The sequence below is a fragment of the Radiomyces spectabilis genome (assembly GCF_025331425.1).
Source record: "Radiomyces spectabilis strain NRRL 2753 chromosome Unknown BYT42scaffold_3, whole genome shotgun sequence".
NCBI classification, from domain to species: Eukaryota; Fungi; Mucoromycota; class Mucoromycetes; order Mucorales; family Radiomycetaceae; genus Radiomyces; species Radiomyces spectabilis.
This window is the reverse complement of record NW_026251928.1, coordinates 1,029,322-1,235,959: the sequence shown is the minus strand read 5'-3', so window position 1 is coordinate 1,235,959 and position 206,638 is coordinate 1,029,322. Positions and strand designations below refer to the sequence as shown.

Genomic DNA, 206,638 nt, shown 5'->3' with positions numbered 1-206,638 from the left:
GGAAGCTCATAAAGCGAGACCCCAGACCGATTACGAAGTGAAACTCAATAGGAGTGAATTTGGTGAAACCAACCCGATTTGAAGAAACGGAAACCAGGGTTAAAATGTATATTGGATCGATACCAAGACTGATACTGAGGTTAATACAGCTTGTCTGTTTGACACTGACGAAGTATGGATATGTTATCGGCAGCGATACTCTCCATGGATCGTGAAACTACGGACAGTGACGATACAGAATAGGAGTGCATCAGTATGATAATAAAGATTTATGAGAGGGAAAGTGCAGTATGTCGTAACAATGGGTAAAATAATGCTTCAGCTACGATTCATACATTGCGGATTTTTGGAATTTCATCGATCAGTGAGAATCTCGTAGATAAACCTGGCTTCCAGACTGCGATGGTATGAGCTTTCGATTGAATCCGCGCAAGGAATATGTCTCATTTCTTGCCCGATTATTACCGCTTAAGAGAGTTTTTGCCTTGAGCTGAGAATCCAATGAAAAACCTAAGGTTCCGTATTGACAAGAAAACATTTCATATGCTAAATGATAATCCAAAAATACCGACGAAGATGTGGAGCAAGCTCCACGCACTAAAGTAGCATTACTGATAATGGACACGATTTTGTTCGACGAGCAGGCTTCATCTGCAAAATCAATCAGATACACTATTATACACTATTTTTTCTCAGTTGTTTGAATTCAATGGAAGTAATAAGGTTGATTGACTTACATTTCTTTTATACTTTCCTGCATCCTTCAATCTCCCGTCAATTAATGACAGATCTGTTTCTGTCTACGTACCTCTCGGTTTCTTTCCACCCACCATACGATCTGGTTGTCTTACTCACTTTTGACATCAAATGTGGTCATCTACTTATCTGATGAATCGCTCCTTTTGTGAGATATAAAAACTACTCCTTCTTTCAATAATAACCGCCCATAAACAATGAGTTATACTATTCAATACGCACTAATTTTTTACCCGGGTGCTCCTTCACCACCTCCATTCCCACCGCCGCAGCAGGATCCACAACAGCAACAACGGCCGGTCAATATCTTGTGCTGCATCAATTAAATTGACTACTGACTGTTGAGTATTTCTTTCTAGGTCAGTCGCAATCCTCGTCGTCGTCGTCGTCGGCGACGAGGACAAGGAAGGCAACAACAACGACGACTGCAACAGCCACCCCATTTTCGTCCACCTGTTGCCCGCGGTCCCCTTAATTCTGAGTCGACGCTCCCCCGTCCTTCTTCGGATCCTGCTTTTACTTCGGGTCCTGCTGTCATTCCTGCTCCTGCTGCCACTTCGGACCCTGCTCCCATTCCCGTTCCTGCCGTCACTTCGCTTCCTACCGCTCCTTCCGACTCTGCCCCCATCCCCGTTCCTGCCGCTACTTCGCTTCATACCGCTACTTCGGACCCTGCTGCTGCCGCTTCGGCAGTCCAAATCGTTTCCTCTGGTCCCAACACGGACCCACAGGTCGGGTCCATTCCGCAGGGAGAATGATTGTTTTCTTATCAAATAAAAAGTTACTTTGCAAGAAAAAAATTAATCCAGTTGGAAAGGGAAGAAATGGTTGACAGGCAATGAGTTTAGAGATCGAGAAGCAACTCAAGAGATTAGGCATTGCTTAGAAGGATAGGAGATTAGAGACAGCATACTACAAGCAGCTCATATAGGCGTTTCGCCATTTTCTATTCTGCTCAGTTTCAGCAGTTGGTAGTCTTCAAGGCATCCACTCAAAAAACGAATTGCTTGGGCTGATTTCAGGTTCAATATCTTTTTGATAGTCTGGATATAGAATAATTTTTATTTTTTGGACGAGAAAAAGAAAACGAGAGTGCAGAGCATTAGCCTATTTGATCCCTGATTGTATTACCAACAATGGAACCCCCTCCGGTTGTTGGTTATGGTAATGCAGCCTTCGATACTACTATATATGAAAGGCAGAATCAACGAACTGTTGAAGCAAGCGGACACAAAGGACGGCTCATACTATTCAAAAATCAACAAGTTTAATACGTCTCAAGTAAGTAGTGATCGATACGACATAAGTTTATTATCTTTGCTTTTTTTTTCTCCGATGTGTGCTCCTGCTGTGGAAGAAAAGCCGCTGCAAAGAGTAAATAGGGGGCAGAATGATGCTTCACTTTTCCATGTTCTCAAATACCAGACTTGAAACAAGATCTGGCATCGCGACGTGAATGCAAAAGTCAAAATATGCGAACCATTGCACTTGCAACAAGCCATGCCGGTTATCTTTACCCGTTAAGCTGGTGAATCTGCCGATGAAGAAGCCTTACGCAGGCCAAATTTTTTCACCCAGGTAAGACAAATTTCCCAAAAAATCCTTGGCAATTTCCTTTTTTGACACGAGGCTTTGGGGCTTTTTTTTGGTTTCCCAATGCGCCATTTTTTGTTGAATTTTCTCACTCCGTCTGCTATTGCAAAGGGCTATTTTTATTTATTTATTTATTGCTTTTGCCTTTGTGTAAAAAAGTTTCTCACATTGGCGTCTCTGGAGAATGGATCAACGACCCAACTCGGCTACGAACTCGGATGATTTCGTCTTACAGATGGAACCATCGGGAACTGCCGAAGCTTCGCGTGAATCGCCTAGTTCATCCGATACAGCCAACAATTCCACTCGAGAAAACTATGAATCCGACGTCTGTTACCCTTTCAGCATTCAACATCCTTTAGATACCACCAATGCCACAGTCCAATCCGACGTCATGCAGTCCTATATAGAAAACTACCGCGAACCTGAACCCGCGCGACCGGAACCTCAACTTCAACGCCAACTCACAGCTAAGCTCGACGATCTTTTGGACTTTGATGAAAAGCATTCCACCTCTCGAAGTTTTAGCCTTCACCCCGAGCATAAGCAGGTACTTGCTGTTCAAGACTTTTTAGAATATGGGAGGTTTCGCTGTGGCTGACAGTATGGCAGGATCCTACTAAACTGCCATTTACGGCTGAACGGTACACGTTCTATTCTGCCGAACTCGGTTCGCTCAAGAGTTCATCGCTCCATGATTTATTGACCCACACCGTGGTTTACAACGAAAAAGCATCTTCACGTACCGTGGCCGATGTGCTAATGAATACGCAGAGTTGGTGGATTGATATTTTGGGTCCTACCAACCAGGAAATGAAGACATTGAGCAAGGTAAGCCATGGATCATGGGTGTTTCAGGCGGAGCCACCTCTCACCAAACTGGATGTTGTACAAAAATTCAATAACAAATAGATCTTTCGAATTCATCCCCTTACTGCCGAAGATATTCAAGCTCAAGAATCGAGAGAAAAATGCGAGATTTTCCAAAACTACATGTTTATCAGCTTTCGCAGCTTCAATCATGACATGAACAGTCCCGATTATCTTGAAGCCGTCAATTTTTACATCATCGTCTTTAGCGATGGAGTACTTACCGTAAGCATACTTTTTTGGATGTTCCTATGCAAATTTAAGCAAGCGCGCTGATCATACTATCTGTTGTTGGTTTCTTTTTTCTTTGGTCAGTTTCGATTCCAACCTCTGCCACATCCGCACAATGTCCGACGACGTATCCATCAACTGAAAGATTTCATCCATGTCACACCGGAATGGATCAATTATGCGTTGATCGACAATATTACCGACAGTTTTGCCCCGTTGATTCAGCAGACCGAATTGGAAGTGGATTCTATCGATGATCTTGTGCTTGTATTGAACGGCTCGGAACAAACGGATATGCTACGACGTTTAGGCAGCTGTCGTAAAGTCGTGATGCAGCTGTTACGCTTACTGGGTCCTAAAGCCGATGTTGTTCGAAGCTTGATCAAACGATATGATGATAAAGCCAAAGAAATTAACCATCGCCTTCGAATAAAAGCAAATGCACCTCAGGAATTCGAAGACGGCAAAGTGCACCACGAAGTCATGCTGTATCTCGGTGATATTCAAGGTAAACTAACAATAACAAATAATACAACATTGCTGAAAAGAGATGGGGTAGGACTCATTTGGATTTTGTATAGATCATATTTTAACCATGCTTCAAAACGTGACGCATTATGATCTTATTCTCGGTCGAGCTCATCGTAATTATCTCGGTCAAATCTCTATCGAACTTTCCCAATCCGGTAATACGACGAACGAAGTGATTAACCGATTGACCTTTTTGGCAACGATCATTGTTCCGCTGAATCTGGTGGCAAGTATCTTTGGTATGAACGTGATGGTACCGGGTCAAAATGAGAACGATTTGATTTGGTTCTTTTGGATCCTTGCAGGCATGGCTATGTATGCCGTCGCCATGATAGCCTTTGGTAGAAGAGCTGGTTTCTTATAGACATTCCACCCCGCACTGCATTCATCTAGAATTTATTATTTTACCCCATTTCCTTTTTCATTTCATCCATTCCACCATCCACCTTGTAACCATATCCCTGCATTAAACATAGTTTTTTGATTTTAACTTGATCAAACTACATATCATGCATGACTCAAAATGTGTTTTGTAGACCCAAAGCCGTCTCCATAATCGGGCTCTCCACTTTATGATTCAATCATTTGCATGACCAGAGACAATGAATCAATCGGGTCGAGAAGACCGTTTGTTTATTCATTAACAGACACAATATTTTGGTAGATGTTGCAAGAACAGAACTTCATTCATTGTCGGACTTTCACACAGAATGGATTTTCCTGCAGGATAACAAAACCATAGTCACATGCACGTCACATTTTTATTAGATCTTTTTTTTTTTTTTTTTTTTTCTCGAGGTTCCTGTTGTGGTAATTGCAGTTGTTGTTCCAATGGTCATGTCACTGCAAGATCAGCTGAAGCGCCTCGGCACGGCCGATTTGCGCAACACTACTGAAGTGTCCAGAAGATACAAGGCGTCTTTTCTCTTTACTGCCAAGGAAGCCGCAGATAAGGATCTCGAGACGATCTATGCCATTGGTTACAATGGTATTTTGGAACTCTGTAATCTCGACGAGCGTTTTACCGCTTTCCAAGAGACTCTGTTTTCTGAAGGCATGAAATCCGTTGACCGTGTCCTTCAGGTATGTTCGCTAATCTGTCTCTCTGCGTCACTTGTATCACTCGATTCACCCCATTCTTTATGTAGACTAAAGAAGATAACGAAAAACTGGATGCCAGTGTCACGGCCTTTTTGCGACAACTATCACCTTATTTTCTCGTAAAGCCTGCCGGCAAAGCTTTGGAATGGTTGATCCGCCGTTTCCGTATTCACCAGTTCAATGTCGAAGCCATCGTTGGTGCCATTCTGCCTTATCACGAAACAAAAGCCTTTGTCAAGATGGTGTCCATTCTTCAGATTGAGTAAGCCGTGATCCTAGATTTCAATACCAAAATGTCAGCTCACTCATTCTTTCCTCTTAGTGATGCCTCCCCTTGGGGCTTCTTAAAATCTATAAAGGAAAGCGGCGTTCCTTTGCCTCGTTCCGTGCTGGTGACAAAGCTGCACAAAGATCGCTTTGTGTTGGACTTTGTATGCAAGACAGTGACGGAAAACCCGGTGCACTTTTCCACTTTGTATGCTTTCTTTGCCGCTACCATGACATCGTACATCACCGCAGGTGAACGAATTACCGAGGACAAGGCGGTTGCATTGATGCCCTACCTGATCAATGGCTTGAACGCCCGGAAGATCCCGGAATTGCAGATTGCTGCTTACATGATCGTTTCTCAGCTCTCTTCGGTGATCACCTTGAGCACCGCCGCTATTTCGTCTTTCACTCGTCCCATGCTGAAGCGCTGCGGAGAAAAGCACTTGGGTTTTGGCCTTCTTGCCGTGGTTCACCTTGCTCAAACACAAGCCAGTTTTGAAGGTCTGGGCAAGTCGACTACAGCCGCGTTGATGCGTTCGCCTTCGTTTGAACAACATTTATTGGATATTGCCGGCAAATACACCACCGAACGCTTCATGGCTTGTATGATTCCCAGCTTTTGCGCCGCCGGCAAGGTGGAGCTTCTCCAGAAATTGGTGCTCAACAGTTACCTTTCGAGTGAAAATGTCCGTTTGCTTTGCAATCGTCTCGTTGACAATTATTTGTCCGTTCCTGCTGACGGAAAGAAGGATTACGTTGCCACGCATCGTCCCTTGTTGATGGCCATTTCTCAGCTTTGTGTGGATGATCTCGATGCTGTACTGGAGAAAAGAGTTCAAAAGGTCTCTTCTACCGAATCTCCCGATCTTTACGAATTCATCTCTGCCGCTTTCAAGGGTACCCGACACGATGTGGTGCGTGAAGCCAACACGACCTTGTACCTGTGCCTCAACAGTCCCGCCGCTTCGGTCCGCTTGCTTGGTATCAAGAAACTTGTGACTATTTTGGATGATAAAGAAAGTGCTTTGACTCAGGTAAATCATCTACAGCGGTGTGTTTGTGGATGTTAGATCATTTTGGTGCTAACAGCTTTTTTTTTTCTTTTGGTTAGTCGCCTGATATGATTCGCTCCTTGTTCGTCGGCGCGCTTGAAAGCTTTGATGATCTTCTTTTGTACATGATCCGTGATGTGCCTCAGAAGCTATTGGAATTTGTGCCTGCTCAAGACGTTTTCAACGCTTTGAATCGTCTTATGCAAGAACGTGGTGCATATGCTAACAAGTCCGCCCATATCGTTGTTCAATTCCTTTACGATCAATTGGCTCTCAATCATCCAGAGATGGCCACCCGTGTGGCTCGTCTGTTAGCCGTTTTTGCTTTTGCTGCATCCGACGATAATATCAAAGCGTTCAAGCCAACCTCTGTGAAGAAACAGGGTCATCTTCTCAAGACAATGTACGAACATTATCAGACATCGGTCAAGTCCTCTGGTGCGATGTCTTTCATCAAGTTGGAGGCTGACGGTATCCAAACCGAGGTTTCAAAGGAACGACTTGATTTCTGGATCGACATGGTGAAGAGCGACAATCGCGTAGAAAAGGTGCTCGGACTTTTGGTGATCAGTCGTGCCATCTATATCACCAAGGATACAAAGCAATACGGTTTGGGATTGGCGGCTCTGGAAGGTGTATTCGCTTCTGTAGATGCCGAAGGAAAGAAGGCCATTTATACCACCAAGTATCTTGCTAGTATGGGTTCGACCGAAGAGGGATTGCCCTTATCGACTATGTTCAACAGATTGTTGAAGATTGACGATCTTGACGATCTTACCATCGCTCGCTTGATTCAGCTCGTTATCCGCAACATCGCCGTTGCCATGCAACCGTTGAATGAAGAAATTGTCTGGTCCGCCGCCGAAAGTCAATCGCAAAAGGTGCGCTTGTATGGTCAGACCATGGTGGCGTTGTTCAAAGCGCTTGTGGGTGGTCCCACTCTCGGTTGCTTTGAGTCCATGCTTCCGACGTTCATCCGTGACCATTTGCAGAATAAGCCTTGGGAGTTTTTGGTGCTTGTTTGGAGCAGTGAAGGTGAGCAAAAGGATAATATTACGGTTCTGGGTGACGGTTGCTGACTGTATGTATTCTTTGTTAGATGTTTCCTACGTGATTCAAGCTCGTGCTTTGCAAATCGCTGCTTCTTTGATGACCCACAATGGCTTGCAGTCCAATGCGGTCGATTTCCAACATTTGGTGCCTGCTCTGCTCCCCCTTTTGCAATCTGAGGAATCGTCTCTTCGCGTGCAAACGATTCACTGCTTGCAAGCTATCCAGAAAGCTTATGCTGCTGTCGGGCTTCCTACAGGTCGCAAATTCTACGAAAAAGACAACGACAAGAAATCGTCGGCCGGTAAACCTTCCGGTAATATCACCATCTTGAGCAGTTCCAGTCTTTATGGCCCTTCAGGTGCAGATATCGGACACATTCGTTCGGACGATGCCGCTCATTTCGTGGATTACCTTTGCTATCGCAGCACTGAATTGTCGGGTGATCGCATGTATATTGCGAGCTTGCTCAAGGAATATCTGCAGCTTTGCGAACAATCAAAGGACAAATCGGCCCGCGTACGAAAAGACACCATTCTTGGATTATTCTTGGACCACGTCAAGGCGTTGCCGTATCGATCGGTGCAAATTAATTTGTTGAATCTGTTGCAAGATATTGAAGCGCCTCTTAAGCTACAGAAACTGGCGCCTGTTCTTCAAGCTGAACTCAAGAAACCGCGTGACACTGTCCACGCGCGCTTTGTTGGTTTGCTCATTCGCTGCTACTTGCCTTGCAATGCTAGCCAACTCGGAGCCAAGAACGATACGACATTACCGCTTTTCTTGGAGTTGTTGTCCAACAAGACGGAAACGGAGCAGACTTTGGACGTGTGTCTCTATGCTCTTCAGCAAATCACGCCTGCCTTCTTTGCTGAAGCAAACGAGAATACCCAGCAGAAATTATTTGCTAACCTGATCCGTATTGCCACTGATGGTCAGCAAAAGGATATTCGTGCCGCCAAATCTGTTCTTTCTCGCATTTCTGTCCCGGTCAAGATGCTGGTGGAAAACTTGACCCTGGTGGCCAAGACTCTCATGGGATCCGTTACGGTGGATTCGTCTACTCAAAGCGCCAAGCGCGCTCGTGTTGCGTAAGTATCTGTTTCAGACTAAATATTGTATGCGAAACTTGTATTCTCATGATCCACATTCTTTTATTCATCTAGGACCACCGCTTCCAAGCCTGTGGATCTTTATCAGCTCGTTACGGTGCTGGAATACGTTGAAACGACCTCGATCATGGATGATGTGGCGCTGATCAAGCCCTTGTTCGAAGTGCTGACGGCGGTGATCAATGCCGATTTGCGCGACAGTCCTGTATCGCTCGATTATATTAACCAGATCACGATGGCCTCGCTTACGCGTATCATTCAATCCGCGGAGGAAAAGAAGATCAATGTGGAAGAATCTACGCTTCGTGTCGACGTGGTGGTGCAGTGCATTCGTGTCACTGGTAATCCTCAAACCCACAACCAGGCTCTGTTGCTGATGGCCACCATTGCTTCCATGTATCCTGAATGTGTCTTGCACAACATTATGCCCGTGTTTACTTTCATGGGTGCCAACGTGTTGCGACAGGACGACAATTACAGTTTCCAGGTGATTCAGCAAACGTTGGAAAAGGTGATTCCTCCCCTGGTGGCTTCACGACGATTGACAACCGATGGTCATGCTGCCCTGGCTCTCCAGGTGAAGCCTGTCATCAAGGTGTTTGTGGATGCTCTGTTCCATATTCCCAAGCATCGCCGTCTCCGTTTGTTCTCGGTGCTTATTCACACGCTTGGCGAAGACGAGTTCCTCTATGTGATTATCTCATTGCTTTTGGAGAAGTTCACCGAAAAGTTGGCCAGGGGCGCCAAGCAAGAAGCCGAATCCCTTACGGAGTTCAGTTTGGTTATCAGTCAACAGTTCACTTGCCAGACCCAGATGAAGGCCTTGATTGCTTTGCTCAATTCCATGTTGACATTGCCCAACGAGAAGCCGGACGATGTGGAAATGAGCCAAGATACTTTGTTCAATGTGAACGAACACAGCGCCAAGCAATTGCGCCAATATAAACTTGCGACGGTTAACTTTGTCGGTGAGTTGCTTGGATCCAGAGGTTTCCTCAGCAAGGCGAGAAGCGTCAATGCGGAAGACGCACGCGAAGCTTTGGAACCTTTCTATTTGGAATCGGTCGAGCTGTTGTTGAAGATTGTGACCTACTTCTCCGACTTTGCCGAGCAGTATGCCGCCTCGGCCGAGAAAAACCCAGCGGTGGTGAAGTTCTGGCGCGCGATTTTGAAGGTGGTGTATGACGTTCTTACCAAGGTGAATGCTTTGTTGTCTCTTCCTGCGTTTATCAATGTGGTGACGCACCTCTTGAAACACCGCGAAGTCAGCATTCGTCGCAAGGCCATGACGCTTTTCAACGAAAAGATTGAAGCACTTCGCGGCCAAGCTCCCGAGGAGGGTGAATTGCATTTGGTGAACATGGTCAAGGAACTGTGCGACTGTATTGCGATGGAATCCAAGACGACCAGTGAGGAAGATAGCTCCATCAATAAACAATCCGCCTTGTTGTGTATTGCCTCGTTGGCCAAGATCTCTGGCCAGAGATATCCTGGTGAATTTGCAGATGCTATTCCTGTCATCACTGGTGCTCACGGTTTGCAGGTGGACAACGATCAACTCAAGATTTCCAGCTTGGTGTGTCTTACGGTGATTTGGTACGTATAGTTTATAAGGCATTTTTAGCTTTGGATCGCTTTTTCACTAACCGAAGACATGATTTGAATAGCCAAGAAATTGGTCCTCGTGCCGTACCGCACTTGCCCAAATTCATGCCGATCATGATTGATCTTCTTAGCAAGACGGTGAGCCAAGAGTCTTCCAATGTGATGCTTGAAATTGCCGTGATTGCAGCTCTGGAGACGATTGTCAGTGTACTCCCTCATTTCGTCAGTCCTTATCTTGGAAAAATTCTCGGCGGTATCTTGCATTCTTCCATCTATGAAGTTGATGTGTCTTTGGACGCTCAGCGCCAGGCCGTCAAGGAAAAGGCGGATGCTGTTCTCTCTGCCGTGGCCACCAAGGTGCCACCGCGCGTGCTTTTGACGCCAGTGTTTGCTTTTTACGACTCTGCTTTGAAACGTGGCAAAAACGTGAGTAGTCATTGGGTGAGCATCGCATGAGACCTCCTTACTAACCATGTGCGTTTCACAGTGTGTTTTGTCATTGTATTCTGTTGTATCTCAGGCCATCCGTACCATGTCTCGTGACGTGATGACTTCGCACTACAAGCAGCTGTTCAAGTTCTTCCTCTTGGCTTTCGATATTCGACGTACCCACGGAAAGCAATTCGACGCAGATGCCATCAATGAACTCGAAGGATCGATCATTAACGCGTTCTTGGATTTGGTCATGAAGTTGAACGAAACATTGTTCAAGCCTTTGTTCCTCAAGATTTATGATTGGGCGACGTTGGAGCTGGGTGACGATCGCTTCTCCAAGGCTGCCTTGGAACGAGCCCTGTTCTTCTACAAGTTGTTGGATGGTTTGTTGGCGAAGCTCAAGTCTATCTTTACGCCTTACTTTGGCTACGTGATTGACGATGTAATTGCTCGTCTCGAGCAGTACAAGTCGACCGAAACCACCCCTGATACATTATGGTGCTATCTCATGCAGGCGTTGCAGAAATCGTTCTTGTATGATGCTGATAATTTGTGGAATGCCGAGAAGTTTGAAAAGATTTTGGATCCTGTCATCGAACAAATGTCGATCATTGGCACCAACGAATCGGAAGCTTATCTGACCCGTATGACGACTTACTTGGTACCCTGCATTGGCCAAATGGCTGTCACTATTTCGAACGATACTCTTTGGAAGCCGCTCAACCACAAGATTCTCATGAAGACACGCGAGGATATACCCGAAATTCGCTTGGCAGCCTTGAAGTGTATTGAGGAATTATACAGTCGTTTGGGCGAAGAATGGTTGCTGTTCTTGGCAGAGAGCATTTCATTCCTTGCAGAACTCATGGAAGGTAAGCATTATTGTAAATCATTTGGCGCAAGCCGCTCGTCGAGAATGCAGATAACTCATCCATGTAATTTCCAACAGATGATGATCCTCGTGTTGAGAAGCTTGTACAGCAAGTCAATGCTCAAATCGAAACGCACTTTGGCGAAAGTCTCGACAAGTTCTTCCAGTAAAACTTGCCCCTCTCATCTCATCAATCTGTCACATAGAAACAGTCACTGTATAGATTTTCATTGTAACGAACACATGCATACATTAAAAGATCTCTTTACCGTTCATTGTCGATGGCATCTGAAACCAATATTGGGGCAACTCAGTCAATTGATGGTTTTCTAAACAGAATAATTATCAAGTTCGTTCGAATAGACACGCATTGTCTTCCTGCTTTTGGGAGCTGAAATATGGTGTGATAAACCAGCATTCTTTCTTCATCGCCATTTTCAAACATCTCATGATATACTTCATTCTAATGTACGCAGACTACCTGCGGCTTTGTTCACTGATGATATCGATGTGATAAAGCCTTAATTAGATGCTAACCTTGGCTGGGGGATTCCTCCTCTGGATTCCCCAGCGTCCTTCATAACGCCAGTCCTGGTTTAGTTCAGGGCATTTCTCGTATATTAAGATTGCCTTTATTCGGTCGCTCGAGTGCTCCACATTTTTTACAGCAAAGGGGTGATACATTTTAAATTGCAGAATATTTATGAACGTCCTGCCCTCCTTCTATTGATGCGGAAACATCAGATTTTAGCCGGGCATGAACGGGGTTTTGTTGGAATGATGAAACTTCTTTTCGGGAAAACAGATGACATCGCCTTGCCAATGGCCGGCAGAAATAATCCGATTTATCCATGTGTTGGTTATTCACGCAATCGTTTACTCACGCATCGTTCACTCACATACCCATTTATCCATGCTGGTTTGTCGATGAACTCATTAAATTACATGTTGGGTGTGTTGCTACGAATGCGTAATGTAGGTTATTGGCCGGGGTTTGGGGGATGCGAGGCCTCAAAAGAAAGAAAAGCGTTGGCTCATTTGCTGGGGCAGAAAAATGAGCATAAAAATTAAGCGAGGGTGATTTATTTCCCGGGCAACTGCTTGATGTAACTCGAGTGCGTTCATTATGCAGTAATGAGAATAATAATATATAAAGAGCTCAAGCGGCATCGTCCAGTTGCTCTACACATTTGCTTTTCTACAATATGCGTGGCAAGATTACACTTGAAGACCATTGGGACCATCCAGATAACGGTGAACAGGCACACAAATGGGCAGGGCTGTTTGCGGTGGATCCTGAAAAGAACGTGAGGGAAATTATGGATCTGGACCACATCCGTACTTCGTATATGGACGAATACGGGGTTGGCTATACCATCCTCTCTTATACATCGCCCGGTGTGCAGAGCATTACCGACCCCGGGGAAGCGCTCAAGTTTGCCCAAAAAGTAAATGACTATGTGTACGAAAAGATCAAAGACAAATCTGACCGCTATGGAAGCTTTGCTGCCTTGCCTATGCACGACCCAAAGACGGCGGCGGAAGAATTGACTCGATGTGTGCGTGAATATGGATTCAAGGGAGCACTTGTCAACGACTACCAAGTGGGAGAAGACGGTGAAACGCTGATTTTCTACGACCAACCAGAGTGGGACGTCTTTTGGGAAACATGCAGCGAATTGGGCGTGCCATTCTACATGCATCCTCGTGAACCTTATGGCATTATCTACGATAAGCTCTGGAAGCAACGTAAATGGCTTGTCGGTCCTCCGTTGTCTTTTGCCCAAGGTGTATCGCTGCATGTTCTCGGCATGGTTACCAACGGAGTGTTTGATCGGTTTCCAAAATTGCAGGTCATCATGGGCCACTTGGGTGAGCATGTCCCCGTTGACATTTGGCGCATTAATCACTGGCTGGAAGATGTCAAGAAACCTTGCGGCTTGCACAAGACGATGAAGAAAACGATTCGTGAATACTTTCGTGACAATATCTGGGTGACGACGTCTGGCAATTTTTCAACGCCCACCATGAATCTGGTGATCAACGAGATTGGCGCCGACCGTATCATGTTCTCTACCGACTATCCTTTTGAAAGCTTCAAAGACGCATGCACCTGGTTCGATGCAGCAGAATTACCGGAACAAACCAGAGAAGCCATTGGTAGAGGAAATGCTAAAAAGTTGTTCAAACTGGACCAATATAAAGATTGCGATGCTTAATTCTTATAAATGTAAAATAAAATGTAATCCTGTTTCGTAAAACACTGTTAAAAAACTAGACGTCTACGTGGGCGTGATGGCTATGAAGTCGTATGCTTCTTTGGATTATTCTATGCTCATACCATTATCCATTGTATTCATATTGCTTTTCATATTTCCTTGTTACACTGATTATATGTTGCTTATAGCCCATTGCCATTGCCCAAATAATAAAGCGGAATCAGATTATCTTCTTTCCCATCCACTTTCTGTTATCCACTTCTTTTCTTGTCCAGTAACACCCGAACACCTTCTTGCTTGTGTGTGTCTGTGCCTACTTCTACGAATGCTTCTTGCCGATCATTGTTGATTATCTCAGCTCTGTCCCGATTTCCCTTGCTTCGTCCCGTTCTTGGTCCTATCAGCTAATTAGCGCTCTGTCCAGATCTGTTCCCAGCCTTGTCCTTTTACACTGGATGAGAGGTCCATCATTAGTTGAACTGTTATCTTCGGCCAGTACCAATAGGTAGTCTTCATGATCGGTAGTCGGCCCGAGGGTATCATTGACTGGCTTCAACGTTCAAATAATATTTGCGGTACTTATTCGTTTATGGTATATCTACACATCGAAAATATTTATATGAATAGCATGGGTGCAGTGAAATTTTGCTGTAGCATGAATTTTCTTGCTCGGGACGCCAAATTCGGGAACATCTTCGGTGGCTGAGCCAAGCTTATACTTGAACAAAGTTCAACAGCATCGCTAAACTTGTTGCCCGAGATTCTACCGCCATGCCCTCCTATTTGGTGCAATTTGCACAGGTAGCCAAAAAAAAAAAGTCTTTATTGAGTACGAAAATGATGAGCTGATCCCTAGTCCATGCCAGTTCCACGAGGAATTTCGTCTTCCTGAATTCCAGTCATTAGCTTGCCTCGAAAAAGTGCCTTACAGCTATGCCGACGGCAGCTATAAACTCGAGGTAATGGTTTTTTTCTTGTTTTTATTTTTCTTCATCAGATCTTCCTTTCGTACCACTGATGGCGGTTGTATATGCGTAGAGTCCCTTTTTCAAAGTCCAACTCGATTCGGATCAAGATGCCCAGAAATTGGTAAAGAGAGCCATTCTGATCAAGTACGTATTGACATAAAAACTGAGCGGTCAATGATAAGCAACTCACTATTGTGAAGGAATATCTATGAATTGTGGGGCGAAGGAAAAACATACGAGGAAGTGCACGCTGCAGTGAAGGAGCATCCTGAGCGTTGGACCGCTTTCAACGAGTGTTCCTTCAAGTTCACTGTGGGCGCTTTTGGATCCACTATATCCGCTGCTGCTCAGTTGGACATCATTAATTCGTTTTCTTTCTTGGGTTTCAATGGGCCTATTGATATGAAACGCCCTGATGTTCAATTCGGTGTACTGGAAGATTATGGCGCCACTTCGCCGGCACCCACTGCGCCAAATTACATTTATATGGGAAAGTTGGTAAGCTTAAGATCTCTGATTGCTGGATGATTTATGAAAAGCTGAATTCGCACGATTTCCGCTGAGTAGGTTGCATCAGGTAGTCGTGATCTTGTAAACACATACAATCTGAAGAAACGCAAATATCTTGGAACTACCTCCATGGATGCAGAACTCTCGCTCATCATGGCCAATCAAGCTCTCGCGAGTCCCGGAAAACTCGTTTATGATCCTTTTGTGGGAACCGGTAGCTTTTTATTCACATGTGCTCATTTTGGATCGTTTACTTTGGGTTCGGATATCGACGGACGACAAATCCGAGGCAAGAAAGAGGGCGGTGTAAAAACAAATATTAAGCAGTATAACCTGCAGGGTCGGGTGCTGGATTCCCTTGTATTTGATATCTGCCATCATCCCTGGCGCACACGGTCCTGGTTGGATGCCATTGTTACAGGTAAGAAAGTAGTCTTGATAAAACGGTAAACCTGAGTCACATATACTAAAGATACTTTTTCGTTGCAGATCGTAAGTAGTCGTAATGTCGAACCGGACCATCGCGAAAGTAGCTCATGTCCTTTTCTTCTCATAGCTCCTTATGGTGTTCGTGCCGGTGCCAAGAAACTCGGTCGAAAAGATGAATCCAAAAAACCTTTGAAGATGAGAACATATGAAGGGGAACCCATGCACACGTAAGGAGAATACACTATTGATATTTTCTAGTGATTCGATCCCCTAACGAACTTTATTCTAGTCGAGAGGATTACTACCCGCCTACAAAGCCGTACGAAATGTCGGAAGTACTTCGAGATCTGTTGAACTTTGCCGTGGAAAACCTTCGTATTGGCGGTCGTTTGGTATATTGGCTTCCCACGGTGGTTGATGAGTAAGTCGTAGCTTGCGTTGGAAGAAAGGATGGCAATCTTAAAAATGACGACGATAGATATTCAAATGATGATGTTCCACAACATCCTTGTATGGTATTAATATCCAACAGCGAGCAAAACTTTGGGCAGTGGTCGCGACGCTTGATCACTATGGAAAAGAGAAAGGAGTGGACCAAGGAATCACATGCTACCATTGCACACAACCTTGAAACCAACGACGATGGTACAGTTCCGGCTCAATCGCAAACCGTGTTAGAAGAGGGTACTACAGAGTCCCCTCGTCCCGGACACTTCTTGTTCCGTGAAAAGGTACATTTGCCGTTAAGCCGATCTGCCTTTTGCGTGTCTTTTCTGATGATGATCTATTTGTTTCGCTAGTACTTCAACTTTGGACGCGAAGACAATCAATCCAATTAACCATTATCGATATCAATCTTTTGCATAACTGCTCGTTTGCTCTGCAAATATAAATATAGAAGTTTGTTTCCCTTAGATGCGCTGAAAATACAAACTATGCGACAATTTGCAGAGGAAAAAATTACATTAAATGAACGTGGGCCGGTCTATGAAGACCCCAATTTAATTTAGTATAAATCACAAGAGACAAAAAAGGACTGCATCTGGAGTGGTTTATCATTCCGAATCATGCCCTGAAATTGATACAAAATTGTATTGTTAAAAGACTTTTGACGATTATCTATGAAGCCGTATGATGACCACACTATCTATCATACGCGTGATATATGTTTATCCCTTTCTTTCTAAAGAATTTTATACATATTGTAATGATGATCTGGTTCACTTTAATTATCGATTGAAATGGCTCTATTCTAACGACGTTGATACTTTTCTATGATGGCTTTTAGTAAAATATCGGCTACGAGCAAGAAGGGGAGTAAATTTGGCTACCGTCCAGCCGATCGAACTGCCGGAAAAGGTCATTGACAATTGGCTGCTTTTGATTGGCTAAAATTAAAAAATGGGCGAAGAAAGGGCGGAGAAAACAAGACAAACTGCAATTCCCAAAAAAGCCTTCCTCCTCTCCTTTTTACATACCACTTTTTTTCTTCTCTGACAAGATGAGCCACGTCCACGGACCAGGTTGTGATCACGGCGATGTAGCCACTATTCATGTCTCCGATGCCAACAAAGCACCTGCATTCCTGAAGACGACAGCAAACTATCTCAGAGATGCCAAAGCGTCAGGCGTCAAAGCACGACAGGGCGTTTTTAATGGCAAACGAGTAGAGTACTTCAAAGGTTCGCTTATCAGTTCGTCATTCATGGTATACAGGCTTCATCTAATTGTATTTATTCTGAAATAGGCAAAAGCGCTTTGAATGCTTTATTAAAAGAAGAATATGCCAAAATCACGCCTAAAAACCAAGAAGCCGTAACTACACGTGAAGCCGCCGCCAACACATTGCACGATTTGGGAAAACACGGATTCATCTTGTGCGTACAGCGTGGTGATGGCATCAGCGGCAAAGGATCGCCGCGTGTTTTGCAGCCAAAGGAGGTGCAGGAAGTCAGGGAAGATGGTTATTATATGTGGATCTGGGAAGGTTCTCAATGGAAGATATATGTTGGTGCCGTCGCTCTTGTGGCCACGATTCTGGCCGGTGTCTTGTTCCCCTTGTGGCCTGCACCGCTGCGACTTGGTGTGTGGTACTTGAGTGTCGGTATCCTGGGCTTATTGGGCGTATTCTTTGGTATTGCGATCGTACGACTGATCTTGTACATCATTTCCTTGGTCGTCTTACCGCGCGGTTTCTGGTTGTTCCCGAATTTGTTCGAAGACGTCGGTGTTGTAGAAAGCTTTATTCCGCTTTACGGCTGGGACGAAAAGAAATCCGATAAATCTTCGCCCTCATCGGCCGCCGCTCATAGCACAACCGACGAAAAGGAGAGCTAAGAGACCAGCCTCTTATTTATTTTACGCACGTATCCTTACCGATTCCATTCGTGCTGCTTGATGAAAAGAAAAGCTTTGTAAATAGCACATCATGAAATAAAAGAAGAAAAAAAAAGATTGTCCTCATCCTCTAATATTCCGTCTCTATCTCGTTTCATAATACGACGCCGAAGAGGATTTTATTATTTGGTAAGAACCGAGGAGAGTACTTTGTCAAACGACTAGTAACGGCCGTGAAATTTGAGTAGGATTTATCCAAAGTGCATATCATCTTTGCCCATTGAGCTTGGTGAATTAAAGAAACTTGAATAAGCTTGGTTGACAGGTGCCGCGCGTGGATCATACTAGTTCTCATCAAAATTGCTGGAGATATCTCTCAAACAGAAATTTGGTCGTAAGCACGCATACTACTCGTTACGGAATATTGCCCTCCTGAGTTGATCAGCGTTCATGGATTCGAAGAAAACATCAAGACCAAATTTCGGACTGTGGCATTGGATAGATTTTCTCATACATTGTGAGCGCTGCTTTGGTTTTACACACCTCGCTATTTAAAGTAAACCTATACTGACAGAATTGATGAATACAGTAATACGAGTCAATCAGCATTCCCAATTTAGATGGACTTCCTGTTTTGGAAAATACAATCTTCATGTCAAACCCGCGAAACCACTGTTGCCTGGTATTTCTTTGTAATAGGGCGTCCTGATCACTAGAAACGACAATGAGGTACGACAAGAATGTATCGCATGGTGATAGGTGGTACGATTTGCATACAAGTGGTTGATGATTGTAAACTCTGTGATGCGCATATGAGACTGTAAGTAAAATGATTGGCAATAAAAAATGTGTACAGTTAAAGTTTTAACTACGTAGACGAACAAATATATCAAACATCATACAACAGACGGAATCAATTGTGCGATAAAAGTAAAGTACCATGTTTGATGAGGCGATGGTAATGGATTCTTGGTATGTAAGAACGAAGCAGCATCCGACAATTTTCGAGATCAAAAGAAAAAAGAAAAGACCTTTATGATTCCCTGACTTTATAAGATTTGGATGGTATGACGAGTGATTATATACAATGCGACAGTTATGTACGATTATGGATGAGCAGGTGAAGCGGCAACAGAGAGAGAGGGAGTACTACGAGGTGTGCCAGCACGGCTTCGACCGCCTTGTGGAGGCATAAGAGGCCTAAACGCGAATTTGGTTCTACAACAAAAAAAAAAAAGTCGATCGATCAGTGTCTTGCAAAAATAATAGGCGTCAATAGCCACTTACTTGCACGTCGAGCAAACCGGAGACCATGAGCAAAAGACTATTGTGTCGCAAATAATCTTACTACTATGTAACAAATTGAAAGGAATAAAATCACTTACTGGATAAGCATACAGAGCATACATAGCCGATGTCAACCACCTTTTTGTGACAAAAGCATGCAGCACGGAAATCCACCTCATCCTCGTTGGGTAGATTAAGGAAATTGCGGGCATAACGTTCAGGAAGGAAGGCAAACTGTAATTTGATATTAATATGGAGAGGGGAATTCATCCAGCTTTTAAAACCCAAGGACAATGCTCGACTTACCATCAAATACTGCAGCAAAGCTTGAGTATTTTCCACCTTGAGATAAACTCCGCCTGAAATATTGGCCGCCTGCTGCAAGAAGGCGGTTTCTTCACCATAAATTTTACACACATCCACTGGAATGCCCTGATTTGCCCAATTTCTTTTAGCCTTTTATGCCATCAGATTTCGTTGCAATGGATACACTTACGGCTTTTTGTGCGGAAAATATACAATTCATTAATGGAATATATTGGTAAGCCGAATCGGGTGATACCGACAGGACAAGTATACGCGGTTTGATCTGGCCCAGTTCGTCCGATTTGATAATGCGATTAATGTCTAAGCAGATATCGGTGAGTGGCTGGTTTCAAACATCGCTGCAAAAGAAACATACAACAGAGTGCCATGGACAACGCGCCAGTGATCATGGATGAAGCGCCCATATCCTTGTGCAGCAACGAGGAATCCGCATTCGAGAACAACTCTCGCACACTGGAGACAATTTGATCGGCTACAAACTGGAAATTCGGATAGATATTGGCATTGCGTTTGATTTGCACGTCTCTGCTTTGCACATCGTGGGAGACGGGATATAAAAATTCGCTGCGGCAAACACGGCGTTACTGATAACGTACTCTTATAGATCTGTTGTGACTTTCCACTTACCTGTGACCAACATGACTGGCAATAACTACAACCTTGTTATTGTACTTTAATGCTAAATGGGCGTTGATGAAGATCAAGATTTGACGTAAAGCATCGTCTAGTGAAAGAGGCACGGGAGCTTTGCTGGACTCGGCCCACACCAAAGGATTCGTGTCGATAATCAACACCAGCAGATTGGAATCGTCTAAAATAAACCGACAATTAGCCCGCTATAAACTCACGCCGCCGAACTTGATATGGAAAATGTACCTTCGCTGGTTGATATATCTTTCATAGCCGACCGAGGAAGCCCGTATGACGAAAGAAGCAACAATTTCCTCGACGGATTTCCCGCAATGCACTTTAGTGACTGGTGATTTGTCGGTGCGCCAAGTTCGACCAATGACGAACAGCCAAGTTCAGGTCCTAGCGTATTCCATTAGATTTATAAAGTGAGCTCGCTTGGCCTCCCTATCAGTTTTCTTCAAGTTACTTGTGGAGAGCGTCTATTGCGTAATATTTCTGACTGTTTGATATATTTTGCAAACACAAAGAAAAATGTTATTCCGCTTCCTTTTCGGCCTCCTCGGGGTCGTCGTCTTACTAGGCTTACTGCCGAACAGTGACGTAGAAGCAGCCGTCATGTCCATCGATTACGGCACCGAATGGTTCAAAGTTGGTCTTATCAAACCTGGTATTCCACTCGACGTCGCCTTGAACAAGGACTCCAAGAGAAAAACACAAGCCGTTGTCACTCTCCGTGACAATGAACGTATTTATGGATCCGATGCTGTCAGTTTGGTAAGTTCAGAGCGCCACGTCTTTCCTCTGGCAGATGGTGCATGGCGTTTGTTGTTGAATACTGAACACTGGTGTTTTATTACAGGCTGGTCGATTCCCTCAGTTTACCTATTTCAACTTGAAGAGTATTGCTGGCAAACCTTACAACGACAAACACAGCGTAGAATATCGACATCGATTTGTGAACACTATGGATATTGATCCGGAACGCAATATGCCGATTTTCCGTCACAATGGCACCACCGAATTAACCGTCGAGGAACTTATTGCATACCAATTCCAAAATGCACGAGAGCAAGCGCGTCAAACTGCGGGCGAGGATGTGAGAGACGTGGTTATTACCGTAAGGCAGCCCAGCAACAGAATTTAGCTTGATGACACCAGACTGCTCACTCCCTAACTAGGTCACTCCCTTCGCGACTCAACATGAACGTCAAGCAATCTTGGATGCTGCGGAATTGGCGGGGCTGAAGGTCTTGTCATTGATTCATGATGAAACAGCAGGTAAGACATGGAAAAAGGAGTGCGTATTTGCAGCAACTTCTTACCGAACGCATATGTGTGTGTGTCTGTGTGTCTGTGTATTTAGTGGCTTTGAACTATGCTGTGAGCCGTCAGTTTACTACGACGCCGGAAAATCACGTATTCTACGATATGGGAGCCGGGTCGACGGTGGCTTCCGTAGTGTCGTTCTCCAATGTGGAAGTGAAAGAGGGCAAAAAGAAGCGCCAGTACCCTCAAATCGAAGTCAAGGCTATTGGATTTGATCGCACCTTGGGCGGACATGAGTTTGATGTTCGTTTGATGGACCATTTGGCCAATGGTTTTATGAAGTTACACAAGGACAAAGTCAAGACCGACATCCGAACCTCGGATGGTGCCATGGCCCGTCTGCTGAAAGAAGCAAACCGTGTCAAGCAAATCTTGAGCGCCAATACTGAGATGAGTGCTTCGGTATGTATATCTTCTTTTTTCCGCCGAAACAAAGTCCTACAGCCATTAATCTCTCTGACGCTCTATTTCACAGGTTGAAGGATTGCATGAGGACATTGATTTCAAAATGAAGGTGACCCGTGCCGAGTTGGAAAGCATGTGCAGTGATCTTTTGGGCCGCGTCCAAAATCCTATTCAACAAGCCTTGGCAGCAGCCAAGCTTCAAGTGGTAAGTAATTGTATCTGCAGCTGATACTGTTGAGTAAAGCGGTTACTCATGCCCATACTGTTCAGGACGATGTCAAATCCGTGGTATTGGTGGGTGGCAGTGTTCGTATTCCTGCTGTGCAACGTAAATTGAACGATGTGGTGGGATAGTAAGTTGGATCATTTAGCGAGAAATTGGACAATGATTGTTAACTACATGGTTTCATGTTGCACAGTCAACGCATTGCCAAGAACGTCAATGCCGATGAAGCTGCTGTTTTGGGTGCTGCTTTCCGTGGCGCGTCTCTAAGCAACCAATTCCGCTTAACGAAACAGATCAAGATCAAGGATGTCACTATTTTCCCTATTGAAGTGACTTATGAACCTGAGCAGTCCAGTGAAGAGGGCCATGCGATCCGCACCACCTTGTTCCATGAATTCGGTACCATGGGCGTGCGTAAAATCATGAGCTTCAAGCGTCAATCTGATTTTACCTTTGATATCAACTACGCCAAGACAGCTGAAGAACAGGACAAGTAAGCATTCAGATCTCTGAGGCCATACAAAAATTGAAGACGCTTATATATTGTTATAGGGATGTCGGTCTCGATAAGATTGGACATGTCAAGGTCACGGGACTCACCGCCGCTTTGGAGAAGCATCAAGATGATATCAAATCGTCTGAGAATCCTCCCAAAGTACGTGTAACCATTGAAATGTCGGATTCTGGTATTGTTTCGGTGCCTGAGGCTTCGGTGACGATTGAGGTGAATGACAACGGCAAAGCAACTTTTAAAGGTAAGTGTGTGGTGATGAAAATAAAGAACCATGTCGGCTGATTTGGCTATTGCTGTGTACCAGATAAAGTGAAATCGTTCTTTGGATCCAAGGAAGATAAACCTACGGCTTCAGAACAACAGGAGGGCGCCAGCGAAACTAGTCAGGCAACTCAGAACGAAACCGTCCCTGCGTCGGAAAATAACACGGCTGCGGAAAACGAGACCACCGTGCAAGCCAAGACAACCAAGGAACCGACCTTGTTAAAATTTCCTTTGGAAGTTGAGTATATCCCTACCGGACCTGCTCCGTTGTCAAAGAAAGCCAAGGATGCTGCTCGACAGAGGTAAGCATAGCACTATGCCAGATCGTGTGATGTCCAGAAATTTATTTTCTGTCTCTTACGTCTAGAATCAAGGAGCTTGATTATCTTGATCAGCAACGCCGTTACCGCGAGGAAGCTCGTAACTCGCTGGAATCGTTTGTCTATCGTACTCAGGACTTTTTGGAAGATGATGTGGTTGCCAAAGTAACTTCAGAGAAGGAGCAAGAACACTTGAGAGAAAAGTTGTCTGAGACTTCGGACTGGTTGTACGATGAAGGTGAAGATGCCGAAGCTGGTGCTTACAGTGAACGTCTCCGTGGACTCCAGTAAGTAGAAATTTGACACGGTCGAAGCTACAAGTGCACATGCTTATCACTTTTTGCTTTTAGATCCCTGGAAAGACGTATTCGCACCCGTCACTTTGAATATTTGAAGCGCGAAGAGAACGTGTCACGATTGACAACTAGCGTGCAGTTGGCACAAACCTTTGTCGAACAATCTCGACAAACGGAGGCCAAGGATCAGGAGCCAGTGTACACCGATGAAGAGCTGGACAATCTTTTGAAGCTGGCCGAGACCGTGGAACAGTGGAAGATTACCAAGGTAGCCGAACAAGAAAAATTGGGAGACCAGGTGGATCCAGTGTTGACGACGGCTGCCACGGATGAAAAATGCAAACAAGTCGACGAAGCATTAATGAAACTGATTCGCAAGAAGAAGGCTTCCTCAAGCAGCAAAAAATCGGAGAAACCAACTGCTGATGAAAACGCAGGCAAGAACGAGAGCAAGAGCGATCAGAATGACCAAGACACCACTGAAGAAGTAAAGGAAGAAGAAAATACTGAGCATGAGGAACAACATGAACACGACGAGCTGTAAATCGTTTTTGCGTGTCCACCATGCGTTGTTTCTAATTTTTGATCTATACCTCAATTTTTTTTTTCATTATTTGTAAAACGTGAATAGTATCACTTATATTGGGTATATGCTTTTTGAAAAAATAGACTATCCATCCATCAATCAATAAAAAATTTGCATTGAAGTACTTTTTATCTTTCATTTGTCATGGCGGACATTAATTTAACAGTCACCAAGACCAAGTTTAAAGCCTTAAATTTCGTAAAAGGCACCACTTGCTTTGTTGACAGTTATAAAAAATGGTGGTCGAAACAAAGTATTACGAGGTCCTCAGCGTTGAAACGGATGCCTCTGACCATGAAATTAGAAAGGTAGAAGAACGATGTACAAGTGGCTTCGGGTGACAAGAACTGATCTTTAAATGATTTGCGTTTAATTTAGGCCTACAGAAAATTGGTATGACCTCTGCAAGCCTGTTATTTGGTATTTTGTCACTTGATAATAACGATGATGGTTTGATCTTGTAGGCCATGAAATACCATCCTGATAAGAATCCTGAAGAGGGCGAAAGAGTATGTTTGATCTTTGGGTGGTCACCGGTTATTGTGTGTTGCTATCCATGCTAACGTTGTGATGATGTTCCGCAGTTCAAAGAAATCTCTCACGCCTACGAGATTCTGTCGGATCCTGAGAAAAGAGAACGATACGACCGATTTGGTGAAGAAGGACCGGGCGGTGGAGGCGGTTTTGGAGGAGCAGGAATGTCTGCAGACGATTTGTTCGCTAACCTCTTTGGTGGTGGATTCGATTTTGGTGGCGGAGGATTCGCCGGTGCCGGGTTCGGTGGAGGCATGCCTAACCGTCCTCGTCGTGGTGAAAGTATGAAATACCCTTTGTCTGTCAACCTGGAGGACCTTTACAATGGAAAGCGTACCAAGTTGGCATTGGAAAAGAACGTCATCTGCAGCAACTGTAGTGGGTAAGTTCCGTATTTCTTGTAAGAAGTTCTCATTATTTTAGTGGTGGCTGACCCAAGCGAACGCATTTTTTTTTATAGTAAGGGCGGAAAGACCGGTGCAGTCAAGAAATGTGCCACCTGTAAAGGACGTGGATTCCAAGTGGCCATGCGTCAAATTGGCATGGGTATGATCCAGCAAATGCAAGTTCCTTGCGGTGACTGCAACAGCACGGGCGAAATCGCCAAAGATCGGTGTAAGAAATGCAAAGGCAAGAAGGTCACTGTGGAGAAGAAATTCCTTGAAGTCTTTATCGAGAAGGGCATGAAGGATGGTCAAAAGATTGTGATGAAAGGCGAAGGCGATCAAGAGGTATGTGGCTATTGAAAGTTTGGAAGGGTTTTCATACATCACTAATACTATGAATACGGATAATAGCCGGGTGTTGAGCCGGGAGATGTTGTTCTTGTGTTGAACCAAAAGGATCATCCTGTCTTTAAACGCGAAGGTGCGGATTTATTATGCCACGTCACGATCAGTTTAACGGAAGCTCTTTGCGGTTTCGATAAAATTATTGTCACCCATTTGGATGGTCGCGGTATTCACGTGAAGCATCCTGCTGGTCAAGTTATCAAACCCGGAATGGTGAAGCGCATTCCCAACGAGGGTATGCCGATCTTTAAACGATCGGACGATAAAGGCGATCTGTTTGTACAGTTCGATGTGGAATTCCCCGACAATATGTTTGCATCCGTTGATAAGATCAAATCGCTGGAAGCCATTTTACCTGCGCGAAAGACTGACTCCAAACCTACACCCGAGATTGTGGACGAGTGCGCATTGATCGAGGGGGATATGGACAACTTTGGTGCCTCGGGACAATCTCGACAAGCCTATGAAGAAGACAACTACAGCGACGATGAAGGACAAGGCGGTATCAACTGTGCTCAGCAGTAATCATAGACGTTTCTTTTTTTTCTCTCCACAACCTGAATCCAAAAGAACCCAAAAAAAATAAAAAGCAATGCTCGCCCAAGGACAGTCAAAGTTGAACTGGAGTCGACCGGAAAAGGGAATCTTTCGCAAGGCATCATCACACAGTTGCACAACGAGTTAGCTACAAAAAAAAAAATCCATACAAGAAGCTCCCGGAGATTTGAACACTACATGACTATTTTTTTTCTGTAAATAAAACACTCACGGTTATTTTCATTGTACAACGTTGTTATAAGGTTTTCTTTAATGTGGTGTTGTCACAAAGTGTTTTCGAAACCGCAGCATTTTGTCGGTGAACCAAACTTGGGAGCATGGCATGACGTCTTCTTGCATTGGGAAATCTGGCGGGGACTTTTTTTTTTTTTTGCTCTCTCTCTTCTCTCTATTTTTTTTTTTTTTTCTCTAATCACTTTCTCGATTAATCTGCGAGTGCAACTGCCCTTGTCATTATGGGCTGTTGCGGGAGTAAAGAAGAACGTAATGAGGTATGTGTCACTCATTCTGCTTTTTCTTTTTTTGATTTTCGGTCTTTTGCAACGCTTCGTGGATCGTTTTCGGTGCTTGATTTGAGTAGTTGGGTTGTTAATCTTTCTGGTTAGGACGATGTCAACGCGCCATTACTGAGCGAACCTTCCAATGGCGAAAAGTAACTAAGAATCGAGCGTGACTAGTTGGGGGCGGAAAGCTTATCCGTTGTTTTTATAGTCGAATGAACTACCAGACCTATGAAATTATTGATGTCCAGAAAGAGCAAGAATTTTGGAACAATGTGATAGAACGCACAACACGGTAGGCTTCAAAAATAGGTACCCGAAATCGTGATTGGGATCATCCCCTACTGACTTGTGTCGTCCTTCAGAAACCTTATAGATATATCGAGTTCGCAAGCTGATCCGCTGCAGAGAGCAGATATTCAGGAACGTGTCGACAAGTATCGCGATTTGCTGGATCAAATTACCGAGCCCGTCAACACCAAACCATCCAAACAACAGCAACAACAGCAGCAACAACAGCTGATACGGCCTGTCGAGCACGCCTCACCCTTTGAATTACTATCCAACGCCAAGCCAAACGGTGGTTTATCCGAGGACGAACTAGACTCGCTTTATCAAACGATGAACGAAATCTACGATACCTTGCAATGTATCAAAGTTGAACCTGTCGGCAATATGGTCGTCAATCTCACACTTAACGATAACTCTGTCCGCGCTTCCTAATCTCTTCATCCATCCATTTCAAGCCTTGCTTTTATCTTTTTTTCTCGTTGGAAAAAGAAGGGAAAAAAGAAAAAGGAAAAAAAACAAGTACTCTCATGCTAAAATAAATATGAATATCCCACCACTCATCCTTCATTTCATTTCCTTGTCATTATCTATCTACAACTTTATTAGATCCACTCGAGCTCTTTTCAAGACGCCCGTGGTGGAAGATATTGTGCCTTCCATGGATGAAGACACGGGATGAATCACCAATTTCGCGTAGGTGCCACCTGATTGGCGCTTGGATAGGTAGCCGGGATTGATACACAAAACATTTTCTACTGCCTATTTGGGAAGTATAAGAAGAGTAACAACATCAGTGACTATCAATCATCATGATTAGACTTCCAGACTCACTTTGGCAAAATGCTTCAGTTGGGACGGTAAAATGAGAATGTCGGGCAGCAGGGGAATCTGAATGTCAGCCCATCTTTCAGCGTCAATGTTATCGCCTGAAGTAGCAGGGAACAAGGGATAGAAACTAATATACGAGGTCATTTTAAGTATGAATGATCATTCTTGATGCAAGTTCTGTACTTGGAACGATAAATTACCTCTGCTGTTGCAAAAGATGCTTTGATAAACGTCCCAAGCGATCGGTGGACGTGTCACTTCTAAACCAAGCATATCGGTTCAGTCTTTCCTGGTTTCGGGTGCTTAAATGTCGACGGTCCACTTACTTTGCAATTTCTTCTTTACCAAGGTGGAACAAGACATTAATGTTGCCGATAGCAAACAGAGTGTTATTGATATTGACAGTCGAAGGATTGCACAAATTTTGCACATGCTGTAATCCAAGTGTCTGCGGTGACAAGCAGGGTTGAGGGAACAGAGGATATTCGTGGATCAGGTCATCACTGTGAGGCATGAGGAGAATGCGTGTGGTAGGACTGTGTTTGGCCAACTCTCCCAATCGATTTGAAACTTGCTGCTTAAAGATTTGCTCGGGTGTTTCATCGATCGCGCCATTCATGATGATAGGATGCATGGATGATATGAAGGGGCCCATCTGGTGCAACGCGTTAAGTGGTGAATTCTGTGAGCGATCATGGAACTTGGACTATTTACCAGTAATACAACGTCAGGTTTGGTTGAAATGCACATTTTCATCAAGTCTTCCAGCGGCTGGAAGCAAAGATCGTCATCGAGAGTATAAGGGCCTGCGGCGATAATTACTTCTGTGGGCTGATCTGCCGCTTGACTAGAGAGAGCCTCTTGCGGTGGTGAAGGCACAGGTGGCTATCAGATCTGTCAGTCACGGGATTTACCAATAAATCATGATACTGTAACCCATTACCATCAATATTTTATGTACGGTAAATGTGTGTCCCGTATTATTGACTCCTTCGACAGCAACGATCTACAGGAACCAAGTATTGAGTTTATCTGTGCTTCTTTTCATGTTATAAAGAGAAATGAGAGATGACGGATAAGATACCTGACCAGGAAATAGCGCATATTGGTCGACATTGCTTAAATCCAATTTTACACGCTTTCCCATGCCGATTGCTCGTGACGTTTCTAACATGACAGATTTGTCGTTTAATTTTCCTTCGGAGGCATCGCAGCAGATACGGCCGACAGCGACAATCGTGCTCTACGCAAAAGAAAAATGGTGCCCCCTTGATCAGCTTTGCACTCCAGTTAGGTCATGCCTTTTTTCGTATCTACCTGATTCAGTCGTGCGGGATTGCCAAAGTTGCCCTCCAGGTTGTAATGTTGATCGATAACACTTGCAATATATTCTATCCGGTCATCCAGGCCTAGGCACATCCAAAAAAAATCGCTATCAGTACCTTCATGGTTGCATCCACCCATTGTACGTTTTTACCGTCGGCCTTGTCCCGAATCTTTTCAAACATGTAACGATATTCACTGATAGGTTTCTGTGCCAAGGTAATGGATGCCGGTGAATGGCCGCTCTGTAACTGTCCCCGTAATCCCATTTGTCCGTTGTACTGTTCATCAATAACATGCGTCGCTTTACGTTCGGCAAATTGGCTCGACACCTGTGACCTACACTTAAAAGGTGAGTCAACCCCATTTGTGGTAAATAGCGAATACAATCATTACGGTTGGCTGTAGAGTAAAGTAGGCGCATTGGTTCGGATCTGTTTGGTGGCAACACCACCACGTTCCCGAGCAATAGCGTCGCCCGTCAGTTTGGACATGCTGTATGCCTCGGTTAGTCTGGATACAAACCCTTCTATCTTTTTTTCTTTTTATCGCTTACAAGTTTTCTAGCACATCGGCATTGGTGTCCTGATCCATGTCAGTGGCATAGTCTGAGATATCCATCATTACGTCGCGTTTGGTCGTCACTCGGCCCCTCGCTTTGGCCGGTTCCAAGCTTTGTTCAAAGTCTCGTTGCAGTGTGTGTTTCAATTGTCGCACCAAATCGACGGTAGGTGAAGTCATGCCGCCATTATTGAGAGCAAAGGCTTCCCATTTGAACTTTAACTCTTGGGGCGTTAAATTGTAGATCTTGCAGAGCGATGCCACTGGAAGCAAATTAAAAAGACAGTGAATAAGTCAATCCCACAGTGCAACTATGAGTTTTCTAAACGCTTACATTCGCTGACAATTTCAGCATCGGTTGTCAAGTTTAATTGAAAAGTGGTGCCGACAATGTCTTGGACACTCATGTTGGACGAACAGAGACGAGACGAGACGCGTTCAAGAAAACCCGAAATTTTTGGGTGACCTAGAGCACCGCGTCCGAACCGCGTTAACGGGGACCAAAGATGGCTCAAATGTGTGACCGTTTTTCTTTTTCCTGCAACTCTCGAAACATTTTTCAGTCAGCTCATAATTTGACACAAAAAAAGAGGTGCTTGGTGTATTCAGCTTTAGACCCCCAATGGCTCACCGACTTGCTCCTACCGCTACACCAGCATGGGCTTCCAGCTCTCAGTACACGCCTTCCGAGGTAGACCCTCAAGGTACTTATTGCCCAGCGTTCGCTCAATAGGCGTCACTTTCCTTGATAATAACATGTTACTCTCTAGATGAAACGTGGGATGACTGGGACTATGACGATGCCGAATCCCAGTGTTTGTTCTGCACAAAGACATTTGCATTACCCGAAGAAGCATTTTCTCACTGTGCCGAGACGCACGGTTTTGACTTTTTGGGCGTAAAACGATCACTCGGTAAGAGAAGAAACGAGTCACTGGAACTTGAAGCACCTTTTCATACTCACTGTTAATTTGCAGGACTCGAGTTTTATGACTGCATTCGTATGATCAACTATATTCGAAAAGAGGTAAAGACGAACTTTGCTGGTTGGAGCGGTCGAAAAAAAAAGTTATGAACCAAAAAAATTGTAGGTGCAAATGCGCCCCGAATTGGCCTCCGTCACCGATTATACTCTGCACAACAAACAAGCTTTTGCTGACAAGGACGAGTTGCTGCAACCCGTATTAGAGAGTGATTCTTTACTTCATGGTAAGGATCAATAAATTAGATATGTGTGGGTATAAGGATCTAACTTGTTGAAAACGGTTCGTTGGTACAGCTTTTGAGGAATTGGAGATTGCCGATGAAGAATTTGAGAGCAACGTCGCCGCCCGCGTTCCTACGCCAGAACAACAACAACAACAACCTCACCAAGGTACTTTTTTAATATGTCCCATGGTAACGACATTGCTTTTGCTTATTCTGCTGTCGAAACAGTTGACGTATCCCATGTTGAACCGACGACCATGTTGGAGCAGCAATTGCTACAACTGTTGAAAGCCACAAAAGACGAAGTACAGAACTTGGAGGGGCAATTCACGGAGTACAAAGCCATGGTGAAAAAGACATTTTATGACAATGTAGCCGACGATGTGAGAAGGTAGATGCGCTGATCCACAGGAACAATGATATACACATGCTGATGTAAACAATAACTTAGTGAGGTCTCTGTGAATCCCACCACTCCTGCCGATGAGGGAAACTACTACTTCCATGGCTATGCGCAAAACGGTACGAACTGATTTACAACAAAGCCCAGCGTGGGGTTTACTCATTGTTATTTCTTATATACAGATATTCACGAGCAAATGTTGAAGGATAAGGCACGAACGGAGGCGTATCGCGATTTCATGTATGACAACAAGGATGTTTTCAAGGATAAAATAGTGTTGGATGTTGGCTGCGGTACCGGTATCCTGTCCATGTTTGCCGCGAAAGCAGGTGCCAAGCAAGGTAACATTGCGTATGTCAAAACTTGCACAGGGAAGAGATGGCTCATCCAATTGTCAATTTGCAGTCTTTTCGGTCGACAACTCCGCCATCATTGAAAAAGCCAAGCTGAATGTCAAAGAAAATGGCTTGGATCACATTATCACGTAAGTGGATTGAGGTGGCAGGCATAAAAGTGAATGGGGTGATTGACTGCCACTGATAGGCTTATCCGAGGCAAAGTGGAAGAAATTCAATTACCGGTGCCTCAAGTGGATATCATCATTTCAGAGTGGATGGGTTATTTTCTCTTATTCGAAGCCATGTTGGATTCCGTTCTCGTGGCCCGTGATCGTTGGTTGGCGCCAAATGGCATCAGTAAGTGGTCTTGTGTAATCGTGCGACGGTAAACACAGTATTGACCTTTTTTTTTTCCTTTTTCCTCCTTTTGTTGTTATTCATTGATGACAGTGGGACCCAGCCATACGCGTATTTTGATGGCGGCCTTGGATGATGAATCGCTCAAGGATGACCGGGTGAATTTCTGGGATGATGTGTATGGATTCAAAATGTCGGCTATGAAAGAACCGGTTTTGAATGAGTGTATTGTTGACTTTATCAAATCGTCGTCGGTGGCTTCCACTGTGGTAACACTCAAGGATTTATATCTTCAAACCATCACCATCAAGCAACTGGACTTTGTATCCCGCTTCGAAATTGAGGTCACACGCGATACCACGATCTACGCTCTCGGTGGTTGGTTTGATACCTGGTTCACGCGTGACGGCCATCCTATTCCTCTGGATCAAGAAGCCCAGACAAAGGACGGGGAAACCTTCCTGGGCACCGGTCCCTTTAGCGAAGATACACACTGGAAGCAAACTATCTTTATCCTTCAAGAGCCGATTCCGATGAAGCGTGGTGACAAGTTGAGCGGTGTATTCACATGCCACAAGGGACTTGAAAATCCTCGCGAACTGGAATGTGAAATTGAATACACCGTCGACGGCTCTGTAACGCGTGTCCAAAACTTCTTCTTGCATTCATAGACTCATCTTCACTGAAGTATTTCCTTCGTTTTCTTTCTTTTGTCTAAAAGTCTTTCTTTATTCTTCACTTGTAACAGCCATTTCTCATCAACCTTAAAGTGACAGCATACATAAACATTGCATCCATGTGTAACCTATTGATGTGCCTTTTATTTCTTTTTTCTTTTTCTCTTTTTTTTTCGGATCTTTTTTTAATTAAGTCTCGCATATCTTAAATGGTAAATTACGGAACTCTGCCTGTGCACGACCACATGTCCAGTGCAGCGTCCTCTGATGAGACTAGCTGGCGTCGAAAGCTAGGAGGATTCCTGGAGAATGATCGCACCCATTTGGCGGTACTGGGTCTGACCCTTTTGGATACCACATTCGTCATGGTACAGATTATCTATACTTTCTTTCATGAATGCAACAGCGGAAGTGAGCCGCTGCACTTTTCTATAGCCAAGCATTGGTTCTCGGATGTGCTTGAGTGGGCCGAAATTATCAGTACGGGCATTACTTGTTTGTTCATGCTGGAATGTCTTTTATGCTTGGTCGCCTTTGGGCCCAAGTATTATCTTCCCGGTTGGCCGCACTGGATGCTTCACATATTTGATATTACTGGTAACAATACGAACTGGTTTATCTCTTTTGCATTCATTTACATATGCGTTGTTAGTGGTTACTGCCACGTTTGTTATGGAAATCATTCTTCGCGGAAAAGAACGTGAAGTCGCAGGGTAAACCTTATCTGACAACGTGTGAAATCTCGCACCCTACTCATCTGTTAATTCGTAGACTTCTTATCATTCTTCGTTTATGGCGTGTTGTGAAAGTAACTGAAGCGGTCGCCATGGGAGTCAGCTTTTCGAATCATGAAAGGAACGAAGCTCTCAAAGATGAATTAGAAAAGAGTCGCCATGCTTGTGAAGCACTTGAGAAGGAGCTGGCGAAAGAACGGCGACAACGTCAGCTGCTGGAAGAGCAAATACAGCAGCAAGCGCAAGCGTCTTCTTAAAGATAGATGTACACCTACCGCGCGCCCCCCCCCCCGATTACCCATTTGTTATACCAAAGAATTTTCTTTCGTGGTTTCCACATCTTGTCTTTATTGTCTATGTATGGCTGGAAGAACAAGCATTGTATTATCGTCGTTTGGCACTGCTTGGGTTCCATGCACCGGGCACGAATGTCTCGCCTTGTCCTGTGGGCTGTTGACTCGGCATGTCTTTTTCTACAGCAATGCCCGCATTTTCAATACTCCAATTATTCACGTCCAACAAGCGCTTCAGCTTACCTTGTGCTTTCTCCTTCTTCTTTGCTGGCTCTTTTGTTGACTGTTGTGATGTCGCCTTGGCTTCTAATTTTGTTGCAGGTTGGTTTTCTGCTTCGGCTTCTGCTGCCAATTGCAGTTTACGCTGGGACACGATCAGGGACACTGTAAGCTGTTTTCATCCGGTGGCCAAATCGTCCGCTTCAGCTTACCTGTTCCCATTCCATATCCAGTTGTTTAGCACGTTGTTGTACAATGGCCTGTCGTTGTATTTCTTTGATGAGGTCTTGGGTTGTAGGGGCCTCATAGCGGGTATGTCGAAGCCAAGCTTGCCATTGAACTAACCGAAATTCAATTCAGATCGGGTGGCAGATCCCAACCTTGCAACTGTAGAAAAGCTTACCAGGTAATTGATCTTGGCGAAAAATAGTGTAATCGTCTTCTTGTCTCATCTGCACCCAACGTTTCGGTCTACCACCTGCGGCCAATTAACTTTCACAGCGGTCGATTGTGAACCATGCACGGCCGGATAACTTACCTAAGGGATTGGGCATCTCCCAATACTCGTTACCGTCCAGATCGCTACCAATGAGCGCATGCTTTTTCCACGGAAATCGTGTGCGCTTATAATTTGCACTAAACTGCTGCCAAAATGCTGACAAGGAACGTGACATGCTAAAAGGACCGAAAAAGAAAAAAAAAGGAACCTCCACTGCCATATCGCCCTTGGAAGAAATTTTTCATGTCACAAATGGAAATGGGCCCAAAATCGGAACAGTTCTTGGATAATTAAACTAGCCATTGCTTTGTCTTTATCCTGGGATACGCTGTGCATGTACAAATAGGGTTCACTCGTATCAAAAGTAAAGTTGGGTTGAATATGTCAAGAGATATTGATTTACATAAACTATCGAGGTAAAATGAAGGGACACGGATATCTACAATGGGACGTTCATACAGCGTATTCTTGATGCTTTGTCCTTGTATCTTTTGGTGGAGTTTTGATACTGGAAAGTACTTGATTTAAGCGTGCAAGTTCGGAATCCATAATGGGAGGGGATGTTGAGGGAGCGGGTGGAGAGATGGGGACAGACAGTGAAGGATGTTCGCCGGGAGCCATGGAAGCGGCTCTCGGTGGTGGTGTGGATTTTTCAGGCAACAACGATGTTTCGGATTCGGCATAAGAGTCGAGCTCTCTTTGTAGTTCATCCATGTCCAAACCTGGCAACTGACTATTCATTGTTTCTTCGCTGCCCATAGCAATCGCATCCTCCACCTCCTTCTGATCTTCAAACGCCGATTGCAGCTTGGTCATCACTTCGTCCACCGAGTCCACCGTCAAGTCACTATCACGCAGAATCGCTCTCAAAGCGCTTGCACCAGTGTTGAAGGCTTGCACAATCTATCAAATACCATGTCAACAAGACCATCTTTTTTTTTTTTTTTTTTTTTGCAAATAAACATGCAGCAGATCAGAACTCACCTGTAAATCATTTTGCGACGCTTCAATACTCATCAACATGTTATCCATGGTTTCAAGTGATTGTAGCCGTTTCTCCAAGATGCTTTCAAGATATTTCCGTCGTTTCAATGCATACAATGCTTGAGCTGTATGTTTTAATTTATGGTGGTATTTGGAAAGTTCGGATAATCTAAGCATAGGTGAGTTGCTTCTCACACTGTTAGCATGGTCGTGAAGTGTCCCACTTACTCCTCTATCTTGCGTTGCAGTTCATTCACCTGTGCATGGAGAGCTTGGCATGTGGTCCGGATCGTGATAATGGCTTTATCGTGCTGAGAGATAACCGCTCCACTCGATACATTGTTGTTATTTTCTGGAAATTTGATCATCTACGCATCCACTGTCAGTACTTGGTTTGAATTTTTTGGTATTTTACGACACTCACCGTGTATGTAGTACCATACCCTCGTACATTATCTGCAACGGCCACTCCCATCTGTGAGCTCATGTACGTTAAAACTAACTCCATATCTTCGTCCGTCAACGTCACATTGTTGTACTGTCCGTAAAGCGTTTTGAACTCTGACAGTGTCAGTATGTGGTCGCAAGCGCTTTTTACAGGCGTGTGGTAGTGGGATTGCTGAATATGTTTGGTTATCTGTCGGATCGTAGGAATAACCACCAGAAGGTTCGAAGGGCCCGTCCTTCCTATCCAGTACAAGGAACCCTTGACGAACGTCTCATAGGTCCACGAGAGCCACGTCTGGGACGCAAAGGTTCGCATAAAATCTTCCAAAGGTATCAGTTCACCCTTCTCCACCATCCCTTCCTGTATAAAAAAAGGTAAGCATAACTGAAGTATTACGGTCGACGATTGAACCTACAAGTACACAGTCCAGTGCCAAAGGCTTGCCGGTAATAGGCCGCAAGAACTGTTCCGCCATAATACTCCTGTCCACCACCAAATTGTAGTCTCCGGAACCCAGACAGCCGTGCGCATTGCAGTCAAGGATGACAGAACGCCAATATCGTTTGTTCGCATCGTACGCGTAGCGATTGAGGGTGCGTAACTTTGAAAAATCGGAATACAAAGAGTTGAGACGAGGTGCAGGATCGGTCAGACTAAAATCCGGATACTGCACTGACAAGTAAGAGAGCAATTTCGAGTTTCTCTTTATTGCCATGTGGAAAACTGGAATGAAAAAGTCACCCAGTGTGCAAGAACAAAGGCCCTACCATCATCATTGCGGAGTTGAAAATCGTTCCTGGAAAAATGCCACTTTACAAAAGCCAACTGAATATTTTGTGTCTTGCGTTGAATGCGAAGCAGTGTTTTGATAAATTCATTTTGCACAAATCAAAGCAAATTTTTATAGGAGAAAAAAAGGGAAGACTGATTTGATTCGGCAAATATACGTAGCTCGGATACAGTGGATGGAGTTTGGTGATAACAATGATCGAAGCTTATTCATCCCCGCCCGCTGTCCTGGTCCGCATCATTAACAGTCATCCTAAAAACGCTGACACTATGCTGTATTATTATTATCACCAAGTCAAAAGCGTACAATCGCTCTGTAAACATGTGATAGCTGACTGGGGACATTATTAATTCAACTTGATTACAACTCGGATAAGCATAGAGAACCAACGGCATTTTCAATCAGTCGAACGTCGCCATCTTCAAATCCGTGCAATATTCTGCGTTTGTTGGCACCCATTCTTAAGTGACATGGAGTCTGCAGTCCAAACATTGCCGCCATAGTGGCATGTTTGCGTTCTTCGGAACCATCCGTTGCCGGAGTTAAAAGTGACATAAGCACCTCGCATCGATCACGGAAAACAGTCGATTTACTGAATATGGAACGTAGTTTTTCCACCGAAGCGGGTACATCGGTGTCGATGAATTGCTGGACGTAGGGATTGGATGTTCCATTGCTATTTTGTGTCAAAGGATTGGTTCGATTGATGATCGTGATGATCACATCCACGGCTTTGAGACACACATTGGATGGTATATCGCTACATTTGAGGAGCGACGCCAGCGAATCGGGAATTGTTCGGTGATTAACCAACAGCTCGCTGGAACGAAATAATAAAACACCACAGATTAGGACCATCAATAATTACCACGTTTACAATCCGTCATACCATATACTATCATCATCACCCAAAGTCGCCAGGTTGCACATGATCCACAGTGCTTCGGTGGTAATTTTCCATTCTTCATCAAGGTTGTAGTACGCGTTCGAAACAACGGCAATCCATCGTCCACAGCTGCGGTCAAATACGTGGCCAGGTACGTGGATGTGAGAGGCCACACAGTGCATGACATCTTTGGCTTCCATAATTTGATGCACCAACTGAGCATCGCAAGCTGCCAGATTTGCTACCACCAGAAAAGCGTCTCTTCGAATTCGGATCGGGATATCTTTGCCCATCAATGTGGACATATTCTTTAGCAACGGGGTCTCCAGTAAGAGGGCAGAATGTTCATTGGGTCCTGAAGTAATATTAATAACGGTTCGTAGAGCAGGTGTTACCACCGAAACGGTTTGATTTCTATGAGAAGCAACATTTTAGCCATCATATCACAAGCCGTTGAAGCAAACCACTTACGTGAGCAGACGGGATAATCGAGAACATAAGTCAGGCGAAAGTTTGAGCGCGGAATAAAAAGGTGTGACTTCATGCATGTTGAAAAGAATACGAGATAAACCCCAGCTAAGAAAATTTTATCGCGTTACTTGCAAAGCAATTTGCTTGTTATTTTCGTCACTGGAAAAACTACCAAGCATCAATCCATATGTCTTGGTGATCAAAAACCGTACACCGTGTCAAGGCCTCGAAAGCTGGGATGTACTGCATCAAATCAAGTCAAGGAAGAAAAAAAATAATTACATCCAATGGCACTGAAGTTAATCCACGGGCGTTCCCATCTTTAAAATACCGGATCAACTTACACTTTCCCAGTGTTCGGCGGTCTGGAAACCTCCACGAGACATATTCGAGAGGGCCCAAGTCATAGCTTTTACATCAGTACACAAGTCTTCATCGTCAATAGTCACGTCGCCTGTCGTTCGCGCCCATTCCAAGCATTCGTCATATACTTCCTCACAAATTTCCAAGAGCGCTTCAGCTACAGCCATGGTTGCACCTTTGCTCATTAAAAGTTCGCGCAGTGTGGCGGATTCGCCAGCAAAGTTGGATAATGCCCACGCCGCCTGAATGAGTTGTCATCAGCTCATACACGTTTCCACTGCTCCCTTTCTCTCTCTTTATGTTGTCAATAAAGCAAATTACCTGTGCTTTGACACTGATCGACGTATGATGGGAATGGATACACACCAAAAGGGCGCTAATAAAATCGTCATTGACCAACGCATTGGTTTGCTCAGAAGTGCCCGCCTTGAACCAATATTTTTTAGACACATCGATGCAAACAAAAAAGGTTAAAACAAAAAAAAAAAAGATACCTACTGCAATATTGGTGATAATCCATGCGCATTCAAACTAGAGAAGAAATGGGAAATGCATATCAAATTAGCAAAAACGGTTATACAGAAGAGAAAAAAAAATTCTTCCTAATTAAAACTGTGCCGTACTAAAATCTCGTTGGAATCCGAAGTCGTCAATAGCTCCTTTAAAGTGGATAGGATATCCAAAGCCAGCAGATCATTGACGTTCTCAGGACAACTACACCCTTTTAAACTTGAGGTTAAATAACTGATCCAATAAATATGTATAAAAAAAAATGGAGAGTTGAACCAACCTTGCGTTAAATACTTGCGCAGCGCTCGAACACTTTGTAGACGCATATCATTGTCTTGGGAATTCAAATGATATTTGATTTGGGGCAGCTGAGAAAAACCAATAATTTTTTTTTAAATACTTCGTCTTCCGACTCCGATGTGTTGAACAGCAAAAAGACCACGCGACTTACGTTATCTTTCTCTACGTTTTCCCCTTCCATAGGAAGGTGAAGAGAAACGTTGGCTAGTTTGCGACTAATTTCTGATAAAAGGTCGTCAGGTTCAAACTCGTCGATCGTCATTTTGGGGCAAGTAACGCGCGCGGTTCAATGAGTGTCTAATGGAGCAAGATCAGTATGACGTGAATTTCACTTCACCAAGGCAGCCAAAGGTAGACAAGGTGATAAAGTCCGTACCAAACCGATACCTACTTTTTGTGATGAAGAACTGAAAGAAATAGGCAAGTTGAAAGACAGAGGTTGAAAAGAAACAGGTCTGCGGAATTTGTCTGAAGCATAAACAAGTCACACACAAATGAAAAATGTACCTGTGCGGCCTGACCACGAGGGTGCTGCTCATTCATCGCTTCTTGTAATAGATGCGGTTATTTTGACAGCCAAATGAAAGCGATTCGCCTCGTTATAATGCAATACTATATAATTTGTAAAGTCCGAAATGACGCTGTAACATCATTCAACTCACAGCACCCCAGATTCGTTCGCTTGTTGTTTGACTTTTCTAACACCCATTGTGGCTTTTTTATGCATAAAAATTGAAAAGGGGGTTTGATTTATTACACTGTTTTTGAACTTGAAATCATTTAAAATTTGAGCCACCAGATAATGCGCGTATTACAGCAGCTCTTCCATTATGTCCCATTACATACAACCAATAATTTAAACTTTATTAGGAAGTAGTATCTACATATCCGATGTATGATCGATGAATAATGATGTGTACTTGCTGGTATATGAAACAATGGTAATTCAAAAATAGATGGAAATTCCATAAGAGACAGGGTCGTTGAAAAAGCCTGGTTTCGATACGGTACGCTGCTTTAATTCCATGGCGGCGGAGGAATTTCTTTTTCCTCTCCGCTTCGTTCATCTTCAAAGTCGGTGGATGCATGAAAGGGTAGCATCTGTTAATAGAATTCTTCTTTGAGCACCCATTCGCCTTTGCCTTCACTGTCCTTCCCAAATTTGGCAATCGCTTGAAGCATTTTCCGGAAGACGACCACTTGTTCTTTGCTTATGTCCAACTGCATAGCATCCATAATATCGCTGCTTCGCGCTTTCCCGCCGTGAGCAGAAAGGTAATCACGAATTTTCACAATGAGCCCTTCTTGAGTTCCTTGATGAAGGATGTCAGGAGATACTAGACAAAAAATAAACATCGAGTATTTCAGAGGTTAGGTTATATTTGGTTGTACACTGCCTGCATTAAAATGTCACATACATGTAGAAGGCGTCACGGAAGAAGGGGCGGTGGGGGCTTGTTCCATGGCTTTTCGTTCTCTCATCTGAGCTAACAGTGAACTGGAAGCCACCACCCCATGTTTGGGTCCTGCAACACCTTTGAATCCGGAAACAGAACCCGACCCAAATCTGGCAGGTGGGTTGGAAGGAGAAGACGGTATCGAACGAGTCTCTGAAAAACTTCGCTGAACGCTGAGAACCGGCTTGATCTTGTTGCCGAAACGAGGTGGAGGCGTGGCAGAGCGGTCCATGAGAGGTCGTGGAGCTCCCGCCGATCCCGAACGACCTGTCCATGTCGGCGTCCCGATATCGGCCAAGCGTCGCTGTTTCCTCGACTCCTTCAAGGCCGCCGCGGCACGTTCCGCAATAATCGTAGCTACACGTTCTTTGAATACACACACGTACAGGAAGTAAAAGAAGAAGAAAAAGTGCTTACCTTCTCGTTCAACAAACAAGGTATCTTGCGAAGCCGATTCCATGATCTGATCATGCTGCAAAGCGCTTTGAATTCCCGTCATTTCAAACAGACTTTTTAAAACATTGTCATCCGCCCCTGATGATTCGCCTTCAGTTCCGGTTCGATGGGTCTCTTTGCCAGTTTGACTATACTTATCCATATTAATAACACGGGAAGCATTGAATATGAGGAATGCATGACATCGATACTTACAATGATTCAACGCCGCTCACTCCGCTGATGGATTTCAGTTGCCGTTCATCATCATCGTTCTTTCCTTTCCGTCGTCGTTTGCGTTTCGTTTGGTCACTTCCTGGTTCTTTCGCATTATATTTGATCTCTGAGCCTTCAAACAGTTGTCCTGTTTCTGTTCCGGACGCATCTTCCGCGCCCAAGGTAAAGAGCGATTTCAAGTTACTAGCCTACAATAAAGAGTTAAAACAAGGACCTTCTTTTTGATCATTCGCGTCGAAAGATACGCACATCGAAAAAGCGCTTTTGTTTCGGATCTTTGAGAATTTTGTTGGTCAAGAACTGCTTGTAGATTTGCCGATGGTATATTTTTTCTTCAATGGTGCCACTGGTCATCAAACGATAGATGGTGACATCCTTTTTCTGACCGAGACGCCATGCGCGTTCTCTTGCTTGCATATCGGTGGAAGGGTTCTATTGCAAAATTTTCGTGAGCAACTTGACTAGATCACGCTATGCCACATCCGAGGTACTCACCCAATCGGGATCAAATAATATAACACGATCGGCACCTGTTAAATTGAGACCGAGGCCGCCCACCTTGGTGGTCAAAAGAAACACATAAATGTTGGGCTGCATGTTGTATTCATGGACAAGCGCCATGCGATGGTGAACGGGCGTGGTACCATCCATTCGCAGATAGTTGTAGCGAAGACTTCTGACCATCATTTCAATGATATCCAACATCTGACGTGTCTGGCAGAAAAGAAGAACACGATGTTTTTGTTGCTTCCACATATTCAACAAGGCACGCACCACCACCATTTTGCCGCTCTTTTCAGGATCGCCATATTCAGGATCCTGTAACCTAGGCTAAGTCACTGCATAGCACAGCGGAAATCTAGCGAGACCTGAACTTACCGTGCGAGGGATGGATAGATCGGCAATATCCGGATGATTACATATCTTGCGAACAATGTCGATACCGTACAATACTTGTCGACGGCGCTCGAGGATCGCATCCATATCTTTGGAATGAATAAACCGAAGATAAGCTTGACGTTGTGGTTTGGTTAATTTACAGAATAAGACCTATCATCGACCAATTAATCTATGCAAAAAAGAGATGCCAGGGAACTCTTTTCTGTTTTACCTGCTCATTCTTTTTCGGCAAGTCGGAGGCTACGTCGACCTTCATGCGTCGCAGCAAATAAGGATTAATCAGATCACGAAGCATACACGCACATTTGTACGCTGTTTGCACTTGCACATTCGTAGCATTGGCGTAACCACCAATGTTGATGGGTACCGAGAATTGGGTTTGGAATACAGGCAGTGTCTATCATTGTTTGCCATTAAATACATTATTAACGTCGAGCATTTCACTGTGAGAACTTACGCCTAGTCGACCAGGAAAGATGAAATCAAACAACGACCATAGTTCTTTTAGATTGTTTTGAATAGGTGTGCCTGACAGGATGATGCGGTGAGGGGTCTAAAAAAGGTACAATAGGGTATTTAGTACGGTGGGAGACGATTATCTTATTCTTTGAAGATACCTTGAATTGCTTACACGCCAGCGTGGTTTCGGAATCTGGATTTCGTATTTTGTGGCCTTCATCCAGCACAACATAACCCCAACGATGTTTTAAAAGGATCTCTCGGTAGGTTTGCACACCACTGTAGGTGGTGATTAAGATGCCGCCGTTTTTCACAAACCGATCGACAAGAGCAGCGGCATTTTTGCCTGTGCGAGTGTGCAACAGATTGGATTTGGTGCGACTTTTTTGTCGTTTGCCGTAAGCCCCTCGTCGATCAGGTTCGTATTCTTCCTCTTCTTCTTCCATTTCCTGTAACAGATTCAGCTCATCCATGGCATCCCTATCGACGCTGGTATCGACATTCCGAACGCCGCTACCGCTTGAATGAAGAATAGCCACACGCAAGGGTGGCCACCAGTGGTGAAACTCTTGGATCCACTGCTTCATGACCGTAGCAGGACACACAATCATTGATGGCAGACCCGGACCGAGCACCTTGGAATAGTAAATTCCGGCGAGGAACGCAATGATTTGAATCGTCTTTCCCAACCCCTTGAAGACAGCAGCAGGTGATGGATTATTGAGTTTTTCGATCTGGAGCCTACATTGGATGCCCAAGCCAACTTACCATTTCATCACCAATGATGCCCCCGACCTTTTGAGAATGCAATTCCCACAACCATTGGACACCTATCTACATGTCAGCATTTCAACGCCCATCATTGTCATCATATTGCAAGCAACTTTACATGTTTTCTGATAATCAAACAAATTATTCCACAGTTCGCCAGGAACACGCATACCGCCTTCAAATTGAGCATCCTCAAACACAGCATGGGGTTCAAACATTTCCTTTTCGACGTCGAATTCGCCTTCTTCCTCTAGTTTAAGCTCCAAATCTTCGATTGGGATGTGGTCAGCTTCAGGCTAAAAAGCAATGTTGGTAAGTGGATGTTTTTATCGATGGTGGCTCCCAGAAATAAAACGTACCTCTGTCGATCGATAACGCATGATTCGTCGCTCGTGCACCCAATCATTTAAGCGTCTCTGGTATCCCATTTACGTTAAAAAAGGTTTTTATGTCTTTCTTGATTCTACAAGTTTCATACCTGATAATTGGCTTCGTTCCCATCATCCTCAAACAAAGTTTCGTTCAGTTTGGTCAAATTAGCTCGTTTGACCGTTCCAGCTTCCTTATTAATATCGTAATCATCATCCGTAATATTCAATGTTTCATGGTCTTCTTCCTCGTCTGTAGTCGATGTAGTATACTCCTCGTCCGAGTCTGCTTTTCGTTTCAATCGCTTAAACTGTTTTGGGGCGGGCCATGGCCAGGCTCTATTAAGATCTCTTTCTATTTCTTCGTCTACTTCCTGTTTGGGAGACGGTCTTGATAGGTCCTTGACTGTGCGCTGAATCGGCATCGTACTGTATCCACCCGACCCGGGCAAGATAACCGACGAGGAACCTGGATCATGGAAATGAATTTCCCACGGTAAAATTTTTGGGCTTCATGCAACTGTATTCTTTTACCTGAAGGACCGGCTGCTGATGGCTCGTCCACGTCGGATATATTAGCAAAAGGAGTGATTTTGCCTGTACGAATAAGGAACTCTCGACGGGTTTCATTTTCTCGTTTCCCGGTAACTGTTTTCTCAAGCGAGATTTTGAGTTGCATTGATAGCGACAATATTACATGTAAAAGTGACTACTGACCATCTGTTAAAGGTCCATCCCTCTTGGCCTTTTCCCGATCTTTCATGCGATTTATTATGTCTTCTTCATCTCGTTTGGCGTCCTTTAATCTGGCCACCTAAAGTTGAAAAAAGAAATAAAGTTGAATACTGCACTCTACCTGCAGGAATGGTTAATTTGTTGGTTTACCTGTTCATTGATTTTCGATAATAGCTGATCTTTATCTGTGGAGGCCGTTTTCTCTTTCAACTTTAATCGCAAAGTGCTTAGTTGCTTTTGGCAAGCACTATGATTGTTTGGTGTTATTAGACGGCATCGATCGAGGTGACCTTATGTCAATGGTTTTACCTAATTTCTTTCCGAGTTTTGTCGAGACGTTTCTGATCGAGAGCTTCGTCTCTTTCGGCGATAGCTTTATCGGCCTAATGGAGCAAAGTATTTAGTTAGGGAAGGAGACGTGGGTCGATTGTAACAACGATCGTACTTTGGCCATAATTTCTCGCTCCAGCACGGTTTGATCCACGAGGCCTACACCCAAATGCTGGAGTTCATTCTTCTCGTTGGCTGATGATCCCTCTCTCTCGGTGACATGCTGATCGTCGTCGGACAGCATTATCTCCTGCGACAAGGGCGAGGACGTTATACTGATTTCGCTGTCGCTCATTAGACTCAACAAGGAAGGTTTATCTGGAATTTCAAGTGGCCGCAGCAATGATGAGTGATGCGCATTGAATTCGTGACTTTTTCGGAACGTTCATTTCGGTTAGAATTCCGATTCCACCACGAAAGACTTGACGCACCTTCGTTTTACTTTGGAACATTGATAGTGGAAATACGATTTTAATGAGTATGCCCAAAACTCAGCATATGCATGTGGATAGCCAGTTAAGACGGCCTACAGTGCGCCTAGTCGTTGGAGCAACAGACTTGCCTTTGTGTTCTCACTATGTCAGGATGATTCAAACAGTGGTACTCTGTCTTTCAAATTCCTCCCCAGTGAAACTTTTTATTGTCGATGATTAAAAAACCTTCCGACCTGTGTTGTGAGCATCCAGCGCATACTCATCATTGGCAACGTACTCTGGTTTAGGCTGAAGAGTGCATCAAGTATAGACAGTAATTTTTCTACAAATCTTTTAATTCACAAGATTTATTGATTTCATAGTTGTCGACTGAAAAAATGTCGCCATGGGAGGGCATGAAAAAATTATAGCCTTCAAAGTATGGAAAAAGCCAAAACATACAAATGGGTTTTTTGATCTAGAGGGTCTTGTCGAAGATGGCGCTGAGAGAAGCCCAGACGGTCTTGGGAGACTGAGCAGCATCCACACCGTACCAGATACCCTTCTTCTTGTAGTAATCAACGACAGGAACAGTCTGCTTGTGGAAGGCATCCAATCGCTTCTTCAAGGATTCAGGGTTGTCATCGGAACGTTGGACAAGAGGTTCACCAGTAACATCGTCCTTCATGGGGGTCTTGGGAGGACTAGGGGAAAAAAAAATAGTCAGAAAATTTAGCGATGATTTCCACGTGTATCCATCGTGAATTTTTTAAAGCTTACTTGAATTCCTTGTGGTAGGTGCGGCCGGAAGAGGGATGGATCAAACGACCAGTGATACGGGAGACGAGCAAGTTATCATCAATGACCAACTCAACCACCGAGTTCAAGGGCTTCTTTCTCTTTTCCAACATTTGATCCAACTTCTCGGCTTGGACAACGGTACGAGGGAAACCATCAAGGATGAAACTATTGTAATTCCCCAAAAATTAAAAATATTAGCTAATCCGTTATTCCTGTCACCCTAGTTTGTACCACGCCAACGCGCGCTTAATTTTTTTTTTTTTTTTCATCGCTTTTTCTCTCGTTGACGTGCTAGCATAGCGTGACGTGACCAGATCTAGGGGAGCCATGATATATGTGTGTTTGTGTATCTCAAACCTACCCGTTCTTGCACTCTTGGTTGTTGTCAAGGTTCTCTTCAATCATACCAACGACGATTTCATCGGACACAAGACCACCTTCATCCATGACCTTCTTGGCTTCAAGACCAAGAGGGGTCTTGGCCGCCACAGCCGCTCGGAGCATATCACCGGTAGCCAAGTGACAAGCACAGAACTTCTCCTTGATAGCAGGAGCCTGAGTGCCCTTACCAGCGCCAGGAGGACCCATAAGAATCATACGGAGCTGCTCCTTGGGCATGCCCTGGTTGACCTTCTTCTCAAGAGCCTCAAACTTTTCTTGAAGAGACTGAATGTTCTTCTTGATTTCCTCAAGGACAGCAGATTGGTTGTCGGCCATGATATTTCTTGGTGTGTGCGAAGGTGGAAAAAGTACAGGGGCCGGAAACCGTCATTCAAAAAAAAAAAAAAAAAAAAAAAGTCGGTGCCCATCAATCAAGTCACACAGTGACGTCGAAGTTGGGAATTGCTCTTGTTTATGATGGAAAAGAGTCCGCCATTTTGGGGGGGCAGGTTGGATGCAAAGTTTTGTTGTTATGCATTATGCGGATCATTTGGCTTTTTCAGCCATGCAAATAGTTTCTTCTGTTGACTGTAAGGATCTGTGGATTGTTTTCAACGGTGAACGGAGCTTGGCGACTGAGCATGCTTGCTCACCCAAAAGCCACTCGATTATCATCATCGTCCCATTCAACTCCGAAACCTACTTCAGCTTCAAAAAGGCGCGCGTTTCCGGTCTGAATAATTAAGGCGGAGTCTGCATTTTACTTCATCCAATGAAAAGACCCAAATCTTATCAGATAAGTTCAAGATAACCATCGCATGTCCAAGAATCCCAAACACACCAAAAAGTCAAATGATGACTTGATAATGGAATTTTTAATGTATTTGGAGAAAGGGAGTTTGGTAATGGAACCGTTGGGATGGGGGTTTGTTTGATGAGAAACCGTGTGAAATTAACGTAGGAAAAAAAGAAAAGTCTTCAGTAGCTGTTGACTTGCAAGGCGGATGCACATTCATTTCCAAGGGTGGCATATTAGAAATATGGCTCGACATTTTGTTTTGAAAGCGCCGTCTGGGATTGACAGGCAACTGCATTTTGATGCATTCATGTGTCAATGTTGTGGACATTTTGCTGCAACGTGTATTTAAAATAATAAAGATACAGCTCTTTCTTGCAGTTAACCGTCGAAAAGAACCGGTAATTTCCATCGTGATCAATTCTATACCTTTGAGGTTGTGGTCTTCAAGGCGCTCTTTATTTTTCCGTAAATTTTGAGATTTTCCTGCGGTGTCTATCATATTGAGATATATGTCTCCACGATATTACTGGAAACGCATTTTCTCTATATGGGTTGGCCTCCTTATGATTCTATTGTACCATTTAAATAAGATCGCGGCTTCTTCTTGGCGCAACTTGAGACAAGCAAGAAGTAAACCCAACTAAAATATGGACAAAGCTTGAGCTAATAACAAAGACCTGTTCTATAAATCGACCTTTTGATCCATGGAAACAAATGAGACCACATTAATATGATAGAAATTTTGGTAAAATTACTTACTTCATGTGTGGCGTCAATAAAGGCAATGGTGTCATTTTGGTTAATAGATAGTTTCCAACCTGAGAACACAATATCTAAAACGACAACGTTATAATTGAATGCTATACAGTAGCCTATGTGATATATACCGGTATACAGTGTCGCCAAATCATGAGCCCCAGATTTCAGTTTGCAATAATTTTTTGATTTTCATGCAGAAACTTGTCAATAATAAAATAAGGAAGACGTATATGATGATTCGCCTCTTTCTATTTTGCCCTTTTTTATTTATTGGTCAAATGAAAAAAAAAGTAGTAGCATAAAAGGTACTCAGTATTTTCACAATAAGCTTTTAGTAAAGTGATCCACCGGTAGTTTACTTTTGCATCAGGCAAACAAAAATAAAAATAAAGCAAATTTTATTACGATCCCTTCACTATGTTCTTGTAAATGAAGTCTTCTGCCAAACTATTTGTTAAAAGGGCAGCCAGACATGAATGGTGGAAGAGACACATTCATAGATGGCAGTCGGCTCATGATTTCCTTCATGCGTTACGCTCGTTGGCAACATACTATTGGGTCCAACCACATCGATTAACCATCCATCAGGAAATTTATTGATTATTGAGTCGCCTGGAGTCTATGTGACGTCCTTGGGCTTCATGAAAAAATTCAGGCCAAGAAAACAGACAAATTACATATACATGGCAATCATGGATGTAGTATGAGCTCTTTCAGTAGTGATGTTATCTTTTGTAGTATCATTTCCAGCAGCGATGTATTGATGTGCTTTCCGCTTCGGGTGCGTTATACAGAAATTCTTATGGTTAAAATATGCCAAACTCAGCTAAAGCCACTGACTGCCAAGTTTATCGACACAGAGTCTCCCACTGTGCAGATAAACTATGGAAGCCGCTCGTATGCAAACTACAAACAAGCGTACCTAACTCCATCATTTTGACCGCTTATTTCACATTCAACCATTTTCACACATGATACATGCATTTCCCACCTTGCAAAAATAAAGACACGGTAGCACACATAGCCACGGTTTGAAACTCGATTTTTGAGTGTATCATATCAAGTGGACCTTTATTCCATTTTCACGTCAACTCTGCCATACAGTATCCAGTATCCAGTATCCAATATCCAATATCCAATATCCAATACACATAATACTACTACAGACGCTATATGTGGAGTATATGCGTCTCCCAATCGTGATTCTCTGCCCTTACTCACCGACTAGGTCTCGTGTCCACTTTGCGCCGTGCACCGTCCGCGCACCAGAAATCATTCAATACATCCACCCAAGCATTTCATTTGAGGTCCTGCCATTTCCTACAGCAAGATGATACGGCCTTTCTGATATTGCTGACAATGATGACCTTCCCCCATCCGATTTTATCGTCAGGTTTCACACTGGCGATCTTGTGCTTCCGATGACGGCGACGTTACATCCAACCTTTACCCCTCGTTACTGTTATCGTTGTTGACGCATGCTCTTCCCTTTGTTCGACTGATTCCTACTGAGGTTCTAAAGGTCACAGATAAGCACAGCGGGTCAGCTACCAGCAACGGCAGTTGGGTTCGCTGCTTCACTGAACCAGTGGACAGATCGATGGTCGCCAACAAAGTGGCGGTTACGAGTGACTAGAGTCGTTCGAATGCTGACACTACGTATGTTGCAATGCATTCAAAGCTGTTATTGAAGGAAGAAGGGTGGTCGTGTTTTGGACGAGTTGAAAATAGAGAATAAGGCCCCAACGAGATCTTTGCATACTTTAGGTTCCTGAATCGCAAAATAGCTCCTGTGCAGCGGGTGGGCACCGCCAAAAAATATACATCATCACGCAACTCCGCTCATACATTTAGTGTGGAGTGCAACACAAAAGAAAAAAAATTTTCGGTGGGTTTGTGTGTCATTATAAGCTTTTAGTGATGAATATGGAAGATCCGTTGCACAAAACGAACGTGCACCGACCATCCATGACTTAAACAGAAGGTGCATATTGGGGGGAGAATGGGCTGCGGTGAAAGTGGAAATAGGTCCAGTCGTTCAGTTCATTGTAAAAAAGAGTCGTGACAAAAGTATAAGAAAAAAAGTAAAGACCATGGTAGTTTCCTTTGGTTCAGTGAAGATGATTATCAATCTAGCAAATTCCTTCAATCTCGTCAAACCGTGGCATCGCCGCCACAAAATTTTAAGACCTCTCAATTTTGGGGCAAGCCGGTGACCTGGATACAAGGATACGTGTTTTAAGAAAAAAGCAAATGCAGCTATTTGTGTGTAACTCCGCTTTTTGTTTAGTGCGTCATTGTCATGGGCTTCTCTCCGATCGAACCGTTTCACCAATCGTTGTCATTGGTCCACAAGGACGTGACCAAAGAAGTGTATGCAAATAGTAATGGTCTCATCCAAACGTTTTTGTATCAACATTGGTTCAAAAGGGGAATAGTAGCCCAGGTGCTTCTCGATCGAGATACCCCGCATTTAGCGGATGAAGACCGATCAATATTTGTTTCTGATTTAAAACTCAAACTAAATGAAACTGTTTGGTTCATCCGAGAGGATGGGGAGCTTAAATGGAGTACTCTTCACAGTAAGCAGTGGTTCCTTGCCCTATTATCGAAAATGATTGTCCGAAACAGTGCCGAAAAGGCACTGCAACACGGTCCTAAAGTCTCAATTGCCCGATTCAAGTAGCGGGTAAGAACTTGATGAATTTTGCTTGGTCCAAAAAATAAAATAAAGGGACCTATTTCGTCAATGTAAGCATCCCCGAAAGACAATTCGAATACATTCAGTCAAAAAGTGGTTATGACGAGCTTGAGTTTGTTCGCACAAATAATAAACGTACAAATTTGCGATAAACTCTAATGATGAAGCTGATTGATAAATTTTGAGATACAGCAGTGCAAATGATGGGTCAAGAGTCGTTTGGGTCTTTTTGGAGGTAATGGAGTTTGGAATTTGGAAGAGGAATAGTGCGAAAAAAAAACATATAAGGAATCGGAGAAGAAAACGGGGATAAATTCCCAACCCAGGTTTTCATTAGCCGAAGGCTCGGACAGATGTCTACAAGGATGTATTCCAAGAATAAAGTAGTACTACTTTGAATAAGAACCCAAAGAATGAATTTGTGCAGGGTGTTAATGTGGCTCGTTGCAGAAAGCGAGCAACGAGGTCTCCGAAGATGCGGCCTTGGAGCATGTGACATCACTTCCCCCCATTAGGGTATATTTCTACTCTATTTTTGTGAGTCCGGGGTATTAACGTTACATTATTGGTTACCATGATGTGACTGCACTAGCACCTTCGCATTGGTTATAAATGAGGCCTCGTTAGTTCCCTCGTCCTGATTTTTTTCTTCATCACTCCTACCCAGAGCAACTTAGACAAAAATGGTTTACAAGAAGATCGCTTACGAAGAACTCGCCTCCTCCCCCCTCGGCCAGGCCATTGGTAAGCAGATGGGACACAACAAGACGAAAAATCCATGGATTTTTTTTTTTTACTTGTTCCGGAATCAGCATCGATTCTTTTGCATAGTGGGCTAACTGTGTCTGTTACCTTTGTGTCCTATAGATTTGGCTAGCTCTGCTCTCGGTACCACCATCGTTGCTGTCACCGATGAATTCTTCGCTCCCGCCACCAACATGATCAACCCCCTTCCCCCTGTGCACTGCCCCGGTCGCTTCGTCGACACCGGTGCCTGGATGGACGGCTGGGAGACCAAGCGTCACAACCAGACCTATGACTGGTACGTTGAAATTTTTAAGAGTCCATCTGAAAAGATGTGCGGAACAATAGTTGGTTTGCAGTTTGACTCATTACCTTATTTTTTTTTTTTTTTTGATTGTAGGGCCATCCTCAAGCTCGGTTTCTCTGGTAACATCATCGGTTTCGACATTGACACCCACTACTTCACTGGTAACCAGGCTCCTGCTGCCCGTGTTGAGGCTGCTTTCTGCCCTGAGGGTGATGTCCAGGCCAAGGATGTCAAGTGGGTTGAAATCTTGCCCAAGGTTGAACTTCCCCCCACCTGCCACAACGTCTTCGTCCTTGACCAACCCACTGAGGTCTACACCCACATCCGTCTTAACAACATCCCCGATGGTGGTATTGCCCGTTTCCGTGTCTACGGTAACGTGAACCCCATCTGGCCCGCTGACAAGAAGTAAGTTGAGTTTTTAATTTCGGAGTTCGGAGATGACAAAAAGGGAATCCGGAGGACCATAAAATGCTGATTGCTTGTGTTTCTTCTTTTAGCACCATCCTCGATCTTGCCTACTGCGGTCTCGGTGGTCGTGCCGTCGAAGTCAGCAATGCTCACTTCACCCCCGGTTCCAACCTCTTGTTGCCCGGTCGCGGTCAGAACATGGGTGACGGTTGGGAGACCAAGCGTTCCCGCACTCCCGGTCACTCTGACCACGTTATCATCAAGCTCGGTGATAAGGGTCACCTCTTGAAGGCTGAGATCGATACCTCCCACTTCAAGGGTAACTACCCCGCTGCCATCATGTTGACTGCCACCAACTCCGACAAGGAAGTCCCCTGCGAAAACGCTGAATGGACCACCTTGATTGACAAGACTGCCGTTGGTGCCCACGATCTCTTCTACTTCGACCTCCCCGCCACCGACAAGGTCTTCACCCACGCCAAGATCTACATCATTCCTGGTAAGTTGATAGATTTCAGCGCGAAAAAAGAGGAAGAAATTGGAGAGAAAGAGAACAGTCTTAGTAATGTGATTCCTTTTTCCTTTTTTAATTACAGATGGTGGTCTTAAGCGTGTCCGCCTCTACGGTGTCCGTGAGGGCGGTGAGCTCCCCAAGTTGCCCATTGCTGTTCCCACTGTCGTTGAAAACGGTGTTGTCAAGAACTAAATGAGTAGCAAAAGAGGGTAGACCCAATGTAATAATCGCTAGTCGACCGTTGCATTGGATCGGCTTGATCATACTATAGATTCAAGAAAAACCATACAACCATACCTCATAGCTGTAGATATCTGTACCACTACGTTTCATTTTTGAAAATAAAAATATAAAAAAAAAACCTTGTGTGTTGGATGTACTGCATATCTTAGTGAAGAAACCAAATCTAGATCCGCCGTGGTATCTAAAAGCTACGATTTTTCTCAAAAACAAAATATCGAGTCAGTTGTATCTCAGTTTTCGCTATTTTTGCGAATAGCGGGGCATCTTTTTGGCCGCGGGAACTGGGCGGGAAAAGATGGCGTGAGATGCTGTGCGGAGTCTTGCCGTTGGCGCAATAGTAAAGTGTGTGGTATGGAATTGTTTTTTTATCATAAAGGATGTTTGGTAGTATACTGTACATCATTGTGCGATAACCCAAAAAATGGTGAATGAAATGAACGCAAATTGAGCTCTATTTAGAACGGGTGGAGAGAAAGTCGCTTTTTTTATACAATGTTGTAATGGCGCATCACCAAGGTGGAAGCGGCACAGAACGCTAAGATGGAACATAGAATACAAGTGAACCAAGTCAAATCTTCCTATAATCGATGGGAACGTTTCGTCAGCATTCTATCGCGCATATCAAGGCACCTGGACGTCACCCTACCTGATACTGGCCTGGCACCTGGACGTTCATTCCCCACAAACCAGTGACAAGATTCATTGGAACAAGCACACTTCCTAGTGCGGTCAGTTTGGATAAGACGTCGTTGATCTCATTATTCGTTTGCGTCATCTCGATGGAAACTTGGGCGAGGTAATTGGAGTGCGATCGTGATGATATCTTTTCGTAATGATTGAGTGACTGGAGCATGGTGATGATGTGATCTGTGGTCATCAAAGAAAACGAGCAGTCAACGATCACGTTCTTCATTCGCTGGTTGTCCTTATAACAACCGGTAAAGAACACAAACCTTGGACGTCTCCCAGATAGAGTGAGACTTCATTACTTAGGGCCGGTCGTGTGCCTTCCACTGGTTTGACTTCTCCCCGTTTGATCAGCGTCTTGACCACGTCTGCTTTGGATACCAGTAATCTTAATAAGCCCATCATTCGTTTGCGGCAATAGCCAATCCGCCTCAGCATGTCGGATTGCTCAGACTCTTTCAAGATCAAGACGAGTTCATCAATAGAATCCACTTCAAATTCAATGGCTCGGATCAAAGGCGCAAACGAGTCGGTGATATCATCAAGGACGCCGTAACAAATCCAATCTATCTCCATTCGCTGGTCAGATGGAACCCATGCCTTTCAACGTCAGACTGAAAGACCATTGATTTACCTGGTGTAACGTTGATATAATCCTTCAGTTGCTTTATTCGTTTTCGGACATTGTTCGGATGGGGCATCGGTCGAAAATGGAACTGCCACGAGGATGAGATACTCTGAGGTCTTTTACCGTTATTCTCACCCATTTGAACTTACACTTAGCACGCCTTCTTTGAATACAATGATATAGATCGCTAATGGTTGAAGGTAGTTGGCACTGAGCTGATCTTGTTCAAAGCTGCGGAAACAGATGAAATAGTAATTGTAAAACACTTCGCATTTTTCCCGTTGTTCTTCCATGGTTATGTCTTCCGTCGTCAAAGGATGAATGCGAAATATCTGATGCATCACAGTTTTAGTTAAGCATGGGTATGAGTGCCTAGCATCAGACCAAAGTGAGATGAGGTTACCTGACTAAGTGCCTTCATTTCTGAATCGGTGGGGTTCAGCACATCGATCCAGAAACACCCCCTTTTCAGCATGTCGCTTAGTTTCTCGTCTTTGGTGGGGATCTCGCTGATTGTGCGAGCGTGAATCGTCGACGGTTCGGCAGGTGAGTAATAACTGAATCGAAAATGATCCGAGTCACTGGCCTCGGGATGCTAAAGAAAGTCATTGCCATGAGATTGTGTTTTTCATTGTTTTTTGATCACCATAACAGTAACAAAGGGATCGGACTTTGGTCTTTCGGGGGTCTGTTCATTTTAGTTTTCTCCTTTACCTTCATCCTGTCACCGTAAAGGCTGTATCGTCTTGTATCGAATGTCTGCATGGTCGATAACCGCCGCCGTCGTTGTCGGTGGCCATTGACCATATCACAGGTATCTTTGGCTGCTTGCAATTGTTCGCATTCGCATCTCACGTAATTATCTAACGCTTCGTAATCGATGCCACCTTCTTCCTTCTTACTCGGGGTAGGAAAACATACATCCCCTTCCACTGAACTGTGCGTTGACCCGGCCGTATCGACATCCGAATTATACATATTCGCAGGTTCCACTCTTTCAGTTTCACGCATATTTGGATGACTACTGTCCTTGTTGCGCATATCGATCAAAATATCGTCTGCGTCCATGCGACGAGGCGACGTGGTGAAATAACTAGGCCGAGAATCTTGGCCATTGCTTTGACGATGACTACTGTGATGGGAATCCTGTTTGTACGGGTTAGTTGTGTTTTTTTTTACGTCACTAACTAGTAGTTAATGGCGGCCACTTACGGAATCCGATGCGGTTTCGGGAATGGCGGCGTATTGGTGTTGGGGGTAAAACATGTTCAATGGCTGGAATGGCGTGGATTGTGGAGTGTCGCCAGACGACCCATTGCGTTGAGGCGGCTGATTGGGGCGTCCGCTTTTCTTTTGGCCGCTTTTTCTTGACTTTCCCATGATAAGAGGAGGTAGGCAATCCCTCTCGATGGGTCGGCGGGGATGAAATCAGAGTGCGGAGACAAAAAAAAGCGAATCACCACCTCCTTCCTCACTACTTTTTTGCACCACAGTCACACCTCCCCACTGCATGAAAAGTCTTGCCTGATGCAGGGATGAAGCAATCATGGTGCTCCAGTCAAGATTTGTATATGTTGACTTATTGTTCTCCCCTACTCTTTACATACAATATATGCAGGTCTTTATTTATATCAATTTTCATTGACATGCTTTTGCTATTGACAGCTCCATCAAAAAAGACTCAGTGCCTGTAGTTATCCATGTTGCGGGTGACCTCATATTGACGTCTGTGTCACCTCGCATCAGCTTTCTGTCACCCACCACCCAAAAAGATCGGCCTCCATTTTGTTGGCTCTAGGAGTGCTTCATAATCGATCAATGCAGATGTTTTTATTTACAGTAGATGCATGCATGCAGAATGAGTGAATGATAAAAGTGATTGAGACGCTGTGCTTGGCCGTTTTTTTTTCGTTTTTTTTTTTTTTTTTTTGATTTCATGGCCATGGTTCAAAAATCAGCTCGGGCATTAAGTCTGTGACACTCCATCTGCCCACATATAGTAATTTTTGGTTGCCCAATAATGCGTGCTTTTCGTCTTTTCCATTGTACAAATGCCTGCAGAAAATTCAAAAAGCGCGAATCCAATGAGCCGAGTATACACACAGGATGCCATGCTGACGAATTTACCGGTGTTGGAGAATCCGATACGCGAAAACAAGGATACTTTTCCATGCTGCACTATCGACTGTGATCGGATGGCTTTCATGCCCCGTAAATAGTCTAGGAGATCTCGCAACTCGATGGGTGCTAAGAAGCCGGTGAAATTCTCAAGCAATCTGGCCTACATGGGATCAAATCCCGTTAGTATAGCGGTCAAGCAGACCAAAACCAAAACCGGTCCACAACTTACGTGACTAATACCAGGATTCAAGACAATATGCCCAAGAATCGCTTCACAGCATCCACGCAGAACTTTGCTGATAACATGTCCCTGGATATCATACCACATGCGCGGCTGAACATACTTTGTCTCTCCACGAATTTTCACCATCCATTGGCTTGCATGATGCGACAACACCCATCTTTGATTCGTATACCCTATATCACACGCCACAGGACACGTTCCACTCGAAAGGTCGCGAAGCGCGTGATAAAGCTCCTCGTCATCCAAAGAAATGGCATGTTTCGCAAGCACATAATTCTGTTTGTTTTTATGGGCGGTTTTTGAGGCACACAATTAGCATTTCTTCTTTGATTCACACAATGCCAGCACCATACCTTGATCTCATGAAAATTGGCACCCTTGTCTCCAAAATGATCCAACGCTTCGTAAACGAATTTCACTTTTGACTTGTTGCCATAAACTTTTTTAGCTACATGGCTCGTCTGGCCAGGAGTAAGCAGCTCCAGCGACGGGTGATTTTCCGGTGCCGCGGGTATTTGCATCTCGTGATTGATCTGCATCCGAATATGGAATTCATCATTGATCCAAAGATAACGAGCAACAGCTGATGGACAATATATTGAGAATCAATGCCCGGTGCAAAAAAAGTATCATCGATGTAACTCGTGAACTTACTGTATGCTTTTTTTGGATAGTACAATTTCCGCCGTAGCGTCAAGTACCGTTCTCTGTCTGTAAAGTCGAGAGTAATCTATCGTGAATGTGTCAACATGGAGCGAATAAAATTGAAAAAAAAGATGCTCGTTCGGTAGGTGCATATGCTTACATTGCCATTGGATAGCATATTTAATGTGGAAGCTACAATACCGCTGTCCAATTTGTCGAGATCAATGACTTGGCCATCAACTGCATGCCGCTGAAACTGAGCAGCCGTCTGATACAATTGTGGTGGCAGCAAGCTATCGAAAGCCATCAAAAACCTAACCCAGTGTAAGTATTAGAAGATTATGAAAGCGCATATCGATTGGTTCCCAACGACTCACCGTTCCGACACAGTAAAAGTTCGGCCGGGAACACGTTTGTCCTTTCCCAATTTCCAATAGACGATGCTTCCATTATCACGTAGTAATTTCACTGCTTCGTCTACGATTTCCTTTGGAAAAAAGCGAAGAAGTAAGGCAGCGCGATCCGGATCGTACGACTCGGCCGGCGTGATCATCATCATCTAACGCACATATGGACATGACAATCAACAAGTTAACGCAACGAGGTGTCTATTGAACCACATATGCATGGGTTTACCTTGATCACTACCGTCGCAAGAAGCACTTGGTCGTTTACAGAGGAAATGTGCCAATCAAACAGATCGGTTTTATTAGCCAACAGGCACGGGGAGGGATGACCAGATTCTTCCGTCAATTTTTGAATGTGGAATGCATTGGTCACCGTTTGGACATCCGATGGTAAATGTAATATCTGTGTTCGATCTCTGTCAACGATTTGAAATTAATAATTCTGTTCTCCCTTCCTCCAAAGCAAGAGGCTTTGCATCTACTTACTCGGGTTGCTCCTTAAGTTTGGTTAAAAAGTATTCCAAATAGGCGGGTAAATCGTAATGGCGATTATCCCATGGCCTTTCATCTTCAATATCGCCTTTGGCTATGCCTTGGCGATAAATTTCGCCCCATTGCACGCTTAAACGGTTGACATCGTCTAGAAAATGAGGCACCTTTCGCATGATCGGTGCTATCGATCGTCGACAATACTCGGCGCTGCGACCAGGAATAGCTTCAGCCACGGGCGCCCAAAAGAATTTTACACCCTGACTTCGGTGTTTTTGAATGGCCATGGCATACAACAGCAAATCTTGCTCGATATCGTTGAACGGATTTTTCGGTCGCGTCACTGGTTTGGCCGCTAAAGAAGCAGGAACCATGCTGCGATTAGTATATACGACGAACAATTGGGCATCGACAATAATGATATTTGGGCCGTGGGCGGCGGTTACTTACTTGGGTCGAGGACGTCTCGGCGAGATCGGAGGTTGAGGGCATCTCGACTTGCCACAAAGGTGGATTTCTTGAATGGGAACAGTTTGCGACGAATTTTCGCTTTAGGTACGGTCCGTTGATTGGAGGACGCTTTCAACAAGGCTTTGATCGCGGGTGGTTGTTGATCGCTTCGGTTTCCTCGTTTCAGCACCACTGGCTGTTCTTGCGCCTGCTTTCGTCGCTCAAAGCCTTTCTCAATAGACAGATAATACCGTCGAATGCGGTTCGCAGAAATTCCGGTCTCTCGTGAAAGACGAGTAAGCAGTTGGAAATATCGGCTCGGTGTCTCCCCACGCACATTATCGACGTGAGCATCCAAAATTTGTTTCTGCGCTGGCGTGAATAGCGACCCCACATGCCAAGTGTGAGGTGTGCTAATACTGCTAAGAGCATCGGACGGACCTTTCCGATTCATCAACGTATGGGTGGTATGCACGCAAGTACATGTGTACTGCAACTCTTCCCAAAAAGACATCACTTGCTCTCTCGTGGTAATAGGCATTTCTTGAAGAACAGGCCTTGCAGGAGCGGCAAAGTTACGGATTTTTCCCGTGTCGCAGAGATGGTAAGTGACGCTAATGTTGTCTGGTGACGCCAATAACGCTGGCTCTTCCGCCACTGGTTCGATTAATTCGAGCGCCACCAACGAATCAACGAGCAGGAGTAGATTGCGTCGCAACTTATACTGCTTGAAGATAACGATTTGCCGAAGTTCGTCCGGCAAATCGCCAAGCCGGGTGTGGCGGTTGTTTTCATCCTGAAGAAACTTTTCCAGCACATTGCTAAAGGTAAAGATGCCAAATAGTTTGCAATAGAGACTGAGTGGTATATCGAAAAGTTTGTCGCGTACATTGATGGTTCGTTGCGTTTCTCCCCCGGCTGTCACAGTCTCTTCCGCTTCACTCGTCATGTAAAGATGCAACTCTTTGGCGCGCAACCATTTTGACTGAATCCATCCAAATTGCAGGGCCACCGATCGCCAAAATTTCTTTGGAGCGCAATAACCATTATGACTATAATGTTCCAGCTGTTTGACGGACGGTTGTCTGTCGATCAACCGTTCCACCTCGGCGGTTGGAAGTACCTTGAGCACGCGGTGTTTCTTGCCTTCCATGTGGACCGCTTTTCCCGATTGTTCTAGGTAGTCTTGAACTTCTTGATCGTCTTCGTTCAATTCGGGGTGCATCAATAATATTCTCATTTCTTCGTTGCCAGTTAATGAACTCGCCATCACTTTGATAAGCTTGATTGTTTTCGCTTCGTGCAATACCTCGCTGTCCCGCTGCAGCGTTTTGCGCGCCAACCTACATTTGGTATCGGCCTTTCCGTACATTAAATCGGTCATTTCATCATTAAGACTCTCATTCAGATCACGAATCCTGTCTCGAAGGACAATATCGGTCAAATGCTTTCGTCGCTTTTCTACCGTCACATTCACAGCTCTTGGACGTTCCTTTTTAGGTCTTGCCGATGATGATGCTGTGGCGGGTCCGACCGAACTAGGAGCCGATGAACTCGAAGCGATTTGTTGAGGCGACGGTGCAGATATTGTGACATGGGCAATTGGCCTGGCATTCTTTACGGTTAACTTTGGTTTCTTTTGGGAGGTGTAGGTAGCGAGTTCATTGGCTTCACTGTGTTCGGGGGATTCACGACGTTTGGCCGCTGGTGGTTGGTTATCGGCCGGGGATACGAAGTTGTGAAGTATTTCCTGAGCCTTTTTAAAGGCTGCACGTGTCGGTCTCTTCCTGGAAGATTCTGCTTGCGTGGTCGTAGTAGGAGTTATTGTTTCCTTGATAGGCTCTACCTTTTTTGCCCTAGCCCGTGTTGTGGCGGGCTTAGGAAGTTCTGTGTTCGTGGTCGTGGTCGTGGCAGGTGGGACTGTTTCGTTTGAGGTATCTTTTTGCGCGGTGGCAGACGATGCTGCAGGCAATATCGTCTTTCCTGGTTTGGACATGGCACGCGTGGAGACCCGCTTGGAAGTTTGCGTGTCCGTGGATGAGTCGGGCATAGTTTCGGTAGTCGTAGTAGACGCAAGCTTTTGCGACTTTTGTCGCGATGTCTTTGATTTTTTCTTGGGTGCAGAGGAGGATTCGGATGTGGCGGGCGTTTTTCGTTTTCCGTATCGAGTCTCTGGCGACTCTGATACGAGATAATATATATTTGAAGGTTCTTCGTACTGCAGGTCTTCTTCTGTTGATGTGGTGGTGGCACTGTTAATGTCAACCGATTCGCCTTTACTCTCGTGGTACGCTTTCCATCCCTTCTCGGAAAAATATCGATAACGCCTTTCTTTACCCAACGTTTCGCTGATGTGATACACTTGATATTGCTTTAGTTGTGGACTCACCGGTAGAACAAGTCGCTCCAAGCATCGGACCACAAACCGTTTTGGGATCGCCGGCAGCTGCTGATGGATATCCTAAATGGATGAGAACCAAAAATCCGAGATTAATTGGCGCTTTTATGTGATACTCGCTTTTTTTCCCCTTTGGATATTTACATTGCGAGTAGCGCCACATTCACGTGCATTGACAATGGCTTGGTAGATGAGATAAGCCATTGACTGGTCAACAACCAACGAACTTTGAATCGGAATGGTCGGAGTAACAGAGGCGACGGGCATGGTCGTTTCGGACATCTCAGAAGGAGTGCCCTCAGTTGCAGGTGTGCTGACCCCTTCCATGTCTTCCCTGTTCGCAACGAGCCTTACGGCGTGGACGCGTTTTTTTTCCGAATACACTTTGAGCTTTTCGACGTAATTTTTTGCATGCAATTTGGCGATGAAAGAACGGCACCATCGAATTTCTTTCTCGGTGTTAAATCCCTACAAGTACCGATAAGGAGGAAAATGCTTTAGGCAAAAACTGAAATAAAAAAAAGTAGATGAAATTGCCGGTTTACCATGAGTGAGACCAGATCTTGCAAATACATGATATTGTCTTTTGCTTCCGATAAAAGTTTGGTAAGCGATTTCAGAGCTTCATCGGGATTAATAGGGGTTCCGGAAGGGTGTGGAGCGGCCTCAGTCCTCAAAGAAGTGGGCATCTCTCCGGCCGCAGTTGACTCTGCGGCAAACATGGTATGACGTAGCAGGATGGTCAAGTTGCGTTTGAACACCTCGGATCGTCTGTCGCTAATGACTGGGTTCAATAACAATGCAATTGGTGCTGCATTTTTTTTTTCTTTACTGGGCTTACATTAATCCGGCAGCGTGCAAGCGTTTAGTATAGTGAGATACACTTCGAGGATCCATATTCAACTCTTCGGCCAGCTGCATTTGGTTGATACCTCGATGCCGCGCCCGAAGTACGGCTTCGAGGACTGGTTCTTGACCTGAAGTCAGGGTATGATCTGCCTAGGAAACAACTCTGATAAATATATTATGGATTGCAGCAGTGCTATGACTTTTTTTAGGCGATGCCGTACTTTTAAGCCTGTTAAAAGCAACTTTTTTCGGCTTTCAACTGTAGCAACAATTCGGAGCTTTGATCCGTATTGCTGGCATACGTCGTCGTAAGCTGCTGTGGATAAATTTAAATAGGTCGAAGGGTCGTCGGACTAGCATGTCAAGACCAATCCATGAGTTGACTGTTGGGACAACAAAAAAAAGGCGGGTTGTAGGTACCAGTATAAACTTAATGAGCTGGAATTGACGCAAGTACTGCCATAGGAAAGCTTTGTATTTATTATCGAGGATCGGTTTGCGATCGGTGTGGGGTTGCATGGTCTGAATCTGCCGCTCCAAGGCCGTGGCGACAAATTCCCATAAGAGATCAAGGTCACACCCTGAATGGCACAACTAAGTAGGCATTCCACTACAGCACACGGGAAATGCGTACCTTGGGGCCCTTCTATTGCTATCTCCTGCTCTACAGCGGATAGTATATCGTCAAACATAAAGGCATAAAAAAATGAAGAAAAGGCAATGAACAAGTCCAAAAAGAGAATGATTGTGACTGTCCGATTTGACCTTTCAGCATGATCTCTCCATTGTTGTCAAATGCCGCCGTTTACAATTTGTATTTTTGAAGGACGGCATCTTTGAAGAAAAATATAAAATCAATCTACGTACCGAGCTATATAAACTTTATAGTTGACGTTGGCATGAATCACGGAATCACGCTACTACCGATATTTTGCGTTGTCAATCGGTGCAAGCAAAGACTATTATCGTAATCAAAAGACAAACAAAACTTGATGGTATGCGATGCAAAAAATACCATTCCGCTCTAAAACACGCAAAATACAACGCAAAACGTTACATTTAATTCTGTGAGCCATTTTTTCGGACTGGGTACTCGAGGAACATCGCGAGCTACCAGTGGTCTCGAAAGAGAAGCATTAAATTTCTGCGGCAAGTTTGTAACCAGGACCGTTTTGTGTCCATTTGAAAAAAAGGGCACAATATGAACAAATGCGACCTTTTGCAGATTTGTGCATAGACTTGAGAATCGATCATCACCTTCTTGTTCTTACGAGAAATGTTTTGACGGAAATGTAACAAGAGTAAATAAGATTTGAATAACAACCATGGAATCGATGTCTCTTTTATTTTTTGTAAAAACGGTAAATGTTTTAGGGTCTAACAATAGGTATTTGTGTAGACGACATCCGACTTTTTGAATCCATTGAATTGAGAGGCGGCACAAATGGTATAGGCGCCCATGTTCTCCCAGTACATCCAATCGCCTTCTTCCAACAAAGGAAGACGCGAAGCATTGGTAAGACAATCGATCGAATCGCAGGTGGGGCCCCAGACACTGCAGGTAAATTCGGGCGATTCCACCTTTTCTCCATACATGTAAGTGTCACCCTTGCGCAACACTGAAAAATCAAATAAAAAATTCCAATGATGAGAGGCCGAAAAATTCCAATGAGCGATAAATAAATTCGAAAATAGCTCACCTTTGGGCTGTACGACCTGATGATCAAAAAGGATGCAGTTGAAAGAGCCGTACATACCATCGTTCACATAGTCTACAAAGTGCAGTCAGTTAATAACGCAATTCAAAGCAGACAAAAATAGTCAAGTGAAAATTTATGATGATCATAGTATTCGACTTACACATATAGCTAGCATTTTCGTCGACTTCAGTTTGAACGGTACGACGACCAATGACATGAGTGCAGATGGTAAAGGCCGAAGAGACGAAATAACGACCCGGTTCAGCAATAACACGGACTTCGGGAGGGAACAGTTGGTCGACAGCAGGACCAAGCACGGCCGCGACCTTTTCAAAGGTAATACCATCTTGGATATCGGCTCCGGGGAATCCGCCACCGACGTCGAGCAAGGTAAAATTGAAACCCATCGCTTGACCCTGGTCAAAGACACGACGTGCACGAAGCACAGCGTCAGAGAAAGCATGCTCGTCTAAACATCCGCTACCGACATGGAAGCTGCAGGAGAGCAGGAAGAGAGGGAGGAAGAGTCAGACGAAACAAGGCCTTGTTGAATTTTTGACCGCGATGGGATTCCAAGTTTTTCTTACCTGACGCCAATGACATTAAGTTCCAGATCTTTTGCGGTCTGCAACAAATGCTCGACCGTGTCCAAAGGAGCACCAAACTTGAGACCAAGTTGACAAAGAGATTTGGAGTCATCCGTCAGAATACGCAAGACCAATTCAGCGTTGGGGTACAACATCTTGATCTTATGAAGCTCTTCCGCGTTATCAAAGGTCATCTTGGCCACATTCTGTTGAGCCGCGTAACGGATAAACGATGCCTGCTTGCAAGGATTGGCGTAGATGATGCGTGTGGGATCACCACACACATCAAGCACTTGCTGAATTTCCGACTTGCTAGCGCAATCAAAGCCAAGACCCAGCGAAGCCAGCAACTTGACGACCATTGGATCAGGGTTCGATTTGACGGCTACACAAAACACAGAAAAAAAAAAAACAAATAAAAAAGTTTAGAACAAACGATGCATCAGCAAAGTGGCCCAAAAACGAGAAGAAAAAAAGAAACATACCAAAGAAGGGTTGAATGCGAGGCAGCAAGGCTTGCCAGCGCAGATGTTGGCGGTACACTTCGCCGAGGTCACCAACGAAGAAAGCGTTCTCCTGGTCGGTTTCCCATTTAGAAGCTGTGATGGCGTCCAGTTTCTGTTTAATGATGTCTCTGACTGGACGATTGTATACGCACAGTTCAGGGGACGGCGGATTCTTGAACACCTTGGCGTCACAAGGTTGGTTGAGAACCACGGTTTCGAGTTGCTCGGTGTGCATTGAAAAATGGGTAGGCAAAAAGATAAGAAAGAAGAATCAAATAATTAAGACAGGGAAAATTAGATGCAGCAGTTCACCAGAGAAAGCGGTCAGCAGATTCAGGCAAGCCAAGGAGGGAAGCCTCGCTTATTGAATAAGCTATTGAGGAGTCTTTTTTCTGAGTTCGTGATGGGCTAGTCCGGACTGGGAGATTACAGTCCGAGAAAGTACGAAGATGAAAAAAAAAAGTGGAGAAAAGTAACGCTTGTGTTGTCTAAGAAGTACGGTTTGTTTTTTTGTCTCGACAAAGAACAGAAAAAAAAGGCGTACTTGGAGGCAAAAAAGAAAAGAAGCTTTTCAAAGAAGGAAGCAAAAAGGCAAAGGGAAAAAAAAAGTAAACACATTTTGTTATTTTTTTTTCCCCACCCAGAAACCGAGTCACGTGTAATAATGACGACGGTTGAGGCCTTTTTTTTTTCCTTTATCTGATCGTAGGGTGTTGAACATTTTTTTTTAGTCCGCCACATGGGGCAAAAGGTTCTAGTATGGCGTTGTACTACTAATACTACATCTATGATCGTGAGGGTAAGTTGGAAGCCAGTTGGATGAGGGCTGATTGGGCTTTGGAACGAGGTAAAGTCTGGATGGCAGCTACGGCTTGATCGCAATGTTGAGTGACCAAGGCCAAGGTCTTTTTCAAACCGTTGCTTTGATAGACCAAGACTCTTGCCTAGGTTCAATTAATATTACACAAATCAGCTGATGATCTTATCTAACGCGATCGCCACCTGTTACCTTGTCTGCATCTCCGTTTTCCTTGAATTGGCGTTGAATGATTGGTTTCAATTCAGGATATTCCTCGCACGCGAATAACAAAGGCGCAGGTGCTAACCCTATCTGCAGATCGGTCCTCGCCGATTTTCCGAGATTGGCCGCCATTTCACCAAACACACGCACATCTTCCATTAACTAAAATGAAAAAAATTCAACACCCGGTTCTCATGTGGGGTAGGTGGGGATGGCAAAAAATTCGTTTCATGTGTTGAGCGAGCGTACCTGAAGCGCGATACCCAGATTGCGACCATAACGATATGCGGCGTTGGTGAAATCGGTGGGACATCCACTGAGAACGGCCGCTGACTTGCAACTTTGGGCTATTAAACTGCCTGTTTTGTTGTAAGTGGTTTCCATGTAGTAGTCCAGATCCGTCATGGATTCTTCGCGTGTGTTTTGCAACTGCATAAATTCGCCTTCCACAGAATTCGCGATACACGTCGCCATCAATTCAATGCACTCCGCATTCCGTAACTGCGCCAATGCCAATGACGCCCGTGCCAACAAAAAGTCACCGGCCAACACCGCCATTTTATTGCCAAATACGGTCGTGGCCGAAGATATCCGTCGTTTTTCCGCCGAATCAATAATATCATCGTGTAAAAGAGAAGCTGTGTGAATCATATCAGCAATCTCGGCTAATCGTCGTTGCTTGGATGAGATATCCATATCCATATCCGGATCGACCGTGGCCGCAGTGACGTTATGATTCGGATGTACGGAGGCTGGGGTCGTCGCGCAGTTGGTTGCCTGCGCAACCAGGAGAACCAACAAGGGTCGAAGATGATCGTTGTCGCTGCTCAGATAATTGGCAATGGTGTCCAAAAATGGATGTCCGGAACCTAGCAACTTGGTGATGTTCCCTTTGAGTTCCCATAAATCCTTGCCCACCAATTTGGCCGGATCCACAATGCGATCATTATCACTGTTCAATACTAAACTGCGGGCTTCGCGAATAGCGTCGTTCCAACTTTGCGCTGTACCCGTAAATGGCAACGTATCGATGGCGGGTTTGGTGACGTGACGCAGCGGGGTGGTCGTCAGGATCGTCGAGCGCAGCGTGTTGATGCCCTGAGCGATTTTGGCAAAAGGAGACGTGGTATCTTGGGCGGATTCCGAAGCTCGATAATGAGGACGGGTGGTATGGTAATGAGCAACGGTCACTCCTAACAATGAAGGCCGGAGTGCCGCTCTTGTGGCACTAGAACGCACTACACGGAGAGAATGCATAGTTTACGCGTTGATAGGTTTTTTTTTCCTTTGGTCCACGGGTCGCCCTTGTGCAGCAGCAGCAAAGGAAAGGGCAAGCGTGGCTGAGTTCATTCCCAGTCACACTCAACCCTCGATGGCCCCGACAAATGATGGACCCATGCCAATTATCGGCAATCTCCTTTTGTAACTGTATATCATAACAAAGGAAATGCGAACATGATTCTTCCATTCAGGACCAAGGCTTTTGTTTTGATTCTCTCCACAGTCCGGCAATTATTTATGTATGTCCATCATTATTCTATTACCAAATTTGTGAGCTCCTTGGGAGTCCTGTCAGAGATCTGCAATCACTTGTTCCAGCGGATTATGGTCGTTTGGATAATTCAAACTCCTCCCAAATCCGATCACACAGCAATAACCTTTCCTCTCCATGGCTGTTGCCATGGGATTGCTTGCTTCATCTTTAGTGCGCACGTACAACATGTTTTTTTAAAGATTCATATTCAATCACATGGAGGAGGAAATATTTCAGAATAGGGGCAAATCGAAGCAAGTGGAATGAAGCTGTCTGATATGCCTTGTTTCTTGACGAGCAAACTCACAAAAAAAAGTTTTCCATTTCAAATCAGGGTATCACTCAGACTCACAGTTTTGATACACCTCTCAGCAAGTGATGATGAACCGTGACAGGGAAGAAAAAGTGCCCCAATTGGCTCCATAGAGCCAGGAAAAAATATTTTAGATATCTGGAATGGTACTAACAAGGTAGCCAAGGAGGGGAAGATCTGAAGCAGCGTAAGACAAGCAATCGAGATTTCTGGATAGGTTGGCGGTCCTAGACATTTTGTATGAAAACGTACAATGGATATTCGGAAGCCGATATGCCCATGGCGCTGATTTTTTCACCCAAGGCTTGCATGTTTTGTGCGACCTGTCCTGACTTTAGCGGCCTCTTGTCTTTGTCTTCATCCTTTTACTTCGTTGTTTCAAAAAGAAAAAAAAATCTCGTCAAACCGATCTTGTACCATGGAAACGGTGTATTGGACGAAAGAGAAGCAATATAAAGTGCATTGTTGTAGTACCTGGGCAATATGGCTGTTCGTGTTCCCTGTATAATGAGTTTTCACCAATTTGGAACATTTCAGTTGCCTGTTTATGGTATTGGAATTTCCATCGCTCAACCAAATGCATTCAACAAGGGAACCATCTAATGATAAATCTTCATCGATATCATAAATTCGCTGGCATAATATAAAAACTACGGCCTGAGAACAAGGTTCCTTTGCCAAAGCTCAATAGAAGCTATTCGAAAAAAAAACACATCCGCCATGACGTTAAAGAGAGCTCGAAAAATCACGCTCCGCTGGCGGAAAAGGGTGGAATGGAAATTCCGAAAAACATTCTGCGTTGAACACCGATGAAAAGTCTTAGTTCGAACAATTCCGAATGGAAATCTCCCTGGGTTGTTGAAAAGGAGTAAAAAAAAAAAAAAAAAACGGTTAAATTTATATTCCCCTTTTAAACAGATTGCTCTTCTTCTTTCTTTTTTGTATTTTGTTCTTTTTTTTCTTCTTCTTCCTTGGTCTTGCACTAGAATTTGCCGCGGGTTTATCATTACAGTTACCAGTAATTGTCGCCATGTCCGAGCCTCTTGTCCAGTTTAGCATCGATAGACCATTTGGGGTCTATTTATTTGATCATTTTGACAAGGTATACACTGCCCTGATGGGTGAATCGGCGACCAAGTTCCGATTCATTGAAGGATACACGCCTCTATCCACTTTGCAAGAAGGTAAACCATCCACCCAAACGCGTGGAGAAAGAAATGAGAGTGCACAGATGGTGCATGAATGTTATGGATCCATGGGGCTGATACCCGGTTATTATAGTGGTAGTGGGTGTGATTACATACTTTGTGGTGATCTTTGGTGGCCAATACATGCTACGTCAATTCAAGCCGATCGCGTGTCAATCGTTGTTTCGACTCCATAATTTATTATTGACGATCGTCTCGGGGGCGTTGCTTGTATTGCTGTTGGAACAGCTGATCCCACAATTGGCTCGTCATGGATTATATTATACCATCTGCTCTGCGCATGCTTACACGCCTCAACTGGAATTGATCTATTATCTGAATTACTTGGTCAAATACTGGGAATTGCTGGATACGGTGTTTTTGGTCGTGAAGAAGAAGAAACTGGGTAAGAATGGGGGCTGTTGGGAAAAAACAAAGGAGTAAATCTGTGGGGACAAAAGAACGACTCTGACCATGGGAGGGGTACCATAGAATTCTTGCATTACTTCCATCACAGTATGACCATGGCTCTGTGTTATACCCAGCTTGCAGGCAGAACTACGGTGGTAAGTGGCTATTGTTGAATGCAATCTATGGTAACTTGGAAAGTGAGAATTGGTGGTGAACTCAATTCCTATTGGACCTTGTCAATTTTTTTTTCCAGTCTTGGGTGCCTATTGTCCTGAATCTGACGGTTCATGTTTTGATGTATTATTATTACTATCGCACGGCGTCAGGGGCCAAGATCTGGTGGAAGCGCTATCTGACGACGATGCAGATCATCCAATTTGTGATCGATCTCATTGTGATTTACACTGTCAGTTACTCCTATTACGCCTACACCTATGCCACCCATCTCCCCAATTTTGGCACATGTGCGGGCGAAGAAAGTGCGGCGGCCTTTGGTAGTGCCATCCTTACCTCTTACCTATTCCTCTTCATCAACTTTTACCGGGTCACTTACAGCAAGAAGCAGCCCGTCGCTGACAAGCCCAAGAAGATCTAGTACATGCATTGTTTTCTTTACTTTTTTCATTGTTTTTAATCCATCTGTCTCGAGTTTAATTTACAGTTACTTATTATTGAATTTAATTGCTTTACGTGCACGATTTTTTTTTTTTTTGAGCAAATGGGGAATGTTTTATCTCAGAGGAGGAAAAAAGTCGAAGATTACCGCTTTGATTATCATCCAGTGAAAATACGTCAAATCATTCAGGGGTTGGGGTGATAGGAAACAAATTGAACATAGAAAGCTTTAAATCTTAAAATGAAATTACGCTCGCATTATCACTGGATTGAACCTTGCATGTCCTGATGTTTAGGATTGTTATGTCAATACCATACCCGCTGGTTGTTTCAAATGACTCTTTTTAAAAAGTTGGCGAATCGTCGATGAATGGATATCCAGGCGCTGCAACAAAATGTTCATTCTTTTCTTAGATCAGCTTTGGAAGCTTTGGCTTTGAATATTAGCAGGAGAGGATGATGACAGCAATTTATTTGAAACGTATCATTTCTCAGGAGTTTTTTTACACCACGGGAACGGATCATTAAAAAGATACGGGATAAACCATTTCATTTCAGAACATGTTAATTTTCGCCATATTGACATGCGAGTTTTTGCCATCAAGAAATGGATTCCCCAGCATCGCATAGTGCTTCAATGGGATAAATGATTAACTCTCGGTGATCAATATTTAATTTGCAATAGTAGTGTGAAACATCTCCCCTGTACTCTTCTAGGCGCATGATATTGTATAACTTGTAACTCAATAAAATAAAGTCTCATGAGATGATTGTACGTCCTTTCATGGTGCGTCATTTATTTGGAATACGGTTATTCATGCGATATGGTGCAAACCGAGGACGGAACGAACAGTGTCGTGATGACCGGATGGGCTAGATTATGAAACGCATGTGAAGAAATTGAGTGGGCTATTTTTGATCTTTTTTGTTATTCAGCGAAACGATACTCGATTTGTCGTATCCAAGGTGACATTTTTAATTTTATTAAGTGCTGGATGGATGGACTAAATTTTTCACTTTGCGACTTTCACAAACAAGCGGGAATACCAATTATCCGCTACGCTGAGTAAAGATGTTCCTTGACAATGTAGTCCGCCACATTGTCGTCTACTATCTGTGTCAATAGATTTTGAGGGGCCTTTTCCTTCACCAGGGTTCGAAGGCGTGTGCTTGAAAGGGAGGCGGCGGCCGGATCGATACTCATTCGCAATATCCGGTCGAGGTACGGCTTCACTTTGTCGCCTGTCCAAAACGCGTTGACCAGTTGTTCATCAAATCCGGCTCGGTCGGCGCAAATCAAGCGACTCCGTGCGAAAAACGGCTCGAGTGCTTCCGCCACTGTCAGAGGGGCATAGTACTTGGGATCCAAGAATCGTGTCACAGTGTCATAGCCAAGAATAAAGTACATTTCCACTTCCTGCAATCCGTGGTGCTGGAAATAACGTTCAACCGCTACAGCTTTATCCACAAACTTGGCATGCTTTGTCAACCCCACCGCCAAACACTCGTAGCCTAATTTTTGCGCAAGCAACTCCATCATATGAGTTCGTTGCTCAACCGAGGCTCCGGTCAACTGTTTGTCAGCGTTGCTGGTGGAAAATAGCAGTATTTTTGCGTCAAAATAATCGGGAGCAAACTGCTGGACGGCTGTGGCTAAAAGAGCTTCATGAGCTCTTGTCGGTGGGTTGAATGAAGAATCCAGAATAAGCACACGACATTCGCGCTTTGTTATTGGTGGCCAGGGACCATTGGCAAAAGCAATGTCGAGATCGCCCATGTCGGTCGCCATGCAAGCAAGCAATGCAGTGGAGACTCAGTTGAAGTTCACCCCAGACTGTCTGCGCTTGCCCCTCAACATTTGATTGGTCGCTTCATAGTCCAGCATCTTCTTGGAGCGGCGTCTGAGATTTCAAGTTCCTCAAGAACGCTCGATCATCCTATCGATGATGAATATTTGAGTGATGACTCTCATAATATTGCAGCCTGGCTCTTTTTACTTTTCTAATGATAACTTGTGGGATTTATCTGATTAAAGATAGAAAGAATGTTAACCCGAAAAATCCACCCACGTTTGACAAGAAAAACCTTTATTCTTTGGCGTACCATTTGATGGAATTTCACGGATTTTGGTCCCTCAGATCAATGATACGATAGCTGGAAGTACAAGAATATGCATCGTCTAGAAAAGTTGGGTGAGTCTAGGGAGTCCCAATTGTCCCAATATTCCGAATATCCGTGCGCATGTTCGGCAACTTGGTGTTTTGGAGGCATCGTACTCGATAAAGAACTTGGGACTCCCATGTCAGTTACTCAAAAACACTGCAAGGAGAGATCTTGAGTCACAGTCGCATACAACCATCCAAGAAACCTATACTACCGCTGTGCAAGCGCCGCTACTGATCATGGAAATCACTGCCGTATTTTATGCGATTGGATGATAATCGACATCGAGACCGAATTTCATAATCTGTCATTTCATTCAGTATTATAAAATGATGTTACGGTATCTTAGACGGGTGTGTATAATTCTTCAGAGAAAACTCGAATCCCTTGTCGCGTATTTTAGTGAAAGCGAAGATGCTGTATGATCGCTACAAAACGAAAGCCTATTGTATGGTGTTCAACGCCGCGGAAAAGAAGTAACAAGCTACACTCCAGACCTTCTTCCACTGTCAACGCGTTATTAGATAAGAGAGGATCAAGCCTGTCTAGATTCAGTTTAAAAACAGACAAAAAACAGCTTGCTTTTGTAGACTAGAACAATTGGTGCAAGAATGAAACAGAGCATCATTTACGACAGGTTCTACCTACAGCAAACCGCGTGTGGTTCCATGATCTCGACTACTAAAGGATGTCGTACCGGGGTCGCCGGATGAAGTCTTATAACAGCGGACTTGTTGCTGTCTTGTACGTGGTGGTGACGATATTTTGGTTTCATGCCTTCAAATGGTAAAATCGTGGTCTTTTGTTTTCTGGCAAGGATAGCCTTTTTAGGTAACCGGTTGGTTGGGTCCTATGGTTATACGTGCAACGTTTCTTCAATCTTGAATGAATCGCTGTGGACAACTCTATTTCCGAATGTGGGTTTGTTACGCGTTACAAAGTTCCACGATGTGTTCAGTGGTGTGTGTAACCGCCAGGAAATGGTACAAAATTTGTATCGATTTATCTTCACATCGCAAATCTGAATGTTCATGACCAAGGAGGGAAACACGCCGTGTGATCATTTTTCTGCGAATAAAACAGAATGAATCAAATATAAATTGGATTTTAATACTAATAATTAACATTGAACACAAACAGTAAAACGAGCGGGAAACTTGTATTATGGTTACTAAAGTAACGTATGATCTTCTTTGGTTTCTAACCGTCACCAATTTTTGATATAGTGATCCAAGCGAAAGAAAAATCGTGTTGAAAAAAATGGATTTGCTCAACACCGGTGTTTCCGATACTTTTTAATTTTAGCTCCATACTATACATATCCACAATGGTTGATCGGAATGCCCAAGATCATGCGCGCTATTCTTTTTATAAATAGACTAGCTTCTAAAAGAAGGGCGTTGGGGGGGGGGGGGAGAAGGAAGGTTCATTTTGACTTATTAGAATTTCATATGATCAACTTACCATCTCAAACTGAATTGTAGCTAAACGTCATCTGTGGTGGTTGGTTGGGATTTTCAACTTAAAAAATTGTTCTAAGCGTTTCGCTTATACATAGTAAGGTCGGACTGAAGGAACGACAATACAATCATTGTTCTACAAGTAAAAAAACCACTACCGAAGCTCCGTTTGACAGATACATTTCTTGGCGGCCATGGACTTTTTTTTTTTGTTTTTCACTCATTTTATGGCACATAGAATTATTATATGATCGCCGCTTTTAAAAGAACCGTGTACATGCAATAAAATAATGTTTGGCAAAAAGATGGGTGCGTACAAGTCCAAGGACCTATTGCGTATCAGGGGCAAGTGACATACACTATTGGTAGCGAAGCATAGGTTGCCCCCCCCCCCTATCAAGTCTTCTTAGATCCTGTACATCTAGGAAATTACAAACTTGCTGTTACGTATGCCACGTCCATTGTGTGGTTAGGGAACGATGGGTTGATGACAGCTTGAAACACAGACACAAGAAGCACCATGACTGATTGCCATTTTGGGATAGCTGTTTTATCGACTTCAGATCTTGGCAATCAGCTTATTTCGAATGTTTAACCGTGCATTATACGGGATCAGATATAGTGGCAACACGGCATCCATGTAGGCTTATCAAGCAAAGAGACTTTAGAAAAAAAAACGATTTCAACGGTAGGTATTTTTTTAAATTAGGTGAGAAATCTTGTCTGAATAAACAGAAAGGGCGAAAAAAAATAAAATAAGGGAAAAACAAAAAGATGTGTATATGTTGGGTGATAAAGAAATGATGGCTGGGGAAAACAAAAAAACAAAAATCAGACTAATTCCTTCAGATAAGAGAGCCTAAAAATGAAGGAACGGGTTTACAAATCACGTAAGGGATATTTGTCTGCTTGACCACCATTGGCGTTCAGATGGCGCTGGGAGGTGGAATCACTGCTCATGCTGGCTAAGCTCGCTGGACGTTGTTGGAACATGTGTGCGAATCCATCATTATCCTTACCACGGGGGTAATCTTCGGTCACTTTTTCCGTCGAAGGGAATAACGGGTTACGGTTGCGTAATGGGGAATCGGGACTAGCGACCTTGTTGGCATTATCGAGCGATCGGAACACTTCATCATCGACGTAGTAAGCCTTGAATAACAGTTCGAGAACTTGCATTCGTTCTTCCACTCGCGCCACACGCTGAGCTTCCGATTCCATGCCAAGGTTGTTAAAGTCACTGACGCTGAAGCGTGAATGCACAGGATGCACGAGCGGAATACCGGAGTCGGTCGTTTTGAACTTGGACGATAAACCACGAAGCAAAGAACGCTTCATGTCACCGACGGACCAACGGTGCACCACACCCCAGGGAGATCGAGGACGGAAACCGAATAACCAAGCTTGAACGGCGATCAACAAACCGAACACACCACCGACGAAACCGAGAGCGTTGAGTAAAGTGTAAAGCTTGACTTCGCGATCGGTCACTTCAATGAAACCTTCGGGGAAAACAGAAAAGATACCGAGATCACCGAAACCGTGCGTGCTGATATAGTTGGGGTTGGGCGCTTCCATTCTGAACATGCTTTCAACCTCGGGAGTGTTGTTGTAGATGGGAAGGAAGCCGACGTAATTCCAGCCCTTATCTTGCAGGTACTTGTGGTCGATTAACTGATAGGACATGACACTGTAAGTGAAGGGCTCGATATCGTACACGTTGCCGACTTGCATATCGTTGCGCTCTCTGTTTTTCCAGTTGCCAAGCGCAACATCCGACATGAGGACTGGTTCGTCCGAAGGAAGGTTGTAAGCAAGAATGTTGGGATCCATCTGTTTGGGATACACGGACACGTGGATGCGACCGTTGGTGATATTTTGGTCACCCAAGAGCGTAAAGATCAAATTGGATCCGTCATTGCGACCCGACGTATCGGCCATGGTGAAGTTGGAAGGGGCTTGGAAATGGAAGCACGACACAGCTCCGAGATTGTCAGAGAAGGAAGGTGTGAACATGCTCATATTCAGAGGCGTAATAAAGTTGGAACAGGTGGAGCCCGTATTGGTGCTGCAGGCAATGGCAGGATTGCGCATCGCTTCAGCCAAACTCGTGGCGGCAATGGCTGGCCAGCCATCAAAGCAGAAGCGAATATCTAAGGAATAGAAGCAATGTAATGTCATAAGTATGAATATCAACATGAGTGAAACCATTTTTTTGCGAATCCTTACTGGGCAAATGCACGGTGGAAGCTGCTTCTTGAATGCGCTGTGTAACATTGGGACTCTGGACCGCTTGGCGGATCACGAAAGCAAGGAAACAAGCGAACAGGAAGAGGAAAAGCACTTGGAAAATGATGCGTGCAGTTTCGGCCCATAAAGGTTCACCGGTACTGTCAGCGAAAAAGATTAGTTTCTTTTACATCATAGCCTTGCGGATGTTTAAAAACTTACCGTGGCTTCCAGATATCGCGATGGATACGAACGACGACGAAGCTGATGAATGATTTGAAGCGCCAAAGCAAAAACAAGATGATGACAAGCAGAATCACACCGGCTACGGTCACACCCGCAATCAAACCGGGAGACACACCGGAAGATTTGTTGTCATCTTCGACGAATCCTCGAATCCAAGAATTGTCGCTCACTCGAAACACATTCAGGTCGTTATAAAACGCGTTAAGAGCTACACCAAATCCGACAGTGACGTGCTGACCATCTAACGAAGCGGCAGCAGCATAGGCACGCTTGGAAGGAAGAATGCCATCGACAGCAGGTACGGTCCATGTCCAGGTATCGGTATCGAGAATCGCCAGTCTATTGGTATATTGTCTTTTGGGGATGATGGCATCGTTGGTACCTATTGAAAAGAGTCAGCGGATACGACAGAGATCACGCTAATGTGAATGGCGAAATTACCTCCAAAAATAACAATCTTGTTGCCCACTAAAGATAGAATTTTTGTTGTTAGAATTAAAAAAACCAAAATTACCGGAAAAAGAAACTAGAAATATATTCACAACTTACTGGCGACGGCATTATGGCCCATTCTACCACCCACGACCACGTTACCCATGACTTTAGTAGTTTGGCTGGTCCATGTATTGCTGGCGATGTCATAAATCTGAACAATGTTGATATTGACCAAATCTCTCTCGACGGGACTCAGTGGGAGAGAACCACCAATGACAACGAGTTTACCACTGCTGCAAAAATAAATAAAAAATGTCGGGGAACACAAATAATAGATCAGCTAAGAATCTCGCATAACACGTGCCTCTAAAATTTTTTTGGGACCTTTTTCATTATTTGACGACTTACCTAAGATAAGTGGTGGTATGGCCGTAAAGAGGTAAAGGAGCATTCGCCAGCTGTTTGGCATTGAGGTTTTTATCAAACACCCACAGATCGCCTAGCGGCGTGCCCGGAGATCCATTTGAGCTGGCCATGGTTTGACCGCCAAATACGTAGATATTATCATTTTTATCCACTGTGGCCGTGAACTGTTTGCGAGCGATGGGCAGGCCGGTGGCGTTGGGGTTGTTGTTACTAGGGTTGGCAGCCCACTGTTGACTCTGAAAATCGTAGAAGTAAGTGGCAATAGTGGAGTTCGGGTTGGACTGAGACGTTGCTGTGGAACCCATGAACAAGATGAAGCTGTTGCCAGAGTTGGACACGACGGCTTGCGAGTAAACGTTGGGAGGTGGAGTGTTGTTCTGAGGCAAAGAACGCCAGGTGAAGCCCTTGGGCGTCTGCGTGAGTTCGTAAAAGTTGTTGGTGAGACCCATACGACCTTCGCCGCCGAAAAGGAGCAGTGAGTTATTTCGTTGCGCGAAGGCCATGCCATCCATGAAAGGAAGGTTGTCAAGCGAAGCTTGATAATAATATGCATGTGCTGATGAAACGAGGGCCATCAAGGCCATCAGCAGAACGTGAAAGCTTTTCATTGAGTGGTTGTTCTGTAGTGAACACTCAGAAAAGTGGATGTTTCAGATGATGGAGTGGAGAAAACAGAGAAATCCAAAGCCAACAAAGAGAAGTGAAAAAATTGTAAATTAAGTGAAAGGGAAAAAAAAGAGGACAAAGGAACGAAGAAAGAAAAGGAACGAAAAGAAAAAAAAGAAAAAAAGAATGAAAAAAAAAGGCTGTAATCACAAAAAAGCGAAAGGGAGACCCAATGCTGAGAATAACCTATGAACGGAATAAAAAAAATAAAAATAAGGAGGTAGGACATGGACATGTTCAACACCGAATCAGAATGCAAGACTTCCATGAAAAATATAGTCTTTTGTAACCATCGTTTCCATGACCATGTTCCCATGCCAATCCCACAGAAATAAAAAGTTATATACAGTTTCGTGTTTTCCCTTTTTTAAATTTTCATTTCAAAAGGATTTTTATTGTCACGGTTGTCCCATTCTCAATGATAATGAGGGAGGAAGGGAGGGGCGGGTTGGGGGAGTAGAACGATAGGGAAACCCACAGAGGGCAAGGCACGATAAAATGGCTTCGAGGTTAAAGTCTCGACTCGCGAATCGGTGCCATGAAATTAAAGTCCGCCAGACACTTCAATTAATGGACCACCCAATAAGATGGAAACGATGCTTACTTTGTTAGGCGCTGTACGACCGGTCAACTAAGTAGTCTATTTCCTTGAATGGAATCATTTTGGGGGGAGAGGACAAAAAAAATATCACCCATCCCATCTTATTGGCATATTTTTAGTATTCCTGTTTTCGGAAACCAACCAAAAGGGAGAGGTTGAAAAGCGACAAAATAAAAAGAACACGTCGTCGATCCAATTGAAGAAGTTACACAGATTTGTTGTCTTTTTTTCTTCTTTTTCACCTCTCTTTTTTCTTCTTGATTCCGGTAAAAGAGGCCGTTCAGCAGCGGACGATTTATCGGATGCGTGATCGCTCTTTTGTGTCCAACCCCCACGTCTAATCCATGTACATATCGCTTCTATTATCGGAGCCATACCCGGATAAAGCCAACAGGGTGATCATTCTATAAGAATGAGGGACCGACACATCAGCAAGCCCGACCTATTGGAAGCATGTTTATTTTTATACAAGAGAAAAAAAACCATGTTTAATTATGTTGCATGAGGTTTTGGTCATCAAAAATTGCCTGGAAAGCTTCCCTGCATGAGACAGAAAAATAACCAAAAAAAAAAGGTACTAGCTTTCTCTCTGGGTGACTGCGACACCCCATCGTTGTGGCGGAAAAAACCCACGCAAAACGATGTTAGCTTTTTTCATTTATTTGTCTTTTTCTGCCCATTTCCCGCCTCCGCATAAACTAGCCTTTCATCACCGCTTGTTCGGAGTCGAAGCACTTGGCACTGGATCATCTTTTTTTTTTTTGGACTTCCAGAACATCCGAAGCTATTAATTTAATGGGTTCAGAATGGGGGAACTCTGGTCCACACAGATGGTCAGGCGTTCTCCGCTAGATGACGAGATCAAATCCAATACAGGAACGTCTGAGTGGAAAAAGAGTCAGGGACGCGCGGATAAGTAAAGAAATTTGAGGTGCCCAGTATTGGTAGATCAAGTCATGGACAAGAATTTCAGATCATAAAGTAGAATATAGTTTGAAAAGCGCGGTATAAAGTTGTAAGGTGTGATGACTCTGGTGGGGTGCGCGTAGCTGAATTAGGGAACACGGATCAAAAAACATCCCAATTACTGTATCGTTCGGACGACGACATCTTCGGCTCTAAAACTACCTTTACCTTCCTGGACTTTGTGCGTAACGACGCTTCACAGATATTCCAAGTCCAGAAACCATTGCCTTTAAAAAGAAAACTCTATGTATAAAGTTTGCTTATACAACTGTGATATACAAGTTGGATCAAGTTTTCACATAGTCCCCAATTCGGGCCAAAAATGCAGTCTCCGTGTTACACGCGACCTAGGGCAACCTTTTTTTGCTTTGCGAAAATGCAAAAGCCAAATCTTTTTTTGATCGACGGCGTCCATCAAGTGTAATGAAATTTGGTACAAAGAAAAATCCAGCTGTAATCAGAGAAAGAGTCGAGTTTTCTCATCGTGGTGAATATTAGCATGTTGTCAGTTTAATCCAGCATGGGGCGAACGAGAACAGAATATGAGCACGGTTGATACCATGCTTGAAAAGTATGCATCGCAGTTACCATGGCATCAAGCGCTCACATGCACTAACACTGCACTCAACAGATACCAGCCAGGCGACATGGATGTCCTTGTTCTTCCAGAAATGGCATTTACAGGTAATACTTGCTCAAAGTGTACAACCACCTTATCGGTTGCTAAGCGTCTTGTGCAGGTTATGTGTTCAAAACTCTGGAAGAAATCGCGCCGTACCTTGAGGATCCTGAACATGGTCCTTCGGTCACTTGGGCCAAGCGCCAAGGTAACGTGAAAATCAGGGATCCAACGCTTCATACTGTGGCATAGGAGTACTAAATCCCTGGATTAGCTATACGATTAAAATGTTACGTAATTGTGGGTTATCCAGAAACCGTTACTGGTAAGAGTGTTTACGATGACTGGTTGGCGGGAAAAAGAGAAAGCTGATAGCATGGGTGTTAGATGCATCGGGCTCAAATGTCAATTACAACAGTCTATGCTGCGTCGATCCTACCGGCAACCTTGTGAAAACATATCGAAAAGCGTTCCTGTTTGAGACTGACGAAGGATGGGCCGAAGAAGGTCCAGGATTCTCAGTCATGGATATCGATGAGTTTGGCAAAGTAATCTCGGTCAAATTCCTCTTTGTATTTGAACAAGTGGGGCTCATTGAAGGATCTGTTCTTTCCTCTTCTTACGGAATTAGGTTGGTTTCGGCATATGCATGGATGTCAATCCGTATCAGTTCAAGAGCGATTTTCGTGCATTTGAGTTTGCCAATTACCACGTGGAGCAAAAGACCGATGTGATCTTTTGTTGCATGTCGTGGTTACAAAGTTCCACAGATAAAGATATACCAGTCAAGGAAACCGAGCGTACCAGCGTCCTGAAAATCATCAATTACTGGGCCATGCGATTATTACCAATCTATGAACACAATCAATCCAATCCTCGTCACACGTACTTTGTAGCCGCCAATCGTACAGGCTCTGAACGAGGTGTGTTGTCCGATGAATGCCTTTGCTCACACACACTCATTCCATTAATTTTTTTCTCATCATTTTAGGAAGCAACTTTGCCGGTGGAAGCTGCGTATTGGATATCTGCAGTTCGAGTATGCAGCTGTTGGGCTATTTGTCTAAAACTGAACAATCTATCTTGATAGTGGATACCGAAGAACCATAAAAGAAAGTATCATGAAATCAATTTGCTATGTCTTTTTCAAATCACAAAGGACTGCTGCGACGATGGTACACAGCATCTCTTCTTCTAGTCTCATTGGCTTTATACAGTGGTCCCGTTACATGAAGAAATTCTTTGATAAAATACCGCGAACATTGTCAACATGATATTGATCTAGGCCGCAGAATTGAAAAACAGTATCTTGGAGAATTGTATGCAAAAAAAGGGAGGCCCACAAGTGGGATGTATTGTTATTTTTTGAGGTTGATTATTGATAGAAGTCTTCGTCTTTGACGGCGTTTTCATCTTCTTTGTAAATCTTGATGGTCTTGTCTGCTTCACCGGTGATCAAACGTAAACCGGTGCGATCAAAGGTACTTGCAAAGATACCGGCTTCGGCATCCAGTGATCCAGGTTGTACGGTGGTTTCCATCGATTGGAAATTGTAACCCGACCGCCAGTCGTGGAAGCCCATCGAACCATCGTCGCCTAAATTCAATGAATCAGTCATCAGCAACAAAATGCAAGCAATAATAATAATAGAAAAGACTCTATAACGATTCATTTACCTCCAGAGAATACCACACCATCGGGATTGATGGACAATGTATTGATGATGGACTTGCGACCACCATAGTTCTGAATAAATGTACCTTCGGGACATTTCCATCCCTTGATATTATCTGCACTGCCACTGACAAAACCGAATTCCGTAGGGTGAATAGCCAGCGCTCGTACACTCTTCTTGTGATGTGTTAAAACACCCATGGTTTTGCCTGCGGCTAAATCCCACAATCGAATCGTGCTGTCCATGGAACCGGTAATAACTTGAGGATCAGCTTCCTGACATTTTACATCCGATACTGTGCTCGTGTGACCCGTCAATACGTGAATCGCCTGTTTTGTTCGCATATCCCAAACCTAATAGCGAAGAAAAAAGCAAATATCAGCCACTCTGCCTTTCACATCATCGAGGGAGCCAAACCATCCACCACTTACTCTTGCTGTTGCATCTCTACCACTGGTCACCAGCACGTCCAACGTAGGATGTAAGCTTAATGAATAGACACCGGATAAATGACCGTGATAGTGTCGAATGACTTTGTTTTGTTCCAAATCCCAACATTTCACCATTTTATCTTCACCACATGAGAACAAGTACGGATGTCGATCGGACACGGCCAATCCTCTGACTGTACTGATGTGACCCGTCAATGATAGTTTTAAAGTACCGGAAGCGAGATCCCAAATCTGTCATACGTACATTAAGCCTACCATGAGTTCTTTTGATTCTTCATCTTTATCTTATTCGTGAGTGCACTTACCTTGATGGTTCGATCACCTGCACCCGTGGCAAACCATTTGTTACCAGGTTCAACCGCCAGTGCGCGTACCCAACCCAGATGACCACTGATGACTCGCATCAGTTTCCATGGTGCATGCCACACAGGTCGAATGGTCTTTGCTCGCGCACGACGCACTAATGAGCCACCGCCCGCTAATGTGTCACCACCGAACAGATCCGAGAACTGCTCCTTTGAACGTAGAGCCACTACACCCTCTCCAGCATTTCTGTTGACAAAAAATGATCACACGCAGGTTATTCAACTTTGTCGCCATAAAAAAAAAACCAAGATCCCAACGAGACCAATCGTTTGTCCTCCACTTACAATCCAGATGTCTTCTCGGGTAATGTGTCGATCAATTGCTGAACGGAACTATTGCTGTCAGCTTCGTCAGTGGGGGCTTCTTCGATCGTCGTTTTTGTGGCGGGAGTGGGCTTTTGTTTTGCTTTCAAGGCTTCTTTCTGCTGTCGAATCAAGGCTTCCGGCAATGTACGTACGTCATTATATTCGTCATTCACTTTGCTCATCAACTTGGCGCGCTGACTAGATAGTACCCCAAGTAAAAACCAGTCATTGTTCAGTCATACAATATTTTTTTTCAAACAGTAGCCAGCTTATTCATCAATTATATTTACCTTGTTTGTTCGTCCATCGCAGCTTGGCTGTACGAAGTGGTGAATAACATTCGGGTTCGTTTGGCTGATCCTGCCAACAAGGCTTCCATGGTATCAATGGACGTTATATCTTTGGTGCTCGCATCGTTATTCTGTTCGTTGGACACGTCAGCCGCGCGACGTTTCGTTTTGGTGGATGCAACCATTTGGGAGACAAGAAAGATTATGAACGATCTTTGGCTCTTTTTTTTTTTGAGACGCCTTTGGTCTTTTGCTTCGGTTGCCAATCAGGAAATTCAAAGCAAAAATAAACGTCATCAAAAAATTACACCTTTGGCGGAGATTAAAAACATCGAGAGTGTGCCAACACCATGGAATTTTTCAGTGAAATGCTAATAGAAAGAGCAGGGAGTAGGATTTAATTGGATAAAAAAGATAATATTACGTACGTCGAGTGAAAAAAAAGAAAAGGAATCTACTGTGATAAAGAGCGGGAAAGAATTTGGGGAATTACAGAATGATACAGCAAGAGTCTTTATCAGGATGGTTGGATTTCTGTTGCTGAAGCTTCCGGTCTCTGATTTGACGCATCAATAACGTGTATATCTGTTCAACATTTTGTCTTGTTTTTGCCGAGGTTTCGATATACTGACAGTTCCATTCACTGGCCAATGCGGACGCTTCGCTGGCCGTCACTTTACGAAGATGGGCCAAATCAACCTTATTTCCTACCAGAATAAACGGTACCTAGAACAAAGAGCAAGGGATGTGGAGGTAAATAAATGTGGTTTCGAAAAATGGCAGCCCTCAAAATTCCACAACGTACTGTCTCATCATCCAGGACTCGCAAAATTTGGTCTCGGAATTCCTGGGTATGTTCCAGGGATTCTTGTTCGCACACCGAGAAAACACACAGGAACCCTTCCCCTGAACGATAATAATTGTCGCGAATCTATCAACTCGAACCCGTCAGCCATTTTGTCAATAAATACAAGGTGGTACAATGATAGTATTGCATACCGCGGCGTATTCTTCTTGACCCGCTGTATCCAGGATATCAATTTGGCACTCTTGTCCGTCTAAAACGAGTTTCTTTCGGTACGCTGTCACAATACGTTAGTTTTGAACCGGGGATGGGAATGGCATTTTTGTTTCTGATGAAAAAGGGCGCCCGAGTACTTACAATCAGCCTTGGTAGGATCGTATTCCTCGACGAAATCACCGTACATGTACTGCAACGTCAGAGCGGATTTGCCGACACCACCCGATCCCACCATGATGATCTTGTGAAGCGGGAGAGTCTGTTTGGTCTTGTTTTTGCCCATGATTCAATTCGTTAATGGAGGAGAAGAAAACGATAAAAAATTACAACAATTGCACGAGGTTCAACACGAAATTCAGCCAGTTTTCCCAATAGAAATTGCGATCATTGGGTGAAATTAGCCAATCATCGCCATGCTTCATTTTCCCGGTTTGGTTTTTTCAGGCGATCCATGCTGCTTGTGCCCCTGCCAGACGACCTCAATTTTTTTTTTTTTTTTTTTTTTTTTTTCATACAGTGATACTCTTGTATACCAGCATAGGCTACTTCTGCCATCAAGTAAAACTAAAAATGTCCAGTGCGTAAACTAACGATGGAAAGTTTAAATTGTCAACAGCCTACGGAACGGAGCCCTGAACGAGTGTCCTTTCTTGGCAATCCGTCATTCACCGTCACGTTTTTCATTGCTTGGAACCGTCGTCCCCGTAAAAAGAGGGTTCGCAACCAACAAGACTACCAAGTAGGGCAATCCCACCAGTACCTCCTTCACAACTTTTGAACCCTATTTCACTTCCAGAAGCAGGTCTATCACGACAGAATTCTCTACTGCCCCAAGCTAACGGTGCTCTACTACAGCTTCACTTTTCGTCCTCCTGAAAGAAAAAGGGATAAAAAAGGGTTCATCCGGGATGTCAAACCATTGCATCTATGATACTTGTCTAGTAATACACTGTAGGGATGGCTCGCCGTTGATCGAACTTGTTCATATTTGCTGTGGTAATTGCTTGGAAAAAAAAAGTACAGATTCAGTGTGCAGAGTATTCTCAATGATTGTCCCTCACTCTGATATTACAAAAGAAACACTCTTGGAAACACTAGCAGTAGCAAGATCATCGCGTTTTGTTTATTGTTTTTAGGTTTGCCATACTGCCATATTCAGCACAGACAGGAATGACAGCTATCTCAAAGTGATTGCGAACCCAAACTCTGTCAACTTTTTTTTGACATCACAATAAAAAGAAAAGTATAGGCTAATAAAAAATTATTTTTAATGCATAAAGATAGTATCGCTAATAATAGCGTTAGAGAATAAAAGAGTAGAAATTTATCACAAAATGAAGAGAGACCTCTCTCTTCATCTTCCGTTCGTTCGCTGATTTTTGCGAACTGTAATTGGTTTTTTTTTTTTTTTTTTTTTTTTTGTTACATGATGCTACATTGGTCTTCACTGTTCTTTCTTCCGTCTTTTCGTTTCTTGACAATTAGGTCTTGAATACTTTGTTCTTTCAAAGCCATGGTATGTTCCAGCAGGGCCGGGTTCTCACTTAACGCACGTTGTTCTTGCGGTGTCAAACCGAGCTCTTTCGAGTACATACGGATGCTCTCGGCTTGCGATAATGCCGGTAAAGACGGTCGTCGTGTTTGTCTCGGTTGCACCTTTTCGCGAAATGACGAACGTCTTCGATCATTATTGTTGCGATTGTATACTTTGGCAGAAAATACCCACTGCAATGAATTTAAAAATAAGCATTTTTTTTTACCACATCAATCCAATTTATATAGTAAGCTTACGTCGTATGAGGGTTGTTGATCGTTCACTTTGGGTGGACATGAAAAGGCCAACCGTTTACATTTGTCGTGACAAATTAGTGAGCAAACTAAGGATCGATGGTAAGATCTCCAGTGGGCCTGCAAATTCAAAATTGAGTCATACCTTCACAAAAGATGGCATCATCGCTCATTAAGCTGCAGCACACTTTGCATTCTACAACTGGTGACCATACAGCATCCCATTAGTACTTGATAAAAATCAGAATGTATTTGGCATCCTATGATCAACGTACCTTTACCAAAGGACGTTTGTATAAATCGATGTGTGGTATAATCCTCTTCCTCTTCCAAGAAGCTCTTGAGTGAAATTTCGTTCTTTGGACTGGGAGACGGTTCCGGAGTAGGTAAACGGTATCGCTGTAATTCGCGTACATCTGTACGATTATCCAGAGGATGGCAAGCGTCGCTTTCTGCCTTGGTGCTAACTGGAAACATAGTATAATCAGAATTTCGCCCCTCTTTTTCTAAATGGGCTCCATCTTACCACTGCACTGAAGGGTTGGCTTTTGAGAAGTGCGCTTGTATTTTTGGACCCAAATATGCTCCTTTAACTGGGTAGCTGTGGGACGGTCCTCAGGATTCTTTTGGAAACAACAAAGTAGAAAAGTATGCATATCCTTAATTCAATCCATCCCCCAGTTAGTAAATGTGTGATACAATAACATTTGCAAAGGTAAATCTACCTCGGAGATGCCTTCTGGGAGAGGAGGATAGTCATCTTCTACGATACGGAACATGGCCGACATAGCTATCAGATCTGCATAGGGTGGTTTTCCGGTGATCAGCTCAATCAGGGTGCATCCGAGAGACCTAGCATCCAAAGTTCCATGTATCATGTAAGCTGATGGCATTGACTCGGGCATAGCAATTCTAGACTCACCAAATGTCAGCTTTGGTAGAAGCTCCCTTTAGTTCAATCACTTCTGGTGCCACTATTGCAAATGAGCAGATCAGCTTCAACCGTTCCTGTGATGCCTCTTTTGATTTTACTTACTCCAATTCGGTGTACCGGATACCGCACCTGCATCGGCGCCTTTGATTTTTAGATTGAGCGACACGCCAAAATCGGTGAGCTTGACATCGCCCGTCTTGGTCGTGAGGATATTGGCCGCCTTTAGATCGCAATGCACAACCTAATACGAGAAATTCAGAGCTCCATTCATGTACACTCCCATCCAGAAAACTGGTCTGTTTAAAAAGGTACCTCGTTTGCGTGCAGATATTCGAGACCATCCAAAATTTTGATACAAAAAGAAGCGACTAGCTTTTCTGGAAAGGCGCCAAAGGCTTTGAGGGTAGACATTAACGAACCGTTTTCCGCGTATCTAATAGAATGGTTTTTACGTTAATCGATCATATCATCGGCATCCCTCTATTACAGCAACACTTACTCGAGAACAATGTTCATGTTATTCTTGCTGCGGATGAATCCCAGATAATGGATGATATTGGGGTGGGACAATGTCTTTAGCAGATTCACCTCTTTCTGTGACATTTTCATATAAGAATGGTTCGACCACTTGTGTTTTTCCACTTGAGACAATTAGCGTACCATCATTTCCTGATCCATTTCTCCATCTTCCAACTTGATTCTCTTGACAGCTACGATTTCACCGGTGGCAAGATCCAACGCCCTAGAGTTTTCCCTCAGCACACTGTATTTCCTTCATAAATACCTGATGCACGTACCTGTAGACGGCGCCAAATTGACCTCGACCGATACAATTGCCTAGTTGCTGGGATAGAATAATAGCAAGGTTAATAAACATACACTTGAATGAATTTGCATAACTGGTTCATGTGTCGTACAAACTGTGCGCTGGTGGATCCGTCTTTGGCTTTGAGAGATAATTTTTCGCGGATTTTTTCTTCTTCATGCACGGCCTGCACGGTCTTCATGGTCTGTCGATCCAGTTTGTGGCCAAGACTGGCCGCATTATGGCTGGAATTTTTATCTCTGGCTTGACTCGGAATCGATACACTTTGACGTCGTTTACTGAGCGGTTTGGATGGTGTCCTTGCGCCGGAATCCTCAATGGAGATGACGTCCGCATCGGCTGACATGACGGTGGAAGCTTCGGAAAAACATGTTGAAATGGACGACGATCGTTCCATGTCTTCCATTCGGGAGTGACGATTCATGGCCAATGCCGGGGCGGAGGGTCGCCGTTGGCGACGTGGGTCAAACTCTTGGCTGAGTTGTCTTAGTCGCAACGATCCCTGCTGCGGTTTGGTAGCTGGACGTAATGGGGACTTGGGAGGTCGGGCAAGCGAGCCTTGGACGGGAGAGGACGGCGACGACATGTAATCGAGCCAATCCAGTTCTTCGTCTTCGTAGATATTATCGACGACAGATTGACCAGCAACTCTGTAGCCTTCGGAATAATTGGAGCCAAGCTGACGTGCTTGCGACGATGCGAATTGTTGGTGCGTAACCACTCGCAGATTGGCGTCTTTGCCTTCTTTGTTATCGGGGGCCACCGCAGCATCCAGGCCGGCAAAGATGTCTCGAATGTGCCGATATTGCATGGAGTTCTGTTCCTCTTTTGTCAACTTTGTGGTGGTAGTAGTGGTGGTGGTCGTTGTTGTTGTTGGCGGATCACCATCCCGAGTTCCAGGTCCATTGGATCCGCACGAGCCGTGAGTGGAAAGCTTGGCACCTCTCCTCGCTTCGGCTAGATCATTGGTTGGTCCCACTTTTTGCTCCTGAACATCACCATCATTGGCTGGCTGCGCCGTCTCCTTGGTTGCAGTTTTCGTCTCCTTGGGATCGGATGCCTCCTTATCCTCATGGGAGACCGAGGATGATCCGTTTTCGGACATGGAAAATTGTGAAATGCTTAGAATGGTGTTGATGACCTAAACGCACATCTTGTCAGCTCATCAGCTCATCCGCGGCCCAATACAACTGTGAACCCAAACCGCCCTTGTTCCTTTTTTCCCTCCCCCACTTACCGCTGGCATATCTTTAGCCTCAAACAAGTCACTCGTCTGAAATAACTGTGATTCCTTCAATCCCAACTAGAAACAAGAAAAAAAAAAGAAAGGTACAAAGCCAGTGATGTATAATTGATTAGTTTTCTGTTGTATGGCTTTGTTTTCCCAATCGATACGACAGGGAATCACGCTCAAGTTATTCATTTCACTGTCAAGCTTACTTTACGAGCTCCTTGCAAAAATCGCGTAATGTTATCCATCTATGTCCAACCCTCGCAAGTCAGTGCTTCTTCCCCCGACATTTCGAACATCCGGCCAAAACGAGTTTTTCTCTGCCTCGGTACCTTTACAAATGATAAATCTTTTTGTCCAACATTCTTTATCGTTCCCGGTCGTAGTTTGTTGACCAGACTATCATTTATTATTCGCCGTTAGTCATGGTTCCCTTGGATCATCGTCATAGAGACGTGCATCGTCCTCCATCATCTACTGCTGCACAAGCTACTCCTCTGGTCTGTACTGCTTTCTTTTTCATATACTTCCGACTGTTTTCTTTTTCTTTTTTCGTCTTCTTCCTCCATCAATGTGTACAAAGTTTTATAGCTCGATCCAGCCCAATGACAGCCACACGACTTTGTCATCAAGAAAAGGTCAACTTACTTGCATAAAATAACCCCGTCTTTCAGTTCTTGATACAATTTGGTAGCGTCAACGGATTGATTCAGAGTGGTATTTAGGTAGAGCGCAGCGAGTTCTTCGTCGTGTCGTAACTGTTCTTCTCGCATACGGTCAAACAAAAGATTGGCGCCGCTTTTCGATCGGCCGAGAATAGGTGATGCATAAGTAGTAGCCATAGTGAGAAGGACAAGACTAACGAGTGTAATGAAGGCCAGCTTGATGGGGGTAGTTCAGTCTACAAAAACGAACGGCTAACAAGCGCGCCGAGTTATAAAGTAAGTTGATCGTTAAGAAACAGAAAGATAAAAGGAAATGAAAGCGAAAGAAGAAAAAGAAAGAAAAAAGCCGTGCTTCTAAAAAGGATCTCCGGCTTTTTTATGAGGATGGCTATTCTAAGAAGGAAAATAGAAATCGAGACAGAGTGAGGGAGAACCATGATATCGATCTCCTGAAAGAGGATGCTCCGTTTTTTTTTTATCCTTTGTTGGCGGTGATCTATCATTGGAGCATAGCGCACAGATGTATAACGACCTGTGGTACCCACGGACGCTACAAAAAATGGCTCGTTCTGTGCGAGACATACGAACATCCAACATTCTGATGATGAACATAGCATAAAAAACACGAAGAAAAAAGATAGATCAATGGGCGAAACAAAAACCTCTCAAAAGAGAGGTGAGAGTCATACATTTCACCTTTGTCACCTGGGTTATGCAGGTCAGTCCCAAAGATGATCCTTGCACTGTCCTTGCGCTCCACAACCCCAAAGAAAAATGGCATGATAGCCACTGTCAATGAAATGCATACTCATTGTTGTTTTTGTAACGCGCACTTTACATTTTTTCCCTTTCTTTCTCTCTTTTAGAGTGACTGGTCCTAAAGTCTTGTGGGATGGATTCGTTGTTTGGAACCTCCCTGACAAAGTGTCAAATTTCCTTTTCACTGTTTGAACGGGATCATCGGTGGAAATTATGGTCTTCATCAGGTTCTTTTCGCGACCATGAAATCATTAGCTATACTAGCATCACGATATTTTCTAAAAATGGTACATCACGGACTTGCCGGAAGCTCCTTTAGGGAGCATGAAACTGGTTCGCAATTTAGCTACAGGATATCTTTCTGATTTGACAACCTCCATCACCGCCGATCTAAAATCCAGGGATCCCCAAGGATACTTTGTCTCTGCCACCATGCTTTCACCCTATTTATAAGGCATTTGTGAAATTGGATTTTGGATCTATCGCTAGACAGTTGTATTTCAAGGCAATTACAAAGAGAAGGGTGAAGATAATGTTCTCAATGGCAATCCTTGGACATAGGAAGCCTCGACGTTTTCCCAAATCTGGGCCATAAGAGATGCAAGCTGAGCTTGTTCCTAGAGATACTGGTGGAGAAAGAATGCCAATAACCAATTGGGCCAACTTTTTGAGGAATAGATGATAAACTTGAGAAGATATAAGTATTGATGTTGCAACAACGATAACTGATCCCGAAAACCAAGTAATTTTTGAGCTTGAATGCTTGAATGCTTGACGGTTCCACTTGGATGAAATTTTCTTTTGAATTTTGTTAGTCTTTTGTTCAGAGTCTGACGAGAGCACCGCAGCCATGTCTCGACCAAAATCCCTAGTCATTATATTTTACGAATACATTCATCTCATTTAACGCCTTTGCCGCTGTAAATTTCTTCAATCACCGCAATATCAAAAACTTTTATGAATGTAACAAATAATGCTCGACAGGCTTTAACCAAATCACGTATAAAACTAGGCTTTATCATATTTGTAGTCATCAGGTTGTTCTTTTCAATGAACTTTTGGCCACCATCCAATGACAAGTAAGTATCACAGCTAACAATCAAAAACTTCAAAGCGAAAGAAAGAAAAAAGTACAATATCATAGGATACAAAATCATTGAGTTCAAACTTTTCTGGTGTCGTTGCAAGTAATCCACATATTGGAGGTGGCAAGCTAAACACACATCCAATGCTTTGAGTAAAGAGTGTAAATATAGGATATTTTTCCTGTAAAGGAGAAGTATCAGAGGATCAGCTAAGGCGACTCTGTTGACATGGAGAAAAAGCAAGATTCCCTGACCCAACTTTATAAATGAAGCTGTCAGGAACTGATCGATCAGAACAAACTAACAAAGAAAAATGGATATATTTTTAGTTGACAAGGGGTTTAATGCTAAAGTCCTTGGTCATCTTTTTGTATGCTTGAGCAAAAAAAAAGGGCAGATCAAGGACGTATTTTTTTTTTGCCAAGCAAGGGGAGGGAAGAAAAGAGGGTGAGAATTTGGGAAATCGGGGAGGTGTTTGCGCGGCAATTTGAATCTCCGCCCATGCCGGGTTACGCAAACCTTTGGGCAAGCGGGCATTGGAGGGTTATTCAACAAGTGGCCCAGGACATCCGTTTTCACCTCCACTCCTTGTCATGGCTCCCTATTACGCTGCCAAGCCGGATAACGCTCTTAAGAGAGCTGAGGGTACGTGATACGCACTATGGATGCATCGGATACGCGAACGGATGGATGCTTGGATACACATGGCACTCACACACACACTTCTTTTTTGAATCGATAGAACTTATCGCTGTCGGACAAGAATCCGCAGCATTGGATACCCTCCATGAATCCATCCTCTCTAAACGTTCGCGCAGCAATCCCATCACTGTGATGGAACCCATCATGCTCAAGTACGTCGAGCTTTGTGTTGAACAAAAGAAGGGCAAAATGGTCAAAGAAGGTCTTCATCAGTACCGTAACATTGCCCAAAACACGAGCGTGAACAGCATTGAGGTAAAACGATAAGAGAATAAATTCTCTGCAATTCTTTGAATGATGCTGATAAATGTATTATGAATCAAAACAATATAGGTTATTGTGAACCGTTTGTTGGAACTCGCTGAGCAAAAGGTGGCGGAAGCACGTACCAAGGCTGAGCAATTGGCCGTGGATGCCATTGACGATCTTGAAGCGTCCGAAACGCCTGAATCGGTCATGTTGAGCACCGTGAGCGGTGATCAGAACAAGGACCGTACCGATCGTGCTGTAGTGACTCCCTGGTTGAAGTTTTTGTGGGAAGCTTATCGCACTGTTCTTGATATCTTGCGTAATAACGCCCGTTTGGAAACTTTGTACCACGCCGTGACCAACAAGGCTTTCGCTTTCTGTTTGACCTATGCGCGCAAGACCGAATTCCGTCGCTTGTGTGAAATTCTTCGCAACCATTTCCAGAATGTGTCAAAGTACTCTCATCAAGCTCACGCCATCAACTTGAACGATCCAGAAACTTTGCAGCACTACTTGGAGTCGCGCTTCACTCAGTTGAACGCGGCAGCTGAACTCGAGCTCTGGCAAGAAGCGTTCAAGTCGGTCGAAGACATTCACACCTTGTTGACCACCTCCAAGCGTCCTCCCAAGGGCGTCATGATGGCCAACTACTACGAAAAGTTGACCAAGATCTTCATGGTCAGCGAAGACTATCTCTTCCATTCCGCCGCATGGAATCGATTCTCCACCATTGAACGTGCCATCAACAAGAACTTGACCGACGAAGACCAGTCACGTATGGCTTCCGTTGTCTTGTTATCGGCTTTGGCCATTCCTATCATTACCACCACCAGAACCCGTCCTGGTTACGTTGAAGCGGATGAATACCGTATTCAAAAGTTGAACCGTCTTTCCATGTTGATGGGTCTCACTCAACATCCCACCCGTACCGGTCTGTTGAAGGAAGCATTGAACAAGAACATCTTGTCGCGTGTGCGTCCCGAAATCCGCGATCTTTACAATATCCTTGAAGTCCAATTCCATCCCTTGTCCATCTGTAAAAAGATCAACCCCATCATGACCCAGTTGTCCAAAGATCCCGATATGGCCAAATACGTCCGTCCCTTGCACCAAGTCATCTTGACCCGTTTGTTGCAACAATTATCCCAAGTCTACACCACCGTCAAGTTGGACTTTGTCTTGAACCTCGCTTCTTTCCCCGAACCTTACAACTACGATGCCGCCACCATTGAAAAATTCATCATGAACGGATGCAAACGTGGCGAATTGAATATCCGCATCGATCACGCTTCGCAGAGTTTGATGTTCGATACCGATCTGTTTGCTCCTCCCAAAGACACCGTCACCGAAGGCATCCAATTGCAATCGTCGCCCGCCGATCTCATGCGCACTCAACTGTCGCGTCTCGGTGTCAGCTTGAACGCCGTGGTCCAGATGATCGATCCTTCTGTGAAGGAATCGGCTGCCAAGGCCAAACACGAAGCCCTTCAGCGTGCTCTGGCCGGTGCCGAAAAGGAACACAAGGCCGCTTTGGCAAGAAAGAGCATCATTGAACAGCGCAAGGAAATCATTGAGACCGAAATTGCCCGCAAGGAGAAATTGATTGCTCAAGAAAAGGCTCTGGCCGCTCAGAAGAAGGCCGAAGCCGAGAAGAAGCGTGTGGAAGAAGAACAGCGTCGTCGTGAGGAAGAACGCAAGAAGAAGATTCAGGAAGAAATTCAACGCGATCAAGCCAAGCGCATTGCTGAAGAAATCAGTGCCAAGACGGGTCTTCAACTCAAGCCTGAAGAAGTTGAAAACTCGGATGTCAAGACCTTGTTGGACTTGAAGGTGACCCGATTACAAACCGAGCAAAAGGAGATGAGCGATCGTCTCAAGCAGATCGGCAAGCGTTTGGATCACATGGAGCGTGCCTACCGCAAGGAAGAAATTCCTTTGCTTGCCAAGGATTACGAACGACAGCAAAAGGCTGATCGTGCCTTCTACGATGCGGCTCGCAAGTCCGAGTTGGCGACAGCCAAGGCTGAACACGAGCAGGGCATGAAGTTGAAGTCGCGTCTCACACGTATCATGGACGACTATGTCACTTACAGAAAGAAACTCGAAGATCAGCGCAGCCAAGCTACCGAGGCGAAACGCCGTGCCGCCGAAGAAGCGATTGAGAAGGAGAAGCAAGAACGTATTGCCTTGTGGCGTACCAAGCATGATGAGATGGTCAAGGCTCGCGAAGCCGAAGAGGCCGAACGTGCTCGTCGTGAAGAAGAGGAAAGACAGCGACAGGAAGAAGAAGAACGCAAGGCGGCCGAAAAGGCGGCTGAAGCGGCCAAGGAACAGGAACGTCTTGAACAAGAACAAGCCAAACGTGACGAGATTGCTCGCAAACAGCGCGAAAAGGAAGCCGAAATTGAACGTAAATTGGCGGCAAGATCCGCTTCGCCTGCTCGATCCCCGGCTCCCGCTGCTCGATCACCTGCTGCCGCATCGCCTTCGCCATCTCCTGGTGCCTACCGACCTCCAGGCGCTTACCGACCTCCAGCTGCTCGTGCTGCCGCCAGCAGCGAGCCCGAAAGAGGCGAGACCAGCTGGCGTACTGCCGGCCGTGGTGGATTGTCTTCTGGTTTTGGCGGTCGCCGTGATGGTCCTCCCGGTGGTCGTCCCAGTGAAGGTGGACGTGACCGTTTCTCCGATCGTGACCGTTTCCCCGAACGCGAACGCTTGCCTGAACGTGATCGCTTACCTGAACGTGATCGTTTACCTGAACGTGGTTCGGGTGTTTGGAAACGTGGCTCCGGCCGTGCTCCCGGTTCCTCCGGAGGTCGTTGGTAAACATGAAAATTGGGTTTTCTTGAACCCGCATACATTTTAATAAATTAGAAGCCCATTTTTGATTGGTTTGTTGGAAATTTTTGATCCTTAAAAAAAGAGAAATACACTGGTCTATCTCAAGTCTGAGTAAAAAAAAAAAAAAAGAGAGAGCTGCCCAATAATGTGGGTGCTGGTGATGCTTCAACTAAGAGTGAGTTACAATCAGAGAAGCATATCGATCACCATGGAAATGACAAAGGAAAAGAAAATATGAGGCATCTCGCATAAATGATTCACTTGAGGAAAAATATCACAGGTTTCATTTCTGTTGAATATGGACAAAGACGTATGCGGTAATGGTAACATGATGATGATGAAAGCATAACTTAAATGAAAGGACAAGTGCGGCAAAGTAATAACTTGAACGTATAGGGAATGCAGTCCTTGTATTGGCGATTACACAAGTGAATGCCAATATAAAAATAGATGGACTATTCTTCTTTGCTCAGTGCATTGTAATAATCATTGCCATTCATCACCTTTGTATGATTTGCAAACAATGATTGGTGCCAGAAAAAAAAAAGGTTATGGCATGCATGTGAGAACCTGGTAAATTGCATCAATATATAGAATAAGAATCCCAACCATCGGTTCATTCTGTGCGGTGCAAGTCTGACAACAGGAGGATCTGAACGTAGTTTTTGCTTCTTATCCTCTTTTGGTTTTTCATTGTTGGTGCATGTTATTATCAATATTGTTGTGGTTGTTTTTGGCCGTAAACAATGATCCACGTATTTAGAATTGGCTGTGGACTAAAGATAAGCATGAATGCGGATCGGTAATAATTATACCAAGCGCATCATTAAAAGTAGACCAAAAGGCATTCATTATCATCAAAAAGTCAACGTGGCAAAACCTCTTTTTTTTTCTGTCATGCATTGCATATCACCGTCCAGCCAAAACAACAAAAGCGAGAAATACAAGACAGAATTGTGGTGTGCTTGTTCTCCTTCGAATGTCAACGATTTTCCGGTCCCCCCATTTGCCCCTGACAAGACGAGCAGTTGCCCTTGAAAACTAATGCCTGCTTCTTGGTGTCACGTTGATTGGTTGTGGCTCAATAGCAGCCGTGATATCAAAAAAAAAGTCCCACTCCTCAAACTGATAACCATCCCCACATTCAATTTCATTCAACTGGTATGACAACAAAATCACCTTTCATCATCACCACCTTTCCACCACGGCGAATTGCTTTCATTACTGATCTTCTCTTTTTTTTCTGTCTCTTTCTAACTATATATTTCCTGCTTCTTTCTTCTTCTTTATAATTTTTTTTTTGTTTTTTTTTCTTGCATTTTTGAAATTTATATAAATTATTATTATTTGTACATCGCTTTTTTGCTCTATACATACACATTATCTACACGCACGCACACATCTCTGTATTTACATACAACGTAAACAACGAACGACCAATAGATCAGTCTATGCGCTCATTGATCGGCTTCCAATTATCGCACGATTAATCAATCCCTTTTTATTTTTCTGCCAACAAAAAACCATGCTGCCCAATTCCTGTTTCTATAATTACTGTGAACCACAGCATCCCAGTTGGACGTTTCTAAGCACTGCCAACCATATGAACTCCTCCGACAATACAGACGCAGACAATGATGCGTTTTCTGGTTTGACGTGTGGAACAATGAAGTGGGATGAACCGTCCGGAAATCCGCCGTCGTGTACCATGAATTCGGTGGTTAGTAAACCATTGTCGATCCAAATACAACCGCCAACCGTTCCTCAGCGCGGCATGGATGGTTCCGTCTGCATCGATCATCAACCCCGTCCGACAGTAGCCATTCATCCAGACTTTCGGCCCACTTTTTACAATCCCTTCGAAGTGAAGCATCGCCGACGCACATCACGAGCGCAATTCAAGATACTGGAGAAAGCGTTCCGGGAAAATCCTAAACCGAGTGCGCGCGTGCGACATCAGCTAGCGCAACAACTGGAAATGACCATGCGAGGTGTTCAGGTCTGGTTCCAAAACCGCCGGGCCAAAGCCAAGCAACAGCAGCAACAGCATCAACTACAACAATATCAACAACAGCAACAACAACGAGAGAGTCCAAGCAATTGTAACTCGATCGTTGATCCATCGATATCACTATCGCGTAGTTCGTCCGGGTTGTCATATGTTGGTAGTCAATCGACGATGTACCCAGCGGGTGATCCCGTGCCATTGTCCTCCTGTTATCAGGACATTTTGGAAGACGATGCTCCGAGCGAATATTCGACTCCTATTACTCCTCAGGATACCTGGAGTTACGCTCAGGAATTCCTTTCGAATAGCAACCACCACCACCACCACCACCAACAGAACAACAGCAGCGGTCATGGTCTCCATCTCAAGGAAATGACGTCGGTGATGGATCAGCTGATGGCGCCTAAACTTGGTACGCCTGATTTTTCGTACCTGTGCGGTGGTGGCAAAGCGACGGATACATGGGCCATGTTCAAGACACCCTTTCTCACCGAAGAAGCGTTGATTGGTGTGGTGAACCCGAGAACACATGGACAAGCGTATAATGTGGCGGACTGGATTCAAACTGTCCAAAATAGTGACGATGATATGCAGCATAACACCACGATGGGATCACGACGTTATTCGCTCCCTTTGCAACCACCACCAATCACTGATGGGTTGATTCATGATCAAGCTTATTGGGACGGGCAACCTATCATGCGACGTCTTTCCGAGCCATTGTACTATCCTTCTTTGCCTGAGCCGTCTTCCATGCCACATTTTCAGGATCCAATCTACGATTTGATTTAATGGTTCGTTCTTTATGCATAATTGAAATTCTTATGATGTGTCTTTCTTTTTTTTTGTGTGCTCGTTTTTTGGTGCTTTATGTTTATTTATTATTTTACTTTTTTCCCTTATTATTGTATTTTGTATGCATTGGTGTATGCTTCATTTTTTTCCTGAAACCTTTTTTTTTATGCTTCATGGCTGGTCGATATAATATTTCTTTCTAACTAGAATTTTGCCGTTTTATGATTGTTCCTATTTTGCCATTCTTGTAACTACCGCGAGTAAAAATAAAAAAATAAAAAAAGAACCCCAAAATGTGTTTTAAAAAAGATGGATTCATTGTGAGTTTTAGCCTTTTTGGGAATTTCCGCTTAAGCAACTCATTCTCATATAAAGTAAAAAAAAAAAAAAAAAAAAAAAAAAAGCAAGGAGAGAAACCACAACATGGCGCGGATGACAGAAGCACATGGACAATCCGTGTTCACCTCCTGTTTTGGCGCGCACATTTTGTACACCTCCTGTTATTCTCATCTCTAGTTAAAAACATGATTTTTTTTTTCATAGGATAGTGCAATACAAAAAGAAAAGGCTATAAAGTATTGGTCAAAGTGAAGAAAAAAGGGTACAAAAGGGGGAGAGGAAAGGGATTTATAAGTTCGATATCAAGGCGCCTCCGTCTACAGTAATAGTGGCTCCATTGGTATAGTGACCTGCACGAGAAGCCAGGTAGATGCAGGTACCGGCGATATCCTCAGGTGTGCCGATGCGGCCAACAGGGATTTTGCTGATAATAATGTCACCAAAATTATCCAGGGTGGCCTTCATCATCTTGGATGGGAAAGCTCCAGGTGCAATAGTATTCACCAGCACACCCTGATCACCCAGTTTACCCGCCAAATGACGCGACAAATGATGAAGTCCACCTTTGGAAGCCGCATAAGCATATGTCTCTTGTGGGGGAGGCTATAACAAAAAAAAAAAAAAGGAAAAAAAAAATTCACGGTCAAAATCATGCATCTTCCCAAATAACTCTGAGCCAATCGCGGATAAAAACTTACGCGAATACCATCAATAGAACCAATATTAATCACCGAGGATGGGTCGGACACACTCGCTTTGGCAGTTAACAAAGGTAAGCATCTAATTAATACTCGATTGTGAGTTCAAGACAATATCGACCATGGCCGTCCGAGTAGATAAAAAAAAAATCACTTACGCTTGTGTCAAAGAAAAGATGCGCTTCAAATTGAGATTGAGCACTTTCTCAAATGCAGCATCAGGATAATCATGAAAACTTTCATTCCAATTGGCACCGGCATTATTCACAAGCACATCCAGATCTAAGAAAAAGCCAATGGTACAATATCAGTGGTTGGTTGTCGTACAATACGCAAACCGTCACATCCTAGTTCATTTGCTTACGCTTTTCACGTTTGCTCAATTCGGCAACCAGACGGTGGACTTCGTCCAATTTCTGCAAGTCGGCAGGAAGAGCAACGCATCGACCAGGTCCCTTTTCGGTCAATTGCTTGGCAACCTATATGTTCATACTAAGCGTCAATATACTACAACTCTTCATGTCATCATTTGGTGGCGTTATTTCGGGTTTTACCTTTTCGCATACATCGGCCGAGCGACTGGTAATGTAAACATTGGCGCCTGCAGCGACAAAACCCTTTTTTTTTCCTTATTTTTAAAACAATGTGAACCTTATTCCAGCAATTATTGCAAACTTACAGTGGCGATCATCTCGCCAATCCCGCGCGATCCACCAGTAACCAAAACGACCTATTATCACAGTAAACTTAATTGAACCATTCCAGCTTTCTTCACTTTTGATCTTCCATTTTTCATACTTTGTCTTTAACGCTAAAGAGATTTTTAATATCCATTGGTAACAGAAAACAGGAAAAGAAAGAAATAAAAAAAAAGATAAAAGATTGCACAGAAGAAAAGGAAAAAAGGTGGAAGCGTGGGGATGGTTTTAATGAAATAAACCAGCTTCGATGACTAAAATGAAATAGATAATTCAATCACCGAGCAACACTCTCAAATTTCAGTCTCTGCTCATAAAAGCCAATCAGCTGTAAAATAAAATAAAAAGGGAACCATGTGAGTCTTTTTTGTTTGCTATACCCCAAGAGACTATGACGACCAATATTAAGCATTTTTACCTTTTGGGGACATTTATCGCGTATCACAGTGGTTGGACACATGGATAAGACACCATCATTCCTACAACCATCATTGAAAAATGTAAATAACCATGACCCTTACCAGTGATTGTTATTTTGCTCTTTTTTACCATCGTAACACAGCATATATGCTTCCGTTGGGATCATTTTCAGGTTCCTTGACAACCGTTTCAATCTCTTTGACGGCGGTTGGCCAATCCCAGGAGCTATCCATTCTAAAGTTGGTATCCTTTATCACGTCGTAATCGGTCGTTTCATCATAAATGATATTCTCAGTGGCAGTTTCGTTGGACAAAGATTCCTTGTCGCTGTCAACGTCCGTTTTTTTGGATAAAGTACGAGATCGCTTGGTATTCTGTGGATCGGGCGTAGATCTCTCTATTTAAAAGTCAAGCGCGTGGTCCTCAAATTAGAATGAATCAAAGACGATGTGAATCGCGTCTACTTACGAACTGAACTTGCGCGCTTTTTGGGCGCGTGACGGCCAGGTTTTTTTGATTTGCTCATGGCTGGACCGTCTTTTCCACCTTTGTCTTTCCAATACTGAGCGAGAATTTCATCGGCTGATCTATTGCTAATGAATAATCGCTCTCTCTAACCCCAATGGCCCATGCGGGCGGATTCACGGTTATTAAACACATACACTGCATCTTCCGGTTCCCACGTGTTTTCATCGCTGTCGTAACCTTTCCATTTGATTAGGTATTGCAAAACCTATAAATCCAAGCACAGCAAGTCAGTACGACCATCAAAACAAGACCGCAAAACAGGCATGGAGCTTTCATTTACTTTATTGCGAACACGGTGATTTCTTATGCTTTCCACTTCATATTCTTCTTCCTCTAATTCTTCAACGTCACTATCGCGCTTCCTTTTCGTAGTTGCTTTGTATGCTGGCATGGCAGTCGATTGGCGTGTCTGATCGCTCACAATCGTTTGCAGAGTAAAAAAAAAGGGAAAACACAGAAAGCAATAATTTTTTCCCTCCTTTTGCGCTGATGCACATGCCCGTTCGCTTTGACTGCCTTTTCGATCGGCGCCAGAGGGCCCATTTTTTCTCATATTATTGCCCCCCCCCAAAAAAAAATAGGGCATTTGCACACCCAGAAATTGCATTAACTTGGCCACTTATCTTATCCAAATAGAGCATCACTTACAATGAATAGTGTCTGTGAAAAGACGGCGTATCTCATGTATCTTGTGTACCTATACTGTAACATTCCTAGAGCATGACATTTTTCTACAGCGAACCATGCATTTCCACTTCGAGAGAGTGTTTCTATCTAATCCAGTTAACCATGATCTTTCTGTGCTTTGTATTCCCTTCGCTTCTTTTAATGAATATAACGTGCAAATGTCATTTTAAGCCCATGAAAACAATAGGCTCTCGTTCTTTTTATTTATTCAGCGATGACATTTAAATTTTCCGATCCATTAGTGGACACCAATGTCTTCTCTCATAAATGCATCCGATGACGGTTCACGACCAAGGAAGTCCTTCAACAGATCCATACCGTCCCTGTACAACGAAAAAAAAGGAAAACAGATGAGCAAATAGCTTTTGGAGACCTCTAATTCAATAACCAAGAACTTACTTGCTACTGCCTTTTTCTAAAATACACTTGCGGTACGAATAGCCTGTTTCGCTAGATAAGGTGTCCTTTTCAAACTTGCTGAAGAACATGTCACTGGAGAACACCTTGGACCACATATAACCGTAATAACCTACACCATGTAACATCACAGTTATTATCTATCCATTGCACATGCTATTTTCTTAAAAAAAAGCATCCATTTGCTTACCAGCATCGTATCCGCCCATCAAATGGCTACAAAAATACAAAGTTATCAGCAATGCTCCCAGACAAAAAACCATCAATTCAATCTTACCCGAATGCAGCTTGACCACAGCTTCCCTATGAGATACGGACATTCAGACTCTCATGTCGAAAATAATCATTCAGTGTTGAGCTTCAGCCTACCTCGGGTGCTTCAACCAGAGAAATCTTCTTACGGAGATCGTTATAAAGCTTGGTGGTATCGAGATTTTCATCTATTCACAAAAAAAAAGAAGCAAGTATTACTTTAGTCCATAGACAATACTCGATATCTTCAGATCAAAGGCGTACCTTCGGATGTGTGAATGGTCATATCGTAGATACCGAAGAACAGTTGACGCAGATTCATCATGGCGGCATCCACATTCTTGGCCTTGACAATGCGATCAATGATATCATCCGAAATAGGTTCACCGGTTTCAAAGTGCGAAGTCAGGTACTTCAGTGACTTGGGATCATAACACCAGTTTTCCAACATCTACAACAGTGTTGGTGATATTCTTGTATAGAAAAAAAAACACGCATTATGTGTCGCCTTACCTGAGAAGGAGCTTCAACAAAATCACCTTCAACGCTCGTACCGTGGAAACGAGCATACTTAGTACGGCTGCAAAGATGGTGCATCACATGGCCCTTTTTTACAACAATTTGAGCAAGATCGTTTACGACAATCAGGCCTTGACCGCGTTCCAACTTACCAATTCGTGGAACAAGGTGACAACTTCATCATGCTTGAGCAAGGAAGGCTTATCAGTCGTGCTGTGTATAACGCGCAAAAATAAATGGTTTGTTATTAGCCCACGTAACAAAAGTGGAGGTGGGGTGTAACACGTACGGTTTAGTGAAATTGGCCACCATCGCAGCAATAGGGGCAACACGTTCTCCATTCTCAGCAATGTAAGAAGGTTGAAGCGGGAAACAAGCAGCATGGGGATCTAAATTTTTGCTGTCAAAAGAGACCTTATCCATCCACGAGCTAGGTCGCACTTACATTTGCTGTCACGAGGGAACAGATCAAGGTACATGTAACCAGAGAAGCTCTTGTCCTCGACATTATCCCAACATTCAAACAATTGCACATCCGGGTGCCAAACCACGGCCTTGTCTGCGGGCACCTTGACAAATTTGAGACCAAGAACCTTTTCGTAGATGTCCAACATTTCTACAATCCCAACCCTGTCAGTAAACTCGTTCGTAATCGATCTTCACAGTCGAGGTTCAGCTCTGACGTTTAGTTTAATTTTGGCATGACTTACTTTGGATGGTCTTTTCCAAGCTAAAGTACTTTTTGATCTCTTCTTGGTCTACCGAATAACGGTTCTCGAGAAGAATACGCTGGTAATAGCTTGTGTCCCAAGAGTTCAACTTGTCGTCATACTCTTCGTTACGAGCAGCTATCGCCATCATCCATGGTTACAAAATCGCAACCGACGCTAAACACTGAGCCTACAAAATTACCTTTTTCCTCCTGCAAAGAAAAAAAAAAGACGTCCACTCCCGTCAACACATGCCGTAGTGATTGTCGATATTTTTTTCTTACCTTTTTGATTTTTTTCAATTCTTCAATTTCCTTCAAACCAGCATCATGCAATTTGGTGGCCAAATCATCCAAGAACTAAGAAAAAGAGTAATTTTAGTACCGTGGACAAAAATCACCATAGTTCTCAACATTACCTCACGAACGGCTTGAACGGTCTTTGCCATCTTGACTTCAAGGACATAGTCAGCGTGAGACTTGTATCCCAAAATCTAATATCGGCAAGCAAAAGTGGGCGATGTCAGTGAATCGTGTCTGGCAAAAAGTGGAAGCGGGGGGAATTAAATGATCATCTTACCTTGGCACATTGACGACGAAGTTTAAGAGCCTAATGGAGCGCGTCAAAAGAGATGTTTCAGGCGTGAAAAACCTTAAAATCACCATAGAGCTTACCTCTTCCAAAAGGGCAATGTTCTCACGGTTACGGGATTCGAAAGCAGTCATATGGGCCTTCCGCGTGTTCTCATTCTTGCAGAGCTTCAACACTGTACCATGTTTGTGTCAATTGGATAAGATAGCAGCGCAGCGCTTGGTTATTTTACTTACCAGGGCGGACATCTGCAAGTAAGGACAGGCATCGCATTTCTGTGAATAAAACATTGATCCTCCCCTAACAAATTTCATTCTACACCTACCAGGATACCTAAACCGCATCATTATTAGCCAAACATTCTCTGAACCCCACAACAAAAGCATCACCCACTTACTTCATGGTCAAGACGTATTTCTTGACACCGTCTTCTTCGACGGTGGTTAAACCGCCTAGAATGGGTGATTGCCTAGTTTAGTATCCGCATTTCCTATTTTTGGTATTTTCTTCCATGCAAGGCACCCGCTTGACCCGGGAATCCAAATCTCATCTATTCTTACCCAAGAAATCATCATCGAGTCCCTCCAATTCTTCCTAAGAACGTAAGAAATGGTGAATATAATACATTCTATTACTCCTTGAAAGCCTGCTTATACCTTGGTGAACTTGATAGCTGTAAAAAAGAAAATCAAAACGGTGGCAAAATTAGCGTGTCACGTCGACTGGTTTGTAACCGGGGGAACGCCCAAACTTACTGCTGTTCTCACGGCTCCAGTTTTTCATGTACTCGATGCACACTTCACTGAGGCGTTTACGAAGTTCCTTGAATTCGTTGCGTTTGTCTTCGGGAAGATGCAAACCATTGCGACGGAAGGTTTGTTCCATCTTGCGAAGCATACGCGCGTCTTCGGCAGGCAACGAGTTCAAGTCGGCCTTGGCAATGAAGTTTTGAATGACAAGGTACAAATCATGACGCATGCTTTGCTCAATGCTGAATTCCTCATACTCCTTCTCTGCTGCCACCGACGCCTCACGAACAGCCTCGTCGGGCGAAATCTGGCTCAGGGAGCTGGCCAACTGAATGGCGCCTGTTTGTTCCCAAGGTTAGTATGATTCTGATGCAGGAGCCGCCTAGTGTATATTTATAGAGACTTGCCTGACAAGGTGTTTTCAATACGGGCCAAAGGAGCGACGATATTTTCATAGGTTTGATCCTCCTGTTTCAAGGCGGCAATGTCATTATTGACAGCCAGTTCTTCGGCAATGACGCGTTTAACAATGTCGGCGACTTGTTCCGCATTGATGTTAAAGTCAAGAGCAGGTGCAGGAGCCACTTGAGCCATGATGGTTATATTCTTTTAAAAGAAAAAGTAGAAAAGAACACGGTACGACGTAATGTGCTTGTACCTTCTTTTTCTTTTTCCTGCTCAATTGGGGTTCTGAAGTTTAATTGGGACCGCCAAAAAACAAAAAGACCGCTGTCCATCACATGATGCATTTCCGGTGCAGTGACATCGCAGCATCGTTTAATCCACTAACATTACTTCCGATCTTTAATCCACATGCCCATAATACAGTGTCTAGTATATGCTAAAAGGTCGGCTTTCCTTATGCCAAGTGTTCCGGGCATCCCGCGAGTAGACTCGGCTACTGCGTACAGTCATGCTTATCGTGGCGTTTTTTCGAAAGAGGAAAAAGAAAAGAAGGTCCACTATAAAATGAGACGTGTGCAAGACTGATCATCGGCAACTGTGTCGCACAAGCAGTGAAAGGGACTATCATTGCCAGTATAACATCACTGTGAGCTATTATGTCAAATATTCAAGAGTGAGCAGTCAAAACTTTTTAATGAATTCGATGCTACTGTTCATTACTTCATTTTCCTGCTTCATCCAAAAGCTTCATCGAGTATATTTATGGTTGTGTGCGCAGACGCTCTCTCTCAACAAGGTATACTCTTCCCAATCTGAGAATTCCTGGCAAAAAATTTTATATCAAAAGACCAGAGACATCGTATCTGAAGAAATGAGTTATGCGAAAACTTACCAATTTTCAATCATATCCATAGCAATTGGATTTAAAGCATCGTACGATTATCTGATTTCCAAGAAACCGAGACATTACGGGCAGGGCGGGCCGGGTCAGCTCATGCAGTTTTCCAGTGAACACTCGTCTTTTTTTTTCTATTTTGTGGCGGAGTATATAATTGTTACTCCGCCACAGCGTCCTTGTATTTTTTAACAGTGCGAGCCAAAATAAAACTCGATCGTTATTCACCACCAACACCATGTCGCTGCGCACCTTTCTTCATCGCAATGCCACCGTAAGCATTCAGCTGACATTACTCTTTTTGCGAATTATCAAACTTATATTCGTACGGTTAGTTTATGGCCTCGGGGTTCGCTCGCCGCACATGTTCGCAAGCCATCAAGCCGTCTCGTTTTCGATATCCCTCCTCATCGATCATGGGACGACGATGCTTTGCCAGTTCATCAGAAGAATCCGCTCGTCAACAAGCAACCATAGGAGTAAGCTCATAAATGGATATATTTTGTAGCTATAAAAAAACAAAACGTTTAACTTGTTTACGCACGTCCACAGCCTTTCACATGGAAAGCGGCAGCCATGTTTCTCGGTACGGGTACCGGTTTATTGTGGTATTTCCAAAGTGAAAAAGCGCGTGTCCAGGAAGAACGTAAGTCCATGTCGTATAGCAACGAGGTGAAAAAAGTCAAGAGGGCTCAAATTTTTATTTGATTTCAGGTGAAAAAGAACAGAATAAACCTAAAGCGTATGGTAAACCCAAATTGGGCGGTCCATTTTCATTGACCAACGCCGAGACGGGAGGCAAACTTGGCACAGATGATTTGAACGGACGATTCTACATGATTTATTTTGGTTTCACGCATTGTCCGGATATCTGTCCTGAGGAGCTGGACAAGATGGCGGAAGTCGTGGATGCGGTCAAAGCCGACAAGGACATGGGCGAAGGTGTACTGATTCCTGTGTTTATTACTTGCGATCCTCGTCGCGATACTCCCGAAATTGTCAAGGAATACGTCAAAGATTTCCATGACGATCTGATCGGTTTAACCGGCAACGAAGAAGAAATCCGTCGTGTGGCCAAATTGTTCCGCGTCTACGTCTCATCGCCACCTAATCTGGAAGAAGGTCAAGAAGACTATCTGGTCGATCACTCCATTTTCTTCTATTTGATGAGCCCCGACGGCACTTTCCTCGATTGCTATTCACAAAATGCCACCTCCGAAGACGTTACCGAAAGCTTCAAAAATTACTACCAAGAATACAAAGCCAAAGGCGGGCAATTAGACAAGAAACCCGCCTCTTTATTACAAAAGAAGGCATAAATAAAAAATCCAAAAAAAAGCAACAGCACCCCTGCCAAAAAAAAAGGTCTTTTTTCTTTCTCCTGATCTCGGACCTGCGAGTGGTAAAATTATCAAAAGAAAACTTTTTTTTTTTTAGTGAGCTGTGAATGGTTGGACGGCTGTTGCATGTGTAGAGTTGGGAGAGGGAGGAAAGAAACCGACATGAGCTGTGGTGGATTGTGAATGCAGTGACTGGGCTGACGCTGGCGGGGTGGGTGGCACTATGGAGATGGCGGTGGTGGTGCTTGAGCGGTCGACTTCATTAATCGATTGCAGCTGATCTTCAGGATGCGAACCCAACTGAGAAATTCCCGCATGTTTACGTGATTCAATTTTGGACGCTGAGCGAGGTTTGGGTCTCGATTCGCTTTTATGGCAGAGTGGTCGTCTGTGATGATTCTGAGTGGTTCGCGCTACAATGGCATCGTAGTGAGCTTTATCTCGGACGATTTTCTCGGAAGCGTCGTCAAGCAAGGAATCCAGCTCCTGTACATTGGCGATAGGCATCATGGTGACTGATTTGCCGGCTTTGCGTCCCTCCAAGGCATCCATGGCCTGCTGTCGAGATACGTCCAAGGATGGCCATAAACTGTATTTTAACGACTGCTCGATCAGATGATGACGCCACATCGAATCGTTGGTCAGAGGTGTGGAAGGGGTACTGTTCCACGTTTTCGACGTACTGCTCGTGTACTGGTATGGGTCGGCCAAGGAAGCCTCGGACGGTGGACTTTTCAGTGCAAGCGTGAGACGTTGACTTTCAGGGATCAAGAGCGGACTGCGTCGTCGTCTGCGTTCTTTGAGCGGGATGGATCCTGATCCGGTCGGTTCGGAATCAAGTAAACCCGTTTCTTGGGCAAGGTCGCTCCAAAGTGACCAACGTGTGGGCGGTTCCTTGGCCAATAGACTGTCTGTGGCCTCATTTTTTTGCGACCAAATATCACGCGATGACCCTGTGAAATAAGGTGATGCCAATTTATCCGCAATTGGGTCACCGAACAATGGATCATCGTCGTCTTTGCTCGACAGTCTATCATTCCGCCGTGGCGTCCAAGTGATGCACGTGGTATCACTGCAAGCGCGCGTCCTTCGACTCCGTAAGTGGTGTGAAGACAAAAAGTATGTGGATGCATCATCCGCTAAATATTGATTGGATTAAATTTCCCATGGACCCTCAAAAATAAAATACGCTCAACGTAAAAAAAAAGAGGGATAGCCAATGCTTACATGAATAGATATGTGTAGATTGGTGGTGGTGGTGGTGGTGATTGGATGATTCTGATCGCAGAGGAGCGGTAGCACGGGATGGGATATTATTATTGGTAGTAGATGGATCTTCAAGGCTAGCGTCGCTTAACTTTGAGGACCGCTTTTTTAACCTTGTTAAAAAGGGAAAGCAAGATTTCCAGGTTAAAGGGTCTTTGGCTAAATGGGGTATTTTCTCAGGGCGACCAAACGACAATAGTTTTTTCAACCGACGTGGACGTCGCCCACAGGCACTTGACAATGCCACATCATCTGCCATTCGACGATCAAAAACCAATCAGCTAAACCACACAATCTTGACAAGTAAAAAAATAAAAAGCAAGACCGTGCAATCCAATAAATTTGACAAAATAAAAAGTGACAAGAAAAAAAGATCAAAAGAAATGAAAGGAAAATAGAAAAAACAAGCGACAAAAGGAAAAAAAAGAAAGATGAAAAGAAAAAGGAAACCAATGGTCGAAAAAAAAAAAGGCACACTCTCTTGGTTTAAACTTCGGTGAGCGGTTACCGAGAAGGTGGCCAAGGTCACACCAACGGCAAACGATAGATTCAAACTATTCTCTTTTCTTCAACTCTTCCGTCTCCATCCTTATCCTTCAAATCATTTATCTACAAATTCATAAAAAAAACCAGCTCCAGCACTGCGCCGCACGTGTTTGCATTGTTGCGCCGCCCTTAATTTTTTTCATTTATCGAAAACCTTGTTTTTTTCTCTAGTTGCAAAGCGTTCTCGTCGCGCGTGAATCCAGCAAGACGTTTGTTTTTTTTTTATGAACAGAAGACTCGACGTAACAGAATAATTAGACGTTATAGACCTTGTTTATCTGCTACTATGGAGATCTCATGCATCATTATTGAACAATATAACCTTGTTCCTTGGCTGCAGATTTATTCCTAGCTGTAGTTCATGCTTTTCTACGCGAAAGAAAAAAAGAACCATCTTCATCGCGTGGTGCAAAAAAAAAAAAAAATCTCAGGAGATCATCACCGATTCGGTGGCCATTGAAGCACTCCTGACATGATTTGCCGTCGCTCAAAACAAAGAAACCACTGATGCATCACAATAAAAATAGCATCGGTTGCCAAGAATCCGCCTCTATTTCGCAAGCGTGCGCCACTTTCAGCCGTCAACGCAGGGCGCAGGCTTGTCATTTTTTTGAGGTGGTTGAGAGTCGCCCCGAAACAAAGAATGAAAATTTTAAGCTTTCTTGTTGCTTTTTTATCGGGACAGCCTCGTGGCTCGCATTGATACTCAAATCTCTCCCGAAGAACCAAATTGGCCATTTCGTCATTTGACTGAATTTAGTTCAAGTTAAGAGCAGGTTAGTAAAAGTGAGGGTCGAGGAGCCTCCAAATGTGGACCTGTGAACCCGCCGCCAATTTCCCACCGCAATTTTCATTTTAAATTGTGTGTGTGTTCCAGTTCGTCCCTTCTCCCCGTGCAACCGTAGTTTTCCCATTTTAAGCAACTTGTCTAGATTTGGCACATGGCAACCTTTTCGTTAGCCTTGATGTCGAATCAGCATTCCCATCGTCTTTCCCGTTCATCATCAACACATAAAATAGTCGCTGTTTTCTTCAACGTTGAACGGTCATATAATACTACTTTGTAGACAATCATGACATTTTTTCAAATGTGCATACACAAGTCACCTTTGCCCTTTGGAGCTCGGTCAAATGGCTTTTATAATAAAGGAAATTGACAAGAGCGATGGTCCATCGTATGACGGTGATGGACACACAACTGACCTCCCAAAATTAGTGCTACGTGGTTGTAAGCGCGTCACATCTTTATTTTTGACACCCTCATTGGATTCTTGCAAAAAGCAGCATATGGGATGTTTGAGAAAATGGTGTCAACGTCATTCCAGCGTGCTCCTCAACTGTCCACGTTGGCGATGATTAGACTTTTTTCTTACGGCTATTGGCAGTGTATCTTGATTTCTTTTCTATCCCAAAATGTAGACAAATCTATTTTTGCACTGATTCTCAGGTGTGAATGACTGTTTTTAGGCACGAGGCCAGGTTGCACCATTACAAGGTACGAAAAAAAAAAAATGATGAGGGAAATTTTTTACGCAGGTCCAACGGTTTCAATCCCATCTCGGAACACGCTTCCGAATTTCAACTTCATTTTTTTTTTCTATAAACTGCCCTTTGAAAGCTGTATTGGTTTTTTTTTTTTTTGATTATTATTATGGTTGTAAATTATTGGAGTCCCCATGTTTTAAGCCGCAATCTTCCCTAAAGCATCCAACTGTTGCAAAAATTCACTGGGTGAAAGAATGTCCGTGGATCCATAGGTAATTTTCTTCTTTTGATTGTTGGCCTAAATATTTTCAATCCATTCGTTTAGTCTACCGTTTTAAAAAGCGATCCCAGCATGGAGTAACTTACATTGGCGACTTCCTGTAAATTCTGGTATTCAACATAGTTGCCGCCTCCCACGACAAACACAATGGCTTCTTGAAATGCCACGCGGTGTTGTCGTGGCGAACGCGCGTTCTTGCTAAGCTTGGGATCAAAGTACAAGTAATCGTCTGCTTTCGAAGCCTCGTTTGAAGGCGGAGTCATGATGTCTGACACAATTTTACTAATCACTAGCTCCTTTCGCGTCGGTAATAAATTCTTCACACCCGACAACAGGTTCTCGAATCCTCCACCAAGACCGCCTTCCTTTAATCGATCGCTCAACTAGTATTCCCCATCAAACAAAGTAAGTCCATGATCATTTTTGTCCACCGGCCCCCTCCTTTCAGGTTCCTCCTCGTCATTTGTGTCTTCTTGGTTTACCTTGTTGCCAATACTGCTAAAACCTCGGAAGAGATCATTTTGAGAAAACCCGCCCGATGGGGCGGTAGGTGAGCCCAACATGGACGTCATACGCATCAGTGCACGCACCCTACAAGAGTATTGGTTCTTCGTCAGCTCTGTTAAATTTGTTTTCGTACTTTTGCTTTTTTGCCTTACTTTTTGATGTAATGCAGCGGGGCCAAATCACAGCCTGCATCCTGTAACGCCTTTTCATAGTTTTCCATATCCTCTTTTGAGATCTCTTCCACGGTGGAGAGGTAGTAAATGAGGAACAAACGCATCTTGTCACTTGGGTTCTTCTTTTCCGGATCCCGAAGCGCTTCCAACAGCAGATTCTTGTTCTACGCAATCCCACGGTTCAGGCATCACCTTCTCATATGATGGTACAACATCATTATTACCTGTCGTGTAATGTTTTCTTCAATTTGAAAGAACGCATCCAGCTGTCGGTCCTTGATGGCATTCAGTAAAGCTGTAGCAATGTTCATATGCATGTCCAAGGTCTCCTTGCGCGCCGTCAATTCAGGCAAAGCTGTAATGGCTGACTTGAGAATCTTGGTGTTGCTTGACAAATCCCTGTGATGGCATATCAGTTACAAAGTACTTGATTCTCTTGGGCGGCCTTCCCAGACACTCACACTTGATTCACATCCTCCAACGAGTTGACACCGCTCATTCGTGTGATTTCAGCCGCATCCTCCTTGTACTTGTTTAATTCGATATCAATGTCCTCTAAGGGATCTTGTTAATCTACCGAAGCTGAAACGTACTATGTTTGACTCAATGTCGGATGCTACTTACCGGCGACTTGAGGGAATGGACTGGAAGCATTTTTGTTCCAGAAAAAGTCCTTTTGTTTGAGATCGTATGATTTCCGTGTGGGGTTGTGTTCATCTGCTTCCACCGTGATCCGGTTAAGTTTCATGGTGAGTACATCTTGTACCAGCGCTTGATATGTCCATGAATGGCTCAACATGGGAGTCAAGTCCATGCTGCGGTCCAGAATAATAAGCACTATCAACAGCACACGCTCAGTATATTCAGCTTGCACGGGTTTTTCGCTGCCATCCTATGTTTTACCAGGGCGTTGCAAATTCGACGAATTGTGTGCGCTTTCTGAAAATAGGTTGGTACGCGAATTCATCAAATGGTCGCGCAATCGACTATCGAGTTTGTTGGCAATGATTTCCGCCGCATTACCACGAGGACATCGTATAATAGGAATCACACCTTTTGCCCAACAACAATATCAGTTTTTCTGGAACACGGTCCCCTCTTTGGGTCAACTTACCCATGGTCACGATCACCGAAAAAAGCGAATTGACAGTACGATCGATAGTTTCGTCAATCATGGTTTCTGCAGCTGTAGGATCGTTCAAATTGACAAACACGTTGGCCTGGTTTAAAGAGAAGACGTCGGGATTCGTGCATACAAAGTTGAGGTACTGATCATACACTTGTGTGACCATATCTGCCGTATTGTTGGCAATAGTGGTGGTGGCAAACTCTTCCAGAACAGGACGAGGAACAGTAGAACAAAAGTTGATATAGTAAGAATCGTACAAGTTGCGGTTAAGATCCTTTTCAGGCGAAAAAGAGAAAGTAAAAATAAGTATTGACTGCTGGTACAAAGTAGAATGTATTGTCTTACGTCGGCTATTCTCTTCACATTGTCGATGGTGGGTTCTACAAAGTAAACGGCTGGTACGTCGGGTAAAGCTGATCGATCCTGCGAAAGCAACCTAAACAGACAACAGTGTACAATGAGTGCTGAGCTTTTCAACCAGTAAACCACGGTTCATTAACCCAACAGAGACCGGCCCTTACATGTGTACGGTGACGCCGTTATCTCGAAGGTCATTGACACGCATAATAGACGAAACGATGTCTTGTCCAAACTTGTCAAAGATGAGAACTTTCCAAATAACGTTTTCGCGTAGTGCCACGGTACTCGCAGGGTCATCCAAGGCATCATTTTGAGCCTGTGGATCCGTCTGGTTGAGATTCAGCATGGAAATAATAGCAGCTACCGTAAAAAAGATGAACATTTTCAGCTGAAAGAGCGAGGTCACCGTTGCTATTCTGATACATACCATACTGCGCCGCACGCAGCGAGTGATCATCAGCATCAGCCATGGTCACTTTAATAAAGAGAGGGTAACTGTAATAAAAAAGAGAGGACTTTGCCTTGATATGGCGTGTCAGTTCTTCAATGGGCGCTGGAACCGTCTGGTTTCGGAGTTCATTTTTAAGGACCGGATCGAAAGCTCTCTGTGCTCCCACCATGCACACTGGTCATCGAAAAATTGGGTCATCTCTCTCGGACTGATGTCTTTGGGCTTTTGCCCGTATTATTATACCACCTGAATTATGGCTTTAATCCGATACTATCCATAGGACATTACCACAAGGTCTTTTGCGCAGCGGAAAGGTGCTGAATTTTTGCAAACATGTGGATATCGCGGAAAACTCATCCACAAAAGATGTCCTTTTTGAGCCCTGAAAATATACACATTATAGGATCCAAAGTGCAAACAAGAACTCTTTCTCTCCGGCAGTTTTATTGGGCCTCATTCCTGGGGTCAGAGCATCAAGCATAATCAGACGATGGATGGGGTTGGAGACGATCGAATAGAAGGAAGTTATGATTTTTGATGGATTACTATGGCAGACACATAGTATCCACAACAACTAAACTTTGCTCGGATAAATACAATATATCATATGAGTGTAAATAAATTTTCATATTTTGCTTGGAGACAGCACCCATCCGAGACATAAGAGCAAGAGAGTATCAACAATCCATGATCCTACAGAATTGGCAAGTGTTCGATTGATCGTATTAATCATTTTTATTGACTCAACAGTAAAGAAGAACTTTCACCAATGCTTTGCGGAATAAAAAACCGAATTAGGTTTGTATGCTGTCAACGTTCATGCGACTAAAATGTCAAATTTATCACTCACATAACAAGCCGTACACCCGCTGTGCAATGGATGCCGCCTGCCACCGGAGGTCGCCCTCTTACATTGAGCGACTTTCGTCAGACAAAAAGCCTAACGCATACACGGCATAACCTGGGCGAGAACTCTTGACGGAACTTCGGTATATTAATGACAACCCTATGGCATACGTTGCAACGTGATTTGTTTCTGAACACGCGCAGGGCAGCACTGGTTCCCCCCCTCAGTTCCATCCCGCCCAGGCTATGATAGATCTAGAAAGATGTGTGGGTATGTTGGGTATTTAAAAAAAATGAGTTAGTAAGCTCTTTGATTGATTCAAATTTTCGTCAAGATATTTTACCTTTGTTATTTGAGTTTGCAATAGCCATTGATCGCTTGACATGACTTGGATTATATGACATTGCAAATTTTTTGAATTAGTATACGTTCATTATACATCATAGCAAAGGAAAAGAAATTGGACTTGCCTTTGAACCAAATGGTGAACCGGACAAAAAAAAAGATGATACGGACCGCCAGGTAAGCTTCTTCTTCGATGCGGAAAATAAAATTGCTTCCAGGGACAGTTAAGCGATGGATCGGTGGTGTCAGCTTGAGCAGGCAAAAAATATTGACGTGGCCAGAAGTGACGGTAACTTCGAGTTGGATTCCAGATATCGAGAGTCCCCCGAATGAAAAGAAAGAAAAACAAATAAAGTACATGATGATAAAAAAAACAATGGTCGCGTCAGTAAAAACCTCATAAAAAACCCCTGTGGGAAAAAAAGAGGAAAAGACTGCGAAAAGAATATGTACATGAAATATAAAATACAAAATACAAACTATAAACTAAAAATACAATAATCGGGAAGACAGCTCGAATACCATATGATGAGAAGCAATCCAAAGGAGAGGAACATGAAGAGGGCACGTAAGCGTTGCTGATTAAAAAGAGCACACCACCGACGGTGGCCTTTGACGTCATCCGATTTCGCCAGATGGATGGATGGATGGATGGATGGCGAGAGAAAGTCAACTGTAGTATCCAGAACTTGTCAGGCGAAAAGAAAACGGAAACCGGAAGCTGGAAGAAGGATGGAAGTAAAGGAGAGGTAAGTCTGTTTTGCCGGAGCAAAATCGATGGTAGACCACTCGACGCTTACCTTTTTGAGGATGGTGGTCGATTTAACCAAGTTAGATACACGGGATAAGAATCGTCTGGATTATGGATGCGAATGGGATCTTGATACAATGATAGTGAGGGTTTATCAAGCAAACAGAAAGAGAGAGAGAAAATCAAAAGAAGGAAGGTAAAACTGAAGACAAAAATATATGGTTTTCCATGGATGCAACAATAGTCACCCCACTGATGCATGAATTCATAGATCGAAGCACGTCTGCTTATGTATTATTCGATTCATTGAAAATTGAAAGAGAATGAAAGGACATATACAGTATAACTGACAAAAAAAAACCAAATTGAATGATGCTACAGAAGAACGCCAGTCGTATCATCAACCACTTTTCTTCAAAAAGAGCTCTACTCACATTTTTATTCGAAAGACGACGATACTCAACTGGCGCAAACGGCATCTTGCTGCTGATTGTTTCGCCTATTATCGTGAAAGTGGGCAGCGAGGCATGGTTGAAAGATGAAAAAAAGGTTTAACAGGTCCTTATAACTTAGTGTAGATCATGTAGATATTACTCACATAATTCACAACAAAAGAAAGTGGGAAAAACATCCATTGCCAAGTTTGTGCCATCAATTCATAAGCTCCAGACCGATAGGTTCAAGTGCCAATGACAGCGAACGAAATCACAATGGGATGTCGGAATTTTTTTTTGGCACACTACGTCATCCGTCGTAAAACGGCGCATTTTTTTGCAGAACGAGTGGATTCGACTTGCGATCTCATTGAGCCATTGTAACCAATCTATCGACCAGTGATCAATGGTAAGAGGACTCTGACGATAAGCTCTTGGTGGACGATGATCTAATGCTGACTTTAGGGGAAAAGAAAAGCCAAGAGAAAGCCTCAAAAGAAACTCAAGGCCAAGTTGGATACCCAGTTCAACTGCCTATTCTGTAACCATGAGAAAAGTGTCGAATGCAGATTGTGAGTTTTATAGTTGCTTCTACCGAGTTTGTGGATTCAAGTTGTGCTTATTGTGGTGCTTGTTGTAGGGATCAACAGAACAAAGTGGGCCATTTAGCTTGCAAAATCTGCGACGTTAGCTGGCAGTGCGGCATTACCTGTAAGTTGGCCCCAATGTCGCGGGTGAAAAAGAATACAAGGCGCTGATGACTTCCTCTTTTTTTCTTCCAGATCTTGATGAACCCGTGGATGTGTATTCTGCTTGGATTGATGCTTGTGAAGAAGTGAACAGAAGCAAACGACAAGCAGCGGCAAGGGCGCGTGATAGGGAACGCACAGACAGAGACGAAGCGGACGATGTCGGTGATGGGTATGACGATCAAGATCGCGGCTATGCATCCCATGGGGCAGCTCCGCCAGACGATGTCACGGATGACCATGCCGGCCTGTTTGGTGATGATGATGAAGACGAAGATGAAGACGGAGACTTTTGAGAGACGGGCCGTGGCACTGGAAATGCATAAGCAACCACTTTTTCTGTATATACACCCATGTTTATATTGCCAAACATAGTTTTTTTTCTAGAGTAATAAAAAAAAAGAAAACCAAAAGGAAAGAAGAGGCCCTCGTTTCAATCACGGGATAAAACTACCATAAAATAAAAAGACCCAATGATCGGCCGGAACGAAACTTCGTACCTCAGTGTTGTGTTCCCCCTGTTGATTGCTCATCCCCTCATTGGCGGCCTTCTCCTTGTTTTGGTCACACACATATCGCCCATTCATTACTGCAACCAATATTTCATTCGAATAATATCTTTGATATCACTGAAGAGCCTGGTATCGGTGATCCCTACCTCTCCCAGATCAGAAACTAAGAATAGCCATTTCTTTTTTTGTCATCGACTTACTCTGTTCACGAAACCCTAATACTGTACTAAAATGAAAAATTGGCTGGCCTAGATGTAGCCTGATATATTCATGGTCTGATATTTACAATGTGGTGTATCATGGAACAATATTGAAACAGAGAGAAAATGATGGTATGGAAAAATTACCATAACTGAAAAAATCGAACATTCGTGGCATAACCTGTTTTGTCTCATGATGGAGATCCACAATGCCGACGCCAGTAACCAATTTTCATGCCGCGAAAAGTTGAACTGATCCACTTGTATAGCTTCTTCATAAATATTTTGGAAAACCAATAATCAATCATTTATTCACTAGCTGATATATTTGTAGTATTATGTGGCAGAAGATTGCAACAATGAGGACCACAATGCGCCTGCAGTAAAAAGTCATTTGTCGCGGAGTTCTAGAAAAAGGTTGATTGGCTCATTGTTGAGAGTCCGACATTCGCAGACAGACAAGCAGTGGAAAAAAAAGGGCGAAATGACGCATGGCGCAATTTCACCGTTTCTTTTTTTTTTTTTTTATATTGCCCCTTTCTTCTGTTTTTTTTCATTATTATTGTTTCTTTTGTATTATACTTGAGTTCTCTGTTTTGGCATCGTTTTTGATACGATGGTGCTCACTCGATATCAAGCACAACGTAAAAGCAACAGTCAATTCACAAAATCGGCGCATGCCTCATCGTGTGAAGCCAAACTCGTCAGCGATCCGCCGTTACTCAATATCTCCCGAGGACAAACCACAGACGACGAAGCAACGATCAAAATCGATAATTTACTAGATCAACTGGATGAGTAAGTTGGATTCCGCTCCACTCACTGCGTTTGACTCTGTTTAATCTTCTCTCTCTAACTTTTTCAGTTTCGAATGCTCTACCCTCGATGCTCTCATGGCACGATGGCCTTCCATGTATGCACGTTTAAAAGGCATGCGACACCATTTACCGCCACAAAAAGACGATAATAGACCTACATTGGGTATGTTGGCTTTAAGATAATTTCAATGAAATAGACGATATTATCATACTTTTTTTTTTCTCTTTCAATCGTGATTCACTAACTCATGGATTGACCTTTATTTTTCCTTCTGCCACTTATGCTGATGATTTTCCTACTCTGTGTTTCAAACAGTACTCGATTTGGACGAAACGTTGCTCTATACGACTTATCGAGACACCGATACCACCCAGACGGATGCTGACTATGTGATGTTTGCTAAAGATGGAAGAAGTTGTCTCGCTGGAATTTTACGGCCTGGAGTCACTCAGTTCTTGACTTGGGCTTCCAGCATCTTCGAAGTCGTGGTATGGACAGCCGGTGCCGACGATTACGCACACATGGTTCGTGAATGTCTGGATCCAGAAAGAAAACTGATTACGTAAGTGGAGAGGGGATAGGCTTAACAGTCCGCGTTGTTTTTTAACATGACATCTTTCATTATTGTAGCCATATGCTCACTCGACGTTCCTGCATCAGAATGCGTTCGGCGGCATCCGAAGATGTCATTTATATTAAAGATCTGTGCGCCCTCGGACGTGATCTTAGCAAAACCTTTTTGGTCGATAATACCCCACATGGTATGTAATGCCAGATGAAATTGGAGATCGGCTGCCTACTAAACCGTTCATTCCTCTTTTCTCTCCATTTAGCTGCCACACTGAATCTTAGCAATCTTATACCCATTGAAGCCTACTTGGGCAGCAGTTCAGATAACGAATTGGAAGGACTTCGTCGATTTCTCGAATCCAAACTCGTTCGTTTAACCGATCGCAAAAAAGACATGCGGATCATTCTTCACCGCCAATTTAATTTGAAACGTCGATTGAGGGAGCGGGTGGATTGCTGGAAAAGCGCGCAACAACAACAACAGCAACAACGAGCTGCACAACGATCACGAACCAGTCCCACCTAAACGAAAAAAAGGCATCTTTTTTTGTCGCACACAAGGGCATGCCTTCCTCAATTTGTACATAGTCAAACCGCAATATTTTTCACTTGAACCACCCTTTCCAACCTCCCATGACACTTTCATGGGATGTCGGCAAAATTTTTGCTCCCCAACAACCCACCATCTTACACGTTTACGAATGGCATTTCATTCGCGGAAAAAAAAAGAAAAACTTTTTTAAATAAAACGTCTCTTTGTCAAAGCAACTCTGCATGGTAAATAAGGAAAAAAAATGGAATTGCTCATCAGATACCGTTGTAGTCTATAATTTATAACCACCATCATGGTTTTATATGGAGCTATTCGATAAAGTTATCATCAACTGAGTCTAAGCGCCATCCGGTCGTTCGAATACGCGACTTTCATCTATGGTGAGAGCGCGCACTTCGGAGGCAAAAAAGCTTCCATTTTAGGAAAAAATTTAAAAAATTAATTTTCTCGGTTTGGGTTTCCAAAAAAGGCAATCGGCTGGCTTCCTGATCTGGCTCTTTGAAGCTATCAACCAAGCTGCTTACAGATCATGGCATTCCGACGTAAGATTACCGCAAAGTCACCAATACCAAAATTTGTCATTACGTTTTACTTCGAACATGTTGGAGCGAGAACCATGGTTGATCTCATTCGGTGCACTTTTCTCAGTCTGGACTGCGTGTTTTTATACTGCCATCCTTGTGTTGTTATGTAATATAAGTGTGTAACTTTTTTTGTTCACTTGATGCAACATCAAAGCGAATTACTCGTTTGTATGAACGGCAATGAACAATGTGTTGATTCGCCTTCATTCAATGCAATGGCAGAAATGAAATGATCATAGGAAACTTTGTAATGAGAATGTCTATAGTTATGTGTATAGTTTGATTGTAATGTATGTATTTTATATTCTAGCTTTGGGAGTGGTTTTGGAGTTGCGACTCCATGGGACGACAAGACATTGGTGGCTAGAGTAAAATGACATGTGAGATACTTTGTCCTTTTTTGTACGAAACTTTGTTTGGCAGGACTTACCGAGTCAAGGCCAAGAGATTTCCTTCGGAATCGAATACTTCGCCGTCCAAGTCAAATCGACCATTGATGATATGCGGGGCTTTGTAATGACCCAAGATTTCCTTGCCTGACGGTACACGTTTGAACTGAACTTCGAGTTGCATGGTAGGACACCACACTGGCCCACCCAGGATGTTGGGGCCTAACAGAGCGGGAGGAGTGATAAACATGTCACACCAATACGGCATACTCTTGAAATCGATCGGTCGACCGTCTGAGAATTGCATCGAATGCGATACTTCAGGTTTTCCTGGAAGTATTTCTGCGCTCTTGGGTGTGGCCAGGCTGCCATCGGGCTGTCGAGGGGCTGTGCTCATATCCAGTTTGGAAGTCAAAAATTCGCCCATAAACACATATTTATATGGCACCATAGTATCTTTCGTAGGCGCTTTGGGCGCATCGTGAAAGTGGGTCACGCCTTGCTCGTTGTCCATGTTGCCCATCGTAAAGATCCCGTGCACCTTCTCGACATAAATGGTAGGATCGTATTGATCAATGCTGGAAGGTACAGTGCTTGATCTAGGATCCTGTTACGTATTGTTAGGTATATCGAATCAAACTAGGATGGTCTAATGTTGAGGGACAGTCTTCTAACCTTGGATTGCTTGAGGCTGACTTTGACAACACAGTAACCTTTGCTGCTCATTTTCAGGGGCTCGATTTCAATGATAAAGGGAGCCGCCAGTGTTTTCCGAAAGAAGAAACAGTTCAAGGCCACGGTATGCTTTTGATACCGCTGGGAAAAGTGTTGCAGGACACTGTCTGTCATTAATGCGACAACGTAACCTAAAGAATCGTAGCTTAGCTGAGTGTCATTTTATTTTCTGCTTCCTGTCACAAGACATGGTTGCATTTTCATGGTAACCGATACCGTACCTCCCTACAGTGGCATTTTGTCAGTAAACTTATCTTATGCATTTTGAATACTATGACGTGCACGACAGGTACTTACATTTGGCACTTCCCCAATAGCCCAGTCCTGAAAATTTTCATATAAAGGGTTCAACAGGGTGAGACCAAAAACCAAAAAGAGGATGACACTTTGAGCGTACCAAACTTGCAGTTCCTTTAAAGCATGTTATACCGTTGGGTGTTTCACCAAGATATGTAGTCTGCGTAGCACGATCAAAGGCAAAAGAAGTAGTCGCTACACTCGAGTCGGATAAAGAAATCATGACTGAAAAAAGCAGAAAAAATAAATCGGTTGAAGAAATGAACCAAAGATAAGTTCCCCTTACTGTCAGAAGCGGAGCAATGTGACTGTCCCTGAAGATTTCGCACTTGTCATCTTTTTTATGCTTTCCTTTCTTCCACCAATGACAGACTCCATTTGGCTGGCTAAAAGTTTCAGGCATTTGTCATGGAAGAAGCTTTATTTGCAGAAAGACCGACCATGATCCGCTTGCCGGAGGCGTTCCATATGCATCATCTAGTGCAAATTGAGGCCCACTGAAGAAGTTGTGCCATCCATCCGCCTCGTTTCATTGCAAATATGATCATGATCTTGATCATGCTGATGACAATGGCAGAAACATGGCGAGAAAATGATTTATGGAAGCAGTGCTGAAAGGAATAAACATGATGTAAAGCGAGAAATAGAATGATAATAATGGGTGTGTACATTAAACAAAAAAAAAAAAGGGTCGGGCAGCATGGCAATATCCCGAGAATGACTATTGTAAATGTGGGGATGCGCTAATGTTTTTGAATTTTTTTCTGGCTTTGCTTGTTTGTTTTGGCAGACATCATTCATGACAAATAACCGGAAGCGGCTGTACTTGCCATCCACCCGGACGGTGGGTTACTGGTAGAGAATGTGTGTCGCAAAGGTTGGGTGAACGTGGAACACATGGTAGATGGATGGGTGGATTCCGTCCCTTGACAACGATAATCCTTGCCGTGATGGTTGGCAAACCGTGATTTGTTGACTTGTTTTCCCTTGTTTTGCAACGACAATGAACCGCTGTGGCCGTTCATGCTGAGGATGTTGATGCCTGCTTGAGCCACGTTGGAATGCGTGCTGTTTTCGCAGCGTTGCCGCTTTTTGATCACGTCTGTTTTCATCGACAGTGGCCGCTTCTCATGATGCAGTTTCAGACTATAAAATAAAGCAACAAAAAAACAAATACTGTTGGTTATACAAACGCGGCACAAGAGTTTGTCTTACAGTAATAACTTACTACAAACCACAAGCATTACACAATGGTGATCCCTCGATATCGCGACGCCACAGTGGAGTGGTGGTCGTGGCACAGTTTGAACATACAGTTTGGACAGGCGTTTCATCCTCGGTTCCTGGTCGGCCGTCTTTGTTGCGCATAGTATGAGGCTTCAAATGTCTCGGTCTCGGCGCATTATGCAGTTTCAGGCTACAAGAAAAAAAGGGACACCCCCGTTGTGAGTTTGACTGTAATCCTTCTTCTCAATTTCTGTTTTCGTTCCATTTCTTCTTTTTTTTTCTGTTTTCAGCAAAAACCTCGGTCTAGACCGGTTGGACAGAGGTTGTGTCATGTTCTCTCTTTTCTTCCCCTTTCCCATACTTACTATAATCCACAAGCATTACACAGTAATTCATCCTCGGTGGATCGTCTCCATAATGGCGTGGTGGAGGTACCACAGTTGCTGCAAATGGGATTCTTGCCTTCGGATGGAGAGCTGTTGATGATTCGTGTACCAGGAACGGTGTCCGGCCCATCCGGGGAAGGACTGGTCGCTCGAGAAGTAGGCACCGATTGTGATACGGAGGTGTGAGAAGAGAAGGACGGTTTGGGGTGGGAAGAGGGCGATACGGATGGAGGGAGAAATGCGTACTGCATGTTGGGGTTGGGATTGTCCGATCCAGGCGATGTGCCGTGAGACATGTCTCTTGCTGTGGACAAAGTCATTTGGGCTGGTGATGCATCGGCATAGGCTTCGTTTGTCATGGCCAAGTGCGACAGATTACCGGAAGATAATAGTCGTTCAGCCGATTGCAGCATTTCCGGTGGGAACGTGGCCAAAAGCTTATTATACAAAGCACCATTCGGGATAGTAAAGAAGGAAGAATAGTTGGAATCCAGTACCATGGGATCGTCGGGTTTGGTTGCGTTGGATACCGACAAGGGCGTCGTATTCATGGATCCGTTGGGGTTGGTTGATAGGTAGACAGAAGACGATGGCAGAGTGGGAGAAGGGGACGGTCGGGTGGAGGATATCTCGTAAGATGACGGTTGCGACTGAACAGGTCCGGTTTGAGATCCCTGGGCCGATGTCTGGGGCAAAGATTGACCGAGATTGGTGAGAGACGCATTGAAGGGAGGATTTGGCTGATACACGTCAGAGTACGTGTTGAGATAGGGATGATGGATGGAGGTTGGCCCGGGGGTGGATTGAAGGATGGGACCATTTTGTGAAGGCAAGGAATGGTTGGGAACAGGGGAGGAAAAGTGATTCCAGTCGTCTGGCAGCATATCGTAAAGCTGCATGTCGACTGCCGGAACATCTCCGGGAACTGAATTCAGAAACTGTTGCATGTCGCCAAACGAGCCAAAGATGTCTTCCAGTTCCACAACTTGATCACATGCTTGATCAGACGTATATTGGTGAAGGACAAAATTTTCCGTCACCTGCCGACCAGGCATGTCTGAAGGGTACGAACGGTCAACAGTGATATCTGGATTCGATTGGTTCGTTGGATTCGATGTCGCAGAGGTCACGGCGGTGGGCGTCTTTGCAATAGAAGAAGAAGAACAAGAATTAGATTCGCTGCTGAGCCTGCAAGAAGGCTGACTGAAAGGTATAGAAGCCGATGCAGAGGATGATTCATTCGTATGTGGCATGGAAACAGATGACTTTGTTCGTGCCTGTAGTGGTGGTTCCTGTTGCTGACATGGTTGTTGCTGACGGACGAATCGGCGATAATGTAATTCGTCTCGGTCTTGAAGGTGGCTAGATTGAGATATCATCGGATCATTCTGTGGTATGGTCTGCGGGTGGTTGCTAGTGCCGTTGGTAGACGTTACTGAAGGGGGAGGAGGGGGAGAGGAAGAAGAAGAAGAAGAGGAAGGACATGATGGTGCAGGTGCAGGTGGTGAATGCGAGGAGGCATTCAAGGACGTGCAAGATCCGTGAGAAGTGCGCGAACCATGTTGTTGTTGTTGTTGATTGATTGGTTGTCCTTTTGCTCTGTAATTGGTTTTGGCTCCAAGCTGCAGTTGACCTTTCTCTTTATCGAGTTTACGGGTGGTTACTGACGAGAGCTTTTTAAATTGCGATTTTTTCTTTGCGCCATCCACGAGGATGTTGTGAACAAACCAAAGACGCCAAGACAAATTTTCCAAACGAGATCCATTCTCCAATGAATCTTTCACTTTGGTGCATACACGCCAAGTCTTGGAAAGTTCGTCTTCCGAGTCCAAGTTGCAAAATGGGGAAAATGACTTGTTGCCCTTGATCTTCAACAAAATGGGCGCCATGGCAAACACTCGAACTAGTGGGGGATTCGTAAAAAAAAACAGACAAGACAACAAAAGTGATGTATGGGAACCTGATCAACCTGAAAAGAGAAAAGAAACTTGAGCAAAAAAAGAAACAACTACTAATATGCAAAAGCGTTATTATTATTAGCATGGTTGGGTTTTCTTTTTTATCCATGCAAAGCAACGTTTGCCCGCTTTTTTTTTTCAACATACCCGTCAGCTGCTCCAAAAACTAGTGACAGTAAAACGCAGACGATGCGAAAAAGAAACAAAAAAACCAAAAAAGCTTGGGGTGGGGTTCTCCCTTTTAGAATCGACGATGCAAAAAAAATAAAAATAAAAAAAATGTGTAAAAATGGGTAACTTTGATATTTTTTTTTCTCTAATTCTGTTTCTCTTTTTGAGGACACGTCTCTTCAAGGTCATTATGAATCGCTGACTCTGGAATGAAGTTGCAGTTTTTATGGCGGAGACTACATGAAAATGAAGCTAACCATAATTGAAATACCAGCCATCGGTTTCGGCCAATCAGATTTAGTTCCATGCTCAGTCCATGACGCCAACTGATTTTTCTTCTGGTTCATCCGCTTTTGGTTTTTCCATCAGCTATGGCACATCTAATCAATTAACCCTTTTGAACATTAATCTACACACTGTGAGAAAAGCAAAACGCCAACATTCAGACAAAACTCTCTATCGTCAATGATGGTGATTTCATTCCGTAATTTCCCGCTCTCATAAATGCACAAGTGACACGAAATATCTGTACCCACAGTAAAAGAAATAAAAAAAAAAAAATACAAAAGAAGAGGCATTCAGAACGAAAAAAGGATGAAAAAATATATGCTTGGATATACATTTCTCGAGGGAGGTTATGAAATAAACAACTTTTTCAAATCATTTCTCTTGAATGTATCCCCTGTTCTTGGACAAGTGATGATGCCATTGTTGGTAGCCATCATGGCTTCCAGTGCCTATGATTGCCACAGTGAGACCTTTTTTTTTCTTGTCACCTTGAGATAGGGCACTTACCTCTAAGCTGTAGACTCTGCCATTGGGAAGCAGCATGGGTGGATTATCTTCATTCATGATCTTTCCACTGATACGACATACAATAGTAGAATTCACGTGATGACTCAGTGGGAGTTTTTCGGCCAATTGACCCAACGTATCGGCATCACACACTGGACAATTGGTATTCTTATTTTCGTGCTCATAACATTGGGGAGTTTTCAGCGCTGAAAGACCGGCTTGCAGGGTGATCGACAAAAGAGGATGCGAAGTCAGCGAGCATAATGCATAATTGTCGGCTCGAAATTGTTCGATTAACTCCGTCCATCGATTGGGGTCGTACATATCCTACAAAAAAAAAAAAAAAAAAAAAAAACGGTATTGGCCGATTTGGACGAAAATAGGGATGGTTCTTTTTTCTCGTCATGTCTTTTTTGTACCTTGTAAGGTTGGCATTCGGTATCTTTGCTAAACACAATTAGGGCCATGGCTTGCATGATTCTTTTGGATTCGGTATCTTGCCAAGCCGTAAGGTATTTTTTCGCATAATTGACGGCTTCGATTCGTTTACCGGTTTTGGCCAGTTCAATATGCTCCTGTAGCCTCAAATTGAATTCCAGCGTACTCTGCATCATCCACCATTTAGAATTGTTCTGCTTTGGCTCACTCACCAAAGATCTAGACTGTTTGGGTTCTTTTTTACACTTGCCTTTAATTTCTTCAATCCAGACTTGTTTTCCGCACACCATTTAAGACATTCTTTACAACTGTGCCTTCGTAAAGCTTCTTCCACTTTTTCCGACTGATCAAATAGCTGCACATCCACCAAATCCTGTGCATCAAAAAAGAAAAAAAAAGAGGGTTAATTCGATATTGATGGTATTGCATTAGGATCGGATGTACCTGGACATCGGTTTCAGTGGCCACTCGTTTGGCGGTCTCTGGTAGACCTTCTCGCAGTAAATAATCCACAATGACTCTATTGAGACGGGTTTTGCACCATGCTTGAAATTCAGGCGCTTGCGGCGATGTCGTATCGGCAATACTGTTGAGATGATCCAATCGCATTTTGATACGCTTTGCATGAAAAGTCTCTTCTTCCTTGATTTTTTGAAGCTAAACAAAGTTTCAGAAGTTGTCAATAATTATTACTCTCTCCTTCGCTTATCTGCACACGCGACGACTTTTTTTTTTGCGGTTGGGAATGCCTACTTTTTTCTGCATGGTTTCCACTTGTTTCATCAACTCGTCAATCAGCAATGTGGCCTGTTCCGGGGAAATGGCGCCTTCGGCTGCTGCGCTTAGACAGTGAGCAATCTTTTCATTGAGTCCCGCGAGCTCCTTTTCGGTATATTTATGGGAATGCTTAAACGACTTTCGTAGTTGCTCATAAGGCACCTGCGCATAATAATTTAGTCAACGCTTGAGTTTGTGGGTATTTCAGCCATTGACCGGTTGTGAAAGTCGTAGCGATAACACTCCAGGACAATGGGCAAAGACAAATTTACCTTGATAAGATGTTGTTCAAGGTCAATTATTTGTTCGGGTTTAATGACGTTCATGGAACGGTGTCAAGTCGCGGGCTGTCGGAATATATGAACGAAAAGAAGCGGCTCTTTTTTCCTTGCATCTGGTTGAAAGCGGACACCCGCCGTCGGATTTCATTTATGCGGCAGTCACGCTTCCCTCATTTGTATTTAAGGCTCCACCATCCTGCTGCGGTTCACAAAAAAAAAGACCTCCCACTTTATTGTTGTATGCCTCCGGCAAGTGACATGGCCACACCTGAAAATACATCTTCCAAACCGAGACCCAGACGACCTGTGGTTCGACCGCAAGCCAAGGTAATTTTTCACCGGGTTTTTTCTGTTAGTGAACGCACTATCATATGATGTTAACCCTTGATAAGCCTGTTCGAAATGTAGGTGATGTGCGTACATCGGAACTCACCCAGCTGAAGCGACGATATCAGTCCTCAGTTCGCATAGCCAGGTAAGGCGTTTGAGCAGAAAAAATGTCGATGAATGTTGGTTATTGATTGAACTTTGGACATCTTGTAGCGACAATGAAGACGAAACGGTTTTGCGATTAGCCATTCGTCCGTCCGATCCTGATTTTCCTTTCGAGCTGGAAGCGCTAAAAGTTCAGATTCATATTCCCAAAAGTTACCCGGACCAGCATTGTACTATTACTGTCATGAATACGGATATACCCAAAGGATTTGCTGTGTAAGTGTTGACGTCCTTCACGACACCGAACAAATGGAGCTCACGATTTTTTTGTTTGTAGAAATCTCGAAAAAGGTTACGCTAATCACGTCGCTACCATGAACCGAGAAACACATGCCACGCTTGTGAGGCAGATGGACTGGCTTGATCGACATATGGAACGTTTGCTCCAACAACCTCCCGCAGCCACTGTCCGCTTTGTTTCTCATGCGAAATCAATCACCGACACCCAAGCTGCGCCCCCTTTGCCTGCCGATTTTGTGGCCCATGTTGTCTCCTCTTCCAAACCCCAACATGCGCAGCCAAAGGATACAACTACGCCTCCTCCTCCTCCTCCTCCGACGGCGGCCGAAACTCCGTCTACTGCGGCATCCGCCGTCCCTGTTACACCGCCTGTCAAGGAATTACCCGTATTCACGGCAGAAGAACGTCAACACGCGGAAAAACAGCGAGAACGAGAATTGCGCCAGTTGCAAACTCGTTTCCAAGATTCATATCGAACCATCAAGTAAGGCCCCTCTTTATTCGTTATGGTTGATGATAATGTATAAAACTTAAGATTTCCGGTGATTTTCACAGAGATGATAAAGAGCGAACGGTCATTCAGCTATCGATATTGCTAAGCAAGGAATCCAATGAACAAACGGTCGAAGGTCATCTGCGATACACGGTGCCAAAATTATATCCTTTAATGCCATGTCAGATCGATATTGAAACGCGAGCATTAACTGATGCCCAAGCAAAGTAAGTGACAGACCCATTGACAATCAGCGCTTTCACAATTACTAAAATATTACAATTTACATAGTCTCGTTGCCAAGGCATTTGCGGAGCATGTGCAAAATAATAAGGCAACCTTGTTTGAGAAACTCAACTGGCTAAATCAACGTTGGGAAGCGCTTTCTATTCCGCCGTCCACGAAAGAGATTGTGAAAAAATCTGGTGCATCGTCAAGTCGTCCATTAAAGCCGACAACAAGTGAATCTGCCGAAACAGCGGCTCCATCAAAAAAGGCAACGACAACCTCTATTTTTGACGCCTTGTCCAACGATACCAAGAAAAATCGGGTGGTAATTGTCAATGATCCTAGTCTTTTATTACCACCGGGTGTACCCTCCAATGATGTGGCGACCGCTAGCTTGGATGAACAGAACGAGGCGAAAGGAAAAGAAAAGGAGACAGCACCAGCAACGGAATCCGGTGATGATGCAGCTCCATCCGAACAACCAAATACACTTGCGCTTTCGGCGCCGAATGTGCGAAAGGGTACGGAAATCCGATTGTTGCAGCCAAGATTTGAAAATGTATCTTTATTCCGATGCACGGTACTTCGGCTTATGGTGAAATGTGCTCGTTGTAAGAATGCCATGGAAATTGAGAATATCGTTCCTGAAACGACGGAACAAGTGGCAGGCAGCAGCAGCAGTCAAGCGAAAAAACCAGCCAAGAAAGAACGATGGACCACATGCAATACCTGCTCGTCGATTGTTGGCGTGAAATTCTGGGGTGGTAAGTAGCCCGTGTTTTATTTTTCCTTGCGGTTCTAGCAGCTTTTGTTTTTCTTTTTACGGAGATGATTGAGTAACCAATTTTTGCTGATAGAATTGGTGCATGAAAATTCGACGTGCTTGGGATTGTTGCAACTGGCGGGATGTACTGCTTTTGATCTACTTCCTTCATCGTATATCGGGACTTGCAGTGCTTGTATGGAAGATATGCAAAATGCGGTGAGATTAGGACCTGGCATGCAACCGTTTTCCATGCATTGTTTTGCTTGCCACGCAAAGATGACCATGGGCCTGGGCAACTTTGAGTTCTTCAACATCAATGCTGGAGGTGAACGACTGCGATTGGATGCTCAGCAAATGATGAAATTGAAGAACAGTGTCGGTGGAGATCTGACGCCGGACGAAGCTCAGCTCGCAAAATTACGGAACAAGAAGAATAAGCACAAGGAAGATTTCTTGACGGTGGGTGAACCGTTGCCTAATCAGGGGACCTGTCGTCATTTTGGCAAATCCAAACGATGGTTTCGATTTCCTTGCTGTGGTAAATTGTATGCATGCGGTCTATGCCACGACGAACAAGAGGATCATCCCCACGAACTGGCGAAAAGACACGTGTGTGGTCTGTGCTCCCGAGAACAAGCCATTACCTCGCAGCCGGCGGTATGTGCCTGTGGCCACGAGTTCGACAAGGTCAAAACCAGTGGCATGTTTTGGGAAGGCGGTCAGGGGACACGCAATCGAGTACTGATGAGCCGAAAGGTAAGACAACCAAGAAAAAAAAAAAAAGAACCCGAGTCTCCCAATTTTATTGGGGGATAACAAAGCCGAAAAATCTAATGCGTAAAATTGACAGGATCCTCATAAACGCAAGGGCGCTCACAAGACGGAATCCAAGAAACACGAACGAGTAGGATTGACAGGCAAAGAAAATCGGGAACGCAAACTAGAACAAAGGAAACAGTAGACGAATAGAAAACATGTCCTGTTACGGGAATTGTAATATTTATTGGTAAAAAGGCAAACGAAAAAAAAAAAAGAATAGACAATATGGATGGTAAGGGATCGTCAGGGTTCAAGGGGATGGCGTTACTTATTGAAAGTAGCAGCAAAAACCCTATTTTGAATGTCTGGCTGGGTTCCTATCGGTCATTTTTTATTTTTTGGCAGAAGCGAAATTGCTGACAAGTGATTGGTTGTATTTCGATGAATTGAGAAGGAAAAAAAAGGCGCGTGTAGGTCTTACAAGAAAAAAAAAATTTTATGGGATTATATGGGATTCTGCTCGGGTGCCAATAAGTTGCAAGCTGACTTTTTTTTTTTTAACCCTTTTGTTAGTTTGAACTGTGTGTTATATAGTGTATTGTGTTTGTGTGCGTGCGTTTCTTTATAGGTTCCACATTCCCCGCTGCACGACGCAAAAAAAAAAAAAAAAAAAAAAAAAAACCATTTCCTATTTCACAAAAAGAGTTAAAAAATTTGTAATTCTTTTATTTCTCTTATTTTTTTTATATTCCTCTTTTTTTTTTTCTTTTTACTTATATCATAATCAGTAATGACTAGCGAAGCGTCATCTCTCCTTGCTGGGTCATACAACGCAAACGATTTTCGAGTGCATCCATTATCGGCATCACCGGCTCCACCGTTATTCAGTTCATTACCGCCCAACAATGGGCTTAATAATGCCTTGTCGGAAGATGTTACGACCATCTTCGTCGTCGGGTTTCCGGATGATATGCAAGAACGGGAGTTTCAGAATATCTTCATGTTCTCGCCCGGCTTCGAAGCAGCATCCTTGAAATGGCATCAGAAAGATGACGATGACGGCACAAGCGGTTCTGCAGGGGGGAAAAAGCAAATGGTATGTGCGCTCTTTCTTTCTTTTTTGTTTGATACATATTTTTATATAGATACCCATTCATTTGGGTTCTCCACTCTTTTTTGCGTTTTTCTTTGGGTCTTCTGTTTTTTTGGGGGGAGGGACCGGGGGGAGACCACGGACAAAGCACCGAGGAATGATATGGCATGCGTAGAGTGGGAATGAAGCTCACAATGCTGTTTTCTTTGTCTCATTTTTAGATTGGCTTTGCTCGATTTCGCACTCGATTGGAAGCCTTGGAAGCGGTGGAAGTGTTGAGCGGCAAAAAGATTGACGTGGATAAGAATGCAGTCCTGAAAGCGGAAATGGCCAAGAAAAACTTGCACATCAAACGAGGATCCGTGGCACCCAATACTTTGGGCAGCAATGCTGTTCCATCCTCATCTTCGGCCGCGGCAGCCCTAGGTCCTGCGAGTGGTAGCACAGTGGCCGAGTCTACCTTGCCTGTCAGCATGTTGTCCCGAAAGATGAGTCAGTCCATGCACTACGACTTGTTCTCACCACTGCCCAGTGATTTATTATCGCCGGCCGATTACAAAAATGATGCGTTTTTGACTTCGGCGCCTTCAGCTTTCAACGATTCTTTGTTTGGTTTGCGGTCGCAGTCTTTTGATGCACAAAACGTACTTAATATGGTGTCGCCTCGAGCCGTGAGTTTCTTTCCGCCTCCTCGGTCATCGATATCCGGTCAAGAAGACCACGATCCCTACAGTTACCTTTCGAAATCGTCGCCGGCACCCAATGATCCTGGCTTTGGTAGCATTTCTTCGCTTTTTGATGACGCCGATCTTTTAAGTTCTCGCATGGGATCGATGTCCATGTATCCTGTCGATTATCGTGGCTCTTTCCGAACCCCGAATCCCGCCGACCAAAATCCCCCGTGCAACACGTTGTACGTCGGCAACCTCCCTCCCAACACCAGCGAGGACGAATTACGACAAATCTTTTCAAAGTGTCGAGGATACAAACGGTTCTGTTTCCGTAGCAAGCCCCAAGGTCCCATGTGTTTTGTCGAATTTGAAGATGTCGTGTATGCCACCCAGGCTCTGGCTGAATTGCAAGGTCACACTTTATCCAACTCGGTCAAGGGCGGTATCCGTCTCTCCTTCAGCAAGAATCCATTGTATATCAAACCCACCAAAGACACTACCAACGGCAACAGCAACGGCACCAGCAACAGCAAGCTATCGTTGGGACCGTCGGGTTTGGCGGATCGCAGAGACATGGTGTTTGATCCTCAATTGTAATAGCCGGTCTATGCGTGTTTTTTTTTCTCGAAAGATGGTGAATTCATTTGTTACTTTATACTTTTTTTTTCTAACTCTTTGTTTTATCATTTCAACTTGTTCCCCTGCTATTTCATACTCTCAGTATTACCTCGTCTCTTGTTCTATCATGTTAAACTATGCATTCAATTTTTTTTTTCATCTTTGCACATCTCTCCTCCTATTCATTATTTTTTTTTCTCTTACAAGCACATTTCTTAGCATAAATTGATTTCCTTGTATTCCTTCTTATGAATTGGTTTCTGCTCTCGTTTTTTTCTTTTGGCATCCCAAGCATTTTTCAAAATATAACAGACAGAGTTCTTTTCACCTCCTTTTTCATCATGATAAGATGGTTGGCGAACCATGACAGTAATTTGGGTGAACGGTGGAATCACTGTTTTATGGATTTCTTGTTTTGAACCAAACCCCGTGGTTGCGATGGTGTCCATGTGATGATATGTGTTCCCGCTTTTTATTTTTATTTTATTTATGTGGGTTATCGCGTCATACGCTAATGGCGTCTGTTTCTTTCCTCTTTCCTTCTCTTCTGCGAGGCTTGCTGTACGTTGGATTTTTCCTCGTCGATCTTTACATCATGCGCTTCCAAACCATCCACCGTCATATTGATCATTCATTGGAAGTAGGTGCCTTCTTTCGTCGTATGGCTTGTTTAGGCGGGTTTTGACTGAAATGGATTTCTTAGTGCATCGAGCGGGAACAACTTGATAAAATGGTGTTGGCTGATCTTATCGAGTTTTGCCAGGAAAGAGGTACGCCCACCCTTTCACATACAGTGGCAGGCGTCATCTAAAAAATATGGGGTTGGATGGTTAGGATTACCCACCGAAGGCACCAAAGCTGAACTGATCGATAACCTTTTGTTTTGGGTAAACTCTCGGACCTTGTTCTTTTTTAAATGTTTATAACGGTACAAAACTTTAACTTTTTTGGAAAAAAACGCACAAACATACTCGCCCTGACTTGCACAGAAACAATACACACGACCAACACCTGCTCCGAGTACACCGGAACTTCCTGCGCGATCTCTGGCACCCAACGACCAACAGCCAGGACAACGACTACAACTCAACTCGCGCGATTTCTCGGCCTTGTTTCTCGATGATACCCCTGGTTTGGATATTCCTTATAATGCCATGATCATAGGACCCAAATTAGGCAGCGGCGGATTCAAAGATTGCTATGCGGGTAAGCATAAAATTCAAAAAAAAAAGAGGCCACATCATCTTTCCATTTTTTTTTGTCTTGATTAACGGTTGTGACACGTCACAGGCGAATACAAGGGAGTAAGTCGGGATAATAAATCTATCATTGTAAACTGTTATGGATGACCATGGAAATACTCGTTTACAGGAAACAGTAGCGATTGGTGAACTGAGGTTAACCGATTTTACCCACGTCGATTTGGCGGAGATCAAGCATGAAATCAATGTCTTAAAGTAGGTATCCGATGTTGGAAGGCAGGAGGAAAAAGTGAAAAATGCTTTTTTTTTTCTAAAATAACGACTCTTGATTGTAGACAGCTGCGTCATGAAAACGTGATCAAATTTATTGGCGTGTGCACTCATCCAAAACATCTGTGCATCGTGACAGAACTGTGCTCCAAGGGGGATTTGTTTGACGTTATACGCAAATACAAAAAACCGAGTTTTGCTCAACAGGTGGGTTTGGCTCTCGTTAGACAATAATGGCATCCTATTGACACATGCTTTGATCGTGCAAAAAGGTGATGTATATGCATGATATTGCCATGGGGGTTTCCTATTTGCACACGCGAAGGTAATATCGCCCAGGGGTTTATTTCTGCCGATCAGTCATTCATTTCATGGTTGTTTTTGTAGGCCATCGATTATCCACCGAGTAAAGTATCATGATACAGTGCAGCGCCATGCAAGACAGACTATGTGAGACTAATTTATGCAATTTTTTTTTTATAAAAAAAAGGATCTCAAATCAATGAATATACTGGTGAGTGTGTACCAACGTGGTCACTGAAATTTGGATCTCTGACCGTCATGATGGCAGATTTCCGAGGATGAACGCGCCAAAGTCAACGATTTTGGCTTGGCACGTATTCGACCTAAAGCAAATGCATTGATGCACACTCAGTGTGGCACACCCAACTGGCAAGGTAAAGATGATATCTGATTCTGTTGGATTGTTTCTCTATCTGAGGTTTACGACTTATCACCGATTCCCTTGTTGCCAGCCCCGGAATTCTGGACATCCAATCCCAGTTACACCGAAAAGGTATTGCCAATACACTATATCCCATTGCTACTTTTTATTGACACTGGATAAATTACTGTTATAGGTCGATGTAAGTGATTGGCAAAAAAGTCTATTGACAAAATGACTGAAAATGGATTATTCAAGGTGTATGCATGTGGTTTAATATTTTGGGAAATTTTAAGCTGGGGTGTCTATGGTTATCCTTTTCAGGGCAAGTATTTGTTGATGTCTTGATTGTTTGAAGAATCGAGTTGATAATAAGACCAAAATAATGATGATATTGTAGAATTGTCCGAGCATGCTCTTTACGTCGAGGTCAAGGAACGCAACATGAGGCCACCAACTGCCGAATTATTCCACATGTATCCAAGGACCCTAATGAACCTTATCACGGATATGTGGACGGGCGATCCTGTTCGGGTATGTATGACTGTATGGTATATGTATTACATTTTAAGTTGTTACTGACCCCTTTTGGTTCATCAGCGCCCGAGTATGGCAAACGTTGTAGAAAGACTTTCCACTTATTTGAACTGAACCAAAACAAGCAAAACCCCTTTGCCCGTGAACCCAATTATTACCACCCATCATCATATCATTTCTTACCATTGATTGATTTATATATTGTAACAAAACATGTTTTTTTTTATTGATTGGAATCCAAAGAAGAAGAAGCAGTCAAGAGAGAGAAATAATTTGGCGAGAAAAAAAAGAAAAGAAGAATATAAGGGATGATGTATCCATGGAAATCAAATTTTTTCTAGAGTTTAGCGTCTTCCTCTGCTTGGACTTCTGCTTCGACTGATGGATCGACTGTAACTTCTTCTGCGAGAATAGCTTCGACGTCGAGGGGAGATGCTGCGACTGCGGCTACGACTGGGCGTACGGCTGCGACTGCGAGAAGAGTAACTGCGGCTACGCGAGTAGCTGCGACTACGTGAATAGCTGGGGCTTCTCGAATAGCTTCTACCTCTCGGCGATCGACTGCGAGAATAGGAAGCATATCTTCTACCACGACGTACAGGGGATCTTGAACGGGAGAAACGTCGACCACCACCGGGAACATATCGATCGCGTCTTCCACGACCGGGACCGCCACCACCACGGCCACCTCGACGGAACGGAGGAGGTGAATATCGAGCTACCGAATCCAAAAAAAAAGATGAATAAAACATCGCACGACAGTCGAGTGTACCATGATTTTACTTACATCGGCGACGGGGAGGAGGCGAGGGCGAAGGTGATCGACGGCGAGGAGGAGCAATCACACAAGTCAAGTATTTACCATCCAACTGACCCTATATACACACATACCACCCATGCCTTTGTCAGTTCCGTTGACTATGTAACACAACAATCTCCACTTTTCCGCTTCAACGTACCTTGTCCATCAAGGCAATGGCTTTATCTGCATCGTCGGCGGTTTCAAATTCAACGTAAGCTTTACCGGCGTTGGCATTCACTAATTCAATGCGGTGATTAGCGATTTAGGTACTTTTTTATTGTATATAGTCCATTGCTGTTGCTCTGAGCTGAATTTTTTTTTTTCTTTGTGTGGTTTGCTTACATCGTTTGTTGAATGGAAAGTCGACGTTGCGAACGGGCGCGGCGTGTTCGAATATTTCTTGAATATGTTCTTTGGTAACATTGCGAGTCAAGTTGGTAACCAAGACCACATTTTTCGCCACACTAGGTGAACTGCTTCTGTCGCGACGACGTGGTGGTGATCGTGATCTGCTGCGAGAAGAAGGTGAACGCGAACGACTGTACGACAAGGAACGACGACGACGCGGCGACGGAGATCTGGAAAGAGCTCGCGAAAAAGGCCTGCAATTTATCAACAATCAACCGTTACATGTCACAAAATCCTTCGATCGTTAAAAATGCCTCTTCAGTACTTACATGGTTTGAGTGTAAAGGGGGTTTTCCAAGACGGAGATGAGTCGGTGCCAAATGAGTGGCCTTACAAAAATTATTGACGCCAACGTCATGATCGGACTGCTTTCTGCTGCTGCTCATGCAACGAACCTTTTTTTTTTTTGATAATTTTTTCTTTTTATTGTTTCTTTTGAAGAGACAAGGAACAATAGGGAGAAGTAATGCAAAAGACCGATTCTTTTTTAGATCGGAATAGAAAAAGTGTATGAAAGGATTTGTATACAATGAGAATACCGTTCGCTTTAAACGTTATAAATAGTTTTACAAGTCATCATAAGATGTCAGTGTTCTTCCAGGTATGGACGGTGCAACCACAGTGGGAGAGTTGCTGATGGAGTCATCTACAAAAATTTCGTGAGTTGTATGATAAAGATGTAAAGTGAGTATCTCGCCTATTTTACCCAGTGTATAGGAGGGAGACAGTTCCTGATCTTCGTGAACTTGTCGCATTTCTTTTTTCGCAAGAATACCATCTTCATCTGTCCAAGGGACGTTTCCAAAGCCAACCCGATTACGTTCAGGTATCTTGGCCCGATTGACTATTCACTCCTGTTAGCCCAATCTTTTCTTTCTGGACATTCCAATTCAACCGTCGTCCCCTTACCTTTGATGTGTCGAGAGCCTAATACAGCGCCATTCATGCTTCGAATAGCGCTGAGAGCGTCGAGTTTATCATCATATGTAATGAAACCATAACTAAAAACAGCAACAAACATAAGATGAGAATGATTGGTTTAGTATTCAACATGCTATCAAGTCCTTACGCTTTGCCTTCCACCAATTTGATTTGACGAATCGGACCAAATCGTTCAAATGCTTCCTCCACTTCCTTTTCTGATACGTTTTCCAAGTCACCAATGTAAATCTTTTTGTGAAAGAATTCGGTGTCGAGATAACGCCCAGCAGAAGCATACGGCTGTTATAAAAGTAGCAAAAAGAAGAACGCGTCAGTGATCCGAGAATCAAGTGAAGGACCGGTCAGCATCCCTAGTGCTTACATCACGCTCACGCTCACGTTCTCGCTCTCGCTCTCTGTCGCGCTCGCGATCACGACCATCAATCGAATGATGGTCATGACTGGAACGTCGTCGACGATGACGGCTTTTGTACTCATCCTCACTGCCAGAATCCGAATATCGTGAAGATCGGTGGCGACGGCGATGGGACGATGATCCTCGTCTTTCCGATCGTCGATGGTACCGATCGCTCTCGTCGTCAGTATCCCCGGGTCGATAGGAAGAGCGTCGTGTATGCTCCACTGGGTCTTCTTCGACATCGGGTCGTTCTCTACTGAATTTTTGACGACGGCGTTTTACTCGTCCAAATTCATCCAACTCTTCCTCTTCTTCGTCTGAATGGTCTCGACGTGACGAATATCTGAATTCCGATCTTTTTTTTTTAGCTCTTAATAAATGGCTTTTATCCTCGGTTTAGCAAACACTAACCTTTCACGGTCGGCATCGGACGTTACAGACCTACAAAAACTGGAATTAGAGACATTACTGACGAAAATGTCAAGATCGACTGAAGGTTCTACCATTTGCGTTTGTTGCTCTGGCTTTCGTTGGCAGCCGAACCATTTTCAGACTCACGCTAAAAAGTGTGTATTAATAAACGCCAACTATACACGTTTCGATTTTGGTACGCTGAAACTACCTTGGTCTCTGCTTCCGAAAGTGCCATGGCAGTAGAGAATGACAGGCTGTAGTGTATAACTTTTTTTTTTTTTTTTTTTTTCAAAACACCTTCCCCCCAAAATGAACTGCACCTAGTGCGGTGATTAAAATATAACAAATCAGCAATTGGAACGGGATTTTCAAACCGAATTGGCAAAAACCCATTCTATCTTTCTTCCTCACACATCGAGTCCTTAAGAGGTGGTCAGAATGCAAAACGGAAAAAGGCAGATCTCTCATGGGTTTTACAGCCTCCAACTACCGCTGACAATCTTTTTTCATATGAAAGGATGAAAAACAGAGCCGACAAGAGCAACCTGTATCAGCAGACGCCGCAGCAAGAGAATCCACACCTGCGACGTTGCACAAGTTTCCACAAGTCGTTCTTGATATGCTTGAGCCGTCCTGCCGAGATGCGAAGGAGAAGCTTCAGAAATATCATTCTCTAACTGGTGACATCGGCATGTATGCCGTTGCAAACCGCATGGCGATCCGAAGTTTCAATGCTGATCCGACATGAACTGGGAATCTGGGTATATTCAAGACGCGCCCAAAGGAAGATGCGATCTGCTTGGGAGCAATTCCGGGGCCCCATTGCAACTGATGCTCAGCAGGAAGGGGATCTCAACGAGTCGTATCGATTATGTATTGTATAGCGCACAATGAACTGCTAGATAACAATGCGCCCAGGCCCCGTAAAGAGAACCTCACATACACACCGGATTTTTCGCGCTGCTTTCCGACCGAAAAGCCAACGAGTAGTGGAGCGAACGAGTAAATTGTGTGCTTGGGTATTGCCATAATTGCCAGACAGTCTTTCAGGGATGGTCAACGAGGGCGCGCGCAAGTACTTCGCTGTCCCTGTCGCCTCAACATCTTGCGACCGGTTATTTTCCAAGGCGAAATACGTCATTCCTGCCAGTCGGAACCGTATGCAGCCTGAGACCTTTTGACATCGGCAAGCATACGAATAGCAACAAGGAACAAAGGAATCATTACGTTCTCAGGAGCATCGTAATCGTTTGAAGCAAATTTACCAAAATTTTCACAAGCCGTCCTCGAAGCGCTTGCGCCCATCGTATCCATCGATACCTCTGTTTCTCAGCAGTCGACTTTGGAGGTGCTCAAAACCCTACACCCGTCCACAAACGCTTCCTTGGTCCTCTCGATCAAAATTGGACGATCTAGCCCGATGGCTGTGGACGCAGTCTACAGATGAGACTATGACTACTCAAGAGATGGAGCTTGGAATACGGCTAGAGTTGTCTTGACCAACTTTGCAAGTGTCTGTACGCCGCCCATCGAAACGCCACATTCGAAGGATTACGAATGCACTTGGTGGGTACGGCGCGTAGTCCCAATAGTTCTTTGGGAATCAAAACGAACCTTCTCGCGTTTAAGCGGTGTGAATGCGAAACCCGGCACAATGCACTATCAGAGATGGATCCAGCACTTTGGCGAAAAGGCCGGCCCCCTTATTGCTGGCGGATTGGGTTACGACTGGAGTGGCGAAGAGCGTCTGATTATGAAAGCGTCAAGTGGAGAACATAACGAACGCATCCCAAAGACTATGGATGACAGCATGAAACAAAGCAATAGCATGATCGCAATGCTCCGAGGAATTGCCAATGCGCATCCCAATGCCAGCTTTAACATCTTAGTGCAGACCAAATCTTCGGCATCCAGTCGATCCAAACCTGTCTCGTCCTTTCCGAATTCAATTGGACGCGCAAAAAAAGTTCTCCTGCAGACAAGCTCGTACCGCCCGCATTCCCACTAATTTCGCTCAAAGGAGCAATTGGCTGTGTATCTTTGAACTTTGACCTTCTTTCACAAGTCTTTGGAACAGCAAGTGGTCAATCTGAAGTCATTGAACGATGAAGAGACCGGCAAAAGTAGAAGTGCTTGGACCCGACATGATTCGCAATTGCCTCTGAGAGTGTCAAGTCTACTTACGGGCATAATATGCCAGGATTGAATTGTAAAGATTGCTGTTAATGGTGACACGAAGCTATAACCGTCAACTTGCATTCTTTCTTCCGATGGTGCTTTCATTGATTTGGTGCGATAAGAGGTGCGATCGTTAAGGTTGTCTTCGGGTCAATTTTCTTCGCAAGACATAACTATTAAACTTCAAAAGTCAAGTTGGGGCTCTGTCTGATATAGACAGCTTTACTTTGGGTTGTCGTCCTGTATCCTTTCATGAAACAGAGGTGGTAAAACTCTTCACAGAATGCTTTTGGCCTTTTTGCGGTCCAACTGCTGGGTAGTTATAGTTACGTTTCCCTTTTTGGGATTTAAACTATACTACCTCTTATTACCCCTAACTACTTCTAACTATATAGCTTGATTACCTGACATGATTAGTGGTATGCTTAGTTTCCTGAGGCTAAACATCACTTACCAGCAACACTCAACCTTTGTTGACTAATAGTCTTTACACATTTTTATTCGAGACAAGTTTTTCAGAGAAGCATTTTGTTCAGACAACTTTCAAAATTTCACACACATGATTAAACCCAGCTGCCTTTACACTTGGCGCAAACGTTGTACGTCTTTATTAATTCATCGCTTGCAATTCACTGGTAGCGTATCTCCTCAGAGCTGCAATATCACCAATATGCTTAGTCCCAATGAAAATGTTGGGATACTGATGCTGGTGGGTAGAAGCCTCGAGGTAGTTCCTAATTTCAATGCTTTTGGCTTTTTTTTTTGAAAGTTGATATTAATTCACTCGCACTAAACATTCACCAATGGTCAGACTTACGATTTTGTTCCAGGTAAAAAATAAAAGGATTGATACCAAAAGTACCCTGCAACTTATTAGCGGCCTCGCCGACCGCGGCGTTCTCTTCCATCCGGCAGGCTATGAAATAAAAGAGTTACATTCGAACCTTCCTCCCCAAGTGGCTCTGTTCTGATGATACATACTGGAGCTCGGGTTGGCGAAAATAGTAACACGTTAAGAACTAATGATTCCTTGGACACTGTCAGCCATGACCGTTAATGTGGAGATAAAAGAATAGTTGACATAGAAAAAATGGTACTGAGCGAGTGCGTTTTTATATGTTTTGCGAGACATATCGCCTTCCGCTTTGGGGAATCAAATGTCAGCCACGGCAGGATGTCGTACACACAAAAGCCCCGATTCTTGTCTGCTCAAATTCGGAGTTTGGCGGCTCACTTGCAATGCACAGAACTGTCCATCCCAACGCCGTACACGTTATTCACTTCATAGCATTCAGACAGTCATTCTACTATGTGCAGTTCTTATTAGATGCATCCACAATCTATCTTGACATCGAACAAAGAAAAACCTACTCATTTGGATGCAATCATTGAAACGAAGACATAAAAATAAAGCTACAGAAAATATAAAAACAAAAATGAAAATAATGAAACGGGAACTCTAACGTCCGTACTTGGTATTCGGTATTTCCATACTAGCCTGTGGTCTCCGGCCGTAACCATGTCGATAGAGGCCATATTATGCAAGTTACTTTTCATTTTGCAGAGGCATTACTGGCTCAATCTCGTTACGAAGACCTATTGAAGTGAGTCTCTTGCTCCAACCATGGGTCTGATGATCGCCATAGGAACGACGTATAAGGCATGTCAGCCTTTGTCGTTCCTTTTTGGGTCCAGCTTGCATTACGAATCTTGGTCGGCGCTGGCAAGTATGGTTTGAGCCGCTAAATCTTATCTTGGGTGGCCAGAATGCTCAGCAAACGCCACTTGGTGTGATCAGCGAACAAGTTCGCTGGAAAGCCCACTTGTGTTTTTTCGCATGGAACAACCTGCATAGGTCACATCCCGTTCCGAAAAATGATAAACAAATGCAAATCTGTTGATCCAGTGCTAGCTGTTTTGGTGTTCCTCAGCCTACTTACTAAACAATCATCGTTAACATTCTCGATGCAACGGACCACTCAGATTGATAGCTACTATCGGTGTAGATCTTACGAACGAGGACTGGCTTTCTGGATACCTAACACGCATTTTCAGTTAGCTTAGCAAAAAAAAAAGTATCGGCTTGAACATAAAAAAAAGGAAGCTTTGTACAACGAACGAATTAAAAAAGAAAAGGAAAACTCTCAGTCGCCGGGACATCCACTAAAACATGGGGAAAACGACGGCAACCGATGATGACAAGCAAAAAAATTTCTCGGTCGTCGTAAGTCAGCGCTGAAAACCGGATATTCTGTGAGAATACTAGTCTTTCACGATCCTTCCGTCCTCTCTGTACTGCTGACATGGCAATAGAGTCAGATCAACCACGCAACTCGGAATAAACTCGAGAGGGATAACATGGGCCCGATGCCAGACACTCATACACCGTACCTGGGGCGGTTATTTTATGGGTGCTAACATTCGTGTCCTACTTTATGTCCAATCGCGACATCTGTCAGACGATACAAGTTAATTTCGCTTCGGCGCCCATCTATATGAGAAATCGTGTATATTACATTGAGCACTTGCTTGTAAGCCTTTTCGATACGCGACGGCAGAGTCTCCTCGCCGTGCTTAGGCTTGCGATTGCAATCCATTTAGAATAGTTCGACGGGTGATTTAACACGCAAGAATTTAATGGGAAGTATACACATAGAGCGGTCATGGATCGCAAGCGCTTTTCGAATATCCATTGTTGTATGATATGTTTAAGCCTTTGTCCATGATGATGTAGCAGCCTGCCTCGTAATAGTGTTTCCATGCCCGTGCTTATAAACAGACCGTATCAAGTATACGTAAAACAATAATTATTTAGAGTGCCCAACTTAGTTTTGAAACCCATCCGTACTTGACTAGCGAATTTGTTTTGTTATAAACATAGCGAGGGAACGGTTGCGTTGACAGAAATACATATTTCATGCATTATCGTTGGTGGGTTCCTTGGGACTGAAAATGACAGATTCGGTAATCAAGCCCCTACCTTGAAGGTTGTCATAGTGTTGCTGTTGTTTACCATTATTCTTCCATTTGGTTGCATATTTTAATTTCTTAGTTTCCCGTTTTTCGTCTATCTATCTTTTTCATATTCGGCTTACTGCTTTTGCATATTTTTGCCATCTGACTTTCAAAATTGTGATTTCTTCATGTTGAATAGGATGCAAATTAACAAAGACGCTTTGCCTATGATATTATTATTCGTGGTATAATGTTTTTCCATGGTTGACGTATAAGGCTATTTACATTTCTTCCAATTCGTCATCCGTCATTAACAGGTCTTCCTCGGGAAAATCACCAACGGTGACTTTTGTTGGTCGCACAAAACCTCCATATTTGGGTGGACAGGAAAAGTAACGTTCGCCCTGAACGCTGCCGTCGTTCTTACCCAATGGCTCGTCGTACTGAATACCGACCCAAATACCAGATTGAAAGTGCGTTGGACCCACGTACCGGACGCATCCACGGCGGCGGATCGCATCATCGTCGCCAACTTGCACCTCACAGCGGTCGTTGATGTTGATCTTCTTGGCCGCTTCCTCATACTCTTGTTCTGTTTTTTGCAACTGTACTGCTGCCTCGTCCGAGAAACGACCAAGCTTATTGCGTTCTTTGAACGCACGGACCGTATCTATTGTCCCCATATGAGCCACACTGCATGATATGATTTAGATTCGAGATGGCATCATACCAGATCGTTTTGCGTATTCTTCTTCGGTTAATTCGAATTTTTCGACCAATGATACATCGGTAAATTGATTTTTGATGCGATGCGGATTGGTGTCAATGACCTGCAAGAGACGCGTAATGTTAGTCATCTTGTCGCCGCAGAAAACACGGAAGAAAAAAAAGTCACTTACGTGAATACGCATAAAATCATCAATCGGATACGATCCGACCAAACGGTTTTCATCATCCAAGGGTCCGACACGGTTATCACCTTGGTACAGTTCGAGATTCTGGGTTTCGGCGGGAATACCCGTGATGGGCTCCAATTTTCCCTAATGGCAATGGTTCTCTCTCTAAGTGGCACGATCACGAAAAAGTTATAACCTTTAATAACTGGGTACCTTGAGCTCCAAAATGGTCCATCCTCGGTCCAATCTTCTTTCCGAACTAATGTTCTCTGAAGTCGTAATAAACACAGTAACAATAGACATGACAGACCAAAAACGAAATAGTGTTCGATATAGAGAGGAAGTCTCGGACTGTCAACTATCTAAATATCCAACTTGCCATTTAAGGAAATCCAGGTCGCCGTGCCACGTCACCCATTTTTGTTTTGTTTTTTTTCCCCGTCGATAGAAATCGCTTGACTTTGGTTTCCTTGAACTTATTACAACCACGCCAACCCCCAACTCTGAACATGCTGGGATCTTTGTATCGTTTCTCGCTTGAGCGTCCCGTTATCTTTTGGTCCTTTGTCCTTGGCTCTGCAGGTAATTTATCATAAATTTTGTCTCAACAATGCGATGCTTGGTATATTTTTCTTTGCTGTGACAGTATTCGGGACCTGACATCACTGTGCATTATTCATTCAATCCCACTACTTGACGATCGAGTTTCACCAGCATTCGCCTTTTATTCAATACGATAAAAATTAACGACCATTTTTCATTCTCACAGGTCCCGTCATGGTATGGACTGTGCCCAAGATTCGTCGCGAATATTTCGGTTACAAGGGAGTGGCTGCTCTTCCCATCACTTATCCTCGTGCGTATCTCTTTATTGTTTTTATTTTTATGATTTTCATATGTCCACACATATTGGTTTGGGTAACGAGGAAAAAAAAGGTGGAGGATAGATTGGGAGAGAGGATTTACAGTGCCAATGGTCACAAAACGAAGCAGAAGTCCTGAACCGCGGGTCAGAAACAGACCACAGGAAGAGATGGTTCGATTGGATAGGAAGAAATATGTGGCGGTTTTCTATGTTGTGGACCAGTGTGGGAAACATTAAAACTCATTTCATATTTCTCCAATAGTTCCTCAAGGCCCGCGCAATCCTCCCTCCGGTTACGAAGATACCGCATAAATAAAAACGAAACCAAAAAGCACGTCACTTGGAAACGAACAATAGGCATCTTTTTTTTTTTTTATTCCACAAATTCATGGGTTTAAAATGAGGGAAACAAAAAAAAGTGGATTCCATGTTTCATAATAGACAACGGTTGGCTGGCGTGAAATGGCGTGAACCCAACAATGAAAAAAAAAATTATAATAAAAAAATAATCGTTTCATTTTATTTTTTCATCAACCGGAAGTTCCCATTGCCGTGTTTTGGGTTCTTGTTATCATGACAAACCCGGGATTCAACCAGGTGAACGGGCGGCAAGGGTAGACATTGTTATGTAACCTAGTTATGTCGTTTGACAAGATCATCACATCCGCAAATCCCCTTTCTTTTTTTTTCTTTTCGGTTTTCTTTTTTCATTTCACTTTATTAAAAATAGGCGCCCAGGGTCCAATTTACTTTGATCACCGACCGAAACCGTTTCATTTAGGTAGCAACCCATAATGAACCCACACCAGGTGGGCGTCGGCTTTTGGAATAACCAATCATGACTGCGGCCCTTTTGGTAACCCTGCTCCTTTTTTCAAGTTGGCTTGATGGAATTTTTCTTCTTGATATGTATCAATTGCGATTGTAATGTTTCCATGCATAAATAAATGCAGTGAGAAGAACAAGCCAACAGGGCAGTTGACTGTGTGGTGTGGAATTAAAAAAGAATTCATCACGATAGAATTTTACACAGGGGCTTTTTTGCCACTTAAAAAAGAAAACGTTCCTTTTCAAGAAACCCGAATGGGGGAAATTTGAGTCTCCGCCGTGGATTTTTTTTCCACTCAATGTTTCGATTCTTTTTGAGCGGAAGGATTTCCGCTTGAATTAGCTGCATGTCCTGTTCTTTCTTTCGATTTTTCTAATATTCCCTTGCTTACGGATTTTCTGGATCCTATTTATTGGTGTTTCAATTATAAAATCGTCCCTCCTTTTTTCATTTCACTTTGTTTTATTCTGGTAAAATTACAATGGCGCACGAACCAACCCAACCATTATTGTCGCCTAGACGACCTTCCGTTCTCGATATCTCCAATCTTCTCTGTCCCACCGATGAACCGCCTATCAAAAGCCCTTCCCTCTCGCCCTCCTCATTTTCCAGCAGTTTCTCCCCTTGCAGCGTTCAATCCAACCAGAGTAGCAGTAACAATTACTTTTCATATACTCCCAGTCGTTCGTACCCTCCTCCCGTACGTTGGATGAAAGAGGACGACTATGCTTCGTCCACCTTGACCCATTCCGCTCCTTATCCTCACATCCGCCGCTCCTTTGAAGATGATCGACGTTGCGATAGGGTGTCACTGCCGTCTCCCTCTTATTCGTATATGCCAAGCACACCACAAGACGAATACAACGATAACACGTCGGTCAAGCCCAAACGCCGGAGAGCCAGTGCCAAGCAATTAGAGGTCCTCAATCGCGTTTTTGAACGCACCTTTTTCCCTTCGACTCAAATGCGTATCGAACTCGGCAAACAACTTGGTATGAGTCCACGTACTGTCCAGATTTGGTTCCAAAACCGTCGTCAAGCACTTCGCACTCGTCAACGCACCCAAAATGAAGGAAATCAATCCTAGCCCTTTTCTGCCTTGATGGCGCCTCTTAATCTGTGTCATGAATAACATTTCTCCCCTCCTCCCTTTATTGCATTGTGTTGTTCTTTTTTTTATTTTAATCCACCCTCCATGCATGTATGAACTGTCCATTTTTTGTCTTTATTCTTTTGTGTTTTTTCGGGTCTCCTCTTTGTCTATGCTCTCGGCCTGGTTGTCGATAAGAATTCTTTTTCAAAAAAAAAAATTAAAAAAGTTAAATAAATTACATCTATGCTCCCCCATTTTTTGAACGTTGTTGAACCGTTAAATCCAATACTCGAATGATTTGGTGTGTGCTTGGTTTTTTCATTTAAAAAATTTCGCCATTGCCTGATCCAGCGTTCGATTTCCTAAAACGAACAGGATTTTGTTCTTCCCGGGAAAATATCAGGTCATTTTTTCTTGGCTTGGTGTTACTTTGTGCCTCCGACGTCTTGCTTTTTGAGTTCAAGTTTTTCGATCGACTTTCATTGAGACCCTTAATGAGACCCTTAAGAGAAAAAAAAAAAGGCGGGCTCGTTTCCTGAAACGATATGGAAAATTGGGTGGAAAGTTTGGATTGTTCATTAAAATGAATACAAGGCGCCATGTACATAGTTTTTTTGAAAGAAAGAGAAGAAAAGGGAAAAAAGGAATATATACAAAAGTAGCAATCCAAAAAGACCATCCAATACAGATCTATCTGGAGTATATCGCAGCAGTAGCAATACTTAAAACAATACAATACACGCATACACATCCCATTATAGAAAATGCCAAATGTGCTTGAAAAGTATCTTAGCGTTTTTTCGGAGCGCTATTCTTGGGTTTTTGATAAACATGACACTGCAGAAGAAAAAAGATTCCCAAGATTAAAAGAAAGCGCCAAAAAGTGAACTCCCAAAAAGCAAACCATACCTTGTGTGCATGCCGGTACCAAAGTACACTATTCTTCCTCTTGACGTTACTCACCGCCACCCACTGATGACACTGGTGACACAGTCCTTCTACCAGATCCTGATCTACCCATCGAGTTTCCAGGGGCTGAACAAACTCTTTGCCAGAGACCGAAGAAATGCCATGGTAGAATTGTTTGTGATACCTGTCATCAAAAAGATGCATAAACCCAGAAAAAATTAGTTGCTGTAATCCCTATGATCCTGTTTTTTTTTCTTTTGATTTTACCAAAAGGCACTGTTTTTAAGCTGCAACCATTTGCCCGGTTGACATGTATCGCACAAGCCTTCTTTAGCTTGACCATTGTATCGCACCCATTGAGGTGTGTAGTGATCTCCGGGAAACCGCAACTTCTGCTTTCGTGGTCTTGCTTCGGGATCATTGCGAGCCGCTTCAATATCTCGAGGCGACATGTCGGGAAACTCATTTTCGTTCGCTGGAATCTCTTCTTCGTTATTGTCTTCCATGCGAGCACGTTTTCGTTTCGGTTTCAGGGCCGGATGATTCATGTCAGCGACCATACTGGAAGCCATGGCGGACCCAGACGTCGGAATAGGTAGTTTTCCAGGGTAAAAGTAATGCGGATGGACGGGCGGAGGCTGATGGGGTTGCGGAACTGCATAGTGGGGTGGTGGTGGAGGAGGAGACGAGGCGGTAGGAGGATAGTGAGGACGGACGTAATAGCCTTCATCCACAGGATGATCTCGCTTTTGTCCGATAATATCGCGAGGACTGGCAAGAGGATGGATACTGGAAGGTGCTAATGGGTGAAATCGATCGGGGCTCATGTGATGATGCATTGGACGAGGAGGAGGATAACCTCCCGCCGAATACATTGGTTGCGGGTACATATGAGATGGGAAAGGAGGTGGTCGATATCCGCCCACTGACGAAGCCGATGGCGGCGGCGGTAGGGATCGTGGTGAATTCGCGGCAGGGAGCTGTGAATAATCCATGGACGGAGGTTGCAAGACATCTTCATTTGACCAGGTCACCTTGGTAGCGTTACTAGGCATCGATACGGACGTGGTTGATGCATACAGATCCCCCGAAGCGTTGACCAGAGGTTGCGAAGACGACGCAGATGTTACCGGTGCGGTGGATAGTAAATCAGGTCGATTCAAGAACGATTCGGGCATCGATTTCCAATTCATATTCACATCGTACGAGTGCCGTCGTATCGCTTCGACGTCGTTCTCATTCACCCAAGCCGTTTTATCTTGCGTCTGCATAGGAAGTGACATATCATCTTGCCATTGCGTGTCGCCTTTGTCAAGGTAATAAAATAAAAAAAAAATAAACAAAAATTTTTTAGTATTCATGCATGTCATAAAAATTTTAAGCTTTTTTTTGCAAATAAAAAAAAAATGCCATCCAGGCAAGGATCGACATGATAGTAATATGCAAGCGATAAAATTTTTTTTTTTTTTTGTCCTTTGGGTACGATGGATGAAACGTTGAAAGTTGAAGGAAGAAAAAAATATTTACCTGGTTTGGCATCGAGAGTTGGTAATCGGTTAAAGTTGGCGAGCAACATGGCGGCTTCAATGGAGTTGCGTTGTTGTGATAAATGCAGACTCATCTGATCGTCATTGCTTAGATCAAAAGGCAAACCGAGAATAGCCGGACTACTTTTTCGTTTATCGTATTTGCGCAAGAGCAGGACGGGATCCATGGAAGCTTCGGTGGGGATAAAATCTTGCATTTCGTTTTTCATTGCGTTGGCTGCATAATCGACTTGTTCAAGAGGGTCAGCTGCATAGTTGGTTTCCTCTTTTACATCGGTGGTTGACAATGTCAAAGTTTCATCCTTGATGACGGGTGGGACCACTGAGGTCGAAGTGGGTTGGAGCGCAGCATCGACGGGGGGCGGTACATAATCAGGCAGTTTGGATAGAAGATTCGGCATGCTCGACGGGGTCAGTAGGGGTGTATTATTATCGTCAGGCTTTTTGAAATTGGGGGATGGCGATAAATCGAAGCGTTCCACGTTTGCATAAGTGAGTGTTTGGGATGCCTCCGATTGAGGAGTGTAACCTTGAATATCCATTACTAGCGTCAGTCAGTTATTGTACGTCCGAGCTATGCAAAAGACCGACGAAGAAGTAAAAAAAAAAGTGTATTAAGCTGCTTTAAAATTTTAGCTGGTTTTTTTTTTTTCTTTTTTTTTTTTTCGCTTGAAAAGATTGGCCCGCTTGGACCAGTGAATGCATTTGAGAGGCTGATGGGGAAAAACTCTGTGACTGTCTTGCGCATTTGCGAATGCATTTCCTGCAAGCTCATGGGTTCGGTTTCGAAAACCCTGTAGCCACAGCAAGCTTATTGGAAAGGAGATGCAAATATAAAAACCATAAATATCGTACATCTTACAGGCTTACCCAGTCAGCGTTCGTCTTTTCTGTCGCTGGTCTTGTGAGTCTTTAAAATCCCGTCTGTACGGTATTGAAAAGTTATTTCATGGTTTCCATATCCACAGGAACCGTTTTTTCTTTCAAAACAGTACGACAGTCACTCGAAAAAAAAATTGCTTGGGCAACTATGATTTGAAACCAGAAGAGTGAAAAATATCACTTGAAACCAGAACGTTCTGCACCAGTTACAGTGCCTATCAAAGTATGGTACTTTCAATGCAACCGAGAAATCAGGCAAGATTGGAGCAGTAACTATATACTACACAGGAACTCGCAACCGACCTACGGTATTGAAGAGGATCCAGAGATGAAAAAAAAAAAAATACCATTTTGTGGTGCCCAGACAGAATTCAAAAGTCCCTTTAAAAAGAAGTCCATCCAAGTGATGATGTACAATATGAGGACGGAAGAAGCTGATTTTGGGGCGGTAAAAAATATCAGCATGAAAAATCGAATAACAGAACAAAAATCATGCTTCCATTGACGGCTTCTCTCTTGCGGTGTCTTCTTTTCTGCAGAAATGCTCAATTCGTTTCGCGTGGTTGTGAATTACAATGCAGAGTTTCATAAATTCGACATGCATCAGACTTTTTTCAAGTGGTTCAATCCACCTGCGCAATCAAGGAATACAGTGGCTCTTTCTTTTCTTCACCAGTATACAATTACTGTTACAGCTACATTCTCTGCAACAATACGTATGGTAGACTAAAGAAACGTCGTGAGTAGTAGGGTATCTGTATTTTCGACGACAAGGTGGCCTTCATGAGAACTTGGGAATCGTGTAGCCTGCGCTGGTAGGAATACGACAATAACATTGACATTTGTTCAGTGGCTTAAAAAAGTTTAAACGCGTTGCGCGCAAATTCATTCTTTCGATCGCTTTTGCACTGATTATTCACGCCATCAATCAACAACTTTTGGCTAGGCCATGAACACTTCTTTGCCCCCCTCAGTTTCCAGCAACCAGACACGGCGGCATCGGAATAACAAGGTTTAACAGGGCCGACCTGCTGGCCATGTTGCCAGGGTAATCCAATATTTTGATACACGCAAGAGAAAACATGTGAAATCTTTTTTTAAATTTTTTCTTTTATTTTAAACGGATAAAAAACAATGGATGTAAAAACAACCGGATACTGACCTAAAAAAAGCACAAAATGTAAGTACTGTGATCAAAAGTGACCTGACATGTAAGACAATAAAGTGTGCTTTGATATGCTAGCTCATAGATCTTGGTGATAATAAAGGTAGTCATCAAATAGAATCAGGAGCGAATTTTTTAATCCTTGCCAGCATACACAAAACACACCGTTTTGCCGACTCCTTCGAGAGGAATCAAAAGTGTGCAAAAACTCACCTTAATCACCAACGAGGACCAATTTGTTGGATTCACGGCAATGAAATAAATCTATCGCATAACTGAACAAAAGGTTAGTTCAATGAAATTCCCAAACAATCTCAATGGATCAACAGGAAATAAGGGAAAAAAGAAAGATATCAGGAAAATATCTGTTCCATATCGACCACTTCGCTTAATGCACCGGCGAAAGTGCGCGTCAAGTGGACAGTCAAACGCAAATTACAAACATCATATAACAATCTTTCAAGGATAAAGGAATGAATGGACAAATGAAAACTCACCTTTTCAAAAAGTAAAAGAAGAGGGGAAAATGTTTAGCTTCGACTGGACACGGCCCGCTTTATATTTTTTTTGTGGGCAAAAAAAAATTTTTTTTTTGCAAGATGGAGCGGACTGTGAAGGATTTGGGTGGCTGAGTTATCGGTCTAGGAAATTCTGACCGTCACGACGATGTCGTGGAAAAACGACAAAAAAAATAAAATCCAATATGACGTCAGCAGCATACAAAAAAATCGAAAAATTTGTGGCCTTTATATACAAGTCATTTTTTTATTTTCAAGATCTCGCATTTTTATTTCTTTCGTTTCTCCCCGCCTTTAACTTTTTTCCGCCCGCTATTGCACAACCCTTTTTTTTTATATTTTTTTTTGACACCTTTTGTTTGGACTTAGGCAAGGACGTCCCTTTTTTATTCCACATCTTTTTTTTTTTTTTTTTTTTTTTCTACAAGACCGCATATTCTTGTCATCTAAAAGAATAAAAATTCTTTCCAGGTATGTGCAATCTCTTTTTTTTTTTTTTATATATTTGTCGGTTCCTTTTTTTTTTTTTCTTTTGGCTCCCTCTTGGCTTCCATTTTGGGGGAAAGAAAAAAAAAGGTATTTTTTTTTAGGGTTGGATTATCTTGTTTGGGCATCAGCAACAGTGCATTCGATGAAGATATTTCACTGCAGGTTCCTTTTTTCAAAAAAAAATACCCCTGTTTCTTTCAACGACTATGGCCGTGCGACGATCGTTTCTTCATCAGTCACAAACCTTGTCTTTTCTTCGATTGCACTGTTGGACATGATGGCCGGTTTTGGGGATGATTGGGCTTGGCAAATGGGAAGAGGAAAAATGATCTTTCAGAATGAGACGTATGGGTTCACTAAAAAAAACACCTATTTGGTTTCTTATTGTTCATCGTGTAGATCGTCCATCTCTTTTTCCCTTCTCTCACTTCTTTCTAATTCACCATTACGCTAATGGCAACCGGTTGGGCTTCTGATCAACAGCATTCTTCGACAGAACAAATGGACACTTCAGATAATAGGTAGGTTGTGGATTGCCAAATGGCATATACCTCTCTTTTTCTCTTCCCTCCTCTCTTTCTTCTTTGCTTTGGGGTCCCTGGGTGGAGAAAGATGCCATGGGCTTTTGAAGTTTTTTTATGCTCAAACGCGTGGGTTAGACCGCGTTCGGCTCGTTTATGGAATTCTTATACTTCTTTTGCATCCTTTTTGCCTGCAATGATTAAAAACATGTTTAGTCGTGGAAAAATCACTAGCGGCGAAAATGAAATAAACCTGGACGCAAAACGCCCAAAACTGGAACACGAAGAACCTTCAACTCATGATGTACATTCAGAGGAAAATACTACACCAGACGTTACTTCGACTCCTCCTCCACCACCACTTCCTCCCACTACTACTACAACTACTACTACCACCACTAGTATTCCAGAGTCCCATTCATCTCCTCAGACCATGTCGACTACGCTCAAGCAGGAATCCCTGGTCACAGACACACTGAAACCTACACCTGCACAGTCGCCAGAAACTTTGGAAGAAATCACACCCACCTCAGCATCGTCTCCCCCCAATGGCAGCGCCAAATCGATGCTCCAACGGACCAATAAGAATAGAGACCAGGTAACGTGGATGGGCTTTGGATGGGCTTGAATAGGCAAAAAAGCGTATGGGAAAAAGAGATAATTTGTCGCGTCAGCGCATCTTGTTCTTTTTCTTTTTTTTTTTGGTTCTTGGGCAAGGGAGAGGAAAAAAGCCTATGTGAGAAACGCTGACATTCCAAACCCTTTTTTTTTCTTTTGGTTTTTTTTTTCTATCGCTTGTACAGCTTTCAAGGACTGCATCCCCTTCACCTTCCGTGCTGGCGAGTCGCAAAACACATATGACGCGTGATCAAATTAGATACTGTGGAGCTATTATGAGGAACTTGAAGAAACACAGAGATGCTACGCCTTTTCTGCATCGTGTCGATTACGTGAAAATGAACATTCCTGATTATCCAAAGGTCATCAAACATCCCATGGATCTGAGCACGGTCGATCGCAAACTCAACAATTACGAATACGACAAGGTGGAAGATTTCGTCGCCGATATTCGATTGGTTTTCAGCAACTGTTACAAGTACAATGGACCCGAAGCCATGATTTCCATGCTTTGTCAAAATGTAGAATCGGCTTTTGAAAAGAGTTTGCGTCAAATGCCCCCATCAAAAGAGGTACATTTTCAATGGGTTTTTGGAGGGTTACACGGCATGGTGTAGGTGGATCGTTTTTGGGTTGCCGGCGAGCGGGCGAGCTGGGGAGGGGGAAAAGAGTTGGGAAAACAGGTTCAATGAACGATTGATACTAACGAGTGGTGCCAAAAAAAAATTGTTTTTAGCCATCTCCGCCACCCCGAAGCCATTCACCCGATCGAGCTAAACCAACTCGAAAGCGAAGCTCGAAAATGTTATCACCTCCTCCCATTCGTCGCACATCCGGTATTTCCGAAGATGGTCGACCTAAACGCGAAATTCATCCCCCTCCATCCAAGGATTATCCCGAACCGATGACCAAGCGTCGTAATCCGAGAAAAAACGATCAGCAGATGAAGTTCTGCATGCAAACCTTACGTGAATTGAAGAAATCAAAGTATAGAGACATTAATTATCCTTTCCTTGCCCCGGTCGATATCGTGGCTCTCAATATCCCTGATTATCCTTCAATTGTCAAGCATCCCATGGATTTATCCACCATTGAACGAAAATTGAACGAAGGCGATTACACCACTCCCGAGGAGTTCGAAGCCGATATGCGACTCATGTTCAACAACTGTTATCTGTACAATCCTCCCGCCATCCCTGTGCACAAAATGGGTAAAGAATTAGAAAAGGTCTTTGATGACAAGTGGGCACAGAAACCACAACCATCGCCACCGGAAACCGAACAGGATATCGTGGATGAATTGGAAGAACTGGAAGAATCAGACGAAGATGGTAAGTTCTTCTTCTTTGAGGCGTAGTCAAGGGAGTGAAAAGGCCAGTCAAGAAAGATGCAGAGGTACTCATTATACTGTTTTTTTAACAGATCGTGATCATCGTATTGCTGAACTGGAACGTCATATTGCTACTATTTCGCAACAAATTGCATCTATAAAAACTGCCAAGAGAAAGAAGCCGGAACGATCGACTAGCAAAGCGGTAGCAAAACGGCCTTCAGTATCCAAGGAGAAAAAACTCGCAAGACCTGTGGGTGAAAAACGTCGACGTCCTACCAAGCGAAAGGATGATGAATTGCCTGAATTCACATTCGAACAAAAGAAAGATCTCAGCGAACAAATTAATAATCTGGCGGGCGATCGACTCAATACAGTAGTCAGCATTATTCAATCTTCTATGCCCAACCTGGACGGTGTAAGTAGAGCCTTTCTCTTGGGTTTATGGCGATGGTGTGATTGTGTTTTTTTTTGTTTATGCATCGGTTTATTAACCTCCCCCCCCCCCTTTTTTTTGTATGTTTCGGTTTCTACAGCAAGGACAGGAAGAAATTGTATTGGATATTGACGCATTGGATCGAAAGACACTTCATCGACTGCACGAATTTGTGACGGGCGAAAGTCTGGTACCACAGCATCATCATAAAAAGACGGTCAAGAGACCAAGAACCCACTACTCAGAGGCCGATGCGGATCGCAAGATTCGTGAACTCGAAAAGACATTACAAAAGTTCAATTCCGGATCTGAACCGCGAGGTTACTATGGTAAGTGGTGGAACGATTGGCCATGACTTGCACGCGTGTTTTTTTGTCTGCAAATACTGACGCGAGATATTCATTTTCAATAGGTGGTCAAGACTCGTCTAGCGACAGCGACTCTGACAGTTCTTCTGGATCCGATTCAGATGACTCCGGAAGCAGTTCCGATTAGATGTAGATACCAACTTATTCGTTCTTCCCAAACTCTTCCATTTATTTACAGAACACCCGGACCTGATTGTGTGTGTGTGTGTTGCAAAACTCGTTTTTTTTTTCCCAAAGGTATTAAAAAGTTGTTTAGTGGTTCTCTTGCTTTCTGATTTACATAATGCATATACTTGTTTTTTTCTTTTAAAAAAAAGCCTTTCCTTTTCCCAATGTTAATTTTTTTTTTATGTTCATCCTTTTTTCTTTTTGAGGGTTAGTGGGAGATGAAATTTTCTATTGAAGGATATCAAAAATAGGTAATGTATGACATTGGTATGGTTTCTTAAAATAAAGAGTGTATCTTCTAGAAGGTCTCATCATCATATTCTTCTCCTTGTATCACCTCTTCGCCTTCAGGTGGCACTTCGAATCCATCCTATCAACGCCATTCACGTAAGCATCTTTTTTGCATGCTTATTCTGGAGACTGAATGTTGATACTTACCTCTGTGCTGTACAGAATAGTCTGAATATCCTTGAGCACGGCATATTCGGGATGTTCTTGTTCATTCTGAACCTCTTCTTCTTCAGCCGCGTCCAAATGCTCTTGAACAATGATCTCAATATCGCGCAGTTTGCCAAAGTAGAAGTCGCGTTCTTTTTCCAGTCCATCCACATTCACCTTGAGCTCGGCAATCTGTTTATTCAAATCAATGATCATGGCCGCAGAGTGGTTATCGAGTACATTGGCATTGGCGCTGCCGGCTGATACGCGTCCGGAAGTGCTGCGGCTGGTACTGCGACTAGAGCTACGTGCTGAAAATGGGAAAAAATATGGACAAGGGTGAGCGTCTTAATTTTTTTTTTTCAGAAAAAAAAACGCGAGAAATTATTCTTACCAGCCATTCCGCTGGAAGCCGCTACTGCGGGACGACGGGGGGTTGAGGTGCCTGAACGCGTCGTAGTTGCCTTGGAAGCACCACCCTTACGACGTTGCAATGCTTCATAAACGCCTCCTGGGTAGTTTTGATCCCAGAATCGTTTCAACCATTGCATAAACTCGAGATTATCTTGGAACTTGCACTTCATCAATCGATCGACGGGTATAAGCTAGTATTCACCCGAGACAACTGATTCAATGATTTTGTTGATGACAATTAGGTCGTTCTATCGAAAACCATTTTTACCTTGTCCACTCTATAAAAATGTCCAATTGTTTAATACTCGTTGTATTTCTGCGAGATATACAAGAGAAAAGAAGGATTCTTACTCACTTGTGCTTGTCAAAAGAGTGTTGCAGTACTTTGTAGTTGGCAACGTATTCGTATTCATGTTTGGTATCAAACTTGACTTTGCTCATCGACACATCGCCTAAAGATTCAAGTCCATCATCAACAAGAATAGGTCAAGCAAAGGTTTTCCGGCAGCTTTTCATTTCTTACCGAAAATTGAGTCCAGAATTTGACAATATGCGGCACCTGCATTCAAGTGAAACTGGGTGAATAAATATTTTTTCTTCTCTGGTCAAGACCATCCCGACGTGAGTTTCTTTCGTTGGTTTCGTACCTGTGCCGGCCTGTTCGACCCTTGTATAGTTTAGCTGTAACAAGTCGTTCAACCACGCCAAAAGTTCGGTTCTTGATTCACCCATGATTCAATTGCTTTTTTCTTGTACAAAGAAAAGCCCGTCCCTACGACCGTGTCGTTCTTTGTTCCTCAAACTTCCCGTTAGTTGGTTGGCTGGCTGGTTGGATGATGACATCAAAACAGTTAAATCTCCGCGACTCGAGACCCGAAACAGGATACTTATGTTGAACACGGTCCTCACCAGTGACCAATATACCGTTGCATGTGATATCTTTTATTCAATTGAAGCATTGCGGTTCCTGTGCAAGAGAAAGAAAAAAAAAGCTCGGGTCAGAGAAGTATGAAACCTACCACCTGCTTGCCAAGGAAGACAGCTTGGAGTACCAATCCGGCGTTTTTTTTTTATTTATTTATTTTGCTCTGCGCAAAGATAGGTTAAACTTCCCTCATTCTGCAGATAATGGCTATCTTTTTACAAATGGCTCGATTTATTTTTTTGCTGACTAGACTGTCTTTGTAAGACAAACTATTACGCATATGAGGCCTGGACGAGAATGGTTGATGGAACTTTGGTGACCTCTTTTTTTCAACAGCGGTCACACCAAGGGATGGTATCCTGTTGATGATTACGGACTTGAGACCAGATCAGTTAACCTCCTTTTTGCGAAAAAGCTCTTTCGTCATTGAACTTTTTTTCATGTCCTCCGTGCAACCATCCTATAATTTGGGTGTTTTTAAGTAAAAAAGTATCATCGCTGGCCTCAAATAGTACGGTTGGTACATCATGTTTCTGGCTATTATCGTTGACCCTAGCCGAGTTGCGCAATAGCAAAAATGTAGACGGTAACGTTGCACCACCATGACCGTAGTAGGCAGCAAGCCAAGTTTACACCAGATGTATCCAGCATCTTTTGTTCAAAATACCATCGTATACTCTTTGATAGAACACAACCCACGGAAAGCTGGTTTGTCGCAGGCAGAATGTTAAAATAATTTCTGTTTTCTGTAAAAAACTGCCAGAAGCATTGACTTTTTTCATTATATTTGATGGTGTTCAAAAAGTGCAGCATGTAATGGTTTCTGCGCTCACGTATCAATAAAAGCGAACCCATGGAAAAGACTAAGCTCTGACATGGTGTCAAACTACGGATTCGGCGCTAAGGTAGAAACATAGCTTGTCGAACGGAAGGAGAGTTTCAAGTAGTAAACAAGTGACCAAGTCGTGCCCATGTTGAACTCACTCAATGCTGACAAGCGTGTTTCAGTAGGCTTCACGCGGTCCATTGCCACCATGACAATTTTGCCATAAAGACGTGGTTGTTTCCCCCCCCCCGACGAACAATGAGACAGTTGCTTTACAATCAGCCACATATTTACACAATTACTTGAAATTCTGTTATTTATTTGAGCAAAGGATTTAAGTAAAATGATGAGAAAATGCGCTTTCCGTGTCGTTTCGAACAAGTCAATAGGTTCCATAACTTGAGGCATGCAGTGAATGGGCCAACCGCATGAGACGATACAGTATTAGACGGTGACAGCCTGGTGTAAAACGCTTATTTGGATCTGGCTCTCATCTTTCTTCTCTTGGCCTTAAGACGTCTCTGTCTCTTCTTCTTCCATTTATCTCTCACTATGATTGAAAAAAAAAAAATACATGAGCAAACGGTGATTCAAGACTCAAGACAATCCATCACAAGAACCGCATTCATCCGCCCATACAATGGATGTGTACACGTTCACAGAGTCGTTTGAACGATGGATGGGTCAGAGGACGGATGGGTCAAAGGATGGATGGATGGAATGAATGGATGGGTAGGTGTGAACACTTACTCTTGAGTTTAGATGTATGAGGTAGGAGGAATGATGGGTTCCGCGCTGAAATCGCCACTTTATACCCTCACTTGACAGTCAAATTTTTTCCGGCTCAGAAAAATCCCACCTTGCTTGTTTCGGAACCGACGTGGTTTTTTTTTTTTTTTTTTTGGTCTGAATGCCAAAAAAAAAAAGTTTGATGTCAATACAGCGGCCGACCCCCTCTGAATCATAAAAAGGAGATACCGTGATATTTCCATGATAGAGATATATCCTAAATGCAATTTGATCGGATGCTCCAAAGTCAACATATCACCATAAACCAAAAGTAATAATCTATGGAAAAACTGGCTACAATAAAAATGTTCACATGATTTGATCTGTAACAAGTCCACACTCTGTCGCTCTCTTAAGCTCAGTCGGCTTGCGAAAGCTAGTTTTATTTATTTATTGGCAAACAGGTCAACCACTGACGCCGGTGCTCGGCGGCCCAGCCTAATGTCAGAAGGGGGCCTTGTTCGGGTCGGACTTCTCTCAATTGCCGTGCTTCAGGCCGTTTTGAGCGCGTTCTGTGCTCACGTATTCAACAAGCTTCATTTCAAAAAGCGTGTTTTTATTGTGGTATGCTAAAAAAGAAGCGATCTGCAACCTTGCGGCAAGTAAGCCATTGATTACTGTCAAGTGAGTTGCCTTCATTTCACGAATGCAGTGATCGTCATGACAGTTGGCGCAATATAAAAAAATTTTCAGCCTAGCAACCTTTCTCCGGTTATCTAGTCCGCATGGACAATACCTATCTCCATATCTGCTAGTCCATTCTCCCTACACTTGGTAGATTATGCATAGAGACCTTGTTCTACACTTATTTGCAAAGGTGGCATGTTTGTTTGACATTTAGGCGCAAATTCCAAGCTTACTTGCTGTGGAAAGCGGTATGGTTCTTGCTACTAGGATCGATCATCAAGATCCTCACACGTAGGCACGCATGCCAACTGAATGATGACTTTTATTGCTTTTGCTTTCTTTACATTACTACAGTAAACAATTATGTGTTGTGAATGAATTATAATGACATGTTTACTGATATGTGTGGCGGCATGATGGAGTCGAGCGAGTTACAAAGGGCTTCTTATTTTTTCAGCGTGATATGATGAATTGTCGAGGTTCCAAGTCAACTTTGTGTCTAATATCTTTGAGTTGGGTTTTCAGGGATTCGACTGTAGCCGCGTGCCGTTGAAGATGCGCTATGACTTTTTCCATGGTATCTTTTCGTTTTTGAAGCATCGACGTTAATTCGACGACCGGTATTGTCTTTTCATAAATCATATTGTTGCATACAGCGATCTGACATTTGAACGCCTTGATTTTCTTGTGATCTTGCTTGCTTTGGAGTTGGAGCCCCTCGAGCTGTTCGTCTTTGGCTTGGATCCTATCGACCAGCTCCGCAGCGTATTGTTCAAGATGCGCCATCTGTTTCTTCATCGTCACATGTTGATCTCGAAGCTGCACCGTCAATTCGGCAATCATGGCTTCCTTTTCACCAATAGTATCATTGCATTTACGGAGTCCATGTTGGAGGTCAGTGAGGCGCTGAGTGTCATGTTTCTTTCGTTTCATGAGGCCGTCTAGTTGCTCGTCTTTAGCGCGAACGATATTGATATGCTCCGAGACTCGTCGTTGGAGGTGTGATATTTGCTTCTGCATGACAGCGACTTTTTCCTGATTTTCTTTGAAAAGGTCATCGTATTGGCGTAGTTCACGTTGGAGGTATGCCATTTGCTGATCGTCTTCTTTCTTTTGCGCCTTCAAATGGTTCAGCTGCTCATCTTTTTCTTGAACCCTGTCGGTTAGGTCCGCGAATTTTTCTTCGAGGTGTGAGTGCCGTTCTTGCATTTCTCTTTCTTGCTGTTGATAGTACTCGGCTAGTTGAAGTGCGCGGCTTTCTCTGGCTCGCATGTCGTCCACTGATTTTCCCAGGCCGGCTGCATGGCTGCATTGCGCTTGTAGTGAGGCCAGCTCGGTTCGCATGGCGGCGATTTTAGCGTCGGCTCTTTCTTTGGTAACCTGCATTGCCTCTTCGGTGTTGCTGATGAACCGGTTGAGCTGATCGGTATCTCGTTGCCAGGCGTTGTAGATCTGCTTTATCTTCTCCTCAGATCGGTCTTTGATATATCGCACTTCGCTTTCTGCCTTCCGCAGTCGGTCCTTGAGCTGTGCGGTTTCTTTCTTGCAAGCGGTCTGGGCTTTTTCGACCATGTCACACGCCTGTTGCTTGGTAATGTGCGCTTCATAATCGGTCTTTCGCATCTTCTCCTTGAGTTCCTCCATTTCTTGCTTCCAAGCATCATAGAATGCCCGAGTCATGTGCACACCCTCCTTTCCTTGCTTGCACTAAAAACGATTTAAAAAATTATCAATAAAACATCTTAGCTACTAATCAGTTGCGTACCTTTAATTTTTCTTTCAACTGGGCTATGGTAGCGTGCAAGTCGCCAATGTAGTTATCGCGGTTGATGGGTGTATTGCGCCGCGGAAAATTGAGGATTTCTTTGGCCAAAGTGGCACATTTCAAGGCGAGTCGAGTGTCATGGGAATGCGTTTCGGCCGTCGACGCCGTAACCACAATGCAGGTCTGGGTCTGACCACCCAACGCATCTTTGAGCAACCAGGTAAGGTTATCATGTCTACAAACAATGAAAAATAAAGATGATGTCAGTATTGGAGAGTGGTCAATGCATGAAAGGGAAAACTTTCTCATCAAGTACCTGTACAAATCGGTGGAACCATGGTGAGCGAGGTCACGGATGACATGTAGGAGCGTGAATAAGCCTTTGTTGGCAGAGACTGTTTCAGGAGCAGGCACATTTTCGCCGTAATCTTTGTGAAAGTGCTCAAAGCCGGCTAGATCAACAAATGTCAATTTTCCGGCACGCACGGTCGCCTTGTCACTGGCCAAGAAATCTTGAACAAAGACTTTGACAGTCAACAAACAATGACCGCGGCTAAGAAAAAAAAACAGTTAATGGAACTTGTGCAGGGAAAAAGAGTTTTTGTTTGGGATGGCTTACTTTGAGTTTTCATGCCATTGAGTGGCACCGATGGTTCGACAGGCCAGGCCTTGACGAAGGATTTTCATGGCTTCAACGGCGGAGGGAGCGAAAGATTCGTGGCATCCTTCGATGGTCACATCCGAGGTGGATTCATCTTGACAAATCTTCAGAGTTGATTCGTCGTCGTGAACATTGAGCAAGTCGTAAATACGACCGTTGCAAAGTTCCACGAGGGAAAGCGAGACAGAAAAGTCGTAATTGTGAATATTCAAATATTCAAACAGTCGGTGGACCGTGCGAGGAATCAGGCCGGCTTCGGCGGGGCAGTCCTGGGAAAAATCTTGCATGTTTCCTTGCAGGGTGTAACTGTTATTCCAAAACCAGACGAAGTCAATGAATTAATGCAACATTATTTTATCTGATGTCATCTAATTAAACAAGTCAATTTATCACTCACGTTTTTCCGGTGCCAGTTTGGCCGCACGCGATAACGGCACAGTTGTAGCTAAAATGGAGAAACGGATTAATTTTCAGGTGAACTTTTTTAATTTGGTTCTGCTTCATTACCCCTTGGCAACCCGTTCCACCATGGGTTGGGCCACTTGGCGGAAAATGGACTCCTGCGAGTAGGTTTGATCGAAAACACGGTCAAACACATAACCTCGCTGATGACGGCCAAACAGCACTTCCTCTTCAGGGAAGTGCGGGTGGGGAACCAACGCACGGGGGCCTTGAGGTACGCCATTGGCGTCCTCGAAATCACTAAATTCACAGAAAAAAAATCGTCAGTCAGTCAAAGGGCATGCAAGGCAATTTTGGAAGCGTGATTTTTACCGGTGACGAAGAACAACTTGAATGTTCTTGGGTTGTTCCTCAACGACAGGAGCAGGAGGGGCTCCAGTGTCGGCATCACTGTCACTGGCAAAGTCATTGGCGGGTTCAGTGTCAGTTTCGGTTTCAGTGTCGGTATCATGGTGCTCAGGGAAGCCACTGGTATTTTAAAAGCCAAGAAAATCAGATCAATCAGGAACTGGGGAGTCATTTCCATTAATACAATGAACTTACCGATACCAGAGAGCCATTTTAAAGTTATCGGCCTGATCGAGGACTTGAAACGGAACAGGCACGGAGGAAAAGATAAAGGAGAGCAGGGAGACGGTCTGAAAAAGGTTGAAAAAAAGGGCGGTAAAAATGTCGCTGGGAGAGCTTGAAGAGTGCTTAAAGAACAACATAATAATGAGCAAAGAGAAGAATACGAAAAGTATAAAGAAGTAGGCCGTTGACATCGCGTTGTGCTTATTATATGTCAATAAAGACCGTGACGGCGAGAGAAAAAAAGTTTTTTTCTCATTTCGTCTGCTGATCCCTTTTGCGTTTCCATTACATCAAGAAAAGATTGTTATGGATACCGGACCACACAAAATGACAGCTGGCATGGATGGCGGCGTTGGAATAGAATTTGATTTTTGCGTATGATCGCGAGGGAACAAATACATGTCAAGTTCTAGAATCGGGCTTGTGTTGTTATCTTCACATGGGCGTCTTCGTTATTTCCAATTGACAATCAAAATTTTGCTTTCAAAAAATTGTTATCTGATGTGGTCAAACATCATTTGGAAGAAAATACTACAAGCTACGCCGCATGGATACTCTGTGCTAAAATAAAAAGATAAAGTGGTGGATGGAAGAGAGATCAAAAATCACCGCCTACAAGCAACGTATGTTCGCATTATTGGCAGCTCGTCATATTTATGGTGCTCAAAACCAGCTCATCTCATAGCCTCTTTATCTATAGCTAGGATTGTCAACAGCCACACAGCACTTCTAATAGCCTTTATTGAGATGTGGACAACTTTACTTTTTCAATTTTGCATGCGCCTTTTCTGTCAATCTCCAAAAGGGGCCCAAATTTGGCTAGCGTGTTTTACAATCTAGATTCAGCCATCCGGGTGCCCAAAAGCTGCATCTTGCAAAAAACCTGATTATTTCTAATGGGCTGCCATCTCAATGAAAAAAGATGTGGGAAGGCAAGGGAATCAACGGTGCAAAGAAATGAACGGATCAGGTTTGATAAAGTCATGGAAATGAATCGGTCCAGTGCATGTGTAAAATAAAAGTTTGACCGATCAATTATGCCAGAAAAAATGTAGTCATGGGGACCACTGTCACACTGCTGATGCCATCCTATATGCCAGAAAATCCGATCCCATCCATTTGGCGAAGAGAAAATAGTTATAGTAATTGGAGAAAAAGCTTTATCGCGCCCATTCACGAGAAAGTGAACTGCAAAACCGACCACATAAAAAAAAAAAAGAACATACTGTAAAGCGGACAATCATTCAGACGTCATTCATGCAACGTGACTGAATAATGTGCGCAAAGTGGTGCCACTCAGGGACCCCTCTTCCCCCCACCCCCCCCCCCTTTATTTTTTTTTCTTTTCTACGAACGATCGAAAAGCTTATTTTATGCATGGACTTGGCCAATTCATTTCCATGGATTCACCAAAACTTGATCCTTTACTTTCTTTGCACTATCAATTCCCTCGACATCGATTATTTTTGGTTTCGAACTTTCCGCGTCTTTTTTTTCAACGAGATTTGAGCTAGTTAGAAAAGATTCTATCTGAGGATGTGCGCTTTTTTGGTTACACACAGGGAGCCAGGTTTCAGATAAAATAAATGAAAAAAAGGACGTAACCAAATCGGGACCTCGCCGTCGATTGACAGAAAAAAGCGCATGCGAAATATTAAAAATTAAGCCATTTTGATAAGTGAAAAGCTTATCGGAAAATGCACATTGAAGCTGAATAGAGCCCTTGAAGGATGGAGCGCTTATAACGGACTACATCGAAGCTTACTGCTTGGGCGACAAATTGTGGACAGATAAGAAGATGCTGCGGTAAAGAATGATGATTTCATAGCGACCCATTCCACGGCAGGAAAGGGTGTGATTGCATACTGAGAACGATGGTTTTGTTCTAATAGAAATGAACGGCAGACGGAAAAGTTTTCTTTAATGAACGAAAAAGGATGAAGGATCCTTTCATTCACTTTTCTTCACCTTCTATTATCTTAATTTTCATTTTCTTCATTCTCATTTTCTTCAGTTTTTTTCTTTTTCTATACGAAATATATATATTGAATTTCATTGCCATCGTTGCAATCTTGTCACCTTTAGCCGCCGACAGTGGCAACGCCACCATCTAAGGACTCAGCATGGCATTGTAATTGTAGATAGCCCTAGCGGCCGAAGAAAAAAGAAGCATAGCAACGATACGTTTGTGCAGACGAAGGACAATGGGGCAGAAACACGTTACGGTTGCCCAGGCTGCCACGACTATTTTATCACTATTGCAGAGTTGGAAGAGCACGTGAACGTTCATATTGAACAAAGTGGGTGAGTGAAAAAAAATAGAAATAACAAAAGAAAGATAAGGGTTTTTGACCTTGACTTATTCTTGTATTTCAAAGCGCTTCATCCAATGTCGTGGTCCCCATTGACAACACAAACAGTTCTAGAATCTCGTCAGTACCAATATCTCCAGCACCTCTTTCAACTCATCAAAAATCAATCGCCATTCATTTGACATACGTGCCCCAAACGACAATGATCGTTTCTTGGTTGACTGCCACGATATTTCCCAAAGATTTTATGATTTTCAGACACATGTCATTGACCGTATCACATCTGAAAAGCTGGCAATGGAATCTCACGTCCATCATTTGTTGTAAGTGGAATCCTTTTACGTTGACCTGATGGACAGTATTTACGATGATATTCCGTATTCGGTAGATCGCTATCCTCCATTTTGTTATTGAAGAAGAATAGAAGCCACCCAGATATGAACGAGACCTTACCAAGTGATGTGTTGAACAAAGCTATACAAGAACGACACCAGAAGTGGCACATTGATCAAAAATTTCCAAATGGTCTCATGGTTGACCTTATGGACGTGGCGTAGGTAATTTGCACGGGTCAGTGGAATACTGTACATATCTTTTTCATACATTAACTTTTTATCTCTTTTGTTAGGCTTCATTATAACTTTTTACTTGCTTGAATTGCTTGCAGATGGCCTATATCTGATGACCGAGATCTGTCATTTCCCGTCTCCATCAGCGATTGAAGATGTGCCAGCATTTCTGACCAACGCATCAAGCTGAAGAATATGTGTTATGTGCGTTTGAATCACGCTGCGTCCCTGCGTCAGACCCATTAAGCCTAGATTCTCGGAAACGGAAAACAGCCTCCATGTCCAGAGGGGATATGATCCTGGAGAGTTCAACAAGCCGTAAAAGACGGAACATTGTGAGTCATATTCCGAATTGATGCGCCTGAAAGATTTTATGACAGCAACCCTCGAACCACCACCGATATGTTGATGGCCCCCGATACCAGCATGCCAAGAGAAGCGACAGCGGAAAGCAGCATGTACTCATCCACAGCAGCATGCGCAGCAGCGGTGGCGGCGACCGCCCTTGTTTACAACAATGTCACTCCCACCTCGTTCAATCCCACAGAGAATGTCAAAGACGAAAATCATCAAGAATCACAATGAATTCCATTGTAAAAGTCCACATCGTTCTATTTGTCCCAATCATGATTCATTTCTTCTTCTTCTTACGCATCTTTTCTTTCAAGTCTCTCATTTGTTTTGGCCCTTTTTCAGCCCAATGGACTTGGTTCCACTCTTTCTTTGCACCCTTTAGTTGCGTCTCGTCTATTCAGTCCCTTGCCGTCACTTCGTTTCTTATCTCCCCGTTTGTTTAAATAATTGAGTCATCAAATAATAAATACAGATCTCTCGGCTGCGCTGCACCCTGGATGCTTTTATTCAGAACTGCTGATTTTACGAGAAACGCAGAGTGTACGTAATTGCAATATGTTGTGATTGTGCATAGAATATAGGTAAAAACAGAGAAAACCTGAAGTCTTTTCGAATCTCGATTTATTTGAGACACAAGACAAGGGAAATTAAAAGTGATGCGGAATCAATTCTTCATTCTATGTCCGCTTATATAGCTTATGACGGATCGTCATTTGATGAATTGATCGTATCATAAGAAAACGTTTATCTTGTGAATATTTCCATTGAATGTCCTATGGACGAATGACTGAAGGAGATGGTAATCTTTGAGACTTCCGAAGATGAAGACGATGAATTCGCGAATGCAAATCAAGTGATTATTTCATGCCAAGGATCGGTTCCTGAATAAAGGTGATCATGACGCTCATCCTCATGTATTCGGATTTGAGTAATTAAACTCAGTGTAACTGAGCTGCGATCATTCTGAGTACGTAGATCAGGTTTGAGATCTGTATTCGTTTATCTGTGAACATGAACGTGACGTGATGAAAGAGAAACGCATGCATAGTAATGTCTTATTTTTTTTTTTTATCATACCGAACTACGACAGTGATCCATTTTTCTACCTAGCATGGTGTAAAGTTGCTGTAGCAATCAACGGACAGTAAAATAATAGGAAGAAGTTAAAGGCGAAGTCGAAGAAGTTGAAGGCGAAGTTAAAGAAAGCGGAAAGTTGAGAAAGCGAGAAGACGGAAGGTGAAGAAAGTGAAGATTTTGAAAGTCACGTTTTTGGGACTGCCCATTCTTTTTTTTCCAATTCGATTCAAGCCTCTGCGCTGCATTCTGCATCCGTTATCCATTCACTGATCATGTCCAAGCGCCAGGCCGATCAAGACGATTTGCGTGATCAATCAAAGTCCACTGCTTTGAACGACGGTCACAACCGTCAGTATGCTGGTGAAGTCAGCCAAATGGGGGAATTCGAAGATGCTTGGGAAGACGAATTCGAGGAAGAAGAACAAGTCGAAGAAGATGAAGAACAAGCTATGGACGAAAGTGGCGAAGACGCCGAAATGAAAGACGGTAGGCACTGATTGACTTCAGTCGACATTTAAAAAGAATGGCTCGATTAATCGCTTTTTTTTTTTCAATAACCGTAGGCATGGATGTCGATGAGAAGGAAGAGGAACTGAAGTTGTATCTTCCCGGCCAACCTTTGGAAGAAGGCGAAGTGCTTGAAGCTGATCAGTCGGTCTACGTTATGCTTCATTCTTTGGATGTGCGTCTTCCTTTCCTCAGTTTCGATATCTTGGAGGATAAATTGGGCGACGAACGTAAAAATGTAAGTTGGGTTTGCATGACTGTGTGGGGGATTAGAAAGAAAATTGACATAAAAGTAAATTCTTTCCAGTTCCCTGCCACTTCATACATCGCCGCAGGTACTTCGATGCCCGGTGTTCGCGATAACGAGGTCTTGGTGATGAAGATGTCCAACCTTCACAAAACCCAACAAGATGGTACGTTGTGTAGTCTGCTTTATCTCTCAATGGATGGCCATGGTGACTAAAAAAAATTCTTTCCGGCGAAACAGATTCCGATGATGAGGATGATCCTGATGCTTTGGATGAGGATCCCGTGCTGGAATACAAATCGATTCCTCACAATGGTTGTGTGAACCGATTACGAGTGATGCCTCAGCAAAATGAAAAGCAAATTGCTGCCACATGGTCAGAAACCGGTAAAGTACATGTGTGGGACCTGTCACCTTATGTGACCAGTCTTGATACACCGGGCTACATGCTTCCCAAGTCGCAAAAACCCTACACTACCATTCACAACCACGGCCGAAACGAAGGTTATGCGCTAGATTGGTCGATTATGGATACCGGACGGTAAGTAGAATCGGGGTGATTGACAGGTGGCGGTAAAAATCAAAGATCTAATGAATTATTTTTAAAAAGTCTTTTGTCTGGCGATAACGCGGGTCACATTTATCACACGACATTAACGCCTACAGGAAGCAACACGGACAGTGTCGCTTTCCGGGATCACAAGTCATCTGTGGAAGATTTGCAATGGTCACCTACCGAAAGAAACGTATTTGCTTCCTGTTCGTCCGATCAAACCGTCAAAATTTGGGATACACGCAACAAAAAGAAATCCGCCATCAGCGTGCACGCCAGTCGCTCCGATGTGAATGTCATTACCTGGAATAAGAAAGCTAGCTATTTATTAGCAAGTGGTCATGACGACGGTATTTTCAGTGTCTGGGATCTTCGTACGTTCCAAAGGTAAAAGAAAAAGATGTGGAAAAGTGTACATGGGGTGATGCTGATCTTTGGGTGTATTTTGTATAGTGGTCCTAGTGCTTCGCCGACACCTGTTGCGACATTTAAGTGGCATAATGGTCCAATTACATCCATTGAATGGCATCCTACGGAAGAATCCGTTCTGGCGGTATCGGGAGCCGATAATCAGATCACTTTGTGGGATTTATCTGTGGAACCCGATGCAGAAGAAGAAGGCAGAATCACCAGCGGGGGTATTGAAGTGCCTCCTCAGTTACTATTTGTGCATCAAGGTCAAGAAGATCCTAAAGAATGTCACTGGCACAAGCAAATTCCAGGCTGCGTTATCAGCACGGCAAGTAATGGTTTGAACATCTGGAAAACCATCAGTATATAGAGTTATTCCCATCCCGTATTTAGATCAATCAGGATGATATTTTGTTTGTTTGTTTTCTAATGTTTCCAAAGAAAAAATAAATCAAAAAAGAACAAAGGAGAAGGGAAAGGCTAACGACCGACCGAGCTGTGTTTGATTGCAATCGCTGCACATAAATATATCGGTTGATCGACTTGTCAGTCGGCCCGGGACCGTTCGGTGACGTGATTTTGGACCACAGTAAAGCTTTGGCTGGTCCCTGAATTTTTTGATCATTTACACCTTTTTCAACCTTGTGTTTAAACTGACCATGTCTTTGAACCTTTTGCGTGCTTCGTCGCACTTGGCTCGTTCTGGTGTGAGTTTATCGGCTCGCCAGTTACGCCGTCCTGCCATGCGTACTTATGCTACTCAGCCGTCGAAAGGCGGTAGCAATTCTCCCTGGTTTCTCGGCTCATTGCTGGTGTTTGGACCTCTCTTGTTCCATTTGACTTCCCCTCCCGAGACACCAAAACCCAAACCTGCCGTCATTCAGACAGAATCCGTGTCTGCACCTGCGGCAGCCCCTGTGACGGCACCAGTGCCAACAGCGGAACCTACACCTGTCGTCACTGAAGCGCCGAAACCCATTGCCAAACCTTACGTTCTCGTCGGTGGCGGCACGGCTTCCTTTGCCGCAGCTCAAGCTATCAAGGAGAAGGATCCCAACGCCAATGTATGAGTCAACGGCATACTGAGGGTCGACACAAAAAAAAAAGCCATGCTAACGAGAATTCCTTAGGTCATTATCATTAGCGAGGAAGGCGTACCTCCGTACATGAGGTAACTTATTTTTTGACAGCAACGACGTTCAAATAGAGCTGCATGTTAAGTCAATCAATAATATAGACCTCCGCTTTCCAAGGAACTCTGGTTCTCTGAAGATCCCAACGTCGCCAAAACGCTTGTCTTCAAGGATGTAAGTGAAACCGAGTAAAATCCGACATTTGTATATCACTTATTCATTTTTTTTCTTCAAGTGGCAAGGAACCGAACGCAAGCAAGTATTTGTAACAATAGCGTGTCTCTCGTGTCAACTGTATTAACCTACCCTTGCTCAATATGCAAAACAGTGCCATCTATCAGGATATCTCAGAATATGAGGTTATTCAGGATGCTTCTGGTTCTGATATCCAGACCAACAAGGTCAAGTTGCTCCTGAACAAGTCTGTGAGAAAGCTGAATGTCGAAGAGCATACGGTTACCTTGAACGACGGTAGCAAGATTTATTATAACAAGGTGAGCTATATAGCTGTGTCCATGATGTGACGAATGGGTCTACTGATGCGCTGTTTCCCTGATCGGCTAGGTCTTACTGGCTACTGGCGGTGCTCCCAAGCGTCTTCCTAACCAAGGCGACCATCCTAATGTGACCACCTTCCGTACAGCCAATGATTTCAAGCAATTGGACAGTATCGTGAAGAAGGGTGCCCATGTGGCCGTTGTGGGTGGCGGTTTCTTGGGCTCGGAACTTGCTGTGGCTTTAGCTCATCGCGGTAGGTGATCAACAAGAATTCACTTTTGCCGATTGACTTGGTGACTAAAAACTTTTGATTGTCAATGGTTTAGCTGAACGTGATCAAGTCAAGGTGACTCAAATCTTTCCCGAAGGTAAAATTATGAAATGCTTCTGATGATTTAAAAGGAGTACTCACAGCTCGTATCAGAGGGCAACATGGCCAACGTATTCCCCGGCTATTTGACCAAGTGGACGACCAGCCGTGTGCGCAAATGTAAGACTGATACGAAAACAAAAAACAACAAAAAGCCAAGCTGGCTACAGCTATGGATAATTTGGTGACTGACAATGGTTCAATTGGGATTGATAGTGGGTGTTGACGTAAAGACCGGCAATGCCATCAAGTCGTTCAAGTCTGGTGACGATGGCAAAGTGATTTTGGAACTCGCTAACGGTGACTCTGTTACGGCGGATCACGTTGTAGTGGCGGTTGGTATTGAACCTCGTGTGGATGTGGCCAGAGAGGCCGGTTTGGAAATTGATGAGAAGAGAGCCGGTGTTGTGGTCAATGCCGAGTTGGAAGCACGAAAGGATGTTTTCGCTGCAGGTGATATGGTTTCTTTCCATGATATCCAACTTGGTCGTCGTCGCATTGAACATCATGACCAGTAAGTTGAGCGGAAAAAGAGGGCGAAACTAATGGACAAAAACTGATGGAGTATCCATGTCATGGTTTTCTCTAGTGCTGTGCTCAGTGGTCGACATGCCGGTGAAAATATGGTGGGCGGTTCCAAGGCTTACCGACATCAATCGATGTTCTGGTCGGATCTTGGTCCCGAAATCGGCTATGAAGCGGTGGGCTTGATTGATTCCCAATTATCGACAGTCAGTGTGTGGGCCAAGGCGACTGAAAAGGATACACCGGCAGCGGCGGCAGGCTCCGAGGCTGAAAGCCCGCGTGCGGCTATGGAGTCTGAGAAGCCAGCTTCCACCGAATCTTCCGTGACCAAGGCTGTGCAAGCCAAGAATCCTCTCCAGGACGAAAAGGTGGGGCTTTTTTTCTGTGCGAATGCTATAATATGATATGACAGAGTGGCTAATTGGATTGGTGGATCAGTTTGGTAAAGGACTTGTGTTCTATGTTCGTGATCGCAAGGTCGTCGGTTTGGTTCTTTTCAACGTGTTTGGAAAGGTCCAGGAGGCAAGAGACATCATCAATGCTGGCTACACCTCGGACAAGATTGATGGCTTATTGAAAAAGTAAGTAGCACGGATGAAACTCTGTGGATTCACCATCCTGACCCTGACTTGTTTTTACACTAGATTCGACCTTCACAAGGACGAGCATTAAAAGAAATCCCATAGAGTAATACAACAACATTGGAAAGACAGAGAAATAAAACAAACAGAAAATCTTGCTGCTGTTGATGGAGATGTGTTTGCATATGATGGAGACCGTTATGGATGAGGCATATGAGGTGATATCACTGTCGCAAGGGACAGATGGTTCATGATATTGAAAGTGGATCGCACAGTCTGGTTGACGATGATATCAGGTAAAGAAAACGTGATGAAAATTTCAATGGTCAATAATCAGTAATAATTTTTTATAATAAGAACAATATACAAACGAGTCTTCATAAAAAAATGTACAAACAAAAGAATAAGAACAATTATAAAATCCTACAGTAATGTGGTTGTTTTTGGGGGTTTTTTCATCTTGCCTTTCCTTGTCTTCGTTTTTGGAATTACGTTTACTTTTGATACAATGTATATGGAGAAAACAAAAAAGAAAAAAGGTGTTGGGAACGATGGTCTATAAGTTGAAGTATGATAAAGATTATTGGAGCGAACAATGGCAAGGCAAGCGTCGTCTTTTGGCGTTTTTTGGATGCGACGAAGGATCATGATCACTTGTACTGTATGTGGTGAGTTCGGTTTTAGAGTTGATTGGTTTTTGCTGGCTTCCACTCATGTCTGGGCTAACGGCATTGGGGGAATCGCGTATAGGACTGCTGCGACGGGGAAAAGGCTTGGGTTCCTTGGACATAGAATGATCACCTATCCTAAAACGTCAATTTCTTGTCAAATGACATGGTGCTTGGTGAAGTATTGGCGAAGTAGCAAGAGAACAAGCTTTACCTTGAGAGGAGGTTTTACTGGTCGGTGATTCGCCATGACTACATTCAGATTGTATGTCGTTCCCTACCCCCGAGTCATGATGATGTTGCTTGATATCTTCCCAGTAATCTATATTTTCATTGATATATTCGAGGCAAAAACCCATTTCTATTATCCCATGCGATATTAGCAAAGATAGCAACACTATTTGTCTCTTACTCACTCACTCACCTGGACATAAATCTCGTATCACTTTGAAAAGCTTCAAAGCGACATTTCGCATAAAGGATAACTGGAAGTCTTCCAAACTGACTTTTCCTCGTTCGTTCATGGGCATGACTGGCAGTCCTAATTCTTTCTCCAGATCGCCTTGTTCAAAAAATTCACTAGCCAGTACTTGCGCCCATCGTTTGGCGGACGGAAACGGACGCGCCTATTGATGCGGAAAGATATTGACCATCAGCTTCCGTGATTGCGGTGAAAGAGAGTGACTTATTCCAACTTACGCAATTACTAATGTCTGCACATTTGATGAGAGCACCACAAAGTAGAATTTTTTCTTGTTCGCATGCGCTTGGGTCGGCATCGTTGATACCGTGGTCGGAATTACGTTTGGCTTGATCTTCTATTTTTCGCACGTAATCATCGTGCATGCTCATATCGGTGGCTAAAATACTATTTACAACAATTTTTCGAAAGGCTAGTTCCAAGGGGGAAACGGTAAGATGATCCGACTGTGGGCAATTCATGTACAATGATGCAATTTGACTTACATGCATATTCATTGTTGGCTCGAATATCCGTCAGCTGCTTGAAGCATTGATTCTGTAATAGGTGGAAAAACGTCATGGAGTGGAAACTTTCTAATACGGATCGGTCATTGTAGAGAATGGCTAATTGGGTTGAGGTGTTGACCTATACAACAATGGCGTTAATTGTCTAGCATTATCCACTCGCCCGAAATCTCCCTTTATGTGTGTGCGCGTGCGTGAGGGAGAGAGAGAGAGAGAGAGAAAGCATACCATGAACATATTGTTGACGCCTGGATGGCCTACATCATGTCCAATACTAGCCATAACGAGGGCGAGAATATCCAGGGGTTTCATGAGGCGTTTGATACTCTTGCTATTGCTGCTTGCAGATTTGCGCCATTTGTTGAACCCGACGCTGCCTCGAACGGTGGAGAAGGCGGCGTTGGAGTTGGGGTCCATGGGTTCCAGCAATCCAATTTTGCACATAAAATAGTAGATGGCTTGCAGCACATCCACGGCATGACGAAAATTATGATACGGATTCTCGGTATGGTAATATCCGGCGATGTCAAACACAAAATCGTACAGTTGCTCTGTTTCCCATTCCAGAATGGAAAATAAACGGTTACTACCATGCAAAAACAAAACAATTGTGAATGAACTTACCTGATGGGACTCTCAGGTGATGCAGTTCTGGAAAATCGAGTACTTGATCAAAAATCATATAAACGCACTGAATCAGATCCGCCTCTTCCAAATTGAGGGCCAAAAAATCCCAGCTGCAAATTTGTGCTTTGAGATAGAGTTTTCTATCACTATGCATAGTAACCCCAGAAGTAGATAAGTCCTCCATCCTGATCCCGTGATGCCGAGTTAAATTAATTCAATTTACCTCGTCATGGAAAAGACAGAAGAACGTCGTCCACTGCACTCCGGCATATAGTAAGTCACAAGGTTTTGTGCCACCCTACCAAATTTAATTTTTCGCATTAATGATCTCTTGATGCTTTCAAAGAACAGTGACAATAGACAGGGATTTTTTTCCCTTCAACACACGTACCAATTATCGGTGACAAACACTTCTTTTATGCGCTTGCTAAAGTGGGCCCACATTTTACCTCCTGATTCCTTTATAGCGTTACTGGCCTTTTTGATCGGACTGTCGGCATCACGATCTGACTGATCCTTCCGTAGATTATAACGATGCACGTTCTAGAACCCTAGATTAGCCGTTTTCATTTCTACTGAACGTGACGCATGAGTTACGCACCAGAAACATGGTCTTGACAATGTCTTCGCGAAGAGGTTTGATTAAGAAATCAGCCGCACCATAGTCGAGGCATTTCAACATAAATTCCGGCTTGTCAGTCGAAGAAGAAACTGTAATACCACTACAAGATGAGTATTTGATTCGCTGATGCCCCCTCCCAAAAAAAAAGGAAATGAAAAAAAAGGATGACGATATCGTTACCAATGGGGACTACGTCAGCCATGTCACTGGATTCCAGTTGGCGAACAAGCGATGAGAGGAATTCGAATCGTTCGTCGGCGGTATCGTCTTCGATATCGAGTAGACATATTGTGGAAGAAAACTGTTGGCGAGGTTGTGACTGGAGCGCTTCAAACGCTTCATTGGTAGTATTGACGGCGACAACTAGAATGAACGGGAATCAAGTGAATGGAGGTAAGGATGTGATCAAGGCAATGAATAGGGTGTTTTCTTTTACTTCGTCGTTGTGCATACCATTTCCGTAGAATGTGTCAAGCAAGTCGATGGTCGACTTTGGGTATTCGCCAACCACCACGACGGAACACTGATGTGAATTCATCGATAAAGGTCGGACAATAAAACGAAAGAGGTTGGAACGCTTTTTTTCCCAGCTGATAATTCTTCTATCGGTTGCGCACTGATACCGTCAAGAGGGAAAATATATATAAGGGCTTAAAAAAAAGCGTAAAAAAGTCGAGTGAAGGGCAACAGGAGTAGGTCAATTGTACGTGCAAAAATCCTTCTAGCGAAAATGCTCAATTAATGGAATCCAAAATGTCTACATTTTCCATGAAAAGAAAAACGTTAATTAAGATTCTTTGATCCAACTCAATTGTCAAAGTTGTTCTCTCTTTTTAGACACTTTTTTTTTGGTTTCCGAACTTGTTACGTATTCTGTTAATGAAAAAAAAAGTAAGAATTCTTACAAAAGCCGCAATAGTCAAAAAATAGGTATCCGTGCTTAAAGGAATAAGAATTTGAAGGGGAAAAAAAGAAGAAAAAGGAAACTTTGGGTTTCGTATAAATAGTATGTTTGTGGAATTTTTTTTACAATAGGCCACGCGACAAAAATATACAATGGTGAGCAGCTGATTCACACCCGCGTGGGCTGGCTGTCCGTCGAACGAAAAAGTCGATCTTGCCAAATATGGGTTTCTAGTTTTTCATTGGCGGGGGTGTTTCAGCCTTGGTTTTATTATTTAGACCGTCCATTGCCATGTCGGTTTCGGTGGCCGATTGTCTTTGACCCTTGAGACCAGTAACTGGTTAAAATTATGAAAAGAGTTGGGATCCCAAGTAGTAGATTCTTCCAACGAGATTCTTCCGTCACAATGCAAGATTATGCAACCGACTTTTATCGTGTAACCCGATCCTGAGGACCCCGCTTGGACGATTACCTTTTTCTCGTTTTTCCGGTTTGATTGGAAGTGCCTCAGTTTTTTGAAAATTCGATTAGACTCATGGTTTCACCCTGGCTATCTGTATAAGCTATACAATTAAACGCATCAAAAAAGTTTTAATCGTGGATGAACATTCAGTGACTACCCCACTATTGGAAGTATCCGACCCTACGTAGCCGCCACCCCACCATTGAACCAATAATATGTCAACGTCATTGTGACTAGCCCGTCAGGAATCATCCTGGAAGCTGCTGAAAAAAAAAAGCTTGTGCTATCGTGGTTGCGTAGATATTGCGTTAAAAATTTCGAATACAGTCAAAGAGAAAAAAAATCAGCCAACCGATTGATCTCCCTCCGAAAAAAAATGAAATCATGCCAGATGTCATCGAATATCCCCAAGTTTGTCGTCACGTTTTTAGCTTTTTTTTTTTGCTGCTTTCTTTACCTTATTGGCTCAAGCATGTTGTCTAATATTTCATTGTAAACGCTTGTGAATAATCGTTGAAAAGCACAGCATAGTTGAGTTACCTAATGCACAAATATGGTAAAGACTTGATGCGCAATTTTTAAATGCATGGAACTTTCCTTTACGTTGAGAGAGGATCTTGTATGAAGAACTGGGAATATGCCTGAAAGATTCCCATAGAATTTCTGTCGGATTCCGTTCATCCGTTCCGAAGATCTGGTTCAAAAAATCCCTTTTATTCTCCTTGGCACTGATATGCGTCCAATTTGATCCGCCTCATAAAACCAACAGACTCACTCTTGGACAAGATTTATCGGACTTCTGAAATGCTCATATCACGAAAGTGAAGCTATCTTGCGCAGTTTCAAAATCTTCGTCACCTTCATCCATGTGTAGATCGCTTGTTCAGAATCGCAGGCTTATTTACACCTGGAGAAATTAGCCATCCTCTGTATGAACAGGTAAAAAAAAAAAAAAAAAAAAATTTCTGCCACAATAACGAATTTTTTGGCTGTCACAGCTCATGAGAAATTTACCCTAAAACTTTTGCTTTCATAGGATGATCCGGTCGTGGGCGTCGCAGAACTATACGCTCTTTCACCGGTTTAAATAAAGTGAAATAAAAACTTAGTCTGTCACTGTATGTTTGTTTTCAATATTTGATTGACCATTCGTCAGGGCTAAGCAGTGTTTAGTAATGGAATTGAGAATGAGTCGTGTATACTTGAATGTTACTGATGGGAATAAATATTCCATAAAGACATCAGCTTTACTGAAATACCGTTGTAGAGCCATGGCCTTGTTTATGAAAAAAGTCGAAAAAAGGGAATAGCTTTTTTACAAGAACACTCATGAAAAAGATATAGCTTGCAACGATAGTGCGAATCACGCCAATGCTTGTGCAGAAACTGAAGTGACTGATTAGCAAATCGATGAGTTTACTGGAAACTGTATCGACGGTGACGATGCGCGATATGTGGTGAGCAAAAAAACGCAGCTTTTGTTTAGGCTTTTTTTTCGCAACGTGTAAGGTTCTTTGTAGTACGCAATTGAAAAAGATAATAAAAAGAGACTTGTAGACCCACAGTAAATTTTTCTTTTTTTTTATATGCATAGGGGGAGTGGGGCTCCCAGAAGTTTCATCTATACACGTCACAATGAGCGGTGGAGCCAAACTATATAAGGTAAAATAAACAACAAAAATCAATAATGAAAAGAACAAAGAACGGAAGAATCAGTCATCCAACATGTAAGGCGATATGCCTAAATGAAAGGACAAAGGCTCGAATATGGATTGGTAGGATGGAGACAAACGAACAGTAAAGATTCGGTAAGCTTGATTTTCGCCAAGAGTATGCGAAAAATTACCCGAGTTTTGCCAGAGAACTGCACGTTCATCGTGACAGGTAAGGACTGGTCAACGTCATGGTGCCTCGATTCTGTCCACTGTAATGCAGCACTGATAACTGCGGCGGGCGGACCTCCTAAGGGTCAGGGACAACACTGAAAATAAAGAAAACTTAAATAGGCTGACTCATATCAAGCTGGTTTAATATACCATACATACAATCCATCGCTCACTATTTTCTAGGTAGGTTACGCTTTTCGTCTGGTTGTTGGGTGAATCTCATGGCATCTACCTCTTTAAAGGGTTTGTCCTATGTTGTTCGATCACGGTGCAGTGTATCTCCGCCACTAACCATTATAGTTTCTTGCCTTTTGTGATATGCACGATGCCTAAATAAAGCCCAAGGTTCAATGGGTTTCCGGGTGGGGACGGCAAAATCATGGCCCTATTTCCGGAGCAAAATGATTGGTGAAATTTCAAAGCAATAAAAGAGGATGTGGAAATCTTTTTTTTTTTACCAGGCTTTGGAGATGCAAGCCACTGGGGCTTTCTGTCTCATCATTTTCTAAAGGCGGTTATTCTCTATTGCATATAAATACGTGCATTTAACCGTAGATAGAGTTTAGCAAAAGCTCCAAGGTTGAAAAGGTGAGTAATTCACGCATGACAAATGTAAGCTTTTCAGATTTTCTGTCTTGTTTTCCAGACCCGCTGGTGATAATCCCGAGCATTCGACTACCGATTGTGGAGATTGACAAGGGATCGTCACAAAAGACTAACCTCCGTCCTATCTTCTGTTAGTGTATTGGTCAATCTCACTAACCAACGAAAAAGATACTTTCTTTTTACCCGCCACATGAAGTGTCGGAATTGGAAATGGATAAAATCGAGGAATTTAGTCTCCTTGTTGGCTCACCAATAAGGCGAATCATCTGATAGATGCGGACAGCAAGGTCTTCCGATTGCGGAAGAAAGCAAGTTGATATTTCCCATGGGTATAGAAAAGATATACAGAAAAATGGAGCCCAACCAACCCAGAGGCCAAAACCGTGTAGCCGACTGCGGATCAGAAAAAGGTTTGAAAGGGGTAAAGGTGGTTTTTCTTCTTAGATGTTTTTATTGGTAAAAGACCAAGCAAAATAACTACAATTATAAGCAAGTTCAATGGCTGCGCATTGTTTTTCTGTCATCATTTGATAATGATAAGCTTGGACATTATTTCTTCCACGTCTGTAACAATTTTCATTTTCTCTTTCCATTTTAGCTTTTTTGTCTCACCTAACGTGCAATACTTGCTATTCTCTCTTTCCACCCACCCCCCCCCCTTTTTTTTTTCTCTCTCTCTCTTTTCGTCTGCTATAAATTCTAGTGCTCCCTTTGGTGGTTTAAACCCCCAACTTTTTTTTTGTCTACATGGTAGAGAAAAAATGTAGCTGAAATGATGAAATTTTTTTATAAACTTTACTGTTGCACGACACAAAAAGAGATGGAATAAATAATTATCCGTGCCATTTGAAAAAAAAAAAAAAGGCATGGCACCAACGGACCGAAAAAAAAAAAATCAGAGATTTTTGGGAAAACCATAGTTTTTTGCCATTAGGTTGTTCTTTTTTTAGTCTTTTTTTACTCTACTCTTTTTTTCTACTTTTTTATTGCTTTTTTGCTTTGGTGTTTTGTGTGTGGTTTTTAGACTGACCGATCCAAACTACATATAAACTCTCATCGCCTAAATGAGTAAACGACTACGATTGAAAGCTCTGTTCAATCGGGAGGCGAAACAGAGGCTCAACGATGAGGAGCAATCGAGAGAATTACGACGGACAGAGTCGACGTCCTCTTATATGCAGCAACGTCGAAAAATATACGTCAATATGCCTCTGCCTCATTACGAGTACGATGACAAGGGCAACCGAATCAAAGAACATTATGTTCCCAACCGCATTCGTACCGCCAAATACACCCCGCTGTCCTTTATACCAAAAAATCTATTTGAACAATTTCGCAACGTCGCCAATCTTTATTTCTTATTTCTTGTCATTCTTCAATGCATACCTTTATTCGGCGTCACCGAACCCGCCGTTTCAGCATTACCTCTTATTGCCATCCTGATCATCACAGGTCTTAAAGACGGTATCGAAGATTGGAAACGAAATCAAAGCGATCAACGAGTCAATCACGCCAAGACATTGACCCTCAGTCATTGGCGTAACGTCAATGTTCCTCAAGGTCCACAAGGGTCTTGGCAGTTCCTTTACGTGGTTCTGGGCTTCTTTTGTTCATTGGCCGGCGTCGACAATCGTTACTCTCACGCTTACCGCTTGGCCTCCGTCAAAGATAAACCCATCAAACGAGCCGACGTCGATTTCGATGAAAAAGCACCATTGACCGAACGCACGCAACAAGCGCCTCGTTCCGAACCTTACCGTCCGTCACCGACTACTGTCCCCGACAATACGTATCTCAAAGTCAATGATGAGCGAATACCGCAGCCTCCTCCCTCGAAAAAGATGTTTTCCACCGTTCGCCAGCGATCCGATACACTGCGGTCCGAACTGAGCAACATCTTCAAACCGAATCCCAATCGTCGTGAAAAGTTTTATCGTCCCGGAAGCATTCCCCATTCCGTTCTGTATCGAGCGCCATCCCAGAACCGTCGGCCCTCGACCATCAACCCGGGTGGCAGCGGATGCGGTGATTTGGCTCCCGGCGACCCTCCTTCGCCAAACTGTAAAGTTTGGTGGCAAGAGATCTCGTGGCAGGATGTCAGTGTAGGCGATTATATCATGGTGCGCAACGACGAAGACGTTCCGGCCGATATTGTAATTCTATCCACTTCTGAAACTGATAATTTATGTTATATTGAAACTCAAAATCTCGATGGCGAAACCAACCTCAAAGTACGGCAAGGTTTGAATGCCACAGGCGATCTTCGCACCGTCCACGATTGTGAACGCGGTCGATTCTATATCGAAACCGAACCACCGCATGCCAACATTTACCAATTCAATGGCGTTCTTCGATGGGAAATTGATCAGCCCGATGAAAACGAGACTACCGTTTCCCACCAAAAGACCGAAGCCGTTACTTACAGCAATTTACTGCTTCGTGGTTGCGTATTGCGAAACACTCGATGGATGATCGGCATCGTAGTGTATACAGGCGATGATACCAAGATTATGATGAATTCCGGAAGAACGCCTTCCAAACGCAGTAAGATTGCTAAAGCCACGAATCCACATGTAAGTTTTGGGCTTTTTGTTTTCTTTTTCTTCTTCTGAACCTTGGTCTTGGTCTTGTCTAAATGCAATCATGTGGTTTGGGTTCTTTTCGTTTAGGTCATTGCAAACTTTGGTATTCTTGCCGTCATTTGTATCATTTCATCCATCATGTCCAGTGTCCAGTTTGATGCAAGTGGGTCGTCCCGGTATTTTGATTACGGCATTGAAGGCACCAGTCGTCATTTTCTCGGTTTCATCACTTTTTGGTAAGTCTTAGCTTCACGGACTTGCTTTTTGTTATTTGTTGTTGTTGTTTTTGGCTACTGCGGGCTTGAATTGTTGCTGATTAATTCAATGTTGTTTGCTTGTCACAGGGTGACCTTGATTTTGTATCAGAACATTGTCCCCATTTCCTTGTATATATCCGTCGAAATTGTAAAAACACTGGCTGTAAGTTCAATGCGTGGAGATGATAAATATATCGAATGCTCATTTAACGCCCATGATTGTTCTTGATGCTGTAGGCGTATTTTATCTATGCCGATATTGATATGTATCACGAAGAGACGGACACGCCGTGTATTGCGAAAACCTGGAATATTTCAGACGATTTGGGTCAGATCGAGTATATCTTTTCCGACAAAACGGGCACCTTGACGCAAAACGTGATGGAGTATCGCAAATGTACCATTAATGGCGTCGCCTATGGTCTTGGCAAAACTGAAGCCATGATGGGAGCTGAGATTCGTGAAAAAGGCAAGGTCAGTGAATCTTCGGACACGGTGCCGAATGTGGACGACGACACCGATCAGCTGGAAATCGCGAAAAAGGAAATGTATCAGAAGCAAGCCGATTTGTTCGACAATCCTCACTTGGGTCCCAATCCCACCTTTATCGACCCTAAACTTTTCGATGATCTTGCCAAAAAGGACAGCCACGCCACCTCTCTGACCCACTTCTTTTTAACCCTTGCCTTGTGTCATACTGTGATCGCTGAGCGACCAGATGAAGAAAACAAGGATGCCATTGAATTCAAAGCGCAGTCCCCCGATGAAGCAGCCCTGGTGGCCACAGCGCGAGATCTGGGATTTGTCTTTCTAGGCCGCGAATCCAATGTGCTTTCCGTCAATGTCATGGGTGAATTGAAGACGTTCGATTTACTGAATGTCCTTGAATTCAACTCAGCCCGCAAACGTATGAGTGTTATTGTAAAACCTCGTGACAGCGATCGCATCGTCCTTCTCTGTAAAGGTGCCGACTCGGTCATTTACGAACGTCTCTGCAACGACTTTGGTGATCAACTGGAACTGGAAAAAGCACAACGACAACTCCAGGAACACACCAGCTCTGATCTCGAAGAATTCGCCAATGAAGGTAGGGAACCCGTCCCGTTTATCGCAACCCCTCTTGGCACACTTTTTTGTACCACCGTGGCGGTGATCATAAAATGGTTTCCAGAGATGATCTGACTTTTTTGTCAATAGGTCTTCGTACATTGTGTCTTGCGTATCGTTTCATCGCCCCGGAAGAGTACAAATCATGGAATCGACGATTCCAGGAGGCCAGTGCGAGTATCCACGGTCGCGAGGAAAAGTTGGATGAAGTATGTGAAGAGATTGAGCGAGACATGCTGTTAATGGGTGGTACCGCTATTGAAGATCGTCTGCAAGAAGGTGTTCCTGAAACCATTGCCGAGTTGTCTCAGTCCGGTATCAAATTGTGGGTTTTGACGGGCGATAAATCGGAAACGGCCATCAATATTGGTTACTCCTGCAATTTGATTACCCCGGATATGGACCTGTTGATTGTCAAAGGACAGACACGCGAGGAAACAAACAAACAGCTGGACGATGCGTTGAGCTCCACAGACGATGATGATCTATCAAAAAAACGAGCTCTGGTCATTGACGGCATGACGTTGAAATACGCGCTTGAACCGAAAACGAGACACAAGGTGCTGGAACTCGGTATGCGATGTGCCAGTGTGATCTGTTGTCGTGTCAGTCCAAAGCAGAAAGCACAGGTCGTGACCCTTGTCAAGAAAGGATTGAAAGTGATGACCCTGGCTATCGGTGACGGTGCCAACGACGTATCAATGATTCAAGAAGCGAACGTGGGTATTGGTATTTCGGGTGTCGAAGGTCGACAAGCCGTCATGGCGTCCGACTATGCCATTGCTCAGTTCAGATATCTACGTAAATTGTTGCTCATTCACGGACGTTGGTCTTACCTCCGAACTGCCGAAATGATCATGGGTTTCTTTTTCAAGAACATTGTATGGACTTTTGTCCTTTTCTGGTACCAAATTTTCTGTCAGTAAGTATTTTTCTGATAATCACATTGAAAGGGGGACGTGGAAAAAAAAAAGAGGAGCGAATGTATGAGTTAAGGAAAAGCCAAGAAAAATGGATGCTTATCAATTTATTTTTCTTTATTTTAGGTTTAATGGTACTATGATGTTTGATTATGCACTGGTCACATTATATAATCTTGTTTTCACGTCGTTGCCGATTATCTTTTTGGGTAAATTTGAATTACGCTGTTTATGGGGGGATGACCGATATCGAACTAACCTTGATTGGATTTTAGGTATCTGGGATCAAGATCTCAGCGCGCGCATCTCGTTATGCTATCCGGAATTGTATCGCATGGGTATCCGTAACGACAAGTTTAAAGTGTGGCGATTCTGGATGACCATTGTCGATTCCATTTTCCAGTCCACCGTGTGTTTCTTCTTCCCGTACATGTTACTGCTCGGAGGTTCGCCGGATCCGAACGGATATAGTCAAAATGGCGTTTACGAGATCGGCACCATCGTTTCAAGTATTACCGTAATCGTGGCCAACTTGTTTGTCGCTTTCTCCTTGTACAGTTACACATGGATCCAGGTGTTGATCATCTCGCTTTCCATCCTTGTTTACTATGCCTTTGTCGGTGTCTATTCTTGCTTCAACACCTTCATCTTCGCAGGGCAAGCACGGCTATTTGGCACGGGTCTTTATTGGCTTACACTCATGCTCACCGTCGTTGCCTGCTTTATCCCACGCGTATCGGCAAAACATTACATTCATCAATATATTCCTTACGACAACGATATCGTCCGTGAAATAGAACTCGTTCAACACGATGGACGAGTAGAAAAGAAATCCACGGATGATCAGACGAGTGACAGATAGATAATATTCCCTCCTGTCAAGATTGTCTTTCACTCTCCCAGAATATCTTTTCCTCCTGTCATCCTCCCCTTTCCTCTAATGTCATGTATTTGTAGTATCTTTTTTTATTTGGTTTATTTGTTGTTTTTTCTTTTATCTTCGTATCTCATTCTACATCTTCCCAACTTTTTTTTTCTTAGAGCAATCTGCAATGTATGAATAACAACAAGGATATTTAAACATAAAAATATTTTAATTGTAATAGAACAGTGAAAAGCTTTTTGGTTTATAAAGTTTGAATGATGCGATGCAATGCGATGAATAATATACACAGGATTGGAGATATATAAAAAAAAAATAGTAGTTGGAGGTGGTGCGAAAGCCAATCCAAAAATTAGGTGGGATTGACATGAATTCCCTGTCTTCGAATGATGCTGTATTGACTAGACGCAAAAGAAAGGAATATTAGAATGGCTGACTCCACAAACCGATGTGTAGTCCAGTACTTACTTTGCGTCCTTGGATACGCGATAATAAAAGTCGGTGACATCGGAGCGTGCCAAGTATTCGACAAATAACTCATCGTGAGTGATTACAATCAGCTGAAAATTAGACTGAGCTCTTCGCGTTTGAATAATCCTATCCTCATTGAATCAGCATCACAAAATTATCTAAAACCATTGCAAAACGGTAAATCATACGCACCTTCCAAGACTAGCCGCTAGACTTTCGATATTCTCGCGGTCCAAATTGGTGGTAGGTTCATCGAGCGTTAGAATACCGCAATGAATACAGAATGTTTCCGCTAGTGCTAACCGGACAATCGTCGAGGTCAACACTTTTTGTCCTGCGCTACATCGACCACGCATATTTAATTCTTTGCCATTCTTTATCATGACAACCTAACACACCACCAAAAAAAAAAGTCATTGTGTCAGGTTCATATGAATAGATCTCACGGAAACAACCTCTGCGTGGGACAAGCACTTACACGATAGTTGTAAGATCGATTGCTCGCTGATCCCTCATTATCGGATCGTACTTCGATGTAATCGATATCTAAGGCATCATTTTAAGTATACAAAACCCGATATGCCATCAACAACGCTCATAAACAATGATCCATACCACCGCCTTGATATGTATTGACCCACAGATCACGGATAATCTTGTTTAAATCTTGCATTTTCAGTGAATGATAACGCATAATGGCGCTAAGGAAGAAAAGATAATTGAATGAGTGTGAAAGCCATGACTGTATATCTGTTCCACCTTACCCTTCCAAAGCTTTACTGTAGATCTCAAGATCCGAAATCGCCATTTCGTTGGTTTTCACTTGAATAAATTGTCGCCGATAATTGTCTTCCACGTTGCTGTAATCGGTGGTCAAATCACCCTTGTAGCGGTCAATCTGATCCTTCATCTGTCGAACTTCGCCGTGAAGTCGGCCACGCTGTGGAAAGCTGTCAGTCAATAACACAGAAAAAGTATACGTTAAAGGCACACGTTTCTTTAATTTACCGAGTCTATTAATTTGGCTTGGGTATCTTGCAGTTTTTGTAATTGCCGTTCGTAGCTCGATTTCTCAAACTGCTGTTGTTCGACCCGCAATTCCGAGAGTTGACGATCACAATCCTTCCACTGCTGCTTCATGGAACGGTATCGCAAGTGGTCGTTCAGTTCTCTTTCAATTCCTTTGCGGTCCAACAGTTCTTTTTCAAGAGCCCGGATTTTTTGTTCGGTGACATCCTGTTTTCCCAGTAGATCGGTCACTTTGGTTTCCAAATTTCGTCTTTCGTTCAACAATTTTTCCAGATGCTCCCTTCCCATGTTTTCTTCAAACCTACAATACAGGACGACGAGGTTTTAGATAACGAAAAGGAGTTCTGCCAACACCGACTTACCGGTTAATCTGCTCGTTGAGGGTCTGTAACCGAGACAGATTTTGTCGCGCTTGATTCACCAATGTTGCCCCTTCGTCTTGCTTTGTCTGCCACGAATTCTGAGCTTGCGTAAGCTTGGTGGAAGCCCGTTCAATTTGTTCGTTGAACGGTTCGATTTTCTGATCAAATTCCTAACGTGACAATGGGCATGGTCAGTCTCTACCCTTTGAGGAACCAGATTTACAAGAACATACCTTGATTTTCTTTGAGGCCTCGTTGGATTCATCATGCGCTTGTTTCAATTGCTGCTGCAATTGATGGCGCTTATCAATTTCGTGCTGTAATTGGGTCACTTTATCTTTGGCATCACGAACAGCATTCTCGGCGCTCTGTAACTCCCGCATCGAAAGCTCACGGTCATCGTGTAGTCGCTTGATCTCCCGACGGACCAATTTGCTAAAACAAACCATCCCTAAGCCCTCTTACTTGATGATAACATTGCTCTGTAGTTCCGAACCAACCTTTTATCGGAAAGCGCTTCAATTTCATTCTGACATTCCGTCACGGTCCGTGTGGACCCCGTTTTTCGTAATTCAGCTTCCAAGCGACCAATCTCTTCTTCCAGCTGCTTGCACTCGCGCTGATACCGACTCACTTCTTCAGACCGCTTCAGTAACGACTCCAATTGCTGTTTCTCAGACTGTAGCGCCATTAACTCATCGCTTAACTATATGGTTGGTCAGCAATGGATGAAATGATGAGTAAAAAATCGTTCTGGGCAAAGCCATGTTCCCAATCCTAATTATTTTACCCCATCTGCTTCCCGCGCAGCTTCGTTCTTTTCTTTCTCGTAAGCTTTCACCGATCCTCGAAGATCGTCAATCTCCTGACGAACGGTTTGCAGCTTTTCCCAGGGCCCTGAAAGCGCTTTAACACGCGTCTGTCGCTGAACGCACTCGGCCAAGGCTTTCTTGAGTTCCCGCTGTTGATCAGGAATCTTGGCCATGGTGGTTTCAAGCTAGACATCAATGGAGTATATCAGTACGAAAGAACACAGCTTCAGGTCAGAAAGACCTCAAGTCACCTTTTTCATGAAAGCGGTCAGTTCATCATCTGCACTGAACCGTCGGACGCAGAGAGGGCAGTGACTGTCTTGCTGCGTACGCTTCAAGAATCGCTTATACATGAGTTCGGCTCCGCCAAATGCCGCAATTTTTCTAAGATACGATGAGCGATCTACGTCAAATCAACATACACCACGTCGCATTGCGACACTTACTCTCGATAATCCTGCAAAGTGTGATCAAGTTGGTCCAATTCTTCTGGGACGGACGTGCTTCCGCACACAGTCTGTATATTTTGCTCCAACTCTGTGATCGATAGAATTAGAGTGCTGGTATGATGCCTGATATTTCTTAAGTACCTTGACTGTCTTTTCGCTTTTCATCCAAATTTTTCTGTGCCAGTGAAAGTCGTGCCTGGACTGCCGACAGTTCTCTGCTCTTATGTTCCTGTGATGTTTGTTTCTGCATCACTTTATCGGCTTTGGACCTGAAAAAAAGGGAGACGGTTAGTATGAGACTAAACCAAACAAGTCTCTGAGACCTACTGAAGCAAAGACTTCACGTCGTTTTCCAGAGACTCCAAGGTAGGCTGGCGCTGCATCTGATGCTGAATCTCACGTTTGCAATCCTCAAAGCTGATAAACATTTGATCAATTTATGACGCCCGTTTCTCATTTTCATTCTGAACAGTGACAGTGGAGACGCTTACATGCACCGGGCTGCATCGACCTTGGTTTCATGATCGGTTCGTTTCATGGACAGTTTAGCACGTGTGTCGCCCTGTCGTGTCAACAGCGACATTTCGTCACTCAAGTTGCTCACTTGATCATCCAAATCACGCAGAACACGCTCCTTTTGATTTAACAAGTCATTCATATTGCGCGAAGAGGATTGCGCCTGCAATTGTCGTAATTCTTCTTCCTATAGATTATCAAACCTTTTGAGTAACGATGATAGTGACACAACGCATATAGGGTATTTTCCTTTTTACCTGCTTGCTTAACTTTTTCTTAGCCAAATCAAGATCGGTCTCTGTAATGCTGAGATCGGCCAATTGAAGATCCAGCTTTCTGATAAGGGCTTTGGTTTGCTCCTACAAATCATGGATGAATTCCCCCGTTTGCTATTATCATCATTTCCTTGTCGTTACCATTTGCTGCTTTGTAAATTTATTGCCTTGTTCCATGCCCGCTCTTTCGCTGCGCAAATTTTGAAGTGCATTGGACAATTCGGTTTGATGGCGACGAGCTTCCAGCTACACAGCGTTGTTATTAAATAATGATGACACTTGTTGTAACGTTATTAAATTGCGCTCTTACTTTCAATTTGGACAGGTTTTCTTCTCGGGACCGCACCAAATTTCTCAGAATTTCCATGGATCCTTCTATATCTTGAAACGACGAAATCCCCAGATCCAATTCAATGTTGGCCTGTTCCAGCAACCGACGTCGTTCCTGAAGCCGCTGCTCGTTGCTCTATTCAAAGTATTAAATAAGGTCATCAAAGCATAAAGACAAAAAGAAATGGTGTCTTACCTCGGCCGCCGCTTCCAATCTTCCAACTGCGGTTAATTTTTCGGAGATGGCGGACCGTGCAGTTTGAAGTTGTCTCTCAATTCTTGACTTTTCGAACATGAGGTCTTCCTTGGCCTCTTCATCTGTGTTACTGCGGGATTGATATTGAGTCAGCAGTTCTCGTATCTCTTCATCAGATTCGTGACGCTCGGTAAGATTTTTGGCAATATCTTGCATTGTATCTTGGAGCATTTTTTTCTGATGTTGTGTTTGTGCCAACCGACTCTCGATCGCTTCGGCCCGCTGGAAAACTTGCAGTAATGAATCGATCTCATGAGCTGTCTCGTTCAATTGCTGATCCACCGTGGCAATTTGCTCCTGTTTGTTTGCCATTCTTTTTTGCAAGTCGTCAATGTTGTAACGCAGTCTCTGTGCCTTTTCAATATCGGTTTTCAACTGTTCCAATTTCACTTGATCTACGCGAATTTCCTGAGCCTTCTTTTTACGAATATCTTTAATACTGTCCAGCGCTTTGGTATATCTGCGAAAAAGGAAAACGGGTATTGACGTCAGTGATGGCTGATAAAATCGCAACAAGCGGCCGATTACAGCGCTTACTTGGTGGAAGCCAAAATCTCGTCAAACTTTTTCTTCAGTGTGCCAGGTTCGGCTAATGGCCTAGAAAAAAAGAAGTGAGAAGCGAGATCCATAAATCTCTCTGAAGAGCAGTTTCCCTTACCAATTACTGTCTTCTTGATGGCAGAAAATCACATTATCAAGGATGGCTTTTGGTACCCCTAAATGAACCGGTAGTTCGGCATCCATATCAGCACAACGCGAACTGACACTGACCACCTATACTCAAATTTTCCACATGAGTCATCCATTCTTATCCGTGGTCGCTCTTTCTTCGGTACCTCGCCTGTTTGCGGATCTTTGCGTTGTAACGTGTTGTCCAATGTCTTCTGCGACACGGTATTCTTTCTTTGGGTGAGGGAAAGCGATCGGCTGCAGATCATATGCTGACGATTGACATTGACGAATTTGAGGCGAATCTGGGCTTTGACTTCGGTCATACCCGCCACCTGGTGAAAAATGGGTCATCAGCTCATTCTTTATGCATCTTTTTTGTTTGAGCCGCAGCCCACGCATACAACATACTTTGGTATCGTGAATAAAGGCACCACCTTTACTATTAGGCGGTAGATCGCCTGTACATGCATACTTTAAACATTCAATTATGGTCTGTGAATGCAGAGGAATTGATTAGTGAAAGTGAGGTCGGGCGCGGTAGGTCGACTACAATGGAAAGGGACACACACTGTTTTCCCGGAACCATTAGGTCCAACAATCAGGGTAAAAGGCGAGTAAAACTTGATATATTGCGGCTCTTCAGGGCTAAAAGAACGTACGCCCAGAATGGCGAGCTTATCAATGTGGGACATGGCACATCAAAATGGGGTGATCTCCAATGATAATGCTGTCACTCTGAACGTGAGGCCCTTTTTTTTTCATTCTCAAAAAAGTCATGATTTTGGCAGTCCCCAATATGAAAAATTGGCCCTTTTTAATAGAATCAACGGATGAATAACAAGCTCCAAACGTCGACAGTCAATAATAAACAACAAAAATAATGGATACATAATAATGATAATGATGGTGGAGCTTTTTTTTTGGATAGAATTATCACTTGACTCGTATAAATTATGAAAATGTTTTCCGTAGGTTTGATGTAGTTTTCCTATGGTGTGCAAAACGGACTGTGGGTCGTGGCTGTGTTTGCTACGCATCCTACTTTGGCTGGGTCCGGTTCAGGAGCCGGTGCGGCAAGTACACCGTAGACGATCATGACAGTGACGAGCAGAAAGAGGGTGCCCAAGGATTGCAAGTGGGTCATGGTAGATAATGTGGAAAGGCGCAAAAAATAAAATGTTGATGTCGCTGATTCAGGAATACAATAAACGGAAGGAGAAATTGGATTGGGAAAAAGGGGGAACCCAAGGTATTTAAATATCATATACGGGCTGCATACGATTCCATCATCTGCGTATCTCCTATTTTCATTCGTCCGTATACATCAAAATCTCACCAACGTTGTCAAATCAAGGAGAAATGAATCCAAGCTGAAAAGAATCAATCATCGATTCTAGACTGTGAGGTTCTGACGGTCATACGAAATACTTTTTTTTTTTTTTTTTTTTCGCCACATGAAGTGTAGACAGTATCTCTATTTTTTCCCTTTTTCCTTTTGTATTCGTTGACAATATGTATGCACGAATGATACATCGGCTGATGCTTGTTTGGTTTACCACACTGTTTTCATCTCAGGCTGATCAGCGGGGCCAGGATCCATACAAAAGCGGCCGTTTTTTTTTTTCTTCTTGTTTCATCAACACACCTTTGAACAAGGAGTAAAGCTTACGTCGCTATTTCAACGGAAGAAACCATTGCCGAGCCGTGCACGCAACCCTGCATAACCAAAGGGAATTGCTGTTCAATATATCAATGGTGCTATTGTCGTATGGAGGAATAGAAATCGGACCACCTCACCACATCGGGCCTTTGCATGTTTAATATAAATTCGGTTCTAATTTTCTTCATTGCTGCAGTCATAGAAAGGCATATTTTACTGCAAAAGCATGCCACAGACGACATTTGAGAAGCGCCATATGTTAAATTGGGACTCACCTCGGCGCGCGGCCACGGAAAATGGTGAAGCATGATTTCAATCCATTTGGCCCGCAGGTTCCTTTGAGTTATAAAACGCAGGACTTCCGTTAGTGCGAGGATCTCACGTATGGAAGTAGTTTACTAATACGTAGAGTAGTGTTACGTGCGCACACATAGTGTATTCGCTTTACTTATTTATTGGTCTTTCCTGTGTTGAGCGCAAACCATTCAGGCCGTCATGTGATGCGGTGCCATTTTATTTACCCACTGATGCGTATGCCTTTACACCACGCATATAAGCCAACCCATGCATACAAGTCATGACCAGCTTACGGATATGCTTCATTCGAGTTGTGAACCACTATCAGATTGCCGGAAAATGAAAAAAAAAAAAAAACTTTTTTCATCCCCATGTGACAGGAAGATTTCCCTCACGTTTGATAATATCCGTTCAAAGGTTCGCACCTGCCGCAAACGGATCATCGACACAAAACACATATTGGTCCTCTAGTAACTTGATCAAATTCGGTGGTAAAAACCTAACCCTAAAAAAAAAAATCGCCATCTTGGTTATAGGGTTTCATGCCTCTCTAACTAACAGTGCATAACTTCACTAAAAAAAAAGAGATGATATTTGCATCGATGACATTTGGCGAAACTTTTTTTCCAGAAAAAAATGAGATTATGTATGTAATGAAAGAGAATATTGCAGGCGGATCTCTAGTGCAAAATGATGTGGTGATGTAGTAAGGCGACAAGGACAAAACAAAATGGAAAGAGTTATATAAGAGCCGGATGATTGTGACAGACTATGCTTTTCTTCGCGGTATAGCAGGGATAAGAGTATTATCAAATTTCGATGGCTTGGAGATATAATAACCGTAGGACGTACTTTGGCTTAATGCTAAAGCATTCTTAGCCGCTTGCCGCATTCGGTATTCTTCGTTATTTTTTCGGAGCATCTAACAATACAAATTAGTAAAAACCATCCGCCCCTCAGCGGCCTAGTCATACTTCGTGCGATTTTCGTTCCATCACTGGAGTTGTCATGGGAACACTATCAATAATGTTTATCGTTAAGCAAAAAGAGGCTTTCCATTTCCAAGGCGTAGAAATGGTGCCATGACTTACGCTGGCTTGACTTTGGGTGTACCGGTCCCCAGTGGTGGTGTATTGCTACCAACACATTGGTGTGAATCATCAAGATGGGTGGGCCACCGTCCAACCGTTATTACTTACACTGACCGTACAGGTTGTATCCCATTTCGATTGATAAGGCCTTGCGGCTGCAAAGAAGTGCCTTTGCCTCTATTTCTTGGATCGCGTGCATTCATTTATGCTGAAAGCTCAGAAAGCAGGTGCTTTGGGAGCTTTCAATGTCCGGGAAGCATCCAGGCGGAGAATCAAACCCCACTAGTTCGTGACAGGCAAAGTTGACTGAGAAGCGAAGGGTAGACGACCAGAAAAAAAAAGGACCTTTTGTAAAAGGCAAGAAATTAACCACATATTGCAATACAAAGTCAACAGAGTTTCAAGACAGCCTTTTTCTTTGACTGCCAAACGTGTTTTAATAGAAGTCATTCATCCAGGGTGAGGAGGCTTGCACGGTTCGACAGCCACCGGTTCGCAAAGAAGCGGCCTCCTAAAAAAATCCGCAAGTGTGACGATTTTTTACCAGACTCCGCGAAGGCCCGCGGCCTTTACAAAGGCAGGTTCGGCTTGCATTCAGTTATTCCTCCTCTAATCCATCATGGTGAGTATCGATCCTATAAGTTAACATGGTGTGAAGAGAATACGGAAGCAATCTGTTGTAGCGTGTGTGGAAGTGATGGATGGCATTCCCCTCAGATACTTGGCTTCTGCTCTCGCTCGCATCGTCTCGTCACAACATTCATCCATCCGTCATTGAACCCGCATCCATCCAACATCAACTTCGTCCATCCATCCATCCGAGCCTTGATTCTGGATACATCGATGGAATGCGTTTTATCATCCAACTTTCGATTTCCAGCACCGTTTGACGATGGTTCAGTAGCAGTGGTACAGCCATCATCAGCGACACAAGGCCGAATTTTTCACTAGTGAAACGGACGATGACATGAGAGAGCAGAAATTCAAATTGCCAATGCAGTACGGAAGAGGGAAATGACCATTCTTGGAAGAAGGATAATGGGCACCTGGGATCCTGTCGTATAGTTACAAGAGAGACTAAATGATGTATTGCGATACCTTTTTCTAGGCTAAAAAGGACGTTGCTGCCAAGCCTAGCTCCTCTTCCGGAGGTAAGAAGGCCAAGAAGAAGTGGTCTGCCAAGAAGGTCAAGGACAAGTCCAACAACATGGTTGTCCTCGACAAGCCTACCTATGAACGTCTCTTCAAGGAGGTCCCCACCTACAAGCTCATCTCGCAGTCTGTGTTGGTTGATCGTCTTCGTTTGAACGGTTCTCTTGCCCGTATCGCTATCCGCGAACTCGAGGCTCAGGGTCTTATCAAGCCCATCTCCCGCCACCACGCTCAAATCATCTACAGTACGTATTCAGACTAAATTTTTATTGGAAGTGGATCACTAATTGATTGATTATTTTTTGTTCTTTTCTTGCAGCCCGTGCTACTGGTGATGAGAAGAAGGCCAAGGCTGCCGAATCCGACGAGGAGTAAATTTTTCTTGTTCATTGAAATAAAAAGCGTTAAATCTTTGACAGCTGCGTGTATTTAAACCATATCCACTATGTCTCTATTTCGAAAATGACGAATCTTTATCCATGGTTTGCAATAATAAGATACTTGATCAGATATGAAACGGTATAGTTTCGTTGCTCCAGACTAGTGGTGCTTTGGTTAGTCATAAACACTATTTTTTTCTGTAGACTCCATGTTTGAATGTTGGGGTTTGTCTTCTTGTCTGTTGCAACACAAAAAGGTCATGCCCATCGCATACAAAATAATGAGTAGATTACTCAGTTCATGATGTATTTTTTTTTGTAGGATTTTTTCATTTATGTTTTTGTTTACAGTAGATAGAAGATGATGTTTGTGCAGATTGGATTAGCGTCTAGCGGATGAAGCCATGAAAAGGCATGGCTTTCCAAAAGATAACTAGGATATCCAAAGCACCGGCTGCCAAAAAATGACAGTCGCGTGGTTCCTTCGCGGGAATGAATAGCGCAGTTTGGCCACCGTGAAGATTCTCGCTCAAACTACGACTCTGTTCATGCCCTTGGTTTTTAAAGAGCTGAAAAAAAAAATTTGTCACCAACTTAAATATTTTTTTTTTTGGCTCTGCGGAGTAGGAGTGCGAAAATGGACTGCTTGTTAATATTGTCTCCGCTGTCCAGAACCCTCATTTGGCGAATTTTTTATACACATTCCAAGCACAACACGATGAGACTCAATAAACAGAAAAAGAAAAAAAAAAAAAAAAAGCTTAAATGTCAATAAACAGCCAAGCTATGATTGAAATACACGATTGAGGCATTTTTCATTGAGCTTTGATGGGAGTGCAAAGGTCTATCGCAATAGATTTTGACACATCTGGATGAAAAAAAAGGGGTGCCACAGAAGTGGAAGGCTTTGCTGGTAATCTGTACAGTTCCGCGACAACGACACAAGAAAATTTTGGCGCCTAAAATAAAGCGTTTTTTGTATAGTTCATTGGAATGACCCACGTGCAGATGGTAAATCTTTCGATAGGAGGGAAAGAGAGAGATCGGTGCAAGGAAAAACAAAAGGGATAATTGCCTCAAAATGCCTCAGGATCAGTCCACTGTATGTGTTGGAGAATATTGACCAAAGGACGAAATAGTTTGGTGTGACTTGACCCTTTTCGGTCAAAGTAAGGCTTTGAACCTTGTTTCTGTGAGATTGACTTTTTTTTTTTCTTTTTCCTTTCCTCTTCTTTGTTCCAATGCAATGCCCAGCGGAACCACTTGTACTGCTATGCCTTCCGACGAAGAAAGTGCTCTGTGTGCCGACTCGACTGATTATGGTGCCTTTCGCCATTCCAATACTCTAGTTCACCGTGACCATTCCGTTTCCAGTGACGATACGTCTTCCAGAGCCAGCAGTGACGCTGACGAGATTATCAGCAAAATCAGCAAACGCAGGAAACAACGAATGCAACGGCGCCATTGCTCGCGACCCATTCTGCCAAGCTTCTCCGATATTCTCCCCAACAAAAAGAACCTATCAGAAAGCGAAGACGAACCACCTACTGACCTCGTATTACCCGCATTAAACCCGACGTAAGATTTTTTTTTTTTTTTTTTTTGGAGGGTCTTGGCCCCTGAATTTATGATTTGTTTAAAATGAAAAAAAAATGAAAAAAAGGGGAATACCATGGATAGGCTAATCAGCAAAAAACTTGAAACAGTGCTCAAGAAGTGATTGCTTCGATCCCTTCTTCTTCTTCTCTAGATCAACTGTTGATGCGTCGAACCCACGTCAATTTAAGTACGGTCAGAGCCAAATACAGAAACAGTCGGAAGAATGCCCGGTAAGATTTCCATAATAGACACGTTTTATCTGCAGCTCCACTGCGCTGATGATTCCGTTTTCTAACTTTTTTTTTCTTTAGCGACGAAAAGTACGAAGTGTATAGCATCATTCGAAGTTTTCAATATTATCTAAATTACAACGCTTATGTGTCGGCCATCAAATGCGTGCTGTTCGCCAATCGAACGATTGTTTTATTTGTATGTAAAATGCAATCTCTTTTTTCCTCTGTTATCTACATATGTCGTTCTCCACATCAAGTCATGAGACTAATAACTATTGCGTTTCCGACATTAACAGGTGAAACTCGACTTATTGGTCGATTTGCTTTTCTGTTTGGCTTACCTATTTGAGATGAAGCAAGAATTCGCCGTAGACCTTGAACCTTTCTGGCTCTACAAGCACCGCACCTACGATTTGTGGTAACCTTCAAAATTCATATAGCATGGTCGATCATGGGGTAAGAAATACCTAATTTATTATTATGAACTGAACAGGTTCATCTGCCAACTATTGAGTATATGGGACTTTGGTTCTTTCACCATCCGTAAGAGATTTTAGGTTACGCTTGGTATGGTAATTGATGGTTCCCATTATCTCATATTGCTTGATTAGGTTTTTTCATGACCCAATATCCCATGTCTGTCCTCTTGAGTTTCCGTTGCTTCATTGAATTGCTTACCACTATTCCATTTTTGGTATCTAATTTCATTGAGCATGGCCAGTACCTTTATGGTATGTGCGCAGACATAGTGTCTATTTCTGTGAATATTGATTATGGGATTCTAGTGCCTTATTTTCTGCGAAGCTGGATTTTGCTTCTACGGATCAAGAGTGTCATGAAAATCAAAATCAATCTCCAGATGACAGGTAGATTTGACTATACAAATGAGAACCCGACAGGAAAAGAGCAGGATAATTCAATCGAGTTTTAGACAAGGCCCTCGATCCTCTAAAGTACAAATTCGCTCACTTGATTGGGACCATTGTTGCTCTCATGTATAACGGCTCGGCCGCCTTTCAGTATTGTGAAGCCACCTTTGGTTCCGACAGTTACACCATACTGGATTCGCTGTAAGTGATCGACAACCTTAAAAACCTTGGATCGTCATGGTTTAAAGAGACAATGCATAATAACGAATGATCAGCTATGTCGTGATGGTGACGCTCTCTACGGTCGGATATGGCGGTAAGATGCCAAGTTTCTCGGGAATCAAAATATGCAAATCAAGAAAGGGGCTGTTTGACATGGTTCATTCTCTCTTTTTTGGTTGCAATGAATTGAACCGTGTGTGACAAATAGACATCACGCCTACCACGGAAGCGAGCCGTATCGTTATGATGCTCCTCATTGTGATCTCTTTGGCTGTTCTTCCAACATTGATCGCTGGCGTATCAGAGACCCTCAGTCAAGAGAATGGTAAGTGATGATGCGGTAAGGTCTGATTTTTCATCAAGATAATAATGTCTTTTTCTGAAATAGATGGGGGAGGGCATATTGGTAAGGGATCCATGCCTTTTATTCTTATCGTTGGTACATTTACGCCCGATCAGGTGAATGAAATCGTGGACGGGTTTGTGAACACCGTAAGTGATTTTGCTGCAACACATAAACGATATCGCCATTGTAAAAGTCTATCTACAGGAAAACGCCGAGTCGCATTTGAATATGGTGTTTCTGGATATCAATAAACCGTCGGAGGAATTGAAGCTTATGGAAAGAAACTCAATGTGGGGCCACCGTATTCGGTTTCTCCACGGGTCGGTTTTGGTAAGACATACTGGGGAAACGTCATAAATTTTTTGGAATACTCATGATATTTTCTAGAGCGAGAAAACCTTACAACGTGTGGTAACAATCATTTTTGCCTAACATTGTTGATTGAACGCATTCACCAGGACTGAGTTTAATTTTTTTATATCGAAATGTTAAAAGCAAGCACGATACGCCAAGGCCATTTTCACGATATCTGGTAACATTAACAAGAGCGAGCATCATTCCCAGTACGGTATCGCTCACATCTCTTGCTGTTCTAGATCAGAATGCTACGGAGCCTAATAAGGAAGATGAACGTAATACGGTGCGGTTATGGTCGCTTTACTGCTACACGGTGAGCCACAACGTGCCGATCTACACGTACAATCTGTCTCCCAGCACGGCGATCTACCAAAAAGTTGCGCAAGAAATCATTTGTCTGCGGGAATTCAAGCAGTATCTGCTTGCCATGAACTGCCGATGTCGTGGCGTATCTACTGTATTGACGAATCTGTTGCATCAGAGACAACCGCTCAACCAATACGATGAATCATGGCAAGCACAATATGGTGAGTAACATGTCGATTAAATGTAATGATTCGTAACGGACGAGCCAAGTAAAAACATCATCGATGCAGATGACGGTTCATGCAATGAAATCTACATGGCGCCCGCCACTCAGTGTATCATTGGGCTCAGATTCGCCTATGCTGCCTGGGTACGTATAGCATGCATTGTTTTGCATGTGTTGTTCTAACGTCTCGCATGGCTTAGATCATTTACAAGGAATGTCAAGCTATTCTATTTGCCATCAAAACATTTGTTCCCGAACGCAACGATTATGAAATCTTGCTTAATCCATGCCATGATTACACGATCAAAAGCGCCGATTTGTGTGTGTTTATAGCGGAAAGTCCAAAGGAGATTCGAGATATCGAGCATATGAATTCCATCTATGTGTGGCAAACTATTCGGACCATGGAAAATCAGCGACGCGTTCAGCAACAAACAACAGATATGCATGTTCCCTGCCCAGCAGCATCCGAGAGTGTTGGAATGGAAGCCATGTCCAGCAGTGACAACAACACCCGAGGAGAACCTTCGCTTAAGTCAACGATTCATCAGAAATTACATGAACAGATCTACCGCATCAGTAAACTACCGTCCCCGCGTCATGCTCTCCTTACAGGCAGTCGTACCTTAATCAAAAGACTTGGAAAAGATCCTTTGCCAGACGCCAATCAAGATACAGCCGTGCCCTTATGCTATTTACTGGACAAGCCGGCCGTCTTGGACGATATTGTGATTCAATCCACAGAGGGTGTGGAGAACCATATCCTTGTTTGTCTCCATCGAGAAGTGATTAATATTTTCAAATTCATCTATAATCTCAGGTACCGTACCTCGTAGTGTTTTTCGTATGGTTCATCGAATTGGGCTAACGACGTTATTGTATAGATCGCCTCACATGAAACCCCATGAATTGCAAGATATCGTGCTTCTCTGCAGTAAACTCCCCAAACCCAAAATCTTTGAAATGATCAACATGTTTCCCCGAGTTTACTTTATGGAAGGCAACTGTCGTTATCCGGACGATCTGCTTCGAGCAGGTATACGGCGGGCGAAACAAGTCGTCGTGATGAGGTAAGTATGTGGATCATCCCAAGACACTGAAATTGAACGGTCGGTTAAATCATCGATGGTAATTTACAGCGAAAAAGAGTACCTTTATCAGTATGAGCGTAATTCAGACAGTCCTGCCATGTAAGAATGATCCAAGCGTCAATGTTATGTAAAACTGATCCCCCCCTTCTTTTTATTTGCAACTAGCATGGCGAGTCATATCATGGACTTATTACTTCAAGAGCGTCCTAATCATTCTTATACTATTGTGAACCTCGGTAAGTGAAGAAAAGCGCATGGATAAACTACTCTGAAAAAAATCAGGAACCAATCGCTCATACAAACTATGCTAGTGGACAAGTACAATATCAAATTCATGCATTTGTTGCAAGGAAAAGATGTAGCGGAGGAGATTGATGTATTTTATACCCCGGCGTACGCTGCCGGCGACGTCGTAGCCGACAGTCTTCTCAGCAACGTACTACTAAGTCAGACGTACTATAAGCCTGATATCGTTTCCATCATCAAGACATTGTGTGGTATGCCGGGTCCTTTATGCGACGGTTCGGCGGCTTACTTACTAGCCACCTCGGATCGGGTCACCACCATGACCACCGCCACCATCCAAGCCCCTCACCTTACCAGCATCCCTATACCACCCGAATTTGTCAATCAAACGTTTGCCTTTATGTTTGAATCCTTACTATTGGACCAAGGCATCTTGCCCATTGGCTTATTACGTGCACCCAGCGAAGCTTTTGGTAATGAATTGCCGTTTGTGTATACCAATCCTGTCCCGTCTCTTTTGCTCAAAGAAGATGACGTTGTTTATATTCTCTCTCGACCAGGGTATGCTTAGTCAGGAACAAAAAAAGAAAAGATGTAATCTATCACTATGCTTTGTCTACTTTAGTTTTTGAAACCCCCCAGCTTACAATGAATCGATATTCATTCCATGGAATTTGTTTGGACAATTTTTTTTTTCTCGCTGAGAAAATCAAATGCTGCAAATAAAGTAAAAAAAAAGTTCAAGTGCTCTTGGATTATTGTCTAAAAAAAGGGAGGTGATAATTGAACAACACGTGTGCGAATATGGACAGTAAGTGATAATGCAGGTATGCAGGGAATAGGCACGATAGTCGGCTGGCAGATCAATGAGAGCCGAAAAGACCATTTTTTTTCTACTCATGAAGTGAGTTTTCGTCAAGCATGGCAATGGCCGCTCCAAGGCACCATCCGGTTTCAACGCCATTGATTTTCTTAGCAATACTGATCATGCGATCATCGGGAATCTCGTAACCGTGAGCTAAAAGACCGTAAATGTATGATAAATCCAGACACCACTCTGGACGATCGAGCATTTCGGCTTTCAGGGCAGGATCTTTCACACCGGCGAGGAATTCGCCCGAGCAGACTTTGTCGGTGAGCTTGGCAAGCTCCGGCAAGCGGAAATTGGCGGGCAGACCGAGCGGCTGAGTGCGATCGTAAAAGTACGAAAAGATGTAAATGGGGCCTTCACGGAAAGCTTCCGAGATGGGAGGTTGATGGATGCCGTCAAAGGAACAGGGAGGGGCAAGACACATGGCTTCCTTGTTCAGCAAATCGTCCACAATGGATGTACAATCACTGTAAGATCCCCCCGCCGTAAATGAGACCGAAGGGTCTTCTGGTTGTTGATACTTTTCAAAGGGCCAACTGAATTCCGGGGGCAGGCATGGGTTGATCATCACGGAAGCGTTTTGACCAACTTGAATAATTTTTTTGTGCATTCGTTTTCGGGCTTCCATCAGACCATAGCCGAGATAGGAATGCTGATACAGCAGGTAATCTCTTTTTCCGTAGGTTAATACGTATTTGTGATCTCCCTCTGGCATGTCCAATAATTCTCCACTTTCCAGGGTATCGGGTTCAAACACGATTTGAGTCGATCCACCACCAAGATCGAACACGGCGGCCGTGGAGGGACGAGTCTCGGAAGTGGCACGTAATTTGCCGAGCAAAAAGTTGACCGTCACCCATGCGTAAACACCTAAATTACACCAACCTTGGTCAGTCCTGCAGGAGACGTTCACACAATGATATGAAGAATACCTTCATCACGACCATCCATGATAGAGACGCCATCATCGGCGATGGGAAAAGGGTATCGTTTTTTCAAGTGGGCATTGACGGCTTGCAGGATATTATCGCTTTTTTCGTCACCGAGCAATCTTAAGCCTGCTGTCGCCTTGACAGCGATGGGGGTCTTGCGTTGCAACACCTGTGGCACCACCTTGACGGCGGCTTGAAGAAGCACATCGAGTGATTCCGCCGCCTTTTGTGGACTATCTGCATAGGCAGATAACCCCGGAATGGTCTGCTCAAATAATTCTTCATCTTCCAGTTCGATATGATCACCCGCCGCACACTGATGGAATCGATAGACATGAATACGCGAACCAGTGGACCCGGCATCGATCATCAATGCATATTTACTGCAGGACACTGCTTTCCCAAGCCATGCATATCATTAATTATCATGTTTTTGTCGTCTTTTTATTTATCTACCTATCCAGGCATCACACGTACCGCTGTTGGAAGAAGGGGAATGGAACAGTGAAAAGAGCTTGGAGTCAGGAATGATATAGACAATGATGGCGAGCAACAGCCCCAAGGCTGCCAATGACAATCGTACGCCTGTTGTCGATTGTTTCGTCTTGGCTGATTGCTTGGCCGTATTACGCAGAGCAGTGTAGGGCGTCTGTGGACCGCGCTTTTTCAATGGGGGTGATGTGGCCATGAGTTGAAAAAGAAAAAAAGAACAAAGCTCGGAAAAACCAAGTCCGAACCTTTGCACTGTTCAACACCCTGAGAACGCTCCCAAACTCCGAGCGAGAATTATGTAGGACCAATCAACATGGCAAAGAGAAAGCAAAAAGACAATGACAGATCAAGACAAGAAAATAGAATGCAAGACAATCAACGCGTAAAGACTTGAAAGATGGACGAATGAAATAAATAACTATTAAAAAAATGACCTTGCATTTTATTTATTTAAGAGGAAAAAACTATTTATACATTTATTTCTTTTCGCAGTGCTGAGACCATTGTTCTCTGGCATAGATCTGCCACATGCTGCTGGAGTTGACTTCCTTGGAACCGTAGAGCTGAGCGGTGAAGTTCTTGTTGGTCAAGGAGTAAGCGACAAGTTCCATCTGCTTGTTCATGAATTCGACAAAGACGACATCAATGAGAGTATCATCGGTGGCGTTCTCGGGCAAGCGGGAACCAGCAAAGACAGGAGCCTTGAAGTAAGGGTTGGGGATGTGCTTGGTATCATCACCATCGGTGCCATAGTCATCCTTGGTGACGTAGCCGTAGGTCTGTTCAGCACGACGGTTGTAGTGCGACATTTCGTAGGCTTCTTCAATGTCGTAGTTGTAACGAGGAGCGTGGGGCCACACAGTGTTATCACGCTTCTTCAATTCACCTTGCTCGTTGATGATATCCAACATCTGCTTAGCAGCGCTGTGTGGAACATCGGCCAAGTAGTAGAAGTTGTCACCGAAGGGAGAAACCTGGTACATGTTGTCAAGAGTGAAAGGACCTGCAAAAATAAAATAAAAAAAGGTTGAGTAAGTCTGGACTACTTGGACGACAAATTGTCATACATACCCTTGTAGACATCGTAACGGATACCACCAGTGTTGATAAGATAGAAAGCAGGGTTCTTGCGAGAAGAATCAACGACGGTGTGAGCCATGATACCGTTGGTGACCAAATCGTAGATGCTGTCGGTGCTGTTGACGGGAGCGGCGGTGACGTAGTAATCCTGAGGAGCGCAGCCATAGGGTTCAGCGAGGTCCAACTTGTGGCGCAACTTGGTGACACGCTTGCTGATGGACTTGCCCTCCTTGGTATCGAACTTCTTGGCAGTCTTGGTGGTGTGGAAAATGTAGGTCTTGCGGTTCTGGTCGAGGTAACGGCGGTGGAAGGTGATGTTGGAAGAAGGAGTAGGGCCGTTGTAACCGTGCTTCTTCACATACTTGGTGGATTCTTTGACACCCTGGGAAAAAAAAAAAGCGAAAAAGAGAGGCATGTCAATATAAATAGTCAGGGCAAGTAATAAATGAATAGAAGCTTACATCAAGGGACATCCAAGCAACGGATTCCAAGTAGCGACCACCCTGGACACCAGCGGCCCAGCGATCGTAGACAGCAAAGTCACGAATATGGGTATGGCCACCCATGATAGCGACGGGAAGGTAGGGGTAATATTGACGGACAGCGGCAAGAGCATCTTGCATTTCCTGGAAGCGGAGACCGACGTGACCAAAGAGGACAATGATATCAGGCTTGTGAGAAGTCATGGCCTTCTTGAACCAGGGTTCCTTGACTTCCTCAACAATAGGCTTAACGACAGACAAGTCATCGTTACCGTGGAAGTTGAAGAGGAAACCGAGAGCGAGAACGCGAGTGCCGTACTTGCCCTTGAAGTAGGTGTACTTGTCACTAAATGGTTTTTTTGAAGAGGAGTTTAAATTAGTTTTTCTCGAAAGGGTGGAAAATTTGAAAGTTTCCGTAAACACTTACGCAATGGGAACAGTCTTGTTGGTGTGGAGATCCTTGAAGTAAACATTAGCAGCGAGGTAACGACCCTTCCAGTGGTCGATGTAGTTGTTGACGACATCAATGGTAACGTTGTTCACTAAACAGAGGAAAAAAAAAAAGATGGTGGGTGAGCGGACTGTGTTGTTGCCTGGGTTCCATCCGGATGGTTTAATATTTTACCATAAAGTTCGTGGTTGCCTAAAATGGAAAATAAGTATTTTTCTTGCTAAAATGAACAAAAAAAGGCGGACGGGGAAATTAAACTTACCAATAGAAAGGATGTCATACGGGATTTTCTTCAACAAAGGTTGGGTTTCTTTTCCCTTGGGTTGAGTTGTGTCACTAAGACCATTGCCTATGTGAAATGGGTTAGACTGGTGTACCACGGTATTTCTCTGAAATTCCGTGCTTACCATCGTGAGTGTCACCACAGTCAACGACAAACAAATCCTTCTTCATCTTGCGAGCCTTCTCCTTCATGCGAACCTAGATACCAAAATGAGAAACATACATTAAGAAAAAAAAAGTGATAAAATGGGACAACATGGGTATATGTAAAAGAGTGACTACGTACCACGAAAGAGTAGAAATCACCCAAGTCACCGTTGTATTGCGGTTGCAACACGTGTCCCTGAATAGATCTGTCAGTTTAATTCATTCTTTCAAAAAACGAAAAAGAGACAACTGTGATATCGCACCTGCAGCCAACCTAGATAAACAAAAAAAAAAGGAATGAGTCATTTCCGTTATCAAGTGTTTCAAATAGTCTTGTTTCGATCTTGTTCTTTAAAGATCAAAGGGAAGGTAACAAATGGACTTACCGTGGGTGTCAGTAGTTTGGATGAAGTTCACATCACCCCAGTGCAAAGGTTGGAGATCCAAATCAGGAGTCTCAACAGCATCGGGTTGTTGTCTCTTCTCGAGAGGATGAGCGGCAACAGCTCCAAGAGTGGCGGCCAGCACCAAGAGTGATTTTACGAGCATTTTTCCTTTGAGCTTGAAAGGAAGACAAACGTAAGATCCGAAACGAAGAAATTACCTTTCATTTATATACATTAGAAAAAAAAAAAATCGAAAGCGCGGTATGCGTCCCGGAAACGGTAATCATTCCCCTTTAGGAGGCTATTTTGGATATAGATGCCCTGTATGTGACACCTACAACAGGAACCGGTTTCAACAAAGTTCCGTCCAGCCAAAGAGACACAAAAATCCCAATTTCCATTAAGTTTCCATTGCAATTCCATCGGTTTCACTCCAAAACATACCGTTTACACTGGACTATTGCATACAATGCATGTAATTCCAATGCATTACCGATACTGACGACCAGCCATGGAGGAGTAAAGCCACAACATGACCCGATCCATCCTGGCGGGCACACAACGAATAGTGCAGAACGCAAAGGGCATCCCATTGGCACAGGAACGGATTTCAAACTCAGCTTACCGGGATATGATTTTATGATCAGATTTTCCCCATCCTTTTGCGCAACGGTATGGGACCAATGGGAAACCGTAGGATGTCGGGTTTGTGGGGTTTAACAGTGACAAAAAGATGTTTTATTATGCCATTTCAATTCCGCCATTGTCTCTAAAGGATAACACGGTTCATCCATGGGTCCATGATCAGAATGACTCGATTGCCCTTGATACTACAACGATAATTCATGCCCCCAAACCGGGGTGGCTGGAAAATTGACACTGTTGTACCTTTCTTTGTTTTTGGATAGAGATAAGGAAAATCCGTTGTTCCAGAGTTTCCTGGATAACATCATTGGATGTGGTATAAACGATCCTGGGTTATTCCACTCATTCTGTGGGAAAACTTGTGAAAAAGATGAAGGACAATGGAGAAGGTGAAAAAAAAAGCATCCAAGACGTAAAAAAATATACCTTGGAAATGGTATTTTTTTTTAATCATCTTTACGATTTTACAACTGTCATGATCCGAGTAAGGAAAATCGGGACACTCAAGAGGATGCTGTAAATATCGGTAGTGACGGGAATAAAAAAAAGTCTCACCTTTTGTGACATGTCTTCCGAGGAAAGAGATGAAAATCATGTCGATTTTTTTAATATCCATTGTGGGGAAAATCATGGAAAATTTTCACACTTTGTTATGAAACCTAATGGTCCATTGGATTGCTAGTATGATGAAATATCGTAAAGCTACACATTGTTTTGCCGTTCAAAGAAGGAAAAAAAAAAGAAATTGTCTTGAAAGCAGGTTAGTATTGGAAGAAAATGGCAGTCCTTGGGAAAACACCATCTCTCCTCAAATTCCCACTGCTTTACGACTTGCTGGCACAAATTACCGCCGTTCACAAGAAAAAACTGCGTTCCGAACCGTGTACCACCCCACACAATCAGCTCCGCATCTCTTTTTCCATGTCACCAAGTGAGAAAAAAAAACCGTTACCGAATAGCCATTTGCCGGTAGACGGTAAAAAGCGCTTTATCCAATCGCACAACAAGATGTTTAACCGCTCCTAAGCGAGCGTCCCCGCTATCAAAAAATACAGCACTATTTTTTTGTCAGATGACTTTTTTTCTTTTTCCTTTACCATCACTGGAAAAAGAC

The 206,638-nt window shown here is 43.6% G+C and overlaps 71 protein-coding genes across 71 annotated transcripts; 31 read left to right on the top strand and 40 right to left on the bottom strand.

Annotated features, from left to right (window-relative positions):
* Positions 1-953: 953 nt before the first annotated feature.
* BYT42DRAFT_642626 (uncharacterized protein) lies at positions 954-1,514 on the top strand (the record flags this gene model as incomplete). The annotated part of the gene is made up of 2 exons (XM_051572587.1): positions 954-1,055; positions 1,116-1,514. The coding sequence occupies 2 exons, from the start codon at positions 954-956 to the stop codon at positions 1,512-1,514; spliced, it is 501 nt and encodes a 166-aa protein (XP_051426205.1).
* Positions 1,515-2,428: 914 nt separating this feature from the next.
* On the top strand, positions 2,429-4,499 carry BYT42DRAFT_559935 (uncharacterized protein). Its single transcript, XM_051567187.1, has 5 exons — positions 2,429-2,899; positions 2,962-3,180; positions 3,262-3,444; positions 3,535-3,958; positions 4,032-4,499. Exons 1-5 carry the CDS (start codon positions 2,534-2,536, stop codon positions 4,343-4,345), a joined length of 1,506 nt encoding a protein of 501 aa, XP_051426204.1. The 5' UTR covers positions 2,429-2,533; the 3' UTR covers positions 4,346-4,499.
* Positions 4,500-4,775: 276 nt separating this feature from the next.
* Positions 4,776-11,760, top strand: BYT42DRAFT_559927 (uncharacterized protein). Its single transcript, XM_051567186.1, has 9 exons — positions 4,776-5,064; positions 5,130-5,344; positions 5,405-6,386; positions 6,464-7,439; positions 7,504-8,545; positions 8,621-10,162; positions 10,234-10,597; positions 10,659-11,478; positions 11,556-11,760. The coding sequence occupies exons 1-9, from the start codon at positions 4,813-4,815 to the stop codon at positions 11,645-11,647; spliced, it is 6,285 nt and encodes a 2,094-aa protein (XP_051426203.1). The 5' UTR covers positions 4,776-4,812; the 3' UTR covers positions 11,648-11,760.
* A 719-nt stretch (positions 11,761-12,479) lies between these two features.
* BYT42DRAFT_559922 (amidohydrolase family protein) lies at positions 12,480-13,826 on the top strand. Its single transcript, XM_051567185.1, has one exon. It carries the CDS (start codon positions 12,683-12,685, stop codon positions 13,694-13,696), a length of 1,014 nt encoding a protein of 337 aa, XP_051426202.1. The 5' UTR covers positions 12,480-12,682; the 3' UTR covers positions 13,697-13,826.
* Positions 13,827-14,313: 487 nt separating this feature from the next.
* On the top strand, positions 14,314-16,601 carry BYT42DRAFT_559919 (uncharacterized protein). The gene is made up of 9 exons (XM_051567184.1): positions 14,314-14,497; positions 14,563-14,655; positions 14,735-14,808; positions 14,865-15,162; positions 15,232-15,595; positions 15,731-15,830; positions 15,893-16,024; positions 16,082-16,334; positions 16,404-16,601. Exons 1-9 carry the CDS (start codon positions 14,468-14,470, stop codon positions 16,440-16,442), a joined length of 1,383 nt encoding a protein of 460 aa, XP_051426201.1. The 5' UTR covers positions 14,314-14,467; the 3' UTR covers positions 16,443-16,601.
* Positions 16,602-17,104: 503 nt separating this feature from the next.
* Positions 17,105-17,940, top strand: BYT42DRAFT_491644 (translocation protein Sec62-domain-containing protein; the record flags this gene model as incomplete). Its single annotated transcript, XM_051564094.1, has 2 exons — positions 17,105-17,285; positions 17,351-17,940. The coding sequence occupies 2 exons, from the start codon at positions 17,105-17,107 to the stop codon at positions 17,938-17,940; spliced, it is 771 nt and encodes a 256-aa protein (XP_051426200.1).
* A 992-nt stretch (positions 17,941-18,932) lies between these two features.
* On the bottom strand, positions 18,933-20,553 carry BYT42DRAFT_233284 (TFIIH subunit Tfb4/p34). The gene is made up of 8 exons (XM_051562628.1): positions 20,431-20,553; positions 20,182-20,365; positions 19,910-20,118; positions 19,724-19,854; positions 19,534-19,659; positions 19,326-19,461; positions 19,228-19,264; positions 18,933-19,158 (listed from the first exon to the last, which is right to left on the bottom strand). Exons 1-8 carry the CDS (start codon positions 20,453-20,455, stop codon positions 19,047-19,049), a joined length of 960 nt encoding a protein of 319 aa, XP_051426199.1. The 5' UTR covers positions 20,456-20,553; the 3' UTR covers positions 18,933-19,046.
* A 249-nt stretch (positions 20,554-20,802) lies between these two features.
* On the top strand, positions 20,803-24,082 carry BYT42DRAFT_611442 (heat shock protein 70 family; the record flags this gene model as incomplete). The annotated part of the gene is made up of 11 exons (XM_051571502.1): positions 20,803-20,961; positions 21,047-21,304; positions 21,366-21,465; positions 21,551-21,915; positions 21,989-22,123; positions 22,189-22,271; positions 22,338-22,637; positions 22,697-22,899; positions 22,963-23,224; positions 23,290-23,529; positions 23,593-24,082. 11 exons carry the CDS (start codon positions 20,803-20,805, stop codon positions 24,080-24,082), a joined length of 2,595 nt encoding a protein of 864 aa, XP_051426198.1.
* Positions 24,083-24,348: 266 nt separating this feature from the next.
* On the top strand, positions 24,349-26,283 carry BYT42DRAFT_559912 (uncharacterized protein). The gene is made up of 6 exons (XM_051567183.1): positions 24,349-24,432; positions 24,503-24,517; positions 24,589-24,633; positions 24,709-25,040; positions 25,119-25,389; positions 25,456-26,283. The coding sequence occupies exons 1-6, from the start codon at positions 24,361-24,363 to the stop codon at positions 25,972-25,974; spliced, it is 1,254 nt and encodes a 417-aa protein (XP_051426197.1). The 5' UTR covers positions 24,349-24,360; the 3' UTR covers positions 25,975-26,283.
* Positions 26,284-26,398: 115 nt separating this feature from the next.
* BYT42DRAFT_559910 (uncharacterized protein) lies at positions 26,399-27,353 on the top strand. The gene is made up of 4 exons (XM_051567182.1): positions 26,399-26,498; positions 26,613-26,659; positions 26,719-26,802; positions 26,873-27,353. The coding sequence occupies exons 1-4, from the start codon at positions 26,463-26,465 to the stop codon at positions 27,228-27,230; spliced, it is 525 nt and encodes a 174-aa protein (XP_051426196.1). The 5' UTR covers positions 26,399-26,462; the 3' UTR covers positions 27,231-27,353.
* Positions 27,031-30,032, bottom strand: BYT42DRAFT_233146 (DNA polymerase alpha/epsilon subunit B-domain-containing protein). Its single transcript, XM_051562627.1, has 12 exons — positions 29,845-30,032; positions 29,506-29,773; positions 29,346-29,444; positions 29,104-29,288; positions 28,944-29,035; positions 28,711-28,869; positions 28,570-28,632; positions 28,341-28,511; positions 27,953-28,281; positions 27,827-27,886; positions 27,630-27,753; positions 27,031-27,550 (listed from the first exon to the last, which is right to left on the bottom strand). Exons 1-12 carry the CDS (start codon positions 29,915-29,917, stop codon positions 27,479-27,481), a joined length of 1,695 nt encoding a protein of 564 aa, XP_051426195.1. The 5' UTR covers positions 29,918-30,032; the 3' UTR covers positions 27,031-27,478.
* A 100-nt stretch (positions 30,033-30,132) lies between these two features.
* Positions 30,133-32,488, top strand: BYT42DRAFT_611438 (S-adenosyl-L-methionine-dependent methyltransferase; the record flags this gene model as incomplete). The annotated part of the gene is made up of 11 exons (XM_051571501.1): positions 30,133-30,214; positions 30,281-30,424; positions 30,488-30,537; positions 30,602-30,719; positions 30,790-30,885; positions 30,948-31,110; positions 31,171-31,241; positions 31,305-31,463; positions 31,528-31,606; positions 31,666-31,817; positions 31,911-32,488. The coding sequence occupies 11 exons, from the start codon at positions 30,133-30,135 to the stop codon at positions 32,486-32,488; spliced, it is 1,692 nt and encodes a 563-aa protein (XP_051426194.1).
* Positions 32,489-32,739: 251 nt separating this feature from the next.
* Positions 32,740-33,485, top strand: BYT42DRAFT_611437 (uncharacterized protein; the record flags this gene model as incomplete). Its single annotated transcript, XM_051571500.1, has 3 exons — positions 32,740-33,091; positions 33,147-33,207; positions 33,266-33,485. The coding sequence occupies 3 exons, from the start codon at positions 32,740-32,742 to the stop codon at positions 33,483-33,485; spliced, it is 633 nt and encodes a 210-aa protein (XP_051426193.1).
* A 127-nt stretch (positions 33,486-33,612) lies between these two features.
* BYT42DRAFT_491665 (uncharacterized protein) lies at positions 33,613-34,414 on the bottom strand (the record flags this gene model as incomplete). The annotated part of the gene is made up of 5 exons (XM_051564096.1): positions 33,613-33,685; positions 33,806-33,885; positions 33,953-34,080; positions 34,144-34,218; positions 34,279-34,414. 5 exons carry the CDS (start codon positions 34,412-34,414, stop codon positions 33,613-33,615), a joined length of 492 nt encoding a protein of 163 aa, XP_051426192.1.
* An 89-nt stretch (positions 34,415-34,503) lies between these two features.
* Positions 34,504-36,422, bottom strand: BYT42DRAFT_559902 (Snf7-domain-containing protein). Its single transcript, XM_051567181.1, has 5 exons — positions 36,087-36,422; positions 35,648-36,031; positions 35,452-35,591; positions 35,224-35,392; positions 34,504-35,142 (listed from the first exon to the last, which is right to left on the bottom strand). Exons 1-5 carry the CDS (start codon positions 36,384-36,386, stop codon positions 34,693-34,695), a joined length of 1,443 nt encoding a protein of 480 aa, XP_051426191.1. The 5' UTR covers positions 36,387-36,422; the 3' UTR covers positions 34,504-34,692.
* A 99-nt stretch (positions 36,423-36,521) lies between these two features.
* Positions 36,522-39,653, bottom strand: BYT42DRAFT_559899 (armadillo-type protein). Its single transcript, XM_051567180.1, has 11 exons — positions 39,383-39,653; positions 39,143-39,288; positions 38,972-39,059; positions 38,805-38,902; positions 38,680-38,712; positions 38,503-38,607; positions 38,163-38,423; positions 37,991-38,061; positions 37,819-37,923; positions 37,351-37,761; positions 36,522-37,281 (listed from the first exon to the last, which is right to left on the bottom strand). Exons 2-11 carry the CDS (start codon positions 39,251-39,253, stop codon positions 36,822-36,824), a joined length of 1,743 nt encoding a protein of 580 aa, XP_051426190.1. The 5' UTR covers positions 39,254-39,288; positions 39,383-39,653; the 3' UTR covers positions 36,522-36,821.
* A 583-nt stretch (positions 39,654-40,236) lies between these two features.
* On the bottom strand, positions 40,237-43,477 carry BYT42DRAFT_631325 (SNF2 family N-terminal domain-containing protein). Its single transcript, XM_051572449.1, has 11 exons — positions 43,369-43,477; positions 43,248-43,309; positions 42,638-43,171; positions 42,478-42,573; positions 42,232-42,417; positions 42,000-42,170; positions 41,616-41,939; positions 41,370-41,552; positions 41,111-41,308; positions 40,866-41,016; positions 40,237-40,805 (listed from the first exon to the last, which is right to left on the bottom strand). The coding sequence occupies exons 1-11, from the start codon at positions 43,466-43,468 to the stop codon at positions 40,402-40,404; spliced, it is 2,409 nt and encodes an 802-aa protein (XP_051426189.1). The 5' UTR covers positions 43,469-43,477; the 3' UTR covers positions 40,237-40,401.
* A 1,078-nt stretch (positions 43,478-44,555) lies between these two features.
* Positions 44,556-45,130, bottom strand: BYT42DRAFT_232976 (uncharacterized protein). The gene is made up of 3 exons (XM_051562625.1): positions 45,115-45,130; positions 44,799-45,054; positions 44,556-44,736 (listed from the first exon to the last, which is right to left on the bottom strand). The coding sequence occupies exons 2-3, from the start codon at positions 44,976-44,978 to the stop codon at positions 44,659-44,661; spliced, it is 258 nt and encodes an 85-aa protein (XP_051426188.1). The 5' UTR covers positions 44,979-45,054; positions 45,115-45,130; the 3' UTR covers positions 44,556-44,658.
* Positions 45,131-45,442: 312 nt separating this feature from the next.
* On the bottom strand, positions 45,443-46,655 carry BYT42DRAFT_559895 (adenylate kinase-domain-containing protein). The gene is made up of 3 exons (XM_051567179.1): positions 46,259-46,655; positions 45,877-46,062; positions 45,443-45,800 (listed from the first exon to the last, which is right to left on the bottom strand). Exons 1-3 carry the CDS (start codon positions 46,612-46,614, stop codon positions 45,575-45,577), a joined length of 768 nt encoding a protein of 255 aa, XP_051426187.1. The 5' UTR covers positions 46,615-46,655; the 3' UTR covers positions 45,443-45,574.
* A 4,565-nt stretch (positions 46,656-51,220) lies between these two features.
* On the top strand, positions 51,221-52,705 carry BYT42DRAFT_592340 (allantoicase; the record flags this gene model as incomplete). The annotated part of the gene is made up of 5 exons (XM_051570609.1): positions 51,221-51,281; positions 51,405-51,579; positions 51,682-51,996; positions 52,089-52,498; positions 52,596-52,705. The coding sequence occupies 5 exons, from the start codon at positions 51,221-51,223 to the stop codon at positions 52,703-52,705; spliced, it is 1,071 nt and encodes a 356-aa protein (XP_051426186.1).
* Positions 52,706-53,005: 300 nt separating this feature from the next.
* Positions 53,006-55,647, bottom strand: BYT42DRAFT_559893 (uncharacterized protein). The gene is made up of 8 exons (XM_051567178.1): positions 55,284-55,647; positions 54,786-55,217; positions 54,475-54,666; positions 54,221-54,403; positions 54,078-54,159; positions 53,710-54,009; positions 53,403-53,623; positions 53,006-53,334 (listed from the first exon to the last, which is right to left on the bottom strand). The coding sequence occupies exons 1-8, from the start codon at positions 55,449-55,451 to the stop codon at positions 53,242-53,244; spliced, it is 1,671 nt and encodes a 556-aa protein (XP_051426185.1). The 5' UTR covers positions 55,452-55,647; the 3' UTR covers positions 53,006-53,241.
* A 314-nt stretch (positions 55,648-55,961) lies between these two features.
* Positions 55,962-62,458, bottom strand: BYT42DRAFT_559884 (uncharacterized protein). Its single transcript, XM_051567177.1, has 17 exons — positions 62,309-62,458; positions 62,095-62,255; positions 61,896-62,027; positions 61,667-61,824; positions 61,371-61,602; positions 60,970-61,293; positions 60,817-60,888; positions 58,428-60,729; positions 57,975-58,332; positions 57,718-57,904; positions 57,459-57,640; positions 57,242-57,395; positions 57,091-57,166; positions 56,790-57,019; positions 56,422-56,712; positions 56,199-56,352; positions 55,962-56,126 (listed from the first exon to the last, which is right to left on the bottom strand). The coding sequence occupies exons 1-17, from the start codon at positions 62,364-62,366 to the stop codon at positions 56,038-56,040; spliced, it is 5,160 nt and encodes a 1,719-aa protein (XP_051426184.1). The 5' UTR covers positions 62,367-62,458; the 3' UTR covers positions 55,962-56,037.
* A 463-nt stretch (positions 62,459-62,921) lies between these two features.
* Positions 62,922-64,977, bottom strand: BYT42DRAFT_232815 (pyridoxal-dependent decarboxylase). Its single transcript, XM_051562623.1, has 5 exons — positions 64,447-64,977; positions 63,962-64,346; positions 63,535-63,869; positions 63,375-63,446; positions 62,922-63,293 (listed from the first exon to the last, which is right to left on the bottom strand). Exons 1-5 carry the CDS (start codon positions 64,700-64,702, stop codon positions 63,052-63,054), a joined length of 1,290 nt encoding a protein of 429 aa, XP_051426183.1. The 5' UTR covers positions 64,703-64,977; the 3' UTR covers positions 62,922-63,051.
* A 275-nt stretch (positions 64,978-65,252) lies between these two features.
* On the bottom strand, positions 65,253-66,745 carry BYT42DRAFT_611427 (isoprenoid synthase domain-containing protein; the record flags this gene model as incomplete). Its single annotated transcript, XM_051571499.1, has 3 exons — positions 65,253-65,411; positions 65,477-65,650; positions 65,738-66,745. 3 exons carry the CDS (start codon positions 66,743-66,745, stop codon positions 65,253-65,255), a joined length of 1,341 nt encoding a protein of 446 aa, XP_051426182.1.
* Positions 66,746-68,238: 1,493 nt separating this feature from the next.
* BYT42DRAFT_559876 (fatty acid elongase) lies at positions 68,239-69,630 on the top strand. The gene is made up of 4 exons (XM_051567176.1): positions 68,239-68,519; positions 68,617-68,928; positions 69,015-69,088; positions 69,187-69,630. Exons 1-4 carry the CDS (start codon positions 68,366-68,368, stop codon positions 69,526-69,528), a joined length of 882 nt encoding a protein of 293 aa, XP_051426181.1. The 5' UTR covers positions 68,239-68,365; the 3' UTR covers positions 69,529-69,630.
* Positions 69,631-70,605: 975 nt separating this feature from the next.
* BYT42DRAFT_543682 (uncharacterized protein) lies at positions 70,606-71,325 on the bottom strand (the record flags this gene model as incomplete). Its single annotated transcript, XM_051565710.1, has 1 exon — positions 70,606-71,325. The coding sequence occupies one exon, from the start codon at positions 71,323-71,325 to the stop codon at positions 70,606-70,608; it is 720 nt and encodes a 239-aa protein (XP_051426180.1).
* A 2,419-nt stretch (positions 71,326-73,744) lies between these two features.
* On the bottom strand, positions 73,745-77,315 carry BYT42DRAFT_559868 (uncharacterized protein). The gene is made up of 6 exons (XM_051567175.1): positions 76,490-77,315; positions 76,196-76,374; positions 76,088-76,114; positions 75,623-76,028; positions 75,401-75,561; positions 73,745-75,324 (listed from the first exon to the last, which is right to left on the bottom strand). Exons 1-6 carry the CDS (start codon positions 77,113-77,115, stop codon positions 74,051-74,053), a joined length of 2,673 nt encoding a protein of 890 aa, XP_051426179.1. The 5' UTR covers positions 77,116-77,315; the 3' UTR covers positions 73,745-74,050.
* Positions 77,316-79,282: 1,967 nt separating this feature from the next.
* BYT42DRAFT_611423 (carbon-nitrogen hydrolase) lies at positions 79,283-80,469 on the top strand (the record flags this gene model as incomplete). The annotated part of the gene is made up of 7 exons (XM_051571498.1): positions 79,283-79,311; positions 79,372-79,424; positions 79,481-79,567; positions 79,634-79,684; positions 79,747-79,907; positions 79,991-80,282; positions 80,351-80,469. The coding sequence occupies 7 exons, from the start codon at positions 79,283-79,285 to the stop codon at positions 80,467-80,469; spliced, it is 792 nt and encodes a 263-aa protein (XP_051426178.1).
* Positions 80,470-80,734: 265 nt separating this feature from the next.
* Positions 80,735-82,632, bottom strand: BYT42DRAFT_491607 (WD40-repeat-containing domain protein; the record flags this gene model as incomplete). Its single annotated transcript, XM_051564093.1, has 6 exons — positions 80,735-80,955; positions 81,036-81,387; positions 81,466-81,717; positions 81,792-82,038; positions 82,137-82,355; positions 82,448-82,632. The coding sequence occupies 6 exons, from the start codon at positions 82,630-82,632 to the stop codon at positions 80,735-80,737; spliced, it is 1,476 nt and encodes a 491-aa protein (XP_051426177.1).
* A 156-nt stretch (positions 82,633-82,788) lies between these two features.
* BYT42DRAFT_528238 (small GTPase superfamily) lies at positions 82,789-83,893 on the bottom strand. Its single transcript, XM_051565369.1, has 4 exons — positions 83,610-83,893; positions 83,447-83,529; positions 83,253-83,378; positions 82,789-83,173 (listed from the first exon to the last, which is right to left on the bottom strand). Exons 1-4 carry the CDS (start codon positions 83,749-83,751, stop codon positions 82,937-82,939), a joined length of 588 nt encoding a protein of 195 aa, XP_051426176.1. The 5' UTR covers positions 83,752-83,893; the 3' UTR covers positions 82,789-82,936.
* A 1,339-nt stretch (positions 83,894-85,232) lies between these two features.
* BYT42DRAFT_492326 (kinase-like domain-containing protein) lies at positions 85,233-87,067 on the bottom strand (the record flags this gene model as incomplete). The annotated part of the gene is made up of 11 exons (XM_051564142.1): positions 85,233-85,345; positions 85,402-85,458; positions 85,538-85,672; positions 85,786-85,915; positions 85,982-86,108; positions 86,179-86,230; positions 86,293-86,431; positions 86,503-86,623; positions 86,690-86,784; positions 86,851-86,932; positions 86,988-87,067. 11 exons carry the CDS (start codon positions 87,065-87,067, stop codon positions 85,233-85,235), a joined length of 1,131 nt encoding a protein of 376 aa, XP_051426175.1.
* A 1,235-nt stretch (positions 87,068-88,302) lies between these two features.
* Positions 88,303-89,054, bottom strand: BYT42DRAFT_232415 (uncharacterized protein). The gene is made up of 2 exons (XM_051562622.1): positions 88,896-89,054; positions 88,303-88,646 (listed from the first exon to the last, which is right to left on the bottom strand). The coding sequence occupies exons 1-2, from the start codon at positions 89,018-89,020 to the stop codon at positions 88,496-88,498; spliced, it is 276 nt and encodes a 91-aa protein (XP_051426174.1). The 5' UTR covers positions 89,021-89,054; the 3' UTR covers positions 88,303-88,495.
* Positions 89,055-89,949: 895 nt separating this feature from the next.
* Positions 89,950-90,547, bottom strand: BYT42DRAFT_543676 (uncharacterized protein; the record flags this gene model as incomplete). Its single annotated transcript, XM_051565709.1, has 2 exons — positions 89,950-90,114; positions 90,185-90,547. The coding sequence occupies 2 exons, from the start codon at positions 90,545-90,547 to the stop codon at positions 89,950-89,952; spliced, it is 528 nt and encodes a 175-aa protein (XP_051426173.1).
* Positions 90,548-91,316: 769 nt separating this feature from the next.
* BYT42DRAFT_559849 (uncharacterized protein) lies at positions 91,317-94,659 on the top strand. The gene is made up of 3 exons (XM_051567174.1): positions 91,317-91,401; positions 91,499-91,713; positions 91,792-94,659. Exons 1-3 carry the CDS (start codon positions 91,350-91,352, stop codon positions 94,531-94,533), a joined length of 3,009 nt encoding a protein of 1,002 aa, XP_051426172.1. The 5' UTR covers positions 91,317-91,349; the 3' UTR covers positions 94,534-94,659.
* A 1,762-nt stretch (positions 94,660-96,421) lies between these two features.
* On the top strand, positions 96,422-96,583 carry BYT42DRAFT_474822 (homeobox domain-containing protein; the record flags this gene model as incomplete). The annotated part of the gene is made up of 1 exon (XM_051563597.1): positions 96,422-96,583. A coding segment is annotated over one exon (162 nt), but the record flags the coding sequence as incomplete, so codon positions are not given.
* Positions 96,584-96,679: 96 nt separating this feature from the next.
* Positions 96,680-97,324, bottom strand: BYT42DRAFT_559847 (uncharacterized protein). The gene has a single exon (XM_051567173.1). It carries the CDS (start codon positions 97,151-97,153, stop codon positions 96,704-96,706), a length of 450 nt encoding a protein of 149 aa, XP_051426170.1. The 5' UTR covers positions 97,154-97,324; the 3' UTR covers positions 96,680-96,703.
* Positions 97,325-97,820: 496 nt separating this feature from the next.
* BYT42DRAFT_559842 (uncharacterized protein) lies at positions 97,821-99,270 on the bottom strand. Its single transcript, XM_051567172.1, has 7 exons — positions 99,187-99,270; positions 99,068-99,118; positions 98,943-99,005; positions 98,753-98,867; positions 98,547-98,670; positions 98,389-98,470; positions 97,821-98,293 (listed from the first exon to the last, which is right to left on the bottom strand). The coding sequence occupies exons 1-7, from the start codon at positions 99,220-99,222 to the stop codon at positions 97,979-97,981; spliced, it is 786 nt and encodes a 261-aa protein (XP_051426169.1). The 5' UTR covers positions 99,223-99,270; the 3' UTR covers positions 97,821-97,978.
* Positions 99,271-100,486, bottom strand: BYT42DRAFT_559839 (uncharacterized protein). The gene is made up of 6 exons (XM_051567171.1): positions 100,315-100,486; positions 100,169-100,239; positions 99,975-100,093; positions 99,636-99,903; positions 99,505-99,565; positions 99,271-99,414 (listed from the first exon to the last, which is right to left on the bottom strand). Exons 1-6 carry the CDS (start codon positions 100,423-100,425, stop codon positions 99,364-99,366), a joined length of 681 nt encoding a protein of 226 aa, XP_051426168.1. The 5' UTR covers positions 100,426-100,486; the 3' UTR covers positions 99,271-99,363.
* A 389-nt stretch (positions 100,487-100,875) lies between these two features.
* Positions 100,876-104,743, bottom strand: BYT42DRAFT_559837 (uncharacterized protein). Its single transcript, XM_051567170.1, has 23 exons — positions 104,367-104,743; positions 103,966-104,298; positions 103,867-103,883; positions 103,771-103,804; positions 103,608-103,662; positions 103,536-103,543; positions 103,447-103,458; positions 103,294-103,385; positions 103,199-103,228; positions 103,038-103,112; positions 102,904-102,978; positions 102,822-102,831; positions 102,620-102,757; positions 102,355-102,525; positions 102,199-102,298; positions 102,062-102,122; positions 101,904-101,996; positions 101,655-101,841; positions 101,508-101,578; positions 101,416-101,441; positions 101,329-101,354; positions 101,121-101,250; positions 100,876-101,044 (listed from the first exon to the last, which is right to left on the bottom strand). The coding sequence occupies exons 1-23, from the start codon at positions 104,551-104,553 to the stop codon at positions 100,960-100,962; spliced, it is 2,016 nt and encodes a 671-aa protein (XP_051426167.1). The 5' UTR covers positions 104,554-104,743; the 3' UTR covers positions 100,876-100,959.
* A 724-nt stretch (positions 104,744-105,467) lies between these two features.
* Positions 105,468-106,600, top strand: BYT42DRAFT_559834 (SCO1/SenC-domain-containing protein). Its single transcript, XM_051567169.1, has 3 exons — positions 105,468-105,533; positions 105,595-105,905; positions 105,974-106,600. The coding sequence occupies exons 2-3, from the start codon at positions 105,836-105,838 to the stop codon at positions 106,576-106,578; spliced, it is 675 nt and encodes a 224-aa protein (XP_051426166.1). The 5' UTR covers positions 105,468-105,533; positions 105,595-105,835; the 3' UTR covers positions 106,579-106,600.
* A 92-nt stretch (positions 106,601-106,692) lies between these two features.
* Positions 106,693-108,124, bottom strand: BYT42DRAFT_611414 (uncharacterized protein; the record flags this gene model as incomplete). The annotated part of the gene is made up of 2 exons (XM_051571497.1): positions 106,693-107,738; positions 107,827-108,124. The coding sequence occupies 2 exons, from the start codon at positions 108,122-108,124 to the stop codon at positions 106,693-106,695; spliced, it is 1,344 nt and encodes a 447-aa protein (XP_051426165.1).
* Positions 108,125-110,019: 1,895 nt separating this feature from the next.
* On the bottom strand, positions 110,020-112,883 carry BYT42DRAFT_559831 (Sec1-like protein). Its single transcript, XM_051567168.1, has 12 exons — positions 112,773-112,883; positions 112,507-112,705; positions 112,331-112,421; positions 111,971-112,259; positions 111,760-111,909; positions 111,481-111,693; positions 111,318-111,411; positions 111,081-111,255; positions 110,836-111,020; positions 110,659-110,767; positions 110,263-110,559; positions 110,020-110,194 (listed from the first exon to the last, which is right to left on the bottom strand). The coding sequence occupies exons 1-12, from the start codon at positions 112,813-112,815 to the stop codon at positions 110,093-110,095; spliced, it is 1,947 nt and encodes a 648-aa protein (XP_051426164.1). The 5' UTR covers positions 112,816-112,883; the 3' UTR covers positions 110,020-110,092.
* A 2,643-nt stretch (positions 112,884-115,526) lies between these two features.
* Positions 115,527-116,397, top strand: BYT42DRAFT_559812 (transcription elongation factor Elf1 like-domain-containing protein). Its single transcript, XM_051567167.1, has 4 exons — positions 115,527-115,582; positions 115,639-115,745; positions 115,814-115,884; positions 115,956-116,397. The coding sequence occupies exons 1-4, from the start codon at positions 115,580-115,582 to the stop codon at positions 116,216-116,218; spliced, it is 444 nt and encodes a 147-aa protein (XP_051426163.1). The 5' UTR covers positions 115,527-115,579; the 3' UTR covers positions 116,219-116,397.
* A 757-nt stretch (positions 116,398-117,154) lies between these two features.
* BYT42DRAFT_559809 (HAD-like domain-containing protein) lies at positions 117,155-118,791 on the top strand. The gene is made up of 5 exons (XM_051567166.1): positions 117,155-117,432; positions 117,500-117,615; positions 117,769-118,015; positions 118,084-118,214; positions 118,287-118,791. The coding sequence occupies exons 1-5, from the start codon at positions 117,251-117,253 to the stop codon at positions 118,547-118,549; spliced, it is 939 nt and encodes a 312-aa protein (XP_051426162.1). The 5' UTR covers positions 117,155-117,250; the 3' UTR covers positions 118,550-118,791.
* Positions 118,792-119,060: 269 nt separating this feature from the next.
* On the bottom strand, positions 119,061-120,839 carry BYT42DRAFT_559805 (thioesterase-like superfamily-domain-containing protein). The gene is made up of 5 exons (XM_051567165.1): positions 120,682-120,839; positions 120,578-120,608; positions 120,225-120,415; positions 119,591-120,156; positions 119,061-119,523 (listed from the first exon to the last, which is right to left on the bottom strand). Exons 1-5 carry the CDS (start codon positions 120,802-120,804, stop codon positions 119,460-119,462), a joined length of 975 nt encoding a protein of 324 aa, XP_051426161.1. The 5' UTR covers positions 120,805-120,839; the 3' UTR covers positions 119,061-119,459.
* A 91-nt stretch (positions 120,840-120,930) lies between these two features.
* BYT42DRAFT_559803 (uncharacterized protein) lies at positions 120,931-124,507 on the bottom strand. The gene is made up of 4 exons (XM_051567164.1): positions 124,300-124,507; positions 122,174-124,202; positions 121,810-121,998; positions 120,931-121,727 (listed from the first exon to the last, which is right to left on the bottom strand). The coding sequence occupies exons 2-4, from the start codon at positions 124,081-124,083 to the stop codon at positions 121,379-121,381; spliced, it is 2,448 nt and encodes an 815-aa protein (XP_051426160.1). The 5' UTR covers positions 124,084-124,202; positions 124,300-124,507; the 3' UTR covers positions 120,931-121,378.
* A 163-nt stretch (positions 124,508-124,670) lies between these two features.
* Positions 124,671-126,688, bottom strand: BYT42DRAFT_559798 (CTLH/CRA C-terminal to lish motif domain-containing protein). Its single transcript, XM_051567163.1, has 7 exons — positions 126,606-126,688; positions 126,310-126,495; positions 126,001-126,213; positions 125,807-125,929; positions 125,538-125,723; positions 125,119-125,445; positions 124,671-125,060 (listed from the first exon to the last, which is right to left on the bottom strand). The coding sequence occupies exons 1-7, from the start codon at positions 126,657-126,659 to the stop codon at positions 124,959-124,961; spliced, it is 1,191 nt and encodes a 396-aa protein (XP_051426159.1). The 5' UTR covers positions 126,660-126,688; the 3' UTR covers positions 124,671-124,958.
* Positions 126,689-130,003, top strand: BYT42DRAFT_559797 (uncharacterized protein). Its single transcript, XM_051567162.1, has 8 exons — positions 126,689-126,941; positions 127,007-127,089; positions 127,158-127,325; positions 127,387-127,833; positions 127,905-128,069; positions 128,134-128,834; positions 128,928-129,592; positions 129,687-130,003. The coding sequence occupies exons 1-8, from the start codon at positions 126,855-126,857 to the stop codon at positions 129,795-129,797; spliced, it is 2,427 nt and encodes an 808-aa protein (XP_051426158.1). The 5' UTR covers positions 126,689-126,854; the 3' UTR covers positions 129,798-130,003.
* A 305-nt stretch (positions 130,004-130,308) lies between these two features.
* On the top strand, positions 130,309-132,312 carry BYT42DRAFT_559794 (uncharacterized protein). The gene is made up of 2 exons (XM_051567161.1): positions 130,309-130,691; positions 130,910-132,312. Exons 1-2 carry the CDS (start codon positions 130,386-130,388, stop codon positions 131,954-131,956), a joined length of 1,353 nt encoding a protein of 450 aa, XP_051426157.1. The 5' UTR covers positions 130,309-130,385; the 3' UTR covers positions 131,957-132,312.
* A 192-nt stretch (positions 132,313-132,504) lies between these two features.
* On the top strand, positions 132,505-134,879 carry BYT42DRAFT_231583 (kinase-like domain-containing protein). The gene is made up of 16 exons (XM_051562619.1): positions 132,505-132,538; positions 132,622-132,747; positions 132,812-132,864; positions 132,967-133,183; positions 133,268-133,281; positions 133,349-133,434; positions 133,515-133,656; positions 133,722-133,774; positions 133,837-133,855; positions 133,940-133,963; positions 134,021-134,126; positions 134,205-134,245; positions 134,310-134,315; positions 134,372-134,438; positions 134,514-134,647; positions 134,714-134,879. Exons 2-16 carry the CDS (start codon positions 132,708-132,710, stop codon positions 134,762-134,764), a joined length of 1,053 nt encoding a protein of 350 aa, XP_051426156.1. The 5' UTR covers positions 132,505-132,538; positions 132,622-132,707; the 3' UTR covers positions 134,765-134,879.
* Positions 134,880-135,057: 178 nt separating this feature from the next.
* On the bottom strand, positions 135,058-136,174 carry BYT42DRAFT_231665 (uncharacterized protein). Its single transcript, XM_051562620.1, has 5 exons — positions 136,130-136,174; positions 135,795-136,054; positions 135,610-135,689; positions 135,434-135,525; positions 135,058-135,368 (listed from the first exon to the last, which is right to left on the bottom strand). Coding segments are annotated over exons 1-5 (567 nt in total). The 5' UTR covers positions 136,132-136,174; the 3' UTR covers positions 135,058-135,235.
* Positions 136,175-136,261: 87 nt separating this feature from the next.
* On the bottom strand, positions 136,262-137,902 carry BYT42DRAFT_559778 (uncharacterized protein). The gene is made up of 8 exons (XM_051567160.1): positions 137,822-137,902; positions 137,703-137,758; positions 137,611-137,640; positions 137,164-137,554; positions 136,930-137,081; positions 136,770-136,861; positions 136,567-136,704; positions 136,262-136,506 (listed from the first exon to the last, which is right to left on the bottom strand). Exons 1-8 carry the CDS (start codon positions 137,846-137,848, stop codon positions 136,427-136,429), a joined length of 966 nt encoding a protein of 321 aa, XP_051426154.1. The 5' UTR covers positions 137,849-137,902; the 3' UTR covers positions 136,262-136,426.
* A 2,469-nt stretch (positions 137,903-140,371) lies between these two features.
* On the bottom strand, positions 140,372-141,098 carry BYT42DRAFT_559775 (uncharacterized protein). Its single transcript, XM_051567159.1, has 3 exons — positions 140,773-141,098; positions 140,609-140,707; positions 140,372-140,544 (listed from the first exon to the last, which is right to left on the bottom strand). Exons 2-3 carry the CDS (start codon positions 140,697-140,699, stop codon positions 140,402-140,404), a joined length of 234 nt encoding a protein of 77 aa, XP_051426153.1. The 5' UTR covers positions 140,700-140,707; positions 140,773-141,098; the 3' UTR covers positions 140,372-140,401.
* Positions 141,099-142,881: 1,783 nt separating this feature from the next.
* Positions 142,882-144,077, bottom strand: BYT42DRAFT_510709 (cytoskeleton-associated protein 1). Its single transcript, XM_051565146.1, has 4 exons — positions 143,856-144,077; positions 143,646-143,786; positions 143,477-143,576; positions 142,882-143,416 (listed from the first exon to the last, which is right to left on the bottom strand). Exons 1-4 carry the CDS (start codon positions 143,943-143,945, stop codon positions 143,028-143,030), a joined length of 720 nt encoding a protein of 239 aa, XP_051426152.1. The 5' UTR covers positions 143,946-144,077; the 3' UTR covers positions 142,882-143,027.
* Positions 144,078-144,094: 17 nt separating this feature from the next.
* Positions 144,095-145,041, top strand: BYT42DRAFT_559769 (uncharacterized protein). The gene is made up of 3 exons (XM_051567158.1): positions 144,095-144,224; positions 144,412-144,498; positions 144,770-145,041. Exons 1-3 carry the CDS (start codon positions 144,152-144,154, stop codon positions 144,817-144,819), a joined length of 210 nt encoding a protein of 69 aa, XP_051426151.1. The 5' UTR covers positions 144,095-144,151; the 3' UTR covers positions 144,820-145,041.
* Positions 145,042-145,686: 645 nt separating this feature from the next.
* On the top strand, positions 145,687-146,822 carry BYT42DRAFT_559766 (Homeodomain-like protein). Its single transcript, XM_051567157.1, has one exon. The coding sequence runs from the start codon at positions 145,818-145,820 to the stop codon at positions 146,421-146,423; it is 606 nt and encodes a 201-aa protein (XP_051426150.1). The 5' UTR covers positions 145,687-145,817; the 3' UTR covers positions 146,424-146,822.
* Positions 146,823-146,986: 164 nt separating this feature from the next.
* BYT42DRAFT_559763 (uncharacterized protein) lies at positions 146,987-149,540 on the bottom strand. Its single transcript, XM_051567156.1, has 4 exons — positions 148,866-149,540; positions 147,606-148,644; positions 147,339-147,522; positions 146,987-147,266 (listed from the first exon to the last, which is right to left on the bottom strand). Exons 1-4 carry the CDS (start codon positions 149,425-149,427, stop codon positions 147,219-147,221), a joined length of 1,833 nt encoding a protein of 610 aa, XP_051426149.1. The 5' UTR covers positions 149,428-149,540; the 3' UTR covers positions 146,987-147,218.
* Positions 149,541-153,317: 3,777 nt separating this feature from the next.
* BYT42DRAFT_492162 (Bromodomain-containing protein) lies at positions 153,318-155,199 on the top strand (the record flags this gene model as incomplete). Its single annotated transcript, XM_051564129.1, has 4 exons — positions 153,318-153,650; positions 153,869-154,409; positions 154,501-154,830; positions 154,949-155,199. 4 exons carry the CDS (start codon positions 153,318-153,320, stop codon positions 155,197-155,199), a joined length of 1,455 nt encoding a protein of 484 aa, XP_051426148.1.
* Positions 155,200-155,471: 272 nt separating this feature from the next.
* BYT42DRAFT_559751 (calponin homology domain-containing protein) lies at positions 155,472-157,304 on the bottom strand. The gene is made up of 7 exons (XM_051567155.1): positions 156,880-157,304; positions 156,756-156,791; positions 156,588-156,684; positions 156,501-156,510; positions 156,213-156,423; positions 155,819-156,129; positions 155,472-155,750 (listed from the first exon to the last, which is right to left on the bottom strand). Exons 1-7 carry the CDS (start codon positions 156,962-156,964, stop codon positions 155,679-155,681), a joined length of 822 nt encoding a protein of 273 aa, XP_051426147.1. The 5' UTR covers positions 156,965-157,304; the 3' UTR covers positions 155,472-155,678.
* Positions 157,305-159,852: 2,548 nt separating this feature from the next.
* On the bottom strand, positions 159,853-162,847 carry BYT42DRAFT_611396 (P-loop containing nucleoside triphosphate hydrolase protein; the record flags this gene model as incomplete). Its single annotated transcript, XM_051571496.1, has 8 exons — positions 159,853-161,106; positions 161,165-161,399; positions 161,481-161,717; positions 161,784-162,131; positions 162,223-162,270; positions 162,333-162,527; positions 162,600-162,755; positions 162,831-162,847. The coding sequence occupies 8 exons, from the start codon at positions 162,845-162,847 to the stop codon at positions 159,853-159,855; spliced, it is 2,490 nt and encodes an 829-aa protein (XP_051426146.1).
* A 4,550-nt stretch (positions 162,848-167,397) lies between these two features.
* BYT42DRAFT_231189 (WD40-repeat-containing domain protein) lies at positions 167,398-169,388 on the top strand. Its single transcript, XM_051562618.1, has 6 exons — positions 167,398-167,658; positions 167,736-167,917; positions 167,987-168,092; positions 168,167-168,467; positions 168,537-168,866; positions 168,942-169,388. The coding sequence occupies exons 1-6, from the start codon at positions 167,445-167,447 to the stop codon at positions 169,258-169,260; spliced, it is 1,452 nt and encodes a 483-aa protein (XP_051426145.1). The 5' UTR covers positions 167,398-167,444; the 3' UTR covers positions 169,261-169,388.
* A 161-nt stretch (positions 169,389-169,549) lies between these two features.
* BYT42DRAFT_592320 (apoptosis-inducing factor, mitochondrion-associated, C-term-domain-containing protein) lies at positions 169,550-172,088 on the top strand (the record flags this gene model as incomplete). Its single annotated transcript, XM_051570608.1, has 12 exons — positions 169,550-169,954; positions 170,021-170,061; positions 170,128-170,197; positions 170,259-170,278; positions 170,352-170,517; positions 170,588-170,774; positions 170,848-170,889; positions 170,946-171,011; positions 171,108-171,405; positions 171,481-171,784; positions 171,855-171,997; positions 172,061-172,088. The coding sequence occupies 12 exons, from the start codon at positions 169,550-169,552 to the stop codon at positions 172,086-172,088; spliced, it is 1,770 nt and encodes a 589-aa protein (XP_051426144.1).
* Positions 172,089-172,320: 232 nt separating this feature from the next.
* BYT42DRAFT_559739 (uncharacterized protein) lies at positions 172,321-175,856 on the bottom strand. The gene is made up of 12 exons (XM_051567154.1): positions 175,355-175,856; positions 175,082-175,264; positions 174,881-174,990; positions 174,671-174,822; positions 174,503-174,577; positions 174,277-174,425; positions 173,881-174,203; positions 173,632-173,773; positions 173,365-173,558; positions 173,090-173,291; positions 172,880-173,026; positions 172,321-172,803 (listed from the first exon to the last, which is right to left on the bottom strand). The coding sequence occupies exons 1-12, from the start codon at positions 175,437-175,439 to the stop codon at positions 172,799-172,801; spliced, it is 1,767 nt and encodes a 588-aa protein (XP_051426143.1). The 5' UTR covers positions 175,440-175,856; the 3' UTR covers positions 172,321-172,798.
* A 3,838-nt stretch (positions 175,857-179,694) lies between these two features.
* Positions 179,695-184,739, top strand: BYT42DRAFT_559728 (uncharacterized protein). The gene is made up of 7 exons (XM_051567153.1): positions 179,695-181,333; positions 181,430-181,578; positions 181,687-181,762; positions 181,837-182,686; positions 182,797-183,628; positions 183,753-183,835; positions 183,902-184,739. The coding sequence occupies exons 1-7, from the start codon at positions 179,825-179,827 to the stop codon at positions 184,486-184,488; spliced, it is 4,086 nt and encodes a 1,361-aa protein (XP_051426142.1). The 5' UTR covers positions 179,695-179,824; the 3' UTR covers positions 184,489-184,739.
* Positions 184,740-184,973: 234 nt separating this feature from the next.
* Positions 184,974-189,947, bottom strand: BYT42DRAFT_491740 (uncharacterized protein; the record flags this gene model as incomplete). The annotated part of the gene is made up of 22 exons (XM_051564100.1): positions 184,974-185,106; positions 185,173-185,369; positions 185,459-185,526; positions 185,596-185,681; positions 185,745-185,920; positions 185,989-186,310; positions 186,372-186,541; positions 186,605-186,673; positions 186,868-187,077; positions 187,162-187,368; positions 187,435-187,567; positions 187,630-187,720; positions 187,774-187,901; positions 187,960-188,027; positions 188,237-188,311; positions 188,352-188,507; positions 188,565-188,669; positions 188,734-188,889; positions 188,950-189,469; positions 189,547-189,606; positions 189,668-189,783; positions 189,846-189,947. The coding sequence occupies 22 exons, from the start codon at positions 189,945-189,947 to the stop codon at positions 184,974-184,976; spliced, it is 3,348 nt and encodes a 1,115-aa protein (XP_051426141.1).
* A 139-nt stretch (positions 189,948-190,086) lies between these two features.
* Positions 190,087-190,373, bottom strand: BYT42DRAFT_471012 (uncharacterized protein; the record flags this gene model as incomplete). Its single annotated transcript, XM_051563563.1, has 2 exons — positions 190,087-190,173; positions 190,251-190,373. Coding segments are annotated over 2 exons (210 nt in total), but the record flags the coding sequence as incomplete, so codon positions are not given.
* A 1,849-nt stretch (positions 190,374-192,222) lies between these two features.
* On the bottom strand, positions 192,223-192,860 carry BYT42DRAFT_559723 (uncharacterized protein). Its single transcript, XM_051567152.1, has 2 exons — positions 192,613-192,860; positions 192,223-192,560 (listed from the first exon to the last, which is right to left on the bottom strand). The coding sequence occupies exons 1-2, from the start codon at positions 192,646-192,648 to the stop codon at positions 192,408-192,410; spliced, it is 189 nt and encodes a 62-aa protein (XP_051426139.1). The 5' UTR covers positions 192,649-192,860; the 3' UTR covers positions 192,223-192,407.
* A 484-nt stretch (positions 192,861-193,344) lies between these two features.
* BYT42DRAFT_559716 (uncharacterized protein) lies at positions 193,345-194,007 on the top strand. The gene has a single exon (XM_051567151.1). It carries the CDS (start codon positions 193,431-193,433, stop codon positions 193,617-193,619), a length of 189 nt encoding a protein of 62 aa, XP_051426138.1. The 5' UTR covers positions 193,345-193,430; the 3' UTR covers positions 193,620-194,007.
* BYT42DRAFT_486670 (ribosomal protein S25) lies at positions 193,883-194,223 on the top strand (the record flags this gene model as incomplete). The annotated part of the gene is made up of 2 exons (XM_051563758.1): positions 193,883-194,126; positions 194,201-194,223. Coding segments are annotated over 2 exons (267 nt in total), but the record flags the coding sequence as incomplete, so codon positions are not given.
* Positions 194,224-195,069: 846 nt separating this feature from the next.
* On the top strand, positions 195,070-200,502 carry BYT42DRAFT_559714 (uncharacterized protein). Its single transcript, XM_051567150.1, has 21 exons — positions 195,070-195,839; positions 195,968-196,090; positions 196,172-196,289; positions 196,390-196,511; positions 196,587-196,636; positions 196,705-196,824; positions 196,879-196,959; positions 197,025-197,163; positions 197,238-197,278; positions 197,393-197,509; positions 197,573-197,676; positions 197,735-197,860; positions 197,918-197,941; positions 198,026-198,062; positions 198,127-198,414; positions 198,484-198,563; positions 198,620-199,239; positions 199,304-199,489; positions 199,559-199,609; positions 199,676-199,746; positions 199,822-200,502. The coding sequence occupies exons 1-21, from the start codon at positions 195,508-195,510 to the stop codon at positions 200,325-200,327; spliced, it is 3,336 nt and encodes a 1,111-aa protein (XP_051426136.1). The 5' UTR covers positions 195,070-195,507; the 3' UTR covers positions 200,328-200,502.
* BYT42DRAFT_510668 (nucleoside phosphatase family-domain-containing protein) lies at positions 200,503-205,094 on the bottom strand. Its single transcript, XM_051565145.1, has 14 exons — positions 204,880-205,094; positions 204,757-204,767; positions 204,633-204,689; positions 204,472-204,544; positions 204,327-204,413; positions 204,239-204,256; positions 204,041-204,155; positions 203,593-203,959; positions 203,123-203,513; positions 202,912-203,054; positions 202,597-202,776; positions 202,037-202,220; positions 201,560-201,952; positions 200,503-201,497 (listed from the first exon to the last, which is right to left on the bottom strand). Exons 1-14 carry the CDS (start codon positions 205,040-205,042, stop codon positions 200,650-200,652), a joined length of 3,030 nt encoding a protein of 1,009 aa, XP_051426135.1. The 5' UTR covers positions 205,043-205,094; the 3' UTR covers positions 200,503-200,649.
* Positions 205,095-206,638: the final 1,544 nt, after the last annotated feature.

Bases quoted from the DNA above. Each gene is read 5' to 3' on its own strand.
- BYT42DRAFT_559935 (XM_051567187.1), top strand. From the start codon at position 2,534: ATGGATCAACGACCCAACTCGGCTACGAACTCGGATGATTTCGTCTTA. The intron at 3,181-3,261 runs GTAAGCCATGGA...AATAACAAATAG, and splicing joins AAATGAAGACATTGAGCAAG to ATCTTTCGAATTCATCCCCT. The intron at 3,445-3,534 runs GTAAGCATACTT...TTCTTTGGTCAG, and splicing joins TTAGCGATGGAGTACTTACC to TTTCGATTCCAACCTCTGCC.
- BYT42DRAFT_559927 (XM_051567186.1), top strand. From the start codon at position 4,813: ATGGTCATGTCACTGCAAGATCAGCTGAAGCGCCTCGGCACGGCCGAT. The intron at 10,598-10,658 runs GTGAGTAGTCAT...TGCGTTTCACAG, and splicing joins CTTTGAAACGTGGCAAAAAC to TGTGTTTTGTCATTGTATTC. The intron at 11,479-11,555 runs GTAAGCATTATT...AATTTCCAACAG, and splicing joins CCTTGCAGAACTCATGGAAG to ATGATGATCCTCGTGTTGAG.
- BYT42DRAFT_559922 (XM_051567185.1), top strand. From the start codon at position 12,683: ATGCGTGGCAAGATTACACTTGAAGACCATTGGGACCATCCAGATAAC.
- BYT42DRAFT_559919 (XM_051567184.1), top strand. From the start codon at position 14,468: ATGCCCTCCTATTTGGTGCAATTTGCACAG. The intron at 15,163-15,231 runs GTAAGCTTAAGA...TCCGCTGAGTAG, and splicing joins ACATTTATATGGGAAAGTTG to GTTGCATCAGGTAGTCGTGA. The intron at 16,335-16,403 runs GTACATTTGCCG...TTGTTTCGCTAG, and splicing joins ACTTCTTGTTCCGTGAAAAG to TACTTCAACTTTGGACGCGA.
- BYT42DRAFT_233284 (XM_051562628.1), bottom strand. From the start codon at position 20,455: ATGAAAGATATATCAACCAGCGAAG. The intron at 20,119-20,181 runs GTAAGTGGAAAG...TGTTTGCCGCAG, and splicing joins GCCAGTCATGTTGGTCACAG to CGAATTTTTATATCCCGTCT. The intron at 19,159-19,227 runs GTAAGTGGCTAT...TTTTTGTTGTAG, and splicing joins CCGGTTTGCTCGACGTGCAA to AACCAAATTCGCGTTTAGGC.
- BYT42DRAFT_559912 (XM_051567183.1), top strand. From the start codon at position 24,361: ATGGTGGTCGAAACAAAGTATTACGAGGTCCTCAGCGTTGAAACGGAT. The intron at 24,634-24,708 runs GTATGTTTGATC...GATGTTCCGCAG, and splicing joins ATCCTGAAGAGGGCGAAAGA to TTCAAAGAAATCTCTCACGC. The intron at 25,041-25,118 runs GTAAGTTCCGTA...TTTTTTTTATAG, and splicing joins ATCTGCAGCAACTGTAGTGG to TAAGGGCGGAAAGACCGGTG.
- BYT42DRAFT_559910 (XM_051567182.1), top strand. From the start codon at position 26,463: ATGGGCTGTTGCGGGAGTAAAGAAGAACGTAATGAG. The intron at 26,499-26,612 runs GTATGTGTCACT...CTTTCTGGTTAG, and splicing joins GTAAAGAAGAACGTAATGAG to GACGATGTCAACGCGCCATT. The intron at 26,660-26,718 runs GTAACTAAGAAT...TTGTTTTTATAG, and splicing joins GAACCTTCCAATGGCGAAAA to TCGAATGAACTACCAGACCT.
- BYT42DRAFT_233146 (XM_051562627.1), bottom strand. From the start codon at position 29,917: ATGAGTGTCCAAGACATTGTCGGCACCACTTTTCAATTAAACTTGACA. The intron at 28,512-28,569 runs GTAATGGGTTAC...CAGATCTGATAG, and splicing joins CCGTACATAAAATATTGATG to CCACCTGTGCCTTCACCACC. The intron at 27,754-27,826 runs GTAATTTATCGT...CTCGTATATTAG, and splicing joins CATCTTTTGCAACAGCAGAG to TTTCTATCCCTTGTTCCCTG.
- BYT42DRAFT_559902 (XM_051567181.1), bottom strand. From the start codon at position 36,386: ATGGCAATAAAGAGAAACTCGAAATTGCTCTCTTACTTGTCAGTGCAG. The intron at 35,592-35,647 runs GTGAGTGTCGTA...GTGGATGCGTAG, and splicing joins GGTATGGTACTACATACACG to ATGATCAAATTTCCAGAAAA. The intron at 35,393-35,451 runs GTAAGTGGGACA...ACCTATGCTTAG, and splicing joins CTGCAACGCAAGATAGAGGA to ATTATCCGAACTTTCCAAAT.
- BYT42DRAFT_559899 (XM_051567180.1), bottom strand. From the start codon at position 39,253: ATGACGATCGACGAGTTTGAACCTGACGACCTTTTATCAGAAATTAGT. The intron at 37,924-37,990 runs GTAGTTTTTCCA...AAATTTTCTTAG, and splicing joins GACATATGGATTGATGCTTG to CTGGGGTTTATCTCGTATTC. The intron at 37,282-37,350 runs GTATGACGGATT...ATTTCGTTCCAG, and splicing joins GGTGATGATGATAGTATATG to CGAGCTGTTGGTTAATCACC.
- BYT42DRAFT_631325 (XM_051572449.1), bottom strand. From the start codon at position 43,468: ATGTTTGAACCCCATGCTGTGTTTGAGGATGCTCAATTTGAAGGCGGT. The intron at 43,310-43,368 runs GTAAAGTTGCTT...ACATGTAGATAG, and splicing joins GTTTGATTATCAGAAAACAT to GTGTCCAATGGTTGTGGGAA. The intron at 41,940-41,999 runs GTAAGTTCAGGT...CCTAGGTTACAG, and splicing joins ATCTATCCATCCCTCGCACG to GATCCTGAATATGGCGATCC.
- BYT42DRAFT_232976 (XM_051562625.1), bottom strand. From the start codon at position 44,978: ATGAGCGACAGCGAAATCAGTATAACGTCCTCGCCCTTGTCGCAGGAG. The intron at 44,737-44,798 runs GTACGATCGTTG...TTGCTCCATTAG, and splicing joins AGCGAGAAATTATGGCCAAA to GCCGATAAAGCTATCGCCGA.
- BYT42DRAFT_559895 (XM_051567179.1), bottom strand. From the start codon at position 46,614: ATGGCCGACAACCAATCTGCTGTCCTTGAGGAAATCAAGAAGAACATT. The intron at 46,063-46,258 runs GTAGGTTTGAGA...GAATTACAATAG, and splicing joins AACCAAGAGTGCAAGAACGG to TTTCATCCTTGATGGTTTCC. The intron at 45,801-45,876 runs GTAAGCTTTAAA...TTTTTCCCCTAG, and splicing joins ACCTACCACAAGGAATTCAA to TCCTCCCAAGACCCCCATGA.
- BYT42DRAFT_559893 (XM_051567178.1), bottom strand. From the start codon at position 55,451: ATGGGAAAGTCAAGAAAAAGCGGCCAAAAGAAAAGCGGACGCCCCAAT. The intron at 55,218-55,283 runs GTAAGTGGCCGC...CCGTACAAACAG, and splicing joins CCGAAACCGCATCGGATTCC to GATTCCCATCACAGTAGTCA. The intron at 53,335-53,402 runs GTAGGGTGACGT...CATCGATTATAG, and splicing joins AGGTGCCAGGCCAGTATCAG to GAAGATTTGACTTGGTTCAC.
- BYT42DRAFT_559884 (XM_051567177.1), bottom strand. From the start codon at position 62,366: ATGTTTGACGATATACTATCCGCTGTAGAGCAGGAGATAGCAATAGAA. The intron at 57,641-57,717 runs GTAAACCCATGC...TATGTGCGTTAG, and splicing joins TTGCGACGGTAGTGATCAAG to ATGATGATGATCACGCCGGC. The intron at 57,167-57,241 runs GTAAGCATATGC...CATTCACGATAG, and splicing joins ATATGCTATCCAATGGCAAT to ATTACTCTCGACTTTACAGA.
- BYT42DRAFT_232815 (XM_051562623.1), bottom strand. From the start codon at position 64,702: ATGCACACCGAGCAACTCGAAACCGTGGTTCTCAACCAACCTTGTGAC. The intron at 64,347-64,446 runs GTATGTTTCTTT...TGTTTTGTGTAG, and splicing joins TCGCATTCAACCCTTCTTTG to CCGTCAAATCGAACCCTGAT. The intron at 63,870-63,961 runs GTAAGAAAAACT...GCTCTCCTGCAG, and splicing joins CTTAATGTCATTGGCGTCAG to CTTCCATGTCGGTAGCGGAT.
- BYT42DRAFT_559876 (XM_051567176.1), top strand. From the start codon at position 68,366: ATGTCCGAGCCTCTTGTCCAGTTTAGCATCGATAGACCATTTGGGGTC. The intron at 68,929-69,014 runs GTAAGAATGGGG...GGGGTACCATAG, and splicing joins CGTGAAGAAGAAGAAACTGG to AATTCTTGCATTACTTCCAT. The intron at 69,089-69,186 runs GTAAGTGGCTAT...TTTTTTTTCCAG, and splicing joins TTGCAGGCAGAACTACGGTG to TCTTGGGTGCCTATTGTCCT.
- BYT42DRAFT_559868 (XM_051567175.1), bottom strand. From the start codon at position 77,115: ATGAAAAGCTTTCACGTTCTGCTGATGGCCTTGATGGCCCTCGTTTCA. The intron at 76,375-76,489 runs GTAAGTCGTCAA...TTATTTTTGCAG, and splicing joins CATACCACCACTTATCTTAG to CAGTGGTAAACTCGTTGTCA. The intron at 76,029-76,087 runs GTAATTTCGCCA...TCTTTTCAATAG, and splicing joins CAAGATTGTTATTTTTGGAG to GTACCAACGATGCCATCATC.
- BYT42DRAFT_528238 (XM_051565369.1), bottom strand. From the start codon at position 83,751: ATGGGCAAAAACAAGACCAAACAGACTCTCCCGCTTCACAAGATCATC. The intron at 83,530-83,609 runs GTAAGTACTCGG...GTATTGTGACAG, and splicing joins CGATCCTACCAAGGCTGATT to CGTACCGAAAGAAACTCGTT. The intron at 83,174-83,252 runs GTACGTTGTGGA...TCTTTGTTCTAG, and splicing joins GAGTCCTGGATGATGAGACA to GTACCGTTTATTCTGGTAGG.
- BYT42DRAFT_232415 (XM_051562622.1), bottom strand. From the start codon at position 89,020: ATGCGAGAAGAACAGTTACGACACGACGAAGAACTCGCTGCGCTCTAC. The intron at 88,647-88,895 runs GTAAGTTGACCT...AATAAATGATAG, and splicing joins GACGGGGTTATTTTATGCAA to TCTGGTCAACAAACTACGAC.
- BYT42DRAFT_559849 (XM_051567174.1), top strand. From the start codon at position 91,350: ATGGCTCCCTATTACGCTGCCAAGCCGGATAACGCTCTTAAGAGAGCT. The intron at 91,402-91,498 runs GTACGTGATACG...TTGAATCGATAG, and splicing joins CGCTCTTAAGAGAGCTGAGG to AACTTATCGCTGTCGGACAA. The intron at 91,714-91,791 runs GTAAAACGATAA...AAAACAATATAG, and splicing joins CGAGCGTGAACAGCATTGAG to GTTATTGTGAACCGTTTGTT.
- BYT42DRAFT_559847 (XM_051567173.1), bottom strand. From the start codon at position 97,153: ATGCTGCATATCATCGTCACTATTTTGGACAGTTTGAATCCAGTCCGC.
- BYT42DRAFT_559842 (XM_051567172.1), bottom strand. From the start codon at position 99,222: ATGGATATTAAAAATCTCTTTAGCGTTAAAGACAAA. The intron at 99,006-99,067 runs GTAAGTTTGCAA...GGAAAAAAAAAG, and splicing joins TTGGCGAGATGATCGCCACT to GGTTTTGTCGCTGCAGGCGC. The intron at 98,868-98,942 runs GTAAAACCCGAA...ATGAACATATAG, and splicing joins CGGCCGATGTATGCGAAAAG to GTTGCCAAGCAATTGACCGA.
- BYT42DRAFT_559839 (XM_051567171.1), bottom strand. From the start codon at position 100,425: ATGCCAGCATACAAAGCAACTACGAAAAGGAAGCGCGATAGTGACGTT. The intron at 99,566-99,635 runs GTAAAAAAGAGC...TGATGGTTGTAG, and splicing joins ATATATGCTGTGTTACGATG to GAATGATGGTGTCTTATCCA. The intron at 99,415-99,504 runs GTAAAAATGCTT...TTTATTTTACAG, and splicing joins GCGATAAATGTCCCCAAAAG to CTGATTGGCTTTTATGAGCA.
- BYT42DRAFT_559837 (XM_051567170.1), bottom strand. From the start codon at position 104,553: ATGGCTCAAGTGGCTCCTGCACCTGCTCTTGACTTTAACATCAATGCG. The intron at 103,229-103,293 runs GTAAGCTCTATG...GCGCTCCATTAG, and splicing joins ACATTGCCCTTTTGGAAGAG to GCTCTTAAACTTCGTCGTCA. The intron at 103,113-103,198 runs GTAAGATGATCA...TGCCGATATTAG, and splicing joins TTCGTCGTCAATGTGCCAAG to ATTTTGGGATACAAGTCTCA.
- BYT42DRAFT_559834 (XM_051567169.1), top strand. From the start codon at position 105,836: ATGTTTCTCGGTACGGGTACCGGTTTATTGTGGTATTTCCAAAGTGAA. The intron at 105,906-105,973 runs GTAAGTCCATGT...ATTTGATTTCAG, and splicing joins AGCGCGTGTCCAGGAAGAAC to GTGAAAAAGAACAGAATAAA.
- BYT42DRAFT_559831 (XM_051567168.1), bottom strand. From the start codon at position 112,815: ATGGCTGATGCTGATGATCACTCGCTGCGTGCGGCGCAGTATG. The intron at 112,706-112,772 runs GTATGTATCAGA...TTTTTACGGTAG, and splicing joins GCTGCGTGCGGCGCAGTATG to CTGCTATTATTTCCATGCTG. The intron at 111,910-111,970 runs GTAAGTTGACCC...GTTGGGCAAAAG, and splicing joins TTCGGTGATCGTGACCATGG to GTGTGATTCCTATTATACGA.
- BYT42DRAFT_559812 (XM_051567167.1), top strand. The intron at 115,746-115,813 runs GTGAGTTTTATA...TGCTTGTTGTAG, and splicing joins AAAAGTGTCGAATGCAGATT to GGATCAACAGAACAAAGTGG. The intron at 115,885-115,955 runs GTAAGTTGGCCC...TTTTTCTTCCAG, and splicing joins CTGGCAGTGCGGCATTACCT to ATCTTGATGAACCCGTGGAT.
- BYT42DRAFT_559809 (XM_051567166.1), top strand. From the start codon at position 117,251: ATGGTGCTCACTCGATATCAAGCACAACGTAAAAGCAACAGTCAATTC. The intron at 117,616-117,768 runs GTATGTTGGCTT...TGTTTCAAACAG, and splicing joins CGATAATAGACCTACATTGG to TACTCGATTTGGACGAAACG. The intron at 118,016-118,083 runs GTAAGTGGAGAG...TCATTATTGTAG, and splicing joins CCAGAAAGAAAACTGATTAC to CCATATGCTCACTCGACGTT.
- BYT42DRAFT_559805 (XM_051567165.1), bottom strand. From the start codon at position 120,804: ATGATTTCTTTATCCGACTCGAGTGTAGCGACTACTTCTTTTGCCTTT. The intron at 120,416-120,577 runs GTACCTGTCGTG...ACGATTCTTTAG, and splicing joins TGGGGAAGTGCCAAATGTAA to GTTACGTTGTCGCATTAATG. The intron at 120,157-120,224 runs GTTAGAAGACTG...AATACGTAACAG, and splicing joins TCAGCCTCAAGCAATCCAAG to GATCCTAGATCAAGCACTGT.
- BYT42DRAFT_559803 (XM_051567164.1), bottom strand. From the start codon at position 124,083: ATGGCGCCCATTTTGTTGAAGATCAAGGGCAACAAGTCATTTTCCCCA. The intron at 121,999-122,173 runs GTAAGTATGGGA...TTTTTCTTGTAG, and splicing joins TGTAATGCTTGTGGATTATA to CCTGAAACTGCATAATGCGC. The intron at 121,728-121,809 runs GTAAGTTATTAC...TTTATTTTATAG, and splicing joins TGTAATGCTTGTGGTTTGTA to TCTGAAACTGCATCATGAGA.
- BYT42DRAFT_559798 (XM_051567163.1), bottom strand. From the start codon at position 126,659: ATGAACGTCATTAAACCCGAACAAATAATTGACCTTGAACAACATCTT. The intron at 125,930-126,000 runs GTACATCCGATC...TTTGATGCACAG, and splicing joins CCACTGAAACCGATGTCCAG to GATTTGGTGGATGTGCAGCT. The intron at 125,724-125,806 runs GCAAGTGTAAAA...TGGATGATGCAG, and splicing joins CTGGATTGAAGAAATTAAAG to AGTACGCTGGAATTCAATTT.
- BYT42DRAFT_559797 (XM_051567162.1), top strand. From the start codon at position 126,855: ATGCCTCCGGCAAGTGACATGGCCACACCTGAAAATACATCTTCCAAA. The intron at 127,834-127,904 runs GTAAGGCCCCTC...TGATTTTCACAG, and splicing joins GATTCATATCGAACCATCAA to AGATGATAAAGAGCGAACGG. The intron at 129,593-129,686 runs GTAAGACAACCA...TAAAATTGACAG, and splicing joins GAGTACTGATGAGCCGAAAG to GATCCTCATAAACGCAAGGG.
- BYT42DRAFT_559794 (XM_051567161.1), top strand. From the start codon at position 130,386: ATGACTAGCGAAGCGTCATCTCTCCTTGCTGGGTCATACAACGCAAAC. The intron at 130,692-130,909 runs GTATGTGCGCTC...TCTCATTTTTAG, and splicing joins CAGGGGGGAAAAAGCAAATG to ATTGGCTTTGCTCGATTTCG.
- BYT42DRAFT_231583 (XM_051562619.1), top strand. From the start codon at position 132,708: ATGGTGTTGGCTGATCTTATCGAGTTTTGCCAGGAAAGAG. The intron at 134,439-134,513 runs GCAAGTATTTGT...ATGATATTGTAG, and splicing joins CTATGGTTATCCTTTTCAGG to AATTGTCCGAGCATGCTCTT. The intron at 134,648-134,713 runs GTATGTATGACT...TTGGTTCATCAG, and splicing joins GGACGGGCGATCCTGTTCGG to CGCCCGAGTATGGCAAACGT.
- BYT42DRAFT_231665 (XM_051562620.1), bottom strand. The intron at 135,690-135,794 runs GTAAGCAAACCA...GCATTGAATTAG, and splicing joins CTTTCCATTCAACAAACGAT to TGAATGCCAACGCCGGTAAA. The intron at 135,369-135,433 runs GTAAAATCATGG...TGGATTCGGTAG, and splicing joins CCTCCCCGTCGCCGATGTAA to CTCGATATTCACCTCCTCCG.
- BYT42DRAFT_559778 (XM_051567160.1), bottom strand. From the start codon at position 137,848: ATGGCACTTTCGGAAGCAGAGACCAAG. The intron at 137,759-137,821 runs GTAGTTTCAGCG...CACACTTTTTAG, and splicing joins TTTCGGAAGCAGAGACCAAG to CGTGAGTCTGAAAATGGTTC. The intron at 136,705-136,769 runs GTAAGGGGACGA...AGGAGTGAATAG, and splicing joins AGGCTCTCGACACATCAAAG to TCAATCGGGCCAAGATACCT.
- BYT42DRAFT_559775 (XM_051567159.1), bottom strand. From the start codon at position 140,699: ATGGAAGAGAACGCCGCGGTCGGCGAGGCCGCTAATAAGTTGCAGGGT. The intron at 140,545-140,608 runs GTAAGTCTGACC...CAAAAAAAAAAG, and splicing joins TTTTTACCTGGAACAAAATC to CCAAAAGCATTGAAATTAGG.
- BYT42DRAFT_510709 (XM_051565146.1), bottom strand. From the start codon at position 143,945: ATGTCTATTGTTACTGTGTTTATTACGACTTCAGAGAACATTAGTTCG. The intron at 143,787-143,855 runs GTACCCAGTTAT...CATTGCCATTAG, and splicing joins GGACCATTTTGGAGCTCAAG to GGAAAATTGGAGCCCATCAC. The intron at 143,577-143,645 runs GTAAGTGACTTT...CGTCTCTTGCAG, and splicing joins ATGATTTTATGCGTATTCAC to GTCATTGACACCAATCCGCA.
- BYT42DRAFT_559769 (XM_051567158.1), top strand. From the start codon at position 144,152: ATGCTGGGATCTTTGTATCGTTTCTCGCTTGAGCGTCCCGTTATCTTT. The intron at 144,225-144,411 runs GTAATTTATCAT...TCATTCTCACAG, and splicing joins CTTTGTCCTTGGCTCTGCAG to GTCCCGTCATGGTATGGACT. The intron at 144,499-144,769 runs GTGCGTATCTCT...TTTCTCCAATAG, and splicing joins TCTTCCCATCACTTATCCTC to TTCCTCAAGGCCCGCGCAAT.
- BYT42DRAFT_559766 (XM_051567157.1), top strand. From the start codon at position 145,818: ATGGCGCACGAACCAACCCAACCATTATTGTCGCCTAGACGACCTTCC.
- BYT42DRAFT_559763 (XM_051567156.1), bottom strand. From the start codon at position 149,427: ATGGATATTCAAGGTTACACTCCTCAATCGGAGGCATCCCAAACACTC. The intron at 147,523-147,605 runs GTAAAATCAAAA...TTTTGATGACAG, and splicing joins CTTAAAAACAGTGCCTTTTG to GTATCACAAACAATTCTACC. The intron at 147,267-147,338 runs GTATGGTTTGCT...TTTCTTCTGCAG, and splicing joins GGTACCGGCATGCACACAAG to TGTCATGTTTATCAAAAACC.
- BYT42DRAFT_559751 (XM_051567155.1), bottom strand. From the start codon at position 156,964: ATGGGTGAATCAAGAACCGAACTTTTGGCGTGGTTGAACGACTTGTTA. The intron at 156,685-156,755 runs GTAAGAAATGAA...TTGAATCTTTAG, and splicing joins AATTCTGGACTCAATTTTCG to GCGATGTGTCGATGAGCAAA. The intron at 156,130-156,212 runs GTAAGAATAATT...TCCCATTTTCAG, and splicing joins GGCTTCCAGCGGAATGGCTG to CACGTAGCTCTAGTCGCAGT.
- BYT42DRAFT_231189 (XM_051562618.1), top strand. From the start codon at position 167,445: ATGTCCAAGCGCCAGGCCGATCAAGACGATTTGCGTGATCAATCAAAG. The intron at 167,659-167,735 runs GTAGGCACTGAT...CAATAACCGTAG, and splicing joins AGACGCCGAAATGAAAGACG to GCATGGATGTCGATGAGAAG. The intron at 168,867-168,941 runs GTAAAAGAAAAA...TAGTGGTCCTAG, and splicing joins GATCTTCGTACGTTCCAAAG to TGCTTCGCCGACACCTGTTG.
- BYT42DRAFT_559739 (XM_051567154.1), bottom strand. From the start codon at position 175,439: ATGAATTCACATCAGTGTTCCGTCGTGGTGGTTGGCGAATACCCAAAG. The intron at 173,774-173,880 runs GTATGCTTTCTC...ATTGTTGTATAG, and splicing joins GCGTCAACAATATGTTCATG to GTCAACACCTCAACCCAATT. The intron at 173,559-173,631 runs GTAAGTCAAATT...CCTTGGAACTAG, and splicing joins AGCCAACAATGAATATGCAT to CCTTTCGAAAAATTGTTGTA.
- BYT42DRAFT_559728 (XM_051567153.1), top strand. From the start codon at position 179,825: ATGAGTAAACGACTACGATTGAAAGCTCTGTTCAATCGGGAGGCGAAA. The intron at 181,763-181,836 runs GTAAGTTCAATG...TTGATGCTGTAG, and splicing joins AAATTGTAAAAACACTGGCT to GCGTATTTTATCTATGCCGA. The intron at 182,687-182,796 runs GTAGGGAACCCG...TTTTGTCAATAG, and splicing joins CGAAGAATTCGCCAATGAAG to GTCTTCGTACATTGTGTCTT.
- BYT42DRAFT_559723 (XM_051567152.1), bottom strand. From the start codon at position 192,648: ATGACAACTCCAGTGATGGAACGAAAATCGCACGAA. The intron at 192,561-192,612 runs GTATGACTAGGC...TTGTATTGTTAG, and splicing joins TGGAACGAAAATCGCACGAA to ATGCTCCGAAAAAATAACGA.
- BYT42DRAFT_559716 (XM_051567151.1), top strand. From the start codon at position 193,431: ATGGCATTCCCCTCAGATACTTGGCTTCTGCTCTCGCTCGCATCGTCT.
- BYT42DRAFT_559714 (XM_051567150.1), top strand. From the start codon at position 195,508: ATGCCCAGCGGAACCACTTGTACTGCTATGCCTTCCGACGAAGAAAGT. The intron at 197,677-197,734 runs GTAAGTGATTTT...GTCTATCTACAG, and splicing joins TGGACGGGTTTGTGAACACC to GAAAACGCCGAGTCGCATTT. The intron at 199,240-199,303 runs GTACCGTACCTC...GTTATTGTATAG, and splicing joins AAATTCATCTATAATCTCAG to ATCGCCTCACATGAAACCCC.
- BYT42DRAFT_510668 (XM_051565145.1), bottom strand. From the start codon at position 205,042: ATGCTCGTAAAATCACTCTTGGTGCTGGCCGCCACTCTTGGAGCTGTT. The intron at 203,960-204,040 runs GTAAGTGTTTAC...AAAACCATTTAG, and splicing joins AACAAGACTGTTCCCATTGC to TGACAAGTACACCTACTTCA. The intron at 203,055-203,122 runs GTATGTATGACA...TTATTTTTGCAG, and splicing joins CCGTTACGATGTCTACAAGG to GTCCTTTCACTCTTGACAAC.